Source organism: Malaclemys terrapin, chromosome 16, assembly GCF_027887155.1.
Source record: "Malaclemys terrapin pileata isolate rMalTer1 chromosome 16, rMalTer1.hap1, whole genome shotgun sequence".
NCBI lineage: Eukaryota > Metazoa > Chordata > Testudines > Emydidae > Malaclemys > Malaclemys terrapin.
This window is the reverse complement of record NC_071520.1, coordinates 28,195,798-28,456,156: the sequence shown is the minus strand read 5'-3', so window position 1 is coordinate 28,456,156 and position 260,359 is coordinate 28,195,798. Positions and strand designations below refer to the sequence as shown.

The 260,359-nt window shown below is 41.3% G+C and overlaps 5 protein-coding genes across 12 annotated transcripts; 4 read left to right on the top strand and 1 right to left on the bottom strand.

Annotated features, from left to right (window-relative positions):
• Positions 1-24,964: 24,964 nt before the first annotated feature.
• Positions 24,965-132,731, top strand: HECTD4 (HECT domain E3 ubiquitin protein ligase 4). Of its 5 annotated transcripts, none has more exons than XM_054006906.1 (76): positions 24,965-25,376; positions 45,338-45,855; positions 48,305-48,394; positions 48,791-48,921; positions 51,466-51,574; positions 52,930-53,068; positions 53,991-54,161; positions 56,034-56,226; positions 60,503-60,664; positions 60,767-60,880; positions 62,738-62,878; positions 63,262-63,494; positions 64,017-64,162; positions 66,598-66,668; positions 70,763-70,868; positions 71,619-71,739; positions 72,853-72,975; positions 74,190-74,314; positions 75,626-75,779; positions 76,661-76,761; positions 77,811-78,009; positions 79,480-79,599; positions 80,899-81,003; positions 82,029-82,192; positions 83,586-83,819; positions 84,137-84,329; positions 84,497-84,601; positions 85,035-85,123; positions 85,682-85,857; positions 86,957-87,092; positions 87,242-87,383; positions 87,509-87,675; positions 88,689-88,835; positions 89,612-89,796; positions 90,617-90,770; positions 91,912-92,192; positions 92,599-92,788; positions 94,713-94,794; positions 95,540-95,742; positions 95,896-96,031; positions 96,679-96,861; positions 96,958-97,128; positions 97,521-97,690; positions 98,160-98,275; positions 100,925-101,028; positions 101,317-101,478; positions 101,611-101,759; positions 102,062-102,141; positions 102,259-102,422; positions 103,016-103,253; positions 103,727-103,863; positions 104,028-104,154; positions 106,609-106,746; positions 107,202-107,338; positions 107,495-107,655; positions 108,668-108,849; positions 110,918-111,123; positions 111,508-111,638; positions 111,904-112,109; positions 113,429-113,608; positions 115,292-116,595; positions 117,993-118,200; positions 119,094-119,317; positions 119,402-119,553; positions 119,825-119,931; positions 120,901-121,024; positions 121,860-122,050; positions 122,457-122,603; positions 123,757-123,876; positions 124,023-124,178; positions 125,963-126,066; positions 126,979-127,200; positions 128,648-128,814; positions 129,233-129,428; positions 130,186-130,408; positions 131,110-132,731. In XM_054006906.1, the coding sequence occupies exons 1-76, from the start codon at positions 25,215-25,217 to the stop codon at positions 131,244-131,246; spliced, it is 13,242 nt and encodes a 4,413-aa protein (XP_053862881.1). In that variant the 5' UTR covers positions 24,965-25,214; the 3' UTR covers positions 131,247-132,731. The 5 variants fall into 5 exon arrangements, with proteins under 5 accessions (XP_053862881.1, XP_053862879.1, XP_053862880.1 ...); XM_054006904.1 differs by having other exon boundaries at positions 79,453-79,599; XM_054006905.1 differs by having other exon boundaries at positions 72,853-72,981.
• A 3,664-nt stretch (positions 132,732-136,395) lies between these two features.
• On the bottom strand, positions 136,396-157,259 carry TRAFD1 (TRAF-type zinc finger domain containing 1). Of its 2 annotated transcripts, XM_054006908.1 has the most exons (13): positions 157,186-157,259; positions 156,373-156,464; positions 155,746-155,808; positions 154,191-154,326; positions 154,065-154,118; positions 150,709-151,123; positions 145,912-146,178; positions 144,933-145,006; positions 144,050-144,277; positions 141,209-141,338; positions 139,769-140,081; positions 137,802-137,874; positions 136,396-137,395 (listed from the first exon to the last, which is right to left on the bottom strand). In XM_054006908.1, exons 3-13 carry the CDS (start codon positions 155,793-155,795, stop codon positions 137,351-137,353), a joined length of 1,785 nt encoding a protein of 594 aa, XP_053862883.1. In that variant the 5' UTR covers positions 155,796-155,808; positions 156,373-156,464; positions 157,186-157,259; the 3' UTR covers positions 136,396-137,350. The 2 variants fall into 2 exon arrangements, with proteins under 2 accessions (XP_053862883.1, XP_053862882.1); XM_054006907.1 differs by lacking the exon at positions 157,186-157,259 and having other exon boundaries at positions 156,297-156,384.
• A 6,860-nt stretch (positions 157,260-164,119) lies between these two features.
• Positions 164,120-210,933, top strand: NAA25 (N-alpha-acetyltransferase 25, NatB auxiliary subunit). Its single transcript, XM_054006500.1, has 24 exons — positions 164,120-164,196; positions 169,701-169,786; positions 170,654-170,792; positions 172,874-172,992; positions 176,828-176,902; positions 177,876-177,983; positions 179,434-179,512; positions 180,645-180,756; positions 182,202-182,291; positions 183,105-183,274; positions 185,255-185,367; positions 187,128-187,335; positions 187,879-187,968; positions 189,524-189,704; positions 191,004-191,103; positions 196,136-196,287; positions 197,032-197,157; positions 197,483-197,726; positions 197,941-198,064; positions 198,452-198,517; positions 202,152-202,249; positions 202,793-202,903; positions 203,982-204,128; positions 207,681-210,933. Exons 1-24 carry the CDS (start codon positions 164,139-164,141, stop codon positions 207,801-207,803), a joined length of 2,919 nt encoding a protein of 972 aa, XP_053862475.1. The 5' UTR covers positions 164,120-164,138; the 3' UTR covers positions 207,804-210,933.
• Positions 210,934-213,808: 2,875 nt separating this feature from the next.
• On the top strand, positions 213,809-218,818 carry ERP29 (endoplasmic reticulum protein 29). The gene is made up of 3 exons (XM_054006505.1): positions 213,809-214,073; positions 216,802-216,940; positions 218,213-218,818. The coding sequence occupies exons 1-3, from the start codon at positions 213,945-213,947 to the stop codon at positions 218,713-218,715; spliced, it is 771 nt and encodes a 256-aa protein (XP_053862480.1). The 5' UTR covers positions 213,809-213,944; the 3' UTR covers positions 218,716-218,818.
• Positions 218,819-228,522: 9,704 nt separating this feature from the next.
• Positions 228,523-256,967, top strand: TMEM116 (transmembrane protein 116). Of its 3 annotated transcripts, none has more exons than XM_054006501.1 (11): positions 228,654-228,929; positions 229,559-229,605; positions 229,824-229,887; positions 233,742-233,873; positions 240,793-240,897; positions 250,455-250,504; positions 251,345-251,428; positions 251,516-251,654; positions 252,908-253,052; positions 253,189-253,262; positions 256,329-256,967. In XM_054006501.1, the coding sequence occupies exons 1-11, from the start codon at positions 228,870-228,872 to the stop codon at positions 256,527-256,529; spliced, it is 1,101 nt and encodes a 366-aa protein (XP_053862476.1). In that variant the 5' UTR covers positions 228,654-228,869; the 3' UTR covers positions 256,530-256,967. The 3 variants fall into 3 exon arrangements, with proteins under 3 accessions (XP_053862478.1, XP_053862476.1, XP_053862477.1); XM_054006502.1 differs by lacking the exon at positions 228,654-228,929 and adding an exon at positions 229,135-229,438; XM_054006503.1 differs by lacking the exon at positions 253,189-253,262 and having other exon boundaries at positions 228,523-228,929; positions 256,329-256,524.
• The last annotated feature ends 3,392 nt before the right edge of the window (positions 256,968-260,359 follow it).

Sequence of the window (260,359 nt, the reverse complement as noted above, 5' to 3'; positions counted from 1 at the left end):
TCCTCTACAGGCCCTTATGGCTTCTGGCTAGTACTAGTGACAAATTCGGGTAAACTTTCTCAGGGTTTTTAGTCCGTGTTCCACATTCTGCTATAAATGGACCAAGTGTCTCTCTTGACAGGAAACTATCCATAACTATTAACTTTAATGTGCACATGTGTATGTGTGACTCCCCTGGTATATTTCCTTACTGATGATGTGGGAGTAAGTCCTGGTTTCAGTTTCTGGCTCTGACAGACTTGCTGGGGGTGTTTTGACAAATCACCTGAGCTTTGTGCTTCCATTTGTTCATGTACAAGAGCTTGATCCTGCAAAGTGCTGAGGACTCTGGTCCTGATCCAACAAACCACTTAACCATGCAAGTAGTCCCACAGACATCAGTAGGCCTACTGAGGTGTTCAGCCAAGCACATAAGTGCTTGGAATGTTGCAGCAGTGGACCATTAGGGCAGGTCTTGCTCACTGGCCAAGGTTGATGGACCTCTTAAAAATCTGCCACTGCAATATGCTACATAAGGGCAAAGTAGTCTAAAAATGGACACCTTGGCATCTATCAAAAATACACTCTAATCCACTGCTGTCAAATTCCTGAGCCACAGACGAGATGGCAGCCCACTCAATGTATTTTTATTGCCTTCATGACATTCAGATTTCTGCAAAATTTTAGAAAATCTTAAAAGCAGCCCACATGGCTGCAAAAATAATTTCACGTGACCCAAGTCAAGCAATGCAGTGACTTCTTCCAGAGTCAGGAACATTCATTATTTCATTGCTGATCATTTTAGCAGATGGAACATGAGCTGGGAGTTGCTGTAGGAAAGGGAGAGGTGGAGGAGGCAGAAATAGTGAGGGCCCTAAAGGTGAGTACGATCTGCCAACTGAGCAAAGTTGATAGTAAGTGAACAAATTACTGAGTTACAAGACAAGGCAATATTCTACCCAGTGGGATAGGGAGAGTGTTTTGTTGTTTTTACAGTGCCTGGTATAGCGAACCCAGCCTGTGTCTAGAGCTCCTAGGCCCTACTACACTACAACTAAATACGGGAGAGGATCTATGGCTCTGTGTAGTCCAAACTTGTGCCCCAGCCCTCTGAGTAAAACTGGATTTCGGCTCTCCACAAAGGAAGTGGCACTCCTGTTCCAGTCAGTATAGAACCTCCCATTTGCCTTGAGGTAGGCACCTTCTTTCCACTAACAAGCAATATGTTTTAGTACAAGTAAGATAAATGAGCAGTTTAATTTTAGCTGTCTTTTTAAATACAAATGCTTAGTCTGAGGATCTCTCCACATAGGGAAGTTTACTGATTTATTACAAGCTCCCACTAAGGACATTCAGACCAGTAAACTTCTTTATGTAGACAAGCCCTTTGCCTTTGACCAAGGCTTCAGGTATCCTTAACTGAATAACCAGGGCCCCTTCCAAGCCACTGCTACATAATTCACCAGCATTTTAAAGTTTGCTGACAGCTTTGTTCAGCTAGGATTTGAATAATGCACCTTTCATTCACTACTCACTGTAGAAATCTCAAATTATACCAGTTTTCTTACAGGCCACAACAGCTAGATAATGTTTTCACCTCTCTTAGCCAGAAGGCTGAGAAGCCATAAACAGGATATCCTATCCAAGTGGAATCATGCAAAATGTAAGTAGAGTGACACTGCCCAAGTCGCACTATTATCCTGACCAACTTCCTAACATGCCAGCTCTTCTAAAATCCTATGCTTTTCCCTATTCCCTCCTGGCCCCAGTATAGGATATTACTTCATTAGCCCGAGCAAAGAGGGCCCTCTGCTCATAAGCATAGGTCTGAGTTTATTTTGAAACCTGATACATTATTCTACAAATACCTAGAATTCTGGGTTCCTATGAATGTGCGCACATCAGATTCAATCTGTCTATTAACAGGAGAAAATTGCTCTAAAAATGAAGAAAGGTCAACCCTGATTGGTTCCAGTTTTCCATCTCAAATTGCACAGAAATAGCTGGAAGAGAATGGCATTAGTAATATAAATAGCTCTCCTCTCAAAAATCACAATTGTGTACCCCAGTGGTTCTCAAACTTTTGTACTGGTGACCTCTTTCACATAGCTAGCCTCTGAGTGCAACCCTCCTTATAAATGAAAAACACTTTTATATATTGAAAACTATTAAAAATGCTGGATGCACGTGGGGTTTGGGGTGAAGGCTGAAAGCTTGTGACCCCCCTCCCCCCCATGTAATAACCTTGTGACCCCCTGAGGGGTCCCGCCCCTCAGTTTGAGAACCCCTGGAATACACAGATTTGCAATCAACTTTATGCCCAATTACAGAGGAAAAATGCTCACTTTCAAATACCTCCTGCAGAAATACCTGCTTAGTTGGCTTTCCTACTTAATGGATGTTGTTTTTCTTTGGTTAGTGTTGGCCTCAGCCTCAGTGCTGCTGATCATGTATAATAGTACATTGTACAGCAGGGGGAGGTGATGAGCAGTTTTCAACCACCCATAAGCAGGTGGGGCCCATAAACATTTTAGGTTCTGTCATTCAGTGTTGCAGGTTGACCTGTGTGTTATCTATTCCTGTCATCTCTGAAAATATCAAATAATATTATACATTAGCTCTAGAGCAGTGGTTTTCAACCTGTGGTCTGTGGACCCCTAGATATAGTCAGACCACTAGACTCCATTAAGTTTTGTTGTTACTATAGAACAGTGGTTTTCAATGGTCTGTGGACCCCTGGGAGGTCTACATATTATGTGTAAGATTCCAAAGGGGTCTGTACTCCATTCAAAATATTTGAGAGGTCCACAAATGAGAAAAGGTTGAAAACCACTGTTCTAGAACATCTATATATAATTATCTCTCCTTTTGTCCCATTCTTTTAACCTGCCTGTCAGAATCAGTGTGTACTAGATGCACTCTTTGTCAGTGACTCATCAAGGTATGTGGGTAGTTGAGATGTGTGGCGGGGTATAGTCAGCATTTTCTTAAACTAGCTGAGGAACGGTCATATGACAATATTTGACAAGATTGAGGAAAAACCCCACAACCCTATCTACCTTTAAAATAATAAAATCTCACTTAAATCCTATTGCCCATCACAAATTGTGAGGTGACTCTTACCTCTCTGGCGTCAGGTGTCCTGAGTGATTCAGGCAGAACTCCTATTGAAGTTGTGTGCAAAGGGAAGCTTGTGGTCGTTAGCATGGAAGAACTTCCATATGCCCCAAATTTGCTCAAGTAAAATAAATCCTAACAACGGGGAAAAAATCTCCCTCAGGGAAGAGTCTTCCTAGGACAAGTCAGGTCCAAGCAATGTTCTGATTCTTTCACATCCAGAAATATTGTGTATGCTCCTCCCCTAATGTCTCGAGATTGAGAATCTGTTGTTCTAAGGAAATATCTGGGAAACTAGAGTAGCTATTTTAATTTTTTTTTTCACATGAGAATGTTTTATAGGGGGAAAAAAATGCTGTAACTGGATCATACTCACTCACTCTTTGCTCAGCTGATGACTACACATCTAATTTCTGCGGCAGTTCTACAGCAACCATCACTGTTGTGTTTGTTTCTAATGTGTGTGATACTTAGCACTTATCTTGAACGAACTTTTTAAACATTTCCTGGGGGACAACTGGGCATTATCCCAATTAACAGATGGCAGAAGAAAGGATATGTTACACTCAAAGCAACAGAAAGCATTAGAGACAGAACCTGGCTCTAACTCCATTCTTAGAGCTCTAGATAGGACCCCTCATTCTTTACTACATAAAATGGAATAGACTGTAGCATCCTTCAGCTCTAACAAGGTGGTGCAGCATGTAGACTATAATCCAATTTTACTTTATCCAAATCTATTTTAATCTTTGTCATTTTAAAGCTTTTGGGAAATTATTTTAATGTTTGATGTTTCTGAGACACTCCAGGAATAGAAAAAATAGGAAATAAAAACACCCTCCAAATTACTAAATTAAAAAAACCCGTAGGAGAACACTTTAACCTGTCTGGTCATTCAATGACAGACCTGCGGGTGGCAATTTTGCAACAAAAAAGCTTCAAAAACAGACTCCAACAAGAAACTGCTGAGCTTGAATTGATATGCAAATTAGATAAATCAGTTTAGGCTTAAACAGAGACTGGGAATGGCTGAGCCATTACAAACATTGAATCTATCTCCCCATGTAAGTACTCTCACACTTCTTATCAAACTGTCTGTACTGGGCTAGCTTGATTATCACTTCAAACGTTTTTTTTTCCTCTTACTTAATTGGCCTCTCAGAGTTGGTAAGACAACTCCCACCTGTTCATGCTCTCTGTATGTGTATATAGATCTCCTCAATATATGTTCCATTCTATGCATCCGAAGAAGTGGGCTGTAGCTCAAATACATTTGTTAGTCTCTAAGGTGCCACAAGTACTCCTGTTCGTTTTGCGGATACAGACTAACACGGCTGCTACTCTGAAACCTCCAAATTACTGACAGAAATGATTTAAATATTTGGAAGGCTCTTTAAAAGCTAAAATATTACATTCACTACTACCACCACCTTCAAAATATTTCTATCAACTAAAGAGTTTCTTTTCTGTTCTCACTATTCTGACATGTAAACAATTCTACTGTCCTGACTAGCTGAGTCAATGCTTTATACTAAGAGCGTGGCCCACAGAAATCTTTAGAGAAATCTAAAATCCTAGCCCCCCAGTCAAACATGCTGAAGATATTCAGGTCCAAAAATAGTTACAGATTCAAACATAGCACTTCATTAGCATCAAATATGCTCCTTGCTTCAGCTTCCTAATAAAGTGGTATGTAATTAGCCAAGTAAAGCATACAGTTGTGGGAGGAAGGATACAGGGATTTTGACTTTCAGGGAATTGGTAATGAAGTATAGAACTTTTCATCTCTAAGTCACAAGTCCAGTTTTGCAACAGACAAAATTGTTATCTAAAGGCTGTTTAGTGACCTGGATGAAATGAGTGGGTGGACTCAGTCCATTCCTAGAGAACTACATCATAGCAGCCATCTTTGTTGGCAGTTTCAGAAGAGAGGCAGAATTTAGCTATACTTTCATGACTAGAAGACCTTGTCAGGGTTGAGGCACATTTTCAGGAGGAAGTTTGGAGAAGATGTCACTGCCTGTGCTGTATTAGTTTGCTGGAGACTTAGGTCACTTTTCATCACCAGCACTAAATTTTCTATTTTTAAATAAAAAGGCAAAAAAGTCTAAAATTCAGTTTAAACACAAAAACATTTTTTTGTCTGTTACTGTTAACACTTATGTGCTCTCAACAAAGGGGACTGGATCCTTTTATAGCAGTACAGATTAATGTGTTTGGTTCCTCCTCCTAGCAGATATGAACAAGAGAAAGCAGAGTTCCTAACTAGTTCATTTTTTTTCTGCCTGCACCATGTGGAAGAAGCTCTAGGTCAGTGTAGGAAAGTTAGGCACGATTGGCTGTTTAGCTATATTGTTATCTTTTCTTTTTTACAGAATTATTGGGAATCAATGATGGGAAGATCTATTAGCTCACCTAGTCTTTCCCCAGCCAATGCAAGAACTCTTTCCACTGTGTTCTCATCTATTCAGTCCCATCTAGTTTTTAAATGATTCAAGTGATGGATTCCACACCTTGATAAATGCTACTATAAGGCAAAAATTTCTAATACTGTTTATTCTTCCTTTGTTAATGTTCCATGTGCTTTATCTCTTCAGCCAAGAGGGCTTCTTCCTTTGTCATGTTGAGACTCTTAAGTTTTTTCAACATAATAAAAAAAAGTTCTCAAACTAGTGCCACACATTATTTGCAAGTGATTTCCCCTCTTCATTTGAGTCTGGAAGAGTCCTCTTATTCTGTCCCTGTCTCACTATGAAGACTGTATTTAGGATTCTCTTAGGGTTCCATTCAGAGTAGGAAGCTGAATAGCACTCAGTAATAGCAATCATAGTGTAATTAAATTTAACATGGGGGTGGAGAAGAATACCAAAAATACTCACCACAGTAGGGTGGGGAACTACACAAAAATGAGAAAGCCAGTTAAACAGAAATTAAAAGGAACAGTCACAAGAGTGAAATGGCTACAAGCTGCATGGAAACTATTTTAAAACACCATAAAAGAGGCTCAAACTAAATGTATACCATAAATAAATAGAGAGAACCAAAAAAATGCCACCAGGGATAAACAGAGTAAAAGAGGCAGAGGCAAAAAAAAAAAATCCTTTGAAATTGGTAGTCAAATCCCACTGAAGAAAAGAGGAAAGGAGCATAAACCCTGGCAAATCAAGTGTAAAAGTATAATTAGGCAGGCCAGAAAAGAATTTGAAGAGGAACTATGTCAAAAGTAGGAAGCCTGCCAAACAATCAGTGGGGCCATTGGATGATCGAGGTGCTGAAAGAGCACTCGAGGAAGACAACGGCATTGTGAGAAGCTAAATGAATTTTTTGCATCAATCTTCACTGCAGAGGATATGAGGGAGATTCCCATACCCGAGTAATTCTTTTTTAGGTGAAAAATCTGAGGATCTGTCCCAGAATGAGGTATCATTAGAGAAGATTTTGGAACAAATAGATAAATTAAACAGTAGTAACTCACCATGACTAGATAGTATTCACCCAAGTGTTCCGAAGGAACTCAAATATGAATTTGCAGAACTATTAACTGTGATATGTAACCTCTCACCTGTACCAGATGGCTGAAGGATAACTAATATAACACCAATTAAAAAAAAAGGCTCCAGCAGAGATCCTGGCAATTACAGCCTAACTTCAGTACCAGGTAAATTGATGAACACTATAGAACAGAATTATCAGACAAGATATGTTGCGGAAGATTCAATGTGACTTTTGTAAAGGGAAATGATGCTTCCCCAATCTATTAGAACTGTCTGAGGTGGTCAACAAGCATGTGGGCAAGGGTGATCCAGTTGATATAGTATACCTGGATTTTCAGAAAACCTTTGACAAGGTCCCATACCAAAAGCTCTTAAGCAAAGTAATCTGTCATGGGATAAGAGGGAAGGTCCTCTCATGGATCAGTAACTGGTTAAAAGACAGGAAAAAAGGATAGGAATAAAGGTCTGTTTTCACAGAGGAGAGAGGTAGATAGCAGAGTCCCCCAAGGATCTGTACTTGGACCAGTGATGTTCAACATACTCATAAATGATCTGGAAAAGGGGATAAACAGTGAGGTGGCAAAGTTTGCAGACAATACAAAATTACTCAAGATGCTGAAGGCCAAAGCTGATTGCAAGAGTTACAAAGGGAGATCACAAAACTGGGTGACTGGGCAACAAAATGGCAGATGAAATTCAGTATTGATAATTGCAAAGTAATGCACATTGGAAAACACAATCGGAGGTATACGGATAAAATGATGGGGTCTAAATTAGCAATTATCACTCAAGAATGAGATCCAGAAGTCATCAGGGATGGTTCTCTGAAATCATCTGCTCGATGTGTAGTGGCAGTCAGAAACACTAACAGAATGTTAGGAACCATTAGGAAATGGCTAGATAATAAGACAGAAAATATCACAATCCCACTATATAAATTCAGTATATGCCTACACCTTAAATACTGAATGCAATTCTGGTTGCCCCGTCTCTAAAAAGATATATTAAAATTGGAAAAAATACAGGGAAAGGCAAAAAAAATTATTACGGGTATGGAACAACTTTCTTATGAAGAGACATTAAAAAAAGATTAGGACTATTCAATTCACAAAAGAGACGACTAAGGGGGAATATGAGAGAGGTCTATACAATCGTGAATGGTGTGGAGAAAATGAAGAAGGAAATGTTATTTACCTCTTCACATAACACAAGGACCAGGAGTCACACAATGAAATGAAAAGGCAACAGGTTTAAAATAAACATAAGGAAGTACTTAAGGAATGTTGTGAAGGCCACAACTATAATTGGGTTCAAAAAATAATTATGTAAATTCATAGAGGATAGGTCCGTCAATTGGTATTAGCCAAGAAGGTCATTGATGCAATCCTATGCTCTGGGTAACCCTAACCCTCTGACTGGTAGATCACTTGATAATTGCCATTTTGTTCATTCCCTCTGAAGCATCTGGCACCGCCCACTATCAGAAGACAGGATACTGGGTTAGATGGACCATTGGTCTGATCCAGTATGGCCATTCTCATGTTCTTACGATAACTTGACTGTTCTGTTTGGAGGCCCAAAGTAGGACTTTGTGGCTTATATACAGGCTCTGAGTCTCAGAGACGTTTGAGATTTTATCAGAAACGTCAGCTAAGGTCCATTCTGTTACAGCTAGTAATCTACATCTTGGTCCAAGAGAGCAGTTTTTGTCCTTTAGAATTGTAAAGGGCAAACATATGAGTATCACTATACACTTTCTCCTGTTACTATTGAACTAAAGTAGCTGCTTACAATGGATGTCACAGTCATTTAGCTTTACGATATTAATTGTTACTCACACCTGTTTTGGTTTGCATGCTAAGTATAGCTGCTGAAGTTCCCACTGACCTGTGCAGGAATAGAAGGAGACTGGAGAAGGATAACTTCTTATTAGTTAGTTTGGTTTCCCCAGGTCCTCCTATGCTAGATCAGCCCAGGCACTCCACAGCTCAAATTGTTTATGCTGCTGAAGAGAGACATGTTTTTTTTTTCAGAGGACTTTACTCAAAATAGTTCTGATTGCTTTTATTGTATTGCTCAGGAAGACACTAATTGGGCAAAGTGAGCCAGCCCCATCACCTGTAATGAACATTTGTCTCGACTGAATCACCAGGGCGGGTTAGTCTATGATGGCTGCATGTGGAACTCAACACAGCAAGTTTGCCATACAACAGGAATGATAATTTCTTACCTGTTCAGTTGATTTCTTCATGTTCTCTTACGCCAGACCAGTTCCACCCACTAGTAGACAGAGACAAGAAAAAGCATTTTGGCCATCTCACTTCCTTTTATCTATTCATTCCCACTAGCGACTGTTTCTTGATAAGTTACCAATGGCTTGTTTTACCCCCCCGGCCCTCAATTTTCATATTTCACACACTCTGCCCATGATGGACCATATACCGTACCCACAGCCAGTAGTATCTATGTGCTGACCATGGTTCACACTACACTGACTGCAAATGCAATTATCAGTAAATAATGAAAGAAAAATCAATATTTCTCAAAGTAAAAATGTAACTTACAAATGTATAAAAGGGCATTCAAACTAGTGCTTTGTTCTCAGTGTTATACTGACCTGACAAACAGACTGACCCAGTGAAGGGCACTGCCTGGCTCCTGGTGAACCTCAGTTTAGAAGTTCAGAGGAATGATTCTAAGAATGACTGTCTAGGAGACAGAGGGGGGAAATGGTTTTTGGATGGCCAGGCTCTACCTCAGGGTCACAGTCCTGGACTGAATCCCAAGCTGGACAGATTTCCATTTTCTTTTCTACTTATGTTAACTTATTTTACTTTCTTATTACAAGTATGATCTCTAGAGGAGATCTTGCTGAACCACAAATATATTTTTCTATTTTTTTTTTCCTGCTGAACCATTCCACTAGCTCACAGAGACAAAAGAAAGGAAGTGGACAGATGACTAGTCAAATAATTCCACTAAAACTGTCCTCTCTGGAATCAGAACTGCGACAGCCCTCACCATATTTCAACATGGTAATTGCTAGCAAGTTTTCCTTGACCAATGTAGACAGGGATTACAGACTACCTATAGAAGGCTTTGGCTAATACAGTTCTCAGACAAAACAAAAAATAAAATAAAAATCCCTGTCCGTTCTGGTCAGGGATAGCAGGCTAGAACGATGCAGCTGCCACAATATTTAAAATCAGTAGTAGCAAAGAGCTCATATCAATGGGAGTTAGGTGCCTAGATGCTTTTGAAAATCTCTCTAGGTGCCTATCTGCATCTTTAGGCACCTCAATACATTTGGAAACCTGGCCCTTGGTCCTTATCTTGCTCTCACTGAACCCAGTTCTCTCATTGGCTTCAATGGGAGCTGGATTAAACCCATTATGGACACACAGCCTAATTTTTACATTATAGTTAACACTATAGACATTGTTAATAATAAATACCCTTATATGGGGTGTTGTTGAAGACAAAACATGCTAAATACTAAGAACACAGCCTCCACCACAATGATGAAGTTGGTACATTGCTCAGCAGCACACTTCACAGTGCTCACTAGGGACACACCAAGTAAGCAAACAGCCCTGCAAGCTAACTCATGCACTGCCCTACATGTCTGAATGGGGGGTGAGTTAATGGGAACAAAAAGTTACTTCTCTGCTGAAGACAATCTATAAAGAAAGGCTGTCGTGAACATTTCAGACCTGAGCTTCATGAGCTGCACTGGATTCCCCTCTTCACGTCAGAACACAATTCAAAACGCTGGTGTTAATTTACAAAGACCGTAATAGACTGAGGCTTAGCATACTCAGAAACTGCCCACTTTCTGTGTCCCTTCAACTGCACTACACAAAATCAACACAGATGGAGAGAGACTCATTTAGACTGCCAGGAGTGGTGTTCTTAGTGCCAGGTCCCCAACTATGGAACCCCGGACAGAAGATACCAGACTCCGTTCAGTCAGCGTGAGTGTAAGGCACACCTTTTCAGTAAAGCCTTTCCCCAGGAATGACACACTTTAAGAAATTTTTTTTTTTAATTCTTTCATACAGAAATTCACAAACCCAGGAGAGCCAAGAGAGTACATTATTTTTATTCTAGACTTTTATAGTTCTTCACAATTTTGTTTGGTGCTTCAATAACAAAATGATAGGCATTTGTATATAATTAGCTTAGATAGATGGGTATTGTTATTATTGGGGTTCTTCTACATTTTCTGAGAGTTGCATAAGACTTACTCACATTTGGCCAAATTCTGCCTTCAGTTATTTCTGTGCAAACCTAGTGACCCTGGGGTCAGAACTTGGTTCATGAAGGAGTGTAGCTGAAACGGGACTTGGAGTAAGAAGATCTGGATTCTTTTCCCAGCTCTGCTACAGACTTTCCATATTATCTTGGGCAAGTAACTTAGCCTCACTCTACCTCGGTTTATTCACCTGTAAAATAGGGATAATAATTTTTTATTTTTCAGCAGTGTTGTGAAGGTAAATTCATTCACATTAGTGACATGTTCAGATTCTACAGAGATAAGTGTCAGACAAATGCTTAAAATCAATAAGAAAAGAACTAAAAGTATTTGTATGAGTATCACTGAGAGCCAAATTTTGCCCTTTCTTTTACAAGGTCTCCTCTCTAGTGTGAGAGTATTTATCTAAATACCAGTATTTAATACTAGAAAAACATAAATTAAATGTGACTAGGGTTTTGAAGAATGGTGCTTAAGTGGTATGAGAACTTAATGTTTTTAAAATCCTCTTTATTTGTTTTCAATGCACAGTGCAGAGCTACCAAGTCCATTTTTGCAGGATGCTGTCCATATTGAGATTTGTCAAGAACAGTCAGCTCAGAGACTGACAATTTCTGATGGAGCTTTAGACCTCAGCTTCTTTCACAAGTAGCAGGGCCCAGATTGACTATGATTCTTTGCCTAAGGAATTTATTAATAATCATAATTTGCCTGCACCTTTAATCTGGTGACAAATGCTAATTAAACCAGCCTCACAACACCCAGCTGAGGTAAAAATTGCGTTTATCCCCATTGGGAAACTGGGGCACAAAGGTTAATGGACTTGCACAATCCCACTCAGCAAGACAGTGGCAGTGCACAGAATAAAACTAGTTCTAGGTCCCAATCCCAGTTTACTGCTCATTCTATTTTATTCATGAAGAAAACATGAGATTAAAATAAAAGAGCTTATATTTTCAGATATCAGGTTTTTCGTTTATGTGACAAATGTAATTGTTTTTAAAATTAAAGTTTTCAGATATCAAAAAGTGCTTTATTTGGCATCCCATTGTTCAAAATGCTCATTCTCACAAGGTATTAAAAAAAAAGATAAAGGTACAAAAATAGTCATATGTAACAGGTTCATGTCTTTGCTACATATAAAGGGGGAGGGCTTTTTTTTCTAGACAATATTAGAGGCTTTGAAAGGGTATTATAACCAAGCACAAACATCCCTCACTCTGTACAAAAGGGTAAATATTCAAACTTATCAATGCAAACATACTGTAACGCTGTGGGCAATGCCTCACTGAAGCTGGTGGACATAACCACCTCCCTTCATTTAGACTCCATTTAAGAAACAATCAGGTGTTTGGGGATTCATTGGTTTTGGAGCTGTGTGTCCATGTGTGAGAGAAACACTGCAGAAACAGAGAGAGAAGGAACAGAAAGCCAAGGAGACAGCACAACAACCACTAGGGACATGGCCGTAAGAAAAAGCCTAGAGAGAGGATTTTGGGGCAGAGTGGTGGCTAAACTAGATTTGGAATTGTGAGAAAAGAAACTCTCTCCTGTTTGACTCCTCCCGTGGTCAGGGGAACAAGACTTTGTACAGTATTCTTTTTAAACAAACAGGATTACATCAAAGAAATACCTGACTCCATCATCAGTTTCCCCTCCTAACAGAAACAACCCATTAGACCCCAAATTTTCATTCACCACCTGGATCAAAAAGGGGTAACAATACACTCAGAAGCAATTTAGTTGGGGTTTAGTTCATCCAGTAAATGACAGGTGGCTTGATATCTACATGAGAAGAGAGGCCCGATGAGTTTAACACAGGAAGTATAGCTGTCTCTTGAAGAATTATAAAAATAGTTATTAGAGTTCTTCTCATTCTTCACGTTAAACCTGTGCTGCAACTTTACATGCCATTTGATTGGCAGCCAGTGTAAGCCGACCAAATTGGATAAGCAAGCACAGGAAACATTTCTCATATGTGCTTGTCATGCACAATCAACAGCTATCCTGTGTCACAACAATCTGGAAGCACAGGAATGAACACAATACATGTATTATGCTCTCTGCATTGTATGTGAAATGCTGGAGTGAAGCAATACTACTTTGTATACAAATAGCCTAATGATGGAAGTGATGCTGGTACAGTCCTTCAAACACTCGAAACTTGGCTTTGGATAACTGATAGAGATGGCATTGCTGTCGCTTGTTGGGTTGATTGGTCATTGCATTCAGTTATTTTAGTTGAAGGATAATCTTCATGGCTTTTTCTGGTATGCCAGTTACAAAATTCCACCTTTTAAAAATGACAGTGCGCTATGGGTTAAGATTAAAAAAATGTAAAAAACAACAACAAAACGTTTTTTAGTATTTGAACATTCCTCTACAGTGTTTACAACTCCTACTCTACAATATTGTGCTAGTACATGGACTGTCTTATATGTCGAGGTATGGAAAGACAATTTTCATCCACCATCGACTAGACTGGATGCCATTATGTCACAGGTCTGTGGTGTGATGAATTATTTGGACTGTATTCATATATACCATCTGGCTGTAAGGAACAAGAGAAAAAAAACAGGTGACTCATAGTGAGCATAACAAAAGACTAAAGCATGCAGAAATATGGTCAGTTTGTCTCTGATACAGAGCTCATCATTTGTACTGTTCCTTCATCAATAAAACCCCAATATACACTTTCGGTCCATCCTTTGTAAGTTTATTTGCTCCCCATTTAACACCCCAATTAAGCTGCTCACCTGCTGTGACTTTATCCTCAGATCATAGCATTGTAGCTTTCAATTCTCTCTTACAGCCACATTATTGCACTGAGATTATATGAAAAGGAAAGAGGAAGATAGTGGAAAGAGTTGGAAGAACAGTACAGGAATGAAAGGAGGGGGAATGAAAAGTAAGCCCAGAGGGGACAATAACTTTGGAAATGCTGGGCATCTAACTCCAAATCAACCCCACGCACAAAATAATCATTCTCTCCAGAAGAGACTAACACATTCTATGTCGCACTACATTGCTTCAGTTGTCATTAAAGTGGCTTTCAGTTCTTAATTTAGGATTCAAATGTGTGTCACCAGAGAGCAGAACACATCAGTAAAGTGTGAAGCACATCCATGAGGTCGCCAGGCATTTCACCAGCATGGCTTCATTTTCTCAGGGAACAAGGCAGTGCTGCAATTTTAAGTAGCCCTGTGAGAATCTGTTAATTAAAACCTCACAAAACCTTGTCAGAAGTTTTGAATTTCAAGGACAGGATGAAAGTAATAAAAGCTTAACAAAATACCCCAAGCCACTCATCATTTTAACTCTTCCCTTTTTGGCTTGTTATTTCAGAAACCCCAGGCACTAGGTAACCTTGCTAATTCCACTCTCCCACTCACCCAGGAGAAGTAATTTTTTGGATGAGTAAAATATAATTAGTGTTTTTTCCCATCATCATCATCATGGTAAGGGTGGATGCGTAGCTTTTGTACCTGGTAAATTTTTACCCAATAGTACTTTCAGCTGCAAAATCTAGCCTTTTCGAGTAAACCATAAACATTTATTCACTACACAGTAGTTCAATAAAGTACATGTTAAAATTAATTCAACATAAATGACATTTTGCTAACAATACGCATTTTTGTACCCCGAGCTTTGATTTACACCCTGTATGATCCTTGGTTGTAAGTAAAATTAATAGACCTTTCACACTTGGATGTGCATGGATGTGGCTAGAGAGCTGTTCTTTCACTTAAGGGGCACCTGGAATATTTTCCCCTGCCCCCTTTGAAAAACATATTTTTTTCTTATTCCTTAACATTTATATTGTGCTAGCACCTAAAGATCATAGCTAGGTTAGGTCCCATTTTGCTGGACTGTACAAGTCTATAATAAATGACAGACTCTGCTCCCAAAGAGCTTACAGACTAAAAGACAAGATATAACGTGGATGATACGAACAATAACTGGGCATGGAAGGGGAAATGGAGTAACAAATAAATATAACAGCTGTGATTACTACTGCTCCTGACCAGGAGTAATCACAGCTCTGAACCTGACAAGCCATTCTCAGGTTTCATTTTTCTGTATTTATTTCACTACATTGTATGTATTTTAAATCTCAATGTCAAACCTTCCAGGCCTTCAACTTGTTATAGATCCTCTCTGGGAAATATGAACAAAATTAAATTATATGAATACTTTCTTAGACATTATGACTTTCCTGGCTCCAGATAGCCTTGAAAACATGTAATTTATTCTACTCTTGGATTGTGTCCTGTAATGAAACAAGACTCTTATCAGCATATTCTTTGGAAATTTGTACAGCAATTTGGTCACATGGATGAAAAAGCCAAGATGCATCCATTTCTATTTCATGATTAGTTCTACAGTGTAATAGAGGAAAACGAACATTCTTACTTGTGAATAGCCGCCTCTTCATTGAAATTGCTGGTTATGGTGATCAGAATTATTCAGTGCAAGAGAAAAATGCTGAGCTGCCTGAGAGATAAAACTAGAGACCAGACAAACATATGTCCTGCGACTTTTTAAGTAGGAAAAGCAAATTACAGAAGAATCCTAGTGGTTAATCCATACGTTTCTTGGCCTTCCCTTAGCGAGACATTGGAAAGAAACCTTTGTTCTAAAATACAAATGATATGAGCACACCAGACTATGTATGTTTTCCTTATTCTGTTTTTTCATTTAATTCTGATAATTATAGGGTGACCAGATGTCCCGATTTTTGGGACAGTCCCAATTTTTGGGTCTTTTTCCTTATATAGACTCCTATTACACCCCACCCCGTCCCGATTTTTCACATTTTCTGTCTGGTCACCCTAGATAATTACCCAATTCAGTAAGACTTTATTGGTATGATGAGCTGTACAAGTGTTGCCAAAGTGACAGACCCCACCAGTACTTATCAGAGGGAGGTATAAACAGGGCCGGCTCCAGCTTTTTTGCCACCTCAAGCAGTGAAGCGAAAAAAAAAAAAGATAAAGCCGCGATCGGCGGCACTTCAGCGGTAGCTCTACCGCGCCGCTTGATTCTTCGGCGGCAATTCGGCAGTGGGTCCTTCCCTCCGAGAGGGACCCGCCGCCGAATTGACGCCAAAGACCCGGATGTGCCGCCCCAAGCACCTGCTTCCTTCTCTGGTGCCTGGAGCCGGCCCTGGGTACAAACCACTCAGAATGGATTTTCTTTTTATACGTAGGTACAACCCACCAAGGTTTTAGGGGGGTTGTCATTCTAAAGGCCAATCCGCTCCAATGAGGAAAAAACAACTTTCGCCAAGCTGTTTCTCCTAGAATTTATATTTACAGTACTTAGAGTTCCCAGCTGGAAGGGAAAAGGCAAAACAATATTTTTTTTAAACAACAGCAGGAAAGAGGAAAGCCACAAAACAACTCAGCTCTTCTGTTCCTGCTTATGGAACTCTACTTCCACACAGGCTCTCCTCTTCTCACAATCAGGCAGCTGGTTTTATAGAGCTTCTTGGTTTAATTCAGTGATGGGCCAGTTCCAGCAAATCTGGGACACCTCTGCAAAACCATTTATCAGATCCTCCCAGCTGTAAGACCCAAGATTCAAAACAGTGACCTCCTCTAAGATGCAACCATACCATACCGCACCCTGCTTTGCTCTGCCACAGAGAGGTTCAGACCTACTAGGCCTTGGGAAAAGGCAACAAAGAATTCAGCAATGGCATATGGGTTTGTTAGACTAATAGTGGATGAAGTTTTTCTGTTAAACTGAAGGAAGATAATTGTGTGATGTTTTCTAGCTAGGGCCATGACAAACACCTTATCTATATTGGCATTTTCCTTAAAATCCCCCTTGCCATCACCAGTGGTAGCAAGAATGGGAGCATTAGTGTAGAGTAGACATGAGTATTTTTACCACTGTGTTATGTACACCTGCCATGAGTAAGGTTTGATGACATGGTAATAAAAAAAAATCCTGCATCCAATTTACTCTCGTACTCATGTCATTGCTATAACTGGTGGAGCTGAATTAGGGGTGGTGTAGCAGTGGGAAGTTTGAAGAAAAATGTAGACCTGGTTGGATATTTTGCAACTGAATGTTTTTCCATTAGAAAATGCCTATTTGTCGAAATCAAAACATTCCGTGTTAATGTGCCAATTCCGATTAAATTTCTTATAAGAAAACAGAAACAATGAGTTTTGATAAGGTTGAAATGGAAGGTTTCAAAATACCTTTTAGTTCAAAGATGGACTTTATATTATAAATTAGAATATAAAATATAAAATCAAATACAATAATACCATATAATATAAAATACAAATAACAAATATATATACGTAAAATTAAAAATAATATAATATTTAAGAAAAGTCATAATCAAAATATTTTGATTGACCTGAAACATTTTTTAATGAAAATTTTGCCTAGTGAGAAATTTTGGCTTTTTGTTCTGATTCAAAACAATTTTTTCCCAAAAAAATGTTGGAATGTCCCAGGGATCAGAAATTCCAGTTCCCGACACATTGGCATTTTCCAATGGAAAAAACATTGAGTTGCAAAAATTTTGACCAGGTCTACATTTTTCTTAAAATGCCAGTGTAGACACAAACAGAGGGGGAAAAGACAGATCCTGATTTTCCTGAAGGCTCCAGCTTCTGGTACCACATATCACTCATTCAGCACAAAACTCCTTACACTCAAAACACACATAAGTGAAGCAAGCAAATGAAACAGAACGCTAGTAATATAACTGGTCCTTGGTGGTGGGGACATCCTCCCGTTCCCCTAGGACCACTGGCTGCAGGTTTGAAAGCTTGTTAGAACTTGCCCTGATTGAGCATCTGAGTGAACATAATGAGTCAGACACAAACCCTGGCAGATCACTCCACCCTTCACCTGAAGGAGAGTTAGATCCGGAGTTAACATCCTGTTTGCCTGTTTTCAGGCAGTGCCTCTACACCCTGTCACAGTGGCATCATGAAATTGACTAATAAGCCTAATTTTCTGCATGGTGTGGCGGATGTGACTTTGACACTGCAATTTCCCAGTCTCTGTCTTTTGCAATTTCAGATTATATCATGCAGAGAGATACGCTTGTATTTAACAGGTGTTCAGGTTCAGAAAGCTTGGGGGAATTGTAATGTATTTAACTGATTTACCCTAATTTCTTAGGCATCAGAGAAGAAAGATCTCAAAACCATGACTTAGAGCTGATCTACCCACAAAAATTGCACAAGTTTAACTGAATGCAAAGACAAGGTTTTAGATAACAGATACAGTATTGCAATGATTGACATTCTTCATGTCTTCCACTTAGAACAAAAGATATCTATGAAGAACAAAGGTAATGATCCTAGAAAAATTGAGAGACTATCTTGTGCGAACAGGCATTGGAATTCTCTCCTGTCTGCAACACAGAGGCTTTTAGGCTTATGTCAGTTAACATTTCTACCAATCTACGAGGATAATTAGAGAAATACGAATGTGAAAAACTGAATTATTTCTTGAGATGCTAACAGAAGATCAGCATATGGTGCTGTTTTCTTTCCAAGAAATTTATATAACATAACACTTAATGCAAAATAAGCACCAAATATGAACCCACAGATATTTCTAGTGGAAGATTCACTTTGGATTTGTGTCCAAATATTAAACCCTGCCTATAAAGCAGACCTTTTTAGCATCATACCAATGCATACCAGCATTTCCAAGTAGTCCTTTGCTTGCTCCACAAGAGGAAGGAAACGGTGCAGATTTTGCAACATACATGGATTTAACCAAACAATATTTTTGCAATTGATTCCTGGAAACTGCAATTTATATCCCTCTCAGATCTCAACCAAGCTAGAATGGATCTTTAGAGCACAGACATAACAATGTTCATGCAATAAAGAAACCACAAAATGTCATATAATAGTGGCCTGAGCAATAATGTGTATGAACAGAGTGCCTTCCCCTTGTTATAATTGTTTTTGATAATATCAGGCAGAATGTTGCGGGAGAATCTGTAGGATTTTTTTCATTCCACTGCACCAGTTTTACAGAAAGGCTAAATTTTAAACTGCATCAAATAATAGTTATTTAAAATCTACCTATTTTGGGATATTAATAAGAAGTCTTCGGGGACATTAGAGATTTTGAAATTCATGCCACATTTTAAGGATCTGTTCATCTCCCAAGCACTCCTCCCCTCCTCACCAACAGGTGGCATTTAAACTTCTCTCTCCTTAAAAGGGCCATTTTAGTTGAATTCTTGAATGTGAAAATTGCAGATGATAATAAAAAAGGCAATGTTAAACACCGGCTTTCTCACAGGATTACACTTGTAAAATGCTACCTTGCAATGCCACAATTTTATTATAGCACTAAAATATATTAGCTTCCAGTTCCTCTCACATTTAACTCTGTGTCAAATACACATTTCATTAAAATGTTTGCCAGGAAGATCGTTCATTACTAAAGTTTTCTATAATAAACTGTTCTCACTTCTTTTAATATCTCTTTCTGTCTTTTTTCCCCTTTCTCAGACATACCTTGTTATCAAACACAGCATTACCCAGAGATTATCATTACTAAATCCAAATGAAAGAGATGTTACGTTTTTTCTCACTGCAGTTATGTGAGAGAAGTTTGAAACTATTTTTTTCACTATTAATTTTGTCCCTTCTTCATTGTTAAATACTGATTTACCCAGCCTCTATGTTTTGAATGGAGCAAAAATTGACAAGGCTGAATTTGTTTAATTTGTTGAACAGTTGCTTCAATTCATGTGACACCTTATCATGAAAACACAGTCTTTCTTGAGCAGCAGTGTTATTAATGATGGCAATATGCTCTATGAATAGTATTTACTAGGTACCTACTGCTGAAGAGCAAGGAGGTAGTGCACTAAACACCATTTACTTCAGCTCAGACAAAATAGCTACTATTGCTTTTCTTTTTAATACCACAATGGTACATTTAAAAACAAAAACACTAAGAATCCAAAGGATTAACAATTTTAAGGTAAATGAAACTGGAGGCCTCAACAATGTTCCTTTAAAGAAAGTTATAAAATAAGCAAAGAGTGAGTTTCAGGTGAGAGCAGTGAGGTTCCATATTGAGTTCACCAGAGTGTGCTGCTGCCAATGAGCCATGAAGGTGATGTGCGCGTCCTACACACTACACATCCACTTATGGGACTGGGGACTCTGCCGCTTGGCTAACTTCATTCCAGAATCTGGCTACCAGGGCAGACACAACTACAACTAAAGAAACTCCAAGAGACAGTTTTTTCTGAGGCTCTTTTATGGAAATAAAGATAAAGTGGGCAGGTGGAAGACCAAGCAGATCAGAAACAATTAAAGCAACAAAATCATTCTGACTTTTTGCACAAGTCTACTGGGGGTTTTTGGTGAATCCCTAATATTTGAAGTTTTATTTCTCCCACCAATGGAAGTAGTTGAAATACCAGGTTTCATCATGATCCACTGAGGGCATTACACTAGTCGCTCCTTTCTCGGTGGGCCTGGAAAGGAATTTTTCCCTCACTGCCACATTGGCCAAGATGAGCTACTGGTTTTCGTTTTCCTCAAGTGGGTTGGGGGTTTAGTGGTGGGCAAAGAATGAAAGGGAGGGTTAGGCTATGATGTCACAACTCATTATGTAAGTTTTGGGCAGATGTTCAGTGTAGGGAATTGATATGGTGATCAGATACAATGGATTGGGAAAGTTTTTAAAGGAGGTATTCTTTAAAGGAACAGAAATGGGGTGGGTGGATTCAAGGCTCCTATTACTGGTACAGCAGGGAGCCAACCCTCCCTCCTTTATAGTTCCCCTTAACCCTCCTTCAAACTAGGGATGGCAAGGTCTCAGGAGTGGACTGGCTGGGAACCAGGATGGGTAAGGGGGAAAGCTGCAAGCAGCCCCCCAAGTATATATAAATGATTGTGGAATTACCTGCACTGTACAGTTTTATCTGCCAAATACTCCCAGACATTTAAGAATAAGTTATAGCCTAATTAACCCACATCCAGTGTCTTCTGTCCTTCACATGGCATAGCTGGACAATGATACTTATGTAAAATTATCCCTCTTCCCACCCCATCTAGGAATGGGAGACAGCCAGGATATCAGAACACGAGAAGACCATAATCTTAAATTTACTAATTATTTTGTATTAATTTGCACTTAGGCAGAGCTGCACTAACAAAGGATAAATTACCCGCACTTACTGCTATATATTCATTCAATAACTGATAGTTAACTAGATAGCTCTTTGCACATTCTATTAAACCAAACTCTCCACAAAAATCAAATATATAATGATGAATGGCAACAACCCCTAGTGTTCATCTGGCAAAGTATTGAGTCAAATTTCAGTAAAGGGGATTTCTAAAATTTCTGCACTGTCCAGGGTTGCCAATTTTGGTTGGACGTATTCCTGGAGCTTTCATCACATGACATAATCTTTAATTAAAGATTAATCTTTAATTCCTGGAGACTCCAGGACAATCCTGGAGGGTTGGCAACCCTAGCACTGTCTCCCATTTACAGTTCAGTGGCTTTTTACTGCCCAAAGTCCAGGTCAGATTACTTACCTCTTGCAGAGATACACAACATCAGGCTGTCTGGAGACTGGCCCACTGTAGGGATGGAAATCTGGAGCCTGAGCAGCTGCTGATCTGGAAGGTTGGAGCTGTGAAGTCTCTATGGAGTGAGAACCTGTCCGCTTGTCCCCAGTCAAATGTGAAGACAGTGCAGGGGAATCAGCTGTTATAGAATGTGGCTGGCCATCTTCTCCCTGGCTTGGGCTGCTGTGATCATATCAGGCCCATATGCAAGTCCCTCCCAGTCAGTTTCTGGCGACAATGTAATGGCTAGGGCCTAATTTTCAAGACAACTAATGGATCAAGCCCCAGCTACATCAAAGAACAAATTTCAATATATAAAACACGGTGACAGAGGAGCACCTCTGGCAAAATGCAGATCACAAGGCACAGAATGAAGCCTGTGAGAGCTGGGGATGAAGCATTTTCAGTCTAGGGGGTCCAGCTACAGAACAGTCGTCCAGAAGAGTTCAGGCAAATTAGTCTGGCTAGTTTTGGGAAACATTGCAAAAGCTTCCTTTTTAAGAAAGCTTTCCCACTATAAGTGATGCTCACAATACAAACATCCTCCTCTAGTCTCATTCCCAACCCCCACCCAAAAAAATTATGTATATATGTAAATGATACCGCAAGCAGAGTTTAGATCCCAAGAAGGGGGATGCGCCAGAGACTCCATGAAGTCTGCTAACGGGATGGGTGGAAGCGTATGCAGGTAAGCTAGATAGGTAGTCATCCTTAGTTCTTCCAGTGTTACTTCCACTACAATATACAAATACTTATTTTTATGATCCCTTCCTTTGTTCCTATCTTATAGAAATTAATGAAAGAAGTAAAACTCCCAGACCTGGTTACAAAACACTTGGCCCAGTTACTATTTTGTAACCAAACATTGTGAATTAAACTAACCTCAGCAGCTTCTCTATTTCTCCAGGGAGATGCTGTTGAAGCAGCTTGTTTAATCAGCCAGGATGCAGTTGCCAGCCCCCAACTGCCACAGAGTTTTCCAACCACAACATTCCACCACTTCCAACTATCTGAGGTGCTCCAGAGTGGCGACCAGGTGGCCTAATGGATACATTCCACTGTGGTCACTGTTTTCTGTGTTTTGCATTGATCAAACATACAACTACCGTCTACGAATCTATGAACTACTATTCCTCCGGAGCGGCGCCAGGGTTTTTGCCGCCCTAGGCGGCAGCGCTCCCCCTCTGAGCATTCGGCAGGGGGTCCTTCCGCTCAGCGTCTTCGGGGCACTTCGGCGGCGGGTCCTGGAGCGAGTGAAGGACCTGCCGCCAAATTTCTGCTGAAGACCTGGAGTGGAAGGACCCCCCGCCGCCGAATTTCTGCCGAGGGCGGCAAAATGCCGCCCCCCAAATCCTGCCGCCCTGACCGCCTACGGTCACCTAGTGGAAGCGCCGGCCCTGTTATTCCTAATTGTCACAAAACCTTCTTATTCCAACATTCCATACTTTTCCCTTTTTGAAAAGGACCCTCTGAACTATGTTTCACCTATGACAAAACCTTCCAGTTCCAACTTTCTGCATGTGCAGTGCAGAGGAAAAGAAAATCCCTTTGTATATCAACACATTTCTCCTGAAGCAGCTTCTTCTACTCCCCTATTTTGAGCAGATATGTGGCAGTGGTGTGATCTGAAATATTGTATATTTGTGGTTATCAAGCTTTTACACAGTCAGTGTTCAACTGTTGGATTGAAACTGTAAACCCCAGATACTCTTTATAGAGCTCAAGGACAAGCTGTGTTCAAACCGGGTGATGTGTGTAATGTAATGGTGTATACCATCCCCCAGCTTCACGGCTGAACTCATAGGTATAGAGTGGTTTTATTGTGTGCTGAGCTAGAAAAGCTGATAATTTAAGTGGAGAGAGGCCTGTAATTCTGAAGCCCACTCCTCAGGTGTCTAGATATACAGCAGAACCTCACTAATTTGTACTATGCTAATCTGATATATGACAATTCCCATACAGAACCCAGCTGTCACCCTCATCTCTCAGCAAAGATTTAATACATGATGGAGATGTGAATAAGTCTCATATTACTATGGCTTCAAGATTTTTGAAAAAATAAAACACTACAGAACATTTACTATGATGCAAGTAATAGTATACTTACAATCATGGCTGTATATGTGCATATCTGTGCAGACACCCGCACATCGCCTCTGAACTTTTTGTTGTGCATGTGTGCACACTGGTCTCTGAACTGGCATTGGCAGAGGGTTGAAGCAGTTGAGGGTGGGATTCGGTGGGAGCCTGATGTTTTTTTTTTAAAAAGCTGCATTGGTTATATGACTGGTAATGAAATGATGTTCCATAGGGTAAAAGGAAGAAGTGCTTCACCCTAGGTCAGTTTTTATTTTGAATCCCCTATATCCTTCTGTTTTTAAATGCATGTCAAAACTGCCAGTGCTTTGGAAGGTGTCCTTTGGTGTGGAGACCGTATAGGAATAAAATCAAAATAAATCTGATAAATGTGTCTGTCTGCAGGTATGTGTGCCGAGGACCCTAGGTGTCCTGTGATAAGGTGCTAGAGCTGGGAGGCTATGGGAAGAAGGGGAAAGAGAGTCAAGGCGAAGGGAGGTAGAACTAAGGGGGAGGCAGGAAGCTCAGGCTAGGAGGGGTCACAGAGCCAAGGTGGGGAGGAATAAATGGGACCCACACTTATAGGGGCAGGGAGCCCGGGGGGGGGGGGTAAACAAAGTGGAGCAGGCAGGGAGTGGAGTAGGGCAGGCGGGGAGAGCGGAGTGGGGCCAGGCGGGGAAGGGGGGAGCGGAACGGGACAAGCGGGGAGTCGGGGGGGGGCGGAGTGGGGGCAGGCGGGGAGCTGGAGGGAGAGAGGAGGGGGGGCAGGCGGGGAGTCGGGGGGGCGGAGTGGGGGCAGGCGGGGAGCTGGAGGGAGAGAGGAGGGGGGGCAGGCGGGGAGCTGGAGGGAGAGAGGAGGGGGGCAGGCGGGGAGCCGGGGGGCGGAGGGGGGCAGGCGGGGAGCTGGAGGGAGAGAGGAGGGGGGCAGGCGGGGAGTCGGGGGGGGCGGAGTGGGGGCAGGCGGGGAGCTAGAGGGAGAGAGGAGGGGGGCAGGCGGGGAGTCGGGGGGGGCGGAGTGGGGGCAGGCGGGGAGCTGTAAGGAGAGAGGAGGGGGGCAAGCGGGGAGTCGGGGGGGGCGGAGTGGGGGCAGGCGGGGAGCTGGAAGGAGAGAGGAGGGGGGCAGGCGGGGAGCCGGGGGGGCGGAGTGGGGACAGGCGGGGAGCTGGAGGGAGAGAGGAGGGGGACAAAGGGGAGCCCCAGCAGGAGCAGAGCTGTCGAGGCAGCCGGGGGGGATGAGGAGGAGTAAGGGGGGAGCGGTCTTCCAGGTGGAGCAGGGCAAAGCAGGGGGGTCGCCGCACGCCTGAGGGGGAGCTCTCGGGGGGGAGGAGCCGCGGGGCCGGGGGCGGGGCCTCGCGCGGGGGGGCGGGGCGCTGGGGAGCCGCGGGGGGAGGGTGTATTGTTCCCGGCGCGGGGCATGCCGGGCCCGCCGCAGCCCGCAACATGGCGTCGTGCTGTCACCTGTGTGTGTGAGGAGGGGAGCAGGAGCTGGCCGCTGCGCCCCAGGCACGGCCGCCGCTAGAGATCCCAGCTCCCCCTCTTCCCCGCTGACAGCCCCCGGTCCCGCTTCCCCTCAGGGACCCCCGGCGCTCCGCTCCCGCCCCCCAGCGCGCGAGGGACCCTCTCCCTTCCCATCTCCCCCCGCCATGGGAGGGTAGCGGGGCCCGCCTCACTTCTGCCCCAGGATCTCCCGGTGCCAGCCCCATGGGGTCCCCGGCGGCCGCCGCGGCTGCGGACTCGGCCCAGTGGCTCTCGGTGAAGGAGGAGACCATCTTCCTACACGACGGGCTGATCCGGGTCACCGACCTGGCCGAGCTGCCCAGCGAGATCATCGGGGTGGCCGAGCCCGGGGACACCGAGCTGGAGGTGAGCCCCTCCCCCACCACACACCCCTGCCGGGAGGGGGGGCTGCTCCATGGGGCAGGGCGGGGGGTGTTAGGGGGTGTGTGGGGAGGTGAGGATGAAGAGGAGAAGGATGCACAGCGAGGGCTTGGGGGGGGGGCTGGGCGAGGATGGAGGTGGTGGGAATCAAGGTGAGGAGGGTGGTGATAATGAGGGGAAAGAGAGGATGGAGGTTTGGGGAGGTTGGGATGAAGAATGGTGGATGCAAGAAGGTGATGGATGATTTTGGGGGGTACTGAATCCAGAGAGCTAAGTGGTTCAGGGTATTAATCAGCCCCTACCTAATGGTGACGGGGATGGAGAGGGAATGAAGATGGAGGGTGAAGGATTGAAGCAAAATCTCCTTGTTTAAATCGGTAGGGTGAAAAAAAAATCGGTGTGTTCTAGAACAGCCTTTGATGTATTGATTTTTATTTATGGTTTTATCCTGATTTTAATTGTTGTTTTTGTATGGTTAGCAATTAAATCTATTTGTCCTAGTGCAAAGCATCTGGGATACTTGGGTATCTAGGTGCAGTATTTAGGCTGTTGTAATGATTATTATTAAAAAGCAAAGGGAACAGCTGGGTTATTCATCACAGCTTCTGCCCCTCCCACAAACGTTGGTAGCTCTGGTGGAAGGCAAATTGTGCAGCTGTGTGTATTTGTGTATTATGTAAAATGTGACTGTGTGTAGATTGCATCTATTCGGTAGACTGCATCTTTTGCTGTATGTCTCTCTTCTCCTCCTCCCTCTATCACCCCACCCTCTCTCCCTGGCAGCATAGCTTGCAATGACACAGGGTCTTTGTCAGAGAAGCAGAGTAGTTATCTAAGTGGGGATGGTTCAGCAGCTTTATCTGTGTATTGTGTTAGGTCAAAGGCATTTATTTAAGCCGCAACCCCTTTAGTGAGGGTTTGGCTGCATACCAAGGTGTTGCCAAGAACCCACAAGCCACAGCAGGTGCAGAAGCCTGCAGTCTTGACAAAATCACTGCTAGATTCTGGTGACAGGAAGCTAAATTTGCTGTTTATGAAAACTTCCTCCAGCTTTATCTAAAAAAGGAAGGTTATTATTATTTATTATTTATTTTGCTGACTCTGACTCTTTCCTCTCTGTGAGATGTCATTGAGGAGGGTGGGTCTAGGAGCACTGACTGGTTGTCATGAAATGGATATTGCACAAGTCACCCCCATAAAAGGCTCTCCCTATTTGTGTGATATCTCCTGTTTGTTTATTTTTTATATCTAAATGGCATGAATCCTCTCTTGTGATCTGAATCCACTTTGATTTTCAATGAAACATGTATTCAGAAATTGATTTAAACCTCACTATATACTTGTGGAAGCAGTAGTGAGCAAACCATCTAATTACTGTATTATAATGTCTCATGGGCATGCTTAGATCTCTAGTGTGCTTGTTCCCTCATGAAATAGTAAAGGATTCCTGTTTTTTTGTTTTTTTTTTTTGATACACTCTTATTTTCATGATTTTACAAACTAGACCAGAAACTTTCTCCAAAATGAAACTTGACATGAAGGGCCTTAGCATTGGAGCCTTACATGTCTCTAAAACTTAAAATAACCTGCCCTAAAATTATTAGTGGGGGAGGAGTGGAGCAGAGCAGGAAATGAAGTTTAAGGCTATCCTGTGTTTTATTACAGTTGTGTAAGGGGCTGTAAGCATGGTGTGGGTGTGATTTAAAACAACAACAAAAACCCTCTGAAATGGGAAGGCTAGAGTTTGAGTGCTATGTGTGCTTTCAGTATGAAACCTTTAAAATAGCAGTCTGCTATGATACCTTTGCTTGGTTGATTTGTAATCTTGAATTGGAGAGTATTGAGACACCAATATTTTGTGACACTGAAAATAGTAGAAGACCTTAAAATGAAAAGATACCTTATTTTTAAAAATTGGATTAGTATAGTATGCAGACTTAAATGCTTCTGGCCTTCGGGTGTGCAGAATTTTGATCAGTTGAGATTTTAAGTGACTGGTAAAAATGTTCAGTTCCTACCTACTACAGATTTTCAGTACTTTGCATACAACTTCTACTGTGCATTTTATATATAACTCTTATCCTTCCCTGGGAAACTGTACTGGATTTGTCCCAATAGTGAATATATTAAAAATATTTTGATGCATGGCTATATATTCATCCAGTAGATTGAGCCATTGCTATTCTGATTTGATGCATAATAAACAAATGTCAACTGTCCAAATACTCATCTGTTGTGAGATGATTGGGGATAGGGAAGATATGTTGCTGCTGCTTTGATTAATTCACTTTTATTTATACTTTTAAACTTGGCAAAGAGCACTCAACTCTGGATGGAAGCTTGTTTGGTATGTAGTCTTTACATCTAAAACAATTATATAAATGAATGGATATCCCTAATTCTAGGAATCTCTCTGCATTTACGTGAGAGAGAATAACATCCAAAGAAGTTACTTTGGTTTCTTCTGTATGTTTATTTGTAGTTCTTTAAAGTCTCATTCTCTTTTAAAATAAATGTAACAAGAACAAAAAAACCATTGACATAACACTAACATTGTGACAAATTGATAATAAACAGGGTATTTAAAGTTTAAACCTGACATTCCCACTCCTGTAAGATTTTGTTTGGTTTTTAAATGGAAGGTTATGAAATCTTTACACTCACATGGGGAAAATATGCTCTTGCAGCAGTGGTGCCGGTGCTGGGGGTGCTGCTGTACCCCATGACTTGAAGTAGTAAAAACAAACACCAAATACATGGTTTCCATCATCAGCAACCCTGTTATAACAATTGTTCCAGCATTCCTGCAGTATCCTTTAAAGATTAATTTCCAAATTTCAGTGTTTCAATAAATAAGCAGTCTTTTAAACTTGTATATCTGTGCACATGCAAAGTAAATATATGTACTATAAAAAGTCTGTATTTTCAGTGAAAAGTGAATATAAAAAAAGTGAATGCAATACTTGTAAAAGCTGCTGCAGTGATCAGTATTGATAATGAAGTCCTCTGCCAACAGAATATATACAACATATAGTCATTGTACAAGCTTCCCCATTAATATTCCTCAACCCTGATGTATCGGGATGAGAGTTTCAAGGTGTATTCAGTCCTTAGTTTCTCTGAGACTAACAAGGGTTGCCAGCAATGGAAATTGTTAGTCTCGGTCAAAGCCCCAGTGAACAAGTGATGACATTACAATGCTTTTTCACATAGCCCATCAAAGGGTAATACATTTTTGCTCTGTGCCATGTAGACTGGATTCAAACCAGTCGGTGACTTATGTGGAAGGCCAGCAGTTCTAGAGTTAACAAGTGGGAGGTTCAGTTAATGTAAAATGGCACTTACTTTGAAACTTTTCCACTGGGGAAATAAGTGTGAGAAAAGTCCAGTTTCTTCCATGTTAGTCATAGGACTAAGTGAAATATAAATGCCAGTGGTCCCACTGCTGTCTTAATTCTTATACTTTAAACTTCACGTATCTGCCTAAGAAAAACAGCAGTCATTGGGACATCCTCTCTTAATGGTCTTCAGGATTAGCCTGGGAAAATCCGAAGAATCCTGTACTTGGTGCTATAAATGCTGCTACACCTGTAGCCGGCCACCTAGGCCATGTCTCTGTCCTCATCTGATGAGGATCTAGTTACCTGTGCCCTTCTGTGATATGAGAGAGAGTAGCGATAGCAAGACTGCTGTTCAGATCTTGTGTGTTTTGTTGCAGTAGCAATAGGTTGTAGTTAGTGCTTGAATCATCCACATTGGGATCTGCAGTAGGTTGTTTTAGTTAATGTAGGTTTGACCCATCTGGGATTAACCATTTGTCATGGGTTTTAGCTCCCTGGAGGAGCCACAACTGTATGTGCCTAGAAAGAATTACTATTCCTCAGTAAGTGTGATTGTAGCCATATCTACTACTTAGACTTGAAAAACTTCGCAGATGCTTACTAGCTGATGGACTAACCCTTGAGATTATAGGGGAGCATCAGCTCTGCTATAGTTAAGGTTGACACATGTTGGTGCGCTCAAGGCCCCCCAGATGGCTTCATATCACAATCACAGTGCTGCCAAGTTTCTCCAACTAATCCCTCTTCCATTCAATACAGCTACACTTAATGGGGGGCATGCATATAATTCCAAATGATTGTCTGCTCGGGGGGGGGGGGCAAAATTAATGTTTTATTGGTGTGTAGTGTAACTTTATATTTCCTAGTTTTCAGAGGTTTGAGTTTTGTTGAACTGGATGTTCTGGAAGGATAGCACCAGGCAACCCTAACTCTGCATTAAGGAAGGTGTGGGTTTTTTGTTTTTTTTTCCAGAGAATAAATACAAAAGACAAGGGTGGGATCCCCATTAGCAAGGGGCAGTACCATTGTGAGAAACTGAACACCTTAATTCCACTGTTGGGATTTATAGCAGAATGCTGCTCCTGGAACTTTCTTGGGGGGCTCTGTTTCACAATGTCCTCTGGCTTAGCTTGTGTATTTATAAAGTCTCTGATCTCCCTGGCTGCAGAAAGAAGGGATGGTTCTCTATTATCTGGGCATTTACATCATACTTATCACTGTAATATGAGTACCTTTTCTACTCCTACCATAGCCCCTGATTTTCAGATCCTCTTCCACTGTAAATACTCCAGAATCTGTCTCTGCTGGTGCTCAGAGCTTTCCTAAGCAGCAGCGGTATGAAATGATCATGGTTCTCGAAAGTAGCACTGCTGCCCAGAAGGATGACACTGGATCAGTTTACTACTTGGCTCACATTTGGAAGGTTATCTTTGTCACCATAAATGAAAGCTTAAATTCTATGTAAGTTGACAATACTCTCACTCACCAGGGCAAATTATCCACTTGCTTTGTGAATGGATTTTTCAGCCTGTTCATTGTTTGTTTTCTTATGAAAGTAATCCTGAAATCTTGGCCTGTCCCACCAACAGTCTGACTTGCTCTGTAGTGTGGATGCTATTGTTAAATGTTTTGTATCACCAGTTACCTTTATTCAAATTTCAGTCACATTTAAAAAAACAATTCTGAAAGGCTCTAGTCCAAATTATAGATCAGCAGCCTGCAGAACTTCATTTTAAATCATAATCTAGCTACCTCATATGGAAAATGTTAGAGAACATATTTTTTGGAATTTATTCTGCAAACATCTATTACGAAGCATATTGCTTATCACCAACTTCAGTGAGACTACTTACTGCAGTAAACACGATGCTCTGCAGTGGGTGCAGGATGAGGGTCTGGATTCCTCTCCCCCCCCCCCCCTTTAGTAATTTGGATCCAAATATTTAAATAATAAAAAAAGCCAAATCAATATTTTCATATTATAATAGATTAAAACCTCCCACATAGATTTTTCTTAATATCTGTATGTATTTTAAATCTTTGCTGAGAGACAGTAGGATTGTTAACAAAGGAAGTGCAGGTAGAAAAACTAGATTACATTTTGATTGATATTTGTGTGCTCTTTTTATATACTGTGAAGGATACTAAGGATGTTTTAAATATTAGATTGTATGCATACATTTTAATTATTTTTTCTTATTTCTCCTATGGCATATTTCAAAGTGAGTGATTAAACTTATAGTGCTTCCACAAGGGAAACATAGTTCACGCTTTTAGCTGAGCAGTTAATCATGATTCTATATACAGCATAATATGAATCAGAGATTTTGAAGGAGGATATATGATTAAAATTACTTGACATATTTAAAAAAATCCCTGAACTCTGATTATAAATTGAAGGTACATCCTGCTATGTGTTGTGTTACAGTAGCTGAAAGACTTGTTAGGAGCAATGGAATACAGCAAGAGTATTATGTAGCAATTTTAAAATTATATGTATTTTCAGATTTGAAATATGCCAAATATAACATGTGTACATATACATCAAATGTAATTGCAATATTACAGTAACATTTTCCAGATACAATAATATTGATTTAAGAAGAACGAAATATAGAAATTGTTTGTGTTCATTGTTATTTGCAAATACTATCTTTTATAACCAAGAAATTCACTTGAGTAATGCTTGTTAGAGATCCCAGGCCAGACACCAACAGCCAGCAGACAAGCGTGCAGTTCCCTAACCGTCTGTGTGCTGTGAAGCCCTGGGTCAGCACTCTGACACTAGCAGCCTGCCTACAGCACAACAGCCCCAACCTGGTCTCCACCAGCCTTCCTTACCCCTTGCAGTGTGATCCCTCACCCTCCATCCCAGACTTCCCCAAAACCATCTGTCCTGAAATGTCCAGCCTTCTCCTGAAACATTCACAGGAGTAATAAGGGACATTGCTCCTTTAAAGAGACAAAAGCGCAGCAGTTTGTTTCTTTAACTGGAGTTAGTGATCACTGCAAGTCGGACATAGCACTGGATTCATTTAGAATAAAGGTAAAACAAGTTTATTTAATTGAAAAGAGTGGTTTTAAGTGAGTTCAAGTACAGTGGATAAAGACACAATGGTTGCAAGCAAATAAAAGTAAAATACACTTTCTAGTGGCTAAGACTTTCTTTCTTGCTACATACCAAGGAGTCTCTTACCATCTGGCATAGAGGTGTTCTTAGGGTCACACCTCCCCCTTACCAAACTGCAGGAAGATTAGCCACTGGCTGACCCAGAGGCAGCAGGTCAGAACCCTCTTTTCTTGGCAGGGCATCTGCCATCATATTTTTTTCCCCCTTCATAGGGAAATTTTGTTTTGTCTACTTTATTGGTTTACAGTCTCCTAGTAATAATATCACTGTATCCATAATTTCCCTCATTGTTGTTACAAACATTTCATGTGATATTAATGACCAGTGTTATTAGATTTCAAATTGGCATATTGCACATCACCTTTTAAATAAATATCATGACACAGTGTGTTAGGTATAGTGAGTATGTCAGGCCTGACAAGAGTAGCTGACACAGAGTAGTGAACTACCAGTGTGCCTCTGTGTCACAACCTCTTATTCAATTGTTTTTCTTCCCATCTATGTTGAGAGCAGTTTTAAAGAACATATTCTGTACATATTTTGTGATTGGCATATGCTTGGAGTAAATGGTGTACTGAGCTGATTCTATGGTGTTCATGTGATTTATGGCTTACTGCTCTTGAAGGCTTTACTGATTTCTGTTGTGATTTCTGTTGTGTCTCTTCAGAAATTGTATTAACCAGAATTGCTAGATCCTAGTACAGTGACACAATCCATCAGGCTGAGGGTTGAGAGTTTGTACACCGTATAGCATTTTGGAGCAGTTTAAATTTTGATATATTTTTGCTATGCATTTCACTTTGCAAGAATGTCTTAATCTAAGAAATTCTGGTATTTCTATCACAAAACTTGGAATTCACTATTTTGCACTGAGCTTTTTGCTTAAAGAATAAGTGACCACATAAGAAAGCAGTTGTCCATATATGTTACATGTGCTGGGGAGGAGACGGATGACCTTTTGGTTATGGGATGGGGCTGGAAGTCAAGAAGGGGGATTCTATTTTTGGCTCTGCTTCTATGTGCTTCGGTTCCCTCATCTGTAAAATGGGAGTAATACTTACTTAATCCAAAGGGTGTTGGTGAAGTGTATTGCAATCTCCAAGACATTTTGCTATGTAGGTGTAAGGTTTTGGATCAGTGTGTAGTAAGAATTCTATTCTTAAACTGATTATGTGGAGAAATAAGTGAGTCCTATCTAGAAATTTCAAAAACTCTCTCCTGAATTATAGCTCTATAGAAGAGGGCACTCTTCCTAACATGCTCACTGTGGTCTAGGTGTATAATAAATATATAATCAGATTATTTTTCCTAGTACTTCTAGATTATATTACATTTTACTTAACACTTTTTCAAATCCATAAAATTCCTTGCTAACACATTTTTCACTTCCATTTTTGACTAAGTAGGTCAGTAAAACTAATTTCTTAAGCCTGAAACTCTTCATAAAGTACATACAGTACATTTTACTAATTGAAACACAGTACATTGGAACAGTTACATTATTGGGATGTCTACAAGGAATCATTTTATGATAGTGCGTGGTTTAGATGCAACAATATTAACAAAAATGCTCCTTAATGGGGGTAGCCGTGTTAGTCTGTATCTACAAAAACAACAAAGAGTCTGGTGGCACCTTAAAGACTAACAGATTTATTTGGGCATAAGCTTTCGTGAGTAAAAACCTCACTATCCGAAGAAGTGAGGTTTTTACTCACGAAAGCTTATGCCCAAATAAATCTGTTAGTCTTTAAGGTGCCACCAGACTCTTTGTTGTCTTAATGGGGAAGTACTTGGCTAGTACCAAGTGGTATTTAACATCTTATTTTAACGCATTGTTAAAGTCTAAACTCCAGTCTTCCAATACAGAATTTGAAAATATCAATAAAGTTGAAATAAATTAACACCCCTATTCTTTAGGGGGGGAAATGCAATGAGATCTTTAAGGTCCTCAGGTGGAAGAGGGTCTGTTTTTGTTCTCTTTCAAAAGACGACATCTTTGGCAACATTCTGGGCCTTATTTTTGTGCTTAAGCATTGGTGTAGTGCTGGCTGGAAGCAAACAGTGCTATCTGCTAAATGGTCGCTTTCTATAGAACTCTGTATAGGAAGCAACCAGATACTTGGCTTGTGAAGTTGCATGGAGTCACCGCTAGAAGTGATATGGCTTCAGGCTGTAACAGATTTAAAATAAGAGAAAATACATACTATAAGCAGTGGCTATAATGTTATAGTTAGTGCTTGTAAAGTCTTGCATCAGTAGAGCACTTTGAAAACATGTCGTAATCAGTTCACAATACAGGATTTTTATTTCTAAAGTTTGAGATTAATATATTTCATATGTTAAAATTGTCTTACTCTAGATCTTTGGTCTTCAGAAATATTTCTAAACATGTATGTAAGCAGAATATATTAATGCTTATTACATTGATAGTTAAGTTCATACTTGATTTAATTACTAGAAAATTTTCATAATATTACATTTAGAACCTCTCTTCTGGCTATATGAATAGATTCCTTTGTAGCAATCTCCCCCACACATACCACCTGTTTAATATACTCTTTGATATATTCAGGAAGCTAACTTTCTTTGCTATGGTTTTTATTTTCTGTAATCTCTTTTACGGGCAAGGAAATTGACAAATTTAGTGATAAGGCACTAAGAAGCAGTTAAGACTCCTTGTGGTAATTTGAATAGCTATGTATTCAACTACTTCTGCTTTCCTTCTTTTATCCTAGAAGTACTAATCAAAGCTTAAATGCCATTGTTCTTGAGATATCAGGAATTCTAGCACGCTTAAAATTGGTTTAATCTCCTCTTGATACAGGCATATAAATTCCACCAACATCACTGAGAGAATCGAGTGAGTCGGTTTCAGCACAGACTGTAAACATTTGGTGATGGTTTTTGTACTGCAGCAGAAATAATGTATCTGCTTATGGTTATATGCGCACATAGTGTACTGCTGTCTGCAGAATTATGGGGTCCAGTCTTGCTACAGTTCACTTTCTTGAAATATAATCTTTTCTGTACACAAGCCCGTGCAACATTTTGTAGGTCTGAGGAAAATAAAAAAGTACTGCATCATCTAAAACCAAATGTCAGGAAAGGAAAAACCCCAAGACCAGACTCTGCATGATGCATCAAGTTAGGGATCAGAATGTAGGAGGTCTGGCCTAGTGGTCAGAACAGGAGTTGGGTCTAGTGGATGGAGCAGGTTTCCAGGTCGGGGAATGGAAGCGAGGATCAGAACCAGAGTCATCTGTCAGATACCAGAGAGTCAAGTTAAAGCTGGGTTCAGAGCCAGGACTGGTAGCTGAGGGTGAGGAGGGAGGCGAAAGGGCAGGGACCAGAGAAAAGGCAAGGATCAGGCACAGAGCCAGAGCAAAGAGGGAACTAGGGGTGAGGCGGGAGTAAAGAGCAGTGCAGGAATAGGATTGGATGTGGATTTCAGGAGGCAGCCAGAAACAGGGTCCAGTGCGGCAGCAGCAGGGAGTCTGCACGGTTGCTCGGACAGCCCACCGAAGACACTTCCTGGCTTTTAGTAGTCAGTGTGAGCCAATCTGGTGGCTGCATGCCTTTTGTGCTTTGATCAGATGGCCTGACATTCCAGGATTAGTGAGATGCTGCTTTGCTCATATCCATTGGTGGTGATGAGGGAGTGTCAGAGACCCAGGGCCCCCACAGCCCTAGATTCTAGACCTGCACTCTCAGATCCTTATGCATCTTTGGTTTTTGAGTGGTTTTTGCCTAGCCATTGTTTGTCTGTGGGTCAGTTGAGAGTTTAAAATATAGTCAAGGTCACTTGAAGTCATGGATAGATGCTCTTTTATTTACTTGAATGTACAAGTAAACAAATAGTTGTTTGAGTAGTTGTCCCTATGGGTGCTCCATTTTAAGTGTGTGCATGCGCCTATGCACTTTGAATCTGAGACTTTTGGTAGCAGTGACTCCCTGGATTCCATAACCACTAGCGCATACTTAACCATGGGCAGGTTTGTCATGATGTCCAACCTTATTTACACTACAGTAAAGCCCTCAAACCACAGCATGGCCTGCCTTCAGCTTCTGGGCCATATGGCAGCCTGTATATTTGTAATACCTGTCACCAGGCTTCATTCCCAATGCCTTCAAGCCTGGCTCAGAACTGTGTACGCTCCCAGCAATCACAACCGTGCGGGCAGGTGTCTATCCCTCAGAGAATTTTCAGTTCTCAGTTGGTAGAAGGATCCCCATAAGTTTGCATGGACGTTCAGTTCTTGTGTCAGCCCCGTCAAAAATCATCACCAGAGATGTGTCCCTACTAGGTTGGTGAGCTCACCTCCAGGGCCTCACACCACAAAGCAGATGGACTCCTCTTTTCACATCAGTCTACTCAACCTCAAATTAGTCTGGTATATGTGTAACCACTTTCTGCCTAAGATTAAGAGTCATTTAGAGTTATGGCAGACAAGTGTGACTATGTATTATATAAACTGTGAAGGAGGAGCAAGATCCCAATCCTTGCACACAAAGGCAATAAAACTTTGTAACTGGTGAATAACACACCAAATTGACATCTCACTAGCATATCTACCAGGTCTGCAAAACACCATAGCAGACACGCTGAGCAGACATTTCTGCCAACACCATGAATGGGAGTTGAGCAATCCTATCCTACAGAAGATTTTTTTCACCTGGGGCTTCCTGGAGATATAAACCTCTTCGCGACTCCATCTAATGCAAAATGCCAATGATTCTGCTCATGACGAGGTCAAGGTCTCAATTCTTTAGGAGGCACCTTTCTCACTTCTTGGCCTCAAACTCTGCTATATGCCTATCTCCCAACATTGTTTTTCCTCAAGGTCCTGAGCAAACTGAAGCTAGAGAAAGTGGTTATCATCTTCGCAGCACTGGCCTGGCTGAGGCAGGTGTGGTTCCCAGACCTGACTCTGCGGTCACCTCTTCACCTCCCCTGACAGCAGATCTACTGACCCAAGAATTTGGCACAATAACTCATCTCAGCCTCTCCTTGCTACATCTCAAGGCCTGGCTCCTTGATGGCTCTCAGGCATAGAAAGGGATTGTTCTTTCGAAGTACAAAATGTGCTGTTGATAGTAGGAAACTCTCCACAAGAGAGACTTACCTACAGAAGTGGAATTGTTCTCATTCTTGAGGCATTCAATGAGCATTATTGCCTTGCAAGTCACACCTCAATCATATACTTGAATATCTGTTGAATTTAAAAACCGTGGGCTTATGTCTTAGCTCCATCAAAGTCTACCTGGTCTGCTTTTACAGCCTTCTACCTACCAGATGACAAGTTATCAGTATTCACACACCCCACGACTTCAAGTTTCATTAAGGGTGTGACCAACCTTTTTCCTCACATTAGAGAGCCTACTCCACCTTGGGACCTTAATCTATTTCTCAGTGCATTGAGGAAGCCACACTTTGAGCCTATGAGGAGCTGTTCTCTCCTCCTTCTTCAAAAATGCGTTCCTCGTAACCATCACTTCAGCCAGAAGGGTGTGGGAGTTGGGAGCATGTGTGGCAGATCCACCCCTACGTGATATTTTATTGGGACAAGATGACTCAATGTCCCCACCCTTTCTTGTAGCCCAGTGTCTCTTCAGACTTCCATATCACCCAGGACCACTTGGTTAGAAATTGAATCAGATCCTTGATATCTGCTTGAGAGCTGAAAACACCTGACCCTTTTGTTTAACATCAGGATTCAGGATCCTCTGCCTGAAGTAAGCAGTAGCCCTAGCATCCCCTACTGTCTGTACCAGCTCTGGAAGCACTATCACTTGGCATTCAGGAACCGGAAATTGATTTTAAAAGAGCCCTTTTAATGTTAACAATATGTCAAAGTATCCTTTATAGTAAATATGGCTGTAGCTGATACTGGGACTGTTGCTCACTTAATCATAATTGTCTCCTTTTGATGCTGCGTTTTTTTTTTTTGTTGTTTTTTTTTTGTTCTTGTTGCTTATTTGTTAGATTTCAAAATGTGCCCAACTATATGGAGCATATAGTTTATTTAACAAAGGCCACAATATTTATGCAGCAAGAGAGTCATTTTCGCCCCTAAAACAAGCAAATAACAATACAGCCTGACCACTAGGTATGCATGAGAGAAAGAGAGAGGCGGTGCAGAAGCTCTAAATGTCTGTTAGTGGGTTTACTTTCTCTTATCCCATAGCCTTTCTTCTTAAGGCACTGACTTGAGGATATTAGCAGATCTAGATGAGAGTTCTAAGATTTTGACTCAGCTCTTCATTATGGACTGTTCCATTTCATTATTCAGTCCCCGTACTTGTATAGGAACAGTTATAATTTGTGACTGGTCTGCTTTGGTTCTATTTGCCAAGACCAGCTTTGTGAACTCATGCAAGTCACATTCTCTCTCTTTGTCTCTCATTCCCCTCCCAACCTTTATATGTCTTGCTTATTTTGACTGTGAGTTCTTCAGGTCAGGAATTCTCTCTTACTATGGGTCTGTCTACACTACAGAGGCACAACTGCAGCACTTTAGTGTAGACAACTACACTAAAACCCCTTCCACTAAAAGCCATGGAAGGGCTTTTTTTACCACTAGTCAATCAAGCCCCTTGAGAGGTAGTAGCTAGATGGACAGTAGAATTCTTCTGTCTGTCAGAGGAGGTGTGTGTAAAAAATTTTTCATACCCTTAAGCAAAGTGGCTAGGTCGACCTAAGTTTTAGGTGTAGGCCAGTCCTATGTGTTTGTACAGTGTCTAAAACAGTGAGATATCAGTCTTGCCTGAGGCTCTAGGTGCTACTGTAATATAAATAAGTCTTTGCAGAATGTGCAGATTCTTTTCTCCATTCATTAGGAATGCAGTGTATTCAGTCAGTCACTCATAGGTGAAGGGATTTGGGAGTTAGAGTTTTTTCATGTAAGCAATTGTTGTACTTTTGATTGACACAGAAGTTTTGTGATCCCAAATTGGAGGTGAGGTGGTACATTCAATTGTGAATGGAAGTGGAGGGCCTTATATGTATTTAAAATGTGGTCTAGACATTTGTAACTTATGTTTTAAGAAGCTTATATTGATTAAACAAACAAAGCTTTGACATTGAAGTGCCTAGTAGTCAAAGCACTGGATCTATATAAAAAATCTTTGGTGTACTTTAGGTAAGAATTTGCACATATCTATTTCAGAAATTGTGGGATTTTTTTTTAACATCTCCAGCATTCATTTATTTTTTCATCTTTATTCTTTCACGCTTTTCTGGGTATAGCAAAAATTGTGTTGAGGGAATATTGATGGGATTTGAAAGCTTAAAAAAATGTTAGTTATTTATAACAAATGTTTTATCCCTTACTCTTAAAAGCCTGGTGTCTGTCTGCAACATTTTAATGACTTTCTCCTTTGCTCGCTTTGTCAGCAGTGGGTGGTAGTATGAATTATTTCTTTTTAAGTTTCTCCCTAAATAGCAAACTGTGCCTATGGCTCAACTTCTCCTTCTCCCTTTACTACCTTTCACGGAAATTATTTGCGATTTAGGAAATAGTCTTTTGCAAGCTCTCTCTGCAAGTATAGAGTGAGCCTTTTTCGTGTCTGTTCTGCAGTACTAACTAAGGAGATGTCTATACTGCAAAGAAAAACCCGCAACACAGAGTCTGAGACTGGGTCAATTGACTTGGGCTTGGAGGGTGGGGCCAAAAATACCTGTATAGATTTTCCCACTCTGGCTGGAGCCTGGGTTCTCAAACCCGGTGAGGTGGGGGGATTTCGTATCCCTGACTCCAGCCCAACCAGGAAAGTCTATACTGCTATTTTTTAGCCCCGCAAGCCCAAGTCAATTGGGCCCAGGCTATGAGACATGGTGTCAAGGATTTTTCTTTGCAATGTAGACGTATCTTTAAGTGCTGGCTTGTGCTCTCCCCTGTACAACACTTGGAGTAACTATTATTTATACCAGTTTATCATTTGTTGTCTTACCTTGGCTGCCTCTGGTGAAGAAAACTACAGCTTGTGCTTCCCTAAGTGAACGTTAGTGCTCATGAAAGGTGCTAAGTTAACAGTCCTGGAAACTGAAGTCCTGTGTATTCATCCACTGGGATGCAGCTTCCTCACGCTTCCCTGTTTTAGAGTGATTAGGGAAAAGAGGATAGTTCTTGGATCTCTGCTCTGAGGTTCTGTGTGTAAATTAGGTACTTACTGGAAAACAGTAACCCTGCCTAGCCTTTCACACCTACCTTCTACCTCTGCCCTAAGGATATTTAAGGTGATACCATGCTACTCAGTTACTTTTGACTGCCGTCAGCTACAAGCACTGCCTTGGCAGTGTCCATCCATACCACTGTCTGTTCCTAGAAAATTGCCTCTGGTTTTTCTAGCTAGTGTTGGGATAGTTTAGTCTGAACTTTTGGCATGGCAGGACCTCCCCCCATTTGTGGCTCCTCTGAGCCTTGTCTGCTTTGTTGAAGCTGATGGTATGAGCCTCAGCCATCTGTAACATGAAGACTTTAAGTTATGGCCCATCTGTGGTAGCGCTATGGCCTGAACCAAAGCCCAGTGAAGTAAATGGGGAGGGGAATTTCTGTTGATGCCAATGAGCTTTGGATCAGCACGTTTGGTGCTTGCTCTGTCTCAAGAAAATGCTCAGACTGAGATGCTCTCTGGCTAGCACATCTCTCAAGGGTAGAGAGCCACTCCAATATTTTCTCATTGTTTCCTTGTTCTCTCTTGTTTGTCTGTGTCCATCTGTTGTCTCTTGTCTTATACTTAGATTGTAAACTCTTTAGGGCAGAGATTGTCTCTTTATGTTGAAAAGCACCTAGCATAATGAGGTCTTGGTCCGTGACTAGAGCTCCTGAGGCTACGGTATAACTACTACTAATAATAATTCAAGCTCTGTTGCGTGGACATCAACATGCAGGCTTTATCCCCCAGTGCTGAGCACCTGGGGGAGTCAGCATTAAAGTCTTGATCCTGGTCGGCCAATTCTGGTCCCAATAACTATGCACCTTTGATGCCTAGGGACTTCGCAACATCATCCCATAAAGCAAGCTTTGTTTTCAGAGGGTTGGCTTTGTTCCCCTTGTCTTCACATTGGGAGTTTAAAGAGGACTGCTCTGCCTTCAAGTGTCACGTTTATCTGCTTGTCGAGTCCATGTGAGAGGCCTGTGGAGCCCTGAAGGATTTTGCTCCCCAGAATCTGGATTCTTTCTTTGAGCCAAGAAGTTGCAGCAGCTGAGCCATGAGCTCTGTGAGTCTATCCGGCATGGGCCTGAGTTAGCTTTGACACTCAGAGGTATAAGGAGCTGGAGGAGGCGTAGGAAAAGGGGCGGGTACAGACTTCTAGGTTTATTTGCTTGTTCTACTACAGACTACAGTAAACCAACTGCTGCGTGCGTACTCTCCTTAATATACCTGTGCGCTCTTTCAACATTGAATGTCATGGTAAGCTGAGCTAGAATATCAAAGCAATCAGTCGAACCCACCAGGTTTCATATGGTTTCAAAATTATTTTGAAAGAAAATCAGAAATTGGGCCAGGTTTGCCAAAAGGTGCATATCCTAAAGGCCCATCAGTACTGCAGCCATAACCAATTCAGGGATCTAAAGTTTTTATCAGGTTGTGGAGACACGAGACATCTATACTTTTAACCATATTAAGGCTGAGTCCCCTGACTCAGTTATAGTTTTAAAGGTAGGGGCTTAGTGAATCTTCCAGCCAACCTGGTTTATGTTTACAGTTTATTACAAAATATGGAACCCAGCAAGTTTTTTAAAATTTTGTGTTTCAGTGAGTAACCATTTTAAATCAACTCTTTTCTACTTCAATTAAATCATTGAATTTTACTATAAATTATCATATGACATCTGTCTGTACTGCAGACATTTTTTATTTTAAAAATCTTATGCAGTGAGTATTTTAACTTCTCTCAAAACCAAATAATATAAGTTGCCAAGATGCCAAATATCTTGGCAACTTACAAAATATATGAAAGAAATGTCTTTTTCTATAGGCCTTTGCTAACTAATAAAAAAATTAAATCTAAATTTGTATTTCTATAGCAGACCACAATGTCTCCAAACAAATGACATTTGTGTCCAAGATTTACCAAATACGGATTATGCCAACAATAGTAACTTTGAAAACTGTTTATAGATTCATAGATTCCAAGGCCGGAAGGGACTACTGTGATCATTCTAGTCTGACCTCTTGTATAACATAGGCCCTAGAACTTCCCCAAATAATTCCTAGAGCAGATCTTCTAGAAAAACATCCAATCTTGATATAAAAATTGTCAGTGATGGAGACTGTACCAGGACCCTATTGATAAGTCTCAAGTAATAAAACCTCTGAATTCTTTTGCAAAAAAAGAAATAATTTTGTAACCAGTTCAAGAAATGCCTTCAGCATTGATACAGTTCACTTACAGAACCAGCTGTTTGTTGTGGAATATCAGAAGTACTATTTTGACAGTTCACTCAACTTTCTTATCAGTTGTTAGTGAGTGAGATGTATTGAGGAATGTGCACAGATGTTGCAATATAAGAGCAAGACCAAGCAGATGTGTCCATTTCTGTTTGTGGCAGATAAGGATTCTGAAAATGGCTAGAAGTAGTAAAGCATTCAAGGTAGGGAATTTTGTAAAAACTGATGCTTCTAAGATCAAACCAGACACAACCTTTCTAGAAATTTCAGCAGCAAAGCAGTACATCTCTATGTTATCAGCATCCAAATGATAGTCTAATCTGTCAGTGATTCTTAGAGGAAAGTAAAGAAACATACCAAAGAAAAGGAGCTGGGGAGTCCCACAAACAGTAGGTAATTCAATTTGATATAAATTGTGTCAGCTTGCAGGGAGCATCCTTAATTTAGTTGAGAACTGTCCTGGAAACCTTATGAACTGAAATTCAGAGGCTGTATACTTGAATAAACCAAAAGATGTAAGCAGGACTAGATGTATGGATGCAAATCCATATCCAGCAATCCTTAGAGATTTATGACCAGAAACTGTCAAGTAAGCAGTGTTTTAAAAAAAAAAAAAAAATTGAAATTTAGCTAATACTTTGACATTATAATACTTTGACATTATGTGCTCACTTCTACAAGTGCCTTGCTCTAATTTGTTAGAAAAAGTAAATTTTCACTTGATTAATCTTCTGACTTCCAATCTTTTAAGACTTGGGGACAGATCCTCAACTGGTATAAATCAGCATAGCTCCAATGATGTGAATTAGCATAGCTCTATTAACATCTGCTGAGAATCTGGACCATGATCGTTCGCATATAGGAATCCGAGGTAGATTATTGAATAATAATGCCAAAATAAACCATTCAAGCAATAATTAAAAATTTTCAAACTCCAGTTCCTCCTCTTGTTTCCTACACAGAGACTTTTTCCTGAAAACGGAGGGGAAGAACCCAGTTTTAGTCTTTGATTAGTTAGATTGGTCAAGTGACCAATGCTTTTGCCATTTGTAATGACAAGTGTAATTTTAATTGTTAGATTGATCTTTATTTCAGCTAAGTAGCGCATCCTGGAGGTGTTCAGTTGGCTAGTTTGCCATTTGGATTCTTGATTAATTGTGGAATGAAATGTTCTTTCAGATGCTGCCCAAAGATTACTGCCTTCATATTCATGCACACTAAGTGAGTAACTGTGTTTCAAATTAGATACAGACTTTAGATACAGACTTTGTTTATAGTCCAGAAAGGCTGGAGAGCGTTCTGAATCAATAGTTTTATACAGGAACTTATAGCTTAGCTAGGCACAATTAGGTGTTTAAACCTCATCTGGCACACACTTTGAAGACGCTATTATTTTTGTAGAGCAAAAAAGCAAAATATATTTGATCTATAAAATATTGATCTAAAAAAAAATCAAACTAAATGATCTAGTGTTTGTCATAGTATCAAAGGAGAAGCCAAATAGCAAGCAGGTAATGATTATCTTTTGTGTTGCCTGTGACATTTGTCTAGCAAGTATTTAAAAAACAGACCAAAACAAAAAAAAAAAACCCAATATTTTAGGTGTTTAACCCTTGAGGGGAGTCACCTTTTCTTTGGAAGACCTACTGTTTAAAAATATTATGTTAGTTTTTAGACTTGACCTTTTTAATTGTTCTTCCTCTTTGCTGCTGCTGCTTGTTACTTTCCATTTGAGAATCCATCCTCATGAGTTACAAGTAGAGAGCCCTGTGTGGATACAAAATTTGTATCTGCATCCGATACATGATCTGCAAACATGGTCTGTGGATATAAAGTGGATATCCGCAGATTTGCAGGGCTCTAGTTACAAGCAACACATTTCCTGCATATAAAGTTTATAATGTTTTGTTCCAAAAAGTCAAAAGTATGACAACCTCTAATACAGATGAATAGAATATTCTACCACAGGAGGCGAGAGAATACACAAAGCCTAGCACTTTAAAAGAACAATTTAATATAAACAGTATTTATTGTAAATGTATTATTCAATGTAATGTATAGTTTAGTAACTAACATTCTTAGACTGGAAATATTGATCTACAAAATTTACTTGCTAATATTTAACCATTAAAAAATATCTTTGCTAATGTAAATTCTGTAAGAATTTCATTTTTTTTAAACGTACCCTTTTATTAGTAAGGCTAAATCCTGCTCACTATACTCAGGTAAAATAGTTTCACTGATTTCAGTAGGTTTATTCATGAAAATGATGAATATGACATATCCTGAAGTGATTTATCTATTCTTGTTCATCACATTTATAAAATTTATCTTTATTTTCCTACTGTATACTCTGTATGCCTATCCTGTAAGTTAAAAAACACAAAATATAGAAGGACTGCCTGTCAATGTAATCACCCCAGCTCAAGTGACTCTGCTGATCTCAGATGTGGAACTGTGTAATATGAGGAAAAGAGATCTATCGTCTCTCACAGAAATAATGGTTTTCTGGCTTAGTACTTGGAAGAATTCTCCAAACATTGCTTTCCATTAGGGTTACTTGATTTTATTGTTCCCACTTTGTTTCCCATTTTATTTGGAAGTGCCAAGATAAAGACATTTTTCTCCTCATAGAAACATCTGATCATAAGGTGTGTGTTTGATGTGACAGCAGCTATCAGTAAAGAAGAGAACACGATATAACTGCAAACATTTGAAGCAGGTGTAACAGAGTAATGGGATAAAAGTCAGATGAATAGCAGGGAAAAAAAACTTTGCAGTGGGAGGGAGCTGTGAGGTTAGAAAATTGGGGGAAGCTCTATCACTTGAAATGTTCTAAAACTGGAGAAAGTACTACAAAATGTACTTAAGGGAATAATCGTGCACTTCTTGGGACATGGACTTAAGACTTGAGATGTTTTCTTTGTAAAAATATTCTAACACTTTAGATTGGGATTATGTTTCAGTCTAATATTTAGAAGTTATGTTACGTGTATTATGTTGGACTTCGCTTTTTTTAAAGCATTTCTAATAAAAGCAGACATGTTTGCACTAGTAAACGTGACTTGTTCTCCTCTTAGATTCTAACATTTGAGACTAAGAATCCAACAGAACTAGCTGAGCGATTGCGTTCTGTATGTGGAAACCAGAGCAACGCCTATGCCCGTCTGCTTGAATACCGTTTAAATGCTTTGCGTGGACTCTGGAATGCCCAGCGCCAGCTAGCCTTGGAAGAACAACACGAACGGGAAAATTCTGGGGATGAAGAAACATTGGCCTTGCTCAAGCGTCAGGGTTTGTTACAGCAACCTGAGCAAGCACCATTTACTTCACGGATGGGACTTCTATTGGTCTTTCCTCTCATTCAGTCTCAAAGCAGAACAGACCCTTCTCTCTGTAACATAACTGCTGAGGTACTATTGAATTGCCTTCGAGATTGCCAGCCTTTGAGTTTGACTAAGGAACCAGCTGACTGTCTTAATGGAATTGAATCTTTGCTCTGCTCCTGGTTGGAGGAAACATCTGCCTCAGGCCAACAGATTCCATATAAACAAAAAGAGAATGCTGCTGCCGCCCTTGTTGCCTTGGCCTGTGCAAGGTAAGAAGAGTCTATATTAGACAGATGTCATGGTTGATGATGGTAGCATGTGTTTGTGCTAAAGAATGGCAGAAATTATAATGTGGTTATGCTGTGGAAAAGCTTTTCATTTTACACTAGCTAGTAGTCTCTTCATATTAAAAATTGGCTGGAAAAGGTGAAACCAATATGCAAGATATAAATGCTTAGCTCATGTGGAAGAGGAAAGATTTAGGCTAGGACTGACTCTTGTGCATGTGGTTTCCTTTACTGTGTTGAACCCATCTGTAAGGATGGTTGACACAGGATACTAAACATTCTCTTCATTCTCTTTCTTTTAATAAATGGGGAAACGTTTGTCTGACGTCTCCCTGTGCTCTGTGACCCTGGACCTGCAGCTTATTTTTCCTCAAGGGCTTATATGGAGGTCGATGTACTTCAGTCCGTCATCTGCTGCAGGAGGTCTTTTTCATTCAATTGCCACTTTACATAGAGAAGCCCTCAGAGGAAGTAGATTGTGCTAATTCAGTTTGTCTTGGACAAAAAATGGTGTAGGCTAAGACTTTCAAAATTAACCATTTGTTGATTGATTGATTTTTGTTTGTGTCCTACTTCACTTTAAAGGCTCCTGATTTTTAGAGGACTGGTGTTTAGCACTTTCTGAAAATCATGACCCTCTAATGTACACCAAATCTCTGGAATACTGTTTCCCATTCTGGTGTCTGCAATTCAAAAAGGATGCGATAAATTGGAGAGGTTTCAGAGAAGAGCTACGAGAGTGATTTAAGAGATTGGAAAACGTGTCTTTTATAGTGATAGACTCCAGAAGCTCAATCTGTTTTGCTTAACCAAGAGAAAGTTTGGGGGTGGGGAGGAAGAGATTTTGTTCCAGTCTAGAAGTACCTATATGGGGGAACAAAACTTTGAGAATGGGTTCTTCAGTCTAGCAGACAAAGTTATAGCAAGATCAAGTGCTGGGAGTTGAAGCTAGACAAATTCAGACTAGAAATAAAGCACAACTATTTAACAGTTAGTGTTATTAACCATTGGAACACCTTACCAAGGGTTGTGGTGGATTCTACATCAGTGGCAATTTTAAAATCAATATTGAATCTTTTTCTAAAAGATCTGCTGTAGTTGAAACACAAATCAATTCAGGGAATTCCTATGCAGGGTTATACATGAGGTCAGAGTAGATGACCACAGTAGTATCTTCAGGGTTTATAATCTATTAAATGCATTAAGTAAAATGTATGTGACAAATAACATTTGTTTTGTGCACCAGTTGGGGGACAATGGTTGCTATCTGGCATGTCTAAGTTATTATCAAAAGGCATGGATAATGTCTTTGTGAATTTAAATGGTTAAAGGAACCAAAATTAACTAAAGGCATTGAATTGAAGATCATCTTCTTAGCTTGTCTTTACAAAATTATCTACATAATGCTACCTACAGTGTTATAGTATTTTGAGTTTTGTGTTTACCTACAAAAGCCATGCACTCCTCCATGCATTGGGCACCATTTATAAAGAAAGAAGCCTTTGAAAGAAAACTACTATTGATAATCCTTTTTCAATCCTGGATGCTTCATTTTCCGAAGGATACAAAAGCAATGGGATGAATATTGTTTTAAAAAACTGATTAAAATTCTTGGGGGGAAATTGAAATTGAGCATTTCAAAGATGGGATGTCAAAGGACTGTCAACCATTAGAGGCTTTTTCCAGGGCGTAGCACTACTAAAGTTTGTACAAAACTAATGTACTGGTAATCTGCTTTCTTAGTTTCTATATGCACCTGCAAGTTAAACATTTTGTAGAAGCTCCGAAGGAGCCCCTTCAGTTGGGGAAGAACCCATTATAAGAAACATTTTGGTGGTGGCTTAAACAATTAAGAGATTTCTACCGGTCAACTTCTCTGACAAACACTTGCAAATGTATACCCCAAGTTCTATTTCCTAGGCTTGGGATTTTTAAATTCCTTTTAAGGATAATCAATTGCGGAAAGCACTTGACTATCCCTTTGAAGCCTTCATTTGCAACACTTATAAACTAAATATAGTCCTTCAAGCTGCATAGATGTCATTATTTTTCTGAAATGATGAATAAAAAGAATCTAAGATGCTCTAAAGGTGATTACCAGTTGCCCTCCCTTGTATATTGTTTATGGAGCTGCCTGTGGCAGCTGATGCCCAAAATAAGAAGTGGGTTCAGGGCTGGCAGTTAGATAACATCCTTCCCTCTGCCCCCTCTTTGTTTGTGTTACCCCAAAGTTGGGTGGAAATAATCCAGAAGAAGGATGCAAACAGGAAAAGATGTTGGCTTGTTGAGAGAGAAAACGTCCTTGAGGTTTTACAAAAAGTTGTCATTGGACATTGTCTTAAATATATGTTGTCCTTTGTTGCCTTGCATACAAATTAGTGTATTTTCCATGAACAAAGACTTCTAACTCTTATTTTAATTATTTTCCTAGGGGATCACTGAAAACTTTTGTTCACACAGTACATCTATTACAGAAACAGACAGACCTGGGATCCCTGCCTGTGGCTGATGTATTATATAGGTTGGTAATAACTTTTCTAATTGTAGTTCTTTTGCATCAACCTTGAAAATGTGTAAATATTAAAGATAAAAGATTAGTCGCAAAATGTGATCCACTGACAAATCCAAGACTTTATAGTTACTAAAATGAAAATTTGGAAGCCCTAGGAAAAATCCGGTTAATTGAGGAAGGATAATGATAAAAGGCTAATTCTCAATATGTGTTAATTTAAAAAAAATTAAATTCCTAAAGTTCCCTTAAAATGGCTTAATTATGAACTGTAACATAGAGATAAGAAATTTCCCATTTGAAAAATATCTTTAATCTTAATTTTCAAGCTGGTTAATTGTTGCTTTTATCGTTACTCTGAAAACATTTTCTTTATGTATCTTACTCTGTACTCTTTTTGGTTTAAAGGTTGCTGCTTCTGGAAGGTGGGCCTGGATCTCCCTCCTGTTTGCTTGGGGGAAAACACATGGTATCTTGGGGATTTGAAGATATGTTACCTGCACCTGATGCCAACAGTGGCTCCAGCTCTGAAAACAAAGGTGAAGAGTTTGTTTTATGACTATACTAAAATCACTTAAGAGGATCAGATTTTTTTTGCATTGATTGTACAGAGTATTTTTTCCCCCTGTATCTAAAGCTTTAGAATTTGAGAAGTTCTTTTTCTTTTTGTTGGAAAGAGTATAAAAGCAGTCATGAGGCATAACAAAGAGCACACATGGGGCCATGTTTTTCAGAAGATAGCGTACTTGGGCATCTGTAGGAACATGCAGGCACTTGTTATATCTGCAAAACCCCACATTTGCGCAAGAAGATTGCTATGTAGGGACCCAGTTTTCCAATTTGCACATTCAAAAACAGACTAATGTGCATGGACTTAATTTTACAGGCAGCTTGTTATTACTGGGTCATCTTTGTACTAGTACACAATCTTTGTAGTACACAATTGTGTAAACTTGATGGAGATGGGTACATGAGTGAATAGAGCTTCCTTTGGTTGCGCTTTTTTTTTTTTTTTTTTTTTTGAGTAGGGGATTGACTGGAAGAAACGAGTCCACTTGTATTAAAATTAATAAAGTTTTAGCTGGCTAAAGGAAAGTTTTAAATCTCCATATTGATGTAGTACAATGGATTGTATCACTTGCTATTGGCTTCAATGCATGGGTACAACTCAGTTTACTGGTAAGGACTGAATGTCATTTTTATCATGGCTAGTGATCTGGGGTGTACGTTGGATTCTATCAAGCAATATGCATAGGAGAACTCATTGATTTCAATGGGAATTTTGCACAAAGATTAAATTGAGAATAGTTTTTATAATGAAACTTTTGTTTTTTTTTGTCTAATGCATTATTGTCATGTTAAGCATCCATTAGTGGGAAGACACTTAACTTTAGGACTGCCAGTGTTTCTGTCCTTTCTCTTCCTTACCCATCCTCCTCTGCTCTGACTTCTCTTTCTGTGCCTCTCCTGTTCTTCACTCTGTATTTCCCTGCCTGCAGCAATTCCCAATTCTCACCACTTCCCTAATTCTATTGCTACAAAGGTAAGCAATGAAATAGTTATTGTTGGTGTTGAAGTGTCATCAGACTTGAGTTGACATCTCAGTGAGATCACTGGAGATGAAAGGAATTCACACCTCTGAGTCATTGTGTCAGCTTGCCTACAGACTCAGGAAGACAAATGTATTGGTTTACACTCTATGCATATTTGGAAGCTTATGTTTGCAACCATGAGAGCTAGGAAGTTACTTGTTCTGAAAAAAAATGAAAGCTTAGATTCTGTGATCTGAGTATGTAATGTGAACTACCACTACCAAAATACCTTAAGTGGGCTGGTTATTTGACATTCCTGCATTAATATTCTATCTTGGGTGCCATACATCTATCATTGCAGCCAGATTTTTCCATTTCCCCCCCACCCATCTTTTTTTGCTTGCTTGTTAGTTTTCTACTTCTGATGTATATGAGTTACAAGATTTGGTAGAGATCTCATCCTCCTTGATCAAAGATCTTTCTCTCAACTAACAAAGATCTGAGAAACAAATGGCTAGATGTACGAGCAATGCTGAGATCCACCAGCATTTACTGGCACCAACAATTATATCTTCAATGCACTGGGTTAGATTTTTTTTCACACAGTTACACACAGTATGTTAAGGTTACAGTGGTGGTCTTGAGCAGAAAAGCTTGCCATATTCATAAACCTTGGGTGTTATCTCCCCTTCCAGTATGCTGATGTGTGAGCAACAGTAGCCTCTTCTTGATGCCCTAGGAACAAGAGTTAAATCCTTCTATTCTTTTATAGCAAAACAAAAGAAAATGGTCTTCTGTGTTCCATTACAACCTTTTGAAAGTATTTAATTGAAAATTATGTTTAAAATGTATTGTACGGAATAATTTTAGATTCTGGTAGTGAAGGTAAAGCATTTTCATCTGAACTGAGTCCTGTTGATCATGTCCTATTAAATGCAGCATTCTAACTTGCACCATAGTCCGACTTGAATAGTGTGCAGCCAAAAATGTTCAGGGGCTCTCTGATTAGGTCCTGAACTCTGAATCAGAACATATGAGGAATTTAAGATTAGAACTTAAACTCTGAGCCATATTGCATAACAGATAAGAAAGCAATACAGAAATAGGGAACTTCTCAAATGTATATCATCCATATCTGAGAAAACAGTTTGTTACCTGATGCCATTTTGCATATTTGAATGAGCAGCTGGGTGCATGTTACACTGTTCTCATTCAAGTTGCTTGGAAGCACTTCACATTTTTTGTGTAATTTATTTCATATTTTAATATATGTACATTAGCAATGTGGGTAAATTGTAAATATACAGTTCTGCATGACTGGATACAGGAATGGTAGAGTGCCTACTAAAATGGGGCATTGGTCCTTGATTGGTCATCATAGAAGTGACTGTAATACAAATAGTAATTTATATATAAATATAAACTTCTGACCAGAGAAGAAGAGGAGCTCTCATTGGTTTTCAGTCACTGTCCTAACAGCAGCAGCGACATGATCATTGTAGCTTTGCTGTTCATAAAAGGTCTCCACTCAATGCTTCCTTCCTATTTCAGATGCAGACTTAGGGCGCTGTCTTGCAGCAGATGGACTTTATCTTTATACAACTAATTCAGTAGGCAGAGGAATAAGCAAATTAGGATCTGGATTACACGGTACTTTACGGTAAGCCACAGTATTGTGATATTTCTGCCTTTGCAGATCTATTATCCTATCTAGATAAATCTTTGTTGTCAGAGGACCTGATATGTATATGAAACATCTAATATTTTTTTCACTAAATCATTTTTCAGTGATTCAGATTTAGTGATTTGATTTCCCCCCTTCTTATATTGAAAATTACTGCCATTAAATATCTTCCTCGTCTAACATGACCCATATTTTGAGATGTTTTCCTTTATAGACTATTGTAGGCATAAATTTATTCTTCCCTGGGAGCAGTTGATAGTGGCAAGTGGGACAGCCTCTGTACCTAGGGAACGAGACTGTCACTGAGGGACACCAGGAAGCTTCCCCCCACATTGGAATCTCTGATATTCATTGGCCAGATGGAGCAAGGGCAGCTGATTGACCAGCATTCGCCAGCTCCCAGGATTTAACCTGAGTCAGGGGCCATGTGGAGCTCTTTTGACTCTGTTCCACCCTGAGCTAGGCATGGGAATCTGGCCTGACTGGTAAGGCGAGACTAGCCAGTCATCCGTTTGGGGGGTCAGGAAGGAATTTTTTCTCCCATGAGCCAATTGGCAGAGGACCAAGGAATTTTTCACCTTTCTTCACAGCACCTTTAAGCCACAGTAGGCTGAGTAAGAATACGCTTAGTGCCTAAATGAGGTACTTGGTTGAGTTATGAATTCATTGCAACTTACGGCTCTTCTCCAGTGCAGTTGAAAGGATAAAATTAATGGTTCCCAGAGGTAAAAAACCTGGTATTTTGTTGGTGGCCTTGGGCTCATGGGAGAGGGTGAGTCCCTCGTGGGTCGAGGTCCTGTTCCTTCTGTACCCTCCGTCCCCCTCATGGAGGGGTGGGTGGTTGGACTCGGAACGAGCTGAGCCCTGAGGAGAGCTTACCCCAAGTTACTGTTTGGATGGTGGGGTTTACAGGGCTCCTACATTGGAACCAATGAAATGCCTGGTATAGGAGAGTATTGATGATGGATGGGTAGTGCCACTTTCTTGTGTTTTAAGTTTAATAAAAGCCGTGGCCTGCTGCTTAAAATCCATCCATCTCATTTCACCACCATGTCCACAACAAACCTTGGTAGTTAGGAATTTATATCACCTATGTTACAAATTTCAGCCCTGTGCAATTCACACTACAAATTATTAGCACCAAGATTGTTCTATCTCTTCATTCTTTCCTTGCTTATGATTCTTGAATCTTCAGAGTCTTCACATGCTTAAAACCAGTGTTACTACGTTAAATAGGAACATGGATTTGTAGCTAGGTTCAAACAAAACTCAAGAAATGTTTGAAAAGGTGCAGCATATTTAAAGGTTGTAATGTCCTGCTTTTTCCCCAGAGGCTTTGTATACTGTCGTAACGAGGAGTTGGAGACTGGATGGGTTGCTTTTGGCAATGGCAAACTTCTTCATCGGCCTGTCTCTTTTGATAATAAGCCTCACTCCCTTTTCCAGGTCATTGACCAGAATACCCTTCAGGTAAAAAAAAAAATACCAAAACCCTCATGCCTTTATTTCATAATCATAATATAGTAAGGAAATGTTCTTAAATTGTCAAAAATAATAATACTGATGTACTTTCAGCAAAATTTCTAATTCAAATTTAATTAGTTCTCTTGTGCTGGGAGTTTGCTTTTTCCCTCCATGAAACATCTTCTGCAGATTCTCACTGGTAGAGTTGCATGTCATGCCTCACAAACCATCTTACAAGTTACATTGTGTTACAGTGTTTGTGCGCACACATCACAAATTAATAGTATTTTAAAACAAAGCAAACTGATATTTATCTTTAAACCAAATAGATATAGAGCCTACCTATCCCCGATGCCTCCATTTTTCTTAAGTACAAGAATGGTTGGCACCTTCACTTCTCGCTATAATTGTGCTTTCAGACGAGCAACTATCCCTCCTGACAATGTTTTTCCATTGTGGTTTAAAGAAGTTTCACTGAAGAATAAGGAGTAAGGCTGTTTGTCTGTTTCCAGCCATATACAATATGTTTCCTCAAATTAAGTGTTTGGATTCCTCATTAAATGAGTTTCCTTCCAGAATTTTGAGCAGACATTTCAGTGAAGTAGGATAAAGCAGAGAACTATATTAATATTTACATTTTGCTAATGGTACTATGTACATTTTTCAGCAATTTGAAACCATGATCTTTTGTCTATTTTTAGATGGATAACTGTGTCTTGCTAGCATGGAATTTGTTAGTACGTAATACATCTATTTGGCGAACTATATTCTCCCTCAAATCATAGCAAATTATAACTAGATAAGTGAGCCTAATGAGCCTTGCTCTAGAATAACTAAAAACACACACTTTTTAAATTAATAGTCTGAAGAACAGCTTCAAAATGTGAACTGGACTCTCCTTCTTTCTTGCTTTCCTACTGATCTCTAGGTATGTCACATACTCCCCATGCCAGTAAATCACTTCCCAGTTGGCAGTACTATGACCACAGTACATCTTTCTTCAGATGGTACCTATTTCTACTGGATCTGGTCTCCTGCAAGCCTGAATGAAAAAACACCAAAGGGACACTCTGTCTTTATGGATATTTTTGAACTTATAGTAAGTGTATTTTCAATTAAATTAGCAATTTGTTTGTTTATTTGTAGCAGACTTAGTTTAGTGACATGAATAACACTTTTTAAAATAGTAACATTTAATAAAGTTACTGGACATGTTAATTGTTCATTTGAGCGCTAGTACATAACTTCAGGAATACAGTCAAAACAAAGGACATTCCAATATTGCAGTCTTGCTTATAACATGTGGTGTTAGTGTGAAATATATTATAGCATCATTATTACTCTAAGTGCCATGTACTAAGTGGAGACTGCTTACTCTGTATTATTGTTTTAAAACGCAATAAGATCGTTTTAATAGAAGTTGTCTATATAAGGCTAAAAAAGTGCACTTTATCAGTCAAGTCTACATTTTGTACTGATTTTTTTAAATTATTTATTTACATTTTGGATCTATACATGACAACAGTTTGGATTCCTTTCCTCTCAACAGCTCCTATACATCCTTGGTTGATACTCCTGAGGTGCAGAAGAAATGTTAAAAATGTAACACTCAGGTTTAAAGCTTGCACATAATTGCTGATATTTATTTAAATGGCACAGTCTCCAGCAGTTTAAACAACTTCAGTTCTATAGAAGCTGAAACCACATCAATTTATTAACTTTTTTGGCATTGGTACAACCCTTAGTATTGTCAGTACCAATAGATTTGTGCAGTGGTATATTGGAAACAGTATAAATGGTAGAATTGATGAGCAAAAATCAGAAAGGTAAGACTGAAAGGCACCTCAGTAGGTCATCTAGTCCAGTCCCCTGCACTTAGGCAGGACTTAGAATTATCTAGATATGATACAGCTGTGGGCGACAGTGCAGGTTCTGACTCCGTAACTTGCGGCAGACTCCCACTGTACTGACCCCCTGAACTACTATTCTCCAATTTGCATGGAATCTTGGGAATGAGTTGAGGACTTAAAAATAAATATAATTTGGCAAACATATAAAGGGGAAGGGTCTTCCCGTTCTTAAGGTAAGAGATTCTCCAATTCATTTCCTTTGTATATTACCAGAAAAAATGAGTTTCAGTTTCCGAATGACCTCCAGTTGGGTCCCTCCAGAATGTGAGCACTCTGGGCGGGTGGTTCTGGCCTTGGTGCTCTGTTAGAAACGTGCAGGGGAAGCACTTTAGAAAAAGCTTTCACTCATTCCTGTAGAGAACTCAGCCACTGTCTGACTTTTTGTGGCATTATTAGTTAAAATACTCAATTTATTAAATGTCTGATCTACACTAAATATTTTTACCAGCATAGCTATGTTGATTAGGGGTGTGCTTTTTAAAAAAAAAAAAGACAGAGCTGTATCTGTGCTTATGCTAATGTAACTTATATCTGTTCTCCGAATACCAGTATATTAGTATAACTATACTGGTAAAATCTTCTTGGGTTAGACACGGCCTAGAACTTTCCCAGAACTGCATTATGTAGGGAAAATCTTCCATCCAATTTTTCAGCTAATGTGTGACTTAGACTTTTACAAAACTTACTCAGAAAATAAAAATAATTTTTAGTATATTATATTTGTTATAGTTAAAAAATCATCTAAATACTGGGTTTTATATAATGTTAACTTCAACTTTATTTCTGGAAATTTATTTATGGCAACTGGACTATTACTGCTGTATTTTCCAAAGTAAGAAATGTCTAAAGATGATCAGTCATGATATGATTTTGGCCATGATATAATAATCTGTATTTCTAGGTATTTCAATCATACCAATCACCCTGGAATCAGACTTCCTTGCATACATCTGGATCTGGTTTTTGCTTCTCTTCTCATTTTGCGAGCACGGAGGAATAAAATCCTCAATATCTTAGGGACTTAAATATCTAAAGATCTTTTTTTTTTTTCATTTGCATAGGTAGAAAATGATATATGTATAGCAAATCCTCTACAGGAGCGCATTATACTAATGAGAAAAGAGGGAGAATCTGCAAAAAGTATAAATGAGATGCTTCTGAGTAGGCTTTCAAGGTACAGAGCTTCCCCATCAGCAACACTGGCTGCTTTAACTGGCTCTACAATTTCCAATACATTGAAAGAGGACCAAGCAGGTCAGAAGAGTTCTCTTCTCCTTTACTATAATTTTTCACTTTTGTTTGGAGTGATGCATATTTACAAAATTATTTCTCTAACTGTAGAATTTGAAAATCCTACATACCTGTACATATAGTGTCTTTAAATGTAGGCTCTTTAAACTGCCATCAATATACATTACTGTTACGAATTTCTTAGAATTTATTAAAATTCTTTAAAGTTGTGTGAATTTCTTGTAAAGATGATTGCTTTTGGAATACTTCATGCAAATACATACTTCAGTGCAAGTGCTTAACATTCAAAGTTCTAATAGCAAAATAACAGTTCATATTCATGTAAAATACACTGCTGCAAGGAAAAAAATTGATCATGCAAAAACTGTAGCTGTCGTAAACACAGCGCCCTTTTGTTGCTAGTTTACGGCTCAATTGTGCCACCCTTACTCTGATTGATAGTCCCATTGAAAGCTATAGGACTATTTCAAGAGTTACTCCTGGAGGAATCCTGCACTACTGCATGTTCGCATAATTAACGAGCTGTGCATATTAATTTTTTGTACAGAAAAAAGCTTCTGCCAAAATGTTGCTGCAGTTCTGTCTTTTGCTTACCAGAGGGTACTGTGGCAATAGAACACAGCAGCAGCTCCCAGCTAGTGAGGGAAGAGAAAGAGCCTGCCTTCTTTGCAGCGCCTGTCAGGCCAGGCCAGGTCAGGAGACAGGGGCTATGGGAAGACAGACATTGTGGGGGGGGGTCAGAAAGGGGGTCATAAGGGCTAGTGGGGGAGGACAGACAGGCCAGGGGCTGAATGGGAGTGGAGGCACAGGGCCTTGGCGGGAGGGAGGTGCGGGGCTACATAGGGACAGGAGGTGGCTGAGTGGGGGCACAGAGACACATGGGGAGGGAGTGCAGAGGTAAATAGGGACGGGAGTGGCTGGGTGGGGGTACAGAGACCCATGGGGACGGGGGAGGTGGTACAGGGACTCATAGGGACAGGGGAGTGGCTGGGTGGGGGCACAGAGACGCATGGGGACAGGGGGAGGGGTGCAGGACCACATGGGGATGGGGGGAGTGGGTGTCTGAGTGGGGGTGGAGGGACACATGGGAGTGCAGGAACACAGGAACAGGAGCAGATGTGTCTGACTGAATGGGAGAGGCTAGGTGTCAGCCAGGGTCTGCATGGGGTATGCTCCCTAACAATACCTCCCCGCCCCTCCTCCCCAAAAACCTCTTCCATACTTTTCCCACCCAGACCCAACAACCCTCCAAGTTCACACCCAGGCTCCTTCCCAGCAATTTACTTCCATCTCCCTCAGCTCCTCTGTTACCCCTGACTTTCCCAAGTCTTTGCACTGCTTCTGAGGGGTGCTGGAAATATGGTTCTGTATTGTAGTTTAAATGAATTACTTAGAGTTCTGTATTAATATGCCTAGTAAGGAATCTATTTGTCAAAAAACATTTACTGAATCTTTTTTGTTGTCTGTATTGTTACAGACAAACTTGCTGAAAGGTATTTTGAAATAAATGACCAAAAATAATTGAAACTGGTGTGATTACATTGTGTTATTTTGACAAGTAAAATATGCAGAATTTTGAAATATTGTGTGCAGAATTTTTTATTTTTTGTTGCAAATTTTTTAATTTTTTGGTGCAGAATTCCCCCAGGAGTAAAGAGTAAGGTATCACTCAGTATTTGTCACTGGCATAAGATATTAAGAATATGATATTCTCAGTAGACGTAGGAATTGTAGAAAAGTAGGGTAAAAATCAAATTAATTTGTAGTGCAGATTGATCTTGAATTATTTTTACAGGCCATCTGGATCCCTCTGTCTCAATGTTATTATAAACTCCTTTAATTGGACTAAAAAGAAAAATTCGTCAGCCATAACTTATAGAGCTTTCCTAGATTTTGGTGAAATTTATTTCACTGAAGATCTCATAATACTTTGATTTTAGTCAGGTAGCTCCTATCTTCTATTTAATTCTACATTTCCAAAAGATCCATAGGAAAACTGAATGTCCAAGAATAAAACTAATGGTTAGACTATGGGACTGGTGTGTCAGACAAAACTGACTTGATTACCTTCCCAGAAAATTAATTTTATTGTCAACTCCATGGTTAAGTGATTATTTGTTGTTGTTGTTTTTGTCCTTAAAGGACCAAGATATCATCTTTGATATGGGGATGGGGAGATACAGCCTGTGAAGGGATTTGAGGAGAAGCAGAAGGTGGTTGGAGTGGCAACCAAGAGGAATTTAGCAGATGTATTCTGAATTGATTTGAGGAGGATCATATGATTTTCATGGAGACCAAAGATGACATTGGAGTAGTCATGTGTAAGATTATCAGGATTTAGGCCAGAGTTTTGGTAGGGGGTATAGAAAGGAAAGTTTAGATTCTGGAGATAATGTAAAAAGAAAGCTGACAGGATTTCATGATAGATTTGATCTGGGGAGAAAATGAAGGAAGAGTAAAAATAACCCCAGGATTGTGAGCCTGTGTCGGGAGGGAGGGGTGGGAGTAATGGAATTGCCAATGAGATGAAGATAGGAGGAAAATGAGAGGCTAGATGCATAAGTGATTTCATAAGGATTTTAAAATGTCGTTCGTAGTACATTGAGGCAATACTTAGAGGCCTTAAAAATCTTCCAAGAAATCCAAAGGATCTTTTCCTTCAGAAGATGTTTCACTGTTAGGCTATAAATAAAGGCTTACAGGGAACCATTGACAAGCATAACAATAGCATGGTGAATTATTTTCTTCTGGCATTATTAATCCTTACTATGAATAGGATACTTCAGAAAATCCTAAATCAATTTCCAGTAAGTGTCCCAAGCTCTCAAAATGAACTTTAACATTTCTGTTGGCAGTAGAAATTGTTAATCATATTCTTAGTTTTTTATGCCAGTGACTGTGTGTGTTGTGAAATTTCATTATACGTGTGTAGACTCGTATTGAGGTGAGGGATACTCCAGTGGTGATACACCATATTGTTTGGGACATCAATAAACAAGTGGTCCAATTCCCATTCAAAGCACTCATCGAGTACTCTTTTCACACTGGAGCACTGTTGGAATTGCTTTTTGGGCACTATTCTGCAGTACCTCTTCATTATTGATGAAATAGCAAATATGTGTGACATAGTTATTGGTATTCTGATTAATTGTTTGTATATTACAGTATTACTGTTCTTTATGACCTTATTGAAACTACTATATTAGTTTCACTTTATTCAAACACCCTGTCTAAACTATTGTACTGATCACTTTCTTTGCATTCTGAGGATTTTTTTAAAGTTCCTTTTCAGGACAAACTTTCTACGTGTATGTCTTGAATAGTTCTCTTCCTTTTTTCAAATATGCATTAAACAACCTGGAACCCTGGGTTTACTGACTAATGGTGAGATTACTGTATGCATATGGATTTAAAAAATCTCGTGGATCCAGTTACATGTTGTTATAAGTTCCTCAGTTAAGAAAATGCTCGCTCTCTAACCAGTGGAATGTACATTTACACCACTGCAAATATTTTCCTAATGTTTTTGCACGTCCCCTTTAGATTGTGACAGGGAGTGGAAAGAGGTATAATGGAGATCTTGTAAAAGCTGTATGTTGCCTAGTAGTGAATAGGAGTGCTTCAGAAAATAAAATATGGGTTCCTCTTGAACAGTATTCAGAGCAATGTTGATCAGCTTTGGCTGGAACTCCACCCTCACCTTCTTGGCTGGAAGTTAGATCACCATGCTTTACTGGATATGGGACCAGGGTAGGGGGATTTCAAGGGATTTAAAAAGTGGTAATGAATGCCTCTTGTCTTAAAACTTCCTTGGGCTTTAAAATGTTGCTCATGATATTTTACCATCTTAGACATCCCTAGGACAGATTTTTGTTTGCTTCTCTGTATATTATACCTTCTATTAGCTTTTAGGTTTCTATTTTTTTCCCGATGTTGTTTGTTGTTGTCATCATCATCATTATGGAAACTAGGGCTTATTATTTTTATTCATATTTAAAGATTGTTTTATTCAAATTATATTTTAAAATGCCACTGAAACCATGCATGCCCTCTGAGGAATTATCTCCTAAAGAGTGGAGGGGATCTTTAGAGTCCACTGGCCAGCCCCACAAGTAACTTCCAAAGCCTGCAAAAATGTTAGATTTATCAGTATTTCTGATGAATTTATTTAAACTCCAAAACAGATTATATTTAGGATTTCTATCTTGCTTGCTCTCCATATCTTACTAATTGTTTAGAGAAATAATTGTTTGATTCATTGCTTTATTTAACATTTCAGCTGCTAACACTAGTTGTGGGCTACCACTAAAAATGTTACGAAAGACTCCAATGTACACATGTGGAACATATTTGGTGATGTTGGTCCCACCTCCAGGTGGGTCAGGCAGCTCTGCGACACGATCACTGTTTGGTGGGACAAGTGGTTTGTCATCTTTGAAAAGTAAGTTCTTTTTTTTGTTATCCTTACAGCAGATTTCAGAGACTCTCTTCTTTATCATATTTTAAACGTTTGAGAAATTAATTGGAGAATTTTTTTTTGAAGTTCTTGCTTCTAGCTTGGTATACAATATTTCGGATGGGCAGTTCACAAGCCGAGCGGATCTCATTGATGCCGCAGGAAGTTCACTTGGACGTGGTGCTCTAATACCAGGACTTGGTAAGAAATTTTTATGGGACATTCAGTAGTGGAGATAGTAATCTCTATTTTCTAAATTATTTCTTTCAATTTCCAGTAACTTCCACTTTTTTTTGGTAAAAATTAAATAAAATTACGACTTAGAAGATGTGATGTGAAAATTCTAAAGGAAAGCTTTTTTCCTGGTTTCTTATGCTTTGGTTTGCAAGTTTTGAAGGTGCACTCTGTCTTCTAGAGAGTGAGAAGAGGTATTGACCTTAGGTGGAGAGAACTTGTAAGATTTTTTTAATATCTGTTGTATTACAGACTCTTAAAAGAAAGTCAGTGTTTAGAAGATTTGAACTTTCCTATCTTCACTTTAAAAAATAAATGTATTAACCAGGAAGATGTTCTGCTTATATTTTCTTATTTCCCTGTGACTTTGGTTTTCACGACTTCACTTGCATTTGCATTCTGGACTTGGATTGCTTCTGCCAGCTCAATAGTCAGAATGATACAAAATAGAATAGGAATAAATTGTTAAACACCGGCTATGCTAGATAGCTGGCGAGGGATAGCTCAGTGGTTTGAGCTTTGGCCTGCTAAACCCAGGGTTGTGAGTTCAATCCTTGAGGGGGCCATTTAGGGATTTGGGGCAAAAATCTGTCAGGGACAGTACTTGATCCTGATGTGAAGGCAGGGGACTGGACTCAGTGACCTTCCAAGGTCCCTTCCAGTTCTATGTGATAAGTATATCTCCATATAATAGATACCAACAGGTTTTAAACAATGCTTAATTAAAATGTTAACTAGGATCTGTATAGGACTCGCGTTGACAAGGATCAAAGGTATCATTTTTTTAAATGTTCGTTAAAACACTTTGGCCAACATGTTTTGAAACTCTAGCGCAGACAGGGCTAGGAGTATGTTAACATGTTAATCAATCAAGCTGAAGGTTCACCTCAATCCGCTTAACGTCTGTCACAATACAACTAGTCCAGTCTACCCTTGAGTTTTGAAATGTGCTTAAATATCTTCTATCCTAGTCTAGACAAGCCTACAGAAGAATTTTCTGCAATCTCATGCAGTGGGGATACTGCCAAGTTCATACTTTTCCTCTCTCTCCTTTATATAATTTCTAAAGATCCAGCTATGACGCTCTCTTGTTTTTTCGATGTATTGTGCCCACTTGTAAGCTCCTCAGGCCAGAGGTCTGTTTGCCCACCACTCTTCATCAGTTGCACAGCACCATACATGCCACCAGCTCTAAATAACCTGCAAAGTAGTAACAGCAAGGCTATTAAATTAAAAACAAATGCAATTGTGAATAGAGATAGCTAAAATATTTGAAACTGCTTTATCTATTTTTCTTGAACAGCAGCATAAGCAGGGGTAAAAATTTTGAGGTCCATGGTAACTTTTAAAAAAAATTGAATGACATAACATTTTCCCCCCTCCCCCCCATGTCCATCATTAAGTACGGTAATTTTGTCAAGTGTCTGTCGTGCAACATGGTGGTGTCGACCCCTGAGCATAAGATGCTAGCCCCAGCATTTCAGCCAGTTGACTAATTGGTAGCAGGCAATTTGAGTGATAAGGACACAGGAATACGAAATATAGCACTTAAGGCATTTATTTGTTGGTGCATGAGGGGTTTGCACTAACCACATTAGGAAATTTTGCTTTAAAAGATCGTTATTCTTAACCCATATCTTTATGCAGCTTGATGTGTCACATAATGTAATTGAATTAACTTTAGAAAACACATTAAATCCACATCTGATATAGCAATGTTTGAATTGCTTTCCAAGAAAAAAATTCCAATAGAAAATACTATCATCAGACAACTTTTTAATAAATAAAAACTATTTTGATTTTTTCTGTATATTCTCTCTTCAGGTGCATGTTATGATACTATGAATAACATGATATGGACGTGCTCTAATGACTATATTGATCAATGGTGTAATCCTGGAAACCAAGCATTCCATTATGTCTGTCAGAGACTGGGAGTTAGTCATATCATCACAGAGCCTAGAGGTGAGCATATAGTCAGCACTTTGTATAAGTGTAAGTAATATATGAGATTAACGTAGTCTAAACTCACATAAAGCACTGAACATATTTCTTCAGAAAGCCACAAGATTAGTTACAGCATATTACAAAATTACTTGATCTTTATTGAAGATAAGAAAAAAGCTTTTTTGTGCATGTTTATTAGTTTTCTGACTTCTGCTTTTAACACTTCTAAAAACTTGAACAGAAATCTCTTACCTTTAATGCAGACGATAGCTCTGAAGGGCTGCAGAATTTAAGTGATGCTAATGATGGTTTCATCACATATTTTAAAAAGGAATGTAAACTTGATATATGCACCTCTGTGTTCAGAGAGAAAAGTATGTCCATTTATTTTTTTCTTTCAGGAGATGCTATAACCACAAATGAGGTTATCAACCAGTTACTTCACCATGTTGGTGCCATGTGCATACACCAACTAAATCTGCTTGCAGCCAGTAACAATCTCCCAATAACAAATTTTTTGGGTAAACAACATCCAATTGAAGCACACCATCTCAGCAGTATTTGCGACATCATGGAGAAAGCTATGGTGAATGGAGATACTTGCATTATACGCTGCATCCTTGTTGTCTTTCAGGTATAAACAAATCTTAAATATATTTTAAAATAAACTCTGGAAAGGAGACTTTAAGAATGCAGATCAACAAGTAAGCCTTTTTTTAAATGAATCATGACTTTGTATTGAGTAGAGAAGAGCTAATGGACATTAACCTAGAGATAACTTCTTATTTTGCATTTCTAGAATGTGTTCTAGTCTAAAATTAGACCCCTATGAGTTCTTATCTATGTTTTACAAATTGGATAAGATCCAGAGAGGTTAAGTTATTTGCTCAAGGACAAGGGTGGTTTGTCTAGTTTTTGTTAAGGCACTGATCACAGACTCAGTAGATCTGGATTCAATTCCTGATTACCACCAACTTTGAGCAACCTTGGAGAAATTATTTAGAGTGTTGGCCATAAAAATCTTTAAAGTTGGCCTAACTCTGCTTCCATTTGAGCTACTATGTTATAGGGGCTTTCCTGTATGAAGCACTTTTCTTGAGTAGAGAAGAAATTTGTTTTTTAATATTGCTGTATTTTCTAACTATCGTTTTTGTAGGTGGTTTTTAAATTTTTCTTCAGCCCCCAAACTGAGAGAAACAGAGACATTGTTAGAAGGTCTGGCCTTTTACTTTGGCAGTTATTGATGGCACCAAAGAGCCAGATTTGCCCTGAAATTCAGAAGGAGGTCTGTCTAGCAATCAGGTAAATACCAATGTTACTTTGTCAAAACAAAGTGAAACTAAGATCTTAATGATAGTTATGAAAAATCATAACCTGACTGTAGTTTCTTAGTTTACTGTTGTTTCTTAGTTCACCAAGCCATTTAAGTTAAAAATACAGCTAATCTGAACTTTATTATAAGAATTCAGGATTTTGTGTGTAAACTATGCCTGTGGCAAATTTTAGATAAATATGATCAGATCTTGCAAATTTAGTTGGTTTGGAGGGGAAGAAAAATGCAGGATGTTATATTAAGTGGCGATGGTGATGCAGTATGCAATAACTACATTATGCCTACTTTAAATTGCTCCTGCAGTTCCTATTGGCTACACTTTTTCTTTTAACCTAACCAGGAGTATGGTGTTAAATAGCTGTCATGTTTCACCCAAGAGTTGTCTGCATTTCAGTGACGGGTGCAGTGTGTTTGTGTGTGTGGTTTATATATGCTCTGAGGTGAAAGAATCTGTGTAAATGATGGTGGTTAGAGCAATGTTTCAGAAAGCAGATTTGAGACTTTTTTGGGAGGGTGACCAGGGGTGTGGAGACAAGTGGAGTGAGTGGGGTTTGGGGATGCTAGAGGTTGAGGATGATTTTGGAAAAGTGTGAAATGGGTTGCAAGGATGTCCAGGTGGCTTGGGGTGGCCGGAGACTTGTGTTTAGGGATGAGGAACATGTGTTGTATAGACGTCCTGGGATGGGGTGAGCCCAATGTCTTTGTATTGCGGCATCAGCAGCTAACAGTAATATCCAAGCAGATGCTTCAGCTCCCCAGCACACTGGGCACTAGTGCTGAAGGAGAAGTGTCACGGAGCCTGAACGGCACTGCGGTCTCATTTGAGCTACAAGCGGTGAAACTTTTCTGTGGTTTGTCATGACAGCAGAGTGACCAAGTTGAGGACAATAAAGTGGAAAAAATGCAATTGTGTATCAAGAGAATCCAAAAATGTGCAAAGAATGTTGTCTCAGGTGTCTTAATCACAGATTGTAAATCTGCTTTCAAGTGGGAAATCTTCCAAAGCTTGAGAACAAAATCTTCCAAAGATCAACCTGTGTGCCTTTCTTATAAACCACTAAGTTACAAAATGTATACAGCCATTTAAATGTACTAGAGAATAGTAGTACCTCTTTGGTTTGAAGGCCGTCTTTTCAGGTTTTATATATGCTGCTGACTGTTTACACAGCGGATATTCATAGAACAGTTAAGTAGTTGTTACAGTATTTGACTCGATTCATTGTTTTTGGTCAGCAAATACATTAAAGCATTGTAGCTTATGTAAGCAAAGGAGCAGATCAGTAAAGATCAGGAAGGATTTCTTCTTATTGTAGTAATAATAAATTCCAAGTTAACTTTGAGGTTCATATTTTCTGACTTAAATTTTGAATTAAATAAATTGTGTTGTAAAGTACTATGAAATGTAGGCTCTCCAGGTGGTGATGGCTATTCTAAGGCTACATTTCAAAGAGACTTGACTGTGATCAGTCTTGGAGTCAGTGACTGAGTTGGGAAAAAACTTCAGAAATCTTGGCTCTAGTTCACTCTTGTAAAATGAACAGTAGACCACACACTTATGTTTGGTATGAGATACATTTAATAAGGTAAAACATGTCCATATAGTAGCTCCTTTAACACTGCAAGCAATCAGGAGCACACGCCTGTGCACAAGGGTGATCTTTTACCCTTGATATGTTGAATATAATTTATGCAGAGGGGAAAAACTATTAAGGGGGGGGGGGAGAGACTATCTATGAGGTGTATCTATAGCAGTGCAGTTCCAACATTACTGTACTTCTGGCTCCCCACTTAATTTAAAGAAGGATTTCCATAATGGGTCAAAGATTAATGAGGTTAAAGGAGTTAATAGCAGTAAACGTTCTTGGCTACTGGCTTTCATTTTCCTATAGCTCTTATTTCAGATATTTGATTTGCTGCTTTCTACCTCTCTCCACAACTGTTCTGCTTGGATTTGCAGTAAAGCCGTCATCCTGTGTTTGACATTGGTCTGTTTGTTACAGAAATGACTGTGCTATCATATGTTACAATGAAGACTTCACTGTAGGATTTGTCAGGAGGGAGCAGATGGCTCAGAGAGGGGGAAATCCTCTGCTTATACAACAAAACTTCTTTGATTAGCAGAAATCACAGAGGAAACATTCGCAATTATATGACAGATAAATTAATCTAAATGCTAAGATGTGTTGGACATCTCTCCTTAGTATAAAAATATCTCTTTATAAAAATTCAGGCAACCATATGGAATAATTCTAAGGGTGATAGCTATACAATTGTAAGCTGCAATTTTTAATGTTCTGTTTCCCATGTTTATAATGGAACTATTTACCTTTCACTCATTATAAACAAATGTTAAATTCGACTTTTGATTCCTCCCTCTCCCCACCTTTTTTTTTTTTCTTCTTAGCTCTGGCTTAAATATCCTATATCCTGGAGAAGTGGAAATTAATAACTTACTTAAGTTGGTCTTGACGGAAGGTGAGTTCTTATTGATACTCTGGAGAATAATTTTTTAAATTTAAAAACTAAGCAGAAAGAGGGCAGTTTTTCTTTTTTCCTGTTAGTACTTTTTATTTCTGGAATTAAAGAAGTTCAGGAAAAAGGTTGAATGTTAGACTATCCTAAACTAGCATCTCCTTGGAAGTTATAGAATGTTTTAAATTCTCAATGCTTTGCCTGGATGTGTGGGGAAGATGAAACGCTGTATCAGAGTAATGGCAAGATCTAACTTAAAACTAGAAAGGTTTACAAATCTGTTTTGACATTATTCATAATATACTTTGTCTAGCTTGAATATTGTACCTAGTAAGTACGTAGCAATTCCTCAGAAAGGGCCCTCGTCATACACACATCTCCATTGTATATCATTTGAAAAATTATTTTGTGTATGTGTAGATGAGGGACAATGTGGAACTGTCAAGTGGTGTCGTAAATCTGTAGGTGAGGTGAAACAATGAGACTCCAATTGAGTGTCATTTTTTCCGCAGTTCCAGAAACATTGCAACATCACTGACTACAGTTTTTACTGTTTAAGTTAATTTCAGTATCTTAATGTGGTGTTCAAAGCTACCAAACGACAATGTAGTAAAATATGTGTATTAGTTTTACATGGGCAAGCATGTATTTTCCCCAAAAATTATGAAGTTGTTTAGCATGTGGCAAAAATGGTGAATACCAACATTTTGCAATATGCTAACATGAATTGTTTTCACATTGCACATTTTTAATTGTCAAAATCTCTCATAAGTGATTTTAATAGTTCTCTATATTTTCAATTGAAATTTGCTGACCACATCAGTCTCACTGAAGGTTGTGTAGCAGTAGATTATGTGCCCATAGTTCGTACTGTGTAGTGGGTAGATATAAATGTATGTGAATTCCTAATATAATGCTTTACCATTGGTAAGATTTTGTACATACAATGTAGCATCTAGTCTGCTTGATAGGTTTTAATTTGTAATTGCCTATGCGTGCAGTACTAGCCTTTGAAATATTCTAGAAATTAGATTTTAATTCAGTTACACATATGCACAGGTCAGTATTAGAGTTAGAGATGACAGTACACAGCTTCATATTATGAATATGTAAAAGCTATGAGAGAAAGAAGTGACCTAACCAGAAGTAATGAAGACTAAGTCCACAAACAAGTCCTTGCCTCTGTACTAAAGAGGGATGAAGAGCATGTTATAGCTCTTACCAACCATGTCATCAACAATATGACAAACCCATTTGACCCTGAAGCACATCCAGGGGTACTTATCAAAATATCTACTAAACTGCATGTGACATCAGTGTTACAGGAGCTCTACTGAAAATAGCAGATGTTGATGAAGAACAAATGGAGAGATATGTGAGAAGTGCACTTGATTCTGAAGAGAGACACAGCTTCTTCAACCGCCCAATCAAGAAATCTGGCATCAAAATACTTGCTGACCTGGCCAAGAAGAACAAATTTAAGCTTGGCATGGGAGGCACAATCACAGCAGATACCAGTTTTCCACAGAGCCTTGTCCTTTGCAAGATGCAATGATGATGTTTCAATGGGAATTGTTCTTAGTCAGCCAGTAAGACCTGTGCCTTTGTCCCGCTGATGGAACAATGAGAAGAACAGACAAAGCTGAATTAGGGTATCAGCTGTAAAATCAAGCTGGAATAATTCATGAGCTAAGAGCATGCAACAAAGAAACTACAGTGTACATCCGAGATGCCATAGCTGTCATACAAATGATGACTGAAGACAAATTCCACACGTTCGATGAATGGGCTGCTGAGTATATGAGGCAGGTCCAAAAGGATTTGACAAAGCTAATTCTGTAATCGAAGTCTGAAGACAAATATGACAACAGTAACTGTGAAAACTGCAGAACGACAGTGCTGGACAGGATTTAAGGATGGATGCAAGAAATACCAGGCCATTGGTGGATATCCTGTGCCTCAGTGAAAAAAGTTTCTAAAGTTAGCATCCAGTAAGCAGTCACTTGTAAAATTCCTCTGTGAATTTATGGTTCAAAATCTACCTGACAGTGTAGGAGCACACCCAACACAAATACTCCTTGATTGAGTCTTTTCCAATGGTGAAGGAGCAAAGTCCATCACCAGTAGAGGTATTGCAGAAGCCCAGGACTTGCACAGCACTCAAGTGGAAGTGGACAGAAGAATGCTTCTGCATGATGTATATACCAATATGGCATTTGAGTCTCTTTGTATCAAAGAAACTGTAGTAATTAGGTTACCTGATGCACATGTTTTGATCCTTGCTGTTCTCTTCTTTCCAAGAATGGAACATACAGATAATGTGCAGATTGAAACAGGTACCATTACCAGCACAGCTGACAAGCGTTGCTTCATACCCGTGTGTGCAATTTGTGATGCATGTACTTCCTGTGTACATATTAACAGGATGACTGTGTCATCCCGATTTGGTGCTCGGGAAAAAAATTATGTTGTCAAAACAAAGGGGACTTACCACTTAAGAGATCTTGCCAAATTGGAAGAGAGTGCTGGACAAGCCACAGTTTTTGCAGCAAGGAAGTTGGTAACAGTGCTGTGGTCAGACAAAAAAAGAAAAGACCCACAGAGACCTGAATTGCTTGTGCCTCAATCTAGCCATCAAAAAGAACAAGTCACTGGCCAAACTCTCACCATGTGAGGACAGTTTTGAAGAGCTTGTCAAAAGAGCATCTTGGCAAACAAAGATTTGGATGTCTTTGCACATAAGTAAACCAGATATTGGATCACCATTGCAACACGGGTGGAAAAATATGGATGATGAACTACTTCCTGTATTCTTCAAGGGCCCAATGGCATCTGAGTTTCTAGAAGACCTTATTTGTACCAGTAGGGGTCGCTGCACAGTCAACTGTCTGTAGCCAGGACAGTCTTCCCTGCATAGACCTATGTACATGCCAAGGCAGTAAAGACTATGGTAACCCACTCACTCCCAACAGAGATCATAATGATGAACAAGATGATGATGATGACGATGATAACTAAAAATGTCACCAGTGCTAAAAAAAAAATTATATAGCACACAGGTTAAGAAGAGAGTGTCTGTACATCTGGGTATATTGCTTAGATTATCCACAATACAAAGTTTGTTTTAAAAAGTCATAAGATATATATAGTGCATAATCAGGAATAACTCAAATTAAGGTGAATAAATTTAGCAATACAGTTTAAATATTAGAATCCGAATACTCGGGTACATCACTAATGAAAAGTTATACAGAGAGTTGGTTGTAGAAAGCAAATATAAGAATGTGTGTAGATTGTCCCTCAGTAATTGAGCATTTAGGGTAGATTGTGCAGTTGAAAAATACAATCCATGAAGAAAGTATTTCAGTTACTTTCCCCACTGCGCTTCTCATCAGCACTGCAGCTCATCCCTCCTGTTATTGCCGATATCCGGTGATGCGCTCTAGGTAGATGTCGCTCGACCACCTGATGGCGTCCAACACCATTAGTTGCCGCATCAGCCGAGCATAGCGCTGACCGATTCTGCATTCTCTCAACACTCGCTCATTACTGGGGTCCCATGTGCCCAATGATACCTGTACAAGTTTATTATTAGATTTTGTTTTACCCTTTAGATTGTTGTGATGCATTGAGGTTACAAAAAAATCCAATGTTATGTCTTGAAATAATACATAGAGTCTTTAAATTAATAGAAATGAATGCAAATACTTCAAAGTGGTCATTTTAACGTGTTGATGGTGTCATTAGTTATCCCCATTTCTGTGGAAACGGCACTGGTTGACAACTGCATATCATACTTCATCTTAAAATAGACACTATAAGCTTTGATATGCATGTGTGTAGAGAGCCTATATTGTCAACCACATTAGTGGTATCTTCCACTCAACTAAAATCAGTGAGTCGTCTCAAAATTTAAAACAGTACTGCATATGTAGTAAGTCCCAAACTGCTTGTATGTCTTTGGAGAATCACAATAAATTGTAAGCATAGTTACTGTTAGTCTGTAGTGTATGTCCAGCAACATTCCTTATGAATTAATAAAAAATTGTATCTAAAAAAGGCTGTTTTACAATATTTTTCATGTTCTGCCATTGTAGGAGAGAGAAATAGTGGGCTCTCCCAACTTCGTGATGTGATCCTCACTAACTTAGCTGAACAGCTTCAGAACAACAGATTTGGAAGTGAAGATGACGATCATTACAGGTAAAGTGAAATAACACAATTGTCGCTCTTAATTTGTATTGAAGTGCATTTGGCTTGTCAGCATTACTGTAAACTGAGTTACTTTCTGTCTAAACAACTGATTCCCTTTGTTATTGCAGTTTGAGCTAATGCTAGCCTTGTGTACATACTGTACCGTTTGCTAAAAGCACTGAATTCCCCGGAGGGTTTGAGGTATTATGGAACTTTGGGAGATTTCTGTAGAACTACATAAGTGGTTTGGAGGAGATTTTTGTGAATTCCTCGATAGTTAAATGAGAGCAGATGACATTTTATAATCTAACATTGCGCTCCATATTACTGTGTTTTACGTGTCACTCTTCAGCACTAAGACTATCACCCTCAAGAAGCTCTAACGTTTACTTAAAGATTGAAGTTTGGAAGGGTTTTCTTTTTATTAAAAAAGAAGGCTTCACTTGATATGGACTCTCTGGAGGTACAGTGAGCAAAGTGAATGCAGAATGTACTGATATTTTAAACAAGCCAGAGCTATATCTATCTTATATTATACTGTGGTAAGAGACATTTTATTTTTCAAACATCTTTGATATCAGAGTGCTTTGGTTGAGCATATTAGGGCTTGAGCATCTCTGATGCAGTCATTCAGTCAGTGTAACCTAATTTGTAATATGATTTGTCAAAACTTTTCAGGTGTGTTGAATGTATCGGTCATTAATTTTCTTTAATTATAAATCATCAACATCTCCTCATGTCTTTCCTGCATTTTTAAAGACTAAACGATGAGCTTTTGCACTACATTCTCAAGATTGTTGTTCGAGAATCTTGCATCTTAATCACCAAGTGCCAAATTGTATCTAAAGATGAATTTCAAAGACTTCTTTCAACTGTGCCTGTAAGTAAAATGTATTTGTCGAAAATATTCAATTTGTTTATGTTTTCTTTCTGTTTCTTGATTCCAGCCATCCATTCCCTTTTATGTACAAGTATACAATAACACAGTCTTGAAAAAGAATAGGGGAGGGAGTTTTTAAGTGCATATTGTTGCAAAAATAAAACCTGATTAATATTACTGAATTAAAATGCTCATGAATAGAAAGGGGTGCAGGACACTTTCATTATAAAGAGATCTTGTATAATAGTGTGAAAGCAGGTTTATATATTGATACATTTTCCCTGGTACCTTGCAAACTGTCTCAGTTTTAACATTTATTTTTGTATAAGGTCCTTCAAAGTTTCACAGAGTGATTTATAAAATGGATTAGAATATAGAGAGAACCTTTTAGAGTTGTGTTTAATTATGCATATAGGCAGAGAGGAATACTGTATGCTCAGAGTTGGGAGATGAGTAAAGAGCTGAAATTTTTAGTAGTAAAAATTCACATAGATATTTTTGTACAACCGTTAATGAGTAGGAGAACATGAGGTTGCAGTAATGGGGAAGTAATAAGTGGGATGAGGTTTGGGATCTGTTGTTTTCACATTTACTACAGTACTTTACTATGTTAGTAAAGTTACTAATTCTCATTTCAGTCTTGTTGACCTGCACACCTCGAATCTCACACCAGAGACTGTGCGTCTCCTTTCAGCAAAGATTTCATGGTTGAGCTCTGCAGTGAGGTCTCATGTTAAGACTTCATTACTTTTATTATATACACCGCAAAACATATACACATACACATTTAGTATTGAATTACGACTACGTTTTTGAAACAAATTTAGTGCTTTATGATGCTTCATTCTTTTTAAATGTTCCATCTACTTATTAGTTCACTAAATATTTTGGTCTCCCAGCCTTCAGTATGAATTGGTGAGATTCTGCTGATTTAACAAAAACCATGTAACTCAGCGACAATAATTTGTTCAATAGCAGTAATTTTGTATCTTTCTTGTACTTTTTCCCCCTACTTGTTTCCTTTTTCATACTTTAAAAAAGCACAAGGATTGCCTGTGCCAAGTCTGATTTAAAGAGTTCAGATAATGTAAAATGTGCTTATTTATATTAAAGGCTGCATCTTCATGCTTGCGGTATCTGATGGCTGTACAGAACCACCTTCTGAGTAATACTATTTTGATTAAACCTGATGAAAATGATGACAGTGACAGCTCCTTGCAGGGAGAGACATTGAAGGTACAGGTAAACACCGAGTTTTATTCTAGTACTGCTTTCTACAGCCAGTGTTCTTCTGACAGGTCTTATGTTTCAGGAGTGCAACTTACTGGTAGAATCTGTTTGTGTTGTCAGTTTTTGTTGTGTTGAAGAAGTTATATAGTGGAAGTCAATACTGTCCCATACTTCAGCTAGAATCTGTGATTGTTCTTTGTATAGATTCATTTGACACTATATTGTTAGAGTCTGCCAGCACTTTCCTTGTAAAATTCTGCGTGAAGGTGTTTTATTCTTGGCTGTTAAAGAATGTAAAGTGTCTTCTGGACTTCATGTATTTTTTTAATGTCATATTTAGACTAGCTTTGGAATACAATTTTAGAAAACATTAACTCTAGAGATTTTTATATATAAACTTCCTGCTTTCAGAAGATGTTTTGGCCTCCTGTAACTATTGACTTCACTCATAAAATTTTTGCTGTTTTTTAACTAAAAATGGAACGGTGTTTCCCCTGGTCTCTATTAGCATGACTTTGCTAATCTTCAGAGCTTGCTGCAAGGCCCATCTTTTCTCCCTGTCCCACAGGGAGCTGGGGGAAAGGTGAAGTTGGTGGATTATGGTTGTTTCATTGATTTGAGGTTTACTAAATTGTGACTACATTTACACTGCTGCTGGAGTAGTGTTATCAGTAGATAATTCAGTTTTGTCCCAAAGCTCAGGTTGTTTTTGTAACTTATCTCATAATCTTACTAATTGTATTGCTAATGTCATTGGGCTGTTTCTGTCTGTTGCTTTTTATAGGCATTTGTATGCTTGTTATCTAATGCCATTTATGTTTAAGCTTATTGAGTAACTTCTAAATGTTTCCGTACTATTGTCTGTCTTTTTCACTATTCATCCATGTTCTCATTGTTCAGTTTCTCTCTACAGTTATCCTCATACCTTCTAGGACATTCTATCACCACTGCAGTACTCTGGCTGGCTACTTTCCTGTGCTGGATTGAGGACTCCTTCCCTCCCTAGAAACTGCGAGTGCATCCTGTAAAATGCACCTAGTTTCTCCCAGCACTTTAGGGCTTAGCATTACAAATCAAATTTAAGTCTTGGATGAATCCACTACCATAGACTTGCCAGGTCACATTATCATCATTTAATTTGGAAACCCATCATTTTGTTCAGTTGTCAGTTGTTTATTCTCTAGGAATTTAAGTATTATTGTATAACATTTTGTACCTAGGAGCTAAAGACCAGTATTTTGGCTCTTGCTACACAAATCCTGACTGGATGTGATGAAGTTTTAGAAATGCTGCAACAGGTCACTACAGCTCTTATAAACAGTGACATTTCTGACAGAGAGCAGAGGTAAGACAACCTGAATTCATACATTTAGCCTGAAATATATGAGCTGCTGCCCATTGTGTGAACCAGCTTGCTTAGTAAAGGGAAGCTAATACTATCAGAATTCTTATCTCCCTTTATTTTTGTTTTTAATTTAATGATCAAATTATTGAAGGGCTTGGAGCTATTTCTTAATATGAATTATCCTTTGGCATCACTAAGGCAGTCTTCCTTTGGAGAGCTTTGAATCGGGCTTTCCGTAAATTGATTTCAGTCGTATTAACATAATATACAGATCAGCAGACACTCGAAAAGCGTAAGTCTCTTTAGCTCTATAGTTAGTCCAATTACTTGGCTAAATACTATAAACATTATAATAATTGGAAACAACCTTAATTGCTAACATCCTTTTGGAATCCATCCTGCTAGAAATTCTGTAGTTTAGGGTCTTTATCTCCTGAAGGTCTTCTTGGCAGCAGCATTTGTATCAGTCACATTCCTTGGTGCTACTCTAATACCCTTCATATATCATCCAAGCAGCACCCTCTGCCCTCTTCCTTCAGGCAGGAAGTGAAACCTGGGACTGGAAAACAAAAAACTCCCCAAAATCTTATTGAGGGTTTTGAAAATGTCTCCATGTTGAAAAAAGAAGAGTTAGGCCTAAAAATAAGTAACTGAAAATATCCAGAATGAAGGAAGGCTTTTCTAGAAAAAATCCTGTTTCAGACTCTAGGCTTTGAGCTGCATATTCTGTTTGCACCCATAGGGTCTGTATTGTGTTTTTGGAATACGTCCCTTTTTTTGGACTGCTCTCTTATTGTCATACATACAGATTTGGATTTTTTGTGGGTTTTTTTCCTCATACGTAGTCTTGGAGACTCAGATGCCTTACAGCACTTTTATATTGTAAGGAGTTGTGGACTGGGCCCTGTGTCTACCTTTGTGTTGGTACAACGCATAGCACATTGGGGGCCTTGATCCCAACCAGAGACTCTGGGCACTACAGTAAATTAAGAATTTAATTATCATTCAGCAAACAGTCTTCTAGGACTGTCATTGCTTAATAGGAATTGCTTAACAGAAAAGATTGGTAACCTTATCATATATGTTATGAGATACTGGAGTGTTCAGTAGACAATAAAATAGACAGATTTTTCTCAATACACTTGCCCATAAAAGTACTTTGCACTTTGAATCATTTACTTACGCAATCTGCTGCACTTTGAATCATTTACTTACGCAATCTGATTTGGTATTAAACTCTTTTCTTTAAATAAAAATAGTAGTGGGTCTGTGAAAAGAATTGTTAGTGTGTACTTTTGACTCTTGTTGCAGGTTAAAAGGCCTGGAACAAGTTACCAAGGCTACTATGCTTGGTCACCTGCTTCCGGTATTACTGACATCTCTGATGCATCCAAATTTACAGACCCTCACCATGGCCGATGCACTGATGCCTCAGCTGGTACAGCTGGTACTTTATACCAGTCAGGTATGACCTTTCTACAGTGGATTGAAGTATACATATTTTTAAAACAAATTTCAACACATAAATATTAAACTTATCGATGGTATTCTCATGAAGGATACCAGGGTAAAATATCAAGACTAAGGAATAATGGTGAAATGTTAGTTCTCCAAAATGAGCTGTGCTGTTGGTGGGGTTCTTCCACAATACCAAGATTGATAAAAATGTAATAAGAACTAGTCACTTGTTGTTGTTTTGAATCAAAGCTGTCCTTGTGTTGTTCACATACAAGGAAACACATTTTAAGGTCTAGGGTGAAAAGACCAAGTCCTGATATGTTCCAGCTAGCAGCAAATTTCTCCAAACTATTAACACATGGAGAATTTTCTAATTTGTGATGGTGTTTACACAGCTACATTAACTAAAATAATTTTTTTCCTTAATTTGTTAGCTCAAGGGTTCTCAAACTTGCATGGTGAGGATCATATCCTACAAGAGATTTTCATATGCCCACTTCCCTTCGCATGGGCAATTTCACAATGTCCCTGTGGCAACTACAGCAGTTGTTTCTCTGGAAAAGTAATAATAGGAAAGCATTTAATTTATTTTTAGCTTTTTAAAAAAATATGTGATTTAGCAACTAGAAACAATGAGGCGAGCTGGTGGCATGTTTCCAGCCAGCTCTCTACAAACCATCAGCAAGTGTTCCATGGATCACAGTTCAGGAACTGCTGCTTGGCAACTACTAGTAACAGAAACAGATGCTATCCATTGTGCCCCATCCAGTTTAAGTTACAGCATTAATAACTATGCAGCGTAATATTAACAAGCTTCAGAAACCTACATGGTTCTTACAGTGAAACATGGTGTTTATGTATTGTTAAAGTTATTTGTGTTTGTTGCAGACGGCCTTGTTGCTTAAAACCCAGTCTCCAGTTTTCTCAGAGGTGGGCAGTTCCCCCAGTGGTACATCAGAGCAGAAGGGCAAGCTGTTCCCTGATGAGAGGTGATTGCCTCTTACTCCCAATATTCACGACTTTTATATTGAAAACACTCATTTTTTAATTATGTTGCTCCTGGTATGACCATTGCTGAAAAGTGACTCATAGAACAAGGATCTTAAGGGGTCAGCATTACAGTAGTCTGAATCTACAAAGCAATTTTACAGAACAAGACTTTACAAAGTGCATTTAATTTTTTGAAAAGAAATAATTTCCCATAAAGAGTTGAAATATGGGTCTAATGGGAAGCTTAGATGAAGTATAGCATGCGTGTGTGCTCTCTCTAGCTTTGGGAAAGGATTTCTGCATGCTTGAGCCCTAGGTCAATGTGTAGAATCATAGAGAGCTTTATAACAAAATGTGGTTCACTATAGCAGCATAGAGTATATTAAATTCATTGTGATTTTTAAGTAGTAAAGGGCAAGATGTAATTTATCTCTAGTCCTGGTTTTAAATCTTAGGTCACAAATGAAAAGAATATAGCCTCAACGTAAATCCAGTTATCGTGTGCAAGTTTTGTTTAATGTCATATTTAGCTTTTCTATTTGCACTGGTAGTTTTGAAAGCAGATTTTTTGAGATATGGTAAATGCAACCACTTCCTTTCCACTCCAGACTTGCACAGACTTGAATGAAATGTTACGTATATATTCTTTTATGGTGATTTTATCTTTTATCAAGCATTATCCCAGGAGGGAAGATGGATTATGTATTAAAATTCAGAGACTGGAACCAGTTTATAGTACAATACATTACTTGTTAGATATAATTTTTTCCAGGGATTTCTAGATTTCTAAAACTGTGACATATCCAAATTTACTGGTTACAGCTTGACATATTTTATTTGTAATTTAAAGTGCTCAGGTTATTTAAGCTGCCATTGTACCCTCCACACAACTGCTTAAAGTGATTAGACAAATATTTTGTTTGCCATTAGTAACCCGAAGAGAATTTTTAGGCTTTTAAAAGCATCTTATGGTGGTGTTTGAATATATAATGCAAAACAATATATATACATCATCAGTACTACCTTTTAGCTTTTTCTGTGATTTCAGAATGCTAGAAGAGAAAGAGGAGCCAGGTTTTCTCACTGGCTTGAAAATCCCAGCTCCGTGGGCTGCTGGGAAAACTGTAGAAACCGTGCATCCTGTCAGGGACAACTATAAGTTTAAAGAAACTGTACATATTCCAGGAGCTCGCTGTTTATACCTTAGATTTGATAGCAGATGTTCTTCACAGTACGATTATGATAAGGTAAGCAAGGGCCAGTACAGAAACTTCTTTATTATGTGTCTTCCATTAATGTTTCTCATTTTCATCTTTGCTGCTTCTCCTCATCCATGGCACCTTATTACTAGTAATGAGGATGATGTGGGAGGTTTTTACTAACAGCAGCACTAACATACTGTAATTCCACAAGGTCTGATTGTCCCTAGAATCCTAGAATTTAGAGATGAAAAGAAATGTAGGGTAGTAGGCAGCTGTGAATAACTTCTCAGGGGAAAGGTGTCAGTCTCATCTCTTAGCACGTGTAAAACTAGGTTGCATTATAGACTAGAAAATATATGAGGGAGCTATCCTGAAATGGCAGAGAGATTGGACTGGATGATTTAATAGATCTTTTCCATCTCTGATTTTTGTGGGGGATAATTTCTATAATTTTATTAAGAAAAGGTCAAAAAGTATGGGCTAAACATTTACAAAGGACATTTTCGGAACGTAACATCCAGTGAATGTCACTGTTGTCTAACAGGAAACTTAGTTGGTAGATTCTTAAAGAATTAGGTTCCGTACAGAACTTTTCTCCTAAGGTGCTGGAATGTGGTGATGGTAATTCAATGGAAGAAATGTAATAACCCTCAGAAAGGTTACCTCCCCTACAAACCCAGACCCACATTCCCTGTTGACATCCATTTCATGACTGCTTAGATTATTCCTCTTTATTGTAAAACATGTTGAGTTCATTCTCCTTTTTTTGGTCATCCAGTTTTCCTTATTTCTTTAACGTTAATTTAGTTGTCTCCTTTGTAGATCAGCACAGTTTGTTCAAACTGGGCAGAACTGGAAAGGATAACTTTCTGATTATAAATGGCTTGTTTACATGGATTAATGAGTATGTCTTTTCAATTTCAAGAATATAGCTAATGAAATACCACCCTTATTTTCTGTGTACTCTAAGAGCCACTTACACTGCTTAGTAATTGTTGCTGTGTATTATCTAACATTGTAGTTTGAGTCCTGTGAAAGACTTACTGGTTTTGTCACCAGTAACTTTTAAGCACTTAAAAAAAAAAAAACAAAAAAAAAACCTTTGGGCCTCATCATGTCCCCATTGAAGTCATTTGCAAACTGTTAACTCCCATTAACTTCTTCAAAAGGAGCAGGATCCAGCCCTTTATTTAGAGAGGCTGTTCTTGTGGGTTGAACATGGGACTCTGAGAGCTAGGATTGAATTCCAGATTTCTATTCCAAATTCTGCCACTGACTTCCTGTGTGATGTTGGGCAAGTCACTTAGCCCTCTCTGCCTCAGTTTCCCCATCTGTAAAATGGGGATAATAATACTTACCTGGCTGCCTATCAACCTCACAAGGCTGTTGTGAGGATTTGTTTCTTAATGTTTGTGAAGCGCTTTGAAATTGTAAAGCGCTGTGTAAGTGCTAAGTATTATTATTAGATTTTTTGTTTTTCTTTTACAGTCTAACAGTGTATTTTATGTTTTGAAGTTGGTGATCTATGCTGGTCCTAACACAAACAGTAGGAAGGTTGCTGAGTATGGAGGCAATACACTGGGATATGGCAGCCGTAGTGTCTTAGGAACGGGTTGGCCGAAAGACTTAGTGAAGGTACAGTATTACAAAACAACAATATTTCACATAGAAAAGTCCCTTTTTGAAAACTGCATAGAGATTATTTTTAACTCTTATTTTTTAGCAGTGGAGCCCAAATATTTTAGTGTAAGCTTATCTTTGAGAGCACTCGCTAAGATGGTGTTTATGTCCTTGGGGAAGGAACTCTTGTCCCATACAACATTACAGTTGCCCATATTTTATAGGAGCATGGTACTCATTTTGGCAGTAATGGCATTCCACAATCAACATCTTGTAGGGGAATCGGGAAAGAACTGCACTTCCAATCTCGGAGACTTTCAGGACACTACCATTCCCCATGAGTATATATAGCAAAAGTTCCTGCTGACCCTGAGGCTATGCAAATAGTCTCAAGGACCATAGGGGCATAGTTTTAGGACTGCACACAAGCCACTAAAAAATATTAAATATAACAATTTCTGCTCTCCTACTCATTTGTCTGTTTTTTTTTTAAATCAGTTAATATGCATTTTTTGGGAACATATATTTAACAAGAAATAGAAGTCTGAGATTCTCAAAAACCTATAGGAGCTCTATCAAGATTGGTGAACTTAGAATGTGTTCAGTATGTTCTCTCTGACTTATGTAAGATCACTTTCCTTATGTAGTTGTGGTGAAGCATAATCCTGAGTATTGTCCTATACTAAAATTGGATGTGTACTTGATAAAACATATGACATTGTTAAAGAGGAAAGCGAGAGGTGGTTGTTCAGTTAGACAGCAGTGCTTTGACTTTCAACTTGAAAGTTCTAGTCTTGGGAACACTCTGTTCCAGTGGCTCAAATTAGCAATGATAATGTTATTTTGTCAGAAATTACATAGTTTTGTTAGCAGCCCCTGCTGTTTACTTAAGTTATTTTACTAGCTTCCTCTACTTGAAGAGCTTGCCTGTCTGTTTGGCCACAGGAAAGGAACTGGTGATTATTGCCTGTGCTCTCAAAAAAATAAAGAAAATGTTTTAGTGGAAATTTGTCTGCCTGGGTTAGCTATCATAGTAGCCATATGGCGACACATACTGTCTATAGTGGGGCAAAGGAAAGAAAGCAGCAAAACCTAACCAAGGTGTAATCAGAAATGGATATCTGCATGAAAAGGGGAAGAGCTTAATTAGCATACATAATTGGAAATAAAGAGAATTTTTAAAATAAAGCAACTGTCATTCTTTTTAAAATTAATCCATAAAATAAGCCAGTTTTATAAAAAAAAAAAAAAAAAAAAAAAAAGGTGTTTGCATTGTTTTAAGTGTCTTTTTTTCCCCTCCCTTTACAATTTAAGGTGGAAGGGGATACAGTCACCTTCTCCTTTGAAATGAGGAGTGGCCGTGAGCACAACACTCCAGACAAAGCTATGTGGGGCTTTGCTTGCACTGTTCGAGCACAGGTACTGTCAATATGACCAGTGTTGTCAGATAAGCTGAACTTAAATTTTTCTCTGATTTACATTATGTACATTATTTTAATTTTAAAAAACAAATGGTGGTTGTATTTTTGAAACAGACCTAAATGTTGGGGTTTGGGTTAAAAAAACAACAGAACAGCTGTTTGGATGGCCATCTCTTTACATTGGAAGGGAGCTACTGCCTTAAATCTCTCACTTCTTCGTTGGCTAGATAGGGTTAGGCACACTTTGTAGTATGATTAGGCTTTGGAACAATGGATGACAGTTCTAAGTCCCCTCTGCTTATCTGTTATGAAGCATCAATGGTGCGGACTTGGAGGAGACCACTAGATATCCATCCAGGCTTGCAGAATATGAGTTCAGTGGGGGTGGGGGGGTTGAGTATCTACTAGTAAGCTGGGCATCAAAGGTATAAATAATGGCTCTAGGACAGACTTGGGAGGAGAGGCAGGAAACTGGGATCAAGTACTATGGAGAAAAATTCATACCACTGTGCCCAGGAGATAAGACAAAATCTGGTCTAAGAGAAGATAAAATGGAGTTTTCAGAGGTGATGGATTGCCTGCCCTCAAAAAAATAATTTAGTCCTTTTGGGTTATATGGCTTCCAGTTTTGTAAGCACATAAATTTCTTAGTACACCTCTACCCCAATATAACGCTGTCTTTGGGAGCCAAAAAAATCTTACCGCGTTATAGGTGAAACCACGTTATATTGAGCTTGCTTTGATCCGTCGGAGTGCGCAGCCCTGCCCCCCTGGAGCACTGCTTTACTGCGTTATATCTGAATTCGTGTTCTATCGGGTCGCGTTATATCGGGGTAGAGGTGTATTCAAATTCAGTTCTTATACATTCTGATTTGTAGTGTTAAGTAAAAAATAAATAAAATTGCCAGAGCTTGTTTTATTGTGGCACTGTATGATATGCATGCCATATTTTGAAGTAGATTGCTTAGAGAGCCACTTTAAAGTTAATTGGATTGTTGTGGTTTATCCCTGTCAATACTGCAGGAGTCTTCAGAAGATGTGTCAGGAGGATTACCATTCTTGGTTGACCTGGCTTTAGGCCTTTCTGTGTTAGCTTGCTCCATGCTAAGGATATTATATAATGGACCAGAAATTACGAAAGACGAGGAAACATGCCAGGAACTCTTAAGATCTAAACTGTTACAGAGGTAAAAAATCTTGGTTTTAATCTGAATTTAATGTAATTGTGTGCAGTGTAATTGTAGCAGTGTTGGTCCCAGAATATTAGGAACACAGGGCAGATTTTGGGCTCGCCACTCTCCTATAGAATAATGGGTTTGCCCCGGCCTCCTTGATCCATCTTTGACCTCCAAGGTTAATATCACCAATCATCCTTCCAATGCGTACCCCTCAATTCCAAAGTTCTTCCAGAAGAGTCCTTAGAGGACCAAGGTACTAGTTTGCTGATCCTAAAAGCTCCAAAAATGCCATGCTGAACAAGGCCCCTGCTTGTCCACAAAAACATTTGGGCTCAAGGATCCGCACCAGATCCCAAAGTGTGATGAGGTTATTTGGTACAAATTATAGACTTGGTTTGTGCGCATTGTCTTTTCTGAACTTGTCAGTTAACCCAATGTCTTTTGAAGAGGGTGTAATCATAATTAAGGCTGTGAGTTTGTCACAGAGGTCACGGATTTGTGAGTTTGTCACGGAGGTCACGGATTCCGTGACTTTCCGTGACCTCTGTGACTTTCCATGACCTCGATGACTTCTGCAGCAGCCAGTGCGCCTGGCACAGAGGCAGCCCAGGCAGCCCCTCCGCCAGGTGCATCGGCTGCTGATGGGGCAGTATTGGGCCATTGTGCCTGCCCCCCCAGCAGCAGAGTTTGGTTGAGGGACAGGGGGTTGGGGCACCAGATTAGGTGAGGTGGGCTCTGGGCAGTGCTTACCTGTGGGGCTCCCTGGAAGTGGCGACCTCACCCTTGCTCAGCTGCTGGGTGGGGGCGTGGCCAGGCGGCTCTGCGGGTTGCCTCCACCCAGAGCGCTGGCTTCGCGGCTCCCATTGTCCGCCCCTCTCTCCCCACCAAGTTTTATTCACTGGTATTTTTAGTAAAAGTCATGGACAGGTCATGGGCCATGAATTTTTGTTTACTACCCATGACCTGTCCATGACTTCTACTAAAAATACCCGTGATTAAAATGTAGCCTTACTCATAATCCATGAGGTAGACTTTTTCTGCGCTGTGAGGCTTTGGATTCATGTTTTGTTCCAAACTTTGACATGTGGCAATTCACTATAACCTTGGGGTAAAAGGTTTGTCAAAATTTGACTCAATAAAGACTGCTTCGGGTTTATGCATTATAAGACAGATCCTGTTCTCGTTTACGTCAGTGGCAGAATTTCCATTGGTTTCAGTGGGTGTGGTATCCAACCCTTATGAAGCACGAACCTCATACTTTCTTCATGTTCTGAAGTAAAGCCATATATACAATATTTTTAGGCAGGGTGTTGCACTATGCCTTTCTCAACCTGAAGAGTAAGAGCTAGAAAGAAACTAAAGGCTCTTTAATATGGGTAACTGTTTATCTTTATTTTCTCAGATGCCAGTGGCAGGTGGAGGCCAATGGGGTAATATCTCCAGCCCTCACTCCAAGTCCTTCTCCACTGCCTCTTACTATAGATGAGGATCGAGAATTCACATATCCTTCTGATGTCCTAGTTCCTCCTGTAGGACATTACTTTGATCTGCCTAGGATCAGGTTGCCTCCAGGAATCATGATAAAACTCAGGGAAATATCTGGACGTGCTCGGCCTCAGTTTAGACCTAGTATAAAGTAAGTAACTGTTTCTTCACCACTATTTTGCTAATTTGTTTTATTATTATTGAAATTGATACACAAAGTGCTGTCAAATGCACAAGGCAAGCAAACTAAATAAAAATATTCTCCAATCCCTCAGTAGTAGTAAATGTAGGATGATATTTGTAACAATAATATTAAGCACAGAAATATCAGATGGAAATAGATAATTCTCAACTTGGTGTGCATTCAATAGTTCCTAAAGCAAAATTTCTTGACTACCGTGGCTGGTGAACTGTAAAAATAAATAATGTTGTATTCTTGCTAATCAGTTTGGTTTCCATCTGTAACAGAGAAGTGATTCAGCCAGATGTAATGGAGGAGATGGTAGTTTCATGTGTTATTAAACATTTGAACTTGGTTGATGCACTCCAGTCCCTAATCAACTTCCAGTATCAAGAAGAACATGCTGAGGAATATGATTTGCTGTGTAAAATTATGGGAGAGACCTTTAAGAAGCTAAATGCCATGGAAAGACAATTGCAGGTAAGACTGCTAAAGAAATAACTTTTATTACTAACTACTAAGGATATTACTAACATAGAAATGTAAAAAAAAAAACCCTCAAAATGCACTTGAAGACCCCTTTTCTCTTACTGAAGCTAAGATAAATGGATGCTTATGTATAGTCAATATTTTTGTATCTTTACCAGAGTGTAGCTGAATTGGAACAGAGATGGCAGAATGAGGTAGATGATGCCATACATGGGAAGCTGGAAAACAATGTTCCATTCTTTTATGATTATCATTTCAATGAGGTAAGCATTGCATTTATCCCATTCATTTATAGAGATAAGTTTGCTCTCTTATTTTTGCATTTGTAGACTGCAGTATAATTACTCTTTTCTTTCATTTACTGCTAAGTTTTTCAGTGTGTAAGTTTTAGTACTAAAAAATTATAGTGCATGCTTTCAAGTTGTCTAATGTATATGCTGACAATAGGAATTCATCATAAATGTCGATCACTATTGCTTTTTGGAGTAATTTTTGTTAGGAATATAAAAAGAGTAAGATCTCCCAAAAATGTATTATGATTTCCCAGTGTCTGTATCTGCAATTAAAAAGTTGGCAATTAGATATGAGTGATTAATATTCTTGGTTTGTAACCATGGACATTTGTAATGCATACGTGCAAAAAAAAATTCCATGATCGTACTGAATCGGATACATTTTTATCCTGTTCTTCTCTAGAGCAAAATGAAAGAATTGGAACTTCTATGTTCAATGAAAGAAATTTCCTTTGATGGAAGTGATCTTGAGAATATGGTCCTGTCATTGAGGTTAGTAGTTGGATCTGTTAGCTGAGCGTTCTAGGCCCTGATTCAGCCTAGTTTCTTAAGTATATGCATAACTTTAATCACATGCAGTCTTACTGAGTTAGGTAAGACTACCCACTGGTTTAAAGTTATGCATGTGGTTAAACGTCTTTCCAAATCAAGACCTAAGTCTTGTATGAAACTTCTCGGTGATTTTTACCTACCAAAGTGAAACAGAAGCCTTGATTAGATTGTTGTTTTGAAAATAGAATTGAAAGGCCTCTTCAAATTGCTGGTAACTGCATAAAGAGGGTCATCTTTGGGAAGATCAAAGTTCATCAAAATTTGAAATGCTGGAGACATAAATACAGTTGACTGTTTATGGATGTTATGTAACGGGGAGGCAGAAAAAAAAACAATAGGATTATTCTGTTTTCTATTTGAATACATTTCTTAACTCAAAAACAGTAATTAAAGAGATTACAAGAGGGACATCTTTAAAATGTTACCAGTTAAGATATGTTATATCAGGAGGCATAAAGAACAACTAAGTTTACACTGTTTTTTCGTTCACCATTTTAGGGAGAAATTTTTTCAAGAAGTCAATTCTCTGATTCAGAAGCCCTCACATCCCTTGGCTAAAACAAAAACATTAGTAAAGAGCTTGATGAATAGAGCAGAGCTACTGTTGCATGTTACTATTGCAGCACAAGCTGGTATCACAAGAAGTATATCCGGTACCCCTGCTGAGACACCAGGTACCAATTTACAGTGCATCTGATTATTAGACCTGAATGTTTGCTAGTATTATTTGCTATGAATATAAATGACACCTGTAATTAATCATCTGTAATGCCCCTTAAGATCACATTTCTCTACCTATTTTTCCTTTTCCATTTAACAAGCAGTGAATTTGTTTTTAGGGCTCTGTTTACTATTTGCCTACCAGTGTCACCATGTTACCAGCATAACTCTGTGAATAGTGCTAACTAATTTCAAAACCAATAAGTGGAATTTGCAACATTAATAACAATTATATTGCAAACATAGTCTGTTTAGTCTTTTTTACATTTCTCATTTATATAGCTTGATTTTAAAAATAAAATAATTAGGTCTTCTGATTACTATAATCTTGCACACCCCAATCGAATCACCTCTGATTCCTCTCCTTTCCTATTGATAAATAATTCCAGGTTCTGCAATTTCACATTATAAGTAAATATTTCATTATAAGACTATTATTAGATGGTGTAAAGAGAGAGGATTAAGAAGGTGGTAGCCCGTCAACAATAACCTTTTCTATCAGAGGTTGCCTTAATATAGAAACTGGCTGTAAAAATGAAATGCAGAAACTTTAAGAATTACCCGTTAATTAGATGGTCTTGAAATGTTAAGATAAACATGGATGGAAGACAACTTCTAAGGGAAGTGACCCAGTGTTAATTAACATTTCTGGGTCTATAGAAACTCTTTGTTCTTTTTCATCCAAAACTTATTAGGTACACTCTGAATTGCTGATGTAAAATAAAAGTGAAATTACATATTTTCCACTTTCCTTACCTAAAGCTGACTCAATGATACTGCAGTCTCCTAAAATGTAAATACTACACACAGTAATAATAAAACACGTAATCCGAATCAAACCAGGTACCTTGAAATAAAACTTAAGAATGTATGAGGTTGCCAGCAGAAGAGCCATTTAAATGGCGTTTCAGATTCTTGCGTGGGATTAGGGGAAATGCATTTGATGTTTTGTGTAGGTTGTTGTTTGTGTTTTAATTTGTTTCCTAATTTGTTTAGAAATTGTTTTACACTGCAAGACCAGCAGTGACAGAACCTTGTTTTATAACACTGCAGCTTGTAAATCAGCATCTGAAACAAAAGTGATATCTCATGCTGTCCGCCAGCCTGTCTTCCTTCGTAGCATGTCGGCACCTTCTGACCTAGAAATGATTGGAAATGAAGATTTGGAGTTCACTAGATCAAGTCAGAGGTATGCAGATGGTAGTCCACTGAATTGCTGTATGAAACACCTAAAAGTATATTCTGTAGTTCTGTTAATAATGTACCATGTTTTTAGAAGAAAATTTTTCATAGACAAGCCCATTCTTAAATTCTCTAATAAGTGCTGTTTTCCCATAGGCGGCGCCATGTTACTAGTCATAGAAGTAGCTCTTTTACTCTTCTTCAATCTTTGACCGTCGAAGATAGCAGAGATAAACCTACATACAGTGTCTTGTTAGGGCAGCTGTTTGCTTTCATTGGGACAAATCCTGACCAAGCGGTATGTCATGCTAAACATGCTAAATCCTTATATGCTCAAGCACAAATGTAACATCAGCTTTTAATCTAAGTTGAAAGTTACAGATGTGGGGCTTCTGAAGTAAAACAGAGACATTTCTTTATAAGGTATCCAGTAGCAGTTTTCTGTTAGCTGCTCAGACCAGGTGGCGTCGTGGGAACACAAGGAAACAGGCACTGGTGCATATGAGAGAGCTTCTAACAGCAGCAGTTCGGGTTGGTGGTGTTACACATCTTGTGGGTCCAGTGACTATGGTACTTCAAGGAGGACCAAGGTAAGTTGTTCCTCAGAACTTTATTAAACTTTTGGTCCTAGATGGTGTGCTTTATGCAAGGAATGGTACTACATTACACCAACAGCATTAAGGAGATAACTGGCTTTCCATGCCCAGGGCATGAGTTCTCAGATTTTGTTATGACCAGTCCTCTTGTGAGGCATCTTGGAATTCCTTTTAATGTTTCCCACAGTGCTTCAAAAGAATTGGTATGTCCTATCACCTGTCAGAAGGTACAGGTATCACAGAGTCTTATGAGATACTGCTGTTTGAGGACTAGCTGCAAGTGATTTTTAGCAAGTTCATCTCAGTGTATGACTAAAGACAGGGAAAGAAGTAGGAATTGTAACCCCACCACCAAGATACCTGCTGCTGCCTCTCAACCCCTTTAGGCCAATGACCCATTAGTTGAGAACTGCTGACTTAGGAGAATTGAGTGAGCGAAGACTTGGATTTGGTTTGTATTATGTTGTTGCGGCCTAGTGGCTGTGTGCAAGGCTAGGGAGGTAAAATGTTCAGGTGTTAACAATTATATAATACATTTCAACTAATGGCAAGAACACATAAAGCACGAAAGAGATTCTTTTACATTTGTGATTTAAATCTAAACACACACCAAATAAAATGAATTGATAAGATCTGAACTAGTGGGTTTTATGGCATGAGGTAACAAAATCGGATTTAGGCTCTTTTATAAAAACTTTTTAATGTAACTGTAAAAGTAAATTCAAATAGTTTGTTGGGCGTCTGGAACCAGTTTCTCAGTTAGGCAGTGTAGCCAGAATGGTGATTTAAGTCAGTATTTTGCATGCATTTTGGAGAGCAGAACAAGGATGCCGTATTTTGTAGCATTAAGCATTTCTTACATTTTATATAAATCGGGTATAGAATTTTGTCTTCAAATCTTCCATGAATTCTTTCAAATTGTGGCGATTTCCTGTAGCTTTGTTTTGAAAGCTTTTAATTTTACTTGGCGCAAAAAGACATGATTTCAAATATATAACTTCCAACAGAATCGAAGAACTCACTTGTGGCGGGATGGTGGAACAAGTCCAAGAAGCCTTTGGAGAGACCATGACCTCGGTGGTTTCATTGTGTGCTCGTTACCCCATTGCTTGTGCAAATAGCATTGGCCTCTTGTGCACTATACCATATACAAGGTAGGAAAGGTTTTGCTTCAAGAAGGAGAGAGAAAAGAATGGTTAGATTCTTTTTATACAGTTGTGCCATATAGTTACGTGTTGCTTCAAAGGGAAGAATTATTATGTAGAGTGGAATGGACTTTGTTGTTGTTTTTTAAAATCATCCTGTAATATCTCCTGGCAGTGTATTCTGGTGGAATAAGCACAGGGGTGAGCATTGGGAGGGCCTGAGTCTTGGCTCTGCCACTGATTTGTTCTATAGCAATGGGCAAGACACTTCAGCTTTCTCGGTTTGCCTAAAGTAAGCATAGTACCTAGCCAACTATCTCTTGGGGTGTTGTGAGGATTAATGAACATTATGAGAGCATTTTAAACATATAAAGTTCTATATAAATATAAAATATTACTGTTGTTAATGGTGAGGCATGAAATAAAGATGATTGATATGTCTTCCATTTTTAGCAGGTGGCATAACTCAAAATGATGCTCTGTAGACTCCATATAGATTTAATAACCCTTTATATAGCACTTAAGCGTCTATTAGGAACAGCTTGGCATCAAGACCATGACATTCAGAGATAATGCTGGATGACAAACTTGGAGAATATCCTGTTACATTTTGTCCCTTCTAAGGCTAAAGTAATAGAGGAAACATTGAATTGTCCAATGCTACAATGAAAGCTGTGATAAATAGATACAGTACATATGCTGAGAAATGTGGGATAGCTTGTGTATGTTGAAAACGGTTGAGAAGTTACTGCAGTACAACCTTAATTCTTTGTTCTTCTGAATAGGAGTGAAGAGAAGTGCTTGGTACGCAGTGGCCTGGTGCAGCTTATGGACAGGCTCTGTAGTTTAAGCAGCCAGACAGAATCCAGCTCAAATGAAAAGCAGACTAAAAAACAGAAGGTGGCTACTATGGCTTGGGCTGCCTTCCAGGTCCTAGCCAATCGCTGTGTTGAATGGGAAAAAGAAGAGGGTAGGAGTAGTGTTGATATTACATATTGTCTATTTTAAAATTGCTGCTAGACATTGAGTTCGTGTATGAGAGGAAACAGTATAGATATTTTTAAAATCTTGCATTGACCAGACACTGACATTTAGGAATAATTATTTTTATTAAATATAAAATATTTTATTATATATATTAAAAGTTATGAAGTGCTTTGAGATCTATTGATGAAAAGTGCTGTGTAAGAGCTAGGTAGTATTATTTATTTACAAAAAGTGTTGAGATGGGATTTTAAAATGAGTGGGAGGGGTGGTGTTTTTAAATGAAGAGGGGCTTGGGTAACTTAGTGTCAGGTTTAATCAACAGTATATGCAATGGCTCAAATTCTTCTTTGGTGTGACTCCAACGGAATAATTTTGTCATTTCAGTATTTTTTTTAATCTGATAGGCTGTTGGTGAACTTGAAAAAGTTCTGTTGGCTCTAATATTCTTATATTTATAGAAAACCAGTATGTACATTTAGATACCCATCTGAAATTTCTGGAGCCTGGGTTTTCTCTAAATTGTGTCTTTATGTGAAATTAGCAAAATTACTTTGGTGGGAAACTTACTCACTTAAATATTATCCACATAAATAGAATAGTATGTTCAACAACACTGTCTCATAAGACTGAGTGTCCTTTTGTTACCTAGCAACTAGATGTTATTGCAGGTTTGACTTTAACTCAGAATGATTTTTTGTAAGCAATTACTGAACTGTAAATGAATGTGTCTAGGTTTTTCCAATATATCGCTTTTTTATCATGTATACGTTTAACAATTGTACATTCTTGCATTCCCTTTGAAGGTGGTTCAACAGAGGCTGTTCATTCTGGTCTGGCTCGTCAAGTCTCCAGCCTTCTTACCAATCACCTGGCACGAGCGACAGAATGTTGTGGTAATCAGGCCGCTGGAAATGATGCACTGCAAGATGTACTTAGCCTTCTTAATGACCTGTCAAGGTACTGGAAGTACTTCAATAAAGTCTTTTTTTTTTTTTTTTTTTTTTTTTTTTTTCTGGACTACTGTCCAGCGTTGGAAAGCACTTCATTTCCTCTAATGGAAACAGTAAAGATAATGACACCTCTTTCAATACCATTGCAAAAGCTTGAGGCTACTTTGAAATGTGGCCTGCAGCGTAATTTTAGGATTAATCCCTTGTTGCTAGCAGGTGAGGGTATCTAGACGTCCAGTAGTACTTTCTGAAATTGAAATCTATACTCTGTGTGGCAGAGTCAAGTGACTTGTTTGACAACATTAATGAGCTTATGTGTGTCACATGCCTGCATATTTTTAAGATATATGCTGTAACGGAGTAATAGTTTATTCATTAAGAATGAAACCATTCAGTATAATGCCATTGTAAACCTGGCCCTGCTGTCCTTGGTATAGTTTTTATTAACCTCAATAGGAGTTGTACACTGGGAACAACTGCAAGATTGAATATGAAGACTGCAGTCTCACATACTGTTTTTGGCATCTTACTGTGTCTTTTTGTTGATGAAAAGTGACACACAGCTGCAGTAATACCATAGCTAAAGAACTTTTTTGTATTTGTTCTGGGCTGTGGAGTACGTACTGAAATAATACAGTACTTGTATGTTACAAAGGAGATTAGTGGAGCGGAATATCACAGACTTCACAGTTGCGCTTATGTTTATAAGCTTTGGTGCCTAGGGAAGCTTTCTTGGATTTTTTGAGCCGGAGGGTTAATGGGACTAAATAGCAGCATTTAAACTGTTTTGCTCTAAAATTTGTCATGAAATCTCAAATAATGGAACTATCTTCAAGAGCTGTTTTATGAGAGATTATATGGGAAACAGGCAAACATTTTTATGGGAGTTGTATAAGAGGCTCCAGACACCAAAGAGAAATAATGAGGTATCATTCATCTTGCATTTGAAATTGATTACTACTTAACTCTGATGGACCATTTTGTGTGTTTAATTTTAAGTACAGGCTTTAATAATATAATCATATATTGCCATAAAGATCCCTTTACCCGTGGCAGGATGTCATCGTATAGTTTGTATTTGATTACAGGAGTATGATTTAACTTTCCTGTTTTGCAGTCAGAGAGATGACTATGCTCTTTTCTCTCAGGAGTCACATAGGTAAAGCGATCCTGAGCCAGCCAGCCTGTGTGTCCAAACTTCTCTCACTGCTTCTGGACCAACGACCGTCTCCAAAACTCGTCCTTATAATCCTCCAGTTGTGTCGTGCTGCGCTTCCTCTCATGAGTGTAGAAGACTGTGGAAATGTTGAACTGCCCCCATGGAGTTACTCTGTGCCCTCCCTGAACAGTGAACAGGATGACCCCAGTGACCCAGCCTCCAAGATTGCATCACTACTCTTAGCAAAATTGGCAGATTATGTGGTGCCAGGTGCTAACCGTTTCTCATGTCTAAATGTTTGTTCTTATTATGGGTAATAAGTGTGCCACAAGCTTGAGAAATAATGCATTATTGTGCAAGAGGCGTGTGTTGACAAAAGGCACAGTTAGGATAAATGGGTATTAAATGTTCGTGTTCAGAAGGTTAACTTGCCAAAAATTTAACAGCAGGATGAGTTTGAATATCTAGTAGTGGGCATGTTTCTATAACTCTGGCATTCTGACCATTCAGTGTAGTTCAATTTTCTGAATAGGATGCTTATTGCAGACACGTGAAAGAAAGCTCATATAAATCTAAAGGCAATACATTTAAAGCCAGGAAAGTTTGTTAAGGAAGCTGACTTCAAAACAATCCTTGAAAGTATCTGACTGTTGCTCTTTTTCTTTTCTGCTTGAAGGATGTCAGACAGTTCTGTCTCCAACTGCATCTGAACCAGATACCACTTTGGCAAAAACCAGCCCCAAAAATTCCATAAAAGGAGATAAAGATCCTGGAGAAGAGAGTGAGGCAGTGGATGGTAAACTTTCTATTTTTATTCACAAACGGGAAGATCAGTCATCCCATGAAGTCCTTCAGCCCTTACTGAGGTAACTTTTAACTCAATGGATGATTAGAATTAACAAAGCAATTTGGGGGTTTCCATCTTTATTTCTATACAGTGCCAGAACTGTAGGAAGATTTTGTGTTGGAGATGATCATAACTGAGCAAAAGCAAAATGCTTCAAATTTTGTTTTCTGTTGCTCCTTGTAAACAGTGGGATTTTTATCCAAAAGTGAGTTTTGGTGATGATGTGCAGCTACATAAATAGAAATGCACACAGCTACATTGAAAGTTAAACCACAGTTCCCCAAACTTGGCACATTGATGCACAGACACCATCAGCTCAAAAATCAAATTTTCATTTGTACTTTACTTATATATTAGCGAAAGAGAACTCTTTTCTTTCACCTATTTGTTTTTGTGTATTTGACAGCACCTGGTGTATAGTCAGGTTCATTACTTTGTTGATGGTCAAATGCATTTCAAGTCTAATTCACTAACATAGCGACCTTGTCTGTGCACTAATCTAGGGGAAGCTTAATGTTCATATTCTTCCCCAGGACCTGCAAGAGTGTGTGAACCAGTGACCACAGCGACAAAGCTGAAACTTCAGAGGCAGATATGCAAAGAGGGAGGGAGAGGGTAGAGAAGTCACAGCCTGTTTGGGGAGTGTTGCTCTTTGATCTGCTCAGAAACCACAGCAGGGGAGCAGAAAAACCCTTTCAAATGTGTTTTTAAAAGAATTAAACACAGGACCCACTACTTAAATGGTACTCTATCAGAAAATTTGAAGATCCTCCTGTTAATCCACAACACAAGGTGATATTACAAATATTAGAATCACCAGAAGAAAAATTATTTTAAATGTCACTCTCAGTAAGGCCCTCCATTAGAATAATTCCATTAGAGCTTCAGAAGTGAACCTAGTTTTCAGTCATACCAACTCAGACTGTGATCTCTGTAAAACTCACAAGAGACCCCTCCAAAATAAAAGTAGGGTGCTGGAAGAAGTGATATTGGTACTTCATTACATGCAGGGCTGGCTGTAGGCACCAGCAAAACAAGCTGGTGCTTGGGGCGGCACATTTTTAGGAGTGGCATGGCCGGCGCCAGAATGCCACCCCTGCCGCCCCTAAAAATGTGCCACGGCCACCCTAGCTCACCTCCGCTGCTGCCGCCGCTCACACACCACGGCGTGCAAAACAGTTGATTCACGCTCTGCTGCTCGCCTTCCCTCCCAGGCTCTCAAACCTGGGAGGGAGGGGGAGATCCCGAGCGGCCACGGCGCGCGAAACAGCTGATTCGCGCACCGCTGCTCCCCCTCCCTCCCAGGCTTGAGAGCCTGGGGGGAGGAGGCAGGGCTGGGGATTTGGGGAAGGGGCGGAGTTGAGGCGGGGCTGGGGGGTGGGGTAAGAAAAAAACGGGGCAAGGGAGGGCGGCCAAAATTGATTTTGCTTGGGGCGGCAAAAATCCTAGAGCCGGCCCTGATTACATGACACCCCTGTCTCCGAGTCAGCCTTGAACCACTGCCTCAGTATAATGCTAACAGGCAGTGTTGTTAAACCATTCCTGCCAGCAGTGCTCTCTTTCAGATGAAATATAAAACCAAGACTCTTAGGCACTCATGGCCACTAAAAAAACTCATGATACTTTTTTTATAAAAATAGGAGAATTAACTGCAGTAGCATCGCCAAATTGCAATGTGAATAACTACATTCTATATACTTACATTTCTCCTGCAGTTTCAGTACAATGGTAATCTTCCCATCGTGTATCCTCAACTCATTAGAACTGCTGTGATATTAAGCAGCTCAACTGGAGAGAAATCTTTTCACTACAGAGCTGGTTGAGTTCTTCATGTAAATAAAGGCTTTAAAGTGCTTTGAGATCCATTAGAACAAAAGGATAGCTAGTTCACTAATTTTACATAGTAAAGCCACATTTAATAGGTTTTATTCTTACATTTGTAGTAGTTCAGAAGGTCGACCATTCCGACTTGGCACTGGAGCTAACATGGAGAAAGTAGTGAAGATGGATCGGGACATGACTAAAGTAAGGAAGTAATAAAGATAATTGTTTAACATATTAGAACTCATTAGACAGTCAGCATTCTCACTACCCCAGTGTTCTTAAACCTTCTGTAAAAGAACCAGAAAACTAAATTTAATTCTCTTCCAAACAGATAAATTATTGGCTAATATTTATATTAAACAAGTGAAATTCAAGAAAACTTGTCCATAAACTTTAGCATTATAATGATGTTATTGATATGCATATGTAAATCCTTGAAAAACAGGTGGTGTGTTACTGCAAAAATATTTCCACTAATGTTTTCTCGAACGTGTTTGTCATGGTTTTGTGTTCTTTCACAAGTATTTAAGGAGACCGAGTTTTACAAAAAGTAAATTTCAAAGATTATGTTAGAATATTTAAGGAAATTGGTTTTAAATTCATACTCATGAGTATTTGTGTCAGAAGTACTCATGCATTCTTCGATCAAAGAACAGAACACCACCGTGTGACTATCTGACCGACTAAACTAATAGTATTGAATCCACTCTTTGATCAAGTCATCGATTAAAAAAATGAAATCAAACAAAAAACTGTCCAATATGAATAATGAATACAGTTTGAGGAAGTGTTGATTTCTTTGTGGTTATACCACAACTGGGGTCAGGGGGAAGCGAAAATTTGTCAGATAAATTATTCCCTTAGCGCTGGCTACCTTGGGTTATGATTGGTCTGAATAGAGCTAATTAAATAGTCACTTTGAATATCTTCCATATTTCTTTTTCAGAGTGGCTGCTGTGAGGTTATTACAGAAGAGGCTGCTGCAGCTCTTCGGAAGGCTACCAAGTGGGCACAATCTGGCCTAATTGTCAGTGTCGGGCCACCTATTGAATCTATCAGTCCAGAAACCACTAGCGGGCTGTCAACTGGTGACAAAAAGAAAACTGCTCAGACCTCCATTTGCAGGGAGAGGAATTCTGAACTTGCCAGGTAGAAACTCACTGTGGAGTCTTCAAAAGAACATGAATGTCTTTGTAGGAATGTAGAGAGTAACTATTAGTACCCTAATCTTGCATCACTTGTGTTGGGCAGGGGTAACAATTGAAGGGTTTATTGGGCAAGTGACATTTTTCTTCTCTACAGAACAGATCCTGTGCGCCCATTTATCAGTGGGCATGTAGCAAACAGTATGGCCGCAGAGGTGATTGCTCTGCTTCACAGCTTATTGATGGCACCAGAATCAAATGCAGCTCAAATATGGACAACAACGGCTGAAAAGGTCAGCAACGGAGGATTAGATATCTAAATGGGTGATGTACAGTACAACTTGGAACTGTTGGCATTCTTGAGCCAGTTCCTTCCTCTCCTGATTCCTTGTTTAAAATATATTTTTTAATTGTCACTATCCAGGTAGATACTATCTGTCCTAATAGCCCTTCTTGGGCCCATCTGCCATTTCAGAGAATGTGAGTGGAGGATGGGGGAAAGAATTTGTCCAAACAGATCTGGAAACAAGAAATTGACTGCTGATAAATGGCAGCATTACATTTTTTTATACTTCATAAGACTGTTTTTTCAGGCAGTCATCCTGCCTTGACAGACCAATCCTCTCTCACCCGGACCTCTAAGGGTCAAAATAATGGTTGGAGGACGAAGTCTTTGCTTCCAGATTGCTTAGCATACATTGTGGCTGGTCAGGCTGTGTGCTGGAGAGAAGACGACACATCATTGCCCTTTTAACAGTTATGTGGGAATCAGGAATGGAACCTGGCTTTGTTACTCACTGATCACAGAACTTATTTTAAAGGATGACCGTACACTTCTTCTTGAAAATTAAAATAGTTCCTCTGGTGTATTTCTAAAAAATTCATCTGTGCCCTCAGTGCCTACACTTTCCTGACCCATATTTCTGCTTTGAATATTTAGGTTCTGTCTCGGGCTCTGATGTACATTCCACAACTTGGGAAATACGCAGAGAGTATCTTGGAGAATGGGAGCAGCAGTGGCAGGAAACTTGCTAAACTTCAAAGAATTGCTCGACAGGCGGTGGCTGCACTGTGTGCTCTTGGTGGCTTTAAAGAGACAATTAAAATAGGTTCTGAAGTACAGGTAATTAACTTCTTTTCCTTTTATACTTCAAATGAGAGGTGATTCTTTTGATCATTTTACAATTTTAAAGTTGTACTTCCTTGTTCATTTTTGTAGGTTTTGGGTAGAGGAATAGCAGGAAGCATTGGAGTGGTGGCTTCTATTAATGAACAGGAAGGTATAGCAACTGTCAAATTTCCACCTGCCAGTATAGACTGTAGAAAGACCTCACAAGCATCAGACACATTAACTATTCCATTATCTAGGCTCTGTGTTCCAAGATCTGAGGTAAGGTCATTTTAAAATCCAACATTAAGTGTAATAACAAATTGTAATTATACTGTGATTTAAAACAACAACAACAATCTGCAGCATGTAAAAGCCTAATTCATGTTTGGTTAAAGATGACTTGTGACGTTTACATCATTGTTTTAAACATTTCATAGCAATGTTTATATGTAATTTCTCATCCAAATAACATATTATTCATCCTTCAGCACTTAAGGATGTTCCGTAGCATGTTGTGTTACCTTTCCTTTTGGCTTGTGATTTTTGTCTGGTGCTGTTTTTGTGATGGTACAAAATGAGAATTAACTCCAGGTGATGAAACGCCCTCATGTCTTAGAAACTAACTACTTGAATTTAACTTTTTACCGTGCCCCCACCACCACCACCATCAGGCATTGCCTCTTCATAAACTGTCCATTACTGAGAAGGTAGTACAGGCAGTCCAGTCCATGTTGCTTCCTCAGGAGGGAAGTCTATCTATTCATACCTCACTTCCTGCAACAGGAGATGGCTCAACTCCAGTAATGGCAGTGGTCCGGCTTCTTGGAGAAATAAGAACAAGGTGAGGTTTTGTTCATTATTTATAAATGGCTCTAAGTGTACAAGGTGCTGTACAAAATGTAAATGCTCCAGCCAATCGAGGTAATCTTGAGGCTTGTTTTTCCTATGTAAATATTGGCATCTTGCTACATGGAACAATTGTGTGTTTAATAAAGAATTATATTAGTTTCCAAAAGGAAATAAAGTTAACTGACTTTGTTACAATGGCCTCACTGCTAATAAGGACCCCATAGCCAGGAGTGGACTTGGCAACCTGTTGAGCTGGGTGTTCTGTTAACATGAAGTTAGTCAAGTCATTTCTGCAGCAGTCCCAATGAACAACTAAACAGACAGAAGTAGACAAGAATACGCATTTTCTTGAGGCTAGTCCTGAAATTATTTTCACAAGTATTGACATCAAGTTCACCATATAATGTATATTTTTTGTTTTTTATATATAATATACTTTTTTTTTTATTTTTTACATTAAGAGCATGCCTGGTGATGGCCCAGCTATTAGAAGACAGTTTGTTTTGTGAAGAATTCATACAACAATGTCCAGCTGCTGTAGAAGTTCTTAACCTGGTGGCACAAGAGTGCAGCCCTGGTATGTATTTAACATGTCCATACAGTTTTACTGTTGTATTTTGTCAGTGCAGTGAGATAATGGATAAGTAAGGTTAATTTTAAACTTTAGATACTAGGCTGTATCCCACATAAAAGTGAACTATTTAAATACTAAGGAATGGAAGACAGTATTAATAGCACTTACTAATATAATACAATGTGGCTTATTACAGTTGCAGAGATCTCAATAAATTTATGGTGGCTAATAGCTTGACTTCTTAAAATTAGGTTTTAGGTATAAAGGCAGTGGATTTACACCTAGTGTGAATATGGCCGTCGAGTTTCTCCCCCTCCTCATAATACTCTGGTCTCATGGCTGGTTCACTGGTTTTGTGACTTGTTTTTGATAAAGAATATCAGAATTTTCCCAGTAAACCTCTCTTGTACTGATACATACATCAGGGTGCAGGTATACTCAGTTTTAGTCAATAGCAAAGTCAAGCCTGAATGAAATTGCGGGTGATTTACTCAAAACTGTGAGAAGTTATAATTTTATCAGTAATCTGTGATGGTGATTTATTTATAAGCTGTGGTATTTACATGAATATACCCATCCATACTAACGTACAAACTGAGATGAAGGGAAGTCTCTAAATCTTGGACTTTTTTTTTTTTTAATTTCTCCATAGTTTTTTGAGTGTAAGCTGCTGTTTTTTCTTCATTATTCTCTTTTATTCATTCTTTAGTGTATCAGTGCTCTTCTTGTCTATTTTAAAGACTACTCAGTCACTTTGGTGTTGATTTCTGCCTTTCTCTGTCTTGGGGAGAGAAAGACTTACAACTGTTGTTTAACCGTAATATAAAAATAGTCAGCATTCAGGTTACTCCACTGCTGTCTTTCGAACTTTTATTCTTACAAATCTGTTGTTTTTAATCTTTCACTTAAAAATATATTGGCTTTGTAGAACTGTGTTATGACATATGATACTGTTCCCAGTAGTGAATATACTCAGTGTGATTAGTTTAAATAAAACACAAAAGAAATAATTCTTCCTGCCTGACAAAATTTGTCTTCTATCCTTAAGGTTTCCCTTCCCCATGTCACTGACATGGTTCCCCTGCTTCCCAAAGTGGATGCTATCTTGGAGATATTGTTTTCATTGGCTTCTAATGTTCCAAATATAAATGTAATCCGAAATTAAGTTTAAACCTTTGAATCAATTACAGGTGACTTGAATAGGATAGCTTCTTTAACAAGAGTTTTAACCCACACTTTTTATCTGTATAGGGACTAGTGAAAACATGTTGACTTATGTATCAGACAAACCTACAGATAAAGTAACAATAGTTAATAGCCAGGAGAAATTGTTACTTTACACCTTCAGCTTTTCTTACTCATTTCAGTTTTTAAAAGGAATATTATGTAAATTTTAAAAGTATGATTTACTGTTCTGGATTCTAATTTAAATTTCAGTTTTAGAATGTTTGCTTCATTTGTAGTCATTTGAACTTTAGGTTAAATCCCCTTTAGCACAACTCTTCTTCAAATGTAGTGTTTTCCTTGATCAGGAATTCCCTGGCTCCCAGAGTTAGGTCTGTGCACAGTATAGTACCTTCAGGGAAATGTTAGCTAGGCCCAGAAGAGCTCAAGCACTATCTGCACTCAGCTTCTAGGGGAGACATGCACTTCATGCCAGTCTTGTTCTTTCAGTGTCAGCTCAACCGCAGGCTAAATAATTTTAATAGGAGAGAAGGTTAATCTGTTCTCGTTCAGCCAAAGCTCCGTGGCCTAGTTTTTTAAATAACTAGTGATTTGGGGCATCTCAGCTTTTGGGCACCCAACTTGACACTTAACGCAGCTTGATTTTTCAGAAAATGTTGAACACCTTCCATATCTGTCTTGGTACCCCAAATCACTAGATACTTATGAACAATGCAGTACTGGACTTAACATTAATAGCAATCTATTCTATTCCTAGTGAGTATCTCCACTGGCCATTTTATTCCAATGGTCAAACTATAACTTAAAGGTTCCCTTTCCTGAAAGTATCCTACAGACGTCAGTGCATTGAAACATCTTGACTACCTAACAGCAAACAGGATAGTTTGATTTGATGGTGTCTTAGTCAGTTTCATTTGCAGCTGTAACAAGCTCATTGATTTTATTTTAAATAAATTTAACACAAACATGTATTGTCATAAGGAAAATTAAACAAATCAAGGACATTCTGAATAACGACGGTGGGGTGTAGGTATGAGGGTGTCTTTCCATAGTATGGATGTTAGGTGCTGTAGTGCTGTGTAGTACTTCTTTACCATTCATGCTAGGTAAAGATGGAGTGACAGCCCTTAATGCAGATCAGCTGCTTTTGTTCACCTAAAAATTTCGCTGTTACTAGGAAATAATTTCAATGTAATTTTTAGATTTGTAATTCCTCTCATACATGAGGCTTTCGCTGAAATATAAGCCATTCTCAGGTGTACTTCTTAGGTTTTTCTCAGTTTGGGTTTTTTTGATTTTGGGATGGGGAGGGGGAAGAAGTGAGGGAAAGATTAATTCTGAAATGGACCTGATTGTGACATTTAGAGATTTTTAGCATAGGTGTAATCTTGAGATCTCAAATGACTCTCTCCAACTAAACTCATGTTCCCAGTATTAATGGTGTTGGTTTGGTTTGTATTGTTACAGGGGAGAGGCTTCTCGTTGTAGAAGTGCAATGTGAAAGGTTAAGAATGTTATATCGAGATTGTGCTCGTCCCCCACCTCCGCCACTCCAGGCAGACCGAAGACAGGTAAACATATCAACAAGGTGCTGCTTTTCTGGCTCTTTCTCTAATGGATTCAGTTTCTCATATGGTGGTCTAAGGATGACCGGAGTCAAACCATTACAGTGGTTTAAAGGAAAAAGAAAAATTCATCACACTAAAACATTCTTGAATGCAACATATTGGTTACTTAATTATATCCTGGGTCGAGTATGCATTCCATAGCAGATCTTGGACACTGGATTTCAGTAGAATGAAATCTAGCTTGTGACCTCAAATGCAGTCAGACTAAAACACTTTTTACCTGTTTTACAGCCCAAGGAGATTACTTGGAACCCTTCTAGAGTGTTCCCACCTGTGCGAGCATGCATGTTCTCATCACATCTTACAGCTGTGACCTTTTTGGCTGACCCTAGTGCAGGCGGGGGACTGCCTCGTGGCACGTTTATCTACGCTACCTCCCCAGTTCCAGTACAAGTAAGAAATCACAGTGATGGAGCAAATTTCTGTGTTGTTTTACCTTCCCTTTTTTCTTTCTTTTCTTTTCTTTTCTTTTCTTTTTTTTTTTTAAAGATGACCAACACATTTTCTGCATGGCTGTTTCCTTAGGCCCCATCATTTTACTGGGAGATTGAAATAGTTTCCTATGGAGATACAGATGACGACACCGGTCCAATAGTTTCATTTGGGTTTGCCACTGAAGCCGAAAAGCGGGATGGCGCGTGGACAAATCCTGTTGGCACATGTCTCTTTCACAAGTATGTTGCAAATGTGTTCATTAAAAATTACAGCCTGGTGCACTGCATAAACTGAGTATAAGCACCTCTGGACTGGCACCAGGCTTGCTTTTTGTTCCTGAATAGTGCTGAATGGATCATTTCAGTGGAGGGATTAAAGTTTTGAAATATAGTAATTTCTTATCAAAATGAGGAGAGTTCCAGCTGCATTTTAGCAGTATATAGCAACCACCTGAATGCTAACTGATGGTCATTTACAATGATTTTTTACCCTAGAGGGCTGCTCTTTTATGTTTAACTTTCTTCTTCACATTTACTTTTAGTAATGGACGAGCTGTGCATTACAATGGCTCCAGCTTGCTACAGTGGAAGAGTGTTCGACTGGATGTGACCCTTTCTCCTGGTATGTCAGAATTCAGCTTATTTACTTAGCTTCTTAACTTCTTAAATATAAACAAGGGAATTGATGAAAAACAGAAAAATCCTTGTTTCTTTTTGGTCATGTTTTATTTTCCTCTAGGTGATATAGCAGGAATTGGCTGGGAGAGAACAGAAGGCACTCCTCCCCCCCCAGGACAGCCAGCTAAAGGAAGAGTGTACTTCACGTATTGTGGACAGCGACTTGGGCCTTATCTGGAGGATGTCTCTGGTGGAATGTGGCCGGTGGTGCACATTCAGAAAAAGGCAGGTTTAACAATAAAACACCTACTTTGGGATGTATTTGACTTTCATCAACACTAGTCAATGTTCCTGTGTGGAAACCATAACATATTTTTAATATCATTTTCACCTTTATTTATTAATTTGGGTTAAAACTTGTATTCTCTTTCTAATGGGCATATACCTTTACCTTTAATGGGAGCTAGTCTCACCCATCAAGACAATAAAGTAGAGCTGATCTGATGAGGAGAATGAGCTAATCTTTATATACTAATAGGCCTTACTTGACTCTTACTTCACTTTAATTTTAACAATGACCTTGCTGCAAATTGCATTTGTCCAAATGACTGGATCTTGAAAGTACCAGGCTGAACAATTAAAGCTTAAAGATTGTATTGAGCAGGTTTATACTTTTCAGTTGTGTATTATCAGACTTATTTTTTAAACGTTATGGTCAATAATGCAAGGAAATCCATATCACTAGAGGATATGGTAATGACGAGTGGGGATCTCATCCTGTGGCCAAGGTTTAGAATAGGAAGATCATATCAAAGGATTAAACTAGTACTTTAAAACAAAAGCTTCTTCTCTTATGCTTTATTTGAATTTTGTTACAGAATACAAAAGTCCGTGCTAACTTTGGATCTCGCCAGTTTGCCTATGCTGAGGGACAAGCTCACAGGAATGCGGCTGATCTGTGCATTGACCTAGCTGAAGAAATAAGTGCCAACTTTGAAGCACTGCCTTTTGCCATGGCTTCCGACAGTGATAATGATGCTGGTACCAGCATAGCTTCTGATCCTGGAACCCATGGACCTCCTTGTAGAATTGCTGCTGTTGCCACAGCTCAGCAACGTAAAGTGATCGTTAATAACATTTAAATTGCATGTTCAGTTTATTTCAGTAAAACAGTCTAAATCCAATTAAATGTTCTCGAATTGAAATTCTCAGGGTGCTTACCAGATAAAATACAATAATAGTTACAGCAGCACAATAGACATTGGCAGATAAATGCTCACTTCATTTTAGACAAAGCATTCTAAAAATCAGTTATCTTTCCTTTACATTATATGGAATAAAGCATTCAAATTGTTCTGAGTTAAAGTACCCATAATGAAAAATTATTTTATTAGGCCTCTGAATGTAGTTAGATGTTTCACTTGATTGAGTCATTCAATGTGCTACACTATGTCAAAATGCATTAAGTAACTTCCACCAAGTGATTGGAGACAGACCACAGAATGCAGCATATCTGAAGAACTTCATGAAATGTTTTAGCATGTCTAGTGATGATTGGGAGTTCATTATTTCAATTTGGTTGGTTGCAGAGTATGACAGTGACACTTCCTGTCATTATAAAATGGAACTCAGCTATGAGAACTTCTTCACATCAGGCCCAGATCCACATCCCCCTGCTATTGCAGATGACGAAAGCGATGATGATGATGATGACGACATCCCCCGGGTAAGGAAGATGGGACACCTCACATGTTACAGAGCTGCTCTCTAACTATAAATCCTGTATTTAAAAAATGTGTTATGAACTGATTTTTTTTCTTTGAGAAACTAGTTTCCATTAAATCTCTTGTTCTAAATGCCATTTGTTTTTTGTTTGACTTCTCTTCCCAGGAGGATCACTATGCTCTCTTGGTTAAAGCCTGGGAGACTAAAGTTTTCCCTACAATTAGAAGACGGTTTCGCAATGAAGCTGAGAGGAAGTCTGGTCTAGACCAGATTAAAGGGGCTTTACAGCTAGGTATGACGGTCAAATGTTTATTTCTATGGTCGTAATTGTATGTGGTATATAACAGGTGCAGGAATGAAACTGTGGGAGCTGGACTGGTTTTGTTGCACCTGCTAGAGTCAAGGCTGCAAAATAATTTGTCTTCTGTTTTTCACATGCTTGTAACTTACAGAAACATTCTTCTTTTGGGTGAATATTTTCTATGCTTGGTTTCTGCTCAAAAGTGAGATATTTTGTGGGGGGTAGAGGATTGTTGAAAGTTTCTGCAAAATCTTTTCTGTTTTTTAGGTGATGAGCTACGAGTCTATGAGAACAGAAAAACATGTAGTAGTTTGGATTTTAAAAAGCCACCTAAACACACTTTTTAGACACAGCTATATCAATACTGACTGAAAATATGAAACTTGTGGGGAAGCGTTTTTAGAAAGAAGAAAGGTTATAGATGATTGAAATGGTTGGCAGCTTTCTAGCATTTAGTAGAGCTTAATGACATTTCTACCCTCTTATGAGATAGTTGGGCAAGGAATAGAAAAAAGGTTCTACATTTTTCATTGCAAAGATCTAACCATTACAGCATAAAGATACAGGCTGCTGACATGTTAACCTGGTTCTTCAGGGCATAACTTGGCTCATTTTGAACACTAAAATTAATGTTATTGTTGGTACCTTAATTTCTCTGTTTTATGACAGAGTTTTTTTTAGTTGTATAATCTTGTATTATCAGAGATTTTTTCATTTACTTTTCTATAGAAGTTCTTTTAATCAAAATTACTTGGTTAAGGACCAAAAGATCTTGACAAAATGCTACACAGTTTTCATGAACTCCTGGTGGTGTATCTGCTTTTGATACTTGACTTTACTTGCTATTCAGGAGCTATTGGCAAAGTGCATAGCTGTAACCTCTATCAGATGTATGCTAATTCGTTTCATTTTTATGGCTAGAAACCTTAGCTCTAGCATTAGGGTTTTTTCCCAAGATGTGTCGTCTTCCATGTTGATAAACTAGTGATTTGGACACAGTGGAATGCTGCAGAAAGACTTTTCATTTCAGTACAAGTTTGGCAGCTCAGCCTCACCTGCAATTACTTGCTCAGCAGGAGAGTCAACAGCCTTCTCCTCAGCTTATGTACGGGGGACCAATCAGCCTGAATATTCCATGACACATGTGCTTTGTAAATAAGTCTTTCTCCTCTGTGCTTTAGAAGTCATTTTTTTATTTCATTGCCACTCACAAGTTAATTGCACTTGGTAGGTCAAAGTTTATATAGCAGCTAGCATGTGAGTGACTGAGTAGGTCTTTGTTCCTAGTCACTTGACACTGAGGTTCCTAGTCACTTCTTCATGCAGATTAAAATAAAACATTCCTTTAAAAAAAAAAAAAGTCATGAACAATTAAGTAGATAAACATTTCTGTTCTGATAAAATCAAAACAAGCTCCGGTGCTGTGGTTTTCCCTTTATAATGCTCTTTCTTAGTTTGTTTCATGATTATTCTAATCCATTGGCTCATTAATCTTAGTTTAATGTACCCCTGGGTTGCAGAGGTTGAGGGCTCTAATGCAGGGTATACTAGCTCATTGTTAAGAAAGCCTCACTTCAAATCAGCCTGATTGATAGAATTTAAATAATCAATAAAATCTCATGTACCTGTGATGCTGATGAGGATGAGCAGTGGTCTTAGTATTTTGGAAAAATCTGTTTATTTCTCACTTCAGCTGGGTGGGAAGAGTAGAGCTCCTGCCACTTCGGTTTTCCTTTCCTCTACTCTTTTACTCTAGGGCCCCTGATAAGCCAAGTGCAACATTTCCAGATATGGAAACCATTCCGGATCAGCAACCTTCGGCACGTGGCTCGCCAGGGTAAGCCTCCTGGCGGGCTGGGCTGGTTTGTTTTCCTGTTAAGTCTGCAGGTTCGGCCGATCGCGGCGCCCACTGGCCGCGGTTCACCGTTCCAGGCCAATGGGGGCTGCGGGAAGCGGCGGCCAGCACATCCCTCGTCCCGCACTGCTTCCTGCAGCCCCCATTGGCCTGGAATGGTGAACCGCGGCCAGTGGGAGCCACGATCGGCTGAACCTGCGGACGCGGCAGGTAAACAAACCGGCCCGGCCCGCCAGGGGGCTTACCCTGGCGAGCTGCATGCCAAAGGTTGCCGATCCCTGACTTATAGTCTGCAGGTAAATATTTAGTTTAACTATGAAATAGTTATCATCAGTAGTAAACAAACTTCTTTCCTGAAACAGATTAGCTCGGTAAATATTCTCCAGAAATCAGTATGATATTGCTTTAGACTTTTTGAGTGCTAGACATAAGGCCAGATTTTGCTATCTCTTATCCAAAGTGATGAGTGAGGTGGCAGAATCTGGCTTGTAATGAGTAGATGAGACTATGTTGTAATGTATTTGTTAGATTGTGTGGTTTGTTACAAGACCAAGGCCAGCATCTAATCCAGATGCTATTCTGTTTATCAGGAATGGTCGATATAGCCCGACAAACAGTAGAATTCCTTTATGAGGAAAATGGTGGTATCCCAAGAGACCTCTATCTTCCTACCATTGAGGATATCAAAGACGAAGCAAATAAATTCACTATTGATAAAGTTCGGAAAGGTATGTCTATTTCAATCTTTATTTGCCAGTAGGAGTAAAGTTAGGACTGAATACCCTTTGGCCTTGGTGCACACAGGACAAAATCATTATTTGGTTGAATTAATGCTGCAACTTTTTCAGTTCAATAAATGGATAGAACTGGATAGAATGGAGGGGTTAAATCACTGCTTTTGTTTTGCCTTTTTAATAACTTTTTAAAAAAGTGAATCACTTGTCAATATATGTGCTGTGCACAAAGTGAAAATGTTAAACAACCCACCAAATAGCAGAATTGGGTGTGCTAAGGCTACTACAACCTGTGCATTGTTAATGCAAACAGTCTACGTGCATTCTGAGCCAAAGATTAGTCTATCGGACTCTGGGTGGTAGGAGTCAGCTTGTATATACTGTTAATTTATTCAAGACCTTCTCATTGTAAATGATGTTTTGAAGACATGTTATTCCTTTATCTCCAGGCCTCACAGTGGTGACTCGCTTCCCAGACAGTAACAATGTGGCCAGCAATGCTGTGGGAACGGCTTTACCTAAATTTGCTATTCGTGGGATGCTGAAGACATTTGGGCTCCATGGTGTTGTTCTGGACGTGGATTCGGTGAGTAAAGCTATATTTAAGTTTTTTAATGGGTTTACAGCATTTTTCTCTGATCTACGTGGTAAAACATGCTAGTTCGTGTAAGATGCTGTTTTCTGCTCTTTGAGTAAAGATGTGTCCAATGTATTGATGATGGCGTTGTGTTTGACATTTCAGGTAAATGAATTGGTGCAAGTAGAGACTTATCTCAGAAGTGAAGGTGTGTTGGTAAGATACTGGTATCCTATTGACATGTTAGAAAGGCCACCTGCTGGCTATAGGAGGACTGCAACAAATGGATTGGTTACTCTGGATAATACAAACATCCAAATTCACAGGTAAATAAGAAATTAATTTAGTGTATTTAGAGTGCATATATCAGTATTTCCATGCTTACTACTTGGATGAACGTACAGTGTTTCATACGGTAAAATGAATTACTTACTGCAGCTTTGCATTAAATAGTAGATTTCAAGTAAACTTCTGAACACCTTCTTAGTACGCTCACGAGGTTTAGACCTAAAAAAGAGGTCATTGGATCTCCACATAGTATTGGCTAGATCATCTTTTTATAAAAGGAGTTACGATGATTGTATTAGGGCATTATTAAAATAAGAATGATCTCTAAATTATTCATAAATATGTAGCTCTGGCAAGGGCAAAAACATCTTGTCTGGTATAGTCACTTATTGTGATGGTGGTAATTTCTGTTTATCATCTATGTGCTCAATCCTGTGTGATTCTGAACACTTCAAATTCCTACTGACTTCAGTGGGACCTCAGGGCACTTCACAGGATTGAACTCATAACTTGAAGGACCAAGTTGTAAAAGCAAAGACCACTAGTGGAAGATACCTAACGTATATGAGGTCCCAACTGAAAGCAAAGGGAATTTTAGGTAGGAAGAATTTATACCTTTACCTTGCCAAAAAGGGCCATCAGATCATTAACTAAAACTGAGGCATTGATCACTTCATCTCTTTCTAGAGATGAGAAGAGTGTTTGTTCACTGCCCTTGTCTCAGAGTTACGAGTAAAGAGGGCTCTGTTCCTGTCATCAGATCCATACATGTGGGCCCCCACAACTATGAAGAGCACCATAGAGGTTTAAAACTTGTGGCCTGCTGGTGCCCAAACACTGGATAAGCAGTAGTGAGAAGTTTAGAGTTTCTCATATAGAACCTACCTATTCGGTCACTAATGATTTCCTTTCCAAAGTGAATAAGGAAGATTTGGCTCTACTTAATAAATTATTGCTGTTTTTAAGTTTGTACGTCTGTTTTGGGTCCAAAAATCAAGCTGCTAGGTATAGTTCCTATTTTAATTAACTCTGTTTCTCGCTTTTTTATAGAGAACTTTTGCGATGTGAAGCCTCACTTGCACGGTTGTACTGCCGCATGGCTCTCCTCAATATTTTTGCCCCCAAATCTCCACATATGTTTACTCGTCTATTTCATATTCCTGCTATCCGTGACATCACCCTTGAGCACCTGCAGCTGCTGTCCAACCAACTTCTTGCACCACCCCTTCCTGGTAAAATAATACTTGAAAAATGCAGCAGCTCATTTGCCTTTGATACAGTAGTATAGCAATGTGTGTAAGACTGATTAAGTTTAGGAGTTTCTTGAAACTGACCATTTTCAATTTGTTTCATGAAGCCATTAAGTGCTATTGTTTTTAAATTAAGTTTTTCAAACTTGCATGAACATATGAAATAAGCAATCTCTTACTAGATTCATGAGCAGGTAGAAATAGGGCTAACCACCGTGTAAAAGCAGTTAAGTAAATTCTGGGCTAAACTGAGGTGTGTTCATTGCAAATGTTTATTAATGATCTCGTGAAAAGTAAGCTGTAGGAAAGAATTCTCCCTCCTTTTTCCTCCCTCAAATATTACATTTAATATGTTGCTGCTGTTCTTTTCGTTTGTGGGTACTTGTGAGAAACTGAAAATGTTGTACAGTTTGAATTCAGTATAGGTATATAGCTGCCAGTTGGGTCACTTCATTTTCAAAATTCAACTCATCTCCAGTTTTACAGAACAGTTCATCCTTTTCTTAACAGAGTCATGAATCTGATAAGTATTAGAGGGGGAGCCGTGTTAGTCTGGATCTGTAAAAAGCGACAAAGAGTCCTGTGGCACCTTATACACTAACAGACGTATTGGAGCATAAGCTTTCGTGGGTATTAGTCTATAAGGTGCCACAGGACTCTCGCTTTTTATGAATCAGATAACTAATTCCTCATGAGTCTAAGAGAATGCATGTGGCCAAATTCTGGGAAAAGATCTTGGGTTAAATTAACTGTGAGTTAGTGGTGGAAATCAACCTGTTGAATGCCATTATGCATGCTAAGAGATGCACGCAACATGGCAGGGCACTTAGGAGGAACTAAAAAGTAGCTATAAAAATAGGTTGTTAATACCCAAAGTTAATCTAAAGCACTTGAAGATCTTCCCTCCTCCAGATCATTCTGAGACTGGACTAGCTCTCACAGAGGCTGCATCATGTGTGACTCCTCTGCAGAGTACAGAGTATTTTGAGGAATTGCATGGCTTTGGGATCCTTTTCTAGATTACAAATTTAAATACCCATAATTAAGCGCACACCCTCCCTCCATACTTCCTTTCTTCTCTTGCCTTCTTAGCAATATTTTTTTTCCATTTCTGGCCTTGTTTAGCTAATCTGTGAGTAATTTTTATCATGTTAATGTGTATAATTGCACCTCTCTGAGCGGGATTTCTGCAAACAGGCTCTGTAGGAATTGCTTTGTCCTGTGCCACCATTCACTGCAGAGCTCCTGCAGTAACTTAGTAGACAGCAGTAGTCTGTAAGGGAGGCAGTGATAGGGAGCCCTCTAAAAATCAGGGCCGTCCGGGGCGGGGGCAAGTGGGGCAATTTGCCCCAGGCCCCGCAGGGGCCCCCACGAGAAAATAGTATTCTATAGTATTGCAACTTTTTTTTTATGGAAGGGGCCCCCGAAATTGCTTTGCCCCAGGCCCCCTGAATCCTCTGGGCGGCCCTCTAAAAATAGCTTGTTTGTGGGTGGGAGAAGCTTGAGGACAGGGACACCACTTCTCCTCGCTTCATCTCATGGAATGAGCAGGGGGAAAACCTAAAGCACCATGGACTCATTGTACAGCCTCAAAGAACCCCTCAAGCTGGGGCTACTCGGCCCCTTCTGTCTCCCTGGCCATCATGCGGATGGGGACACGCCCCCACCCACATGGGCATGGGGGGAAGCAATGTCTCCATATCTGACCAGTGGGGTGGAGAGCTATCTGACTGCTTCCGGGGGGGCACAGTTGGGTGGCCCCGGAGCTCTTCCACTGCGTTTGTTCCTGGGGGAATCCAGGTAAAGATTGGAATAATGCTGGGACAGAATGAGACCGGGCCTTCGACCCTCCATTCAGTTCTGTGTCAGCAATGTCAGGGACACAGGTTTGGCCCTGGAAGAATTCCTTATACTGCTAAGCCTTGGGAGGACTTGCACTTGGGCAGGAATGCAGATAGAAAGGCTTGTGAGCTAAGTGTTTCTTTGCCTGACTACTTATAAGTTCAGAGATCTTCCAAAATATGCAGTGTATTGCATTTGTTCTTCACAGATGGAACAATCAGTTCAAGTTCTATTCTTTTGGCCCAGTCCCTACAGCATTGTATCCATTCCCAGAACTGTTCTGCCACAGACCTTTTCTACCAGGGCAATTCACAGCAAATCAGGGAGTGGCTGACTGTAGCCATCACCCGGACACTACATCAAGGAGAGGAGAGTCTGTTAGAACTAACTAAACAAATCTGTTCCTTCTTGCAGGTAAATGATATTTTTGATGCTTTCTGAATGTTTATAGTACTGTAAAGAAAATGTGAATTTATTAAAATATGTATTAATCTTTTTCCTCTAGAGAGATTTTCTTCTTGCCAGAATATTTTTACGTCAGTTATTACTGTCCTTAAATTCATAATACTGTTAATCATAGTGCAGTGTTTCTGTGCACACACTGCAATGCTGTCTGGTCATACTATACACTTTGTGAACATGTGCAGGGGATAGCCTGTGTAGTACTGAAATGAATGGTCTCACATTATCTAACTACTTTGCAATACTATTTTTAGCTGTAAAATAAGGGGCAAGGAAGGGGGTTTGGCTTATTGCTTTGCTTCTCCGAGGCTTTCATTGTTAAATGTCATTTTACAGACTGCACCAGAACAATTCCCCGCTGAAGAGTTCCCTATTTCAGAGTCCAAAGTCAATATGGATGTTAATTTTCCTGGGGCTGCTTTTGTAGTTGTGTCCTGTAAGGAAAGTCAGTCTGGATTCCGCAAAGAGTAAGTTAATAAGGAAGGGGGAGAGCAACCAGTTCTAAAGAGACCCGGTGCAGGCTTGGGTTGTGATCTGCCTCTCTCTCAGACCTCTTTGGGAATTCTGTGCAATGCTTGTGTTAATTTTTCCACAAACCTTTCCAAGGATTTATCTGGGAGAGGTGGGGGATGATAGTGCAGAAGGATATGACGTACCCCTTGATTGTGTCCTTTTTAAGTTTGGGTTTTTATGAATTTTTATTAATTAATTTGTTTTCTGGTTATTTTCTAGTTCCTCCCTGTATAAGGCTCCATGGGCTCGAGTGTTTGTCTATGGTCTTGGTCATAAAATAAAAAGGAACGGTCAGTTAAACCTAACAGAGGCAGTATGTTACCCTCGGGATGCCTCTCCAACCAACACAGGCTTGACACCACCCCCAACAACCAATCAGTATCCTTCAGTGATTATCTCCACTGACAAGGTCCACATCAAATTAGGTAAATGTTTTTAGTATTTTCAAAATGAGGACAGGCTAAATCACCTTATTTCTCAGACTTTCCTGAGGCAGCACCAAACCTACATTCTGTTCACGTGGGTACTATGCTGTGCCAGGTATCAGAAAATACCAGGCAATAGGACTACACCGTCACTAACTAAACAGGCAAGGTTTGATATTGTCCAGGCAGTTCTAAACTTACACCACTTCACACTGCGATCTCATCAGTTCTCAGAAGTCAGTCAATACTTGGCGTTTTCAGGGGGGTCTCCCCTCTGCATGCTGCAGGAATTGGGGCCGGTGATGGAGCAGGCAGGACTTGTTCTGCTAAGTTCAGTCCTGAACCATTGCCCCAGGTTGGTGCTTTGTTATTTGAGATCCCACATTTTAACCTAGTTTTATCTAGGTAGATAGTTATATGGCTGGCCCTCATCACTGTACGATCAGGGCCCCTTGAGAATATTGCAGTAGAAATAACATTCCTTCTTCTCTCCAGCCTGGAGGAGAAATAGCTTGATTTGTTTATAATAAGGGGGCGAGGCGGGGAAGGCAAAACAACAAGTTTTCTTTCTTTCAATAAATTCAAAGACTCACCACTCATGGTCACTGTGGTTCCTGTATTCCATTTCGCAGTAGCACTAGTGTCCGGCCAGTATTTAGGAAACCATTGGCTACATCAGGGGTGGCCAACCTGTAGCTCCGGAGCCACATGCGGCTCTTCAGAAGTTAATATGCGGCTCTTTGTATAGGCACCGACTCCGGGGCTGGAGCTACAGGCGCCAACTTTCCAATGTGCCGGGGGGTGCTCACTGCTCAACCCCTGGCTCTGCCACAGGCCCTGCCCCCATTCCTCTGAGCCTGTTATTCCCTCCCACCACCACCCCTCCCCAAGCCTCCTGCACACCACAAAACAGCTGATCAGGAGGTGCGGGGAGGCAGGGGGAGGCGCTGATCGGCAGGGCTGTCAGTGGGCGGGAGGTGCTGGGAGTGGGGAGGGTGGGAGCTGATAGGGGGCTGCTGACTTATTACTGTGGCTCTTTGGCAATGTACATTGGTAAATTCTGGCTCTTTCTCAGACTCAGGTTGGCCACCCCTGGGCTACAGCATTCACTTAATATTTTCCTTTTCTGTCTTTTCATTTCTGTTTAATGAGAGGATTGGTCGATTTAATGAACTGCCTCACTTAACAAACACTTGAGCTTAGAAAAATGTAAAACAGTGTTTGAACCTGTCCTAAGAAGACATTGCTTTTTCTTGACACAGTTGTTGCCTTCTAGTTTATAGAATTGTAATGGGAATTCCTCTGTCGTCTTGTTTAAGGAGTATCCCCCCCTCCTGGAGCTGTCTTAGTTTTGCACTCTCTTCCGCTTGAATTCCCTCTGGCTGTGGCGTTTACAGAACAGCTGTTAACTTGGAAATCAGAGGATGGTGATGTGAAATCAGAAGATGAACTGGATACTATCCCTGCTTCAGTTCTCTTGCAAATGGTGGAACTTTTAGGTGAGAGTACAGCATTTCTTGAGTATTTAATTACCAGTGAAACAGCTAATCAACTGCAATGTTCAGAAAGAAAAAATTACAGTATTTAAGCTTTCTTTAGTAATTATGATGGAATTTATGGTTTTTAAACTCTAAAATAGTGTGCATTCGCATGGTTTAATAATGCCAAATTCTAAAATAAACTCAGTACTAAAAAAATCACATGATTTTCCAGCTGATCTCTATTAAGTACATTGGGTAAAAATTTTCAAGAGCACCTAAGTGCCTGAATCACTTTTGAAAATGAGATTTAGGAGTCACTTAAGCGCTTTTGAAATTTTTACCCCTTATCTCATCAGTGCAAGGATGTTACTTAGTAACCAGGACCCTGTGTATTCTCCAGTACTGCAGCCAACATTTTGCTACAGAAGCCTCCATTCTGAGCTTTCATTTAAAAAAATCTAGCACTCACGGTTGTGAAAACAATTTTGTAAATCTCAGTAGAGTGTAAACTGCTATAGTGCTAAGTATCAGAGGGGGAGTCGTGTTAGTCTGAATCTGTAAACAGCAACAGAGGGGCCTGTGGCACCTTTGAGACTAACAGACGTACTGGGAGCATAAGCTTTCGTGGGTAAGAACCTCACTTCCCTCCTAAGTCTCCCGATGGCTTAAAATCATGAATGTGGCAGTTTATACCACTCGTATTTATCTCCTTTTATTAACTATGAAACCTTAAAGATGGGAATTCTATAAACACTAACTGCTTCTCTACTGATCATTTTAAGAAAACGTCCAGGTCATGGGCTTATCCCAAAATTAAATCTCTGATTTTGCCATTCAAATTTTTAGTCAATTTCACGGCAGAGGTGCAAGGGGGAAAAACCCAGAGGCATGAACAAATCAGAGAGACGTGGGGTTGTTGGAGCTTGAGCCCACCGCTCCCTCCTCCTGCAGTGGTAGCTCCTGTCCTGCTGGGCTGGACCGGGCCCTGCTTCCCACCCTGTGCACACTAGGTCACAGCGCCACTCAGGTTTGGCACATCCGCCCCTCCATCTCCAGCCGGGTGTACGCACCAAACCGGAGTGGCATCGTGACCCCATGGGCCAGGTCATAATGCCCAGAGCAAGGGGCCAGGCTCACAGGAGTCATCACACTTTATTAAAATTAACAATTACTGTAAACGCTGTGACCTCCATCCAAAATCGTAGCCTTGCCCATAATCACAAATGCTCTCCAATACTTCCCCAAATGCCACAAAGCTCCAGTTATCCCTACCCAGCTGCCAGTACATCCTGCTTCCCCTGACAACTTCCTGTGATGCAGTGATGTGTTGCGAATTGAACAATCCGGAGTATAACAAAAACTGAAAATGTGGAGACATCCCTCACAAGATAAACTGAATGCAGCATTACAGTAAACACAGGCCCATTGATCAGGTTGTATTCTTGCATTTTTTCATTTTAATGAAGGTGCTGCATTTAAAGCCTGCTGAACTTGAGAGATGCAAAATGTAGGTTTGTTTTGCCATAGGACCTTCTAGTATTATGTATTTGTTGGTTGCATGAAGATGTCTCTGTGGGAAGAATATCCCCATGGGTTTGCTTGATTTTACACCCGTTGAATGGCGTTGACATAATTCATGTAATAAAGCCAGTCACATTGGAATAAATCTAATTCCCAGGTCTGTCTGTCTTCCATTCATAGGGAACTTTCTCTGGACGACAGACATGGCAGCTTGTGTGAAGGAACTGATATTTCATCTCTTGGGAGAGTTGCTTCGCAAAATTCACAATCTGGAACAGAAAAAGAACCCAGCAGGGTTGTCGTCTTCCATTGCACTTCAGCTAAATCCCTGTCTAGCCATGCTTATGGCTCTTCAGTCAGAACTGCACAAACTATACGATGAAGAAACTCAGAACTGGGTGTCTGGAAATGCCTGTGGTGGCTCTGGTGTGGGAGTGGCTGACCAGGGAAGATTTTCAACCTACTTTCACGCTCTGATGGAAGGCTGTCTAGCTGTAGCAGAAGTGACTCTGCCAATAAACATGAGTGTAACAGCTAGTGTGATGTCATCAACAAATGCCCCAAATCTAAGTGATTCATCTTCCTCCTCCTCATCTTCTCCGGGGCAGACGCCCCAGAGCCCAAGCCTCCTGTCAAAGAGGAAAAAAGTCAAAATGAAGCGGGAAAAGACATCGTCTTCAGGTAAACGGTCTTCATCCCGAGCTGCTGAAACTGACACTGCAATTCTCAATATAGGAGGAAGCAAACCTGAGGATATGTTATGGTTTCATAGAGCACTGACCTTACTTATAATTCTCAGACACCTAACTAAAAAGGATCCACAAGGGCTAGGTGTGACAAATGATGCTGTCGCTGATGCTTGCCAGGCACTAGTGGGTGCAACAGCTCATAGTCGGTTACTTGTGATTTCTGGAATACCAACTCACTTAGAGGAGGGTATTGTCAGAAGTGCAATCCGGAAGGCGTGTAACGCACATGGTGGAGTCTTCAAAGATGAAATCTACATCCCTTTGCAGGAAGAGGACCCCAAAAAAATCAAGGACAAAGCAGGAGGAGGCGAATGTAGGACTGAATTGGAAAAAGCAACTGTATCTAGTAGTGCAGACAGTCTCGATATCAGCAGTTCTAGCAGCGTCACACCTGCCATGAGTGTTAGTGCCTCAGCCTCGACAAGCCAGGCCTCCCTCTGCAGCTCGCAGGGTATCTCTCGGACAATTAGCGATATTTCTGTAGACCAGTTTCAAGCTTCACTGGAGTTGGCTATTCCACCAGGACTGCTAGAGCCACATGTTGTTTCCAGCCAGGAGAGTTTAGATCTTTCACTTTGCAGCACTGGAAGCCTTGGCAGCCTTGGCAGTCTTGGGGAACCACTTGACAATGTAGAAACAGCGTCTGTATCTGATGTTGGATCAATGTACACTGTCACGTCACTGGACAACCAGCCACTGATGTCACGGCCAATCAAGGGTTTTGCAGTAGTGGAGGTAACAGCTTTCAGGCAGTGAGGGATTCATTTGTAGCTCCCCTTTCTTGCAGCAGTCAGGTCAGATTTTGTCCTAAATGAATGATGTAAATTCTAATAACCGTCTTCCCCCAAACTCAAAAACAAAACAAATCTTGTTTCTCACTTCTCTCTACACCATACTGTGGGGGTGACTCACAGGGCCAAAGAGGGTGTTTCCTTTCCATGTGACTGGTGTGGGGGTAAAACTACAACTTGAATAATTCACTTTTGTATGTTGGCTGAAGAGTTGCAGGTACTATAAACAAGCAATAGTTCAGCACAAATTATGTTATCTAATTAGGACACGCATAAAATGCATTCCAATTAGAATTTGATGGGTATGCTTTCTTGTACTAAATTATCTTCAGATTTGCCCCAGGGATCACAATGCAGTGACTCTAAACACTTTCTCTTGCCTTTATCAGAACCTTTAAAATCAACATCCTTTCTGAATGCAACAGTGTAAAGTCACTGCGGGTTTTTAGAGTCTATTACTTTAGTGACTTTAAGAATGTACTTGATTCCATCAGTATTATGGTTTGACATTGAATGGTTTTGAACTTTGTTGCCAAAAGGGTAGCATATGTGGGGTAACATCTGCTTGTTTAAAATTCTCCTTTCCAAAGGACTGCAAATGCTATTGAAAGTCTAGTGCTCCTAAATCCCACATTTGAAAAATCTCCCCCGGGCTTCCAGATGCTTTTGGTAACATCTGCCTCAAGTTTGTTGCAGCTTCAGAATTAGGCTTGTGTTTCAGCTCCTCTTACAGAAGGAAATATAGTTTACTCCAAAGGAATGTATTCAGCTGTCTTAATTTTTAATTGAGCCAAAGATATTAACATTGAAACAAACAAGCAATAGACTCTGTACAAGGAAATTGGTAACATAATCATGTTGAACCCTACACCTGGTCTGTAGCTACTCCAATAATGATGCATTACTGATATTCACAGCTTCCAAGAAAGTTAGGGAGATGGAACAATAGCTCTAGTTTCAAGGGCCAATTTTATGTAGATATTTTCTAAATACTGCACAGTTGAGGAGAACTGCAGGTGACCCTGAAACCTTCAAGTTGATCTAGAACTAACATTTTCTTATCTCAAGGCTTCTGAGAGTTGCCTCCAAACTTAAGAAATGGAATAGTCATTTCTCAGAGGCCTGTGTAATTAACCCAGGGTATGGTGGTTTCAAAGAACCCACTTCCTAGAGTGGATGTATTGCCAGGTGAATCTGAATTCTGGTATCAGAGGATTAATGTAGCACATGTGTAACGTTAAACCTCTGCAAGAAAAGAGAATGCAAGACTTAACCAATATAAATGACAGATAATTTGTTCCCCATCAGAATTCCTTGTAACTACTTTCGTTATTTATGCAGATAAGGTCACGAGCTAAAATAGAGAAAATCCGAGCCAGTTTATTTAACAGTAGTGATCTGATTGGTTTGTCAAGTCTGGATGGTGAAGATGAACTAATGGAAATGTCAACTGAGGAGATTTTAACTGTATCTACTGTAAATCAGAGTTTATTTGATACGCAAGGGAGCCCAGTCCTAGAAGACTATTTTAATGATAAATCGATAAAAGGTATGTATCTTTCATATCGGTAAATACCTTGTTTCCAGGTTTTATGCAGTGGTCACATTCTTCTCACTTACGCTGGTGTAAATGCAGAATAATTCATTGACAGACTGACTGACAATGGAAAAAATTGTTCTCGTATAAATTACTTGCCAATAGATTGGGGGGAGGGGATTTGTGACAATTAGAGTATTCAATCGCTAAAGCTGATCAGTCAGATAGTAAATACAATATTATTCATGATTAACTTATTTAATAGTCGACAGGAAAAAAATTGTGATTTTAACCCATTTACAAATATTATTAGACCAAACTATTCCTTGACTTGGACGGAGTTACGCTGGGGCAAATCCAGAGTAACTGAGCAGAATTTTACATCAATCAACGGTTAATTTTATTCTAACAATGTGATCAAAACCTCTTGAATCAAATCATAGAAAGCTATAGAAAATTATATCAGTTGGATGGGGCCTAAATTCTAAATGAGGGGGAGAAAAGATTAATCCAGGGCTGGGGGGGGGGGGGGGAGGGGAGAATTGGCCTCAGAGAATAATTAATTCAATTATTGACATAAACACTGTTGTGTACCTATGCAAATTGTGATGTGCACCCGGGGATCTGCTGGATAACTAAATCAATTGTTGATGTCACTCAAAATTACACCAACGTAGTGGATCAAAATAAATGGAAGGCACTGTCTGCAGTACCATCCATCGAACTTTAAAAATGTCATGACTGCTTTGTGTACTATTTTCTAAATTATTTGCTGTCTAGTATTTTAGAGCACAAGTTTTTTTTAAATAATATAGTGAATGAATAGAAACACGTCTTCCCAGTGTCTTAATTCTAAACTCTCTTTTCATGTTGGATTTGTACTGTATTGCAATTTTTTGTATTAGGTGAGAAATTGGTCCCAGGTGCTCGAGAAGTCCTCTCAGAAATATTTAAGAGCTGTGGTCACTCTGAACAAATGCTGAGCCTGACTCCAGCGAAACCCATTAAAGTTGCTGATATTTATCTGAGCAAAGAGCAAATAAATTCCCAGACTCCTGGAAACCTTCTCCATGTCTTCTTCACAAATGTCCGCCCACCAAAGAAGGTGCTGGAGGACCAACTCACTCAGGTAGCTGTGTGTAAAACACCTCTTTAATTACTCTCCTGGGGTAATTTGAAAATATTGGCTAATCATTCATTTCTCTTTTGGAAGATTTTAAGGAAATACGGTGTGTCCAAGCCTAAGTTTGACAAGAGCAAGTATAACAAGGCAGGCAAAGAGCAACATCCCGTGAAAGTTGTGAGCTCCAAACGTCCGGTTACTAAACCACCTGCAAAAGAAAAGTCTGTGCTCAATAGTGTCAGGTTAGTGCCTTGAACTTTTCTGCAGTCATAAAACAGCTGGCTTTTCTGCATGGAACTAGCTTTTTCTGGTCAGTGTTCTGACATACTGGTGTGCAGAAGATGATTTTAAAAGAAAATTTAAAAAAATCAAGAGGCGACCTAAAATAACTCATGGCTTTGAGGGCATAAATCATTTATTATGTTAAACAATATTTCGTATTTTAGACTGATACCACACTCAGTCATTTAAGGAAATGTACATTCTAACCAAAAAAATGTTTCTGTCCCATAGCAGAACAGCTTTAAGTGAGAAAAAACCTACTGTAAAGCCAAAATCTCCAGAGAAGGGCAAACCTGATGAGAAGGACCCAGAGAAGTCTCCTACAAAGAAACAAGAAGGTAGGGGCTGTCTAGAAATTCTTCTCATTCCTTTATCTCTGAAAACGTGTTATCTATCAAAGGGTAAAGATTTCAAACATGTAAAGTGGCCAGGTATTTCTAGACTAAAAATGAAAGACCACTTGTCTTTTTTTAAATGACGTTAATTTACACATTGTTGAAAAGATTAAACTAATGGCAAATGTTGGTCCAATTTCCACTCTCGCTTGTATCAGTGTGAATCTGGAGTCCCTGGGGTAAATGAGGGCAGAACTTGGCACATGATTATTATAGCTCCAGCGGCGTACTAAGCACTTGGGGCAGGGAACTAGTCTTCCTCTACATCCAAAGAGCTTAGGCTATAAAGGCAATGTGTAATGGAGACAGAATGTGATTGAACAATGGGACTTGCCCTGTGTTTGTGTTCCTCAGTTTTAGTGTGGAATTGGTTTCTTTGTAGTAAGACGTTTGTAATCTATTAAGCTGAAATAAAAGCTTCAGAAATGCAGCGTAGGTGGCATGGCAATCTCGGGTCTGGCACCGCCGGCAGGGGAATGGAGTGCAAGGCTCTCACTTGATATTCCACTCCCGGGCCAGAAAGACTTGAGAACAAGGGTTCGTTCTGTGGCTCCACCCTTCGGTTTTGGAAACGCATGGTCAGGTTAAAGGAGAGCTAGCATAGAGCTCCCTCTCAGGTAGAAATGCTCCGTGATGGAATTACAGGGATGGAGTCGTTAATAAGGGAGAAATGAACACTGAATTCAACCCTAGCAACCCTGATGTTTTCAGATTTTCTTCTGGGAAAGGCTGTCTTGGAGTTGTCTTTTGTGGAGAGGACAAGACCAGTGGGAAGCAGGCAGGGAGCTTGAGTTTCGGCTGTGAGTTGAGGGTAGCCAGACAAAAGCAAATACTCTGGAAATGAGCCTGCCTGATATACATTTTTTTTCTGGTAAGTTACTAATTGCTTGATCCTTGCGTCTCTGCTGTCAGTTCCAGAAGAGAAGTATTTGACACTGGATGGATTTCACAGATTTGTTGTTGATCGAGCCAAACAGGACATCCGTAGTGTCTGGAGAGCTATTTTGTCCTGTGGATATGATCTTCATTTTGAAAGGTGCGATACATGTTTTGTATAGAATTCAGTGCTTAATCTGAACGTGTTCGGAATGGATCAGTTCTACTCCAGCTAGTCTGACACTTCTTAATGCTCAGTACACTTCTGGACATGGCTACAATGCCTCAACATAGAATTGTTAAATAGTTTCTTAGAATGTTACTTAAGGGACTCAATTCATATTCAGCTGCCAGGATGAGTGTTGCTGGCTCCCACATGCTAGCTAGGAGGATCACACCTGAATTGTGGAAACCTGATTTAAACAAAATTAATTCATTTTGTCCCTCTTACTTCCAAAATCCATAATAAACTGATCTGTCAAAAACTGCACTGCCAGCTGTTGCCTGAACTGGCCTTCTCTGGCTTCGTGCCACATCAAACCTGCATTCTGTGCCTCATGGTATTGAAACTGCTTCGGGAGATTTCTCCACTTGTTTTGAAGGAGCCAGTACAGAGTAGAATGTTTAGTCATCATGTTACTTTCTTCCTTGTTACCATTTCAAAGCAGAGAAGTCCCTTAAATGGATTGATCCTCTTCCCTGGTATTGATCTGCAAATTGCCTGCCTGCTATATCCCACTCCCTTGTCTGCTTAAGAGCTTAGAGTGGAGAGTGCCCAGGGCAGTAAGTAAGCCTAGTAAGCAGGTAATGAAAGTCAGGCAAGGGGGGATGATAATGATTCGTTCTCCCTCATATCTGAAGCATTCTAATCTCTAGGCTAAAGGAGTTGTACTTAGGGAAAGGGAAAAGGAGAGACCTAAAGCCATCTGGCTTCTTGGTTAATACAGTCCAGGGGATCATTTGCATGTAACAGTTCTAATCCCCTTGTTCTTCAGGTGTGCCTGCATTGACGTGAGACACGCTCAGAAAGCATCCCGGAAGTGGGCTTTGGAAATGGACGTAGCCCTTGTGCAGTACATCAACCGACTCTGCCGCCATCTTGCAATTACCCCAGCACGACTGCACCCACATGAAGTTTACTTGGATCCAGCTGACGCAGCTGATCCCAGAGTCTCTTGTCTGCTGAGTATGCACAAATTGGGGGGTTTCTAGTTATTACTTCATACGCTTGTATTCCTCTTCAGTTCCTGGTTATAGATTGCTTTTGGATTCACTGTGAAACATGTAGTGAAGGGCTGTGAATTCAGCACTGGATTGACAGCCCTGGAAATTGAAGTCCTCTGGGTCACCACAGAAAAGGAACAGCATAAGCAATGGCAGTGCAGGCTTCCCCTACACAAAACCCTGTCAGTGTGTCTCTACCCTGGCCTGCAGGGGCTGCTGCTAATGGACATGAGGGTAGTTCGTTCTGCAGGGCCCACACAGTCTGTCGTCACTAGGTCACTATGCCAGAATGGGTGCCGGTGTGATGCGTTTGGGGACTCCTATCCTGTCCTTTAACTCTCTGTTTCTGAACTTTTCCCCCATCTTAGATGTTCCCATTGAAAGTCTACGTCTGCGTTTTGCACTGCTTCAGTCTCTGAACACCATGCTGGAGACCTTCTTCCTACCACTGGTGGAGCTGCGACAGACAGAAATGTACACTAATAGTATTGCTGCATTATTGCAAGAGGCCAAAGGTCAGTGTCTCTAGGACTGCATGAGTTCTGTGATGCTTGGGGGAAGTTAGCATGTTCTGGGGGTTCTCTAATTGGTAATGGTTGGAGAAAATATTAATTGACACTTACCTCGGAAATCGGAGAACTTTGTGGGGAGATAAAGAGTTGATCACCATACTGACAAAAGCTCCTTGACTTCGCTTCTCAACCAGCTAACCCAGTATGCTGACTGAATGGGGTGACTGTCTAAGAACAACGTGAGCACATGAGTAAGAGCTGTTGTTAGTGTTTTCCTGGATTAGAGAGAACCAACCAGAGCAGTGTTATGTTTCAAATTACCTTGCTGAAGTACGAGGAGGCTGCTGTATCTCACTACAAACATCAATATTTAGATTGTATGGTTGGCGGATGGAGACCGGCTGTTCTGTTTGTGTAGAATACCTAGCACAAGGGACGTTTGTCCTGCTTGGGGATTCCATGTGCTACCGCAATCTAAATAACAATAAGGTATGTCAGTCACAGGAGCATACAATATAGTGAAGGGTTCCAGAACCGGGGAGCCTGCTAACTTCCACAGACGTGATAGGCTTACAAAGATAGACGCCTTCATGAGAATCTCCAGTAATCCTAAAATGAGTAAAAGGTTTAGGCTATCCTAGCCAGACCAATCACTTCATTTACTCTGGAGAAATAGCTGATGCTGGGTCTTTGCTTCTACCCAACCAGAAAAGAGCACTTGCAAACCGAAGGTATGAAAGTTGAGTGTTCGCAGTCTCTGTCTGTGCGTAGCGTATGGATTTGGGGTGCCATGCGACACACTTATTTATATCCTCATCATCACCCTCAGAGCATGCCAGATTTCAGAAAACCATTTAGAAATGTGCTTTTCTATCCTATGTGCACAGCTTATGGTTTGGCTGACAGGAAATACTCCTCTAATATAAGAAATCTGTTGTACAGAAATGTTGTGATAAAGTATTTACTTGACATGTGTCTTCCAATAATATTAACTCTGAATACAAAAAGTGTCCAAAGGTTTGTTTGGGTTTGCCAGCTCTTAGACTGAGGCTTATAGAAGATTAAATCAGTCCCAAAATGTTGTTGTTCAGATGATTTCAGGAAGTAAAATGACAGAAGGACCAATGTAGACCTAACCAGGTATTTCTTTATTTAGGTTTAATCTTTTATGACACAAAGGTGACTGTAATGAATCGAGTGCTGAATGCCACAGTGCAAAGAACAGCAGATCATGCAGCCCCAGAAATCACTCTGGATCCATTAGAAATCGTGGGAGGTATGTGCATTATTTATTCTCTCTACAATTCATTTTCATTTACTGCCTGTGATTTCAAATTGGTCTTAAAATAACCAAGCTCACTCTCTTATGAACACCAAATACTCAAAGTAGATTCAATTTTTAAAGATGTTTCTTTTCAACAGGGGAGATCCGTTCTTCAGAGAATTCCTACTTCTGCCAGGCAGCTAGGCAGCTAGCCTGTGTGCCATCCTCTCAGCTCTGTGTTAAACTCGCCAGTGGTGGGGATCCCACATACGCCTTTAACATTCGCTTCACTGGAGAGGAGGTTCATGGAACAAGTAAGTTACGGTCTGACAGAATAGTAGTGACACCTGTAGCATTGGGCATGTTGATCAGAATGTACCCAAAGAAGGCAGGGAGAACTAATGCTAGAGAGGACTTGAGCTTGTAGTCTCTACTAGGACCAGGTTCCATAAAAGTTAATGACTGTTTAGACTGAATAAGTAGTACAGGGGCAGATCCCTAGTGACACTACAGTGATGCTCTACTTAAAAGAACGTTTGTTAGGTAAGAACTTTTTTTGTTAAATAACGACTGACTGTGATATGTCTCCTTTTCTCCCAACACTTTGTGTTTGATTTTTGAGTGCAACTTGGCTGGGACAGTGAGAGTACACTGGTCAGTTTCACTTTTTGTTTTTGCTTTTATTAACCCCATGTCACAATAGCTGAGTTGCAGACACTTCAGGGGAAAGGTTTAAATTAAGCCAATTTAAAAAAAAAAAAAAGGGTTCCCTTTTTTTTTTGAAGGAGAAAAACAAAAGCCTAAGTTTGGGGTCTAAGCTCTGTGATAGTTGTTTGGTTTATCTGAGTAGACATTTATATTACAAATCTTTCTGTGGAGACATGAAATGCGAGTCCCTGGTATGCTTTATTCTTATGCTAGAAAGAAATTGGGAAAACATCACATCTGAGGCCAACTAGTTTTCTGAACATACTGACTTTAGGGAGAGGCTTATCTAAATGACTTCATCACTAAACTTTGGCTTAGAGACACTTTCCCCAGTGCTACATACTGTTGGGTGGCATCTCCAAGAGATACTGGTATAAGAGCCAGGAGAAAGTTTCCTGTTTTACTGATTTGTTGCCATCCTCGGGGTACATGCAATTGCAAGGGAGGTTTAAAGAACAAACTATCTGAGAAAAGAAAATCGATTCCTGTTTGCTAGATTGATGCAATCTCCGTGTACTGATTCTAATGGGTCGTCTTAGGAGGTTAATGACAGGATATAGCACGGGAGATGGAAAAATGGAAATTCTAGTTCACACTTTCCCCACTACTGACTACTCAATTCGATCAAACTGCAGGAAGTTATTGGAGGTGCACAGAAATGTCATTAAAGAGCTGTTTGCAGTATCCCCTCAAAGTATTAGATCCAAATTTTCTTTTTAAGACACACAGTTATGATGAATAACAATACCTGTAAATAGATTAATGTGATGCATACTTAACTTGGTTTGCTTTAAGATTCTAGCAGTATTGCCTCATTGCATTTAACTATATTGTGAGCACACTGCCTGCATGTTCCATCACTATGAAAATATGAAGTATCAGAGGGGTAGCCGTGTTAATCTGTATCCACAAAAACAACGAGGAGTGGGTTTTTTACCCACAAAAGCTTATGCTCAAATAAATCTGTTAGTCTTTAAGGTGCCACCGGACTCCTCATTGTTTTTATGAAAATACGTTCCATCTTAATAAGGTTATGACTTCTCCTTGAAGTCTAAGCAGGTATTGCACCTCTCCAGATAACCTTAAATAAACAACTAGCGGTTGAAGGCAAGACCATTACTTGAGAATGCAGTGGAAAGCAATCCACTGAATGTTCTCTTCTGCAGTTAAACAACGGCAGTGGAGACATGCACATGAACAGGTTAGGGATGGCTGCCATCTTCCCCACTCTTGGTTATCCACCTATACACAATGAAACATGTTTCACCTGTAGAAATTGGAGTTACATGTTGATTTCATGGGGATAGTACACTGGACAAGAAGGCAACAGGAGCGAGGCCAGAGGCGGGGTGTGGTTTGTTCGAGTGAAAGCATTGCCTCTTTCTTTCAGGTGGTTCGTTTCGTCACTTCCTGTGGCAGGTCTGTAAGGAGTTACAGAGCTCCTCGCTTTCCCTGCTCTTGTTGTGCCCCAGCTCTGCAGTCAATAAGAATAAGGTACGAGATCCCCATGGGGAATTCATAAAAAAGTGCTTTCCTCGTACGAAGGACACTCGCGCTATTGGCGCTCAGTGACTAGGGCAGGATTAGAATGCTCTCAGTTGCTGACAACTGGGGGGGTGGGAGTTTCAAAGCGATGCATGTGGGAGTTAGCCATACAACTCCCATTAATGACTGGAGGGAATGTGTAGATGAGTTCCCTGCATGGTGTTTAGAAAATGTCCACAAGAAGTAAGGTGCTTGTCTGTCTGCTCCATGCTATAGTTCTGACCTTAGAACAAAGCTCATCTCCTCCAAAGCACCCTTTAAAGTGTTTGATTTCAAGATTGTCCCTTGTATTTCTTCATGAGAAGTTATTTATGGGCCAGATTCTGCCATTCTTACTCCACAAGTGTCCTCACTGAAATCAGTAGTGCTACTTGTGGAGTAAGACCCAACTCAATGTGAGTAAGGGTATTGGAATTTGGCCCCTATTTTGTGTGCTAGACATTTTACAGAAACAAGTAAAGCCATGGGCCCTGTCCCAGAGAGCTCAGTCACTGAGGCATGGTTCCTTCCCTGCAGTGCTGGGGCAGAGCAGACTGCATAAACATAAACACAATCCAGGTCTGTATGCAGACTACCGCAGGGCTGTTTAACACCTAGATGCTTTAGACCTTAAACTATTAAAACTAATACAAAAAAACTAGGCCAGCGTTTCCCAAACTTTTAAAAGCGGAGCTCCCTTCAACGCCCCAATGTGTTGTTAAGGGCCAACATTTATATATCTTCGGGCCCCATGCTTTGAGAAACTCTGTTCTCGGCAACTAATGTGGCTGAAAACCTCTTACCTGCCAATTCTTACTTCCTGAAAATATTCACCTCTGGCGTTTTCTCTAATCATTAAACGTTTGTGTTTGTTTTATTAAGGGGAAGTATATTCTGACACCTAGTCCTATAACCTATGCGGAAGAGCAGTTGCTTCATTTCTTTGGACAGCTGCTGGGCATTGCAGTTAGAGCTGACGTTCCTCTTCCACTGGATCTCTTATCCTCATTCTGGAAGACCTTAGTAGGAGAACCACTGGATCCAGATGTTGATCTCCAGGAAGCTGACATCCTTACCTACAACTATGTCAAAAAATTTGAAAATGTAATTTTTTCCCTCTTTGTCTTCTTTACCCATAGCCCTTGTGCACTGGGCCTTAGCTGCTGATAGCAAACCCTGCCGTAATTGTACTGCCTGAGGGCCTGATCCTTCAAACTCCTGTTAAAGGCCAGCACGGCTCCATGTGGGTGCAAAGCTTTGTCATCATGCATGAAACTGCAGGATGAGACCCTGAGTTTTAGTCATTTTACATCCCGTTGGCATGAGAAAGCCGCTCAATTAGACATTGCCATCCTGGGAGGGATGACCACGCTCTGCTTAAATTGAGACTAGGAACTTTTAACTTTTACAATTTATCTGTAGGTGCCACGATCAACTGTGTCAGGGCTTCCACATTAGGTAGCAACAGGTTTTACTCATTAGCCAGCAATTCAGTAATCTGGAGAAACCTAATGCTGTGAATCAGTTACATAACTCAGCCCTTAGCTCTTAGTTTCGAAACATTGCAGGCAGTAGGAGATCCCATGCACAAATGTTAGTACGGTGCTCAATTGTCAGCAGAACTATAAAACAGTAGTAGCTTTAAATTGTCTGTGAAATGCTCTTTAGTTTTTAAACTACTCTTTATAATATTCCCTTAAAAATGTGAAAACTAACATTGCTTTTCCTAATAACTTGGTGTTCTGTTTGGCAAATGTTAATTTCCCATAACCCCCTGTTTCTAATAGACATTTTAATTGTCCTTATGCACAGCACAAAGTGGCTGTTAGCACAGTAAAGGAAATGCAGCAATGTCTGTTCATTGGGCGGGCTCAGCAGTGGCTGGCACTATCTTTAAAACATTCTGTGAGTCACAGGGATAGTTTTAGGGTTTTTTTAAGCATAACCTCTAAGAGAGTCCCCAGCAGATCCTCACAGCTGGAATGCAGGTCAAATGACATGCTCGTTATCCTTCTTAAATATTTTACTTTATGCAGCATGTGAAATTTAATACCACATTCGTAATCTGTACAGTACTAAACTAGAATGCTGGCTTGCTCCTCGTACCCCGTGGACAAGTCGCCTTTCAGTGTCTGTGCCATAGTCATTGGATGATGTAAAATGTAATGGGGCCCTTTCATAGGCGCCGACTCTTTGGGTGCTTCGAGGCTGGAGCACCCATCGGAAAAAAATAGTGGGTGCTCAGCACCCACCAGCAGCCCCACTGATCAGCTCCTCCCCCTCCCTCCCAACATCTGCCTGGTGCGGATCAGCTGTTCACCGGTGTGCAGGAGGCGCTGGGGACAGAGGAGGCAGAACAGGGTGGGGCTTGTGGAAGGGGTGGAGTGAGAGGCGGGGCCTGTGACAGGGGCAGGGGTGAAGCACCCCTGGGGAAATGAGGAAGCCGGCGCCTGCCCTTTTACTCATTATGTTGGCATGATGTCTGAAGAGATTAACAAAAGCAAGGTACAGTAAAGTGCAAGTTACTAGATATTATCACGTGTCATCCTAGATAAACGATGAGACTGAACTGGAGGCCTTGTGTGCTGAAATTGCATCCCAGCACCTAGCCACAGAGAGCCCTGATTGTCCTAATAAACCATGCTGCAAGTTCACCTACCTGAGCATGACCGGCGAGGAGGTGGAGCTGTGTCCTAGAGGCAGGCACATTCCCGTCATGTGAGTAACACCATTGTTGGGAGGGTGTTTCACGAGGATAAATGTGATGGCTTTTCAACCATCAGCTAAATGGTGATGCTGCTGTAACATGGTGAAAGCTGGGAATACCAGTACCTTTGGCAGGAGCTGGGAACCTCCAGCATACGGCTGTTCATCTGTAAATAATGGAGGGTTGAGCCGTACTGCACAGTGACCACTTCCTAGTAGTCATAGCTGCATGTTGTGTGCGTGCACTCACAGCTATGAAAGCAAGGGGCATGCCCCAGGATCAGCTGCATGTGGGTTAAATTGGGAACAGATGGCATCAGAATGAATGACCAGAAGCCCCTGTTCGGGAACCCAGGAAATGGGATTGCAGCTTGTGATGGGGAGTAAGACTTTTCTTCTGACTCATTTCTTTCTGAATCCCTTATGTCAGCTGGGAGAATAAGGACATATATGCAACAGCAATCCGGAATCTGAGGCTGCATGAACTGCAGAATCCTGACTGCATGACGGCTGTGCGGGCTGGACTAGGGTCGATTATACCCCTGCAGCTTCTAACAACGCTGACTCCTCTAGAAATGGAGCTAAGGACATGTGGGTTACCTTACATTAACCTGGAGTTCCTGAAGGTATGTTGGGCTGAAGTCCCTTGGGAACGTACGTGTCTGAAGTTAGGGTAATGAATTGGTAAGCACCTTCTGGCATAGTTGCTTCTGTTTCAAGAAAAACTACAATTCTGTTTTTCAGGCAGGGCTTAAATTTGTTTAAAATCAGTATTTAAATGATCAAACTCTAAAAATGTCCACGTCACCAAACTCTATTCAATATCTGCCCCTTTGGCTAAGATTACATTAGCTGTTTAAAATTTCATAACGGGATATAGCAGGATAATTTCTGCAAACGTACTTTTTCAGAATTACTTGACCTTGGCCTTGAAGTATGTTAATATTCTGCTATAGGCAATGCACCACAAAGAGGGGTTGTTTTTTGGCTTCAGTTATCAAACACCTTTAACTCTTATTACAATATTGTGTGATCTCTTCACATGTGTTTGCCTTACAACAGCAGCCGCCTTGAGCTGGTATAGAACAGTGTACAAAACACAGCATGGAAGCGGGTCTGTGTAGCGGTCAGTCTGTTATAGAAGCAGTTGGGATAGAATGATATAAAATTCCAGGTACATCTCAATGCAACAGTTTGAGTGAATCGATTTCTAGTGGAACTTGTATTGGTAAAACTGATCAGTTAGGATACCCTGCTGTGTTTGATTTCCATTATCACTGGTGCTTTAAAATAAAAGTGATGGAAGACGTGAAAAGGAGAGTAATACACATCATGTTCTTCATCTGTATCTAATTTCACTGTCCTTCCCCTTCCCTCTGATAGGCACACACCATGTACCAGGTGGGGCTGATGGAAACAGACCAACATATTGAATTTTTCTGGGGTGCATTAGAAATGTTTACTCAAGAAGAACTCTGCAAATTCATCAAGTTTGCCTGCAACCAGGAACGAATCCCCTTTACATGTCCATGTAAAGATGGAGGGCCAGATACTGCACATGTCCCACCTTATCCCATGAAAATTGCACCCCCAGATGGAGCTGCAGGTATGTTGTTTACTGTACATTTGTATAAATAAAGTCAGCCTCTCGTACCTTGTGACCTTTTTTAGATTTGAAATCCTTACCGCCTTTTAAAACATTCTTTGTCGGACAGATTGAGGGCTTGTCCGCACAGTGGAGTAAAGTGCACTAACATGATACAGAGTGCTGTTTAACTTAGTGCACGCCAGCAGGGTCTGCACGGACCAGTTAACACACACGTTAGTGTCTTTTAGAAATCACACCCCATCGTGCGCATTACCCCACTGCGTAGACAAGGCTGCAGAAGAAAGCGCCTTGCAGTTAGGAACTGGTTGTACCTTTGACAAGAGAGATAATGTTTTTAAGCCACGCCCCAATAAGATGCTTCAAGCGAAAATAAATCTTCTCAAGACACCAAATACCTGCCCTTTGGCCGTCTACGCAGAGGCAGGGACCGTGGTGGAATTTCGTGATGTGGCTCCTGTGGTGCAGAATCTCTTTTCAAGTGACGATACTGTAGGCCAAGTGCTGGCCCCACCAAACTTAACAGTATAAATTCCATTGGGCTTTTTGGTGGGTCTCCTGAACCTAGAATTTCCAGGATTCCATTACTTTGATACGTGTTAATATCAACAGTGTGAAAATTACCTTCTTGGAAAAGAAACTTAACTAGAACTTCCAAGTGCAGAGCCTGTTAACAAGTCCTTCATGTGGTTCCTTTACAGGTTCCCCAGATTCTCGGTACATCCGTGTTGAAACATGTATGTTCATGATAAAGCTTCCTCAATATTCCTCTCTGGATATAATGCTAGAAAAGCTCCGGTATGCTGTTCACTACAGAGAGGATCCACTTAGCGGCTGAGTTGGGCAAGACCAAGACCAGGGATGCTTTTGGGAGGCTCGTTTCATGACTCTGCTCTGTTAGAACCCTGTGATTTACCTGCAAATACCTCCAGTGACAGTACATGAAGAATTGGAGACTAATTTATTTTCTGAACTTTTGTTCCCATTACAGTAATTACTGGAAGACTTACATTTTGTATTTGTAGATTTTGTGGTGGACTGGTTATTTTGCTGCCTTGTTTGTGGAATATTTGTAGGATAGTTTAGTACAGAACAGTTTGATGTGTATAATTTAATTTTAAAAGATCTTTGAACATGTACATTTCTAATTTTGTAATTTAAAATTGTGTTGCCCATCCAAACACAACAAACTTGGCTATTCTGAGGTTGAGAGCTCAGATCTAAATGATTAGAGCTCATTCTCCCTCTAAAACATTTCTGAGTACAAAAATGTGATTTTTTTTAAATTAATTTTCACATTTTCCATAAAATCAGAACAACATCCCTCTCATATGAAAGCTGAGAGTTTGTTTTCTGTACTCGATACACTGAACTTCCAGCGCGCGCACACCACACACACACACACGGGTTTTGTAACAGAAAATAGGTTTCCCAATTACAGGTGTTTACATACCCTGAAATGTTCTTGATTAACTATTTAAATACAAATCAGACACATTGGTAACTGCCACAGTAAATTTCAATGTTTTATTTTCAAACTTTCCTCTTCAGAACAGTGAAGAATATGATACAGTTAAGTCCTAATCAAGACATTCCTGGATTGATACTGAACCTACTAACAAAAATTCCTTCACTGATCTTTGATTTTTTGGAAGAAAGAGGGGGTTCTCTCTATGGTGTATAAAATACCACATTCCATGTTTAAAATATTAACCAGTCAGTGATTAAAGCACCTGTACTTTGTTTTTTGTACTCAAAAATGATTTATCTAAAAGGAAGCAAATTATCCTAAAAATGTGACACCTAGAAGGGGGACAAAGACACACAGTGGCTGAATTGAAGATGTAGCTTCTATTTTATATAGAAAGATAATGGTGGAATACCGGGAGGTGACAATTCTGTATGTTAAACTGTTGTATGTTATGGAATGTGTTCTGCAGCGATAAAACACACCACATCTATCTTCCTTCACTAATGCAAACAAGTGTTGCCCTCTATTGGGTGTATTTAAAGTGAGGCATCACTTCATAAACCATTTAGAACTGAACTCATATGAAAAACCTATTTGTGCTCAAGAACCGAAGAGAACACTGAAATTACTGCTGTACTTCTTGGCTCAGTACTATATGTAAGTTAAGTGCCAGTACTGAGCTACAGATTAGTCATTTTCCTGCTGGTGCACATCTAACCACAGAAAGGTCTATGACTCTGTGTGTGTGACTGTACTTTAAGGTTGGTATTACGTGTCTCTTTAGAAGACAGACATACACTAATTGTTTGGCTTGTCAGTTGTAATGGGAATTGAAAAGCTGTATTTTTTGTATATTATTGTGAATATTGGGAATTATTATGTGTGTGATATGTTTGGAGAGCAGGATGTGTGAGAACAGAGAAAGCCACTAAGTGTGAATGGAAAGGTGTGTTTGTAACAGCTGTAGTAGTAGTAGTTGGCATACAATGGCTCCAAATCCTTTTGTTAGGAGAACTGTCACCATTCTATAGCATTCCCCTCCCCCTCTCCTCTGAGAAACATATAGGAATAATATATATTCTTGAATCTTGTCCACTTTCTGGTAGAAGCATAGATGTAGATGAAATATCATTCCCAGTAAGGCAAACATGTGTAAAGTTTACCCAGACCAGAGGAAAACTAAGCACAATATGTTGCTTGAAATGCTTTAGTCCCATCTAAAAAGTGCATTCTCAAACAGCTGCTGAGCAAGGGGAACATGAAGAATGTCATCTGAGTTTCAGAGCAGAACTACTTTTCCTGACAATTAAATGCTGTGGTTTTCTTTCTGGGTTTGAATAGCATTTTTGTACTGTTTAAGTATCTCCTTTCAAACCCCTAACAACTTGAGTAGACTCAAAATTCAGTCAAATGCCTCCCTGGTAGGGGTTTGAGGACTGTGGTATGCCAATCCTTTCCTAAGATATGATTACAGCTGTGAGTAAGATAACTGCTGCTAATGTTTCTGCTTCTCCTTCCAGAAAGCACATGTGAGTAAAGCATCTCCACACCATGGCCCTGAAATGTGTGCTGTAAAGTTACTTGATCTCTTATTTATTATAGTTATTTATGGTTGCATTTAACAAACTTTTAGTCAATGCTGTTTACACCCTGCTGTGTAAATGAAGCTTCTTCCTACAGGAAAAATGTGTCAACAATAAATAACCTTCATCTACTTCTGCCTGAGTTGAAGAATGGTGTGGTCCCTTGGTAGGAAGAACAGGTTAAAGGAATGAAGTGCTGCTCTGGCTTCAGTGATAATGACCTTAAACTAAAGCTTTTCTAATCCTGGTTATTTCCTTGTGCTCAAAGTGAACCTAGCAGTCCCTGGAGGAAGCCTGTCTTTCTAAGCAAACCTTGGTTTGTGATTTTTTTATTTTACTTGGATACTCATTCAGAATGTAAAATTACACAGCAGTGGGAAACAGTCAGGTATTTATTCTAGTAAGGTGTCCAGCTTGGTACCATACACAGCATTAATGAGTCTAAACATCCATCTCTAGATGTATTTTGTGTTATTACTTGAGGCTGGATATAGAAAACCTGCCTGTGAAGTTGCATCTTCTGAGAGAATTAAAACTACTAGAAATTCTTCTTTAAACCCCACTTCTATGGGCTAATATTCTTTATATTTCTTTGCAGCTGGGCTGTAAGTATTTTTTACAATAGGGAAAGGCAAGTCCAGACACTGGTAATGTTTCTCTTGCACAGGAAGAATGCAGTGCATCTCCTGCAGAGAAAACCCATGTGGCAGCTCAGTTTGTTAATTTATTCCATGTTTTCACCCTACAATTTCCCCATGAATAAGGTATCCTATTAGACCTCATCATCTAGAGAACAAGAGAGATGCAGCCATAGTATTCTGCCCCAGAAACTACCATTGCCAGGTTGATTGCCACTTGTTTTAATTCCTTTAGTTGGCTTCTCTTGTGTTTAATAAATGCTTACTTTGGGTGGAAACATCCCAACAGTGTCTTTATTTGTAAAGAGATGTGAGTTCTCTGCTTCTTCAGGCTTCAGTTACATTGCTTGCTGCTGGCAGAAGCAACTTACTTAATATCAAGGATGTTATGGGACTTTTCTAAGGAAAAACCTTTGACACAACTACCTCCCTGACACTGACTGAGCCCTCCTTCTCAGGGAGAACATTGAATGGCACCAGTACAGACTTGTCCCCGGGCAAGCCCTTGTGTGACTGCAGAGTAACATCCGGTGTGGACAATGGTGCCTTGCAGTGAAAGTCCTGCAGCAACAGCTGCCAGAGGGGATGTTACTGAGCAATAAGCAGCTCATCTGCTATACACTCCACTCAGCAGTTTGACTGTGGGGCTTGTCTACACAGCACTGGTTGGCACCAGGTCCCATTCCATTACTGAACTACAACTGCTTTAAGAAAGCACTCCTCCTTAGGCAGTTTTCCCATTTTATAGGGGTGCAACTTCCTTCCTAAAGGGAGTACTTTCATTTATCCTTATTTAATTTCAACCTGTTTACTTCAGACCATTTCAAATTTTAATCCTGTCCTTCAAAGTACTTGCAACCCCTCCTAGCTTGGTATTGTCCACAAACTTTAGAAGTGTACTCTATGCCTTTATCTAAATCATTGAAGATATTGAACAGAACTGGAACTGATCCCTGCAGGACTCCACTCATTATGCCCTTCCAGCATGACTGAACCACTAGTAACTACTCTCTGGGAAACTCTCTTATCAGATCCTCAAGATGGGATGCATAGATAAAACAGTCAAATGAAAAAAGTCCCATTCAATTACATCATGTAATGGCAGACAGCTAAAAAGTGACAGGCTTTTAAAGTGCTTATATACCAGTGCTAGCAGTCTAAATAATAAGATTGGTGAACTAGAGTGCCTCGTATTAAATTAGGATAGTGATAGAATAGGCATCACAAATTTGGTAGAATGAGGATAATCAATGGGACACCATAATACTAGGGTACAAAATATATCTGAAGGATAGAACAGGTTGTGCTGGTGGGGGAGTGGCACTATATGTAAAAAAGCATAGAATCAAATGAAGTAAAAAATTTAAATTAACCAAACTGTAGCATAGAATCTCTATGGATAGTAATTCCATGCTCTGATAGGAATATAGCAGTAGGGATAGAGTACAGACCAGGATGGTGAAAGTGACTGTGAGATGCTCAGGGAGATTAGGCTATTAAAATAAAAAACTGAATAATAATGGGGGATTTCAATTATCCCCCATATTGGCTGGGTACATGTCACCTCAGGAAGGGATGCAGAGATAAAGTTTCTTAACACCTTAAATGACTGCTTCTTGGAGCAGCTACTCCTGGAACCCACAAGAGGAGAGGCAATTCTTGATTTAGCCTTAAGTGGAGCACAGGATCTGGTCCAAGAGGTGAATAGAGCTGCACCGCTTGGCAATAGTGACCATAATATAATTAAACATCCCTGTGGCAGGGAAAACACCACAGCAGCCCAACACTAGCATTTCATTTCAGAAAGGGGAACTACACAAAAATGAGGAGGTTAGTGAAAAATTAAAAGGCACAGCACCAAAAGTAAAATCCCTGCAAGCTGCTGGAAACTTTTAAAGACACCATAATAGAGGCTCAACTTAGATGTATCCCCCACATTAACACACATAATAAGAGAACCAAAAAAGAGCCACCGTGGCTAACCAGAGCCCAACTGTCTACACTCCAATTAAAGACAGCCCCCTTCACCCAGGCCCCAGGCAGCTGGCATGGGCCAGTTGCAGTGTAGATGTACCCTCAGAGCCCAGAGAGTACACCACAATCACAGTTATGGCTAAACTGAAGAATAAGCTGGAAATTTTGAAACCAAAGATGGCTAATGAAAAAAAAATGTGTAAAGTTTCTCCCCAGAAGAGTAGTTTTCCAATCCATTCTGCTCAGCATAATTTTCAGTCAGTCAGTCACTTTCTAGTGTCTGCCTAGACTTTGTTTCAGTTTACAGAACAAAAGACAGACCGGTAAATACAAATTTTATTACAAGTAATTTAAAAAGGGCTCCAGTACAGCAAAAGAGCAGTTTTGAGAGAACGGAAGCCCGTAGGACTGAAGCTCCCACACTGTGGATCACAATCCCATCTGTAGATGCCTTTAGGAATACTGGGCACTTCTGGTATTTAATAGACTTATAGGAAGACAGAACCACCATAAGTTACAATATGTATGACTTTCCCCACCTGATTCCCAGGCCAGGTCTGACAAGATAGAAGGCTTAGGGCAAGTCTTGACTGTAGAAATAGATAGTTAATGCAGCATTACTGCCAACAGCAGCAAGCTAAATGGCTGAAGGGGGAATAGGTTTAAAGCCAAGCCACTAAACTCATCCCCTGATCCCAAACCTCAGTGAAGTTAATTAAGATCAACTGCTCATTACAGAGATATATGTTCTGCAACCGACCTCTGATCAAGTCAGACAAGTATTGAACTCTACTGTAACTTACTAGGGCAGGTTCTTCATCCAGAGTAATTCTGGCTGATTGTTTTGGGTTTGATTAACAGGGTTGCTGCTCAGACATCTATTCATTTACTTCAATGATGAAGCAATGGATTACTTCTGCTGCACACTGCAGAGCCAAGGCCTAGCACATTAAAAGGAAACCCCTCTCCAAACACAAACAAGCAGATGAGATAAAAACAGATTGGTCCTCTGATACTGCCACTATAGACCACCCAAATAGCAGCAATATCAAATTTACACTTTGACATTTCTGTACAGCGGCTATAGTATGCGTTACTCCCACAAACTTTTAAAAACAAACAATTATAGAAAAATCACTGCCTAAAAAATGTAAAGTTAATAGAAAGTCCCCATTGATGGTGGCAATATAGCAAGTACTTGCGCTGGGATAAATAAGTACTATAGTGCATAGTAAGAGAGCTTCAAGTGCTAAATATGCGCTTCATAAAGGATCGATTATTCTTCCTCAAGATGGCCAGACTCTGGTTTCTGGGATTTTGCCTGTGTAAGGAGGAAACAGTAAGTGAAACATGCATGTCATTTTCACAGACAAGTTGAATCACAACATGCTCTCTCAGACTTGATCAAGGAGCAAAGGACACCGCCTCAAGTCCTATAAGGAAGTAGAATAGTTCAGACTCCTGCAAACACCAAGCAATAGTATATTACCAGAAAGGGCAGTTCTTTGCCACTCCAGAGGAGATTGAGGACAACAGACAGTCAGCGTGAGCTCTCTCTAGTAGCAGCGAGCAAGTCATTAGCAACTACCTGTTCCACAGAGAGGCAAGCTCATGCTTGATGTGGGCTGCTCAAAAGACAGTAGTAAAAATAAACTAAACCTTTTAGTCTGCCATTGAAACGCAGAAAAAGAGGCCATCCAGCACCCGGGAAGAGCTCTGAAACTTACCTTTGTGCTCCTGTTTCTGAAATTGACAGGAACATTTGCAGTCCTAGGACTCCTGCCTGCTTCGTTTCGCACACTGCAGAGGAGAGAAGTTGACACCATTAGACAAAGCAGCTCTGCAAATTCAATCCTCTTACAGGAACTGGTTTAATAAAAGAGCACGGTCCTCCTGATAAATGAGCAAGAGTTCCATCATAAGCCCCCAAAACTCTCCCCCTCGGCCAGTATCCCAAACTGCTGAATCTTGGGATCAGAGAACAAGATGTCTCCCTAGTTCACCTTGGTACTTGGATACGAAATGTGGGGCAGAATTCACAGAGCTTTTGGCCATGCATACTGGAGGCTGGACCCAATAGCAAGGCAAGTGGGTGTTAAAGACAGAACTATTTCTAACCAGTGGCATCCCAATAGCAAGAATGCTACTGAAATATTGGGGGGGGAACAAGATTAGACTCCTTTCCATGAAAAAGGAGAGTGCATGTAAAAGATGTACCCAAATACATAGGGTAATACCAAATTCAGTCCATTTCACGGTCAGATTTTAAAAACTTGTAAATTTCATGATTTCAGCTATTTAAATCTGAAGTGTCATGGTGTTGTGACTGAAGGGGTCCTGACCCAAAAAAGGAGTTATGGGGGAGGGTTGTGGTTCTGCTACCCTTACTTGTGTTGCTGCTGGAGGGGCACTGCCTTCAGAGCTGCACGCCCAGCCAACGGCTGCTGCCAAGCTCTGAAGGCAGCAATACCACGACCTCCCTAAAATAACGACTTGTAAACCCACCCTGCATCTTCCTTTGAGTCAGGACTCCCAATCTGAGAAATGCTGGTCTCTCCCGTGAAATCTGTATAGTTAAGGCTACGTTTTAGTCACAGGTATTTTTATTTAGCAAAAAAGTCATGGACAGGTCACAGGCAGTAAACAAAACTTCATGGCCCATGATCTGTCCAGGACTTGAACTATATACCCCTGACTAAATTTTTTTTTTTTTTGTGGGGGGGGGGGGGAATTGGGAGAGAGGAGGGACACAGCCCAGTGGTGCCACGGGTGCTCGCAGGGGATACCACAGGTGCTTGGGGGGCTGGCAGTCTCCCTAGGCAGCTCCCCAGAAGTGGCGACATGTTCCTCCCTCAGCTCCTAGCTCCACATGCTGCCCCCACCCCTGCAGCTCCCATTGGCCAGAAACTGTGGCCAATGGGAGCTGTGGGGGCAGTACCTGCAGGCGGAGACAGTGCGTGGAGCTAGGAACTGAGGGAGGGACATGTGGCCACTTCTGGGAAGCCTTCCAAGGTAAGCGCTGCCGAGCCCTCACCCCCTGCCATGCCCCAACCCCTGGCCCTCTCCCACACCCAAACTCCTCCTGCTGAGGAGGGGATGGGGCGGTGGCCTGAGACTGCTCCAGCAGCAGCCAGTGCGGCTGGCCAACGTGCTGCCTGAGCTCTTCAGGCGGCTCACAGGCCAGCTGCACTGGACATTGCCAAAGTCACGGAATCCGTGACCTCCATGACAAACTCGCAGCCTTAACATAAAATATGCAGATGACCAGATTTCATGGGGGAAGACCAGATTTCATGGTCTGTGATGCCTTTTTCATGGCCATGAATTTGGTAGAGCCCTAGAAATAGGTGCCATAAAACACAGTTTCCTAGAAAACCTGTTTTCCTCTTAAACTTATTACTACAAACCCAAAAAGACACCAGCTAGTCAAACTGAGTGCTGCCTACCCCAGTCATAGGCAAAATGTACAAGGATCTGTGGTGGGGTGATGAGAAGACCAGTGGACGCAGAATTCTCCTCCTTCTATCAAGTTTTGATGTCTGCACTAGCAGAAACAAGCCCTGAAGCACTGCCTCACCCTCACCATAGCAGAACTAGATTGGAATGGACTAGTTGTCCATTCATAAGGATGCATCCCCAGGAATAGCTTACAGCTAAAAATTCTGTCCACCACCACACTGAGCAGAGAAGCTACCTTGGTCGTGTTGGAGACATCCTTGGGAAACTGGGTACGTAGCTTTCAGGGTGGATGTTTTGCGTGGATCGCACAACCGGCCTGGGGCCTGTTCCAGATTCAGTTGTGCCTCTGCTTCTCAGTCTTCGGTCATTACCATCTAAGTTGCTGGACTTCCCTTTTTGAGTCAGAGCATCATTAGCTCTTACAGCACTAAAAGAGGTCAATGGTACGCTTCTGGCAACTGCCAAGTTGCTTAGTGATCGGCTCTCTCGTACAGCATGGGCAAGGCTCTGCTGCCTGAAGTCTTCTAGATACCGAGGTGAAATTTCCCCTAAAGGAAAGTCGGATAAAACAAAACATGCTAGGAACAGCAATGAAATAAACTGACCAAAGCAAGGAACAAGGATCAGAACAAGAGGCAAAAAACAAACACCTTGATAAAAGCTTCTGGATTTCAAAGCAATAACCTAGATTTTTAATGCAATACCATATAGTCTGAAAACAGACCTGCACCAAAGAAATATGGTCTTCACTGACTACTACAATTCCCCCAAAATTCTAAGCAGCTTTGGAGAACTTCCTTTAGTAGTACCTTTTTAAAAGGGTACACAGAGTATGGTTCTGTGATGGCGTTTAGGTCAGTGCTATAGTGCTTTTTTAAAAAGCAGAGTTTTGTCTACACTGAAGTTACACATTTTACCAGATTCACATGGAGACTGAACTTCTTTAGAACAAACTTACGGGCATCTGTTCATTAAGGGACGCTAGTATAAAAAGTTGCTTTGCTTGCATTTTAAAAAACTGGCTTATGGGCAAAGTCACCACCTGCCATAACAGTTAAATTTACATACTAACTTCAACCAACACACTGGATGACCCCATACACAACTTAAGTAAACTAGTCCATTTCCTTTTGGCAATTTAAGGTAATACATATGTTCTGGAGTTTCTATTCTGTGATTTGTTGGGTTTTTTTAATTTAGTAAACGTTCAGGATCAACTTCTATCCTCTGATATCCATGTACGATTTCTATTGTCACTTAAACCTCTCTACATGCAACTAACTACATAATTTGACCCTAAGGGTGCAATAAAAACTGATGAGGAGGCAAGAAATTCAAAGTTCACCCCATCATTAGTTATGGATGGAGTTAGCAACATACGCAGACTATAATCAGATTGGTCAGTTTCCACTTGCTGCACAGGGCTGAGTAATTTCAAGTTTCTCTTTGGTTGTTTGTGTGGGGCTCCATGCTTATGATTTAGTAGCATTTTTAATGTATGTTGCAAGTTATGCCATGTGAAACAGAACAATGGTATAAGGGTGGAGTTAGGAAGTTCTAGTCCTTATCTAGATTAAACGTGCATTGTTCTTGTTCTGTTTTGCAGTTGGAGAAAATGATCTTAAAAGCATGAATAGAAAGCAGCCCAGGCTGGAAATCTGTACTTTGCCAATACCTTGATGCCGGATGCGTCTTCTAGATTCTGGCGATTCTGATCTCTCCAAGTTGTCTTTGGGAGGCAACGGTTGTGAGGATGGCAATCCCACCCCTGGGCTGGCAGTGGCTGGGCGTAAATCACACTGGTCCTAGTGCAAGAGAGATTTTGATCATTTCTGGACACTTAGAGAACACTTAATTCCTGTGAAAGCTTTGAAGGATACATCTTCCCTCAAATGCCATGGGGAAGTAAGGAGTGGTTTTGAGAAAAGAATGAGAGACAGGCTTGATAAAAGCATGCTCACAGCCTCACTTCTAGATCACCTGTTGAAGTACAGCCCAGAAATAGTAACTAGTTGACATGTGGTCTACGTAAGATGGAGTTGATGACCTCAGTCTACTTCCTATAGTAGAAGTCACCACACCATAATTGGTGTCATGCTTTATGTCCAGTTGATGCTTAGCCTGTCATCCTTAGAGATGATCCCTCCAAGCCAAGCTGAAGCACGTGAGCAAGCAATCTGCATTGCTGCTATAGTAACAATGCAACCTGGCACCCCATCAGCAGGAAAGTCAGAAGGAATATTGTCACCCTGCGATCAATGTAGCTTAAAAAGCCAAGTGAGAAGTATCTTCAAGTGCTATTCCCACCCCAGAGCATTCATGCCAGTTTCCCTAAGTTTTACAATTTATTTTTTTTAAATAAATATAGTTTCTCTCCCTCTGTTGCTGTGTGAAAGAGCGTCACTAAAGAGGGGAAACGGACTGCACTAGGTGCTGTCAAATGCACAAACTGAAAACAGAACATATTTGCCATCTTTCAGTTACACATATTAGGGATTACCTATAGCACGAGAGGGTTAAAAACAAACGTGAGGATTGTAAAGAGAAGGGTGTCCCTTTTAAATTTGATAACCACAGGCCAAGAGGACGGTAAGAAAGTCGTACGCAACAGCAGCTCAATCCCAGTCACTCAAGATCCTCTGAGGGAGCCCCAAACTGCATATTAGGATCAGATGTACAAAGGCACTTTATCCAAATGTCTTTCTACTTTCAAAAGGCAGAAATCAACCTGATGTGGAAAGCCTCAGCCCTCAACTATGATCCAAGATGCACTGAAACTCCCCCTACTATGGAGCACATGCTATAAAGCAAAGAGGTAAGCTATGCAAGTTTATCAAATTAACTTCGAAAGATTACTACCAAGGTCAAGGGTGTAAAATTACAACTTCTGTGTTCCTAGAAAAATAAATGCATAACTAATCTACACAGGGCACAGTTTTCATCATACTTGGACACTACAAAACCATCCAATTTGGATGTTGGTTCATTTTCCAGTTCACTTCAATTCCTTTCAATATCCTCCCTTCTCTATCACCTGAGACATCTCCATTACCTTCTGTCTCCCAGGCTTGTAATCTATATGTGGGAATGAGAAGGTAGAAGATACAAAGACTGCAGGTTTGGTCTCATCTTCTCTTACTTTCCCTTCATTCCTTCTCAGTTTCACACCTTGCAGGTTAGTTTACCCCTTCTTGCTGGGTCCATTCCACCTGAATGGTAACTGGCCACTCAGCCCAGTCTTACGTCTACCAGGGCCTCTACCTGCCTACCCCTAACTCCTACTCCATGCTTGATCTTGTCTGTGTTAAGCTAAGCACTTCACAGTGGAGACTATGACTTATTCCGTGAAGATGACGTTTTGTATATTTGTAGCACTAATTTAAATATAGTTCATAGGAATACAAATCATCCCTTCATACTGATGGCAGTGGCCTTTCTTCAGGAGATTGCCGGAGTGAATTAGTGGGCCTAGTGCCTCTCTCACACACACACAAACATGATGGTACTGGTTTCCCCTCCTGATTTAAACAAGCAGAAGCCATGCTGCAGCAGTGCTGGCAGACTCTTGAGCCAAGTAGCAGAACAATTCTCGTATAAACTCTGCGATACATTTACGGGACAGGGTTTCACTTGACAAAAAAAAGCAGAGGAAGGTTTAAATAAGTTTGCAAAATAGATCCTTTTTGTCACACCTCACAGTCTACAGCTCATTAGATCTGAACATGCTGTGATAGGAAAGTTTGCAAAAAAGTGTCTGATTATGGCAAAATGTCATCTGTTTGGCAGCTTTTCACTGAACAGTAGTTAAACCCAAATACATCATGAAGCCAGAACACATCAGCCAACAGTATCTGAATTTAGGTCAGACTCTAGTCTCAGATGACCTGTCTGCATGTCATCTTCCCTTTCAAGAAGTTCTGCATCAGAGAATTGAATCTGTTCATTCATGTGCATTAATTCAACAGGTGCATGAGCAAGAAGCCAAGATAATGAAAATGTAAGACAATTAAAATAGGAGTTCAGGTTTGGATAGGGAAATAAAATAGGTCTCTTGTGAATACTTCAGAAGAACCCAATGGGAGAAAGATTCAAGAACTTAGACATTATGGTTCTCTCTGCGGAATTATTTGCCCTCACTGTTAAGAGATGGAAGGTGGTCATGCAGAGGAAGGTATTATAGTGAAGGAGTGAGAAGGTGGCAGTCAGGCGCTCCTAAAATGTGAGGATTTATGCTGTATTGCTTGAATGCTTTTTGCTCAGACTCCATTATTTGGAAAAAAAAAAAAATTTCCACAACTGTTCCTTTAACATGAGCCCCAGTATGCGCCAACATCTTGGGGTACAGATCATAACCCCTATGTTGAGAGAGGACAGATTCAAATGACAAGTATGTGAATCCCTGGACTCTGCAATCCCAATTGCAGCCTCTGAGCATTACCATGATTTCAATATTTACTACTAAGGAGTCAGATTTGCTAGGTCTTGTAGAATTCCATCCTACAAATAGCATTTGTACCTGGTGGTGGAAGAGTATTTCCTCTTCTAACTGAATGCCACAGAATTCACATGGAATGATGATGCTCCCTTCGGTCTGTACCGCTTCTTGCTGCTGTGGATATGTAGATCTGCTGCTGTGCAGTTGGTCTAAGAAATCTTTAACATGTCTGTTGTATTCTTGTCGCTGACTTGGGGAGGAACCTCTTTTACTGAACGACGCAAAGGCGCTTGCTGGGTTACAGCCTGTCTGTTACGTGGGCAACGTTGGAAAGAAGGAATTAGTTATACTTACAAAGCCTTCGTGTGCCAAGTAATATCTGAACACAGAGTAAAACAGATCCACCCTCTATTTCCAGTACATACTCTTAGTATTATAACCACCCAAAATTATATTCCACTTCAGATATCCAGTTAATGGGACAAGAAGGTTAAAAGTAAGTTGCTATGCATGGTGAAATTCAAAACTGAACATCAGTAGTTAACTTATTTATTTTTCACAATGTATGTGGTTTACTATTGGCATTTCACTTCACAGGAACAAGAAAGTTAAATTTGTTTCTAGTGCTAATCCAAGGAACAGCACAGTGAATGTGTTTTGATGAAAGTTTTGCATTAGTATTTTTAGTTTATTAAGACATTTCTACTGAATATTAGGCTTTGTAAGGTTCTACGCAGATGTAGCATCCTGTAAGCAGTGTTGGAGTGTGTTCCCACTAAGTATGCTAAACTGCTCCAACAAAATTCAGTTTCTAAATAGAAATTGTACTCAGAAGTGCTAGCATCCATTTCAGTAAGCCTCCTGCGTATACACCTATAAAATGGGGATAATGATGCTTACCTCCTTTGACAAAAAGCACTTTAAGAGTTAAGTATTATTGTTATATAATACAGAAATACCAAACCTGATGGAGAATCAGGTCTTCTTCAGGGTAGAGTGCCTCACAAAATTCACATGGCAACATGATATCATCATCATCTGTGAGGTAAATAAAAGGATTAAAACCCCCTACCATTAAAAGGGGTAACAATCAGACTAACCAACCTGTCTTCAGAATTTCTAATCCATGAGATCATTCTGTTCTGGACCACAGAGGAGGGATTATAGCAAGTCTCAGGGCAGTAGTCATTCTACTTTCACATTTATGAATTTTACAAGGGGGGGGGGGGGGAAGAGAAGAAGAGGTCACTTTTTCTAAAAAGTTTGAAAAGGATTTTTTTTTCCTCCAAAACCTCAGTTCTTTAGTCCAATACAAAAAACTCGTTATCTGCCTGCCTATGGATGTTACACAGTACACACAAAATTTCTTTTTAAAATAATCTGGCACTTGGATAATACAGGAGAGTTCCTCTTTAGCATGTTTAATCTTAAATGTAACATCACCTGCTCAGTTGTTACATCTCAGTACAAGCAGGAATAAGGGGTTTTTTGTTTTATTTTGTAAAGACATGGCAGAACTACAGCGTTAAATCTGCTAGTATACGGTTTTCGAAACAAGTCACTTTTACCTTCCCATATTAATATGCTGTACTCCTCTTTTGGGATAGACAGATATCAATATCAAATTTCACTAGTTAACAAATCTTAAGAGACTATTGTCTATACATAGAAATGTTGCTATTTTAGCAGGCAGCAGTCAAAAATTTAGGGAGCTGAAGATACAGTTCCAGAAAGGAAGGAAAGACTTCAAGAATAGGGGAGGCTTTTCTGCACATTCAGAGCATTTCTACATCAGATGTCGGGGATATCTAAAGCAGTTTCGAAAGTCTCAAAGTGCTACTGTTCTGGCACTGAGTCAGAATATCTCCAAGGAGCTAGGCATGAGAGTCCCCCCGATCATCAGCCAAAAAAAAGTTTTTAAAGAAAGCTTTTAAAGAACTTACTTTTTAGCTGATCCGAAGCGTTAATAGACGAAAGATCATGGGAGAAAGTATCTGATTTGTTTATTTCATTAAGCTGCTCAGATGGCTTGGACTCTTTGGAGTAGAAGTTCTTCCAGAAGTCACTGTGAATTTCAGCTGCAATATTGTTGTGGGGATTATTCTCACGTTGCAGGCTAAGGGCTAACATATAGTCTAAATTGGAATTCTGTTCTCCATACAGAGAGGACTCCGTGTTTTTATTCCTCTCCAGCCGTTCCAGCTCATCCTCTTAAACAAAGATATCAGAAGCTGTAAGTATCAACTACATAGTTTAACAGTAATTATAATTTTAAGAACAGACCAAGTAAATAAAACAGAAGTTCACATATGCAAACGAGGGCAGAATTGGGCCCCTCCCCCCCAGCACTCTTGTTTTACAACAGATAGCCAAAGCCTCAGAAAGACACTTCATGCCTTATATTTTGGAATGGATTAAGGGAAACTAATCCTTACCCTTTCCTGTATTTTTCCCCCGTCTAGCCTGAGAGGAGGGGAACTTTGTTTCCTTTACTAGCCATACAATTGGGGGAAGGGATAGCTCAGTTGTTTGAGCATTGGTCTGCTAAACCCAGGGTTGTGAGTTCAATCCTTGAGGGGGCCATTTAGGGAACTGGGGTAAAAGTCTGTCTGGAGATTGGTCCTGCTTTGAGCAGGGGGTTGGACTAGATGACCTCCTGAGGTCTCTTCCAACCCTAATCTTCTAAGATTCTAATTCTTAAATTTAAACAACTTACTAAAGGACATCTTTTTTTCCATCCCTTGCAATCTTTAAATCACAATTAGACACTTAAGAAATAAGCTCTAGTTCAACCAGAAGTTGTAAGCTTGATGCAGGAACTACTGGAAGAGCTTCTGATATGTATCATGCAGGAGGTCACAGTAGTTCAGCATTATTTCTTCTAGTCATAAAGATCTATGAACCCGTAACAAGTCTTATGTTTCCAGTCCATCAATGAGCAAAGTCCATTCACCTACTGATGCAAGCATCTGACTCAGATACAGATTAGTGGGATTATGGCTGTACAAAGCGAGGCCTCTAAAAACATTTCAGGAAGGAGTATTCAGACTCTAAATGCCTGCAATGACATTTACATGCACTGATCTCTTCACCCATATGGGGATTTAAACACTGAAATCAGTGGGGTTCTAATAGGCTTTATTTTGTACGTTAGTATGGCAATTTGATACAGTACGTTTTAGCATGCAAGTTGTGAAAACTTTTCTGCACCCCTGTGGCTTGAGACAATTCCTTCAGTGACTCACTTTAAAAAAAAAAAACAAGTTTTTTTAATATACAAGATATGGCTGATCACAACTTTAGAGACCTATATTTATGCATTGATGAAATCTTAAATTGTACATCTCTTAAAAGGCACATTTGTTTATACCATTTTTAAACTCAGGTTTCTTAGATTCTCATTAAAATGAAGATACAGGTGTTCAGTAAGATTAGGACTTTAAACATGCTTTAGCAACACATCTGTGTTGGAAGACCCCACTAAACCATGTATTTACAAGGTACAGGACACTTCCAGGTGATGAATAAAAAAAATGGGAGAGGATATTCTGAAGACCATTAAACACAAATCAGTCATTAACTCCCAGGAAATGCACATGCCAAGGCTGTTACTGCTGTTAGACAAGCTGAATAGGAGATCAAAATAAAAAAGGCGTATTTGATCTTTTTATGGGTGATGTACATAGTTGAAATTACAAGACCTTTCTTGTACATTAGCCAGTGTTTAAATCAACTCAATACTCCATTCAGACTAATAGCAAGTTTATGATTAAGCAGATATGCAAACTTTTAACCTATGAAATTAAACCTGAGTCTTTAAAAAAAAGCCAGTCCCTTTAAAAAAAATAAACTAATAACCCTATAGTGAAATTAGACAATCTTTTAATGATTTTCTAATTCAAACCAAAACACTCAGGAGTTGCCATTTTTTTTATTCTTATTTATTGCTGTTCAAATCCATCATTGCTGGTCTTCAAGTCTCGTGACTCTACATGGTTCAAAACAAAAATCTTCAGTTTTCAAGCTATATCTTCCAAAGGGCTTTATTCAGTTTAACTAGAGGATCAAAGTAATAGTCGTTTGCTAAAGCAACAGTTCCCCAGTGAATCCCTACACTACACAATTCTTTCTTTGAACATGAATATGAATTCTTACTGCTTCTTCAGGATTCACACATTGGTATTTCATAAGCCACCTTAGCTCACGAGCTTCAATGGGAATAACTGCAAGATAAGGTCCAAATCTTTCCCCTATCTGTTCAAAAGCAACCCAGTAACCAGTATCTCCTTCAAAGAAAAACCTATTCCAGGGCCCCAAGACAGACCAGCTGCCCCATTATCTGTTGGCATCCTCTTCCACCAGTGTTAAGAAAGGGTAAAAAACAAGAAGTAACTGCATGACCAGGGACACAGGTCTCTTCCCACTAGTCCAGCTCAATCACTCACAGCCACATTTCTGCATCCAGTTTAGGAGACCCAGAAGAACAAGTCATCTCAGCTCACTGCTAAAGTACTCATTTGAACTCACTACACTACAGTAGTCCAAATGCTCATAGTGGGTGTGGCTGATCATCATTGCACCTATTTTTGGGAACTAGTGTGCACAGAGGCTTTGGAAACGTTTTGGACCCATGAACTGTGTGGGGGAAGCCCACTGCCTGAAGACAGGGTAAGAAAGAATTACAAGTTCACCCATGTCCCAACCATCTAACTTGCATGCCAGCTTCATTCTTTCCAACTAGCTCAGGGCTTGGAATGAAGTAAGGTTTTAACACTGGAAACTCTTTATCAAGTTCCTGTTTTGAACATGGAATGTAGCTGTTATCCCCCCACCCATGAGGGCCCATTGCAAAATATTGAAGGCACAGGTGGGCAACCTCCATGTTGGCTAAAGGATGACAAGTGGTCCATCTTTACCTCTCCTTGATTTAGTTACCTCTTCCGTAATCCAGTCTGAAGCTTTTCCTGAGTGTCCTGGAAAAGTTGCTCTCCGGAAACTGGACTGGAATTTTGGCATTCCCTTACTGCTTAAGGACGTAAGACTGACTATACTGGGTCAGATCAATGGTCCATCTAGCCCAGTAACCCGTCTTCCGACAGTGGCCGGTGCCAGGTGCTTCAGAGGGAACAAACGGAACAGGGCAATTTATCAAGTGATCCATCCCCTGTTGTCCCGGCCCAGCTTCCTTCAAGTACTGGTTACATGCAGTAAAAGGCTGCTCTCCAAGAGTCTGTGTCTGCCTTCTCCGTGTTTTTTTGGGTGAAGAGCTTGTGGGAAGTGTCTCATCTTTGTCTTCCTCCTCCATGGGGCTGCTGCTGCTCCTCCTCCCTCTTGGTTGCCCTGCAGCTGCTGCCGCCACCTCCAACAAAATCATTAAGGGCAGCGAAGAGAGATCCAGGCAGCAGCTCCACTGCACCCTGCTGCTCATCATGGTGGCAGCTATTCCTGCTCAACAGTTCCCACACACCCCCGCCCAGACGCCATCTACTCCCCCAGCACAGAAAGCTTGTCAGAACCCCAGCGCTCCATCACACTGCAGGACGGGGACCCAAGAAAGACTGAACTCCTCCATGCTGCCGCAGTTAGAAAATTGAACAAGTATTCAATCTGAACTCACCATATGATCCAGAAATTTTTTTTTGCACTGAAATCTACATAAAAGGAGGAGGGGAGAATTCAGTTCCTTCCAAAATGTTCAGTATTAAGCAGCCCAATTCTAGAGGTTCTCTTTCCAATTTGGAAATTAAGTCATTTATCTTCTCAGTTTTAATAACTAAATCTGATGAGTTATTTCACAAGCAGGTGAATTTTAAAGCAAAGGCCATTCATTCCGTCTTCAGCAATGCTACATACTTTGAATACCTCTAAACATAAAGCAGAGCATGTGTTCATGGAAAGGATGTCTTCTAGGCATGGGGATTTGGGATATTAGAACTTAAGTGGAAAGAGGCATTTATAGCACCTATGTCCATACAGGCTGCTGCTGCAAAAATGCTCACCATCAAATATGAAAGACTGCAGAAACATCTTAACTAACCTTTAAGTCAAGCACAGAGGAGTTTGACTGCTAAATAAAATGGACAGAATTTGAATGGATGCAAGCCAAATTTTGTTTCTAGATAAAAGATTCATGCTAGTTATTATTAGTAAGCTACACGTATCCTACCACCAGATATTTCAGAAGTCATCTACTCAATTGTTTTATATCATTGAAGTTCTATTCTGAAGTAAAAAAACTAAGCATGCATGTGTGAACTCTAGCCACACTTCATTAGAGGTTTTCTAATTATCTGACATTTCCATACAGCAGTGTTTCCCAAACTTGGGACACCACTTGTGTAGGGAAAGCCCCTGGCGGGCCGGGCCGGTTTGTTTACCTGCCGCGTCCGCAAGTCCGGCCGATCGCGGCTCCCACTGGCCTTGGTTCATTGCTCCAGGCCAATTGGAGCTGCTGGAAGCAGCGGTCAGTACATCCCTCGGCCCGCACCACTTCCAGCAGCTCCTATTGGCCACGGTTCGCTGCTCCAGGCCAATACACAAACCGGCCCGGCCCGCCAGGGGCTTTACCTACACAAGTGGCGTCCCAAACTTGGGAAACACTGCCATACAGTGCACAGGTATAGAGCTTTCACTTAGAATCAGACTTTATGGTCAGAAGGGACCATTATTAGTTACCTAACTTTAATTTAAAGGTAAAAATAAAACTTATGAATGTATTATCGCCCTTGTCCACACTTTACCTCGGTTCTGATCTCTCTGCATTGCTGATGCATTTCTTCTGTTAATATTCTTGGAAGCCTGGTCTCCTCCAAAACTGCTATAAAATCGGCCTTCCAGTGGCCCAGACATCCTCTGCAGAGGCCCAGCATAGCCATCTGAACTCAGAAGGTTTCTGATGGTTTGAAAGGTACACAGGTTTGCAGCCTCATCTTTATAGTTATAACGTGACATTGCTTGGCTAACTCTTTTTTCTTCCACCTCCTTCCCACAAACTTCAGGGTGCTCTTTCAGATCTTTCACCATTACATTGCGACCACATTCGCTACATGTTTCAGTCCTCGTTCCACAGTAATCCTCGTGGTCCTGAAGTTTATTGAATGCAAGCTCTATCTCACAATGTTGGCAAACTGCAGGACGCAGAGGGCATGCTGATGCCTAAAATATAAAATTGAATAACTCGATACATGCACAGTCTTATAGTTATGCTATGCTTACTTACTGCCCAAAGAAGGTACCCAGTTCACTGTTTTATTACTGAGAGATGCATTCCAAATTGCTTTAGAGATTAATTGTGTCTTCAACTAGAAGCCAACCAGCCCATAAAAGAAGACTTACAACTTAAGTTACTATTTAAGACAGGGAGTACAAACTCCTGAGTAGTTATACACAGTATGTCTCGCTGGAAGTTCAGTGTATTTTATACAGGAAAAAGGAAGCACGTATTTACTAGACATCATACTTAAAAACAACACCCCTAAAAAAATTAACTAAACACTCAACGTGGATTTTTTTGGTTGTGTTTTCTACTTAACTGTCCCGATTGCCGCTGTTCATATTGCTTCATTAATAGTTATAGTACATGAAGTGCTTTGAGTAAGTTACTGCAACAGGAAATCAGAGGATCAAAACTGCATGCTTTAAAATAAGCCACATGGTCCAACTCCCTTCGCATCCCTCCCCATGCCATAGCTTTGCATTTGATGCTTATGCTGAAGCAGAATCCCATTTTTCTGTGACACACTTTTGTTCCACTGACAACGTTAACTCCAGTGACAATTTGTAAATAAGAAAATCATAGGAAGTAAGTGTTTATTGTTCCATGATTTTTTAAAAAACTGTTTAGACAAGACAAATCCTTAGATCCTGCATAAAGGTCAAGGCGGGGGGGGGGGGGGGGGGGGACCACACACCACACACCAGAAATAAAGACGACACTGAGAAGTGAAGTTGCCAAGCCCAATGCAACTATAGCCACAAGCAGAATTTTTAGCCTTAACCATTACTTAGGGACAAACCTAGGCCACCAACCTAAGCTACCAATGTACATAGACTCCCTCCTGTTGGGGAGCTTGGAGCTGCTTATTAGATTCATAGATTCATAGATTCATAGATTCTAGGACTGGAAGGGACCTCGAGAGGTCATCGAGTCCAGTCCCCTGCCCGCATGGCAGGACCAAATACTGCCTAGACCATCCCTAGTAGACATTTATCTAACCTACCCTTAAATATCTCCAGAGACGGAGATTCCACAACCTCCCTAGGCAATTTGTTCCAGTGTTTAACCACCCTGACAGTTAGGAACTTTTTCCTAATGTCCAATCTAGACCTCCCTTGCTGCAGTTTAAACCCATTGTTTCTGGTTCTATCCTTAGAGGCTAAGGTGAACAAGTTCTCTCCCTCCTCCTTATGACACCCTTTTATATACCTGAAAACTGCTATCATGTCCCCTCTCAGTCTTCTCTTTTCCAAACTAAACAAACCCAATTCTTTCAGCCTTCCTTCATAGGTCATGTTCTCAAGACCTTTAATCATTCTTGTTGCTCTTCTTTGGACCCTTTCCAGTTTCTCCACATCTTTTTTAAAATGCGGCGCCCAGAACTGGACACAATACTCCAGCTGAGGCCTAACCAGAGCAGAGTAGAGCGGAAGAATGACTTCTCGTGTCTTGCTCACAACACACCTGTTAATGCATCCCAGAATCATGTTTGCTTTTTTTGCAACAGCATCACACTGTTGACTCATATTTAGCTTGTGGTCCACTATAACCCCTAGATCCCTTTCTGCCGTACTCCTTCCTAGACAGTCTTTTCCCATTCTGTATGTGTGAAATTGATTTTTCCTTCCTAAGTGGAGCACTTTGCATTTGTCTTTGTTAAACTTCATCCTGTTTAACTCAGACCATTTCTCCAATTTGTCCAGATCATTTTGAATTATGACCCTGTCCTCCAAAGTAGTTGCAATCCCTCCCAGTTTGGTATCATCCGCAAACTTAATAAGCGTACTTTCTATGCCAATATCTAAGTCGTTGATGAAGATATTGAACAGAGCCGGTCCCAAAACAGACCCCTGCGGTACCCCACTCGTTACGCCTTTCCAGCAGGATTGGGAACCATTAATAACAACTCTCTGAGTACGATTATCCAGCCAGTTATGCACCCACCTTATAGTAGCCCCATCTAATTTGTATTTGCCTAGTTTATCGATAAGAATATCATGCGAGACCGTATCAAATGCCTTACTAAAGTCTAGGTATACCACATCCACCGCTTCACCCTTATCCACAAGGCTCGTTATCCTATCAAAGAAAGCTATCAGATTGGTTTGACATGATTTGTTCTTCACAAATCCATGCTGGCTATTCCCTATCACCTTACCACCTTCCAAGTGTTGGCAGATGATTTCCTTAATTACTTGCTCCATTATCTTCCCTGGCACAGAAGTTAAACTAACTGGTCTGTAGTTACCTGGGTTGTTTTTAGTTCCCTTTTTATAGATGGGCACTATATTTGCCCTTTTCCAGTCTTCTGGAATCTCTCCCGTCTCCCATGACTTTCCAAAGATAATAGCTAGAGGCTCAGATACCTCCTCTATTAGCTCCTTGAGTATTCTAGGATGCATTTCATCAGGCCCGGGTGACTTGCAGGCATCTAACTTTTCTAAGTGATTTTTAACTTGTTCTTTTTTTATTTTATCCGCTAAACCTACCCCCTTCCCATTAGCATTCACTATGTTAGGCATTCCTTCAGACTTCTCGGTGAAGACCGAAACAAAGAAGTCATTAAGCATCTCTGCCATTTCCAAGTTTCCTGTTACTGTTTCTCCCTCTTCACTAAGCAGTGGGCCTACCCTGTCTTTGGTCTTCCTCTTGCTTCTAATGTATTGATAAAGGCAGGTGAGTACCACCACTTCAAACTAATACAGCTAGCCTCTTACAAGAGTATCACTGATTAGCATGGATTTAGAAAGCAGATTAAACATGGGCAAAGCAGACCGAAGATCAGTTAGCACGGTAGCTATAATCTGAACAGTAAGGCTCTAGTGTCAGTACTGGAAATACACTAGAGTATTATCAAGAGCAAAAACCAAATATACCAACCTCATGATCCTCTAAGTGGCATTTTTCCATCTTCATATTACACTTACAAGTAACCTAGGAGAAACAGAAACAATTACTAAATGCACTTCATGAAGATCAGCTATTTTAAAGTAGAATTTATTTTACCTGCACATGTTCAGATTCAATGTGGTTTTCTATTTCAGATTTAGGGACAGACTCCTTGCAGAAACGACACACTCCAATATTTCTACTACAGTGGATTTCATGAATGGTGAAATTAGCTACAGGTATAGCCTTTTTGCTACAAGAAGGATACAAAAAAGTTACTCTTCACAAATTACACTGAAAACAAACAAACAAGTTTAGGATTCAAGAGAGCTGCCTGAAAGGAAGAACCAATGGTAAAAGCAAATAAGCCCTTCAGGAATTCATTGTTTCCATGTATTCAGGTTTGTAAAAGAAAAAAGCCTATCTAGGACTACATGTTGTGTACAGTCAGAACACACACACTTACCAAGTTAGACACCCAAAGTCTCCCAATTCATCAAATTAAGTCAAAACTCTGTTCAGCTCCCCCTTTGGGGAAAGCAGACAAGCCTTGCAGCATACTCAGGCAGTCACCAGATCCAGGCTGTCAGACCAGGAGTAACAGTTACAGACTCTGCAAAGAGCACTCCACCATAGTGTAAGTCAGGCAATCCTCCACTGGGCAAAGCTAGAGAACAGATTCTTCAGCTACGCTGCAATATTGGTCAATGGTTCAACCAACAAAAGATGCAATATCCCTGCTGTTCTGAAGTGAGGAATCCCTACCTTACTCTACTTTGGAGAAATCTATTGCTCTATCATGAGCGATGTGCAGACAGACTTACAGGTGGGACAAATCCATTCAGCCATTTGAAAAGTGTGTAATAGGGTAGTACTGGCCCTTTAAGAGGGAAGAGTACAATGCACCTGAGACTGGTCAGCTGACCCCAAACTGGGCTTAAGAGAAAGAGCCTGGGCCCTAGAGGGGAGGGAGATGAGAATAATCAGGTAGGAAAGGAACAGAGAAAACAGAGGTGGGGCTCTGATGGGCTGAAGCAGAAAACTCTGCAGGTTCTAGAGAGACAAGTCAGAAACCAGGAGGCCTGGATTGTGGGAGGAGGAGTCTCTAGAGCAGCAGTTCTCAAACTGTGGGTCAGGACCCCAAAGTGGGTCACCAGAGCTGGCTTAGACTTGCTGGGGCCCAGGTCTGAAGCTTCAGCCCCATCACATGTTCCTAAGACCCCAACAGGCTGGGACATCAGCAAAATGCTATTCTGTATGTATGACAAACACACAGCTATAATAAGCCACAAAAATCAAATCCTGTATATTTCAGCTTTCTTGAAACTAATTTTAAAGAAACATTTTAAAAGAGTTATCTGAAGGAGAACCAATAGTTTTAGTTGATTTCTGCTTCTTCTAGGGTGGAGTAGGGGAGGAGACCCCTAACAGCAGGTTCCATTAATATTATTCGGCTGTTTTCAAGGTGACACAGCAAGTTCTGAATACCGGTGAAGTGCCTACCGGAATATTTTCTATTCTTTTATGTTCATTAGAATTTTATATACCACTTGCTGCTTCCATATCTGAAGACATCTGCCAGCAATACAGCATGTTTCTATGAGTTTATGTAGGGACATTGTAATAACGTGCAATACACTTGTGCCAATAGTGCTGGACATTTGTTTCTTACCAATTGCTGCAGAGCTGGGTTTCTTGTTCATTAACTGCAGCCATATCCATGTTCTTTTGAAAGCTGGAGCAAGGGACAATTAAACATTTTCAGTTTCATTTCTGTTCATAAGAACAAATACAATTATTCATTCTGCTATTTCCTGTTTCTTCAGATCCTCTGGCATTAAATCACATATTCCATTATTATAAAAAGTGTTGCTTTCTCAAGCAGTCAGCAAGACTCCCCCACTGTTTAGAAACAATTGTATTATTAAACATGGTTTCAAGCAGCTCTTAAGAGTGTAAGGAACCCTAGCTGGCTAGTGAGGATAATCTCCTGCTGATTTTTTCCCTGAGATGTGGATGTCATTCATTATATATATAAATAACATATTACATATTACAAGTAAAATATTAACTCTGCAAAACTATGAACTATTTATGGACAGTAAAGCATAATTTATGCAATAAAATTTATACAGCAAGACCTAGAATTAAGACACCACTCAACAGATCAACAAAAACATCTTAAGGAAGACAAGCCTTAATAAAGATAACTGAAAATTTTACTTAGAAAAGCCTTGACTCCTGCCCCAGGTGATCATCTCTGACACCAAAAACAATATTTAAAACAAAAAACACTAACGTAGAATAGGTGACGTTTCTTTCAAATAACAGATTTTTTCCAGTGTAGAAAAGCCACTTCTAGCCAAACGCTGCTCAGGACTTCCAGTTACCCTACAGACAGGCGAAAGAGGTATGAGTTTGGTCTCCATAATCACGGTCTGGCGTTTCTAGTATAAAAACTGGAAGGAATAAAGCAGCCCATAGACCTATGCAAGGTAGGGGCAGGGTTTTCTGTGCACGAGCTGCATGTGTACTCCGCGGCATCTACTGGGCCTTAGAGTCAGCTGGGGGCATACGGGGAGGGATGCGGGGGGGCCCGAGCGGGGGGAGGGATGTGGGGGGGATACGGGGGAGGGGCAGGGGCCCGAGCGGGGGGGGACCGAGGACCGAGCGCCCCCAGGGGCCCGAGCGGGGGAAGGGATGCGGGGGCCGAGTGGGGGAGATGTGGGGGGGGACCGAGGACCGAGCGCCCCCAGGGGCCCGAGCGGGGGAGGGATGCGGGGGGGTAATGCGGGGGCCCCAGGGGGCCGAGCGGGGGGGGGGGCCGAGGACCGAGCGCCCCCAGGGGCCCGAGGGTGGGAGGGATGCGGGGGGGACCGAGCGGGGGGAGGGATGCGGGGGGGGCCGAGGACCGAGCGCCCCCAGGGGCCCGAAGGGGGGAGGGATGCGGGGGGGCCCGAAGGGGGGAGGGATGCGGGGGGGCGGGAGCTGAGCGCTCCCGGTCCGCGGGGCCATTGAGGGGACCAGGCCCCCCACGGTTAAGGGAGTGCCTAGCAGTTCGCCCTCCCCCGCCCCATTTCATTCCCCCCTGGCGGCCCGTTCCCCGACTCACCGGCTCCTCAGAAACCAAACACCGGGCCCAGCCTAGCGTTCTGCTTCCTACCCGCCGGCGACACCCGCTCCCCGCCTCCCTATTGGCCAACTGAGACTCGGCTAACGAGCTGATTGGCCGTAGCAGCCGTCGTTTACGGCTATGCTAAGCCCCGCCCGCACCATGGCTGGATTGGGTAATACAGAGGTCACTGGCGTTAGGCTCCGCCCCCTCATGATTGCCCCTCCCTCCTCTTATCAATAGATGCCTGGGATTGACCAGGACTCAGCGTGAGCAGTTTAGTGAGTGGAGTGGGTGTTAGGATTCCAGGTAATTAAAGTAAATTAATTTCCTGGACAGGCCTCTAAGCTGTAGGGGAACGAACCTGAGGGAAGCTATGTATAACTAGACAGACAATATTACACAGGTGTGAGATACTGGCCTCTGAAATGCAGTAGGGAAGGGAATCTCTGTTAGCAACTTTGAAAAACTAAACTCTAAATTGTCTCTTCTTTGTTAGAGCCCTTACTTTTTCCTGTTGATGGGGCAGAAAAGGGGATCATCCCTTTTTTTACTTTTGGGCAGGATGGCTGGGTGTTGGGGTTTGTTTGTTTTCTGGCTGTGTGAGTTTGCTTTGTAAATTGTGTTACACTACAGAATTCTAACTTTCTTTGATTGAAGCTGGTTTAAGATTGTGTTCTAATACAACACCCCCTTCAAGTAAGTTCTGAGAAGGAGCCCATATACCTACGTGTCTAACTCCACTTGAGGTATAGAGAGGTGTTTGAAATATAGCACAGAAATACCCCGGTCTCATTTCAAGTAGTCACAGATTGCACTACAGAGGTGAAAACGTTTGTGTGCTTTGAAGCTTTATGTTTATATGGGCAAGAGTTGAATGGACCCAATAGGAAGGCATCTGGGAGAACAGTATGTTATCCTACCAAACAAACTTTCTAGGAAAATCTGTCACTCCCCATTTGCTGCATATACAATATTGTACAGTATGCTAAAATTAGAGTGCCACCTGGTGGCTCTATTTCAGTGACACAGGAGCATGAGCAACTCTCCCATAAATTCTTTTGAGAGCAGGAAACGAGGCATGATGTCATGAGGAAGGGAGTAGCATGGGAGTAACCCAGCACCAGGAAGAGTTAATCTCCTCTAGCAGACTTGAGGCATCTCTAAAAGTAGAGTACAGCAACTTGACTTTCAATCAGCTACAACTTATAATTTAAAAAAATAATTTCAGTGCTGATGAAAGTTGGCAGATTGTCAGCCCTGGAGAATGAAGTCTTCTGCTTCTCCAAAGAACAGGGACAACATAGTCAAGCTTCCCCTGCATCAGTTGCAGCTCCAGTCTGATGAGACTTCATCCCCTAAAATGAGAGGGTAGTTCAGGTTCTGTTACTGCTCTGCAATGAGGATACTAGCTGTAGAAGTGTTTTTGTAATGAGGACATCTGCTTACTGAAAACTGGATTATGATGACTACCACATTCATGTTAGATTCCACCAAAAATAGTGTCAACTAGTCTGGACTGGATTTGTTCTGATGACCAAATAGTGAAACACTCTGCTTCCAATTATCAGTCCCTGAACCAAACAGTACCCCTTCTCTAAATCTAACCTGGAGGGGTTTTGGTAGCTATTTAGAACACTTCTTATGTGACAGCTTTTTTCTTCTGTGATTATGGCCTCAGAGCCATGCAGACTCATGAAGTCTGAAAGCTTTTTTGAGAGTATAAATAATAATAATTAATACATACTTAGCACTGATTGTAACTTGAGCCTCCATGTGAAGTTGAATTTATGGTATTGGACTATACTTAACTACAGAGTTGCAGTGGACAAGACTGTCCGTTGTTATTATTATGTTACACGGTTATTTACAAACTTCAAATTCAAATGATGAATGAAAATCTGAGGCAACTTTTGAACTGTCCTACATGCCAGGAGTGGAGGATCTTGCAGCAACTGTGTAAAGTGTGATGACCAAGCTGTGTTGAATTTGGTGACAACAGTGTGATTTGATTTTGGCATTTGGCGAGGACTGAAGACAAAGGCAAACTTCACTGCTAACATAAGGAGAGGCAACTCAACTTACACCACTGCTGAATTAGGCCAGGAAGCTGTTCCCTCTGTGATGCTTCATCCTAATCTTGTAATTCTTCCTTACTTTTTATTTTCTTCATATTAATTTTAATTCTTCATAGACTCATTTGTATGGAGGAGTAAATAATATACATGCATTACTAATTTACTGTACCTGAAAGGTGCCAGCTTGATAGCCCCAGAGGCTGAAATCCTCCCTATAACCTCCTACCAGATACAGCCTGGGAGTAGCAGTGGAAGCTCCCCCATGCTGCTTCAATCTTAACGTGAAAGGACCATCTCTAGGAGTGAGAAGGCGGGAGTTCAGATTCTGAACCATTCAGTCCTTGGCCTCTCTGCTGAGAATGTCAACAAGCTAGCCAATCAGTGTCAATTATTTTTGCCACCCTGAAGCTAGAGGGAGCTCTAGAAGGGATTGTGCCTCGACTACTGCTTCAGCAGAGCCCTGCAGAACACAGGAAATGCATGCCTGCTGGGAAATTTATGACTGTGCATCGTGCTCTCTCCACATTGCAACTAGCCACTTCTTAATTGGTGTGGCATGGGGGGCACTGCCCTGGCCTCACCTCCTCACTGTTCCTTTTGAAAGCCTAGGGGGCACTAGCAAGGAACCATGGTGGCACAGAGACTGCAGTTGTTCCTTGCCCCTCCACAGGAGACAGGAGAACCAAGCCACATTGCTACCTTTCTCCCGTGTGGAGAAGGCCAAGAGGACCCACTTCAGAGGAAGAAACTAAGGCAGGGATGTTGCAGGGCAACCTCATGCTATGAAGGGATGCTGTTACAAGGTACAATACAGAATAAGAGTAGCACATAGCTATTATTGTTAGAATGCTTGACAGAAAATGTCTCTTACAAAATCACTTAAACTTTGGACATCATACTTGTATTAAATGCTGATCTTGTATTCAGTTTCATCAAATGTAGATCCTGTTTGGTGATTTGTTTTTCCCTACAAATGTTAGTAATAACTTCTTTTCTACCTATTCTATATTTCTTTTTCCTGGATCCACAAGTATTGCCAGATCAGGACAGATGTGGCCCATTTAACTCAATATTCTGTCTCAGGCACTGGACCAAGTTTTAATTAGTGAAAAAGAAAAGATGACCTTATTGATGCTCTTAATGTTTAGAGGCCCATGCTCCAGAGTGAATAAAATACATGTAACTATAGAGTTGTGACATTCAAGATGCTGGCAGCATCTAACTGATTTTTATTTATTTTTTTGGTCAGCTCTTACACTGTAAACATTTATATGGGGTATTTAGCTGCATACCTTACTGGGCATCCAAGTTATAGATCCTGTGACATTCATAGTGGGTTTTGTTTTTTCCCCCAGCTCCAGTCAATACCTAGTCACTTCCTTTCTGCAAGCATTGGTCAGACACATACCTTACAAAACATTAGATTATTATTATGGCCTTGATTTACAGGAAAATTGTGTCCTTTTAATGTTAGCTGTGGAGTCAATAAAATTTTGCCTGGAAAGATGCTATAAGCCTCTTATTCTGCACTGCTGGCAATCCAGTAAGTGAGAATTTAGAACTTGCATTCTGTTGACCACTACAGAACCATTATTATAAATGGTTGTGAATAAGAAAGTGGTATTACTTCAGACTTCTTTATAATTCGGTATTAAACTACTTACCAACACTGCTGTCTCTGATCAGCAAAGATGCTCTTAAGTATGACTGCATCTAAGGACATCTGAAAAGCAGTTTAAAGCAATTACTGTCTCTTCCCAGACCATGCAGGCTAACACAGACTGAACTGCTGCAGAAAAGTAGATTCTACACATATTTATATCAAACTCTGCCACTGATTTTGTTGAGAATCAGAACTTATGTTTAAATTAGTTTCATCAAGTGAAAGTGGTTTCTAATGACAAAGTCACTAACCGTTTATGTTTACTAAATTAATTTAAATTTATACACAGCACCTTTCATTCTGAAGGATCCTTGTGCATTAAATAAATATACTTTATATGCACTTTACACAAACTATAATAAAGAGCATTATTAAGCTTGCAAACCCAATCACTCAAAAGTTTGGAAATTACAGAAGTAATGTTGCCTGTGATGGATTTGCTGTGGGGATGAATCAGAGTAGTGCAGTGAAGGAGACTCTTGTCTGCTTTATTCATTACAGAAGTTGGAAGATGTGTGCCTCTTGTGGGTACTGGGGGGATGGGTGAGCCTAGGCCTTCCCAAAACTAAAGGCTCCCTCCCCCCATGATAGGGAGGAACCACATCTCCCAGATACCAAGTGATTATGGGGACAAGAAATGGAAAAAACAGGAATGGAAGTGCAGGTCAAAGGTTGAAAATCAGTGTTCTGGATGGGGATTGGATGAGGCAGGGGATTGCAGGAGGAAAGAATGGTCATGTGATTAAGGCAATTTAATGCTGTGCTGCCCCAGAAAACTGCATTCTACCTGTGTCTTTGCCAGGGTGGAGTTCTTGTGTGAATGATGCTAGTCAAGTTTTAAAATCAGACTCAACAGCTGGTCTCTAATTGTGTTTCTAACTTTCTAGGTACCTGACTTCAGCTTCTGGGCTCTGATATGCAGGAGTGCAAGTCAAAGGGAGCTGTACTTCAAACATCTAATGTATTGTGTTAACGTAAACATGTCCTAGATGTCTCAAACTGGGTAAAATTAGTGGATGCTTTTGACCTTAATCTCTCTGTGCTCCCATATCCTACCTGAAAAATGGGGCTAATACTCCTCATCTCACAGAGATGTGGGAAAATTCATTAATATTTTTTAAGCACTCAGATACTATAGTGGTGAGTACATAGAAAAGCCCTTGAGGAAACTAATGATTGTCTTCAGAGTAGGGTTTGAGTAGTGTGCAGTAAATGTGGCATGGAGCCACACAGCAAACAACAAGGGGAAAACAAAGCATTGTATTCCTGCTTGTTAAGCAGCAAAATAAGTGTGTTCTAGCAAACAGAGCACTGGACTAGGATGCTGAAGACCGGTGTTCTATTCCCAGCTCTACCAGTGGCCTGCTCAGTGACCTTGAGCAAATCATTTCCCCTCTTCATGCCTCAGTTTCTCCAGCTGTTAAATGAGGATAATGATGCTGACCTCCCTTAAAAAGTGCTTTAAGATCTGCTGATGAAAAGGGCTATATAAGAGCTAAGTATTAAGTAATCACTGAATGAAGCAGGAGTCCTTTGGAAAAAATAGTATGTGATCATGTCATTAAGCTGTATTATAATTTGACCTCTTTGAATTCATGCATTAAGGCTGCACAGGCAACCTTTAATTCTGGCATTTCCTAACTTTTGAGTGCTTGACCTTAATTTTTTAATGTAATTTTTATGTATGTAACTTCCTAGCTTTTTAAAAAAGCAAACTGAAAAAACAAAGTCTATCACCTGGTATTATATTGGCAGCCCTATGAGTCCTAGGTTGGAACCTTTAGTTATACTATGGTATAACAGGTAGTCTCTGCTCATCAGGCTTCTTATCCCAGTGTCCCTGCCTTCAGCTCCCTGACCCTGTACTCCTTGCCAAGTCAGTCCCAGGCCCTCATACAATTTCTCTCCCCTACCTGTCTCTCATGTCCTCCACATACACTGTCCCCACTGTCTCCTATCCCCTCCCTTTCTCCATGTGTTCCTTGTCCAATATCAGTGTCCCCCTAACTCCTTGTCCCAGTCTCTTTATCAAACATTCCCAATTCTCAGCCCAAACATAATTTTGCCAAACTTTACTAAGCAACTGAGAACAGGGTCTTACAGACACAGAATGTAAGAATAGCCATACTGGGTCAGACCAATGGTCCATCGAGGCCAGTATCCTGTCTTCTAATGGTGGCCTATGCCAGGTGCTTGACAGGGAATGAACAATTATCAAGTGATCCATCGCATTGTCCACCCCCAGCCTCTGCACAGGACTCAAGCGTGAATGACGTAGAAATGCAGCTCTCTGTGAATTGCACCATGCAGCTGGCTGGCAGCTGAAAAACCCTTTATGCAACTCAAACAGAAGGAAGTGAGATAGGGGGAGCATGATTAATAAGACTTTGCCTTTTTCTACGCTTATCCTCCAAAACCCTCAAAGTGCTTTGCAAGGAGTAGATAAAACTCACAACTCCCTTTTGAAGTACTAGACTGATGATGTGTGGATGTGCACCCAGGCCACTGCTTACCAGTGGGTGGAAGGAGAGCATCGCACCTGTTTAGGGTGACCAGATGTCCCGATTTTATAGGGACAGTCCCGATTTTTGGGTCTTTTTCTTATATAGGCTCCTATTACCCCCCCCCCGTCCCAATTTTTCACATTTGCTGACTGGTCACCCTACACCGCTGGACATGGCCATAGGCCTCACAGTTACCCTAGGGCCAGGCGGGGGCAAGCAGGGGGCTGGGTGGTAGCCCCAGGGCTGCTGGGAAGCTCTGGGCAGGCCGCAGGGCCATGAAGGGGGGTCCCTGCCCTGCTGTGTGCTGGGGCCCTGTGTCCCGCACGGTGCGCGGGTGAGGGGGGGACCTCGCAGCAGGCCCTGGGCGGCACTGTGCAAGGCGGGACTAGGGGACCGGAGAGCCCGGCCACGCGAGCCGGGGGGAGTATCGCGGTAGGCCCAACCCCGGCAGCCAGGCGGCGAGCCGGGGCGGGGGGCTGCAACCCCCCGGCTGGCGCTGTCCCCACAGACCGCGGGCTCCCCCTTGGCCAGTCATATCGCGACAGGCCCTATCGCGGGGCGGGGGGGGGAGAGAGAGTCCGAGCCCGGGAACGTGAGGCCGGGCAGCGCCCGCCCGCCCCGGCCTCTTTACCCTCCCCCGCCCCCCGGGCCGAGCCTGGCCGGTCCCGCCGGCGCGGCGGCTGCGCACTGCGGTTCTGCGCTCTCATCATGGCGGCGCGGGGCCATGTGCAGGACCCCAACGACCGGCGCCTCCGGCCTATCTACGGTACCGACCCCCCCGCCCCCTCAGCGGGGCTGCCCCCGCACCGCGGCTGGCGCCCGGCACCTCCCCCCCTCCCCGACCGGGCCGCGCCGCGTCCACGGCCTCGCGTGGTTCCCGCCGCCCGGGGAGCCCCGCTGGGCCGGGAAGAGCTAACCCTCCTCGCCCCCGAGCTCCTGCAGGGGAGCGGGGCTCAGACCCCGGGGGAGGCCCTTGCGGGAGGGGGAGGCGCCCCTCTCCAGCTCCTTCCCTCGGGCGCCCTTCTCCCCCCTAGCCTGCCCCTCTGTGCCACCCAGCCGCTGCCCCCACAGGGGCCCCTCACCCCTCCTCGGGGGCCCCCGACCCCCATGTCTCCCCACAAGCCCTGGAGGCGGGGTGTGGCCCCTTGATTTCCCTCCTCACTTCGCGTGGCCAGGTGCCCCAGTGTTGGGGGTTTGTCTTATATTGGTAACTATTCCCCCCCCCCCCCCCAAAAAAAAAAAAGTGTCCCAATTTTTCACACTTGCTATCTGGTCACCCTATCCCCATTATAAGCTCTGTTGGGCTGGTTTGCATCTGATATTGGAAATAACATGTGAAGGGACTGATCACGATTAAGCTTCCCTCCCTGAAGCACGTGGGGCCACCAGGGGGTAAAGAGGCTTTACATAGTGTAGACCCTCTGCTTGGGCTAGGGAGGAGAGAATTTCCCTGCTTCCCCTCACTCCTTACAAATCTGTGATTAATCATTACTGGTATTTTGAAGTGCTCAGCCCAGGATTGCTAAAGGAGCTATTACTGCAAATTGTCAGTAATTGTGTTTACATGGTGAGAAACTGAGGGATTGGCCCTTTCTTCCTCTACCCGGTTGGTTTTTGGCCCTATGTTACTGTTTAGCCCTCAACACCAAGTTGGTAGTGTTCAAGGCAAAATGTAAAGAGCGTCCCTGCCCCAATTAGCTCGCAGTCCGTTAGGGTTGTATAGTGGTTTATATCTACAATTGGGAGCTGAGGAAGCTATTAATTATTTGCATGATAGTAGCACCCACAGTATACTAAGTGCTGGACACCATCCCTGCCACAAATAACTTCTTTCTCCTGCGTCCCCCATCCAAAAACGGATCCCTGTCTTTAAATATGAATTTCTCACCAGCATTAGAGAATGTATTTGTCCTATTCCACTTCTGTATATTTTTCTGTAGGTTACATTACCCTTTGCTAAATATATTACCCCATGCTTTAACTTGCTGTGCAGCTTTGATATCCTTCCTTTCTTGTCTTCCCACACTTGGAAACCTCCCAATTCTCTAACTTTTGGGGGGAGAGAAGGGAATGGTATAATTTCTTAATGCAAAACATCCTTGGACAATTGCCATGTTAATTTCTTTTCCTCCTGGTTAAGAGAATTGTGTTCCCAGTTTATTTTGTTTTGCACAAAAGATTGAGAGACTTGTAAGAGTGGATGCATATTTTTTAATGCAGAATTGAGCTTTCTTTCCCCATCTGCCTTTGCAAACAAACATCAAATCTTCCCCATGCAAAACTGATTTTTAAGTTAAAAACTCATTTATCTGTGAGTCTAAAAGGGGCGAGAGAAGCCACACACTCTTTAAAGCTGTGGATTGAAATATTGTGGCACCTAGATATCATAGCGATGGCTATACAAAAATCAATAGAGAGAAAAAGCAGTGAAACTTTACAAGAGAGTAGTCTTGTTCAGCAACCTCCTGTCTTAAAAGTCTGCCCCAAAATATCTTTTAAGTATTGCATGCAGTTCTTCTCGAGCTTTATTAGGAGGCACATTGGTTAAGAAAGTAGTTGAAAAATGTTGCTCTATATTTGTGCATGTGCCACACTGGGATGTTGTTAAACTTCTAGAATCCCAGAACAGATAATTTAGAGAGTGCAGAAAATGTACTTGACTTCCCATATGCAAATAAATCACTGGTTAGAAACACAAGGGGAATTGCATTTGGTTAGGGATGAACTTGGTTTTTTAAGTGCACCATTCATGTTTTAAGTACTTGTCTCACAAAGAAAACTTTGCAGGTAGACCCCTGCATCCCAGGTTGAATTCTGGTGAAGTCAGTGGAGGCAGTTCTCTTTATGGGATTGGGGCCATAGCTACTTCTACTTGGTGTTAGTTAAAATACGGTAAAGAATAAAAATATAAAGACATGGTTATATTAAAGAAAAATAAACATTCCTTACAGAAATTGTAATTGTAGCTCTCTAGTTTGGTTCAATGTGATGAACTGAAAGTTTTTCTGAATTTTCTATGGCATGCTCTGGAATTGCTGGCTTTGTATGTAGTGATACATTTGCAAAGTAGCTTCTTAAACTAGAGAAAATTCAAATTTAACTGTTAGAAAAACTGTAACTTAAAAAAATTAAGCCAGAAGACACTGAAATATACTGACATTTTAACTGAGATGTATTTTGGTGTTTCAGCCCTAGTAGCTGTCAGAGAGAGTGTAATGCCTTTTAAAATGCAATGTGCTGAGTGCATAGTGTTGGCTCTAGAAAGCATCACTGGGAACCTAAGGTGTTGTAGTTAATATTTGGTATTTATAGTCCTTAATAAATGAAGCATGGCTTCTTAAACATGTAATTGTGTAGCTTTTATTAAAGGCCAAAAAGTAAACAGATTTTGTGTGGGGTGAAGGTTCTAGTTACTTTGCTTGTAACATCACTTTTCTGTTTGTACTGTGTACTTGATTACTCAGGATGCCTTGACAGTTATATCCATCTTTTATCTTAATTTGTTGTACATTAATCAGGAAGTTAATTATGTTGGGCATTTCCATTCATTTAAAATCTCCACCCATAGTCTTGCTATTAATAATCTGTACTTTAATATTTTTCTTTAGTTTAAGTTCTTTTGTGATAAATGGAAGATGCCAGTTCTTTTGGTTCCTGAGAAACTTGTTCATGTTGTTGACAATACATAGTCCTTATTCTGCTACTATTTAGAAAGCCTTGTGACTTGTGTGTTACACTGCTACCTATAGCAGAGATCTTATCAGTGCAGCTAGATAAGTTTAACAACCCCAAGACAGTCAGTGCAAACTGGATAAGAACATAAGAACGGTCGTACTGGGTCAGACCAAAGGTCCATCTAGCCCAGTATCCTGTCTACCGACAGTGGCCAATGCCAGGTGCCCCAGAGGGAGTGAACCTAACAGGTAATGATCAAGTGATCTCTCTCCTGCCATTCATCTCCACTCTCTGACAAAGAGAGGCTAGGGACACCATTCCTTACCCATCCTGGCTAATAGCCATTAATGGGCTTAACCTCCATGAATTTATCTAGTTCTCTTTTAAACCCTGTGATAGTCCTAGTCTTCACAACCTCCTCTGGCAAGGAGTTCCACAGATTGACTGTGCAGAGTGTGCATGTACCATGAAATACAAATCCGTGAACCAAAAAACCCATCAATTTATAATGAGGTTACCAGCTTGTTCAATTTCATAATTTTTAAAACGTCTGTATTCGGCAAATCTTTAAGGTCTAACAAGCCTGGAAGGGCATTGGAGAGAGGTTGCTGTGCATCCTTTTCAGAACAGCCACCTCTTATAAAGTCATAATATCATTTTACCCTGTTAGTTGAAATACTTGAAAGTTTTGTTTTAGTTAGTATGGACAGACTGCACAATATGCACTTAACCTATACAATCTCACCCCCCCCCCCACCCCCCAGTTCATTTAGCAGTGGTTCAATTCTTTAGCATAGATACTACCATAGAGGCAAATATTAAATGCCATTGAATGTAAATCTCAGTAATATGGATATGAATTTTGTAGAATATGGCAGGAAATTACTAAGGGTCACCTTCTTAACTCAGTGGAATCCGTCCTCATAAGAAATGCAGTCCTAGCAAGAAAGTGTATAATTTAATTTCAGTTAGCTAGTGTTAGCTCCTTACCAGGAATTTAGAAGAAAATTAGGAACACTTCACTTATGCTTTTTGGCTCATTGGATACATCCCAGTTGTTTTACGCTAGGTTTAGGTTAACAAGTCTCAAAAAGTCTGACGTGGTGCAAAGATTGAGTGGGTTTATTGTTCTCTTCTCAGATTAATCTCTTATTCTGATTTCAGTAATTTTCAGATAATCTGAGTGTATCCCATTGGAGTTAGAACTGAGAATAATGATATGAAATGAGAAAAGAAACTTTTAAACTGTATAGCCACCTTTTTCTAAAGGTATGTCGACACTGCAAAAAAAAAAAAAAAATCCACTGTGGCAGTAGGTCGTAGAGCCCAGGTCAACTGACTCAGGTTCACAGGGTTTGCGCTATGAGACTAAAAGTAATAGTGTAGATGTTCCTGCTCAGGCTGGAGCCCAGGCTCTGAGACCCTCCCCCCTCACTGGGTTTCAGAGCCTGGGCTCCTGCCTGAGCGGGAATGTCTGCATTGCTATTTTTAGCCGTGTAGTGTGAACCCGAGTCAGTTGACCCAGGGTTTTGCGCAGTGTTAGACATACCTTAAGAGATGAGAATAATGGAATCTTGTTCCATGACTTGGGGGAAGTCTACCTACAGTATTAAGTCGACCTAAGTTATGATGACGTACAGCCACCCACAGTAACTAAATAACTTTTGCATGTCCACATCGTGCTCCTTGAATTGGTGATGCATGTCCTCATCTGGAGCGCTTCCACTGATTTAACTGTCAGTGTGGGGCATTGTGGGATGGGTTCTGAATGGCAGCAAGGCAGTGTCTACGCTGACAGTGCGTCGACCTAACTACATTGACCTAAGCACTACACCGCTCACAGAAGTGGAGTTATTAAGTCAATGTAGGGGGCGAGTTACATTGGCGGGAGCAACATTTTAGTGTAGACGCTTACAGATTTAGGTTGATGTAAGCTGCATTACGTCAAACTAACTCTGTAGTGTAGACCAGGCCATGGGCTCTTGCATGCTACAGTAATAGAAAATAATAAATACTAATTGTGGAATAGTCTCCATAGAGCCAATGAAAGCCTCATTTGAGTGCTTTAAAACTTGACTAAACATAGCATCATGGAATATTAGTAGGGTGCGAACCTGCACTGATTGAGGAATGGATCATATGACCTAGTAGGTCTTTCCATGTAGAGATAGATTGCAAATGTCTTTTCGGGTCTGATCCACCACCACTTAAATCCATGGAAAGACTCCTATTAGCCTATCAAATTCACTTCTACTTGTAACTAGAGCAAAGGATGTCAGCCTAGTCTTTAGTGGAGAGAGGCTCGTATCTGAAGCCATTGTGCCTTGTCATATTATTATGTATCCTGAGCTTTTATCAGGAAAGACCAAAAGAGTCTCTTACTGTACTTTGTGTTGGGATGACTGAAACTAGAACAAATGAGATATGTTTCTAAGCTGCACTGTGGAAATGGTCACTGAACAGGCATTCAGTAGTTGTGAACTGAACATTCATTATCACTCTTACAGCACAGACCTTCCCCCCTCCTTGAGATTAGGGAATAGATATCCATCTTTTCTTTGCTGTCAGTTGTAATCACTGTGTGTTTTTATGTAGATTATCTTGATAATGGCAATAATAAAATGGCAATCCAGCAGGCAGATAAACTGCTAAAAAAACACAAAGATCTTCACTGCGCTAAGGTAAGTTTGATTGCTCTTCATTACGTTATTTTACTGAACAAACACAGTTCTGAAATTTGGAGAAATTCTGCTGTCCCATTCAAGCTTCCAGTAATCTGTGATATTTTTTTTTTTAACAGAGGCCACAGTGTTTCTTAAAATCTTTCAGAAGGTTAATAGAACCCTTTAAATCATGTCATATCATGTTTGTTTGAAAATGTGTTAAGAAATGTTACTTTCTAAACTGCCAAATTCTGCCCTTTGGCTACTATGATGTTACCAGGGCTTCTGCTGTTCTATCCCTCTTCCAGGCTTCTGGCTACTGATGCAGCTGCGACTTGTCAGAGCTTTCCCAAGCTGCTGGAAAGTGAAACAGATGTGAATATTGTTAGTTTCTCTTTTGACCCCATAGTTCTGAACACCAGTAGTGAAAACTGGTGAGACTGGTTGGTTTTCACTCTGCTACAGGTAGGGAAAATTGAGTAGCAGCAAAAGCACTGAAACTGGCAGTCTACACAGACTGAGGAAGGCAGCACTGCATCATTTACATGAGTGGTTTTCAACCTTTTTTCATTTGCAGGCCCCTAAAAAATGTTGAGTGGAGGTGCAGACCCCATTAGAAATCTGAGACATAGGTTGAAAACAACAGTTTTACACTATTCACATTTGGAAGTTTTTCTTCGCAACGCCTCCCCCTCTTTTTATTTTTATTTTATTAAATGGAAGCTTAGATTCTTCAGAAATTGATGGCACTCACTTTGACAAGTCCCTTTCTCACCATGGGCAAGTGGATTTTTCTCTAATAATGATCCTTTGTTTCAAAATAAGTTTTTCTTCTGTAGATGTTGGCAGTGTTTTTCAATAGCTGCTTCCTTATTACATGTGTAGGTTTTAAAGGCAATCGGCTTGCAGAGAACTGGGAAACAAGATGAAGCGTTTGCTCTCGCACAAGAAGTAACAGCACTCGAACCTACAGATGACAACTCTTTGCAAGCACTAACTATCCTTTACCGGGAAATGCATAGACGTAGGTTTTTTTTATTTTACTTTTCTCCTGCAAATTTCAATTTCTTGATCATAATTATGTAACCTTTCCTTGGGCCTTTCTTTAAAATGAATTATTGCCCAAAATTCAAAGGGAAATGTACAAAGTCCAGTTTTCACACATGGGCACTTTAATAGGTGGTTCAGACATGGGATTCAGATGCCCAGTTTGGCACAGAACTGCGTAAATGCCCCTTTGACATGCAAGTTTCTATTTGATCATCTTAAAGCAAGATGTTCTGGTTAGACTCCTATTATTGAAAATTGGGTCCAGAGTAATTTTAACATTGTATGTTAGTCATAATATCAAACAAATTCATTCAAATTTATTCCAGCAAAAAACATGTGATGTTGTTGTTACTTTAAATAGGAATAATGTAAATCATAAACGACTAATACTGTATATGAATTTTGAAGAAGCAATTTAAAATAATGTATATAGACACAATCAAGGAATTTAGCCCCTCAAAATGGCTTTAGAAGTTGTGTTGCAGACTTAGAGGGGAAATCCCGACCCCTCCCTTTCCTGTTACTCTTTTGAAAACAATTCATCTGAATCATAACTTCTTGGGTCATTCAGTAAACAAAGTTGTGCATGCTTTCTATGAAAGAGAAAGCATATGTGGTTTGGTTAGTCTGCAGCACAAGGAGATACCTTATCACTATCCTGAGGAGGTGTCAGTAATGTTCATTATCAGGTTTATTGCAGAAATGATTGTAGACTGAAAAACTGGATTTTTTTTACATGAGAAGGTGTAACTATCCAGGGCCATTTCTTGACATATAGCAACCTCTTGTGTCCTTTACTAGTTAATTTCCAGTACATAATCTTTGCTTTGTTAAAGCACTTTTATTGTAATAATATGAAATCTCTTCATATCTGCCTTTAAATCTTTATTTCTACAATTCTCAACTTAAAAACCAGAAAAATATAAACATAAATAGAACTGACTGTAGTACACGTAGAAATTAATTATTCAAGAATATATAAAATCATACTAAACCTTATTAACAATAATACCTTGCATGTATATAGTGCTTTTATGTGAAGAATAATTTGAATTTTTAAGAAAAGTACATTCAATAATGATTGTGTGAGTAAGTACAAATAATTTTTGGGTGCGAGGGGGAGAAGGGATGTTAAAATCAAATACAAATAGTGTTTAGGTCTCCTACATATCTAATCATAAGAGGCCTATATTAATAGGTTTATCTTGAAATACATTATCTTTGTATTAAATTATTAAAAGAGATAGAAAGCATAAAAGTCACTTGGGAAAGAACAGGGCTTCTTAATGCATAGCATAGTCGCTCCTAATACGTTAGGCAGTGGTTGTCAAACTGTATGTCGGAACCCCAAAGTTGGTCATGACCCCATTTTAATGGGGTTGCCAGGGCTGGCGTTAAACTTTCTGGGGCCTGGGGCCAAAGTGTCCCACAAACCCCTCTGCCTGGGGCCGGAGCCTTCAGTCCTAGGTGGCAGAGCTCAGGTTATAGGCCCCCCGCCCAGGGCTGAAGCCCTTTGGTTTTGCAGTCCCCCCCCCCAGGGCGGCGGGCCTCAGGCTCGGTCCCCCATCCTGAATTGTGTAGTGATTTTTGTTGTCAGAAGGGGGTCGCGGGGCAATGAAGTTTGAGAACTGCTGCATTAGAGAAGTTTCCTTAAAACGATTTAAACTTGAGGAATTCATTCTGTGTCTTAATAAATCATGTATTTAAAGTAGACAGTCTCCATGTGACCCAAGTATAAAGCTTGAATTGGTGTAATGCCCCCAAATGGGTGAATTTGGAAGTTTTTTAACCCCAACACATGACGTACCTGAAAGCATTCAGTACGTTTCTGAACGTTTTAGTCTTTTTTTTTTTCTATTTTTTTACACACACTCTTTTTCTAAACATTTCTGTTTCTTGCCTACTGTGTGTTTGTGGGAGAGAGAGACCAGTTCCTATAGGTGTTGAGTGTAATTTAATTACTCTGCAAAGTATCCCAGATGTTATCTTGAGGTAGCTGCTTTATAACTTTCTATTCCAAATGTGTGAGAACTGAAACATCTGTTTTTGGTTTAGCGGAGTTGGTAACAAAACTTTACGAGGCAGCTGTAAAGAAGGTTCCCAACAGTGAGGAGTATCATTCTCATCTCTTCATGGCCTATGCCAGGGTCGGGGAATACAAGAAAATGCAACAGGTACCTTCATCCATTTCAGTTATAGTAATCATAGGTGTCGCATTTAACAATAGTGGGGGAAAGTTCTTAGAAGTGTAGTTTTTGTTTTGTTTTTTCCTCCAATGAAACAAAGTAACTAATAAATCTAACATTTCCCTAAGGCTCTTTTCTGTATCATACTGTACTAGTGACCAACACCTTTTAAAATTATATTTAATTTTCTAGAAAGCTGAGCTGAATCAATACTAAAATTCTAAGTCATGATTAAATATTTGATACAGAGTTGGTTAGACAGAACTACTACTCAGATTTGTGTTTTTTATATAAAAGACAATTGCTTCCTTTCCCCTTAAAAAGAGAAGAATAACTTTATGAACTGTAGTCTGTACTGATGCAGTATGTTGGCTTGCCTTCTTGGCATAGTAGCTTCCTATTGATACCTATATCAGAGAGTACTAAGTTTACACATAAGGGAGTGTATTAGGCAGGAATATTTAGCTTTACTGAGAGCTCCTGAGGGCCACAATTTCAAAAAATGTACAAACTTTTAAAGTTTTCTTTCTTTCTTTTTTTTGCCCGCACTCTTATCTCTAGAAACCAGTGTGGAGTTAAATTGTGCAGCTTGTATTTTGATAGAAGAAAAGCTTAGTTGTTTTTTCTTTACATGCATCTTGGTTTTCAGTTGGCAAGACAATCTCATGCCTGTTAGTTTTGTTTTTCATTCTTCCCAAATTAGGTGCCTGGAGAATGCCTATAAATGGAAGTCTCTTTTCAAATCATACACACACTCCCTCTTTTATGTATAAAAAGCACAGGGAAGCAGGCAAATTGATTTCAGTCTCTCTCTTCCCACTGTATTAAGGTGACTCGAATCTCTGTACAAAGACCCTGTCTCCTCAACCAAAAAATAGAGTTGAATAATTGGGATGAATCTCTGTGTGGCCCAGCTGTAAGTGGCTTAATTCAACTGGGGACTGAATCATTAGTATATATGATGCCTTAGAGAATGATTAACTTTTTATCAAATGACTCTTCATAAGAGGCTTAAATCTGCAATATCATTGTAAAATCATTGTGTCTCATTTCAGATCTGTCCTGAATTGGTAGGCTAATTTAGACTGCTACTTAAAAATAGTTCTTATTGTACTAATCGCTTCTCGGCTCTCTATGAGCTGAGGGGTGAAAACATTAATATTTTCAGTATTTATTTTAAAATAGCTGTAGATTTGACCACAACACCAAGGAATGTATCTGATTTGCTAATCCCTAAATTTGCTACGACTGTGCTTGTTACCCACTTGTTACCCACTTGATCCATGTCAGTGAGACTGAAGTCTCAGAAAAGCCAACTACACCAATCTCTTGCAAGCTGTGACATTGCACTGATATACGCATATCACCAAGTTACAGCTTTATTAATCAGAGGGAAATATATATTCCTGCAAAGTGCTAAATACCAATATAGAGAGATCTGGTTTATTCTTGTTTGACATACCTGCATCTGAATATCAAAACAATTTTGGATTTACAATTTTTCCATACTAAAAGGGCTAGATTCTAGTCTGACTTGCAATGTATCATGCAATACATGATATTGCAGTTGTGCAGAAAGAGAACTTTTGAGATATGCTATGATAGTTGTGAGTTGGATATTAATCTAATCTTAACATTTTGCTTGTTTTAATGGATTTTTTTTGTTTGCATAGATAGAGGCTTCAAATAATTCTTGATTGGCCTTGACTTTGATTTAATGTCTTAAATAAGGATTATATTTATACTGATAAATGGGAACACAGAATTAGTTTGCTTCATGCTTGCTTATGTTAAAAATGATTATGGATGTCATTTTTATTTTGGGTTTTACAAAAAAAAATCCATTACTACCATCATTTTTATATACGATACTCTTTATATATAATTCTAGACAGCCCTCTGTGTGTTTTCCATTTAAAGAACTTGTTGATTTCAAAAGAAACAGGCATAAGCATGCATTTACATTTCAGGGTTCAAAATCAGTAGGATCCTGAGATCTCTAATAATGTCAGGCCATCTAAAAATGAAGTATGTTGCTCTCCCAGATTACCAGTGCTAAGGAGGTAAAAGGTCTAGAAAATGAAGAATTCGTCTATAGGTGAAGTGTGCTTAATTTATGGCTGAATTAAGCAAAGTCCTTTTTTGCTGCTCTGACAACTGCGTTGATTGTATAGAACTCTGACCAGAATCTTAAAAAAAAAAAGTTTTTTGCATAGATTTGCAGTGATGCAAACATCCTTCAGTAAGAAACTTCGCTGTTTACTCTAGGCCAGTATATAATGCTACTTTACTAGCTGTATATGAAATCTGAAATTCAGACATTTCACCTTCTAATAATTGTACTCTTAGCTGGAATAATGAATGGAAAATACCAGTCTTATATGGATACAAAATGTTACATAAATGCTAAATATTCTGTTCAGACCATTGTACAAACATGTATCTGATTAAATTATCTAGATTGGTAATGCTCGTAAATGGCAAATATAGGGTGTTTTTGAATGGGTATCTAATACACCTCTACCTCGATAAAACGCTGTCCTCGGGAGCCAAAAAATCTTACTGTGTTATAGGTGAAACCGCGTTATAGTGACCTTGCTTTGATCCACCGGAGTGCGCATCACCCCCCCACCCCCACCTCCCGGAACACTGCTTTACCGCGTTTGTGTTATTTGTGTTATATCGGGTCACGTTATATCAGAGTAGAAGTGTACTGCACCTAAGGATTCAAAGGGATGCAGACTTCAGACGGAGATTGACTGAATGGAGGGTGAAAATAAACCATCTTTTGTTGCATCCTGTCAAACTTCAAATGAAAGGCCCTGAAAAGGGGGATCAGTCTCATTATAATCTGAAAACAGACAAGAAATAGTTTGTAGAAGTGAACAAGGAGTAGAGTGTTTCTTGTAAAAATAGCTTAGCTAATGTAAAATATTATATACTGTGTGTAGGTGTCATTTCTTATCAGTTTAAAAACTCGGAAGTACACCTCTGCCTCGATAAAACACTGTCCTTGGGAGCCAAAAAATCTTACTGTGTTATAGGTGAAACCGCGTTATAGCGAACTTGCTTTGATCCACCAAAGTGCGTATCCCCGCCCTCCTGGAGCGCTGCTTTACCACGTTATGTCCGAATTTGTGTTATATTGGGTCGCATTATATCGGGGTAGAGGTGTAAATGTAGGAAAGTTAAGTCTTCGTTTATATAGAGACATAATGCTTGTGTGAGGAATGTGTGAATAAGAATAACTTCCATTCTAAGTTAAGTGACTGAAGACTTGGCTGTATGTTGATATTTAGGGCCATATTTTCAACTGGGCGTCTCTTATGCCACATGCCTTCAAAATCCGAACACATGCATGTGCAAGTTAAAAATGTTCAAGTGCAGGTGTTTACATTGCAAAGCGTGGGCTTGGTTGTATGTATACAATTGAGCATGTGCAAAAATGGAGACCAGAGCTGAAACCTTCCTTTAATCTGCAGAAGTAGGTAGTGTGTGTACGTATGCGTGCACCCTGTATCTAAAGCTATAGGCTCTTCAAATAATCACTCTTCTAGAAATGCCTTTCCAGGCCAGCTGAAGCTATAATACACTTTACAAAGTAGCAGCAGATGCAGGGAGAGAAACTGCATCACTACCAGTATAGATCTCGGTGGAGGGTGTTTGCTAGGGAGTATATCCAGTTGGGGTTAATAAATTCTTATCTGGTCGCTAATCCTCAGGAATTGTTTGTCACTGTTGTTATCACTCTTTCACTTTCTATAATGCACCTTATAAATTGAAGCATTTTTGAAATGATGGATACATGTCTTATATTTTTCAGGCTGGAATGGCACTTTATAAGATTGTCCCCAAAAACCCTTACTACTTTTGGTCTGTGATGAGCCTAATTATGCAGGTGAATACAGCATTCTGATTGAATTAAAGTTTTTAACAGTGGCTGTAATGTTCACATTGAGATGTTGTGGGTGTTTTCACATTATGAAAAATACCCAATAGCTTTTTTTAAATAAGCTGGCTGCCTGCCTGCTAGCATTGTAGGGTGCTACTATTTCTGTATAAAGTCAGTGTAAACACTGAACCCTCCTCAAATCTATATTTTTTTGTGTGGTCCAGAAACTTACCTGGTATTGCTTGTTTCTTAGACGTCAAGAATCCTACAACAGTAAAAATCAAAATATGTTGTTTTGCACTGGCACAGATAACAGACTTGAGCGTTAATCAAACTTCCTGACAGACCTCCTTTAGGGTATGTCTGTGCTATGGACTTACAGCAGTACTGCTGCAGCTGCGCGACTGTAAAGTCTCCCGTGTAGCTGCTCTGTGCCAACAGGAGAGAGCTGTCCCGTCAGCATAATTAAACCACCCCCAACGAGCGGCAGTAGCTATGTTGGCGGGAGAGTGACTCCCACCGACATAGCACTGTCCACACCGGCACTTTTGTCAGTGAAATGTATTTCAGTCAGGAGGGAGGAGGTTCGCACCCCTGACGACAGAAATGCTAGTATAGACATAGCCTCAGTCAGGCAAAAAATAAACATGGAAATAACAATTGTATGCTTTGAAATAATTTGATTGTAGAAGAAATGAATTCAGTAAGTGACCTGTATTTTTATTGATAACACGTTGTCTGTTACGTTGTTCTGAGACTCAAGTTGTGAAGAGTGAGCACTTCATTGTGCCATCAGTTGCTTCCCCAGCAGCATGTTTTACAAAACGCTGTGTCCATGCATGTTGCTGATGGTAGCCCTGATGGGTATTTCGTGGGTTGTTGCGTGTGTCATGTTTCCCGCCTGATGAAAAAATTAATTTTGAGTTGGACAATAGGAAAGGCTGATAAATTGCTACAGTAATTCTTCTCTCTCCCCTAGTCTATTTCAGCACAAGATGAAAACCTCTCCAAAACAATGTTTTTGCCCCTAGCTGAAAGAATGGTGGAAAAAATGGTGAAGGAGGATAAGATTGAAGCTGAGGCTGAAGTAAGTTTTGCAAATGTGTTTTCTACGTGATGTGAGCATGGTTAATACATTGTATGAGCTTTATGTTGTGCTAACAATATAGCTTAATGACTTTGTATAGCATACCTAATACTGAGTCTGGTTCCCATTATAGTGCTCTGTAATCTTTTTTATTAAGTACACAAAGAAGAAGGCTTGCTGGTGATCCAGGGGGAGCTGGCTGGTCAGTGCTGGCTCTCCATTTCCAGCTGGTAACTCTCAATAAAAACAGCTCCAAATATTACTCTCCTAATATTCCTGTTCAAGGGAAGGAATTGCTGTGGTTGCCACAGGGATGTTGTATGATTGCTAGTGTGAAGGAAGGTGGCTTATGCAGACATGACTAGAGAGAACATGGTCCGTGAGACAAACTATTAAAGTGTGACCCACTCTATGGATGTTTAAGAACCCCTAAGATAGAAAACAAGTTCTCTGTCTCAGAAGAACTCACAAACTTAATACAAATACATTGCAGCCAGGGATTCTAATTTTCAGTTTAAACCGAAAACAGTAGCTGTTGAGACAATTGCAATAGTAACTTCAAAAGCTGACTTTGAGAAATCATAGAATGGTCAGATTCTTTCAAAGGGACTGTCAGGGAAATACATGTCCTGTTCACTTTTTCCGCTGGTACACATCCAGTCCATGCTCTCTGGGCTTCTCCTCTTGGTCAAACAAAGCAGTATGGTCAGCAGCTTTTCTGATGTGGTTACACACAGGGAGACAAAAGAAATGTTGATATTCACATTTGTTTAAAAAATGGATTTTCATTGCTAATTAAACAGACTTCTGCAGTCAAGTGAACCTATATAACAATTTTCTGGGAAGTCACAAGGTGCAAAAGTAACCAATAACACGATGAAAGTGAGTAAAAATCAGAACTGAAAACTGAAATTTAGTTGAACAGGACAGCAATGTAGATGCAAAGAGGGGGAGGGGAATCTTAGCAATGCATTTATAAGCATAGGGGCCCCATGGCCAAAGGGAGTTTTGAGAAGAGAAACTGAGAAAGGAGAAGGTGGTTGGTGTACAGAAAGTAGGAGACTGCTGCATGAAATAAGGTATGAAGCAGGGAGCGAGAGCAGGAAGACAAAGGGAGCAGTGTGGAGAGAGGATATAGAGGAGCATAAGGAATGAAAGGGTGTTGGAAGGAAGTGAGGGCAGAGGTTGTAGGTGGTGTAAAATTGTGAAGAGTTCATTGCTAGATGAAGTGATTTCTTTGTAGTGTTTGTAAAGCCCAGGGGATCCTTTGGGATTAGAGGGCGTTAAATTAAATTCTTGAATTTTCCTTTCTGGTGGCTATTAGACAGTTTTACAGACAGCGTTGACTTTCTCCTCTTCCTAATGACAGAAGCACAAACTGTTTTTATTTCCAGACACTTTTCACTTGTTTTACTTCCAAATGTCAGTGTATACAAATCTTTCTTCTAAGGTTGAACTTTACTACATGATACTGGAACGTTTGGAGAAGTATCAGGAAGCCTTGGATGTTGTTAGAGGAAAACTAGGAGGTAACTTATCTTTCAGTCAATTAACAACCCCAGCTGCGTGGAGGTTTGCCGGTATTCTTGCTTTTTCCCCAGGTCTTTTGCTGGGAACTTGTATGATGTGGATTTGATTGTTCTGCACGTGTACTCGTTTAAAGATCGCTGTAAATTAACTTAACTCCTACCAGTAACATACCTTGAGCCCAATTCTGCAGATTTTCTTACTGGTTTCATCAGACTGCTTGTGGTATTACTACACGCAGGAGTGTTTGCAGCATCAATTCCATTATCTGTGTTAAAGCAGCAGCATGTTGTACAAAGGGCAATTATCAGATTAACATAACTGAACCCACAAAATCCCATCATGTCAGCTCACAACTACCAGTGCTGCTAGGGGTGGCATTATGCCCCTTCCTCCTGGATGATTTTAGAGCTTTATTTTTCTACCTCAAAAGTGAATTTGTCGCGTAAGAGCAGCCCGAATATCAAGGTTCCAGTCAGACTCTACAGTTCTGCACCCAGTCCTGTGTACTTTTCAAGGGAAGGTTTTGCACCCGGGTCCAGCAGCTTCTGAGCCATGCTTCTAACAGAAAAAGGAGGGTAGTGATGTGTTATTGAGACGATTGTTTTAATAGAGTTTCTGTCCCTCCTTATGTCAGATGTTGGCCAATAATTAGGCATAAAATGTTTTCTTTCTAATCGCAGGTTCAGCACTTTCCTCAGTTGGAAAATAGGTGCTGATCCAGCAAAGAGTTTCTAGTGCTGATACAGAACATAAGAACAGTCGTATCGGGTCAGACCAAAGGTCCATCTAGTCCAGTATCCTGTCTACCGACAGTGGCCAGTGCCAGGTGCCCCAGTAAGTGGAGGTACCAGGTCTTAAAAATAATTAAATGTTAGGACTCCCAGCTTTTCAATAACAAAGCACTCATTTCTAGCACCATTGACCTGCAAGATATAGGACCTTAAATCTGTTACTGACCTCTTGTTTTAGCAGTGCTTTTTGGCATTGATCCTGGACTTCAGTCCTGGCCCTCCAGTCTTGGAGAAGAATGTGTTTTCTCTCTTGCATCCTGTGTAGGATAAAATACTTTGTTCTGAAAGTTGTTAAAGAAAAATGATGGAGGAAATAAATTCACAACTCTTTCTGATTTAGAGAAGTTGACTAGTGAGCTCCAGAGTCGAGAGAATAAGTGTATGGCGATGTATCAGAAGCTGTGCAAGTGGCCAGAATGCAACGCACTGTCCAGGAGGTTGCTACTGAAAAAGTAAGTTGTGTTCACATCTATGCTACTGACTCACTCTGTGACCTTGGACAAGTCACGTCACCACAGTACCTCAGCTGCTTGTCTCTGCAGGTTTGAGACTGAATGCTTGAAAAGTGTTGGAGATCCTCTGATGAGAGCAGCTAAGACTGCAAATTATCATTCGTTCACATGGAAGCTCCGCTAACTGTCACAGTGAACAAATGAGTTGTGCAACGTGTGCTTTCCTGAAATAAACTAATTTCATTCTCTATTTCCAGAGGGCCATACTTTGCTATCCAACATTCTAATTTTCAGAAAAAATGCAAACTTGTACTTGAATTTCATTTCCTACAACTATTTCCTACAATCTAGTTCTCTTAATCTGCCAGGTTTCCTTCTGACGGCTGATTTACACTACCACTTAAGTCAATGTAATTTGTCACTCAGGGGTGTGAAAACAACACCCCTTGAGCGACATAAGTTACATCGACTTAAAGCGGTGTCTATACCGTGCTGTATCGGTAGGAGACTCTCTCCCACCCACACAGCTTCCGCCTCTCGCAGAGGCGGAGTAATTATGCTGGCAGGAGAGTGCTCTCCCGTCGGCATAGCGTCGGTTCACCAGATGCGCTACGGTAGCGTAGCTGCATCGGTGCAGCTGTGCTCATGTAGCACAGCAGTGTAGATTTGTCCTAGGAAATACACTGACAAGTTCAAAGCAGCAGATGCATCAGAACAGAGCAAATCAGGATGATCAGATCTGCCTCTGAGACAGTCATGAGGGTTTGTTGTAAGGACTAGGACACAGTTAATGGGATTATAGTGAATCCTGTCTGAAGCTGCCATCCAAGAGATCAAAAACATCTTACTTAGAAAAACTGTTCTTTAATAAATAGTTGAATGTAACTATAGTGGAAATCCTGGGGAGATTTTAAAGCCTAGAGTCTTGGGGGAGCAGGGAGAGGACCGGAGGGAATGACAACAGCTAAGGTTACTACAATTGAAACATTAGATATAGAGAGAAAAGTTTTCAGTTTACTTCGTGCATTCTGTAGCACTTTGTATATAGTCAGTTTCACTTGTTTGTTGATGGTCAGATGCATTTCCCAGCTCCTACATTAGCAATGTGGTGGTGCTACTCTTGAACCTGCTCATTCCCTCGTTGGAAAGGCCTTTATAAATGTTAATGGGAGCCAAAATCCCTTTTAAAAAATTGTAAAAGAACTTCAAATATAAATCTGGACTTGAGTTTCTTGAAATATGTTGGTTTTAGAAACCTGCTTAACAGTGCCCCTTTAAGATGGGAAATTTTCTAGTGGAAATGGTTCTTGGTGCGTTTTTTCCCCTGTGTTTTAATTGTTCTGTGACTTGCAAGATCTAACAATGTTTTTATAAAGGACTAAACTTGCATGTGTGAGTAACATTATTTGCACTTTCCTTAATTTTGCTCCTTGCCTGTTTTTTAGCTCGGATGATTGGCAGTTCTATATAATTTACTTTGATTCAGTCTTTCAACTCATTGACAAATCCTGGACTCCTCCAGCAGAAGGAGAGCAGTAAGTCAACTACTATCCCTGAGGATTTTTCCTCTTCATACAGTAGATGTCAAAATCCTAGTTTGTCCCTTGATAGTTTTACTTTAATGAAGGGATGGGCAATTTTAAGGTAGTTGAGGGCCACAAAACCCACTAAAACCATTGATGGGCTGGGATTTGAGACTTGGAGGTTGGGTCCTGCCCCCAAAGGGAGTGTTGGGAGTGAGCTTACCTTGTGGCAACAGCTCCTGTCCTTCAGAGTTGAGCTCGGCTCCCTGCTCTGGCACCTTGGCTCTTGCCACAGTGTCACATAACACATGAGTAGGCGGGACCCTCCCCCTGCAATCTGATGTCCTGTCTCTGTCCTGACCCTGGGACTGCCAGGTTGCCTACCCAATCTGGGCTGCGGTGGGAAAAATAGAACAATTTGGCAGGCCAGATGCGGACCCCAAGCCGCCAGTTTCCCATCCTTGCTTTAGTGTATCCAGTATCGGTAAATAGCTAGTGTAAATGCATGCTAATGTAGAGCTCTCTATCTCAAGAGTTATCATGGCTGCTGGCACATAATGTGCCCGAGCTACTTAGCTGCGGAAGCTGGTCCCTGTTCCAAGAGGGCACTGACCCCCTCTGGAGGCATGCATATAATGCTAGTTTTGACTTTACTGGAGCTTCCTTAACCTGCTCCCTTCACAGAGTCTGGGTCAGAGAATCAGTCGAACCTGATTGCTTTGAGGGAGTGATGTTAAGGCATGCTTACCACTTACTGCCAGTGCCTCAGAAATGGGAATGATAGAAGAATACTTGAAATCAATACTCATATCTTTAACTGCACAGCTCTCTGGAAGGAGAAGTGCATTATTCTACAGAGCAAGCTGTGAAATTTATAGAGGAGAGGATAACAGAAGAAGCTAAGAGCTCTCGGCCACTTCGGGGACCCTACCTAGCCGAACTGGAGCTGATTAGACGTTTGCGACACAGGGGTTGTAAGGATGAATATAAACTAGGTAAGAGCCACTAATTGGATGATAAATTAAACCTTAAGGGAAAGAACACCAACCTAGAACAAGCTCTTTGTACTGGGATCATCAATTTAGTAGTGCCTGATGTAAAGGGTGTGCAGGGATTGCATGCATAAAGCATCTTCAGATGAAAGGTGTTATAGAAGGTCAAATATTATTCCAATAACAATTCTAGAGTGTTTTAGACCTTTTAAAACTAGGTCTTTGGGGGAGATTTCAAAGGCACCTAATCAGTTTAGGAGCACAAACCCAGTGACTTTCAGTGGGAGTTGTTCTTTGATAAATCCCTTAATAATTTTGAAAATCCTCTCCCTTTGTCATCCTTCGTGTAATCACCAGCTGATATTTCTTTGGGCTCTTTGGCAGACTTGTAAATGAGAACAATAATGCTTGTTAAATGCACTTATTGGGGGTTTCATGAGTTTAAAAAAAAAAAAACACTTTGGGGAGTGGAGTAAGGAAGAGAATGTGGCTTAATATTAGCAGGGTTTCTGCAGACCCTATTTAAATTAACTCATTTTGCACTTAGATGCAGGAAAATAAATATCATCAGATAAATTGTGAGTGGGTAGCTTGAAATATTCTGTTTTTTTTCCCTCTCTCATTCTTTATCAGATGGGTTAAGCTTTCTAATTGACTGTAAGATCTGAAATGAAACTGTCATGATTTGTAAATCACTGTTCAACTTTGAACATAAGAAACTGCTATGAATACGTTCATTTGCAGGACTGAAAATTCCTCATAGTTATATTTAGGCTTGGCAGAACTCTACTTTTTCTTTAAATAATTTTGACAGAGAATATCTGTTTTTAAGCATTTTTTTTCTATTTTCATTGGTTTAAATTTTCACAAGTCCTGGAAATTATGGCTGGGAGGATCAGTCAGTCATTATTTAATGACCGTCTAATACAGTGGTTCTCAACCAGGGGTCCGGAGCCCTCTGCGGGCGCCCCAAGCATAGAATCATAGACTTTAAGGTCAGAAGCGACCGTTATGATCATCTAGCCCAGGGGTGGGCAACCTTTCAGAAGTGGTGTGCCGAGTCTTCATTTATTCACTTGAATTTAAGGTTTCGCGTGCCAGTCATACATTTTAACGTTTTTAGAAGGTCACTTTCTATAAGTCTATAATATATAACTAAATTATTGATGTATGACAAGTAAATAAGGTTTTTGAAATGTTTAAGAAGCTTCATTGAAAATTAAATTAAAATGCAGAGCCCCCTGGACTGGTGGCCAGGACCCGGGCAGTGTGAGTGCCACTGAAAATCAGCTCATGTGCCGCCTTCAGCACGCGTGCCATAGGTTGCCTACCCCTGATCTAGTCTGACCTCCAGCACAACGCAGGCCACAGAATCTCACTCACCCACTCCTGTATCAAACCTGTGTCTGAACCATTGAAGTCCTCAAATCATGGTTTAAAAAGGAGGTTTCAGGGGGTCTGCCAAGCAGGGCTGGCATTAGACTTGCTGTGGCCCAGGGCAGAAAGCCGAAGCCCCATTGCATGGGGCTGAAGCCTGGAGTTCCAAGCCCCCCCACCCAGGGCTGAAGCAAAAGACTGAGCAACTTAACTTCACAGGACAACCTGTGGTTTGGGGCCCCAGGCAGTTCCCCTGCTTGCTATCCCCTAATACTGGCCCTGCCTTTTATATGCAGAAAAACAGTTGTTGTGGCACAGGTGGGCTTTTGAGTTTTTATAGAATGTTGGGGGAGCCTCAGAAAGAAAAAGGTTGAGAACCCCTGCCTTTTCTTACTTTGCCTAATTGCAAATTTTTGTTATCAATGGAAATATTTTTTTTCTTCAGTTTGTGTGTGTGTGTGTATGCTGAAACTGATGCTCACCAAAATTTACCAATAAAAATCTAATCCTTCCAAGCCTCGTTATATTATTGACTTTGCTTCTAAGTGAGCATTTAAAAAAAAAAAAGATTGAACTGGCTTCTTTATAACTGAGTTTCTTTGTTAGGTGACCCAGAAGAACTAATGTTCCAATACTTCAAAAAGTTTGGGGACAAACCCTGCTGTTTCACTGATCTCAAGGTATTTGTGGACCTCCTCCCACCTAGCCAGTGTACAAAGGTAAGAACAATAGCATTGGGTGAAGTAAAGGGAGGGGTGCTGGAGACTGCTGAGTGCACCGGCTGTCAGCTGAATGCAGCTTTTGACAGTGGTGATATCAAAAGGAAACTCCCTTTCAGGGAGAGAGGGAATCAGTTTTTTAGAAAATCAAATTGCTGATAATGTAGAACTGGTTAATTTTATTCAAAATTCTGCTCTAACCAGAAGAAATAGTGTTTCTTAAAAATTAAAAATGCCAAAGTTCTGAATAACTTCAATGGGAGACTCTCTCTCTCTCTCTCTCTCTCTCTGTTCCTGCAACGTGACTCCCAGCATAGAGCATGCATGGAGTAATTCAGTAACTATTTGTACGACTGAGCCTTCTTCTTGCAGTTCTGTGGTGTCCCATGACTTCTGTTGATTTTAGTGGCATAACCTCTCCTCACTCTTGTTCACGTTGTCACAGTCTGAGATATACAGTAGAGCCCAACATATCTATCACCATAAAGAGGTTTATTCTCCCTGTATAAACATGCACAGCTACCCTTGAAGCAATGTGAGTTAAACATGAGCGTCAAGGGAAGATAAACCTCCATGGAATGAACTTTAGTTTCTGTCTAAAATATCAGAATGAATAAGATTGGCTTGTTAGATAATAGGACTTGTGTTACTGTTGTGTTAAACATTATCCTTCTTTCCTTCTCCCCTTGTCTGTCCTTGTTCATGCTCTGTGTCTAATTGTAAATACTCTCTGGGAAGATCTTTCTCTTAATCTGTGCCAAGCACCAGGAATAGTTAGGGGACTAAGTAATAACACTGTAGCAGATCTAAGTGACAGAATGGACACATCAGCATCAATTGAGAGAGATGTCTGAGACACTATTTGTATTTCTTCCAGAATCTTTCTGACCCCTACCTTATTTAAACTTAAATTGAGAGGATTTCAGCAGAGTCATGAGCAGCTTGGTAGATGACTTCAGCCTCTGGGAATCCTGCCACTCACCCCCTTGTTCTTCTAAGCCATTGTGGTATATTTCTCAGGGGTAGGAGTTAAATAAAAAGTCCTGGATCAGTCAAAGGCTGTTAACAAAATCTATGTAAACTACATACGGGCATTGTTCATATTAGGGATCCCTCTGTTGCTAACATCGGTTCAGCTCCCCCAGTGGTGGTAATGTTGGGAGCCCTACTATAGACAGACTGCTGCCAACACTTTAAGCCCCATGTTATCTAACTTGTTCAGAGCAGGTATAATCATTGTGGTGTTAAAGCCATTTTTAGCTAGGAGAAAATGATGGTAACATTGCAAGTGTAATTTTAAAAATGACTCATTTTAATTCCTAAAGTACTGAACAGGTTTAATTCTAACTTACCCTGTCTTGAGAGAGTTAATCCTTGGAAAGAGTTGTATGGTTGGTACTGATAAATATGATTTTTAATAAATAACAATAGAATTTAATTTCTACAAAGTTAGCAAGGCGTGGAGCATTCTGGCCACAATCCAGCAAAGCACTTGAAGACATAGTTAACTTTAAGCCTGTGTGTAATCCCGTTGACTTTTTTGGTACTTCCTGCATTCTTAGGCTCAGGATCCGAATATGTACCGTCTTGAGGAGTGAGCCCTCTAACTTCAAATTTCAGTGGCGTTTTAATTATGGAGTTGGTACCAACACCTCCGTAATCTCATTTTGTCCCAGTTTCTGAACATGAATATAAGACTTGCTGTTTTCTTGAGGTGACTAAGTGCATTGCAAAATTTAACACTTGTGTTTCCTTCCCAGTTCATCAGTCAGTTGCTGGGAATCATTCCTTTGTCAGTACCAGCAGAGGGTAAACTTGCACTACCAGCTGACATCAAAGCTTTGCAACAACACTTGTGTGTGGTTCAGCTAACAAGATTGCTTGGTCTCTATCACACCATTGACAAAAACCAAAAGCTGAGTGTAGTCCGGGAGTTAATGTTAAGATACCAGCATGGATTGGAGTTTGGTAAGAAAATCTTGAAACTAGTGCATTGCAGTGAATTCATATTTAGACTTTCTTATGGGCCAAATTTCCAAAAGCTTGTCACTTTTTGTAACATTTTTCAATTTTACCAGAAAGAAAGTAGTGGTTGTATTTGTATCTGGTTGCTTTAAACAATCCTCTGTGGAGTCTGTAACCCCAGACCCTGCAGTACTTAGTTAGTATAGAAGGGCCTGGAAGTGAAACTCACTAGAAACAAAAGTGAAATGGATCCGTTCCCTGTCCACTTTGGGGGAACTGCAAAAAGCATAAATGAGGAAATGCAACACATTGACAATTCGTTCACTTTTTATAATCTGACATTAGTAACAGATGTAAGGAAACTTGGGATTTCAAAAATAATTAACCTGACAGTGTCCCTTTAAAAATGTCATCTGGTGGGCTGAAAGGCTGCCAATTTACCTCAATTTACATAGCTATGTGAGAAATGATTGGCCCTGTTTATTGAATGTAATGATTTTGATAATACATCTACTATGCGGGGTGACGCTTTTTTTTCCTCTATAGGGAAATCTTGTTTGAAAACTGAATTGCAGTTTTCAGATTATTACTGTCTGCTTGCAGTTCACCTGCTTCTGGATATGTGGCTAGAGGCAGGTAAGTCCCTTCAGTCTTATTTTTCTTAAAACCTATATGAATAATTTTCTGTCTCTTCATGTTTTTCATCCCTTGAACAGGAGGGTTGAACCTTGCTTCCTTCAAATCTCAGTTGTAGTTGCTGCTTGTTGGGCAGAAGGTGTCACTGTTGAGTCACTCAGCATTAGTCTGTTGTTTCCGAGCATAGCCGGGGTCCATCTCCTTGAGGCTTAACTCCCTTCTTGTCCAAAACTTATTTTACAAACAGTGCTTAAATTGCTTAACTTAGACATTAGTTATTTAAGGCTATAACAGAGATGTGTATCGAACTATTACTACTGATTATTTGTATTACATTAGCTCAGTGCTGTTCTGATCTATAGGAAGATACAGTTCCTGCCCGAAGACTTTACAATCTAAAAACAAAAAACAAAGTTTGGGGGCAAGGATACAACGTTACAAGTGAAGGGCTGAGTGGTGTGGGGGTGTGACTGAATGGTCAGCATGTGGCTTGTTAGTTCTGTGGGTTTGGGATTTTTTCTGCATAAACTATCCCCAGCTGTTTAAACTATCCTCTTCTGAGCTGGTGTTTCCTTACCCAAACCTCGTTTGAAATCTGACATTTTTTAAGTCCCAGTAAAATCCTTGGAACTCTGCCTCCTTGCTTAGGACTCCTCCCTCCCTCCCCCATCCTTCCTCAGTCCAGCCTCTCTCTGTATCCTTCTGCAGAGAATCTGCCCCCTCCCTTCTGCACAGCCGCCTTTTCACTGAAGAGAAATTCAAAAGTCTCTCCTGACATCAGGCTGTTGGCATTGCTTTGGTATTCACCCTTTGATATTACTGATTGAGGGACCATGGTCATGGAAATTTCCCCAAAGTCCTGGCTCCATAGTGGTTGAGGGTTAGGGAGCTCCTCCTACCCCCTGGTGGTATGACAGCTACTGCCTCTCCTTTCTGGAGAAGGCTTGGTCCTTCACCCTGGGAAATCTCATGGAGAGCTCCAGCCCACAAAGTTCTCCAGGGAGGATGGCAGGTGGAGCCACGTGCCCCGAAATTCCTGGCTCTGTTGGGGGCAGGGAGTACCCAGTTAACCCCCTCTCCATGGTGCTTAAAGGCACCCTTAATCTTCTGATGTGGTTACAGTCTACAAACCCTGAAAGGTCTAGGAGTCGTTTACCAGAGGGTCATTCTCTCACTGTCATACACTGCTGGTGTGTGGGGTCTGCACTCTGTGGTGGATGGTAGCAGAGTGTTCCCAGTGGAAGAGCCAGGCACCTGGAACTAGCTCCTTCTAGCAGGTGTCTGTTGCATCCAGATTGAATTGTAATAATGTATTTTTAAGGTACCTACATGCCTTGCTTAGGTGCTGAGCGTAATACAATTTATTTAGACATTCGTATCATTCAAAGTAGCTTTAAGAGAGGAGAGTAACATGCAGGCAGCCTGGGAAATGTGTTTGAGGAGCAATGAGAGAGGTTTTTCAACCCAGTGTAGTTGTGCCAGTTTCAAACCCTGCTCTCTATTAAACACCCTGTTCGCGCCTAATGTCTGTGTGTGCTTGTCTCCTCATCACCAGGTGAAGAGATGGCCGTGTGGCAGTCCTTGACTTTATTAGAAGAAGGATTAACCCACAGTCCTTCTAATGCTCAGTTCAAATTGCTGCTCATTCGAATTTACTGCATGCTTGGTGCATTTGAACCTGTTGTGGAGCTTTATTCCAGCCTTGATGCTAAGCACATCCAGCACGACACCATCGGGTGGGTAGTAGATACTCAGAATAACTGGTCACACTGGCTCTCTGCTAACCCTGCTCAACATTTTTAAATGTTCTATTTTCAGTTTTCTTTAGAATTACAAACCCCAGTAATATGTTGTTAAAAGGATCACTCCATTCTGGTAGGATCAGCTCAGCCCTTCCACCTTATGAAATGGATAAAATGAGTACCATGCAGTTCACACTGGGGAGGGGAAGAGAGGTCTGTTAGATGAGATCTTAAAAACCAAGATCTTGTCTTTTGGTGGACAGTGAAGATCCCATGGAGTTTTTAATAAGGTGGGGGATTTATCCTGGTGCCCGTGAATCAGATTTCCCCTACTGTCCCTATGGTTTTGCAGCGTGCTTTGCCACTTAGGTGCTGCCTTCAGCCCCAGAGGGAGCCATGTTTCTGTGAGGCTTTATCAAAATAGCATGTGGGATTAAAGATGCTTATGTAAATGTGAGTTAGTATTGCATGTAAAACACAGACCTCAAATCTTTTTCAGCGCCACCATAATGTCCCTCAATCCATTTCTAGTTCTGCCATATGTTTCTTATGTGGTTTTATATTGGTTACTTTTAAATCTTGGTACCTCTGAGTGAAGGGGACCTACTTATTGATTTCCTTCTTTGAAAATGCCTTTTGAATTTGTATGCCTGGTATGGAGGCAAAACTTAGCTCTGACATACAGTGTTGGTCATGCAATCTCAAAACTGTGCTGTGGTAAAACACAGGTCTGGTTTACATTACAGACCTATATTGGTTTAACTACATTGCCCAAGCAACATCATTATACCGACTTAACACACAGACAGACAGCACTATGTTGGCAAGAGAGGTTCTCCCACCAACATAGCTATTGCCTCTCAGGGAGGTGGAATAACTAAGCCAATAGGCTTAGAGCATCTTCATTAAAGCAGTGTAGCTGTGCCCGTGCATTTTAAATGTAGACTTGCCCACAGCTCACAAGTGCATGGAAGGGTCTTGAAGCTTTTTTTGTGGATATCAACTTAAAAAAGCTTTTGCCCCTTGGATCAGGTAGAAAGAGGAGCTCTGTGTCCTGCTGATCGTGGTTAGGCAAAATTAGAATTTAATAATAATAAAAAGGAACCTTTACATTTAAAAAAAAAATTGAAATGAACATTGTCAAATTCCCATTACCTTGTAACTCCCTTGAGAATTGTATATGAAGACAGAAGCTGTGCAGTGATTCTCTGGTCAATGAGACTCTTGATGACATTCATCTTCTCAGGGCATTGTGTGACAGTGTATAATTCAAATTATTGTGTTATATTTCAGTTACCTTCTGACACGCTATGCAGAGTCCCTGGGTCAATATGCTGCTGCATCCCAATCCTGCAATTTTGCACTCAGGTTTTTCCACTCCAACCAGAAAGATGTAAGTCACACTAATTTCTCTCATGACTCCTAACAAAGCAGTTGTGTCCAAGTTACTACGAAAAGAACATGCGTGTGATAGAAAGATTTATACAGGATTTGCTGTGGGTGGATCACAATAGAAAAATTGGATCTATAACATAGCAGCTTGTTGTGGCTATAGTAAAGGTTTGCCTCGGCTCTTTGTTTTCTGTTCAGAAAGGTTTATAATTCCACCACAAAACTTCATTGCTTGCTGGAATTCTGCTTTTGACCTTTCATTTTCTTAAAGCCAATATATTAGACATTCATTTCAAAAGTACTGCTGTGGCCATTTTAGATCTAATGGCTAAAGAATAGTGATTTCTGTGTGACTGTAAATAAAAAATAACATGGCAAGTGATGGGTCCATGATGGCATAAATTCATATTTAGCATTTTGGAAAGTTACGTGGCAGCACAGGTTGATAACAAAGATCCCGGTGGCATGAACGGGTGGTCCTGAAGCCTTGCAGTAGACTGGTTGAAGCAGGATAATTTATATATGGTTAGTCACAGTGGTGCAGGTTGTCATAATAGTGCAGTAACTATGTAGGGAATAGGGTGAGAGTATGAAGAGAGGAAAAATTAAACTAACTTTATTGAAAACTGGCTTCAATAAGGCAGAACAGAAATAAAAATTAGCTGCAATACTTTGAAACAGTAACTAAAGATGAGGATTTGGGATTCCACCGTGCTAATGGAAACGCATTTCAACTGCCGCCACCAGGCCACAGAGTGAAAGGTGGCGTGACTTGCAGGAAAGTCTTCCGGATTTAAAGATGAGTCTCTCAACTGTAATGGGGTTCTCTGGAGTGGGGCTGATGAAAGAGCAACAGAACTCTCTGAAGAGCATTTTGTTTTTGTTTTGTTTAATGGAGATATCCCATCTCCTAGAACTGGAAGGGACCTTGAAAGGTCATTGAGTCCAGCCCCCTGCCTTCACTAGCAGGACCAAGTACTTGATTTTGCCCCAGATCCCCAAGTGGCCCCCCTCAAGGATTGAACTCATAACCCTGGGTTTAGCAGGCCAATGCTCAAACCACTGAGCTATGATATTTCTTAAAACGTGCATGCCCATGGCTAGGCCTCCTGAAAAATTCAGTTGCTTGCTTGTGATTCTTAACACATTTTAATTATTATTGTCATGACACTCTTATGTGTGAAATATGTTTCCTGGAAGAATCTTGGTGTAGCCATAGGAAAAATATCAGTGGTGTTCCACAATTGCATTGTCAGTTTTTTATGTGTTTGTTTGTTTTAAACATAACTAGATATAAAGTACTGATATTTAGGCTCATTTCTTTAGTCTTGGGGTGAGTATTTATTAGGCAATTAGGAATAGAAGAAATTGCTCTAATCTGTAACAGTTGTTACATGATTGTATATAAGTGTTGCTCCCCACGATGAATTCAGGAGGTACATTTTGTACCACGGAATGAATTTTAATACCTAGCACTTACATGGTAATCCTTTACAAACATTGATCATCACAACATCCCTGAGAGGTAGGTAATAGAAAATTATCCCCATTTTACTGATGTGAGGAAGCTGAGATACAAAATGACTGACTTTGCCACACTTTGAGTCATTGAGCTGGGATTAGAATTTAGGAATTCTTGGCTCCCAGTGGGTGTTTTAAAACTCACTTTGTCCTTCTAACATCAAGTACAAATGTAAGGGTTATCTGTACTGTGTAGAAATGCATATATGATGCATATAATGCAGTCATTGCATAGAAGAATCTCCTTGGTCTGTCAATAGCTAAATTCTTTCAATGTGTAAGGTTTCTGTAATGCTTTAACTGTCTTCTAAGGGTGGAAATAGAAGTGGTGATCTTAGTTGCAAAATGTGGCTGCAACTGATATGGAAATGATCTTGTGACAATGGGGCAGAGAACCCCAGTTGTGCAACAGACATGCTGGATAGATGACATCTTAGCTTTCTCTTGTGTTAATTTCCTCTGCTGAACTTATTTGTCAAGATCATTGGGACTGTGTCTGATGGGTGTGCACTCGTTATACTGAAATAAAATTCTGGGTGGAAACATTAATTTTTTTGATAGACGAGTCTTGGATTTATCAACATAGTGGCTTTTCTTTGTTTCATTGAGAAGTTACTCTTGCTTTTGTTAAGCCATGTTTGATCTGTTTCCAAGTAATTCAGTGGAAGAGACTGCAATTCAGGACAAAGTGACTTTCATTGATAAAAAGTTTGACAGCAACATGCCAAGAAGGAAAAATAAAGATTTGAAGAAAACACCTAATGGACATAATTCTCTTGACTGAGCGCACTAAAGACTGTAAAGCAGCAAGAAATCATATTGATTGGGAAAACAGCTCAGCTTCAACTAACATCAGGCTGCAGTACTGCCTCTAGGCACCAATTTAGGCTAAGGTTATTCTGATCAGTATGACTTATAAAAATGCTCGGGATGGAGAAGATTCAGTTGCCCTTTTCAGTAGCTCAGGGCACATATCCATATAAAGATCTATTGAATCGCATTCCATGTGGTATTGGGACACTCTTGGCAGGAGGCACGCTATTCAGAATCTGGTGTGTCAGTTCAGTTTTCAGAATTCGTGGAATACTTCTTACCTGGATTAATGTATTGGTTTACTCGCGTCTCAAAGAATTGGAATCAAAGTGGAAAAAGATGCATTTGGAGTATCCACTTCTTCCTACTATTAGTCTGAAGACACAGTTTTGAAGACCTACACATGTCATTTTTCTTCTCATGGATACAGCATTCCAGACAAGTCATTAAAGGCGGCTGACTAATAGCGTCCTTGATTTCTGAAAGACAAGCATTGATTTACTCTATCGTCTGACCTGAGGAGTTTTAGATTTGTTTAATGGAAACGACACTACTGTAAGCATTACCAGCTTGCCTGTAGTATTTATCTTTAAATCCTGTCTGTTTTGCAAATTGCAAGAGACAGAGGTTCATTTCCAGAGTTTTGTTTGAATAGGACGATGTCATGTCAACAATGGAAAAATAGGGCTTCTAATAGAGGTCGCACCTCAACTGTCATTAGTTCAAAATCTGCCTGCAGTTTTCATTCCCTCCTGCTGTTCAGTTAGGGGGTTGCCTCTTCATCCTACTAACAGTTCTGACGTCAGCTTCCCGGATCCCCTTCTAGTTCCACAGCAACATCTAACTGCAATGTTAAAGGAGGACTGTTCTTTAAAAGTTACCTTTTTAGCTGGGTTAAGATACTGCCGGATGCTTGTTCCTTACTTTTTAGATTCTTGTTTAGAAGGCTTGAAATTTCACCAAAACATGTGTCTTCACCATACTGTCCAAATACAGAACACACTAAACATGCCCTGTAGTGTTTTGTTCTTCGGACTTTGCCTGAAACAGTACATTTGGGGTTTTAAATTGAGTGATCTCACATAAAAGTGCAGTTGTTCTTAGTGAACAGTACTGATCATCTTAAACTAATGCATTTTTCAGTTTGCTTGCTGAATGTATGCCCCATGGTAAGGTGAATTAAACCCCTGACAAGGTGACCAACATTAAGGAATCCTGTGGGGTGCACTGTTCGACAGTCTTGAATATTCCTGTTCTGAGAGAGACCAGGAGGAAAAGAGGCAGTATTGCTGTACTTGACCAAAACTAAAAAGGCAACTTCATCCTTTTCAAGAGAGTCCTTCTTTAAATCTGCAGAATCACAAGTAATCTCTTTAATTTTCTTGTGTCCGTCCGTCTTTAATTTCTCCAGATACTGCAGGCAAACAGAGCACCGAGGTGTCCCATGGGGATTTAAAAGCCGCGTCGATGCAGTTGAATTAGCGCCCATGGCGCAATCCCGCGGCCTGAAATGAATTCTGCAAGGCTGTTTATCAGAGGGTATGTTGTTGAATATTGGCATATTTTTCATATTATGCAAATAACCAAATTGCTTGGTAAAAAGACAGGGAGAGAACTGGCTAAACGGACATTCCCTGTTTTTGGCAAACATACGGTGACATTTGGCTGTGTTAAGTACAGTTTCTCAAACTCTTCAGACCAGGTTCAATCCGTTGGTGTAGCATATTATAGACACACACTGGTGACTTGATCCGGTGTATGTCAGGTGTGAGTTCATCCCATAATCTTTCATTTGTGGTTTTCGTTCTGATTTTCCAGAATTTCTCATTGATAGAGTAATTCTGGTAAAGTATCTATCTTGTCTTGGTGCATGAATTGCTTCCTATGTCTTTATATTTTGATATTTACATCAAAATAAGTGCTCGTTTTGGGCTCCCTACTCATAGATCTCTTCATGGGGAACACTTGGATGGGCCTGAAATCTTGGTTTAAAGTTTTTATTGTTGCATTTCGTTGGAGAGGGGAGGCAAACTAATGCATGGATTCTGATGTTTCCTTTGGGATTTAGATTGTATTGAGATGTAATGTGTACACGCCGCATGGTGTTATCCTGTGATGCTGTATTCAAAACCTAATAAAAATGAGAAGCAAAAGTGTAGCATGAGTAATTTTTTAAACCTATGTGAAAGTAACACACAATGGTACATGCCCAAGTCAGACGCAGGAAAATCTGGGGTAGATTTATTTTGGTTATAATGGATTTTCTCAAAGAAATGGTTGCATTTTGTTCGAGATGCCCCCACTTTCTATAGCATACATAACAAGATCTCAAGAAAAGAGGACGCTTCCACAATTCAAAAAAAGTTGCCTTTCAGTTTTAGGGGTGGCACCAACTTGAAGTTTCTTAGTGTTGGCTCATTTATTTAATAAAGAAATTGGGAGCTTGCTAGACACACTATCCCCAGGGTACAGTCTGCTTTTGCTAAAGGAAAGCAGCGAAGCTTATACCACTATCTGTGTCTGGGAGGCTTGGGCAAGCAGAACTGCACATTTCTCCCAGGTGATAAGTGCTTGCTAGACTCTACACCTTCAGATTCATGGCAGTCACAAATTTGATTTGGCTATAACCCTGTTAAGACTCTAGTTGTTTTTACTTTATCATGGCAACTAATACAGAGATGATGTGTGTTCCTTCCTAGACCTCAGAATATATTATTCAAGCCTACAAGTACGGTGCATTTGAGAAGATCCCAGAATTCATTGCTTTTAGGAACAGGCTGAATGCCTCACTTCACTTTGCACAAGTCCGTACTGAACGGATGTTGTTAGACCTCTTACTTGAAGCAAATATGTAAGTATGGCAGAGACAAAAGTAAAGTAACTCAAACAGTAAACCAGGCAGGGGTTCTGCAAGGGAAGAGCAGCCTTTCCTGAACGGGTGCTTCTTGTCTACCTGGTACGGGTCATCAGAGTGGCTTTCCTGTTAAGCCTTAGGCCTGGTCTACACTAGAAAATTAGGCTGGCTTAACTGCATCACTCAGGTGTGTGAAAAATCCACACCCTTGAGCTGCATAGTTAAGCCAACCTAAGTCCCTGCATAGGCAGGGCTAGGTGGACAGAAGAATTCTTCCATTAACCTAGCTACCGCTTCTCAGGGAGGTGGGTTGCACTATAGTTGCGGTGCTGCAGCATTATAAGTGTAGACAAGCCCTTAGTTTCCCCATCTGTAAAATGTGTTCTACTACTAGGGTACCTCAGAGGGATGTTGGGAGGTTTAACGTTTGAGGTGCTCTGATGGAATGTGCTATTGAAGTACAACATAGACTCATTTATTATAATAAAAACTTTATCCAATGCTTCTAATCCCTCCAATAACATTTACTACCTTCAGTACAAGCTCTAGTTAGTCCATGTTAGTTGCTAGTTTGCTGTCCCCACCAGCGTTATCTCTTTAACGCTAGTAGGTAGGTTTGACTTTTATATATGGTAGCTAACAGTTATGTGCTCTGTAGAGAATATAGACTATATCAGTGGGTTGGGCTTTCACCTCAACTATTAAACATTTGGTTTAACGATACTAATATTTATGTACTAGATCAACCAGTTTAGAAGAAAGTATAAAGTCCATGAGTCTGAGTCCAGAGGAGGATGATATTCCATGGAAAGATTTGCATGACAACAGAGACCTAACGGTCTTATTTAACTGGGATCCAAAAGACAGGTGAGTACAAAGGCCTGCAGGGGTCAGTCTTTCAGAAATGTGTTTTAGGGAGAAAATCATTTCAAGGTAAATTCCAAGTGTCACTTAAATATTTTCTAGGCTGGCTAACTGTGCACATTTAACAAGAGCATCATTTACAATTTCTAACAATGCTCTCATCTTACTTATTAACATTAATACCGTTCCCTGAATTTCCAGTCATTCCCACCTTTCCACATGGGATTCCAAAGCTTTGCACCAGAGTAGGATAAAGGATGTTCATGGAAGCTTGCTACTGTTATGAATATAAAACATTTGTCTAAAAACCTTTGGTGCCTTTCTATAGGGACATTTCTGAGGAGCATAGGAAACTGTCATTGGAGGAAGAAACCATCTGGTTGCAAATCCGATCTTTAACTTTAAGGCTAGTAAGCGGACTCCCAACTCTTAGTCATACTGTTCACCCAAAGAACTCTGAAAAGACTGCTGAGAATGGTGTCTCATCCAAAATTGATACGATACGGTCTCTGCTTCAACAACTGGAAACGGCAGTGGATTCAGGGAAGCAGTTTCTTGAGCAGAAAATTCAGGTACCTGTTAAGGAAAAGTGATCCCAGAATCGTTAATGCCCATGAATGCAAGCACAGCAACTCAGTGCATCTTGTAACGTTCTGCAGGCTGCAAAATTCACTTAACTGATCCTGAGTTTGTAGCTTTTGAAATCTGAGATGTGCCAAAGAACAACACTGTTTTCTGTTTAAGGAAAAGCTGCAACATCTTTCTTTTTCTTTCCTTCTTGCCTAGTATCCTGTCCTTGGCCCTCCTCCTACCCGAATGGCTGGCTTCTTCAGTAATGGCAGCTGTCAGTGCCAGACTAGCTTGTTTTATCTTGTTAGTGATATTTATGAACTAGATACCAATGGCTTAGGTAAGTGTTTGGGTTGCAGGGAGGTTAAACCAATTTGTGAGGGGTGTTGCATGGGGTGTAGGTGTATCTGTACAGTTTCAAAATGGCTTTGCCTTTAGTTAATAAATTATATTAATGAGTTGGAAACAAATTGATAAACCAACCATGTGTAGATTATTTGAGTGACACTTTAGGTTATGAAGAAAATCACAGCTTTCTTTAATCTTATGGGCTTATGTGTTTAAGTCTTCCTGAATTTTCTTACAATTATATTAATGTACCAGTCATTCACACTTGAAGCATTCCATACAGTGCATATTTTTGTGGGGTTTTTTTAATTGTTTTGCATTTTGAAGCAGAAAAAACACTATTTAAAAAAGATTTATTTGTAACATTTTTTTATTTCAGAAGATTCAACAGAAATCCAAGAGAGGATAGGAAATAGTTTTAAATCTTTACTAGAACAATTAACAGGTAAGTAATAGTTTGGGAATAAACATTTATAGCCAAGGTGATATTCAAACAGTGATTTTAAAATTTAAAATGACTCACTTAGGCTTTTTGATAATGTCATCCTTAAATTGCTGGAGGCTGAGAATGGTATTATGTCCTATCGTTTCACTGCCATTCCCTCCCTCTTCCCTCCCCCCCCCCCCCAAAAAAAAAATAATAAGAGTTGTGGTTTTATACCAGTCACACACTGGAATTCTAGTTTGTTGGTTGTGGTGGTATAAGAATAATCCAAATGATTTATCTGCTGCTTAGAAATATTCTTTCCCCATTCCAGACATTAAGGTAGTTTTGAAGCGAAATGTCAGTCATTACAGATCTAGATTGCATTTTTAAGCACAGAATGGTTTTGTTATACTACCCAGCACCCTGTACAGCAGCAAAGCCAAATGCTCTGGCACTTCTGTGTGTGTGGTTATAATCTAACATTTTGTTTAAAGGGGAAGAGAAAACCCTAAAAGGATTTTAATGAAATTTGTCAATTTGTAATGGCCAAAAGTTTTCAGATTCTAGGACTGGAAGGGACCTCAAGAGGTCATCGAGTCCAGTCCCCTGCCCACATGGCAGGACCAAATACTGTCTAGACCATCCCTGATAGTCATTTATCTAACCTACTCTTAAAAATCTCCAGAGATGGAGATTTCACAACCTCCCTAGGCAATTTATTCCAGTGTTTAACCACCCTGACAGGAACTTTTTCCTAATGTCCAACCTAGACCTCCCTTGCTGCAGTTTAAGCCCTTAGAGGCTAAGGTGAACAAGTTTTCTCCCTCCTCCTTATGACACCCTTTTAGATACCTGAAAACTGCTATCATGTCCCCTCTCAGTCTTCTCTTTTCCAAACTAAACAAACCCAATTCTTTCAGCCTTCCTTCATAGGTCATGTTCTCAAGACCTTTAATCATTCTTGTTGCTCTTCTCTGGACCCTTTCCAATTTCTCCACATCTTTCTTGAAATGCGGTGCCCAGAACTGGACACAATACTCCAGCTGAGGCCTAACCAGAGCAGAGTAGAGCAGAAGAATGACTTCTCGTGTCTTGCTCACAACACACCTGTTAATACATCCCAGAATCAGGTTTGCTTTTTTTGCAACAGCATCACACTGTTGACTCATATTTAGCTTGTGGTCCACTATAACCCCTAGATCTCTTTCTGCCGTACTCCTTCCTAGACAGTCTCTTCCCATTCTGTATGTGTGAAACTGATGTTTTTTCTTCCTAAGTGGAGCACTTTGCATTTGTCTTTGTTAAACTTCATCCTGTTTAACTTAGACCATTTCTCCAATTTGTCCAGATCATTTTGAATTATGACCCTGTCCTCCAAAGCGGTTGCAATTCCTCCCAGTTTGGTATCATCCGCAAACTTAATAAGCGTACTTTCTATGCCAATATCTAAGTCGTTAGTGAAGATTTTGAACAGAGCCGGTCCCAAAACAGACCCCTGCAGAACCCCACTCGTTATGCCTTTCCAGCAGGATTGGGAACCATTAATAACAACTCTCTGAGTACAGTTATCCAGCCAGTTATGTACCCACCTTATAGTAGCCCCATATAAATTGTATTTGCCTAGTTTATCGATAAGAATATCATGCGAGACCGTATCAAATGTCTTACTAAAGTCTAGGTATACCACATCCACAGCTTCTCCCTTATCCACAAGACTCGTTATCCTATCAAAGAAAGCTATCAGATTGGTTTGACATGATTTGTTCTTTACAAATCCATGCTGGCTGTTCCCTATCACCTTACCACCTTCCAAGTGTTTGCAGATGATTTCCTTAATTACTTGCTCCATTATCTTCCCTGGCACAGAAGTTAAACTAACTGGTCTGTAGTTTCCTGGGTTGTTTTTATTTCCCTTTTTATAGATGGGCACTATATTTGCCCTTTTCCAGTCTTCTGGAATCTCTCCTGTCTCCCATGATATTCCAAAGATAATAGCTAGAGGCTCAGATACCTCCTCTATTAGCTCCTTGAGTATTCTAGGATGCATTTCATCAGGCCCTGGTGACTTGCAGGCATCTAACTTTTCTAAGTGATTTTTAACTTGTTCTTTTTTTATTTTATCTGCTAAACCTACCCCCTTCCCATTAGCATTCACTATGTTAGGCATTCCTTCAGACTTCTCGGTGAAGACCGAAACAAAGAAGTCATTAAGCATCTCTGCCATTTCCAAGTTTACTGTTACTGTTTCTCCCTCTTCACTAAGCAGTGGGCCTACCCTGTCTTTAGTCTTCCTCTTGCTTCTAATGTATTGATAAAAAGTCTTCTTGTTTCCCTTTATTCCTGTAGCTAGTTTGAGCTCATTTTGTGCCTTTGCCTTTCTAATCTTGCCCCTGCATTCCTGTGTTGTTTGCCTATATTCATCCTTTGTAATCTGTCCTAGTTTCCATTTTTTATATGACTTCTTTTTATTTTTTAGATCATGCAAGATCTCGTGGTTAAGCCAAGGTGGTCTTTTGCCACATTTTCTATCTTTCCTAACCAGTGGAATAGCTTGCTTTTGGGCCCTTAATAGTGTCCCTTTGAAAAACTGCCAGCTCTCCTCAGTTGTTTTTCCCCTCAGTCTTGATTCCCATGGGACCTTACCTATCAGCTCTCTGAGCTTACCAAACGTATGATTCGTTACCAATGTATGATTGCTGCCTGGTATTGTGTGAAATGGGTTAGAACGGAGTCTAGTTCCAAGCATACAGGGGTCTGTATATCTCACAAACCACCACCAAGGCACTAACTGGCAACCTTGTTGGCAGCCCTAGCAGAGGGAGCAAGGCGTGAATGAACCTTCCCTTCAGGTCAAGGTTAAGGCATTCTGGTGAGATGCGGCTGGAAAGTTGGTACTGCCTCTGCTGTATCAGGTTTGTGCATAACAGGGAGCTGTGTTCCCTAGGTCTGTCAGTCCAGCACCCTTCACAAGCACTAATCCTGTAACTGAGTAAAAGCACTTAGCAAGTTTAAAGGTAAACTTCTGTATGTAAAGAGAACTGCCTGCATGATAAAAGGAAAAACACCAAGCCACCAGAATATCAGTAAGTGGAAGAGAGCTGGATTTATCTCACTGACATTAGTGAGAATGCTGTGAAAATGCAGTAAGATTCTTAATCAGTCAGAAAAGGACAGTCATGTAAAACTGGCCTTTTACTGTTCTTAACCTTCCTTATATTCTCCTTCATCTCCACCTGTAGCTATCTTTCTTCCTGTAAGCAGACCGCCTGGGTTTTGATTTAAACCAGTTTATTATTAAAAACCTGCAGGTGAACCTGTTTGCTGGTAAATTTGGGTTATCTGACTTCCTACTCCATTTCTGGCTGTACCGATGTGAAAGGTGCACGTAATTACAAATGCACAAGACAATAGAAAAAAATTGCATACCAAGTTTTTGACAAAGGCTTTGCATTACAGATTCATTCAGAAATGATTTTAAAACTGTATCCACTCTAGAAGTAGTCTTTAGTTAACTGTATCCTGTCATACACTAGTTTGAAATCAGTCTTTTTGTAGCTTCATGTAGTATATTAAGATATGTACCACATCAAAAATATGTAAGCCTCTGTGTTGATCCTTATTCTGAATATAAGAATTGTCTTCCTTTTTTCAGACTTGTTCAATAAATGTAAAAGTGACTTGATGGAAGTCAGAGATGGCATCTTGAAAACTCATCCTAACATTTTAGAAAACTTAGTCTTCTTTGTTGAGGTAAGCATTTTTCATTTACTGCAGTTCTTGGTCACTTTGGAAATTCCTGTTGTTCTCATTTAATTGTTCTATTTTACAACAATCCAATTACAAGATGAAATCTGTATCTGCTTTCTTCTGAGTTCTACCTTGTGGCTCCCTGAACCCTGCCTTTTCACATTGAGCTTTATACAGATAATCATGATGATGATGCAAAAATAAAACCTGACTTCCAAACTTGGAATTAAGACAGGAGAATGTGTAGATTCCTAAAGTTTTGTTTCTTGAAGGGGCCTGGTGTAATTTTTGGGAAATGAGATGCAGATGAAGATAATGGTAAAATATTTTAGAATTGACTGTGCTCAGGACTTTAGCATAATAAATAAAGTGCACAGATCCCAATTTTTTATGGACAACTATGAAAACCATCTCTCCATTCCCTTTATATCCCAATTACTGTATTTTAAGTCTTTAATAAAGGACGTAATTTTGAACTTAAAAATGGCTCCAGTAGTATTAATTCTATTTGTACCATACTTGTACATCTGTTTTTCTTCCTTTCAGACAATGTCCATCACCCTATGGGTGTCAAGTTACTGTGATAGTGTCCTGCGACCCTTCAAATCGAGCTTACAGAAAAAGAAAAAGAAAAAAAAAGAAACCAGTGTAGTTATGGTAGGCAATTCAATGGAGACGTGGGTTCTAATCTTATGATGCTTCCTTAAAGGGAGTGGGTGCAATTTTCAAAAGCACCGAAGTCCTACTTTCAAAAGTGACTAAGAGCTTAACCTCCTTTAAGGAGCTCTCCTAAGCCACTTTTGAAAGTGGGACTTGTAAGTCGCTTATGTGCTTTTGAAAATTAATGGGAAAATGCAACATTATGGAATATATCATAACCAACACTGCTGAGTATATGCATTAGCCTGTTGGATAGAGTTAGTATGATTTCTATTTTGTATATAACCATCTTAAGTCCAAGGTTGATGTGGTTTCCAACCTGTTCCCACAAAAAAAGTTTTTCAAGATAAAGGCTTCTAAAATGAGGATGCTCTCAAGTTACATAATATTTTTCATCTTCAGAGGGGTTTTTTGTTTGTTTATTTTACAAACGTTAACTACTCAATGAAATGTAATTTTGAACAGTGCTAGTTGGGAATTTTTCAATGATTTTCTTTTTCGTTGGAAAATGCCAGTTGGTCTAAACTGAAACCTGTCATGGAAACAGATCTGTTTCGATGAAACTTTCATCAGGAATGTTTCTTAGATTCAGGCTGGAATCCGGCTGAGCAGCGATTTGACCCTGGCTTCCCACATCCCAGGGGCATGTCCCATCCATTGGGCAATAGAGTCAGACTCTCTCTGACCTAGTGAATGTTTAATTATTTATACCAAATGGAACAGCTCCAACAGGAGTGATTGAGCCACTGACTGGCTCTATAGCCTGGTGGTTAGTTAGGGCATCTAGGCCCAAACCCAAGTCTCCCAGGTACATGCCTTAACTACTGGGCTTATAGAGTCAGTTTCATTACATAGCATAATCAAAACAAAATTTGAAGAGCTCAGTTTTTCACAAAATGGAAATGCTTGCCAGCCAGCCAGCACTACTTTTTAAGCTATATTTGAATAGCACATTTGTGGTTTTGGACACAAACGAATCATTTTATTTTAGAATAGTAACTACAGTGTCATATATAAAAATATTTAAAATGGGTGGAAAAGTGTGTTTTAATATCACTTCTGACTGTTTCCGTAGCCTCCTGTATTTACCAGTTTTTTGGATTATGTTACTGAGCTACAGACGTTAACTTCCAATGTTATAGACCATATCAAAGGGCTCGAAATCATTCTGACTGCACTTAAACTTGAAGAACTGTCCATAGATGACACTTTCCTTTCACAGGTAAGAAACTACCTTATTTTATGTGATTTCTTTTAAAAACAAAAAAATAGCCAAGAGATATTCTCTAGGTTTAACTTCACCTTTTTCTTTAAATGTTACCTATTGAAAAAGCTTTATAACCACTGATGTGACTGACTCAGTTGTTTGCTATTAGCTAAAAAGAATAGTGTCACAGTTGATTGAAACTGACCCAGAGTGGTAGAGTTCTAGTTCTAAAGTTCCTACCATGTGGAGTCCAGCATAGTAACTTTCCCTAAACTGATCATTTCTTGCTTATTTCCACAAATTGATTAATTTAAAAAATGTTACTGGAACCTGAGAATTGTAAACCTATGTATCTATTTTTTTTTTAAAGTGAGTTGAGTATGTGAACAACAAAATGCTGTGTGTGACGTTAATTTGTTGCCATGAAAATGAACGTTCTTATTTTCAGTCTAGAAAGACATGACAACATCAAATAATAAAGGCCAGCACAGTTGTGACAGGAAATCCTTTTGGTTTAATTATTTCTGACTAATAAAAGTTGCCAGGGAAACTACTGAATCCATATGAAAGAAAATGGCTCTCCCTTCTAACTCTTAGCGGTTTAGAGGGGATCAAGGACAGGAATCTATAGGTGCCAGACACGTCAGGCACAATACGTGTTAAGATGTATATGAAAATTATTCCCAGTGAAGAGATCTTTTTGAAGCAGTGAATGCTGCTCTGATTAAATGAGGGAGAAGATGCCCTGAAGGACCAAGATATTATGACACCAGGAAATAAGCACATTATCCTCCAACAGGACGTACTCACTGTCCACTTGTTGAATCTGTCCTTCAGTGAAATAATGGCCTGCCTCTCTTCAGTGCCTCAAAATATCATTGGTGTTGAGTGGTGGAGGATCGAGTTCAGATGTACAGATCTGATTTAGCAAATAACGCACAGAACTAGCCATTTCTTTATATTTAAATGTGTTCTGAGAGTCTTTTCTAAAGTGCAAGACTCAAAAGAAGATTGGTGTTCTTGCCTCATCTTAGGTTATGAAAGTTGGCCACAAGTTGCAAGTCATAGCATAATTCAAGTGAGGTGGGTTTTTTGAGAACCATGATTTAGTGCTATTGCCAAATAGGAATGAGTATAAGAATTGCTCTCTGTTGGGAAATTATGCTCTCCTCACCTAAAATATCTGGGGGCTGTTAAAATTTTTAATTATAAGAATTGTATGAACTGATATAAACATGTTTCCAATGGGACTGAAGAGAAAAACCCAACTCTGTAGAACAATGCTGTGTAGCTGCTCAAAACACTGAATGGGCAGTGTCTGTAGCCACAAAACTCTCATTGACTCTGGAAAATAGATGCATAGCACAGTTATAGAATCAGATCTGTGGGGCTGTTGTTTTCAGACAAACTGTTATCAGCTTGTCTATCCCTCCATAACTTTACATTCTTTTAGGAGCTTTACAGACTAACGTGAAAACAAGATTCCCTGTATTGTAACTACGGGGTTTATTTAAAAGATACATCCTGCCACTTAAAAATCACACTTCTGGGCTTGCGTTCAAGTTTGCTTTTACAGTCATCTGAGGTCTGACTTGTAACTGAAAGATTAGAAAAATAAATTGTATTTTTCATTGTTGACCGTATGCATTTGATTGCAGTTTGTGTACAGTTTCCCCATTTCTGTTGGTCTTTCTTCTCTACTGTTGCTGTGTGAAATTTAATATCTTAAATATGAAAATTTCGCTGTACATTTACAAAAACTGGTAGGGGCAAATGAAACTCCTTAGATTTCTTTTTTCTTTATTCACTAGACTTCAGATTGTCCTATCCCTTTACATTTTCTTTGAAGTGTTTTCTAGAATTGCCTTAGCACTTCAAACCTTATTGTTTTTCTGGTTCTTTAATGATCTAGGAGTGGCACAAGTAAACTTTCTGCTAACTCATTCAGTCAGCAGATTCTACACATTTCCTTTATGTTCTGCCAAGCATTGAAAGAATTTGGAAATCAGAAATGCAAAGGCCTAAAGAAAACATAAGTTTCATATGTATTGATTTTTCTGGTATCCTGAAGAATGCATTGGCTGGGAGTTTTGTGGGGTTTTCCTACCTGCATACTATGTTTATGCTATTAATTATTTATACTTTACTGGGAGAGTGTCAAACAGTGTGCATAAGCTGTATAATGTTACTTGGGGCCAGAGTTTCAAAGGGGTGGGTGGGTGGGTGGGTGTACGCATGCACGCCAGAGAATTGTGAATGCACGCAATTGCTGGTGCTTTTGAAAAGGTCATTGAAGTTTGTGTCAGCTGAATCAGACAAGAATTTGTTCTTTATGGAACATAACTAGAGATGCACTAGCTGAGATGTAGCAACAACCCTTTAAATATGCACAGATATCATTGTACTCGGCATAGGAAAGTCAGTGTCCGTCTCATATTTTACCTTGGGGAATAATGCCAAGGAATGTTGTTCATAGGTGGGAATTGAAGCTCTGAGAAGACAAAACTGCTCTCTGCCATTTAACTCATGCATGTTTGAAGAATTTGGAAAATAGGGGTTGTGAGGGTGTCTAGAATAGTAGACACTAATGGTACGTCTACACTGCACGCTTCTTTCGGCAGCGTATGGCGTGCGTACGTGGCATGGATATAAATAGCAGTGTAGCTGGTGAGGCACAGCTTAGGCAAGTAAAGACATTCCTGAAGGGTGTGGGTATGTATGAGCCTACACAGCTCTCTACTTGGCCTTCCCATCTACACTGCTATTTTTTGTAGTGTATTATCCCACTGCCTTCCTGCAGCTGGAGCCTTTCCCCTCCACAGGAAAAGACTCCAGTACTGGGAAGGCAATAGAGACAGAGTCTCATTGCTAGAGCCTTTCCCCGCAGCAAGAAAAGACTCTGAGAGGGAGATTTCCGTCCTGCCAGAGTCTTTCCTCACTTCAGTGAAAGGCTCTGGCAGTGTGGAGCTGCTGAAGCCTTTTTCCGCTGCCAGAGTCTATCCCTGACATGTGTAGCTACACTCTACAGCATGGACACAGCTTGCTTTTCACTGCAGTATCTAGCTACACATGCCCTACACACCACCACCAGTGGAGTGTTTTGTAGACGTAGCCTTAGTCTTATGAAAACTTTGATTTCAGCAATTTGTTTTGTATTTAAGAGGCTTCCTACTTAATACATTATTTCTGGATTAAAATGTCTGTCTTGCAACTGACTTGGGGTTAAGGGAAACCATCTTTTGGCATTAAATTAATTATACAAGGATGTTTCCTGCAAGTGCCAAGAAATTTTGATGTGCTAATAATCCTGTGATAGGTAAAATTAACATTAAGTTTAAAAAAAATTACTGCTTGTGGGGTTTTTATTCTGGATTGACGAGCTTTCCGATCTTTTTAATAAATTCAAACTATTACCACAACCCCCTTATGATGTATTGAGACTTCAAACTGGACTTTTTTCACCATTTCAATATTTGCAAAGAGGGTGTGGGGAATTTTACAGAGGAATTTAAAATACAAAATGGTCTTTAGCCTGCAGGTGAATGACTGTGTTTTCTTGATTTGCAGGAAGAAAAAAAGTTTACAAAGACTGTGCAAGGAAAGGTCCAGAGCAGTTACCAGCACTCAATTCAGGAAATTGGGGAGCTGCTGAAAAAGAGACTTGATACCATAAAAAAACTAAAGATTTAAGAAATGCACCCCAGGCATAAAGACTTCACAACAGAGTGACACCATAATCCCAGGCAGAAGCAACATCCAACATACCATCACTTTAATCCAGAACTTCCTCATAAATGCATGAAGGACTTTAATCATAAATATTTTTTTTAGGTATTAAAGATCTATTCAGCTGATTAAATTATTGTACATAAACCAGAAGCAGGGACCCTCCATCAGGGTTTGACCACTTTTTATACATGTTCATAAGCATATTGCAACAGGAAAAATTGAATTTTCTTCCCTTTTGGTCTCCAGAGACAACTGGAGATAATCTTTAGAAGCAGCAATAGAAATCCAGTCTAAAGCATATATCTCAAAGGAGTTGTATTTTCATCTACCATACAGTGTTTATAGGTTTTATATGGTCCTTGCCTTAGAAAAGCAGAAATTGTAGATTCCCACATTCAACCTTGGAGCATATTGTGTGGCCTCTTCCACTGAAGCAGGTTAGTTCTGGAGCTGTCTATTCTATTGACAAGCCATGTGGCCCTGCTGAAAAAAAGAATTGATATCATGTGGGTCCAGCAGAGAAAGATGACATTATATTGGAAGCACATCTTTTATTTAGGCATATACTGCCTTCCGGTGATGCTCATCATTAACTGAAGAGGGTCAGAGTAAGTCATGCTTAGCACCGATGCAGTTTCCTCTAAGATTGAACCCCAGCGATTGTTGGAGGAAGGGAGTGGTGTTAGTTTACATACAGATTGTTTCTAGTGGAAAGGTGGTTCAAAAAATTACAAGCCTGATCACTGTTTCAGCAAAAAGCTGGAAGCAATGTACATAATATCTGCAGTGAAGTCTGACACCACTGACTCTGATCTCGTGTCAGTATCCCGTAAAACAGTAATCATTGTGACTTTAAAAGGGGCTTGAAATTTTAAGACTAAGTACTTAAATAATTTGTAATGGAATTGAGTCCTGTCAACTTTCTATGGCTGTAAGTTGGCAGAAGTAATTTTTGCTTCCAGTGTGGTATGAGACTGAGAATGTTACTCTTTTGTTTGTAACTGTTTCCTTTTGCAACTGATCTTTTATGATTATCCAAGTATAGACACATTAGTAATTCTGTTAGAGAAATGTAATTGCATCATCTGATCCCATAAAATCTGCATTTCTGCTATTTTAATTTAAAGAGTAATACAGACACACTATAAAACAAATAGGCACAAATACGAACATGTTGCACCTAGGATGTGAGGGACACTTGAGACTCTTACAGATTTCTTATCTTCTAATTAAAGAAAAGCAAGTATAATCTGAAATCTATATTTAAAGTTTTAAGAGAGCTGACAATCCTAGTGTTGTTATCTCTTCTGAATACATTTTGTTAGAAACGCTAGAATGTTGATGAGAGTATTTTTTTAAAAGCCCTGTGTAAAATTTCAAGTTGCTGCTCTTGCTGGATTTAGTTTTACTTTGCCCCTTCCTAAAAGAGAGAGAGGACTTCCTACAAGGTGTTTAAATTGTGATGGATGTGCTTATGATGTAGATGCAGTGTCTGGTAAGTGCTTTGGGCCGGGGGAAAACAATACCAAAATGTATTAACTCTGTTTTATAGTGAAACATCTTTCCTGAGCAAACTATCGTATATGTTTGTATGGAAATACTTTTGGAAAGACAAGTGTGCTATTTACATTAAAACAAGACTCATGACTGAAGTTGATCATTTGAAATGCATAGTTTAAGTGAAAGCAGTCCCATCACGAAGATTGCACAGTGGCACTGAGGTGAAGTCTGCACTAAGCTTTTGGGCTAAAATAGTCACACCTTGCAAACACCAGTAGGACTGGCTAGTGTAGACAGGGCTCCAGGCAAACACTGACACTTTTAAGTACCAGGTTGCAGAGAGCTCTGAACAAGACCAGACAGTGCAGTAGTCTATGCTGGAGCTCCTGTCCATCGTTGCTACTACCAGCGGAGCTGAACAGTAGAAAAGTTTAGTGAAGTAAGTTTAGACTACAAGCCTTAAAGCCTTGTGTACGCGAGAAAGCAGAACTTGCTAAACATGTTTTTCAGCATCAGTTCCCTTTGAACAAGATTGAAACCAGTGGGTTATACATCTGGCTGTGTTAATTTTAGTCAGCTGGATTGAGTTCTGAGAGTGGGTGGAACCAAGCATCGGTCATGCTTTCAGAAATGGCATTGAACATGCTTGTGTTCAGTCTGCACTAGCATTTAAACCTTGCTCAATACCAGTTCAGGAGGAATGTTCGTTTTTCCCAGGGTACAGCTGTTTTCCCATTTCCACTTGCAGCCACCCAATTGACCCTAAGCCTAATGTCAAACAGTATGATTCTTTTGTTACACAGTAGATGTTTCTATACTAATTCTCTAGCATGAAAATCAGATGCTCTTAAAACTCCAGGGTTTCTCTATAAAAGAGGCAACTAGATGGGTATGCAGAAATGGTTAACTAATTACTGAGCCTTTGGGAATCTTCTCAATCTTTATAAATTGTGTACAGTTAAATATATATTTCTTACTAAAGTAAAGAGCATTTTCCCCCTCCAGCACATACACCTTCACTGGGATTTGATAGGAAATCCAGGGTATAACCCATTGCTGCTGTTATCCTTTTTGTGGTTAACTGAACCGTGTGTTTAGAAAGCTACCAAGACTACTGTTTACAGACTGAAAATTATTGCTTTTATACTACTGGGATCACGAGCCAAGATCCTTCTACAGATTTCCTCCTCAACCGATTTCTTTGCTTTAAATCATTTGTCTGATGTGGATAAAGGGGAAGAATTCTCCATCTGCCTTTCTCTGCATAAAGAAAAATTTGCAATGCCTCCCTGTATTGCCCATTGTTTTTGTGTCTTTTTAGCAGTTTTAACTGTTCAAAAATTGCATTTATATTTTGCAATCATTATGTTAAATCGTGATTTATTTTAACCTTCATTAATATAAAAGGGTTCTTTTGTTACATCTGCAGCCTTATCTGAACTTTCTCTTCCTGATTATTTGTTGTAATTTATGACTGTGGAAGTTATGTATGCTTCAGCCTTCTACGGAATTAAGTGACACAACCACAAGCAATCTGCTTTAAACTGGATGGGTTTATAATTTATATAAAAGTCAGTTTCGTTATAAATTAGTTTTGCTGCCTTTCATTTTCTGTCTGGATCTTTGGAAATAGTTGAAGTCCTTCTCTTCACCGTTTTTGCTTTATAATGCTAATCTCCCATCAAACTCCGAGCCAGATGCTCCCTTTATTGCATGAAGGGGAGTAAAAGTTGCCTGAAAACAGAACAGTGGGGAAGGAAAACAAGCTTTGGGCAAAATAAGGGAATGGTTTGCTGGCAGGAGTGGAATTGGGAAGCAGATGTTCTGTGGCATGTTCATATGGCAGTGTGTTGAAGAAACTTCCATTGTCAGTTTATGCATCATTCGCACCCCTCCCAAGATTTTTAAAGACAAATAAAGGAAGAGTAGGAACTTGCAGTATGTTTGGATGCAGCCAGTGGAATTATGATAGAGTAGCCCTGGCAGTCAGCAATATGTGGCATCTGGGAGTCGGTATCACTGCCCCTCTTTTGGCTGGCAGTACCCTGTCCACTCCAGATCCCAATACACTGATAGAAGCAAAATGTCCTTGTTTCCTCAAGCCATGTCTTGTGCTGCTTTCTCTCTTTCCTTACAGAGATCTGACCCTGGCACACTCAAAACTTAATCTTGAGTTTACTATCTCCGTTTACTCTCTTAAATGTTATGTGAACATGGTGATGTTGAAAGTTGCCAGACTCTTGTTACTGTACCAGCAGCAGCATGACCAGTTTCCCCTAAAGCCCATGCCTCTGGATGCAAGTCAACCCTGATGTGGAGGGGGATCAGGTATGGTTAATTAGTTACTATCCTCTGGTGAACCATTTGCTCTGCTAAAAGGACATATTTGAGGTGACAGTTACGCTTGTTAAACTTTTCTCCTCACTCATGTTTATAAATGTACCACGTGAAACGGAAACCCGTTTAACAGAAATTTCTGCACATTAATTCCTTGCTGACCTGCTGCCACTTCTTTTTGTTTTAAATGCTACAGTATTTGTGGATAAGAACACAGAAATCCATTAACAATATGCTTCCCTTTATCTCCCACCCACCCCCCACCCCCCCCGCTCCTTTTTTGTGTGTGTGTAGTGACTGTAAAGCTGCACTACCAAAGGTTTAGAAAAGTTTAACTGGGTAGTGCAAAGAAAGGTACCTGGATTATGTACACATAGGGTGACCAGATGGCCTGATATTGGGGTCCTCCCGATATTAAGGGCTTTGTCTTACATACGCAACTATACCCACCCGTGTAAATAAAAAAAAAAAACCTCACACTTGCTATCTGGTCACTTTATGCACACAGAACAGAACAACCCTAATTAGCTAAAAGCAACAGAGGGTCCTGTGGCACCTTTGAGACTAACAGAAATACTGGGAGCATAAGCTTTCGTGGGTAAGAACCTCACTTCTTCAGATGCAGTGACTTGCATCTGAAGAAGTGAGGTTCTTACCCACGAAAGCTTATGCTCCCAATACTTCTGTTAGTCTTAAAGGTGCCACAGGACCCTCTGTTGCTTTTTACAGATTCAGACTAACACGGCTACCCCTCTGATACCTAATTAACTAAGTAGCTCAAGGGCCATTTCTGAAATGTGGCTCAACTTAAATAAGGCTAGGTATAGATCACCTGTAGTGGCATTGCATTGTGTGTGCATGTCAGTTAAGTACTCTTCACCCCACACTCTCAAATTTCTCAGTGTAGACCTCCCATCTTAACAAGAGCGGTCTTGTAGTGTTCTCCTATTCGCCACTACACAGACCCACTCTTCCATTCACAATTGTTTCATGATCCTGTGGCAACTACTGCAATTGCTTATATAGAAAAGCAATACATTATTTATGTTTTAGCTATTTATAATACAATGTACTAGCTGGAAACTAGGAGAGGAGCCTGCACCAGGTAACCAGACTGCTCTCCACCCGTCAGCAAGCACTCTCCCTATGCTGGTCTCAGTACCATAATTTAGGAATGGCTGTTCTAAGGTTTTGCGTTTTGGGGTTTTTTTTTTTTTTTGTACACCAGAGAATTTTAGCAAAAAAATTCCCCCTGGTCCTGATCCCCAGCTCAGCTGCACAGGTGGGGAGCCTGGGTCTAGACAAAATTCTGACACGATGCTGTTTGTTTTTATCATGTCAGCTAAGGCACCGCTTTAATTAACATCATAAAAATGCCCAAAGACGCTGCAGCCTTGTCTTCCTGGTGCAGCCCAACCAGTGGTAGGGCAAACACTGGGTGAGGGTGGTTTATTGTTTGTTTTAGTGCATGGGAGGAGGGGGGGGGTGTCTTGCTAAAATTCCCTACTAGGGAGCCAGCCCTGCCCTCACTTATAATTAAGCTATAACCACTGTTTGAGTTAGAGCTGGGTGGCAGGTGATATCACACACACAGTTTTGTTGCAGCGCTTTCTACTGTACTGAGGAGGCTCCTAGCTCTGTGGAACGCCTTCTCCTGGAGTGGAATGGATCCCAGAGCGGTGTGGTCCTTTAATTACCCAACCAATAACTCAGCACTACTCTGGATTGATGGGGGGCCGGTGCAAATCTATTCAGTGAGAGAGAGATTTCAAGGGACCAAGCAGATCGTTCACAAACGTAATGAAGAGATTTTGCAGCTGGCTAAACCGCTGTTCCCCTTGAATAGCCACTGCTCTGGGACTGAGCATGTCCTCGCACATGCCCAGCTGGACGACAAAGATTAGGCTTACGAATTAATTTTGAACAAAGGGGACGGGGTGGCTTCATGGAGCTGGTTGTGCCCTTAGCCCGCCAGAAAGGGCCAACGACCAATGGAGCAAAGCAGAAAGGGGAAGGACACCTAGGAGCTGGGTTGTGCAATGGAGGGGCTGGCTTTTCAGAACAGCGTGTAATGAGGAGTTTGCTCTGCGGTGCATTGGCAGCCCCAGCCCGCCCCTTTTCTCAGTTGCTCCGTCCCCCGGGGGCTGGGGGGCTGAGCGTTAGCTCTTCCGACGCTTCCCTTCTCCTTTGGGGGGAGCCAGTGACAGCGGATCAGGTCACGTGAACCGCGCAAAGCAAGTCCTCTCCATCTAGAGCCTTCTCGACATGGCTTTCGGGAGCAGGGCTGGGTCGGTCTCCTCCCTGCTGCTTTGCTGGCTTTCCTTGGCCTGGGAGAGCAGCAGCGCTTTGCATACCAAGGGCTCGCTGCCCCTGGATGTCATCACCTTCTACAAGGTAAGGGGGGGCGCTGCTGGTTGCATGTGCCTGTCTGCCCCTTCCGGCTCCCTCTGCCTGCATGGTGCGGCGGCACCTGCGCTGGGGCGCTCCGGGACACGGGCTGTTGGCGCGGGGAAGGACCTTACAGCTGCGGGTCGCTGTATTGAAAATACCGTTCAGCTCCAGCGCAGGGCTCGGGCGGCTGCAGCCGGAACGTGCCCTGAACGCTGCGCTTTTCAGGAGGATTTTTGGAAAGGGCTGGTGGGGAGGTAAAAGAGAGAGTGTGTGTGTCTCTTCCCTCCCGCCCCCCGCTCTGAGATGGGGCAGCCTCCGGCCCGTGGCGGGTGAAATAGCGCGGCGGCGCGCTCAGCCCTGCAAGAGCACAGCTAACGCCTGCCTCTTTCAGGGGCGCAAGGGCCATTTTCAGCCGCTGCAGGCTGGCAGCCACTGGGGAACGGCTCAAGAGTTCGCCCCGGGCCACGGTGGCCAATGGGGAAAGGACAAAGGAGAGGCGGCCTCCGCAGCTGGCCAATCACAGGAGTCCAAGTGTCTCCATTGCGCCGCGAACGTGGTTGGACGTGTTTGCCAAGGCTGCGGTGCAGCGTGATCACCTGTGGGAGCAGGGGCATCGCTCCTGGCCGAGCAGGCGGTGTCCTGAGCACCTCGGAGCTCTGCTGTCTTTGTCTGCAGCAGGTGTCCGATTTTTCCTGCCAGCCACAAGCTACTGCCCCCTCACACTCCTGCTGGTGCAGCACAACGCCTAGCCTACACCAAGCACTTCTGTCCAGCCCCAGCCGGGCTCCTAGCATTTCATGGGCAGGGGCGACATTCCCGCAAGAAAGACCATCCAGAAACACCCTCCTCTATACCCGTATATAACAGCCACACTAGGTGTTATTTGCTCACATGTCGGTGAGCCTCTCACTCTTACCTGATGCTTCTTAGCAGCCTGCGGATGGGCTATGCAATCTGTCCCTGAGTTCCCTAGACAAAGCAGTACAGAATCAGATTATTTTTTCCAAGTAAGGAAAGGCAAGTAGTTTAAGCACCAAATGTAAGTTTGTAGAAAAGCATTTTTCCAGAACCAAGTAGAAATGGAAATACCTTCCTGATTTTTTTTTTTATTTCATTAACAGGGTGTACTTTTGTTATTTAAAGATTTAGGTTTCTAGCACTGCAAGTCGATGTTTAAGCACAAGAGCCAGGTTTTAGAAATAGGAAGGAAAATTGATCAGAAATAGAAATTGAAGTGAGAAGTGGGAGTGAAGAACACCAGCTGAATAGAGTCAGCTGTCACAGGTCAGGCTTCTAATCCACACTGGAGAAGGGGTACTAGGCAATAACACTGAATCAATATCAGCTTATTTAACTTGTTTCTCAAAGTATGTAGGGAAACATTCACCCTAAGCAAGTAACTGTGGTAGGGGCACTGACTGCACAGGGCTGCAGGTTTTGTTTTCTTATGACAAAAACAACAAGGAGTCCTTGTGGCACCTTAGAGACTAACAAATTTATTTGGGCATATAGTTTGTAAGGTGCCACAAGGACTCCTCGTTGTTTTTGCTGATACAGACTAACACGGCTACCACTCTGAAACCTTTTCTTATGACAGTTCATCTCATCCACTTGAAATGAATCTCCACTTTGACAGACCAGTTTTGGTGTATTTGCATTCTGGGACCCCTTAAGCACTTGTTCCATAGCATCTTTTGCTAGGACCAAGGACTTTGGGGTAATTTCCAAATGTGAAGCACTACATTGTGGGATGGAACTAAAAAGACTGGCTGACAGGGTGGAGCTACAGTATTTGCGATTTTCAGCCATACTGAGGAGTGGGAGGAGAATAACTGCCAACTACTCTGGTCATCAGGACCAGAATTAAAGACTTTGTTCCAGGTATTGCATATGTTACTACGAATGCTTATAAAATGCCTGGGATGGCCTTTGGGGGGGGGGGGGAAGAGGAGGGAGCAGTTACTGCAATCTCAGAACATTCCTAGCAAGAATTTGCTGCACTATCTTCCCACTTAGCATAGAAAGGGACAAGATGTGCCAGGTGTAGACACAAACCAAGTTTTGACTGAAAGCAAACAAGTCCATTTCCAAGCTGACCTCAAAGAGCCAGTGTGTTTGGTGCCAACCTGACAAGGCCAGTTTCACTGTCCAAACAGGGAAACTAAAAGCCAATAGCACAAATGATGGCAAGTTAATAAGATTTTTTTCAAAAACTTTCACTTTAGCAATCTAAGGTGCTTCTATTTGCTGAGCAACACTTTTTACTTCACTTCCAAATTTCTCACTTATTTAAAATGTTAGTCCTACTGCTGAATTGGGAGGAGGAGGGATAGCTCAGTGGTTTGAGCATTAGCCTACTAAACCCAGGGTTATGAGTTCAGTTCTAGGAGATGGGATATCTCCATTAATCTAATCTAGCAGTCACATTTTATTTGGCCTAAAATCCTACTTGTATTACTCACTTGAGATGTCCCCCTGAGGTCAGCTGGGGCTGATTCTACTCTCTAGGTCAATGGAGCTCCCTACCAGTAAGGTGAGCAGAATTTGGTCCATTATGTCAATCAGAATTTGACTTCAGAAAAGCAAAATGAAAGTACCATTTTTCAGGGTATAATTACAAGCCATTTAACAAAATACTGAAGTATACAATTTAGAATTCCTGTAATTGTTTATTGCATGTTTATGAAGTATTCAATAATTTCTCCATTCATCTTTGTTTTTCTTGTACTAGGTGATTCCAAAGAATAAGTTTGTCCTGGTGAAATTTGACACCCAGTATCCTTATGGTGAGAAGCAAGATGAATTCAAAAAGCTAGCAGAAAGCTCAGCTTCCAGTGAAGATCTGCTCATAGCTGAAGTGGGAATATCAGGTGAGCTGTAAAAAGACTAATGTAATATCATCAGTGGGGGGGTGGGGGGTGGGAACAAAATATTGGCACAACTCGACCTCTTAAGCACTGTGAAATGTCACCTAGCTCTCTGCTTTAGCTGGGTTTTGGGTGTAGCTGGCATGCTGAGAGGTCATAGAGGAATTAGGATGGCCCAGCATGACGCTGGGGGGAACCTAAGAATAAATGATTGAAAAGTTCATTTTTAGTTATTGAAATATTGAATGCTCCCTTAGCCTGGTTGGTAGTGGAGCTGGCTGCCCTCGCAGCCTCATGCGAGGTGGGAGTAGGAGTGCTGGATATCCCCAACCCCCATGGGCCAGTTAGTGAAGTCTCTCAGCACAGTTATGGAATTAAAGTTGATTTGCAGTTCCTCTTGACCAGAGGGAAATCTGGCTTTTTCTTAGCCTCTTGGCCCACTTCTCTGGAATATGCCTTATGAGGCATAATTGTGGTCACAGGAAACAAGTGGTACATTGCTGATTCACTCTAGGGAGCATTGCCATTCATTGCTGAGGTTATGATAGAGGTGTCGGCATCACAATTGGCACTAATTGACATTGCTATGGTAGTCTCAAGAGAAGAGCCAAGGCTTGTATAAGCAGTGAAGACTGAATTGCCATCACCCCTGCTGCTGCCTGTTCTGTAAACAAAGGATTTAAACCTCTACAGACTGCCCAGGTGGCATACATCACTAGGCATTGAAGTCCACCCAAACACAAACCCTTTATACCTTAGTAGAATATCTGAAATCCGTATATTCATATTCTAGCTTCAGGAATTCACATGGGATTTCTGTTTCTTCAGATGTCATTTTACAGATTTGCTTGGCATATAGCATATTCTTAGTAAGAACGGTGTTCTGCAGGGACATCAGCTAGAAATTATAATGAGTATTATCAGTCTGTATGCTTCAGGCTACAAGCTAATCTGATGGGGATCAGGAAGGAATCATTCCATCCCACCCCAAATTCAAGAGACAAAATCAGTGATAGAGTAAAGCAAGGTTAAATACATACATTATGGGGGATTTGCACCTTCCTCTGAAGCAGTCGATAATGGTTACTCTTGCAAGTGGACTTGCTGGACATTTGGGTTGTTCCATCCTATGGCAATTCCTGGTAGAGAGAGGGTGCTAGCAGCGTTGTAATTACAAACATAAACATGAATTGCATTGGAGAGGAAAGGATCCAACTGACTGATTTTGCTCTGATTAATGCACTGATCCTTTTCATGTTTTGTTTCTGTTCCCAGATTATGGTGATAAACTGAACACAGAGTTGGGTGAGAAATACAAGCTGGATAAGGATAGCTATCCTATTTTTTACTTGTTCCAGGATGGGGACTTTGACAGTCCCTTACCTTACAGTGGCCAAATAAAAGCCAGTGCTATTCAGCGTTGGCTGAAGAGTAAAGGCATCTATCTGGGAATGCCAGGCTGCCTACAAGAATATGACATCCTGGCAAGCAAATTTGTGAGCACCACGAAAGAGTTAGAGCGTCAAGCTCTTCTCAAACAGGGGCAGGACAGTTTAGCAAAAGCCAAGGAAACAGAGAAGAAACGGGCTGAGCAGTACTTGAAAATCATGAGTAAAATCCTGGAGCAAGGAGAGGAGTTTGCTGCTAATGAAGTTGTCCGGATCACAAAACTGCTTGAGAAGAACAAAATGAGTGATGGGAAGAAGGAGGAGCTCCAGAAAAGCCTAAACATCCTCGCCTCTTTTCAAAAGAAGAAGAATGAAAAAGAAGAGCTTTAACTGTCTGGAGAACTTTGTTCAAGCTTCAGGGGGTAGCCGTGTTAGTCTGTATCTACAAAAACAACAAGGAGTCTGGTGGCACCTTAAAGACTAACAGATTTATTTGGGCATAAGCTTTCGTGAGTAAAAACCTCACTTCGTGAGGAAGTGAGGTTTTTACTCACGAAAGCTTATGCCCAAATAAATCTGTTAGTCTTTAAGGTGCCACCAGACTCCTTGTTGTTTTTGTACAAGCTGTGAATTACTGGCACAAGGTCCCATCCAGTTCTCTTTATGCAAGCAAACTTCCCTTTGACCTCCAGGGAGCAGCAAAATTCCTTCTAGCGTGCTTGGTGCTTTAGAAAACTCAGAGGAAGGCATGTCGTCTTTGAAAAATGACAGTATTCTGTAGTAGGGATTCAAACAATCACCTCTTAAAGTGAAACTGATGTGTATTAGTTGATAAATACTATTACACACAGAAATACATTAAAAACAGATTTCAGGTTGCAAAGTCAAGCACTCAAAAATTTAGGAAATAATATAATTAAGTTTGCCTCTGCAGAATTATCCCTCCAATGCACTGAGTGGGAGTAGGAGTCCTGTGGAAAAAATATGTGATCACGTGATTAAAGACTATCATAATGCACATGCACAATGGGGGTGAACTGAGGTTGTATAGTATCAGAGGGGTAGCCGTGTTAGTCTGGATCTATAAAAAGGGTATTTCCTAACTTTTGAGTATTTGGCTTTGCAATCTTAATCATCTTTTAATGTAGTTTTTGTGTATGTCATTTCCTAGATTTTTTTTTTTTTTTTAAAAGCAAACTGAACAAGCAGAAATCCTACCATGTAGTGTTATATTGTCATACACATGGTTCAGCAGCAGGGTTGAAACCATTAAATCCACCACAGACCTAGTAAGTGATAGCAATTTGTGGGTTGTCATCCTCTATGTGACCAGCACTAGAGGTGGAAGATACTCTTTGCCAGTGAGTTTCATAGATATTTGTTGACAGCAAAGGATGCTGAGTGAGATTCAGGAATCTTGGGTTCTATCCTAGGCTCTGGAGGGAAGTACGGTCTAGTGGGCACAGAACTTTTCTCCCCAAATTTACCCCTTTCTGCCCCACCCCTGCCTGTTTGTTACAGTCTCTGCTCTTCAGGCATCTCATCCCCATCTCAGTCCTTCCCCAGCAAGTTCTAGTTTTCTCCTACACCCTAGCTCTTTCTCAGATCTGTTTCTTCTCCCCCCGTTTTCCCCCACCCCCTCTACATTGGTTCCTAGATCCAGTTTCCACAAACTCCTTGTCTGGTCTCAGTATCCCTCTGCTCCCTCACCCCCACCCCCAGCCAACTGGCTTCTACTCATCAGCTCTCAAACTCAGCCTACCCTCCTCCTCCAATTCCCATTCCCATCCTGGTGGCAGACTCTCAGTAGCGTAGCTAGGGGGAAAGCAGGGGGAGGAGCCGCTCCCCCATTGAGCACAAGTGGCGCCTTTTTAATTTTTACTCTGAACGGGGGGTGAGAGGGGACATAAAAAAGGCACCACCCCCTGCGGCACTAGTACTCACCGGGCGGCGCTCCGGGTCTTCGGTGGCGGGTCCTTCAGTGCCGCCGAAGACCCAGAGTGAGTGAAGGACCCACTGCTGAAGTGCCGCCGAAGACCCAGAGCGCCGCCCGGTAAGTACAAGTACCGCAGCGGGTGGCGCCTTTTTTTATGTCCGCCCCCACTGTTTGCACCACCTGGCTATGCCACTGCTGACTCTTGGAGCATGTCACATAAACGGTCTCAGAAACTTAACATGGGCCAAACAACATTGTTTTGCAAGACTTGTTCCAAAAAATGACAAACTGTTTTGGGTGAATTTTTCCAAAAGTCAGCCTGGAGGAGATGCCACCGTGGAAAAGTTCAGCCCAAATTTGGCAAAATTATCAGTGTACCCAAGGTCTTATAAGGGAAACAGTTGGGCAACCAGCGTAACGGGCAGTGCTACTAGCCCTCCCTCTAATTTTTTTTTAAATAATACCTTCTCCAGAGATCATTTTGTTCTCTGCGAACAAGCAGATTCGGCTGCCCTAGCAAGTGTTCCTGCGTGTGCTGTTCCCATGTGAATCTCAGGTAGCTGCCCTCAGACACTAGATGCCTTTGTGCGAAGGGTTCAACCCAGGGTCTGCAGAGGCCTAGGCCCGCTCTGGGCACTGCACCACGCTGCGTAGCGGGCTATCGAACTGCAGGGGAGGCTTCGCTGCCTTTGGAGTGCCGGGCTGGGTGCGAAGGGGGAGTATTGCTGCAAATAAAGGCTGTGCGTTACTACTGCTCCGTTAAACCTGTCTCCGTCCACTCGCGCCAGCGGCCTCCCCCCACTCCCCGCGCTCGCCGGGAGCAGGCGCGCGACTCAGCAAACGCCCGGGGGTCGCGAGCCCGGGGGGGGAGGAGGGAAGTAACTCCATCCCAGGCTCCGCCCAGCGCCTCCCTCCCTGGGGCGGGAGACCCCTTGGCTGATCCCGGGGGGCGGGGCTCGGGGCCTGACCGGGACCCGCTTCCCGAGGGTTCGGGGAGCCCCCCCCGGGACAGCCCCCTGCCGCGCTCCGGGGAGACTCGCCCGGCCCCACGGGAGCTGAGCCGCCCCCACGAACCTCCTCGGACCGCCCAGGCTGAGGCGCCGGCTCCGCGCACGCGCGCGCGCTAGTCGCACCCTGGGGCTGCCGGGCGCACGCGCGTCTGCGAGACCCTCCCAGCGCGTGACGCCAGCGAGGGCGGGGCTAACGAGGCGGGAACGTACCCTGGAGGGGAGGGGTTTGCCTGGGGGCGCAGTAGCGCGTGGGGAAGCTAAGCAGGGGCTGTTGGGTGTAGCCCTGTAATGGGTGACCTGGGCTATCGGGGCTCAAGGAGGCTGGAAATCAGGCCGGTTGTGCAGCCCCCGGCTGTGACTGCTCAGGGATTTCAGATTGAAGCTCCCCTTTGCCGAGCTCTAAAAGAACCCACTCCACCCTGCAGAGAGGGGCATGGTTGTGTTGTTTCCCAGCTTAGAGTACACGTCACTGGTGCTAGGGGGATTGTCACTAGCCACAGCACACAGGGGATTTGAGGTTGCATACCCCCTGGGAAGCTTTTGATGAAAATACCAATTGGTTAAGTGCTTTTGGTTCCATGGGGGAGGCCCCTGTGGCCCAGAGCCTCCAAGGATTTCAGTGGAAGTTAGGAGCCTAAATACCGTTGTGGGTCTGGGCCTATGCCCGTGGTCGATCATTCTCACTGTCACTACACAACGAAGGCACCAGGGGCAGAGCCGTACGAAGAGTGAATATTGTAAAAGGAGCCTAAACCGCTAAGGCCCAATTTGTTTTACAATAACAGTTAAAAACAGGCCCAGGAGTGGACAGTCAAAGGAAATGCACGGAATTGAATGAAACACGTGGAATCGAGAGGCATGAGAGTGAGGATCAAGGCCCTGGGAATCATAGAAGTTGAAGGCCAGAAGCAGGGGTGAAAGTGGGCTGGTACGGCATACCGGTAAGAAGCCGGTACCGGCCCGTACGCAGCGACATTAAAGCGCTGCCGCGGCAGCACTTTTAGGAGGGTCCTTTGCGGTGGCAGTGTTTTAACATTGCTGCCCCTTTTGCCGGCCCCCCGGGCTGCCGACGGGGGCGGGGGGAGCAAAAGGGGCAGCTGCCCTGGGGCTGGCGATTTAAAGGGCCCAGGGATCCGTGCCGTTGGTGCTACTGCAGCAGTGGTCGGAGCCCCAGGTGGCACAGGCCAGGCAGTGCAAATGGGCTGGCTGGGGGAGGCTGACTCCCAGCTCCACCCCTTCTGCCCGAAGCCCCACCCCTTCCGGGGGCCCACTCCGGGCCCCCGTACCGGTAAGAATTTTATATTATTTTCACCCCTGGCCAGAAGGGATCACTAGATCAAATAGTCTGACCTCCTGTATTTCACAGGCCAGCACCCAGACACTAACTAAACCCAACAACCGAAATCAGACCAAAGTATTACAGCCCACAGGAGATTAGACTATTATGTGCCATAGACAGTGAATAGGGGGATCAAGGTGCACCAGTGTTTGAGGCTCCCGCAATGGCAAGGAAAAGATTAAGTGAGATATACCAGATAATCCTGGCGAGTGACCTGTACTCACACACTGCAGAGGAAGGCAGACCCCTCCCTGAATCACTGCCAGTCTGAGCTGGGGGGAAATTGCTCTCCTGTCCCATGTATGGCAATTCAGTTAGATCCTGAGCATGTGAGCAAAAACCAGCCATCGAAGCACATGAGAGGGAGAGAATGCTCAGTGCCACCTCAGAAACCTGGTCCACTTCCCAACGTCCTATCTCCAGCCATGGCCATCACTGATGCTGCAGAGGAAGGAAATAAAAAGAAAACTTCCAACATACACTTTTTATGGGGGTGGGGATATCCCTTCCTGATCCCTGCCAGTGGCCAGCTGAAATTCTGAAGCATGAGCTTTAGGAACATAGGAGATAAAACAAAGCAGCCCTGCCTCTACCATCACAAGCAAGCCTGTGATGTAACTCATACATTTGTCCAACTTGCTCTTAACTCTAATTGTTTGCCCCCACAGCTCCTATTGGGAGGCTGTTCCAGAACCTCAGCCCCCTGGAGGTTAGAAACCTCCACATTTCCAGCTTGCATTTGTTCATGGCCAGTTATTATCCATTTGTTCTTGTGGCAACATTATCCTTTAACTTAAATAGCTCTTCACACTCCTTTGTATTTACCCTCCAATGTATTTATAGAAAGCAGTCTCCTGTGCATCATCCCCATTTTTCCTTAGGCTCTGCCCCCTGGCTATCTCCATCATCGCTTCTTCAGTGACTGGCTTCCCTTCTTCTTCCTCACCACCATTTTCTGCCTGTTTCTTTTCCTTATTCCCCAGCGCAGCAAATCTGTTACTCAACTTGATTTCACCACCACTAGCTGATTTTTCCTCTGCCTTGTCCTCATGGTCACATTTCTTCAGTGGGTGACCCTCCTCTTCTGGCAGTCTGTGCTGCAGCTCCTTTTGTTTGGCAGGTGTTTGCAACTTTTAAGTTGTCTGTACTACCTCTGATGCACCCCTTCCTTGAGGGCAGATCTGTTAGCTCTGCAAGGCTTTTAGTTTCTTCCAGCCTAAACCCCAGAAGCCCAATTCTCTTCTTCCACTGTGAAATAGAGTAGCTTGCTAATACTTTTGTATTAAAACAAGTGATGTCATATAATAACAATATGATTCTGATTCAGATATTTGTGGTCCTGATTTAGATCAAATTGATTTTTAAAGACACTTTTGTTTTAGCGTGTGGCATCACTAGAGGGCAGAGTTAAGGTTGTTCGGGTGCCTTACGGGCCTTTCTTTACCTTAATTTGTTTCAATTTCTTTGAAGTGTAACCTTACTCTTAATTTTTTTGGTTTAAAATGCTTGGACTTGTGATCATTACAACATCCCTATAATGTTTTTACTCTTCAGTTGCTGATACATACTCTCAACCTTAATTCCATCTTAACATTGTTTTTTGCTTGGTCTCGGAATGTACTTAGTTTTTTTACATTATTAAAAATATCATACATGAACATTAAACAAGAACCCCAGAAAGACTGCTACCATGTGATATTTCTGATGATTTGATTAAATATAACATCAATCTGAGATCAATTTATTACAAAAATAAATTTTAAGGGCATATTCACCAATGCATGAAAGCAGCCTAAAGCAACCAAAGCCACCAGCCAAGTAAGTTGCAGTCAGTGCCTCGCTAATTTTTAGAAAATATATAGAGCCACATGTTGATCACAGTTACACCAGTGTGGATCTAGAGTAACCACAATTAAATCAATGGCGTTACTCCAGATCCTCAGTGGAATTAATGAGATCAGAATCTGGTCTATAGTTTGTCCTGTAAAAACAGCCAGTCCATCTCTTTTTTTAAATCTTTTCCTCTGATAAATAAAACTCCACTGCTCACATTACAAAAAAACACTTCTTTCAAGGGAACCCCCACCTGGCCTCCACTTTATGGGAGTTGTAGTGCAAACTTCCCCTCAACGACCTACAGCCCTACTGTAGAGTGACCATGCCTGGAGGTGAGAGGAAAATTATTACTGACATTCATATAGAGTCCTAGCTGTACGCAGTGTACTTTACAAATCATGTTAAAAAGGGGTGTCCTGCCTTGAAGAGTTTACAGTGCAAATCAGAAAGAAACAACATACTGGAGAAAAGTTCACTCACTTTTTATATTACCAGAAAGACAGGCTGGGGTGTATTCACACTGTTTGGTATAATTGCATGTAAGACGATGAAACTTTTCAGTCTTTACTTTCATGCCTCACCTGTACCTATGTTCAATGATCCTAAATAGTACCCCCAAAACCTGTAGTGTCTGATAACTTTATCTCATTGGATGATCCCTCAGCATATAGCAGTATCTTATGGCCACCTGTCCAATTTGCATTCTTTTCATGTTATTTTGATTCCATGGTATCACCCCCGAAAACTCTACTTATGTAATGAACAATAATGGAGACAAAGGACACTCCTGTCTAGCAACTCTCCATAATACAAAGGGCCAAGAAAAATAAGTCACTTGAACTTTCACCAAAGGAATAAAGTAAAAGGTTTTATTAACTGTTTAAATTGTCCCAGAGCTCAAACTGAATGAGTACAAATGACAGATAGCCCCGTTTCCCTCTAGTGGCTTTTCCGCCTCTAATGATAGGGCAGACACTGGTTCATTCATTTCCTGTGAGTCCCACAAGACATGTATTCATCTCCATAAGCCAACTGTAGTTGGTCTCCAGCATAAACCCACAGTGACCATCAGGTGTATAGTGAACACTCTGCTAGTGCATTAAGCCTAGACATCATCCTTTCTATTGCCTTTTATAAACTACATTGACCAGGAGTACTGCCCCAATAGTTTGTGCATTATTTAAATAAAATGGATTATTGCATTGGTGAATTGAATCAAAATTTCACTACTCTCAAGAGGAGCATATCTATCTGCTTATCTCTGTGCACTCATCACCATGGTATCCCAGCCAATGATTGCGTGTATGAGTGTCGCCGTGTATCTGACTCTAGGTGTGTTTAAATATGTGTTTGTCAGTGGTATTTGCAAATTCTAAAGACTTCTAGTAAATGGCCCCTCCATAACCATCCTTACCTTACTGGAGAGTCCTCATTTTTCTCTATAAAAAGGATTTGAAATTTTAAAAGTATTTGTTTTGGATTTCAACATCCTCTTGCAGTGTTTGCAGCCCAAACACTGCAGCACTCTGTTAGGGCATGAAAGCCACTAACTAAAACTGACTACTGAGTGAAATACAAAAATTGATCAAACAGCATAAACAGTGAAAAGTAAATGGTATTTTAAATGTTATTTCAGCATTAGTAACATTCAACATGGTTGGGAGCATAGATCATGATTTGTTTAAAGGTTTTGCGGTGACTCACTTGTGGAACATTAATCATAACTTTCCACAAGCGCAATAAAGCATTATCATTCTTGAGTTCTGACTTATATAAACACTGCATGGTCAACACAAAAAAACTGAAAACTGGTCCAATAAATATGATCTGATGTTATTGATTATGTTATCATTGTATGATAGAATCTGGTAAACTCAGATTGCTAAATGTAGTGGAAAGATGACTCAGAATATTGGTAATGGGATCTGGAATCTTTCTATTGGTAATTTTATGGTCGCCCTCCATCCTCGTTCATCATCATGTTTACTACGGTTGGGCTGACTATTCCTTCCTAGTCTCACTAGGTACAACTCACTCCTGTGCAGAGAAACAGCACAAGGCCTGTGCACTGTTTATAGGGTGACCAGATGTCCCGATATTTGGGGCTTTTTCTTATATAGGTGCCAATTGCCCCCCATTCCCTGTCCTGATTTTTCACACTTACTATCTGGTCACCCTAATTGTTTATATCCCATGGAAGCACTAAAGAATTTAAATGGGGCACAGGGCCTTGTGCTGGCCTTCTGCCCAGGGTGAATGTCACTCTCAGTCTTTTCCATAGCTCCATATTCATTATGAAAAATCATTCTGTTTGCTGTGCCTTGTACCTTTATTCTTCCATTATACAGATTAGGTGAGGAAACTTTTGGGAATTTCAGTTATGGATGAGCTCTTTTGTATCTCTTCTCTATCCCATGAAAGCATCCACCTAAATCCATGTGATAATGCACTGCTCTTCCCCATCTTAGGTGCTTTTGATCCAGGTTCTTATTAATTAAACAAGCCTGACAGCTGACCAATGGCAGGCAAAGCTAGGAGTCCACTGAGTGACTCTACATATTATATACATTTTTTGTAAACACAAAATAGGCCCAAGTCTTAGGCCAGGTCTACACTACCACTCACTTTGGTATAACTTATGTCGCTCAAGGGTGTGAATAAGCCACCCCCCCGACCCACGTAAGTTACATCCAACTAAGCGCTGGTGTGGACAGTGCTATATCGGCGGGAGAGCTTCTCCCGCCAACCTAGCTACCGCCTCTCATGGAGATGGATTTATCATGCCGATGGAGAACAGAATAAATGCACTACAGCGGTGCAACTGTGCCGATGTACCACTTCTGGTAGACTAGCCCTTAGTAGCTACTGCCCAGCTCTCTTGCAGTGCTGAATTGTGAGCACAGCAGTCCTATAAAGAAGGTGTAAAATGTAAACAGCCCTGGAAATGGTCATAAATGCCGCTTGTCCTGTGGTAGAAGGAGGATTTAAACCAAGTGAGACAAAATATAATTCATGTTTTGGGGGAAGTGCTGGCCAGGTCAGCCTTGCTTCAGATTGACCCAGGCTGCTTTAAAGGAAATTGGGAGCTGTGGAAGCACTGAGGCCCGGATCCTCAAAGGTAGTTAGTTGCCTTATTCCCAGTGGCAGTTATCCTGAGTTGGGCCTAAACCACCACCCCGATGACCAGGGGTGTCCTGATGTCCTGAGTCATCGCTATTATTTACTATTCATATCTCAGGAAAGCCAGGAGATTCCAGTCAAGCTCGGAGCCCATTGTGCTAGACACAGGAAAATACAGCGCTTGCAATTTAAGGAGCCCAATTAGATGTATTTCTAGCAAGCCCCCTCATCTCCCAGTTCAGAGGAATTTCCACAAGCTGAAGCTCGCATCATTTCCAATTCCTTACAGGAACTTTCCACCCCATTATCATCATTCCTTTTACTCAGCTGAGTAAAGCAACCTGCTTGGATTTTAACCTCTTCTTTTCCCCAGAGCTCTCAACATTCATGCTGCTCCCAGAGTAGATTCAATTCCAGTAGCATTTCTCCACACTACAGTATGCTCTGTTTTGGTTTCTCCCCTAGTGCAGTTTCTAGAGCCTGCCAATGACATCTCCTGGCTTCCCATCAACTTGAACTGCACTGAAGGGCTCAGTTTGCTTAGTGACTTCTGTGCTTTTGTGACGTGATGGTCCTGATCCTGCCCATTTTCAGAGCAAGGTGCAGGAAGCCACCTTTTCCCAAAGCCTTCCTTGAAGAATGGAGGCTGAAGAACAACGGGCGTCATCAGTGCCCCCAGAGAGTTGAGGGCGGGGAGGGAAATGGACAAAATAAGATGCAAAGGAAGGAATAGCCACCTAGGAGAGGAAAGGAGAAGGGGGGAGTTTATACAGACACCTCCAAAGTGCCCTGGCTACTGCAGTGACCGGTGCATGAGCAATACAACAGAGGGCGGCTGCGTTTGTTAAAAGGCGATTCCCCTTCTCTCCTCCTCAGTTAGCAACCCCGCTCCCTGCTCCCCCGGGGCTGTGCACACCGCTCGGCCAGACCCATGATGTGACGCGGAGTTTTCCGGGGCGCTGGGTTCAGGGGGAGCTTTGCCAGAGGCAGGAGCGAGGTGTAGGGTCCCTGCGAGGCAGACGGGGGCAGGGTAAAGTCGGAGCGGCTCCTGCTTCTGCCCCGTCTCTTCTCCGCCCTCCCTCCCTTTGGCATCCCCCCTTCCTCTGTCCTCTCCCCCCCACACACACCGCATCCCTGCCCGGGGGGCTCTAGCCCCGGCCGGGTCCCCGGCTGGCAGGGGGTGGCCGTGCCCAGCGGCCCCGGGGCGGGGGCAGGACCAGCCGGGCCGGGAGGAGGAGCCGGGCAGTGGCTCCCGGCAGGAGCGCAGAGCTCAGTGCCCCGGGGAAGGGGCTGCCGGCGCCCGATGGCCCTCGCAGCGCAGGCGGCCGGGCTCAATGTCACCCGGCTGGACGGGGACTGGCAGGTGAGTGAGCGGGCGAGTCCCGGCCGGGGACTGCGGGTCGGGAGCTCCCAGGGAGCAGGGCCAGCTCCCGCGGGCCCGCCCGCCCCGTCCGTTCTCCTCTCCCTAGCTAGCCATGGGATCTCACCATCTCCCCAGCCAGCCTCTGCCCCCATCCGCACCTGCTGTCTCGATCCAATCCGCCTCCCCCTCGGTCACCTCTTAGCTCCCTCTCTGTCCAGCTCTGGCTTCACCTCCACTCTAGCAGAGCTTCCTCCTCTCTGCTCTCCTCCTTCTTTCTCGTCCCTGAGCCTCTCTCCATCTTCTCCAGTCTGCCAGCTGCTCTCTCGGTCTCTATCCATTCAGCTAACGTCGCCTCTCCGCGATGCCCGGACACCTTACATAACCTAAACTCTCAGTAAAGGGAACCTGCTTACGAGAAAGCTTGGGTAAATGCTGGCTCGCTCAGTTTTAAGGTACAAACATGGCTTGGAGTTTTCTCCTAGGCATCTCAGAGTTTGCACTGCCCCGCGGTACGTATCTGTGATCGAGTTTAGACAACTATTTAGCCATTTTCACTACAGATAGAAAATGAGATTGCAGAGTACGTTTACAGCTGCACTTACCACCTGCATTTTTTTAATTCCCCCCAGGTTTACTCTGCTATAAAATGGATACAGTTTGTCATGGCCACTTTCAGGTACAGTATATTGTTTTAAACTTGTAAGCAAATGTCAGGAATGACAGTCTTCCCTGCAGATTGCCTGCAGGTTTAGTACTCCCTTTAAAAATCTCTTGCATTGGAACTCAAGAAAGTAATGTGTTATTCATTATTGTTTTCTTATTAATAAGGGTCTAAAAAGAGACTAGCAACCCACTATACACAGATCAAGTGAAACCCGCTCTTTATTTTCTCAGTGTTATAGGTTCCAGCTCCATTATTGCCTATGCTGTCTTTCAAAATGTAGTGAGATCCCCCGAGGTAAGGATTCTGCCTTTCAGTTTTTCAGTTTGAATGTTTGTTACCCTGAGGATAAATCATATTTTATGTAACAAAACAGATGTGTGGGCATGAGTTTTCCACTAGGAAGGCTTCGAATTTTTAGGCACATTCTCTTTTGATTATTAACAGAGTAAACCAACGGTTTAATGCTGCGGGGCAGATGAATAAACAAGTCATGGGCATATTTTGCTGTAATTATCTACTGCTTCGTGAAGTGCATATGCCTTCAGTGTTTTTTAATCCTTCCCCATTACATGTATGTAAGTTAAATTGTGCCCATGTGGTCTGAGTCAAGAACTCCTTAATTCCAATCTTGCTCTGACACTGCTCTCCCTGGGCCTTGGGACAGTCACTTCACCTCTCAGACTGAGTGTTCCAGTCTGTTAAATGGAAACAAGAATAAAACGACTTCACGAGATGGAGGAAAAGGGGTTGTGAAGATTAACAGCTTATAGATGCACCGCAAAGGTTATAAGGGCTGAGTATTATTGAGTCAAATTCTGCATTCAGATATCCACATTCAACTCCCATTGACTTTAGTGGGGACCGTGCAGCTATGTTTGAGAGCACAAATTGACCAAATATAATTACATGTAAAGCTATAAGCATTATCCTAACTGCAGCTGAACAAATGATTCACAACAAATAATTTTTTCATTGAATTTCATCTCTTTTCCTGGTGATTAGCAGAAACCCCTTAGATTTATTCATGATTCCAAAAGATGCATTAAATTAAGGCTTAGCATTTCTCCCAAATATGAATGGCCCCCAAGTATTTACTGCAAATATTTGAGATTCACATGGTTGATTATGTATGTCACATGGTGTCTCTTTTCCCTGACTGGATGAGTGGAACTAACCAATAAAATGTAAATAGCAAATGTTCCAATCAGAAATAATTTAAAATTCACTTACAATCAAAATGTTTGAATAACATTTGCTTTTCACAAGACTGTGCACTAATAAGACTCAAGAACTTCAATGTTTATGGAAAGGTGAGGGAGGCGGAATATACCCCTACCCCGATATAACGCTGTCCTTGGGAGCCAAAAAATCATACCGCCTTATAGGTGAAACTGCGTTATATCGAACTTGCTTTGATCCGCTGGAGCGCGCAGCCCTGCCCCCCCGGAGCGCTGCTTTACCACGTTATATCCAAATTCGTGTTATATTGGGTCGCGTTATATCGGGGTAGAGGTGTAGTAATTTTCTGTCATAAATTAGGTGAGCAGTACTTCTAAACTTGTATTCTGCTATAATTATATCAAAGTTTCTATTTCTGTATCTTCCTTAGCTCCAAAGCATGTCACATGTTATGGGACCCACACACCCAAAACTCCCATGGAACACAGTGTGTGTGGGCCAAGGAGTCCATTGCAAACTTAGAGGACTTATTCTGACAAAATGGGGGACTTTTATCCACAGAGAGAAGACAGGGCCTCAGCGTTTAAGATCTCGTAGAAAGAACCCACCCAATACACAGAGTAAACTGCCTGGAACACCATTGATTTACCTTGGAAGAATGAGGGCTGGGTCACCCCTGCTAGGATTTGAGGAAGTGGTTCTAGGGAGCCCAGGTATTTCAATCCGGGTGTCTAGAGGTGATTAGACCATCCCATCTGTGTCAGAAAGTGTCTTATTTCAAGAACTGTGATGGAGCTAGTTTGGTTACATAAGAACACAGCACTGGTAACTGTGTCTTAGGCTTTGAGACTTGTATTCTGCCTAGAGAGGTAGTTGATTCCTGACGCTTCAGAGGAAGCTGAGTACTCCCACTCCTACTCACGCCCACCATGCACCTGACCAGTTATGCAACTCTGTCAATGAAGGGCATAGGCTGAATCCTTCCTGATGCGTGCTATGATCAGATTATTCCGATTCATGATATTTAAAGAGTAACATTTTTAAAAGAAAGGTTTATTTCCCAGTTATTGAGAAGTATGGGAATCATAGATACTTATCTTTCCACACTAGAACTTGCAGCTAAATGCCTAATTGTTGAAACATATTTTCTGGATCTACAGAATCCAGAAAACTCTCAGCATTAACTAAACCATGTTTAAAGGCATGACATGTTAACGAAAGGATTTCCCATTTTGTGATAAAGAAAAAACAGTGTGACTCAAAAATATAAACAGGGTCTAACCCTGGAGCACTTGTGGATGCACCATTGAAGATACAAGGATTTCTTATGCAAGCAGATGTGCTTCAAAGAGTCCCCAGCCCAGTCTGAACATATGTAATAACGGCTACGCATTTTGTGCAGCTAACCAGCAGTTCTAAACCATTACATTTCTTTACATTCCCTTCCTCCAATTTATAAACAATTTGGCTTTTCTTTCTGAAAGAACTGACTTGCCTTTCACTTTAACAACAGTGTCACCTACTTCTCCAACTTCCTTATATATGTCTGTACCTAAATAATCCACTAGATAAACAGTTGGGTTTCGCTACACTTGCACAGACCTGCGTCACTTGTTCACTCATTACAATTTGTCATCTACCTTCTTCCAGGGTTGTTTGTTTTTAATATACTCATAGTAACAACCATGCAGAGAATTCTAGTCTGCTGTATACCCACTGCTTGGTTCTGCATGGAGAAATGTGTGCAAGTGTTTTAAAAAATGTTTTAAGAGGGATTAATAAATACAATGAACCTGATGATGGAAACTAGCTCAAGATATTTAGTTAGCAATAAAAGGCTTGATTCACTGATTTACTGGGGTGACAGGTAATGTATGGTGCTAATAAAAATAAAGATCTTGAGATAGACGTTTGGTTTCTCAGACACTGTATAAAATGGAGGTGCTTAAGTGCCCCCTGAAGGAAAAATCTGCCCTAGAAAGAGCTTAAACAGAATCCATGCCCACTCTCTATCTGTAACTACAGAGTAAGGACAAAACAACTTGCTGGCAGATTTTTATTGTTGCTGAACTAACTAAATCAACAAGCCATTACTCTTCATCTCTCAGGAAAGAGAAAAGTTCAAGCAAATATTTTGATAATGCACATTTATTTTTCATTAAAGGATAATGTCTGGTCAAATTCAGCCCACAATGTAGGTTCTATAAAATAAATAATGTTTCCCAAAGCTAAGACCTATATAAATGTTTACATGTTTTGTTTAGTTTTAAAAATTCCTATAGAAAAAAAGGCAAAATTTTTCACTCCTGGATGCTGAAAGTTAGGCACTGAAATCCACATTTAGACACCTAGATAACTGGCCTGGTTTTCAGAGTGGCTGACCACCCACAGCTCCCACTGTCAATGAAAATGTGGTCATCATTTTAAACAAGTAAATCTTTCCCTGCAGTGTTTACAACTCAAATGCAGTGGTCTTGTGCCAGTGCATGAGAACTTGAAATTGGCTAGAAACTGACCACAAGGTAACTAAAGTGGTATTCCATTTTCCAAGCTGTGCTATGTACTAGGGAAACAGACACACCCATAGACAGAAAAATGTAGGATTTTCCAAAATACTTCAGCATTTGTCACCACGGATGTTATAATAACACAGCAAAGGAAATCTATTTTATTAAATCATAGGATTTTGAATCTTCAGAGTCAGATTTGGTGCAGCTCTCAGATTCTTGGGCAGTTGCTAACGTGGCCCTAGCCCATGATCATTAAATCTTGGTGCTTCTGGTGTAAACGTCTCCCGAGTGCACAAATCAGTCCAGTTTCCTTGTGTAGGGATAGCAGCATTCTTAGGCTGGCTTGGCATGAAAGTATATCAGGAAAAGGAGGGTGAAAATGAAACCCTTGTTGTAGCTGACCACTGTGGGACTATGTACAATATTCACCAAGCCAAATGATCAATTCAACTTTTCTAGGTGCGCCCTCTGTTCTACCTGAGCTTCTCTGACCTGTTTCTGGGGATGTGCTGGCTCATTGGGGCTCTTCTCTCTACCACACCAACCACAAATCAAGATGTTGTCTGCTATAATCTTCAAACAACTGGTCAGGTGAGTAACTCTGGGTTATCAGCTTGTGATGTGAGGTTGCTTTGCACAGAACTATGTCATGAGCTGGTCTAGCGGTTAGAGCACAGGACTGGGAGTTAGGCGGCCCTGGGCTCTGATCCTGGCTCTGACACTGACTTGCTGATTGATCTTAATAGGTAAGATCTCTGTGTCTTATCTGTAAAATAAGGATAATTGTACAGACCTACCTTACAAAGGTAAAGTCTATTAGAGACAGAGTGTAACTTTAGGGTTGCTATGGGGAGTGTTCAGTTGTCTATGTTAAATGAGTTGGTCTCGTCTCTTGTTGAGCAGGTACCCAAGGCTATCTCTGTGACTAATGTACTGCTGTATTTCCACACTCCTCCTTCCTGTAAAAGAACAAACAAACTCTGGTATTCCCATTGGGACCAGCCCTGTAACTCTTACTCCCATGAGTAGCCCCCATGGGATCCGCTCCTGTAACCCGTATACCAATAGTCTCCCAAGCAGTCCCATTGGATTACTCTGTCTGTGGGCTGCTGGGCTCATGGTAAGCTCAGCCTGATGCCCTGAAGGTCAGCTGTGTGTCCTGTTCTGTGCTGAATTCATGTGCAGGGGCCTCAGTGAAGTGGAATCATTTTCCTGACAGTTCTTTTTGTCTCGTTGGGTTGCCGCTGCATCATTAGGGTTCCTCCTGTCAGAGTCGATTTGTAGACGTCTGAAGCACGACAGGTAATGACTGCAGGGAGAGGAAATGTGTGAGGGGCTGCAAGTGGGACACTGTGGCAGTAGCAAAAGCTCAGTGCAGAAACCCATTACCCTCCAACGGCTATAGGGCTTTGGAATGCCTTGTGCTGGAAGGAGGGGAGAGTATTTAGGAAGCCATTTGCATTTAGGACTTTGGGGCTATTTAAAAGCAGGCCAAATTGAAGATGAACTGTATTCTGGGCCGAAGGAGCTTAGCTGGGAAATACAGTGAAGCCTCTTAGCATGACAAACCCTGCCTCTGCCTTCATGGTCAGGGAAGTCCCCAGATGCAGAGGAGTTGATGTGCTTCCACTCCATGATGCGGGGGGGATGCAAAGATTTGGGTAGCTGCACATGGGGTGCTCACGCCTATGTGCCAGAGACCCCATTCTATGGGAGCCACCAGCACACTGGATTTGGGGCTGGGGAAGGGGAAGGACTGGTTGATCTGTCACTTCATAGATCCAAGGCCATTCACCCAGTGGAGAGGGAGCATGCTGGTTGTGAAGGCCACTGTACTCGAGAGGCAGGAGTGGTGGTCATGAAGTTCTTCACTGCCTGGGATTGATAAATCCTTCCTCTCTGCCCCCTGAGGAGCTCCCAGTTCACAGCCTGGCTTGCGTCAGCATTAAGCCAAAGAATTTCACATACAATAACTAAGTCTCACACTGGCCCAGAAATCTCTACATTGTGTGCCAATTCCATCAGTAATTGATGGAAATCAATTTACCCATCACTCCAATGTGGTGGAATATGGCAGCTGGTTCACAGCACATAGCCATGCATGGCCACAGCGGTAAGGTGAGAAGTGAAGAGGACTGATATCCCATTGAAACTACAGGGAGAATTTAGAGAGGCAGCTTTTAATTACTTGAACTTCAGCTTGGCCAAGGCTCAGCTATTACCACCACTGCTCTTACAGGTAATGTCATGGGCTCTCTGGCCACAAGCAGCCAGGAGCTTTATGTCTAATTTGGAATATTGACTCAAGTTTAAAAAAACAACCTACAAAGACTGAAAACTCTAAAGCTACTGTTTTGTCATTCCCAGCAGAGTCCATTCGAGTGAGGTCCCCCTCTGGGTGTGCACCCTCGAACAGGACAAGGCAATGTACCGAAGAGCACACTGTAGGGAGCAGTGTTACGTTGGCCCCTGGGGTGGTGGAGAAAATTACCTAATAGGTTTTCTCTTCTTTAATTCCTATATTGCAGTCCAGACTTGAATCAGGTTTGTTCTGGTGCATAGGCCACACATTTTCCATGTAGGCTACCAGGAAACCTCCCACCCCACTCCGTCAAGCCGAGCTGGAAATGGCTTTTTGCATGTTGTAGAGAGGGCAGGAAGGTAACTTAATGTACAGCAGGTGAGAACGCTCACATTGTTTCGTATATGGTTGTCGGGTTACTGTGGCATAGTTTTGCATCGTTTTTTTTTAAACATCCGTACACATGGGTAATTCCTATTACTCATGACACCAAGTACTGTACTTAGGTAGCAGCTATTCCACTTGGAGCTTATCTCTGATCTCTCTACCTACTCTTATGCTGCTGTAAAAACAATGATATACATTCACCTTGAGCCTGGAGGTAAGGAACAAAAGGTTTGTATGCAATTCGGCCATTAGGGAAGGCATGGCGACGACCTCTCGCCAATGAGGATATAGTCTACTTGGGGGTTATACAAGGATAATGAGCTGGGGCAGAGAAGTGACTATATGGGAAGATTCACTAGGCGTGTGGCTGCAGGGAGCTTGCAGGACAGAAGTCACTTCACAGGCCACATATGCAAGTTTGCCATCGGAACACTATCATGAGGCCATGTTTCTTATTGGTCAGACATGGCTCAAAGAGGTCAGGGGATTAGGTTGTCATGGCACATACTTCTCCGGGGAGTGACAAAGTCTGCCATTTGTCTGGTTCTGTTTACTCCAGACTACTTTGGGAAAGGTTGGAATGCATGTTGGCCTGGCGTCAGAGCGCTGTATTGCGTCACAGGAGATGTGGGTTTGGCAATGACTTCAGAGACGCCTCCCTTCTTGGCCGAAGTGCAGTGAAGGAGACTGTGTGCTCGAGGCAATGCTCTGTCACCACTGCATTCCGGGGATGGCACACTCTGCCTCCTTGGTTTGTGGCAAAGCAGCTTGGGGGCATCTGCAAGAGGTTGGAGGAAACAGAGCCTAAAAGGGTAGCTGCAAAATGAGGGAACTTGACGTTCCTTTGGAGCATAAAGTCTTGGCCACTGCTGGAGGCAGGACACTGGACTACATGGACCTGCAAGGTACAGTGTGTCCTGTGTCCCTATGAGAGAGACCCATCAGCACCTGCCTTTGTCCCAACCTGAGATAAGTGAGCTCCTGCTGAGATGTTTATGCTACCGCTGCCAGCTCCTGAATGCAGTGAGTATGAGTGAATCCATTACCCTGATCTCTCATGGTTACCCAAGTACATATAGCCAGTGAAGGGGACTACAGGGGACTCATTAGCCCCTTAGACTGTTCCCAGGTAAGGACAAAGGCAGTCCCTCTCTGATGTGAGGGTGCTAGGTCTGGCAGATCCAACTCGCACTCTGGCAAGATCCTTTTCTGCTATTTACTCTAGGACAGAATTAAAACAGCTTGAGTGCTTACCATAGCAACCCCTGCCTCACTTGGGTCTTGTGATAAGATACAGGGCAGGGAGGAGGCAGGATGGGAACTCAGGCAGGTGTGAGACAGGTTGAGCAGCACCTCAGCAGGCCACACGTGAGCTGTAAACTAATTAAATGAATAAACCTCCCCCCTTCCCTGTCCTGGGCTCAAGAAACTCACAGATGCTGCATTTCATAGACGTGCAGCAAATAACAAGGACATTCCTTCTGTCAGAATGTTCCTTTGGGCACTGATTAATGTTTGTAAAGTGCCACGAGGGGCTGGAGATGGGCAAGAGACTGTTATTTATTAGTGTTCTTAGATTAAGTGCAAAGGGAAAGCAGTGCAAGGTCCCGTCTGCTGCCCCACCATGTGACACGGAGGGACGACCTCAAGAGGAAAGAAGGCAGTTTATACTGCCTGGCGCATTCAGTCTTTGGCCTCTCTGCTGAGAACCAGGAGCTCAGTTAGTGCCAGTTGTGGTGGTGGTTTGTGCTGTGTGGGCACTATAGCCAGATTGAGACCGCACACACTTCATCATATCAACCACTGAACCGTTGTCAGATGGTAACAACATTTTCAGTCATGACTAACCTGTACTGGATTATTCATTTTTCAGTGGTGCTCATCATTCTGAGGCCCTGACCCTCAAATGTGTTTAGCCACTCAACTCCCATGGCTTTCAGTGGGAGATAGGTACTTAAATACCTTTGAGGTTTTAGGCCTGAGCTCCTCAAACAGTAATAGTTTTTCCTCACAACATTCCGTGAGATAGAGACGTATTATCCCCATTGTCCCTGTTTATGTTTTCAGGCAAAGACAAGCATCATAATTCCACTCAGCTTTACCAGTGGGGCTCATAGAATTTCTACTACTTTCTTAAATGGAAGACAATACAAATCATGGCTCCTTTCCCCAAATGCAGGGCCAAGTTCATCCCTGGCATAACTCCACTGCGGTCAGTGGAGTTACAATTGGGGTCAATGGATGATTCACCAGAGATGAGTTTGGCCCATGCTTTTTGTTTTATTTCCTCTTCCTTGACAATTTCCTCCACTTCAGTCCCCAGCACTTAGCTGAACAAATGAAATTAAAAAGTGACATATTTTCTCCTCTGCTGTCCCTTTCCGGTCGTAACTCTTGATTCCATGTTACAAAACACAGAGAGGATGACATGCTGTAATTACGCACGTCATCTACAGTTTCCCCAATTAAATTCTAATGACCTAATAACATTCTGGTAGATTCCACTCTGTTTGGCTCGCACAATGGAAAATCGCAAAATGATTATAAGTAGCGACTGAAGAGGGATAAACAAAGGGCTCCTGCTTTCTCCTACGCTCCAGCTTTATTTCTGTATGCCAGGCTCTGATGGGGACCATGGCCTTAGGCCTGCAGGATTATCCCCAATACCAGAAGCTGAGGATAGGGAGCTGGGAGAGCAGGGCTGTTTTCGTGGCTCTACCAATGACTCAATGAGAAGCCTTGGCTAAGTGTGTGCGCCTTAGCGCCCTCATCTGTACGATGGGGGTAATAACATTTACCTAGCTCTCGGGGGCTGGGAGGCAGATAAGAAGTCAAATGAGTTATGTTTGTAGAGTGCTTTGAGAGCCTCCCATGGAAGGCACCGAAAAGGGCAATGGGTCCTTATTAAAAATCCTATAATGAGCTGGAGAGTCATTGCAACATACTTTACTGCAAAGCAATCGTCACTTCTCCTGACCTTCTTAGCAATGGCTAAGAACATTGGTGGCTGCAGTGAGTATGTCTACACAACAAATCAAAAACCATGGCTGGCCCATGCCCGCTGACTCTGGCTTGTGGGGCTCAGGCTGTGGGGCTGTTTTATTGCGGTGTAGACTTCCAGGTTCAGGCTGGATCCTGAGCTCTGGGGCCCTGCCACCCCATAGGGTCCTAGAGCCTGGGCCACAGTCCAAGCTTAGACATCTACACAGCAATGAAACAGCCCTAAATCCAGAGCCCCACACACCTGAGTCGACTGGGCCAGCTGTGGGTGACTAGTTGCCGTATAGACATATCCAGTGAAGCAAGAAACCCAGTGTCTCTTACCTCATCAGTAGTCTCCCATGATGAGGTGACATGAAGATTGCCAATGGGTGACACCAGGATTGACACTGAGTCCTTTTCACCTCAGTCAAGCAGGAGGTAGCCAATCCAGATGAAGGATTTTCTCATCCAGTTCCTCCTCCCACTCTGCCATGCATGCTCATGCTTCCCTAGTTGAGAACTTCCAGGAAAAAAAATGGTGGTTCGCCTACACTAGCTAGACACCCAGTCACTTGTCTGAACCTGGTTGCCACTGGGGTGTCCTGAATGGGCACCCATCCAGACATTGCCATGATGTCACAGCAAACAATGTAAGAGAAATTTCTTTTTCCAGTTGCCCAGAACTTCCTCAAACAAATTCTTTTTGTGTTCAGATTTTCTATGCTTGGTCTCAGTCCAAAGGTGATTCTCAGAGCTGGCGGGGCTGGAAAACACCTCAGACCAAATAGCTCTAGATTTCTTATTTCTCTCGCGCACATTCTCCATTGCTGCTGTCTTCCTTAAATGCACTATGGTTTGTTATTCTCACCAATTCAAGGGAAGCTGACAGTGTGGCCAGATCAGCATAATGGAAGCAAATTTAGCCGCAGAGTCTGTGTTGTCTCCTGAGAGAGACAGCACAGAGGGCACAGCCTAGGGGGATGAGGACCAAGATAGCTTTAAGCCATCTTTGGACCGTCTCGATTTTGGACTGCTGTGGGGGTCAGACTGGTCCCTGACGTAAGCGCTGGGGGCTGCTCTAATTTAAGGCAGCGTTCCCACAGTTGCCTATGAGCTGTGTCATGGTGCTGGATGCTATGGGCATGCTCCCTTCTGATCCCAGCTCCATCCCCAGCCATATTTGCCGATTCCATGGGTGCTCCGGGGCTGGAGCACCCACAGAAAAAATATGGTGGGTGTTCAGCATGATCAGTTGTTCAGCTGTGTTCAGAAGGTGTTGGGGGGAGGGGGAGGAGCAGGAGAAGGAAGAGGCGGGGTGAGGGCTTGGGGGAAGGGGTGGAGTGGGGGCGGGGTGGGAAGAGGCGAGGCCTGGGGAAGAGTGGGGGTCGAACACCCCCTGGGAACGGAGGAAGTTGATGTCTATGCCCCCAGCTTAGCCCCTTCGCTGGGGCCTGTGAAGGAGGCAGTGCTGGGTTGCCTACTTCAGCCCTGTGCTGCTCCAGGAAATTCTCCCCCAGCCGTTTGTGTCTCCTTTACTGCCGCTGGAGCAGCATACGAGCTCAGGAGACGGGCCAGAATCAGCCTCTTAATTTTTGGCATGTCCTGATTTCTGTATCTAGCTCGCCAGGCATTTCTGCCATGCTCAGCAGTATGATAGCTGAGTACCTATTGAGTGCTTTTATATTTCACCTTGAACTCTCTCAGGTCTCGTTTTTATAGCTTGTCCAGTGTAGTTTTGTCACGTGCTCTGGGTTCATTGGAGATGAAAGGAGCTAAGCTGCTATAGAAAGCGCAAATGATTACTGATGGAATAAAATACGGCCTGTTTTTATTTTTCAGATCTTTTATGTAGCCTCTTTTCTGTACACTGTCAACTATACCTGGCATCTGTACGTGGATTTAAAGGTGAAATACAATCAGAACCTGTACAGCATGTCCCCTCTGGTGAGTGCCATCTTGGCAGTTTTTCATATTATTATATGTTAAGAACTAACACTGTGCTCGGTGCTGTACAAGCATAAACATAACGGCAATTCTCGCCATAAGGAGCTCACAATCTAAGGCCCTGATCCTGCAGCTGATTCTGTGTGGGTTGGTGCCTGTGCCCATGCAGGGCCATTGAAGTCAACAGGGGCTACTTGTGGATCTGCTTTTGTTTTCTGATTGTAGGACTAGGCCTGAAAGTCCAAAACAGAGAAGACAAGTTGCACAGTAAGTCTCAGGAGGAAAGAATAACTGGGAGGGCCAGATCTCTTAAAGTCAGTGGAACTCCACTATTGACACCACCTGATCATCTGGCCCTGAGTGGTTTATTATTGTCACTAACCCACTTCTGGTGGACATTGCAGAAGAAACAAATCTCAAGGAGGGATTTGCAAGAAAAGGATGTGGCTTGACAAGCCAGAATTGTGGGGAGGCAGTCCGGGCATGAGCAGCATGGAAAAAGGCTCAAAGATGGACCTTAGTGCCTTTGTGTTTCAGTTTCCACAGCTCTAAAATGGGGATAATACTTACTGAGTATCTCACAGGAGTGTGGTAAAGCTCCATTCATGAATGTCTGTGAAGTGCTTTAAGAGTGTCAGGTGAGCGGTGCGATGGAAGTGAGCTGGCATTTAAAGTACTATTCATACTTGGAGCAGGACAGATTAGCTCTGCGGAGAAGGGGTCCCTACTATCGTCATTAGCCTTTAAAAATGGCTCTTCAAGATCAAGTGTAATCTTTGGGAGCGAAGGAACAAGGACACAGTCCTCAGAAAAACACACTTTGAGTACAGGCTAAACAAACACTTCACACACCCTGTGACCAAACTCAATCTTTTCAGAGCAGTTTCCTTGTTGGTCGCACCTGACTAAACTCTGAGCAGCTTCTATCTCTCTGAGAATTCCTCTTGACGTATTGCTGCAGAACAACAGGCTCTTTATACACGTATACAGCTCATCCCAATGAACACACTGGCTAAATTTCTGCATATCATTCCTCTTCCCAATCGAGACGTCACAAAGACGTCACCCTGCACATCATAGAGTTAAATTTCTCAGATGGCTCCCGTTCTGCATGTCTGTTGGGGAGCAGCAGACTTGACAGATTAAAATGCACTTTTGAGAACTTCCATTCTTAGATTTTGGGTCAGCTCCCGAGGGCGATATTTTCCTTTCTTCACTAGTCCCTACTTTCAGATCCAAATTTCTTTTCAGATTTTTTATTTCTAATAATGAGCCGCCCAAAGTCTGGGGTGTGTGAAACTTAGTTCTGAGTGTTGTGACTTGAGACCATCTCTAGTCCTTCTGTGCTTAGCTGTCACATCTCTCTTTATTTCAGATTTAGGGCTCAATCCACGTGGACAATTCAGGCCTCACTAATACTAATAAACCATCTTAACCTAAGGGCCTCTTTTGCCTAAAAACCCCAAGAGCTCCATCTTGTCCCTTCTTCCCTGTCTACATGCATCTGGAAAAGACAGAGTCAGAGGATGTGACATATCCAGGGCACAATCTGGACTGATGAACAGCTGTGTCACCTCAGCTCTCTGACCTGGGGTGCCTTTTGCACTACTTTGCTGTGGTAGCTACCACTCCTGGTCTGCTCACACAGCCTCCAGGATGTAAATTATTCCCAGTGATATTGTGAGTGCTGCAGCCAACCACTCTTGATTTACAGTGCAGAGCGATGCAAGTGAATTCCCAGTCCCAGGCTTTCCTCAGAAATGTATGTCTGGTAGTGCCCAGCTCCCTCCTGGACATTATTAATAGAAAATGATATGCACAAACCCTGTTATCCCAAATGGAGTTTCCCAAACACTTCAGTTCAAACACACTGGTTTAAATAAAACAGTAAAACAAGTTTATTAACAGCAAAAAGAGAGATTTTTAAGTGAATACAAGTAATGAGGCATAAAAGTCAGAATTGGTTACAGGAAAAATAAAAGTGAAATGCAGCTAATGCCTAACTTAACAAATAAGAATGAATTCAAAGCGAAGTCTCCCCCAGCACACGTTTCAGCAGTCCTACTGGCTGAACTTCCTTCAGTCAGGATCCCTCCCCCAGTCCAATGCTGCTTCCTTTGTTCGTCGGCTGTTGTGGATGCCCTGGGCAGAGAGAAAGGGAGACACTATTTGACCTTTTTACACCTGGCTGAGGTGTCATCTTGTCCTTTGTCTCTGGGGAGCTGGTTTGGCTGCTCCACAGACTTGGTACCTTTCTTAGTAACACCGTACAGTGAAATCCTATAACTTTACATACAGTGTGCCACGCATACTTTATCAGGACAATATTGGCCAGCAAGTTACGAGTTTTCCAGTAATACCTCACAAGGCACACTTGCACAAATACAATTATAATAGGGTGCAAGGGGTGAATACAGCGGTACAGACAGTCACACCTCCCCCCTAACAAAGCTGCAAGAGGGTTAGCCCCTGGAGGCAGCAGGTCAGGGGCATCTTTCCTGGACAGGGCATCTGCCACCATGTTTTCCTTAACCTTTATATGCACAATTTCCATATCAAATTCTTGCTGTATAAGGCTCCAGCGTAGATGCTTGGAATTTGAGCCTTTAGTTTTGTTTAACCAGATTAATAGTGAATGATCTGTTAGGACCCTGAACTTTCTGTTAAAAAAGATAGGGCCTTAATTGCTTGACTGCCCACACTATGGCATAGCATTCCTTTCCTAAGACAGAATAATTCTGTTCAGTGGTGTCCATTTTTTGCTTAAGAAGGCAACTGGGTGCTTCTTATTCTCCCGTTTACATCAGCACAGCACCTAGCCCAGTGGCCACCAACAGGTCGATTGTGATCTCCAGCGGCAGTGCAGTGTGGCTGCCTAAGGCTACCCTGCCCCCCACACCGCTCCCGGAAGCGGCCACTGCAGCCCCGTGGCCCCAGGGGTGCGGGGGGAAAGGGGTCGCCCTCCGCATGCGCTGCTCCTGCCTGCAAGCACCGCACCTGCAGCTCCCATTGGCTGGGAGAGCTGTGGGGGCGGTGCTTGCAGAGAGGGGCAGCGCGTGGAGCCACATGCCCCCCGCTCTCCCCATCCCAAGGGCCTCAGGGGTGTGTTGCCCCCCTCCGGGAGTGGTGTGGGGGCGGGGTAGGCAGGGAGCCTGCCTTAGCCTCGCTGCACCCGTTGCCGACTGGGAGCCACTGGAGGTAAGTGCTGCCCCGTGGGAGGCTGCACCCCAACCCCCATCTCTGAGCCCCCTTCCGGAGCCATTACCCCATACCCCCTCCTGCACCCCAAGCCCTGAATCCCCTCCCAGAACCAGCACCCCATATGCCCTCCTACACCCCAACACTCTGCCCCAGCCCGGAGTCCCCTCTTGCACCTAAACTCCCTCCTAGAGCTTGCACCCCAGCAAGCAGGTGCTTGGGGCGGCCAATGGAGAGAAGCGGCATGTCCGGCTCTTCTGCGGCAATTCGGCGGCGGGTCCCTCACTCCCTCTGGGAGCGAAGGACCCGCCGCCGAATTGCCGCCGAAGACTGAAGTGGCGGCGGTAGAGCAGATCGCGATCGCGGCTTTTTCCCCCCCCACACACACTTTTTTTCTTTTTGCTGCTTGGGGCGGCAAAAATCCTGGAGCTGGCCCTGACCCCAACCCCCTGCCCCAGGCTCAGCCCAGAGCTCCCTCTCAAACTGCGAACCCCTCAGCCCCTCCCAAACCCCAACCCCTTGCCCCAGCCCAGTGAAAGTGAATGAGGGTAGGGGAGAGTGAGCAATGGAGATGGGGGGGATGGAGTGAGCAGGACAGGGCTTTGGGGAAAGGGCGGGGCCTCAGGGAAGGGGTGGGGTAGATCCTGAGTTGTCCTTAGATTCAAAAAGTGATCTTGGACATAAAAAAGTCGGAGACCACTGACCTAGACAAATGCCTAATGCATCTGCACATGGTTCAAACATTTTGTCAAAATCTGGACTAGCTAGAACAGACTTTTCAGACCAGCTTTTCTTTACCTTATCAAATCCTTCCTGGCATGCCTTCGTCCAAATGACCTTGTTGGGTTTAGTCTTTTTACATAGATCAGTGCTTGCAGATACAAAGTCACTGAACCTGCACACAAACCTTCTGTAATAGTTTACTAGACCTATGAAAGATTGGCCCTGTTTCTTGGTAGAGACACAGGGCCTATTTACAATGGCTTCAACTTTTAAGGGATCCGGATATTTGACCTCCCTTTTCCCAGCATCCCAAAAAAGGGACTTTGGCTGCTCCAATTTTACACGTGGAGGCTTTTATGGGTAGGCCTGCCTCTTTGAGTTTTGACAGCACAATTTCCAAGTGTTTTTTGTGATCAGCCCAAGGGTTGCTAAACTGCGGTGTTATCCAGCTATGCCCTTGCAAAGTTCTGTAAACCGTTTAACACATGGTTGATCAGCCTCAGACAGGTGGTTCCAGCCTTAATTGAACCAAACGGTACCATTGTGAATTCATAGACTCCTATATCAGTGATGAAAGCAGATTTTTTTTCTGTGCATCCGTATCTAAAGGAATCTGCCAATAATCATGAGTCAGCTATTTAGCTTTGCTTAAAATGTCCAGCATATCATCAGTTCTAGGCGTGGGATATTCATCCGGTACTGTGACCGCATTGTTACAGTGCTGCTTTTCTTAAGGAGGAAGATCACAGGTGATGCTCAAGAGCTGTCAGACTCTTTAATTACTCTTAGGTCTATATTTCTGCACAACTTTGTTCTTGCATCTTGCCAGTGGCCCTATAGGGTCTGCTGCGAGGTGGCTGTGGTCCTTCGGTGATGATCTTGTGAGTTAGCAAGTGTGTCTTCCCTGGCTTGTTAGAAAACACTTCTTTTTGTTTTTCAGCACTGCCAACACCTCTGCCTTTTCAACTGGTGTTAATGCACTGCAGATATCAATGCTTTCCAGATCTGAGTCAGTTTGGCAGTCAGCCATCAGATTAATGAGGTTGCCTCAGTTTCCCCTACTCTGCAGCAGATCATGTTTACCAGGGCTTCCATATTGTGATAGGCTTTAAGTCTGTTTACATGTACTAGTTGTAGGACAGCATCACCATGAGGCTTTTTAACATATGAATCTTCATTTACCACTTCTGTCACCTCAAAGGGTCCTTCCCAAGAATTTTGCATTTTGTACTTTTTCACAAGACTTAATACCAACACAAAGTCTCCTATATCAAAGGAGTGTTTACAAGTATTTTTATCATAACACACTTTTTGTTGGATTGCCTGTCGTTGAGGTTAGTTTGAATAATACTCATCACGTCTTTTAACTCCTTTCTGAGCCTTTGTACATATTCAGTTACTGTCTCTTCCTTTACCTTGGTGTCCTCTTCCCAGGAGTCTCTGATGAGATCTAGGGGTCCCCTCACCTTCCTTCCATATCAGAGTTCAAATAGGGAGAACCCCTTTGATTCTTGAGGTACCTCCCTATAAGCAAACAGCAAAAATGGTAATAATTCATCCTAATTTTGAACCCATTTGTATACATTCCCAGCATGGATTTTAGGGTCCCACTGGTTTCTGGGTGATATGAGGCAGCTTTTAGTTGTTTCATCCCACATCATTTCCATAGCTCACTGAATAGCTGAGACATGAAATATGTCCCATGGTCAGATAAAATCTCTTTAGGGAAACCCACTCTGCTAAGGATAATGAAAAGGGCTCTTGCTACAGATTCTGCCTCAGTGTTAGACAGAGCTACTGCTTCAGGATATCTAGTGGCAAAATCCACCATCACCAAGATATATTTATTCCCTCTGCAGATAGGACATGGCATAGGGCTAGGGTTGCTATCCCTCCAGGATTGTCCTGGAGTCTCCAGGAATTAAAGATTAACTTTAAATTAAAGATTATGTCATGTGATGAAATCTCCAGGAATTCGTCCAACCAAAGTTGGCAACCCTACATAGGGCCCACAATGTCCATTGCTATCCTCAGAAATGCCTCTTGTATTACAGGCAAGGCGTATAGAGGAAATTTCTGGGGTCCTCAGGTCTTTACCTTTTTTGACTTAATTCACAAGACCTGCAGTAATTCCTCACATCATTCTGTATTCCTGGCCAGAACAATTTTTTCTTTAACCTGTCACAGGTTCTCTATGCCCCAAAGTGACCAGAAAAAGAATAGTAATGTTCTAACAACATTAATTCCTCATGGCACTGGGTGTGCACAGTCAACAGGGATATTACCCAGCACTCCTACAGTCAAATCATCTTCTAAACCTTCCCATTTCACATGCACCTTAGCTAAAGGTACAGGAATCTTATGTCCACCCACTGCCAGAAGCTCCACCTTTTGGTTATGTAACATGTCTGTCTTTTGGAGCATGCTTTCCTTGACCAGAGCAATCTGTGCACCAGTGTCTCTCCACCAGATGCAAGACTCTTGCATCTGAAGAAGTGAGGTTCTTACCCACGAAAGCTTATGCTCCCAATACTTCTGTTAGTCTTAAAGGTGCCACAGTACCCTCTGTTGCTTTTTACAGATTCAGACTAACACGGCTACCCCTCTGATACTATGCACTCTATGTCATTCACGCTGGCAACCTTGATAAATTCCATATCTACCCCTCTGGGTCAGCCCTCACAAAACTCATTGTATAACCTGGGAGTGCCTCTGGCACTCCTGTGTTAAGAACAGCTGCATTAACATGGGTTGGATGGGGCTTAGTGTCTTTTAGCTCAGGGCACTGATTTCTCAGGTGCTCAGTGGAGTTACACTGGAAACACCTTTTTGGACCCTCCCACTTCACAGGAGTTTTGTGATGGGGATTTACAGGGGGGTAACAATTCTGGGGGGAGTGGGAGCGGGGGAGGCTGAGGGCATAGGCCCCCAACCACCCTCCTTTTTCCCAGGGGTAAAACAGGATCCCCCTTTACACTGGATTTGGGCCCCTCCTTCTGTGGCTTGTGCTCATTGGATATCTAGGTTCATACAAATGCATCAGCCACATTAGCCATTTCTAAGGGTACGTCTTCACTACTACACAGCTTATAAGCAAATTCACTATGCTTTTTTTTCACTATGCCCTTTTTCAGATTTCTAAAATTCAACCTATACACTTCAGGAGTAATTTGAAATCTATGCAAAACAGCTTTCCTAAATTCAGAGTATTTCGAAGCTTGCTGAATTGGCATTTCATTAAAGACATTTAAAGCTTTGCCAGACAGTTTTGCAATCAGTGTGGGGACTTTCTTGTCCTCAGGAATATTATGAACCTCGCATAGCATTTCAAAAGTGGTGAGATAACCTGAGGGCCTCTTTTGCCCACAGACCCCAACAGCTCCATCTTGTCCCTTTTTCCCTGCCTACATGCGTCTGGAAAAGACAGACTCAGGGGATGTGACATTCCCAGGGCACAGTCTGGATGGATGAACAGCTGAGTCACCTCAGCTCTCTAATCTGTGGTGCCTGGTACACTGCTAGTGTAGACAAAGCCTCAGTAACACCATACAGTGAAATCTTATAACTTTACATACAATGTTGCCACACATATTTTATCAGGATGTTATAGACCAGTGAGTTATGAGTTTTCCAATGATAGCGCACAAGGCATACTTGCACAAAGATTATTATAATAGTGTGCAAGGGGTGAATACAGGGACACAAACTGTCACGGGGGAAGAGGAAGGAGTGATACCAGTTAAATTCCTGATCTTAAAGGGGAAAGCATGCTGTGTGCTAATGTATTCATGACTATGTGCTTCAGTTTTCCCAGCTATAAAATGGGAATGATGATCCATGACTGCAGCACAGGATTGTGTTGTATTTTTGCAGAGTGGGATAATTCTACCCTTTCCTAAAGGCAAATTGGTGCCAGCGCCCACAATACATCTCCCAGCCAGCAGAGTCTCCAACAGGCAGAATTGTTTGTGCTTCTCTTCAGAGCTTCATTACACTTCTGCAGGACTGTGCCAAGTTATGCTGCACAAAATAAATAAGCTACATGCAAAGATCTCATCAAAAGTCTGTTACTTTTCCAGTTTGCTTCTGAAAACTGGAATCCTCTCGCTTTGGAGGAGAAGCCATTCAATAAATTGGTGGAAGAAGCAGCTGCAATCCCCCAGGTTCATTTCCATTGCATCGTGCACTCCCCAGTGCATTGTGCACCCTTCAGTTTGACTCAATAAAAAGTTCTTTGCCATGAGCCCACACTGGAAAAATACCTCCACATCTTGTAAGTGTGGCCAAAGAAAGGTGTGACCTAGTGATCTGAACACAGTTCTGAGAGCCAGGAGTGGCTGATTTCAAATAGTTACCTACCTCTGGTATGGTCTGATATGGAGATTAATGAATGTTTAAAGCATTTTGATCTTATAAAGTTCTCTAAGTCTTATTATTTATAACTCCCTTCTGCTTTGGGCAAGTACCCAGTCATGGAAATAAAGGGGAATTTGGTTCAGAGTATGTTGAGTATTAAAAACTGACTCATTCCCCAAAGGAGGAAAATGTTAGTCCACATACAATGAGCAGCTCTAATTTGTTTTCTGGCCCTTTTCATGGATTCTCACACTAATATTTATTACAGCATCTGGTAAACATATACTCATAGCTGTCTCTGGAACACCAGAGTCTCATAGGCTTCCCAAGGAAGAGAGCATCGAGACTAAACATGCATCCATGTTTCTTGTCCTTTCCTTAATGTGACATGATAAATTGACAAATGAGGAACAAATCTTCAGGTGGCAGGAAAGTCACGTGTTGGTAAGTCGGTGAAAGTTGGTCGAGCAAAATTCCCGTTGATTTCACTGGGGCCATGATGTAGTTCAGGGAATGAGTATTCGATGATGTGGTTTACATGCCAGCAGGATGAAAGGCTGGGCCTGTAGCAGGAGAAAACAACTAAGACAGGAGATGTAGGAAGCTTTAAAATAAAGCACCCCTCAGCTCTGTCATACACGCACCTGATTGTGGTTTTTCCTGGTGCAATCCTGCCTTCCATTTCTCCCCTTCAATTTACACTCACTGGTACAATTGATGCCCATTTACAGCTGTGTAATTTAACCCATTATTTATGTCACTGACCTCAGAATTTGGCCCATTTTCTCTGTAACATTTTTCAGAGCAGTCAGAGTTCTCTGACAGCCACACAGTCGTATCCCCCTCCTCGGGTGGCTTTTCTGGAGGAAAATGACTACATGAGAATCATTCCTGGAGAGGAGTGCAGGAGTTTCTGTGAAGGACTAGTGCTCTCAGCAAGCCAAAATTTTGACCTTTGAATTTACACTAGTAATCTGGGTACTTTCCCTCCAGTATTCCCTCAAGACTAGGGTTGCTAACCCTCCATGATTGTCCTGGATTCTCCAAGAATTATAGATTAATCTTTAATTAAAGATTATGTCATGTGATGAAACATCCAGGAATATGTCCATACAAAATTGGCAACCTTACTCAAGACTGGCATTGTATCCCTACTGAGAATTCGTGCACTGAGCTATTCAGAATTCCTGTTTTGATGAGCCTGGCTGAAATGTAACTAAATGATGGTTGCACTGAAATATAAGCAATGATCATTTAACTACGCGTTTTCATCTTTACAGGTTTTAGATCATGCAAATCGCATTGGCCGAATAGCAACAATTTTGTCCAGGTAGGCCTTAGTTCTCTCTGACAGTGTTAGATGTTTATCATAAACTTGAGTGTTTTAGACCCAAACTATTCTTTATTTAGAAACGAATCTTATTCAAACTTGACTGTGTTTCCTGTAACTTGGTAATCATGGTATTCTGGGCTTATAAAACTCAAAGAGCCAGATTCTCAGCTATAAATTGTTTGATCTCCATTCATGTTAGCTATAATGACTCAGACTGCAATGAGCCAACTTTTACGAGCACATGAGAGAGTGTGTGCGTGGGTATATATATATATACACATCTTCTCTCCAGTGCATGGAATCAGGACTTTGCTCACCAGTGTGTCATTGGCCTCATGCTGCCAACAGCTAATGGAGATTCCCCCTTCGGAGGATCAAAGTCGTATTTTCACTGTCACCATGAAGTTCAAGTGGCCATGATATGCGACATGGTGACAGTCACTAAACCTGGGGTTGCCACGAATTTGTTACTGTTGTCCCTTACCTATCTAACAAGGATGAATTAATGGTTCTAAAGTTCTTTGAGGACATAAAGTATTATTGATACTAATAGTAGTATGTTGAGATGATCATGTTCTTTTGAGATGGTCAGTAATAGAATCTGAAAACCCATTGAGACCAATTCTGCTCTCAGCTAACCAGGTACAATTCCTTCCATTACCCGTGGCCCATTCTTTATGCCACACAGAAGCTATAGGCTATAACACTCGAGTGCTAGAAAAATACTGTTTCAGGCTGTTCTCCATAAAAAGCAAAACGACCTTTCAATAGAGACAGAAGAGAGGGCAAGTATAAGAGGGCAGTTGTAACTGAGCTATTGTCCTTTTTCCCCCTCAGCGTCATCCCTTTCTTATTAATGGTTCCTGTGTTTTGTCTGGGCAACAGCAATGATTGCTACCAGAACTTCAGCCAGAACAACGGGTAAGCTGCAACCCACCTCTGAGAGCACCCTGCTTCCTCTGAGACTGATGAAAGTAAACACTCAGGCTGTTCCCTTTCTGACTGCAGGTGTCTCCTGATGCACACAGAAACGGCCATGCTCACTGGCCAACTGCAAACCCATGGTGTCTCTGTTTGTTCTGTGATATATTTCTATGGCGTTGGAGTCTTCCTGGTCTCCTTCCTGATCAGCTTCATAGCCATTATGGTAAGAAATATTGTACTTGTCTATCAAACAGTGAGTTGCAAGGATGATAGTGACTGACATTTATACAGAGATGGTCCCTAAGCCACTTTAAAATCACTGATGGACCATATCATTAGTCCCTAGATTCACCCCCTTGAATAGAGGAACCTGGGCACTGCCACTTTTCCTCTCTGTGCCTCAGTTTCTCCATCTATAAAATGGGATAGTGATACTGACCTCCTTTGTAAAGCGCTTTGAGATCTGCCGGTGAAAGGCTCTATATAAGAACTAGGCATTGTTGTTTTTATTATTTTGGGCCAGGCCTTTGCTTGACCAGGTCCGAATTATAAAGGCATTTTCTTTTCCTTTCTCCTGTTCTCCTCTGAGGCTGGGTAGTATTGCTTCCCTCTCTGGGTAGTTATAAACTAATGTTGTTTTTTGTGTGTGATGTGCCTAGATGCCAGGGTGAGGGGCAGAATATAAATTATTAAAATAAATGCATGTTTTATTTAGTTTGTGTGTGACTGTCCCTTTCCCACTGAATATCTGTAGAAGTTCCACCCAAAAAAACATAGCCGTTCGTGGGCACATGAATTATTCCACCCACCTCTGAAATGCCCCTTCCTCTGAAGTGGAAGGCAGCAACTATTTAACAGCACACAACAACATTATACAACAGTATAAGGCAGGAAGTGAAGAAGAATATTGAATCCAACTGATAATACAGGCAGAATGTATGATTTAGAATTGGGTCAGGATACCAGAGTTAACACATGTCCCAGAGGATATTTAATGACTGCAAGTGGTCAGGACTTCAATCTTGCATCTCATACAAAAGAGGGATAATTTGTTTTAAAACATGTTAAGAGTGATTCATTGTTTCCTGGAGTCCAGCTATATTATCTGCTGCTACACTAGCTAGAATACAAATCATAATTGGAATCAACTTTCATGCATTAAAACATAAATCAACCACAACTTCTCTCATAGATGAGTTATGACATTAATTGTCCATTATACTGTCTTCAGAAGTGTGTTCCTGGCCACTGCTGATGGCAGGACACCAGACTAAATGGACCCTTGCTCTGATCTGCCACTGCAGGGTCTATTTTCCAGATATTTCTTAGATTAAATAAGTACCACATGAAGAACAACCAATGAACAGTATACTAGTGCTTTGAGGCACTAGATGAATACTTCTTAAATCAGCCAGTACATGAGACACAATGAATCATACAGTTGCATTTAAGTAATCAATGCATTTTCTTTTCTAGGTTCTTCTCATCCAAGCCCGAGCTTTGTACAAAAGGTTCATAAACTCAACAGGATTCCTGGGTGATCAACAGTGGGCAATGATAAAGATAGTGGAACAACAAGTGGTTTTCTACCCTATCGCTTTCTTCTGTTGTTGGGGCCCAGGTTAGTAGAGAGCTAGGTTACTTCTGCCAGGTTCTAAACCTCGTGTTCTGGCCACTAGGCATAGGGAGAGAGGTAGTAATAATAACTGGAAAGAATGAAGGCTAAAGCAATATCATTTTATCAATCCCTTTCACAGCCGTCCTCCTTGGAATAGTGAAGTTGACTGTTTCAGTGAACAGCAGAATCTGCATGGCTCTTTATATTCTACAGGTAAAACCCTCCAGGCTGAAATCTCTTATTAGAACTTGTCTTTTCTTCTTTGTCAGTCATCAGGGCCGGCTCTAGGCACCAGCAAAGCAAGCAGTTGCTTGGGGCGGCAGATTTGCAAAGTGGTGCAAGAATCCAGCATGGGAGCTAAGAACCAACAGGGGCCCCTGGGAGCTGTAGTTCCTTGGTTAGCTCCCTGCCTATAGACCCAGCCCTGGAGCAGGGAAAGAACTACATTTCCCAGCATTCCCTTGGCAGCTATCAACAGGAAGGGGTGTGGGAAAGGTGTATGGAACTGAAATCTGCAGCTTGCTGTGAATGGTAGCCACAGAGCCAGCTCTAGGTTTTTTGCTGCCCCCCCCCCTTGCCGCCGCCCCAGCCCTGGCCCCCACCTGCACTCCCCTGCTGCCCCAGCCCTGGGCTCTTCCCTCCCCCCCACATCTCCTGCTGCCCCAGCTCTGGGCTCTTTCCCCCGCCCCACACCCCCTGCAGCCCCAGCTCTGGCCCCCACGTGTACTCCCCTGCTCCCCGAGCCCTGGGCTCTTCCCCCCCCACCCGCACCACCTGCCACCCAAGCTCTGGGCTCTTCCCCAAAGAAGGAATTGGGGGGACTAAAGGGACAGTGCACCTCTCTATCTGAAGCCTAGCAAGGGAGGTATATGGATCCCACTAGAATTTAAAATGAAAAGTAAAGGAGGGGAGGCTCTGGACCTGGGCAGCTTTAGATACAGTACCAGGCATTTAGGAGGATTTCCACTTCTGAGCCATGGAAGCAGAAATTAACTTTTCCTCTCCAGATATAGCTAATATTCAGAAAGGGAATCTAGCACCTGCCTTCCAGATTTGAATACCCTCAAAATTCAGGAGTGCTCAAGCTCAATTTGGGCAGCTGTTACTTCATTTCCCCCAAATCAAATATACTGATCCACTGTAACTTGCTGTAGAAAAAGTAGAATAAATTGAGCAAGAAATGCTTCCCAGTGGTTATTAGGACTGGAATTGCTATTTTCAACAGCCATTGCCTTTTTTTTTTTTTTTTTTTTAGTTTTAGTTTTAGTTTTATTTGTTTCAAAGGAAGACCGTGATAGTGCATTCCCCATAGAAACAAAGAATGGAACAAAAGAATAATAAAGGCACCTCAACTTTTCCTCATTTGTGTAGGACAGTCTTATAATGTGCATCCAGATATCCTCCGGTCACACAAGCTGAAAATTGTTCCACTTTACTGCAGTTCTGTAACCCTATGGGAACCAATCCTGTCTGTGTTCTGTGCGCATCCAAAATTCCTGCTGCATGACCCCGCCCAGGGAGCGAGTTATCAGTGACCGAGGGCTGGGGCAGCAGGAGGGTGCAGTTGGGAGGGGGAGAGCCCAGGGCTGGGGTGGGGGGCAGCCAAAAATTTTTTTGCTTGGGGCAGCAAAAAACCTAGAGCCGGCCCTGTCAGTCATGTGAGCTTTTGGTTGGTTCTGTACTCCAACAGGAAACGTACAGTCTGCTTCCACCCACACAGACAGTGCCCAGATGAGCTTGTGTCTGATTTACGGATGGAATTGAGGAAGGCTCTTTGTAGTTGTCCTTATGTTTGTTTTCTACATGCTTTTTAAGGTCAGAAGAACTAAAATAAGTAAGAGCTAGTCGCCTCTATTAGGAGCCCTATTAGGGCTTCTAGGTGCTGGAAACACTGAGAAGATCAGATCTTATGTTATTCTGGTCCATAAATGGAGTCCTAAGGCATTAAAAACCCAGGGGGAATAGGTCAAATGCAGACCCTGAGATAAAGAACTTTATTTGGATCCCCTTAAATACTGCTGTTTGGGTTTCTACAGAACCTGAATGCATAACCTTACTGTTAACCAGGAGTTTTCTCTTGATGCCACTGAAGCTGCAGTTAACTGTGGGCACTAAAAGATTCCTAAATTCATCTGTCACACTGGTATGTAGACAGATCCAAAACTCAAAGGAAAATGGAGGCACAGTTTTATGAACAGACAAAGGTGCAAACTGTTGAATCTCTGAGGGCCAGATACTGATTAGCTTACATTTCTGTAGTGCTTTTCTTCCCCTTAGGACTCCCCAAAGCATTTCGCAAACTTCACTCCGATACACAAACTATACCCAGGGATCATTTCCCCTCCCACTGAATGGCAGCTGCCCCTGAGGTAGAACCCAGCAGCTGTCTCCTAGCCCAGAACATCACCAAACTGCAGTTGAGGCCAGGAAGACATGAAGAATCCTGTCTCCAACTGAAAGAGCAGAGAAAATGCAGCGAGACAAAATGATTACCCTGACATTTGGCCAGGACATCAGACACATTTAACAATCATCCTTTTGTGAAAAGAACCAGTGGGGGTTTTATAACCATGAGTGGTCAGGGCCTTGGTTTGGCATCTCACTCAAAAGATAGCAACTCCAGGAGCACAGCATTCCCCTTGCACCACACAGGGGTCAATACTGCCTCAGAGGGAAGAGGGCCAGCTACTGAATCATAAATATCATTTTCTGCAGCAGCCTGTGGTTTCCTCATCTAAGCACCGAACAAACTCGATTCCACTGAGTTTGGTGAGAGCTCAAAGTGGAACGGCTACAGACAGATTTTGAAACTGGCCTCGACCATGGCACATAAACTCCAGGGTGGCTGCCAACAAGCATCTGCTGTGGAATGGAGCTTCTACCTACCTGTTTGTGCCCACACAGGTTGTGGGCACAGTCTTTGAGGGCACTTTGAAAACAGGACAGGTGGAAGGATCCTGCACAGATTCCAAAAGGTCGTGTCTGTGTGCTGAAGCACACTTAAAGCTTGATCCGAAGCCCGCTCAAGTCAGTGGGAGTTCTGATTCATTCCAATTTCAAGGAAATACTGCTTTCCCTTGGAAATGTATCCTTCTATGGGTTAACTGAATCCAGTAACAGAGCTGCAGCTCTGAGTCTAGTACAGACCCTGGCCCAATGGGCATGGTGAAACCTAGGGATTAGAAGTTAACCAAACCTGATGTGCAGGAGGCTGCATGGGGCAGGGTTATATCCTATGCTGTGTGGAAAGAGAGATTTACGCTCTGGGTTCTCTCCTAGGCTCTAACGGCAGCTTCCCAGGGGCTCCTAAACTGCATCGTTTATGGGTGGACCCAGCACATGTTCCGCTGCATGAAACGCAATGCTTGCCGTGACATTGACACGCAGACGCCTCTCTTACGTTCCCAGAAGAAGTACTATGCCAGCACGTTCCCCACCAGCACCCAGGCAGCAGCTGTAGCCACATCCACGGTGTTGTGAGAATTCTCTGCCCAGAAGGAATGGGCAGCATGTTGCCTTGCAACCCTGGCCCGGTCACATCTGTGAGACATCAGCCAGAGCTATTCTGCTGATTTTCTTGTTCGGAACTGTTTTGTCAGTAACACCTGCAGAGTTAGGCTGGGAAAGCCTGAGCACATCTAGCTGGAGATCAGCTGTTTCACGGAAGATCATTATTTATTTTATAGTTTTTTATGACTTTGTAATGGATTATTTTACCTTTGTAAGCCATTTAGTGCAGTCTTTTCCTTATGGAAACATCTCCAGGATTTGCTGGGAATTGTACATCAGAGATCCTTTACAGCTCCTTAAAGACCTTTCTCATAAGGGTAGATGACCAGGGGATGTTTGTCTTTCCTCAGTGATGATCAGATATTTGTAATTACAATTGAACAATAAAGCCAAGGTGACTATTTATAACTCATGCTCTTCTACCTCCAGGCAATAATGCAAACAAGTCCAACACTGGCAGCTAAATGCCAGTCACACTTTCAGGTTAAAAATCACTGTGCCCTGTAAACCCACTGAAGTTACATCATGTTTTTATAAACTATATTTCTTTGCTTTAAATTAACACAGACATTACTCGGAAAACAGAATTTAATTTTCATCGTTGATGCCGTTTGTTTGCTTTTTGTGCTTCACTCGGCTTTGAGAATGAACAAACTAAATTGTTTAATTTCTGCTCCAAAGACCAAATCATGCTCAGCTGACAGTGCTTAAATGAGGAACCCCATTTAAGTCAAGAGGGCTCTTCGCCTGAGTAAGGGGAGCAGGATTTGGCCTGTAGTCCATTTGTAATAGTGACATGTAGCACTTCTACAGAGCATCATGTCTTCAAACATCTTACAGACATTAGCTAATTATTCCCAAAACACCCCGGGAGCAGGGCGGCTGGAACAATTTGTACACTGGGGGAACTGGGAGCCATTGAACCAAACTGTAAACCCTGGATATGATGGAAACCCCTTCAAGCCAGGGGATGCTACAGCACCCCTAGTTCCTGCACCTGTGAGGTAAGTTCTATTATCTCCATTTTACAGATGGTGACCTGAGGACAAGCATGTTTAGGGGATGGGGATGTGGGACTGGGTAGAGACCCTCCCTTCCAGGGAAAACTGGCATAGACAATTGTGGGAGTGAGGTGGCTGTGAGTGATTGGCTATCAAATGCCCGACTCCTACTGCATTAGGCAAACGCCACTCTGGAACAGGAACAGACTATTGGCCACAGAAGTCTCAAGCCTCATTGGCTGAGGGAAGCACCATCACTCCAAACCGAGGCCCAGGGGTTGGCTACAGACCACCTGGGAGACTCTGGACAAATGAGCAGACAGGGCAGGGCTGGAAAGCAGGACTGCATGCAGCTGGAGGGGATTTTGGTTTTGGAGAGAGAAATCCAGAGCTGCCATGGCCATCGCAGAGAGGGAGCAATGTAGACCGCACAGCCTGGAGCCAACAGGACAGCTGAGACCAGTTGGCAGGACCCCACCATTCTGAGTGTACAGCGCACCCCAGCTCCAGAGTGCCAGGCAGGTAGGACTGACTGAAGGGGGCCATGGATCAGTTCAAAACAGGGAGCAAGTGCTTACCTAGGAGGATATGGGGGGCTGTATGATATGTGCTGTACCAAGGGGAAAAGGAGCTTGTGTAACTCCTGCTGGAGATCTTTCCCTGGGGTTATTCCTGGCACTGTCTGAGCTAGGTACAAGGATTGTTCTGTAGTTAAGTGGAGTACTTGGTCCAGAGGTCTAACAATCCTCTAGGGAAAAGGGTTGGTACTTGTGCAGAGGTATGTGGATGGGGACCCAGGACTGCCTTCCCCAACTGTGAGAACTTCCCTCCCAACAGTACTATTGTTCCCATTTTATAGATGGTGAAACTGAGTCACAGAGACGTTTAAGGGTCTTGCATTAACACAAAGCTCCAGTGTTGAGGCTTAGAATGCTGCAGGGAAAATTAAAAAAGAAGTTCATGGATTTAAAAAAAAAAATCCAAATTTTTTTTTTAGATTAGATATTTTAAATCCATTTATTCTCAGAGCCGTTCTATTCGTTCTGACAGTGTGCCTGTAGAGATGGGGACAAGCTTCATTAGTTATGGATCAGTCCTGCAGGGAGTACAGACTTTGAACCAAAGGGAGAGAGAAATTTAAGACTCAGTTAAACAGGTCACAGTAGGAGTTTCACAGAAACCTTTCCACCAGAACACTAGTTGAGTTGAGGCTACCTTCTGCCAAGGTGCTCACCACTAAGAGGAATGGGAGCAGATTATGGCACAGACAGAACATGCTACTGATCTATAGTAGCTGCTCTGTCTCTCATAAACCAAGATCCAACCTGTACTTTCAATCCTGATGACTTTATTAAGGAAAATGAAAGAGAAAGAACACATGTAAGCTCCATCACAAACGAAGTACTCTCCGCCTGGAGATGCAGGCTAGAGAGACATAGCAAACAAAACTGCCACATCGCCTTACAATGACATAGCTGCAGATGCCACGGGAATGAAAGCTGATTTCTCTGGTTTTCATTAGCAGTGAGGTTAAACAGATCTGGGCAGCTACAAGGGGCAAACCTCCAAAATCACGCATGCCCCTGGCCTGTGTTGTCTCTTGCCGTTGTATCCCATGTCTTGTCTCACTAAGTTCTATAACAAATACATTGATGTAGAGTCTGGTTCCTTTGGTGACTGTAATGTGATCATTCATTATACAGCCCCAGGGGTGCACATGGTGCTTTACAGACAGATAAGTTAGCCCCTACTTTCAGAAGCTCTTAGTCTAGAAGCTAAATTCTTAGGTTCCCACTGAGGCAGTGGGAATTCTATTCCCTGGGAGCTTTTCCCAAGTAAGGACCTCAGGATTTGGCCCCAGGTTACCTAGGATGTAGATTCTCAGAAAACTCTGAGCTAGGCTCAGTTCTGTTTGCAGGATTCACCACTGGAGTAAGGCCGGTTGTTAGGAGGACATGAATGACAGTCAGTGCCAGTGCTGACAGGTCTTCACACTCCCCCAAATGCCGTCATTGGCACTCACTGTCTGTCCTTCTCAGCATCTGTGCTTGGGTCTGGAGCTGGACATCAGACTTTGACTCATTTTAACCACAGGAGAAAAGCCATCATTGAACTGGACCATTTCCAGACCAAGAAACTCCAAACCTTCCTGCATGTAGTGATGCTAACCACTGGATTGCTGGCATTTGCCACGTTATCATCCTAATAAATGTTTAGCAGGAGGTGCATTAAAACAGTGGATACAAGCTAACAGGAATCAGTAAGTACACATATAAGGCTAACATTTCATCCCTAATTTGTACTATCCCTTAAGAGGGAGAAAAGACTTTTGAGAACTGTGAATTTCTTGTTTTTTTCCCCCCAAAACCTGTAGTAAATCCAGCGTTAACTATGACTTCACTGTTATCCATATGCTGAACTTTACTGCAACAGTGGGATATGTAGCTAGGTTCTTATGCTATGTTCCATCATTGTTACCTTAGCACCTCTTTTTCCTACACATTTCACTTCCACAATCACAGGCCCCTTCTATTTGGGCTAAAGGAGAATCACCCTTCACTGGCAGCAATATAGCACCAATGAGACACAGGTGAGCAGTTCTGATTCTATCCAGTATGGGGCAGTGCAGCACAAACACACACACACAAGCTATGTCATTGCTGTGTTATTTATATAGTATCAGGACTTCTTACATTCAAAACTCTGTACAAACTAACTAATATATCCTCATAACATCCTGAAGGGTAGGGAAGTCTAGTCTCCACTTTATAGATGTGGAAACTGAGGCACAGAGTAGCT

Coding starts and splice junctions, on each gene's coding strand:
- HECTD4 (XM_054006902.1), top strand. CDS start 25,215: ATGGGGTCCCCGGCGGCCGCCGCGGCTGCGGACTCGGCCCAGTGGCTC. Junction 89,797..90,616: donor TGAATGGGAAAAAGAAGAGG/GTAGGAGTAGTG, acceptor TTCCCTTTGAAG/GTGGTTCAACAGAGGCTGTT. Junction 92,789..94,712: donor GTCCTTCAGCCCTTACTGAG/GTAACTTTTAAC, acceptor TTACATTTGTAG/TAGTTCAGAAGGTCGACCAT.
- TRAFD1 (XM_054006907.1), bottom strand. CDS start 156,331: ATGATCACCTGGGGCAGGAGTCAAGGCTTTTCTAA. Junction 146,179..150,708: donor GCAGAGAGATCAGAACCGAG/GTAAAGTGTGGA, acceptor TCTTTGTTTAAG/AGGATGAGCTGGAACGGCTG. Junction 137,875..139,768: donor ATGTCTCCAACACGACCAAG/GTAGCTTCTCTG, acceptor TCTCCTCTGCAG/TGTGCGAAACGAAGCAGGCA.
- NAA25 (XM_054006500.1), top strand. CDS start 164,139: ATGGCGGCGCGGGGCCATGTGCAGGACCCCAACGACCGGCGCCTCCGG. Junction 185,368..187,127: donor CACCTAGCCAGTGTACAAAG/GTAAGAACAATA, acceptor TTTCCTTCCCAG/TTCATCAGTCAGTTGCTGGG. Junction 202,904..203,981: donor AAGAAACCAGTGTAGTTATG/GTAGGCAATTCA, acceptor CTGTTTCCGTAG/CCTCCTGTATTTACCAGTTT.
- ERP29 (XM_054006505.1), top strand. CDS start 213,945: ATGGCTTTCGGGAGCAGGGCTGGGTCGGTCTCCTCCCTGCTGCTTTGC. Junction 214,074..216,801: donor ATGTCATCACCTTCTACAAG/GTAAGGGGGGGC, acceptor TTCTTGTACTAG/GTGATTCCAAAGAATAAGTT. Junction 216,941..218,212: donor AGCTGAAGTGGGAATATCAG/GTGAGCTGTAAA, acceptor TTCTGTTCCCAG/ATTATGGTGATAAACTGAAC.
- TMEM116 (XM_054006501.1), top strand. CDS start 228,870: ATGGCCCTCGCAGCGCAGGCGGCCGGGCTCAATGTCACCCGGCTGGAC. Junction 229,888..233,741: donor ATGTAGTGAGATCCCCCGAG/GTAAGGATTCTG, acceptor CAACTTTTCTAG/GTGCGCCCTCTGTTCTACCT. Junction 233,874..240,792: donor ATCTTCAAACAACTGGTCAG/GTGAGTAACTCT, acceptor TTTATTTTTCAG/ATCTTTTATGTAGCCTCTTT.